The sequence below is a fragment of the Engystomops pustulosus genome, chromosome 4, assembly GCF_040894005.1.
Source record: "Engystomops pustulosus chromosome 4, aEngPut4.maternal, whole genome shotgun sequence".
Taxonomy (NCBI): domain Eukaryota; kingdom Metazoa; phylum Chordata; class Amphibia; order Anura; family Leptodactylidae; genus Engystomops; species Engystomops pustulosus.
In genome coordinates, this window is record NC_092414.1 from 127,394,368 (window position 1) to 127,682,725 (window position 288,358).

Sequence of the window (288,358 nt, forward strand, 5' to 3'; positions counted from 1 at the left end):
GACAGTTTCGAATTGTTCCTGAAAATACAGTATATTGAGGGGGGGGGGGGGGTCACCTTCATAGTATCATAGTCTATAAGGATGGAAAAAGACGTCCAACCTTTAAGTATTAAATAAATGTTTCTTCCCCATAAACTGTGATATTTTTGCTCTCCAGAAAGTATTTTAGTCCTCTCTTGTACATGTACACAGAGTCGGCCATAACAACCTCCTGTGACAGAGAGTTCCATAGTCTCACTGCTCTTACAGTAGAGACCCTTTCTCTATGGCAATGGTAGAATAGCCTCTCTCCTCTAGGCATAGCGGATGCCCCTTTGTCCTGGTCACAGGCCGAGGTTTTAAAAGATCTTTGGAAAGATCATTGTACTGTCCGTCCAGATATTTGTACAATTTAATGAGGTCCCCCTCAGTTGTCCTTTTTCTAAACTGAATTATCCCAAAATTTGCAATCTGTCATTGTAGTCCCCCATTCCTTTAATAATGCCCTAGGGAGTGGGGTCGCGCGTGGGGCCTAGTCCGGGCAGGAGCGTGGAGAGGTAAGTCCATGGCAGCGGGAGCGGGGCTGGCGCAACGGAAAGGGGCGCAGATGCACCTGCGATCCACGGTATGGATCACGGGGTGCCTGTGACACATAACTTTACATTTATTTACATTAAACCTCATCAACCATTTCTCTCCCCACTCCTCAAGCTTCCATAAATGCTATATGAATTATTACTTTACACAGCTTAGTGTCATTTGTAAATATTGAAACTTGACTGTGTAAACCCACTACAAGGTCATTAATAAAAATATTAAAAAGAATATTAAAAAGAAGTGGCCCCAATACTGACCCCTGTGGCACTCCACTGGTAAAATCAATCCAATCTGAGAATATTCCATTAATAACGACCCACGATTTTCTATCACTAAGCCAACTACTTACCCAAATACACAGATTTTCCCCTAGTCCCAGCAGTCTCATTTTATGTACCAACCTTTTATGCCGCACTGTGGTAAATTCTTTTGAAAAGTCCAGATATACAACAGGACCGATCCCTCATAAACCCATGCTGATGCTGGGTTATAAGGTTATGTACAGTGAGATACTCCAGGATAGCATCTCTAACAAACCCCTCAAATATTTTCCCCACAACAGAAGTTAGACTCACATATCTGTAGTTTCCAGGATCGCTTCTTTATCCTTTTATTAGTACCACAGTTGCTATGTACCAGTCCTCAGGGAAACTTCAAATATTAAAAATAATGGTCTGTCTATCGCGATATATAGTTCATGCAGAACCCGGGGGTGTATGCCATCTGGCCCCGGTGATTTATCTATCTTAGTGGTCGCCATACCTCTTCCTGGGTTAAACTGTTGACATTGCAAAGATAATTTACATTATTTCTCATTGTGTCTTCCACCAGGGGATTTTCCTGGGTAAAGACAGTTGAGCAGGCGATATTTAGTAGATTGTCCTTTTCCTTATACCCTTTCCACCATGACCCTCTTTCCCTCATTTATTGTAAAATACAAATACAGTACATAATCTGTTATTTTCTAATTTTTCTTAGAAATATAGTTTATTGAAGTTCTTATACCCCTTTGGGTACTGCTTCATCCTTCTTGGTGTAAATCAAAATTGATGGTGTCTCCTTTCCCTTTGGCGACTTTGACATCCACTGCAGTATCTTGTTGGTTGAAAATCAAAATTGAATATATTTTGGGGTTAACTTCCTCTTCAGCTATTACGACATCCACTACACTGCCTCAGAGCTGTTAATTGTTGCACAGTATGTATTTATAATAATCAAAATTCCTTTATCTATATAGCTCACACAAATTATACTGCGCTGCACAGAACTTACCAAATCAGTCCATGTACCTAATGGGGCTCACAATCTAATCAATCTATCAGTATGTTTTGGAGTGTTGGAGGAAACTGGGGGACCTGGAGGAAACCCACGCAAACTCTTTGCTGATATTGACCCTGGGACCTGAACCCAGGTCCCCAGCGCTGCAAGGCTGTAGTGTAAAGCCATCGTGTTTGGGTCAATCCAATAAATTTCCTTCAGGCAGACTTACATGTATACACCATTCCCTTATTTTTGGTAATCTGTCACACTTAATCCACTATCTAGTAACATATATGATGATGTTTTATGATTATTTGTTGAATAAAAAGTAATTTTTCTAAACTTTATCTACCGTAGTGGCAAGCTTGCTTGTACAATATATTGTAGCACATTTACCACTGTTACCAAGAATCATGAAAATATCCAAAGGATTACACTGAAACATGATAAAAAAAAACATCAAAGACTATGGGACTGATATACTATTGTGGTGTCTCAATAGGTTGCATTATTAAAAACAAATTGGAGATGTGCCAGAATCATCTACCAGCATAAGCCAATTTAATCAACATGGAGCAGCAGCAGACTGCCTAGGTAAAGACTTACATAACAATTAGTAAATGTGGACTGATATTCAAATCTATAGCATGAGAACACACAAAAAGGGACAAAATAATGTCTTCCATTGGAAAGATGAATAGTGAGTATAATTGGAAGTACTGATAAAGCAAACTGTTTATCAGACATTGTAAAGATATTTATTAGTATGTTCTATTGTCTCTAAATAATGAAGCATGCAGGAAATGCTGAATAAAGGCACACTTAGTCATACATGAGTGTCTACTTCATGCTTTGCCTGTGCCATGAAGAGCCATTTATTCTTTTATAATATCACACACTGCATAAGTGTAATGAATGGAAGACTGGAAGGACAAAATCATGTTTCCCCTCTTGAATTATGAAGAGCTCCCGCTACAGAAATAAGCTAAAACATAAGCAAGTCTCATTTCAGCAGAGGATAATCTGCATGCAGTTCATTGTCTTTGAGATATTATGCGCCACTTAATGTGGAGATGCCAAATATAAATGTGTTCTTCTGTTTGAGATTTGTTCCTAGGCTGCAGATTAGAGAATTCTGCAAACTCTTTTTAATAGGATATAAACTGACATATAAATATGAAAATGTCAGTTACATAACTGATGGCGTCCAGAGATGAAACATTTCATTTGCAAGTATTTTAATCCAATTATTATACGTTACTGACAGCAATATCTTCATTACATTTTGGAGTACAACTTTATATAAATTGCAAATTTATTGGTAAAATGTAAGTGAAACATGAACAATTTAATATTACTGCAGACATAAAATGTCTCAGAGTTTGTCTGTGGTATTGGTGACCAGTATCATTCCTTTATTCTCCAGTATATTAAAAATGCCCCAGGGTTTATGTTATACTATCAGAACAAAAAGTATGCTTGATGAAACTAGAGAATTAAAGGGAAAATCTGTAGTGAAAAACTGCTATTATATTTTGATAGATCGGGCATTTTTGGATGCGGCAATAGCTAATGTGTTTACGATTTTTACTGTTTATTAATATTTATAGCCCGTGAGTAGAGATAGTATACTGCTCGGTCGAGTATAAGCATACTCGGACCGGCTCGTTGCTCGGAAGAGTATCTCGCCGTCTTGAGATCGAGCATTAAATTAATAAAAGACAGTGAAGAACAGTGTTTAAAGTGAAGAATAACAAATTACACATGTTTACAGTTTTTTTCCTTGTAAGAACACATTGAAAGAACACTATTCTTCACTTTGTAGGTGTTCGCGCGTGTTCCGCTAAGTTAGGAGATGTGCACGAACATCTGGAATGTGAAGAATAGTGTTCTTTCAATGTGTTCTGCACTTAAATGGTCCTGTATTCACTGTTTTCACTGTTTTTATTCTATGCTTCACATTCCAGATGTTCGTGCACATCTCCTAACTTAGTGGAAGACACGCGCGGACACCTGCAATGTGAAGAATAGTGTTATTTCAATGTGTTCTTACAAGGAAAACATCTGTAAACATCTGTAATGTGTTATTCTGCACTGTTCATTTAATGTTTTCTTTCATTGAAAAAATGCTTGGGTTTCCCATTGACTTTAATGGGGTTCGTTATTCAATACCAGCACTCGAGCATCAGGAAAAGTTTGTATGGAATAACGAGCACCCGAGCATTTTATTGCTCGCTCATTTCTACCCGTGAGCCCTCTTCATGCACCCACACCCAACGTGTGACGTACTATTATGTCACATGACGCAGAAAGGGTTAATGTCCCAGCATTCTGGTACCACCAATACATACCCTCAATTTCTAGTCCCTTCTGGAGCAGATATTATGGTTATGTCCAATTTGCTATTATTTGATATCTGGCAGTTGAATTCACATGTACAAATAGAACAAATTCATAAGTTGCATTTCAGAGGTAAGTGAAGTCAATCGTATGTACACATCACTGTGGTAAGTGACTGCTTACAGAGGTATAGGGATCCTACAATGTTTGTTTTTAAAGGGGCCGGAATTAGTATGGAAGTTGCACTGGCATAATGGGGGCACGCAAAGGTAATTAATACATTTGTATTTATTTTTAACAGTTTCTTCTTTATTCATTTTTTTTAAGCAATTCAGTTTTTATTGAGAAAGTCAAGACAAACATAGGGTCTAAAAGTCAGAATATTTCTAGTTGCCCATGGCAACCAATCACAGCTCCCCTTTAAAATATCCATGAGGACTGGTAAAATGAAAGCTGTGATTGGTTGCCATGGGTAACTAGAAATATTCAGACTTTCAGACTGCCTGATAAATCTGTCCTGTAGTATCAAAAGAATCACTCACAATGGGGTACATTTACTTCCTATCGCGATCCCCAATCCAGGACTGTCCGACGAGGATGAAGTCCGGCGATTCACCAAGATAGTGCACTCGAGATCCTGCATGTGTCGCTTCCCCGCTGAGGTCCGCCGGAGTTCACCTTCTTCTTCCTGGTGTATGTGAGTGCATGTCTTGCAACACAATTTGACATGTTAAATCTTGCGCGTTGTCCGAATCTGTCAGATCGTCTGTCGGCCCGCCCCCCCTCCGATTTGTGTTGCATGAAAGCCGGTGCCGATGTGCCAAAATCTGATCGTGTGCGACACAATCCCTAGTGCAATCCCTGAAAACGTCACCAGTATCATTCCTTTATTCTCCAGTATATTAAAAATGCCACAGGGTTTATGTTATACTATCAGAACAAAAAGTATGTTTGATGAAACTAGAGAATTAAAGGGAAAATCTGCAGTGAAAAACTGCTATTATATTTTGATAGATCGGGCATTTTTGGATGCGGCAATAGCTAATGTGTTTATGATTTTTACTGTTTATTTATATTTATAGCCCGTGAGTAGAGATAGTATACTGCTCGGTCGAGTATTAGCATACTCGGACTGACGGAAATGCGGCCGCTGGACCTTAGTAAATAAGCCCCATTGTATCTTAATAACAAAAAGTGTCAGAAAAAAGCAAATGTTGAACAACATTGGCTTGGGTCATGGAAATAGGTGGGAAGTGGTGCCCCCCCCCCCAGTTCTGACTGACTGGTATAATACACTGTCATACATCAGTATGGCAATGTATTAAATTGAGCAATTGGAACAAATAAAAGATACAAAAAAGGTTACAAAATATAACATTTTAATAAAATAAAATGTAATACATAATAGAAGTCTCCTAAATGCCTCATATAGTGTAAAACTCAGCACTCAAACAACACATATTGGGTATTGCTATGTCCGTAACCACCCATACAATAAAATAAATTACTACTGAACCAGTTTGGTGAACGCCTTAAAAAAATTAAAATGCTGAAAAAATTATAATTTTTGGGCATCCAAGCAAACAAGAAAGCAACATAAAAAGTGATCAAAAGGTCTAATTTAATGCTGCATGATATCAATAAAAAGTACAACTTGTCCCGTAAAAATTTAGCCATTAAACAAATCAATCAACAAAATAATAAAAACTTCACGCTGCTTAATAGACAGTAATGCAAAATCATTTTTTCTCCAAATGAGTTTTTATTCTGTAGAACAGACATAAAAAAGCTATATAAATGGGAAATCACAGTTACCGTACTGTCCGATAGAACATAATTAGCATGTAATCTATGCTAGTTAGTGTTTAAAACACACAAAAAAAGTAAATATCAATTACAGAATAGATTTTTTGTGAACCCCTTCAAAAAAGCTACTGAAGGTTAAATAACGTGGTAGTGCGCCTCTAAATAAAGTGTTACTGCAATCATTGAGGGGTCTAGTTTTTAAGATGGATCCACTCTTTGGAGGTTTTTACTGCCCTACTATTTTAGGGGCTCAGCCAATGCATCATAGCACCTGAAATCTGTGCCAGCAAAATCCGCCAATAGACGCTCCTTCCCTTCCATACAGTGCACCCATACAGCAGTTTGTGATCGCATGTGGGCTATTACTGCATTTAGAAGTAACTAGGTAACAAACTATGGGGTGTGTTTACCTCTTTAACCCCTTCTAAAAATAAAAATTTAGAGTAAAAGATTTTAACTTACACAAGCCAATGTCAATACATTTTATACAACATTTGTGGTGGTAAAAAGCTCAATAAAAACCTTGATAAATTCTCTGGGAGGTGTAGTTTCCCAAATAGGATCATTGGTGGGCGGGAGCTCATTGTTCTCGTAGCTCATGAACTTTTCAAATGTGTAATGGCACCTGAAAATCAAATCTGCCCTCTAAAAGCTCAATTGTCCTCTAAAAATATTGAATTTGAAACTGTAAAAAATTGGAAAATCACTGTTCGAACTGGAAGCCTCCTAATATCCTTATAAAATAAATCAACATATAAAAAAAATGTCAGCATTAAGCAGACATATGGTTAATATTAGTTAGCAAGTTAGACTAATTGTATGATGAGTATAACATTTAGAAATCTGACAAATCTGAAAATTTTTTAAAACTTTCACCTAATTTCCATATTATGTAACATTACTGTGAAATACCACATACCATGAAAAAAACAGTCTGAAAACGAGCTGTGAGATAAAGCGTTCCAAAGTTATAACTGCATATTGTAACACTGGCAGAATTGAAAGATCGGGCTGTGTCCGAAGGATGAACATGAGCTTAGTCCTTAAGGACTTGAAAATATCCATAACCCCTGGGGCAATGAACCAAAGTTCTTTTTTCTAATCTATGCACTTCTCACCTATTCTGATTCTGTCAAGCTTTTTGTCTTGATCCAAAACTGTCTTGTTGTTGTTATTCCTCACTGTAGTTTTTAATGGCCCTCAATAGACAGAACCATCTTTGCCTTCTAGGAATTTTAAAAATATCCTTTGCATATTTTCCTAAAAATGAAACAATTAGTTGTCACGGGGGGTCCCGCGACCTACATCGCGGGCTCACCCGTTCTCCTCTTCCCCCTCCAGCGCGCCTCCAGCGCACCTCACCTGTTCTGGCTCCTGAGTCACTCCCCTCCGCTTTGAGTGCTCGTCCCCGACTGCTAGGGCATGCGCGCGGTGGCTTCTCCAGATTTCAAGTGCCAGCGCGCCATTAATTGGCGCTGGCCATATTGCTTAATTCTACATAAGCCTGCCTCTTCCTGCAAGCCCTGCCAGATCTTTGTGCCTTACAGCCTGAGATAAAGCTTCCTGGTGATTATTCCTGTGTCCCTGTATATTCCTATGTATTCTTGCATTCCTGTGTGTTACCCAAGTTCCTCCGTGTTGCTGTGTCCGTGTGCCTGTGTTCCGTTCCCACCTGCCTGGACCTCCCGTTGCTGAAGACTACAGAGTCATCTTCTCCATTATAACTGTGTGACCAAAGCATGTGTAATTATTATCAGTAGTACCTATGACTGGAGCTTGTGCCCTCAACCTGGAGGAGAACCTGTGTAGAACAGTCCTTGCAGTTTTATCATACACAAAGTGAGACTGGGTGTTTCAGAGTGAACAGAAGCATGTAATTTTTAGTAGGTCCAACTAAGATTGCATGTTCCATCTGAAGTTAGGCTCCCCTGAATTCTCAAAAGCAAATAATTCACAAATAATGATGGTAGACAAAACATTGGTGCAGCAAGTGCAACTCCACTGGTGCTCGGTAGGAAAGGGGGTTGTCATTGTGAAGCAACTCCATTCTGTCTATTAGATTGTATGTTAATGCCTGAGCTGATTATTTTAATGAATTACAATTACTAATATATTGTTAAAGAAATTTAAGGTTGGTGCTATATGATCAAATAAAATATACATGATGCTTGTATATCGTTCCTGCACATGGTCCTTCTATTGTCTGTGTCTGCCATGGGTAATACTGTATTTTCCGGACTATAAGGCGCACATAAAAGCCTAGGATTTCCTTAGAAATCCAAAGTGCGCCTTATAGTCCGGTGCACCCTATGTATGGAGGAGGGCAGCGGACCCTACTTACATAGGTCCCCGCTACCGGAGACAGCAGATCTCCAGCGGGAACTGCAGAAGTTGTTCGTGCCGCGTCGGTCTGCAGTTCCCGCTGGAGATCTGCTGTCTCCGGTAGCGGGGATCTATGTAAGTAGGGTCCGCTGCCCTCCTCCACCTGAACGGACCCCCTTCCCCGGAGACCGCTCACCTCTTGCCGCTTTCACCTCCGATCCGTCATGCCCCCGGCCACCCTGCGCCTTATAGTCCGGTGCGCCTTATATATGTAATTTTTCCATATATAAGGCGTTTTCTACTAATGCGCCTTATAGTCCGGTGCCCCTAATGGCCCGGAAAATACGGTACTAGCTAAATTATATATAATAGCGGTGTATAATGGAAGGAAACAAATACCTGAGTGTCACTCTAAATTTTACCTTGTGATGGTTAGTAAATTCCATACTTCAGCTGGATCAGTTGTCATTTTACTGTGCTTCATTATGTAGAGAGGGCTTTATTGACTTAAAAACAAAAGGAACTGCTTTTTCTTACCTACCCTGCTCTGCTATTTAAGCAGTCTTGCCCAAAAAAATATGTCAGTATTTAGCTATTGTCAGGGATCACTAAGAATGGACAACTTCACTGCCCATAGTGCCAAACATATGTTAATATTGTAAATAAAGTGAATTGAATATGTTTCTCCCCATCTATGAATGTAGAGAAATATATCACAGGGACACTTTGTCTGGTCTAATATCAACTGACAGTGTGGTCGGCCAGATTCCTGAGTGATACAGTTATCATTAAAAAGGTCAATGGGATCAGAGGTATCACATAGATGCAGAGGTGGTGCCAGATATTATATTACACTGCCACAGACAGGTCATTGACCTACAAATATTTGTTGTGCTGTAGTATCAGTATTAGTAACATAGAAGCGCATATCCATTTCTTGACTTGTATGAGCTGAAAAGTTAATTTATTTCATTAGATTATTATATTACACCTAAAAGAAATCATGAATATTTAAGTTAATGTTCATGATTCCTATATTTCATCATATTTTAATCACAATTTTTGCAGAAATTTAAAGGGGGAACTAAACAGGCATCAGAAAATGAAATGTATATTTGTTCTGCCCTGGCTCCTGGTTGGGAGTGTGGGTGGTCACAAGATGTTTTACGCCAATATGTTTCTTGTGGGAGCCTCGGAAACATGGACAAGTAATACCGCGGCCCAGCAGACGCGGTCTGCAAACCAACGGCCGCAAAGTCACTGGAACGTGAAGAGTGAGCAGCATAAATACACTTTATATACTTTCTTACAGCTGTCCCCAACCCCAGAAAGTTTTACAGAATTAAAATTACGTTAAGAATCACTTACAGAATCATATTCTCAGCTTGTAGTCTATAAGGCAATTCTTGGTTAATTTGTAAGACGTTCCTGTTAAGAATTCTGGTGTTTTAGTTTAGTTCTGCGTGTTATTCTTACTGTCAAAAATCCTTGATAGCTGAGGTACCTGACATACCCTTTATAAAGTCAGTGCATGGTATCTATGACACCAGTAAGAGAATATTTGCTCTTTGGGATCTACAATGTAGAGCATATGAAGAATACATGAGTAATATCTCTTGATATTTTAAATGAATAGAACAGGTTTAATAAGTCTATATCAGTATTAGAGGGTACAGTCATAAACATAATGGGGGGAATCTATGAAAAATAGCGTTTAAAACAGCCTTGGAATTCCCAGCCTCTTAGTAGATATGGGCATAATCTTTGCCAGGTCGGACATGTTAAGACCAGGTCTGACCTGGCAGAGATTTATGCTATAGTTTCAGCTGATTTTCCAGCAGAGACTATAGTAAATGTGGCGGGCCAGTGCGCTCACTGCTCCACAAAACACCCTGAACTGGAGGGGAAGGGGAGATTTATGTGCCCTCTTTGCCAGTTTTCTGTCGAAAAAGGCACAATAAATCTCCCCAACTGTATCCTGTTGAGGTAAGACATTATGTAACTGGCTATTAAATGAAACTGTTACTTTCATTACGCAAGAAAATTCTCTTATTCTTAGATTTGCAATGGAGAGTTAGTGTCAACTGTCAATTATTGTAAGCTTTTAAGGTATTAAGTAAAATGCTTTTTAACTAATTAATAATGTAAAACTAATTAATTGCGCGTACTTGGTTTAATATATAACCTAACCTTTATTAATGCCTTTCTGGCACAACTATTGTCCCTGTAAATTATAGTATATTTGACCAGAGATTGCCACCTAGTGGTCAAATGATAATCATTGATTTTAGGAAGAAATAAAAAACCTTGCATGCACGGTTTATGGCTGTGATGTTGATTATGCTGTAAATATATGCATTCTAAAAGGATTTGTTTTATAATAAAATAAATCATTTGCCCAGGCAAGGGATTGCAATTACATCAAATTATGCCTTAAACACTTTAAACATTATTCAAGCACTGTTTTATAAAGTATATCCTGGAGGTTAACAATTTAATACTAATACAATCTAAAGTACTTCTCAGAATGTAAGAGATATTCATACACAGTACTTAGCCGATCTATTCGCATGTGCCAGAGGCTTAGTCGTGAATGTTCTGCACTGGGCCAAGTAAGCTCTTTCAGCAGTTATAGTGAATCTTCTCCTAATTCATTTATGTGCAGACTTTTATAATCCACATAAATATAACATTTTCAGAAGCGATGGATTAGACCAAGCATCTTGTCTGAATGCACGCTCCATGAAATATTTCCACTAAGAATAAAATGTGAAAACGACGCATCAAAATAGGATAACCTGCATGTTGTCAGACAACACAATGTAACACACATAATAAATAATCCATATGGAGGAAAATATTGTGTTAAATGCTATTCAACTACATATACATCCAACATAGGATAGAAGCAGGGACTGTAAACATTCTATGAAGGTTTTATTTGTGCAGTATGTGAACATACAACTAATATCAGCCGAATATTCTTGTAATACCTTGTTGCTGTGTATATAAGAATCAAAGTACTTATTTGAAGAGGAGATTAAATGTTCATACAGCAGAATTTACAGATGTGAATGGGACTGTACAGGTATGGATAATTTACTCTTTGGATCTTGTCATCAGAATTACCCAAGTATCGGTTTTCAATGTGCTGCTTTATGTGCAATTAACTGATAAAGGGACTTCTAACGGATAAACTAGTTAAGAGAAAACTGTGAAACTCTAAATGTTAAAAATATCATTAAGGTTAAATGCATGTAATCTATGTATTTTGCTGTTCAAAAGGCACATCCAAAACAGTAAGTGATTAACACTTATGCAGACACAGTTGAAAATACATGTCTGATAGAAGTTTGCAATTTAGTCTAGCCAATGTTGCTTTAATGTAGAGATAACAACAAATTTATCTGTCAAAGAAGACATTGATGATGTATCTTAAATCTTTGAAAACCAAAACATCCACACATTTGAAATGCAAAGAAGCTACTCAGCTTTCAGTATACTAATACTACTAAATCTTTTACCATCTCCTGTTCCTCCAGATGTATTCTCTTTCATTTGCACATACCAAAATGATTTCCATTGAGTGGATATTAAACCTTACAGTCATCTTTCTGAACTTTGAATTAAAAAAAATGCTTACCTTCATAAAGAGTGAAGAAAAACTTATAAAACTATTTTTTAAATTTATATTACAGAAATTATATAAAACATCACCACCGTGGGCTTAACTTAAGACTCTTGGGCCCAGGGCAAAAGATTATCTTGCAGCCCCCATGCAACATTACCTTTTAGCAGCTCACGTTATCACATTACATATTGATAAAACACTAACAACCAGGTTCATCCTCATGCTCTTATGGGCTAAATATTATGGGCACAGATCCAAAGACATGTCTATCTTTCTTATATCTCCAAAATATATATATATACAAGCTACTTAAGGACACAAAAATGCCAATGGACCTGTGTGGCTATCCAGACTAGCCTTCGTACTAGTAGCTCAAGTATTGAATGGCCAAAGCGTAAATACTCTAAATACTTAAAATATCACTTTTAATCCAAATGTCACATAAAATCATAAAGATATATATCAAAGATTATAGTAAGGCCTGCCAATGTTTGTGTAAAAGAGGAACAGTCTTACCATCTAGACAGCAGTTAAGAACACCCTTCTTACAGACTACCACTAGTTACAGACAGACCTCTCAACCCACTGTGCTGTGACCTCTGGTGAAGCTCTGGTGAAACTCTCTGGATTCTTTACTTTAGACGTGGGCAGCAATGATCAGCTGTAAGGTGTCTATAATGAAGTTTTATTGATAATCCCTGTTCCTGAAATTGAAAATCCATTGTCAATGGGCCAAAAAAAAATTGTCTGGAGTTACAATTATAGAATATACAGTTCTGACTACAAATTCAACTTAAGAACAGACCTGAAGAACCTATCTTATATGTAACCTAGTGAGTGCCTTTATATGAATTTTGAAAACATCAATAATATTTTCTTCCAATAAAGCAGATTTGTTACGGCTATTTAGCTCTGTGTATGAGAGGTCTCATATAATATGGATTTGTTACCAGCTGTGCACAGTGAGAAGTGACTTTGTTCCAGCTATATCCTGTGATGTCTTCTCTGAATGAAGTGTTTGGGGATCCACACTTATGTCTACAGTTTAACAGCTATGGTAGAGCAATGAGCAATAGACTACGGAGAGTGCAGTGTCATTTAGGCCAATGTAGCAAAGCATCCTGAGGAGAAGCTGGTGGTCCACAGTATCGAACGCTGCAGATAGATCCAGAACAAAAAGAGGCAAATAATCACCTTAAATATATCAGAGAAGACATCATTAGAGACTTCAGCAAGAGCAGTTTCAGTGGAGTGCATAGAGCGATGAGATGATGAGATGAGAGAGATGTTCACCCCCTCCCCATAGCGATGTATGGGGATGCATCATGTGTCATGCGCATGGCGCCGAATTCCGAGGAAAGATAGGACATGTACTATCTTTTCCCCGGCTACGAAAATGCACCATACCACACCAATACAGCTCCATGCTAACATTGCCATCTATGGGGGACGTATATATGTCGTATATATGTGTTGGCCGTATATAGGTCCCCCATACGGCCGTGTGAATGAAGCCTTAGACTGAATTTCTTGTCTTTCCACCATAAAACTAGGGTAGCAAGCCTGCTGTCTTGGGGTTTTCTTTTACTCTGATGTCCTTTTTGTGTCTTGTGCCTTATATACCATTACTTGTATCCTCCTGACACTTGAACATTAAAAACATTTTCTGAATGAATCCTTTTGTGACTATGGAAACCTCTAAAACCCTTATTGTCACAATATTTCACTCAAGTCTCAACTACAGTAACTGAAAGATACAACTGTAACTTTCACTTTCTTTTCTCTAAACCTCCATCACTTGATACCATTAAACAGGATTCTCTGTAGACCAACGCAACCTAGTTTCTATAAAAAAAATCAGTAGCCACTGGTTATAGATTCATTTAGCATTATTTATTTATTTTATTATTTTATCTCTTAAAGAATATCTGAACAATTTAACAAGTCACTTTTTGTGTCAGCCCTTCATCCTCATGGAATGTAAGCTCTTGCAAGAAAAGCCTTCATTGTGATTGTTTCATCTGACTAGGATATCACTCTTTAATGCCTTGTTTCATTTATATATGTAACCCATGATCTATACAGCTCTGCGGAATATGAAAATAAAACTTTAATGTTATTATTATTATTATTATTAGGACAGTACTGTTCTAGCCAGCAGTGATTTGAAGACACCGGAGCTGTAGAAGAATAAGTTCCTGTAAGTATTGTTAGAGACATGAGTTGTGTAAAGCACATTATTTGTTTCTTGAGCACATGATCATTAATCTTTCCTGTGACATTTGTATCTTTTACAACAATCTTTAGTGTATTTAAAAGAAAGCAGCACTTTTCTAGCTGTGCATGGAACAGCATGTTTAAAACACCAGGTTTCCATAGTAAATACTTTGGGAAGATTAATGACTTCCAGTAACATGCCAACATGTCAAGTTAATCTGTTCTGTCAATCTGATACAAGTGCATGTTTGTCAATTGATTAGTTAACTGACATTTGTTGCAAATTTGATGATTACCCATGAACAGTTGTGTGCAAAATTATCTTTACTATCATCATTTTCACCAAGATAAAGATGATTAGTAAGGAAAAGATTACAAACCTCAAGTTTATGTAAAGTGGTTTTATTGTCTAGCTTTCATTTCCCAAATTACTTCATATGTATTTGAGTCCAACCTCTCAATTCCTTTACAAATCTATTTGTAAAATGAATTATCATATAAATCTATATTATTCTCTACTAATCAATCCATTCAGGGTCTCTCCTCCAGTTTTCTCTTGTATCATTACAGTTCTTTGAAATACACACACAGTATAGGATTACTGAGGCTGGTGTCCAGTAGCAAATGCTACTTTATAGATTGACTTTTCTTAAAATAGACTTTTTGCTCTTCGCTGCTTTCATATTTACTGTAGTATGAAAATATGTTTTACTATCAGTAATAATATTATTGCTGTCTATATTATTCATGCTGTTTATACCTCACTACTTGTGTGCTTGATCCAATCCCATTGCATGTTATCCCCAACCTCAAAACTGATTATCCCAGCTCTAACTCACATGTCTAGCATTTCACTATCCACTGGAAAAGTTCCACCTTCCTTCATTAATATCACAGTCACACCTATCCTATGGAAACCATCTATGGACCCAACTTCTCTGCGAACTATCAACCTATTTCGTTGCTTTCATCTGCATCAAAAATCCTGGAACATCATGTTCATCCATAACTATCCTCCTACCTTTCCTCCAACTCACTCTTTGACAAACTAAAGCTAGTTTCTGAGCCAATGATCTACTATGTGGCCAATGCAAAACATCACTACTCTGTTTTCTTCCTTCTTTATCTGTCCTCTGCCTTTTACACTGTTGTCAATTCTCTCCTGCTGCAGATGCTTTTTTCCCTTTTTATCCCTGATATGGCCCTTTCATGTATCTCCTCATACCACTCCAATTGGACTTGCAGTGTCTAACACTCTCACTCCACCTATTCACCCTGCCCCCTCTCTGTTGGCACTCCACGAGGCTCTTTCCTGGGACCCCTAGTCTTCTCTATCTATACCTTTCAATACCACTCCTAAGCTGATTACACACAGATCTATATTTCTGGCCCAGATATATCTCATTTTCTATCCACAATTCCAGAGTGCCTATCTGCCATATCCTCCTTGTTTTCTAAAACTCAACATAGACAAAATGGCATTAATAATTTTTCCACCACCTAACACATCCCTCCAGCCAGACATAACTGTCACAATTTAGTGGCAAAAGTTTGCTGCCCTGGAATCATCTTTGACTCCTTATTCTTCAAGCCTTTCCAGTTCCTTATTACATTCTTCCGGCTCCATTATAAGAACATCTCTGGCATCCGATCCGTACTCAACACGGAGTCTCAAAAATTGCTAGTCCATGCCATTATATAAAACATATCCTGAAAACTCATCTCTTTAAGGAGTGTCTACATTAACACTCCCATATAGATTGTGAGCCTAGGCAGGGTCCTCCTCCTACTTGTTCCAGATCTCTGTAGTTTTTGTATTTGCATTGGTCTTGTCTTATTTTAATGTATGGGAATCCCTTACTAATTGTACAGCACTATGAAATTAATGGTGTTTTATAAATAAATAATAATATTATTTTAAATAGTGTTAAATATAAAATAGTTTTTGATAATAATTTGATGCAAATTCTTATTGGTAAAGGAGCAAAAACTATTATTAGAAGTGTTTAGAAGTGGAACAATGAATAATTGTATTGGACATGGAAACTTTGTTCAGCGCTGCGTATGCTTTAGGCGCTATATAAATAAATAATTATTATTATTATTATTAAACTAAAATACTATATGAATGTGTCTGAAAAAATACATTCTGAAATCACATGCGTGATGGAGCCAAGTGAAATGTTAAGGAAAGGAGGCAAAAGACACAACAGATGGTTAATTATGAATAGATTCTTGGTATTATAAAATACCATTTGTTCTACATCTAACAGTACATAATCAGGCACATCTGAAAAAAGTTCCAACTAGCTTACAAGTATTAATTGAAGTGCCTGTTAAAAATAATATTGTTATATTAATAAGACAATAAAACAGGGGTAAATAAGACTACAATTATAGATTATAAATAAAAACGAAAAAAATTACAAAACTATTTCTATATTTAAGACCATAAAACAACAGTAAATATATAAAAACAGTACATGGTTTTCATACTTTCCTACTTTTCTAAGATAAAATTCCTACTTCTATTGGAAAGATGCAAATGCTCAGCCATAGATTGTTAATGGCTTTGATATACAGTACATGTATTGGGATATTTAGACTAGTCATTACATATTACTAAAAGACAGCACTGAATGATTAGAAAGCCATTTATATACTCGAGTATAAGCCTAGTTTTTCAGCACAAAAAATGTGCTGAAAAACCCAAACTCGGCTTATACTCGAGTCAAAAAAATAAATCAAAACTCACCTTTCCGGCGGCCCCCGTAGATCTTCTGTGCGATCCATCCGCTACAATGGTAGTGTTGTGCTTCACAACGGGGGGGGGGGGTTATATACACTGGAGCAGGGCCTATCAGGCTATATACACTGGGGCAGGGGCTGGCAGGCTATATACACTGGGGCAGGGGCTGGCAGGCTATATACTGGGGAGGCTGTGACCAATGCATTTCCCACACCCGGCTTATACTCGAGTCAATAGATTTTCCCATTTTTTTGTGGTAAAATTAGGGGCCTCGGCTTATACTCGGGTTGGCTTATACTCGAGTATATACGGTATATCAGTAGCTTTGTACTCTTTATAAAGCAGACCATAAGGAAATTTTAAGATTTGAGGTAATTCTATAGTTTACAATTCATGAAATATCAAAACTCAAAACTGCATGGTTTTATACTTGCAAAGAATAGATAAATGTGAAAAAAAGTAAATAAGATAAAGTAAAATAAATAAAAAAGCAAAATGGCATTTAAAACTAATTCTTTATTTTTATAGAGCTCACAGATTACACAGCGCTACACAGAACTTGCCAGGTCAGTCCATTTTCACCTATCTAAAACTTTAGGTTTGAGCAGACTTTATTCTTGTAGGGAATGGTTTTTGATGGGTATGCATTTATAACAGTGAGAGTAATTTAAAATTATATGCTTCATTGCTGTTCGAATTTTACTATGTTATGGAAATGACTAATTAGGTCATTATTGTAGCCTAAATTGCCAATGATGAGACCACAAATTAAGCAAATTTTGCCGTGTTACAATGTGTATTCGCACATTTCTACTCTTCTGATACTGATAAGGTTCACTCAGTAATTGCTAGTTATTTTTAAGGTAATAATAGCTGCCCTTAAATTACTTGTACTAAGATAAAGCAGTTCAATTGAGATTACCAGACACTACATAGAGTATGTTCAGTTTTATTAATAATTATCATTTTTAGATATTAGTTTAACCGGTTAAGGACCGGGCCCTTTCCTGTTTTTTCATGTCCATTTTTCACTCCCCACCTTCAAAAATCTATAACTTTTTTATTTTTACACGTAAAGAGCTGTGTGATGGCTTGTTTTCTGCGTAACAAATTGCACTTCATAATGATGGTATTAAATATTCCATGCCATGTACTCGGAAGCGGGAAAAAAATTCCAAATGCAATGAAAATGGTGAAAAAACGCATTTGCGCCATTTTCTTGTGGGCTTGGATATTACGTCTTTCACTGAGCGCCCCAAATGACATGTCTACTTTATTCTTTGGGTCGGTACGATTAAGGGGATACCAAATTTGTATAGGTTTTATAATGTTTTCATACATTTACAAAAATTAAAACCTCCTGTACAAAAATAATTTTTTTGATTTTGCCAAATTCTGGCGCTAATAACTTTTTTATACTTTGGTGTACGGAGCTGTGGGTGGTGTCATTTTTTGCGAAATTTGATAATATTTTCAATGATATCATTTTTAGGACTGTAAGACCTTTTGATCACTTTTTATAGATTTTTTTAGATTTTTCAAAATGGCACAAAAGTGCCATTTTCGACTTTGGGCGCTATTTTCCGTTACGGGGTTAAACGCATTGATAAACCGTTATCATATTTTGATAGATCAGGCATTTTCGGACGCGTCGATACCTGATGTGTTTATGATTTTTACTGTTTATTTATATTTATGTCAGTTCTAGGGAAAGGGGGGTGATTTGAAATTTTAGGTTTTTTTATTATAATTTTTTTTTTTTTAAACTTTTTTTTATTTTTATTTATACTATTTTTCAGACTCCCTAGGGTACTTTAACCCTAGGTTGTCTGATCGATCCTATCATATACTGCCATACTACAGTATGGCAGTATATGGGGATTTTCTAACTCATTCATTACAATGTGCTATCAGCACATTGTAATGAAGGGGTTAAAACGAAATAGCCTCGGGTCTTCGGAAGACCCGAGGCTACCATGGAGACGGATCGCCGCCCCCCGATGACGTCACGGGGAGCGGCGATCCCAGGTAAGATGGCGGCGCCCATGCGCCGCTATCTGTTTGAGGCTGCAGGCAGCTTTGCCGGCAGCCCACGCTGTAAAAACACCCGCGATCGGTGCTAGCACCGATCGCGGATGTTACCGGTAAGCCTTTGCTGCAATATGCAGCAAAGACTTACCGGCTATGGAGAGGGCTCAGCCCGTGAGCCCTCTCCATGCAGCGCGACGCGACCGCCGCCGTGAATACACGGCGGGTGGTCGCGAACCGGTTAAGAATGGTCATACTGTAGCAGATATATATAAAATACTGGACAGCACACAATTCTGTAGTCCTACATGAATATATCTGAACATGTGTAGCAGTATTTTAAGCTTAAATGTAAATGACATTATTGTAAAAGAATAAGAAAACACTTTCAGATATCTGCAAGTTATTAGTGTAAGTCTGGCACATGTGCTAATTTCCTTAATTACTTGGCAAACACTAACTTGCAGCCTAACTTTCCAGTTTTCACTGACTTTTCAAAAATGGTGTGCTATTCTTATGTGACTGAAACCTCAAGATTGTCCAGATGAAGGCCAAAGGTTGGTAATAGACATGTGACACAGACATTGGGCCCTGATGCTAAATCTGCTACCCAGCTGTCCTTTCCTATTGCCTGGCCTCACCTAAGTGAGAGTTAGATAACTAGAAGATGTTACCTCCCTAAGCCAAAGTGGAACAGAAGCTAATCAGCATGGTAGTCTGTTATCAAAACAGGGTTATATCAGGTCAGATTCAACATAGGGACATAGGGATTTGAGGATCGAGATAAAAACACAATGCAGGTTAAATTTTTTATTTAATAGCCATAAGGACACACTAGGCAAAACAGTACACACAATAGAAATCTACACCATTTAACAGAGTATATATTGAAAGTATAGTACTACAAGTACAAGCAGTTCTGTTACCTTGTCCTGAACTAATTGGGGAAGAGGTTAGTCCAAACTTGAGGATCCTTCCTGCTCTTGATGTGATGTTAAAATAGTTCCCCCAGGATGCCAATAGGCAGAAGGTGTGGTGAGTTTATATTAACTGTTGACACACCTCTTGACATTCCCTAGGTGGCTCTAGAGAACATCCTACTATTGATCAAATCTAGGACCTTGGATGAGTTTTAGCTTCTCAATGGAAAATCATAGGATCAGGGTTCTGGTCTCATCAGAGCCGGATGAATCCCTCTATTCTTTTGAGACTAGACATGACCCAGCTCCTATGCTCGAAATCCAAACAAACGTCAATGCTCTACTCCTTATCGTGATGCCGATATGAGAAATCTCCCCACCTTCTCACAAGTTGGAAATAGAAAATCGCCCTGGCTCCCTTGTGTCATCAGCTTCCTTCCTTCACTGGGTCCGGGCGTAGCCTCCGTAACACTTCCGTATCCGTGAGAACACCACTATCCCTGTATCAGGAAGTTACAAACACATAGTGCAGATTGCCAAGGTTCAGGAAAGGACAAATATTTTAATAGTATATATACTCACAAACAACACAGTAAAAACGTGTGTATCATTAAACATAAAAATGCCCTGCGTCTCGCGAGTATGGCGCAAGCCGGGTCCTGGTACGTGGAGAGGGCTCACGGCCGAGTCCTCTCCATAGCTGGTAAGTCTTTGCTGCATATTGCAGCAAAGGCTTACCGGTAACACCCGCGATCGGTCGCAAATGCGTTTTTTCACATTTTCACTGCATTCGGAATTTCCTGATTCCCAGTACACGATATGGAATATTAAATACCGTCACTATGTGCAATTTGTTACGCAAAAAATAAGCCATCACAGAGTTCTTTATGTGGAAAAGTAAAAAAGTTATAGATTTTTGAAGGTGGAGAGTGAAAAATGGAATTGAAAAAACTAAAAAGGGCCAGGGGTTAAAGGGGAGGGTATTATTAATTTTTTTAATGAAAGGGTTGACTTTTGAGTTTTTATTAACATTTTTTATTTGTTTATTTTTTTTTAAATAACTTTTTTTTTTTTTTACTTTTTTTACTATCCCACTGGGAGACTTACACTGGGGATTCCTCATCCCTCATAAAATACATTGCAGAACTTCTGTTTTACTGACAATTTGCCTATTAGACCTAGTCGTGAACTCAGCCTAATATGCCACTATGCATGGAAGACATGGAGATCTTCATCAGACTGTTACTACATTGCAGGGGGTCGGGGGAGAGACAGAAGGAACACTGTTCTTGATCACAGCAGTTAAGGGGTTAAAATGCCCAGCAAGGAGAGACTTCCAAGTTTGGCAACAGGCTGCTATTTTGGACAATCTATTTCATCCTGTGTCTAAGCTATTCAAGAAAAGGTGAATTGACTAAGTGAATTAATAAAGAAATCATTTTCATAAATTAAAATCCCTATGTCCTCAAGAAGTAAATGTTATTTTTATAAAACGTCTCTAATATAAATACCAAATAAAATCATAAATAATAAAATAAAGAAAATTTGACCCTTTGACATGATTGCACCTAGGAATAGGCCTCTAAAATACTGAAGCTCTTAATGCTGCTTTAGTGAACTGTCAAAAATATGGAAAAGTCAATTCTGACAATCGTAGTTAATATTATTATTATTATTATATTATTATTTAAATACAACAGTCTACAGCTATAAAAGAATTTAAAAATAAAGCACATCAAAATGTGCTTGCTCCTCCTACTTATGAAATCTCTGGATCATTTTTTACAGAACAGTTGAAAATGTGGTATCCTCATAATGACATTAACTGACTTGAAAATGTATGGCTTTCTCTGCACGATATAACATTCTCTTTATTCCTGTCCTTAGGGCTTCACATGTTTCTGCAAAAAATTGAACTTAAGCATCCGCTTCAATGAAAGTGTTGTAGATAACTGTTTGATATATTTTATTGCTTTTCTTGAAGTTCGGCTAGTAAAATATCTTTTCCAGCTTTACCCCTACACAGAGAATAGTTGTTTGTATTAAAATGTAATGAATCAACATTAATTAACATCTAAGGTTTGGTTATAGTTTTTACTTTATTTGCTTTTATTCATTACATTTTGGCTTTCTGCAAGTAACGATTGAAAATAGAGTGCAAGGTACTGTTATAGTTTGCTGTTTAGCATGGTGTTCTGACCAGTATGAGACCTACTTTACATAATGAGATAAAAATATTTATGCTTTGTACATAACTCCCATAACTCTGGAAAGGTCAGGATTTAATTCTATTAAACAAAAGTGGAAAGTGTTCATTGGCAAACTTTAAAGGATTTTTCCAGTTTACATTGTATGCATACTAATAAGATATCCATAGAATAAGTTATCAATGGCAGACCAGTGGAGGTCCAGAGCCAGATCTAGACTGCTGTTGCCCAATCTGTACATTACACATAAAATGAAACTGTTCTTTCTGCACAATTTTCTGTGTTGCTTATAGCCTTAGTCAGCTAATATCATCTGATTTAGGTGTTGGTCCCAAATGTCAAACATTCACTAAAATAATGATGGTCTTACCTACGAGAGACAATTCTTATGAGTTTCTTCTTCCTTCAGAGAAACTCTGAATGACTCATGATCACTCATATTGTCAGATATTCCCAGTCCCCATTTTAATTGAAAAGACACACCTCCAACGCTTAGGTTCCAAATCACTTCCATGTTCTAGATTCTATGCTCCTCCATATAAAGGATAAAAATTAAAACATATTGCAATGGAAAGCACTTTATTCTACTCACAAGTGTACAGTTAAAAAGGCCTTAAGTTAAAATCTCAATCGCACACAAGGCTCCTGGACGACTTTCTGGTCGAGTTTCACCCTGACAACTTCTTCTGGGGTCTACGGGTGTGCTTTCAAATTGATTTGTATACAAAATTCTGAATATATGTGATATAAATGAAATGATTGCTATTTTAGATAATGTAATAACTGAAGAAAAATTTGAAGTCCGGGATTATGGTGTGCGATATAGGCCATAGAATTGCTTGGTCACACTCCGGGGTTGACTATATCAGGAGGCCCAAGCCTCTAAATATATCTGGTGTGGCGTGAGGGGTGGGGTGCATATAAAAATATAGTGTTGTCTGATCATCAATAAGAATTACTACAGCCAGATAAAAAATGTAATAATTAATAATCATGATAATATTAATTGAGAACTAAAACATTTTACCATTTGTGAAATAAACTCTTTGCTTTGTCTATTCTTAATAAATTATCCGACTAAACCACTTTTCTAAGTTACTAGATATTGTCATCAGTAGAGTTACTGTAACCATTTAACAGATAAGAATAGTAGCTTTCTCTATATATACAGGTAATATTACCTGATAAAGCACTTGAGGTGTTCATGCTGCTACTTCCTAATCCATGTAAGGAACAAGCCATCAGTTTTCCAAAGGGGGAAAAGGTTTAAGACAAGAAAGAAACCAGTGAGCTCAACACATCAAGTGCCCTGTGGTGTTCAAGCTCACGCATCAGCACTGCAAGAAGAGATAATGACACGATCAGAGCAAGAAAGGGCTAAAACAGCAGAGAAACTGTCTGACACGAAAGGTAATGAGATGTGAACTAAAAAACTTTTCTGAAAGATGCAGTTGGCAGTGTGTCACACTTGACAAATAGCTGCTGAAGAACCTGTGAGAGAGAACATTTAATATCTATAAATGTGCCTCTTTTTCAGATAGGAACGATAAAAAAAAATCTCTTAATCCTCTAATAAAGCTTTAGTAGAACACTGTAATTCTCCTGTGACCACAGCGTTAGCAAGGTCTTACAAGCACACACATAGTATTTGCTCCTTGCTAGAGGAACAAAGCAAATGTATTATTTATTTTTTATGTCCCTATTAATTTAAGTATTACACTATAAAATCATCTGTAACTATGTATTAATATAAATTGCTAGCAGCTAAAACTAAAATTACATATATCTAATTTATTCATAAAATTTAAAACTTCTATTTCTGTCTCTGCTCTCACTGCTGTGGAAGTGTCACAGTTACCCTGCTGGTCTCCCCAAGGATCTGTGCTGTGAAGTTATCCTTGCAAATAGCAGAGTGATGTCTCAGATGTCACCTATTCAATGATAGGTTTCACATTCATTTTCTCTTGAGATAAGACAACTTTTGTTTGTTATTGGTTAATGTTTAAAAAAACATTAACACATAAAGTAAGTGTTTTTAATTATTTTAATAATCATGGATACTCATGGTAATATGGTAATATGTAGTGTGTCTTATACTAAACATGTGACACAGCCAGGAAACAGAATGGCTTGCTGTTACTCTGGTTTGTTATACCTTGCCTTGTTGTTGTTGTCTGCCTTGTCTCTGTCTGTTTTCTTATTTTCACAGTTTACACAGATGCAGGAAACTGTGTAGAGAGAGAAGTAAGAGCTAGGGAAACAGGGAAGGGAAAACTGTCCCTTACTCTATGACTAAGCTAATCCCTGCCTGTGGGTGATGGTCAGCTTACCCGGGCTACTCGCAGACCCGACAACTTATCTCTCTCTCTGAATATGAAGACCTATCCAGAAAGTGGGGAAAGGACTTAAGAATACTAGGGTCTGGTGTACTAAATTTGGGCCCCCTAACAAAAAGATTGGATTTTGGAGAACAAGCAATCCCTGCATGCACACAAACACACAACCAAGACTGAATACAGGAAGGAGGGCAATAGGGAGGACTGGAATAAAGGGCAACAACCACAGCATGTCCATAAACACAAACAAATGGGGAACAGCCAGGAAAGTAGTGTGAGCATACAAGACAGCAGAGAGACTTCAGAATCTCTTACTACAGACAAAGTAACAAGCTAATAGGAAGTATAGATGTTCCTACAGAACAAAGCCAAGAATAAGCTTCAGATATAACAACACCTAGCCAAGACTGAATGACAATGACAGCTGAGACCTAAAAACCAATCAGGCCACGTAGCACAGTGGCAGAGAACCAACCATAAAGGCCAAAGGACACCGGTTCAAATCCCGACACTTGTCTGTACTGTGCACTTATTCAGGGTAGGGGCTGCCACCCAGTGGTCACCTGCTGAGGGCGGCAAGTAGGCAGATATAAAGGTTCTGGGATTGACAGGGCTCACACTTCTTCCCTGCCTTGATACTAGTTGAATTTCTTTAAAATAGAATATTAAATTAAATATTAATTATTTAGGTACAAAATAAACATTTTATATTGCTTCTTTCCACATTGTATAATATTTTCTCATTCTCTGTTTCAATGTAGCAATTTCTATATCATCATTAGGTGTTAATTGCATTACACATTACTATTTGAATTCATAATAAAGGCAATCAATAAATGCATTTATTTATGAAATGTAGCAGTAGAAGTTGTGTCACTAAAACATATGCTGAATATGCAATGAAGTCTGATTTTAGACAGAACTAAATTAGAGTTCTGTCTTACCAATTCTTTGAGTAATTCTTTTGCACTGTATTATTAGGAAAGCGAACAAAAAGCCAATTTGTGTTGTACAGCTTTTTGTTTTTACTTGTGCAAAGCCTCACTTTTCTTTTCAGGATGTCAGCACTACGTCCAATTATGGCATCAATGTGTTTATTTTAAGAGCTTTGTTTTTTTGTTTTTCCTTTTTTTTTCCTTTTGCAATGGCTCAGTGGAAAAGCTTTACTTACTATCAGATTGTGAAGCACATTTAAAGCACTCAATGATATAAAGAGGTATGCAAACATCAACTATATTGTTATATATGCTTATGATTTACATTCAGTGCAGAGATCTTATCTGTAGGTAAAATGGTTTATACCCCTAACTTTTTTAAACATGGTTAAGCATAGACTGTATATGTTTTCAATCAGAAAATAGAAGCATAAGCCATTGACAGAAAGGACAGAGAATTTTAAACTTAAAGGGGTATTCTCGTCTGGGCATTCACATTCAGTTTGATAAATCTGCCATATATAAACATTTCTTCAATTGGATGTTATTAAAAAAAATGTTCCTGTATGAAGATAATTTATCATAAATGTAGTCATTTTGTCCGTTAGAAACCAGACTGACTCCTCGGATACGACCACCTCTGCTGGAGAGATTGCACAAAGACACAAAAGGTTTTTGTATGTGAAATGTCCGGGAGTTACTGCATGTCCCGCAGCCGTCCTGTAGTAATGATCGCTGAATCCAGGTGGTCCGGCAGGACTCAATAACTCATGTCTGGCCACCACTGCCAGAGTGTGACGTGGTCGTAACCGAGGAAGCTCTCTCGTTTGTAAGGGACAACATGACTACATTTATGAGAAATTATCTTCACACAGGAACATTTTTTTAATAACATCCAATTGAATAAATGTTTCTAAATGGAAGATTAGTGAAACTGAATGTGAATGTCAAGATGAGAATACCCCATTAACATTTCTAATCCTTTGCTCCCTCCAATATAATAAGTTGAATGCGAAGCTATTTCCTTACATGTTATTTGGTTTTCGGGGCACAGAGAACACCCACCATTTCCAATATACCAGTATTGGTCAACATCTGCAAAGAGATTGTATGTTCTCTCCGTGTTTACGTGGGTTTCCTCTGGGTTCTCCGGTTTCCTCCCACATACTGGTAGGTTGATTAGATTGTGTGCCCCATTGGGGACAGGGACTGATTTGGCAAGCTCTGTGTAGCATTGTAATCTGTGTGCGCTTTATAAATAAAGGATTATTATTATTAACAATGTGCTGCCACTGTTTAATTGCTACATTCAGGCTTGACTTGACTCTTGTGTTTGGATCTGGCATTCAATGGCAGGAGTTTGCTGTATAATGCTTTTACGCTTGACAAAAACATGTCAAACACTTTTTGAGCCAAAGGATGGTTATTTAGAGAAATCTAAAAGATATTTTTAAATTAAATGCTATTTTATATTAATGCAGCACTATAAATATTACAAGCATAAGCACCAGCCTCATGTGAGTGAAATATGTGTTATACCCATAACAGTCCTAATCTGTATTTAAGAAACGTATTTTACAGAAGAATATGTTTAATCAAAAATACTTTAGATGACTTTAATTTTAATATTTTTCCCACAGAAATATCCTTGTTCATACCAAAAGGCTACAAGCACATATGCAGGCAGTCCCTGGGTTACGCACACGACAGGTTCTGTAGGTTTGTTCTTAAGTTGAATTTGTATGTAAGCCAGAACTGTATATTTTATAAATGTTGGATTGTCAAAAGAACCAAGATTAACAATAAAGCTAATTACAGACATCTTTGATAACTGTTATAGCTGTTTATTGTAGCTTAGGGCTAAAGTACAGTAAATTACCAACATCCATAGGTCTGTTTGTAACTAGGGATCGTCTATAAATTGTGTGTTCTTAAGTAGGGGACGGCCGGTATGTCTATTTTTTACAAGGCAATTTGCATCCTGTAATGACCATGATTCAATGTTCTCAGTGAATCAGCAAAATAGTAGCTCTAGTAGTGGAGTCAATTTTTTCAGAAGAATTGGTGTCCTTGCTCCCAAATGACATGAGTGCCATTCTATTAAATAATGTCTGGCCAATCTGACAAAGGGGATAATTATGTATTAATTAGCTGGACTTTTGTTTAAAAAACTTTCACTCTACATCATTATGATGTTTTAGATTGTTATTATCTTGTATATAGTTTACACTTTTAAAAAGAGAAGCTAAGAAATAAGTTGGAAACTGTTTTTCAAAGAAGATCACTGCTGTGCTGTGTAATGAGCAGTGTTTGCAGTTTAATGTATATAATAAATCATTAGTTGTAAACATATTTCCAGTTACTTCCAGAATAACTTTCCACTTCTAATTAGCTAGTCATAATGTGTTAATAAAACTTGCTTTTCTTACAAGTTACTAAACTCTATGGATGAATGGATGGGTTTATACACTGGAGATCAAAATGATAGAACAACACACAATTTCCTATATGTCACGGTCATTGTGTAGACCTGTGCCAATCACTATTATAAATTATATGTGTATATGTAATTGTATACACCTGTATAAATTGTATATATTCTAAAGTACAGAATGTAAATGAAAAACACAAAATGTAAATTAGATAAATAAAAAAGAACATTGATCAAAATTAGAGAACAAGTTATTGATGTTAATCTGGCACCTGGTACTAATTTGCTAAATTATCTGACAATCCCTATTTAACTGGCAGCCTAACTTTCCAGTATGCACTGAATTTGATGTGCTGTTCCAAAGTGACTGAAAACCTCCAGCAACACACTGATGTTACAATAGCAAGAAAAGTTGGATGTTCCCAGAATATTGCATATTTACAATATCAGGTAAAACAGGTAGGACGGCACTCACTTGAATCTGGTAAAATAGTAGAAAAGCTTTATTCATCCAAAATAGGAACAATACAGGCAACAGGTGACAAGGAATAGAACGCCATACACATCTGACGCGTTTCAGACCAGCAGGTCCTTAATCATAGATGTCAAGAGTAGAATGGGAGCAGGCTGATATTTCGAGTTGCCCAGAAGCGAAACGGATTAACACAGGTGCCCTGCAATCGGTTGCTTCACATCCCTTAAACATACAAGAGTTACAGAAAATATAAACACACCATAAAATTATTAAAAATCAAATAATTTAAAATCAAGTCATTTCTAACATTGAGACCTTTGGGAAATATGAAATCTTTTCTTAGTATCCAAAAACCTTGTCTATTAAGGAGCTTTCTTCTATGGTCACCTCCTCTGGTATTGGGCTTAACCCTTTCTATACCACTAAATCTGAGTCCAGTGAGGTCCAGTGTATGTGCATAAAGTACTTAGCCACGTTAGAAGGATTATGAGCATCAGGAATAACTCCATTAAGGTGCACGCAAATACTTTCTTTTAGACTCAGGAAAGTGCATCCTATATAGTCCAAACCACAGATTGTACATGTAATACAATAAACCACATAACGAGCATTGCAATTTATGAGATCCCTGATAGGTTGTATTATATTATCAATTTTGCTGGTTACATTTTCAATCGGTTGTGCATAGTGACAACTTTTGCAAAGATTGGCACCTCATTTGTAGAAGCCTTTTACAGTTAGCTAGGTGGACGAAGATTTACGTTTGCTTATATTGATAGACCTTCGAGACAAAAAACTACCTAAAGTGGGGGCTCTTCTGGTAGACAAATTACATCCATCTGACACTATAGTACGGAGATCATCATGCTGAAAAAACATAGGTAAACCATTTTAATTATATTCTGTATTGTTTTGACCTCCGCACTATATGTAGTAACAAAAGTAGGTTTATTTTGGAAACTTTTTTTCTGTTGTTTTTGGATAGAGATTTTTTAGGATTAGGCAGAAGTTCAGCTTGAGTTTTTCTTGAGCTGATGATTTTGGCCCTATTTAGTTTCCAGTTAGGGTAGCCACGGGCAGAAAGTCTACTAACAATGTTGGAAACCTCACTATTGTAGGCCACTTCTGTAAAACAAATTTGTTTTGCTCTAAGCATTTTCCCACTGGAATCCTGTTTATGGTGTGTGGAGTGACAGAAGGACCCCTGCAGGATAGTGTTTCTGGCTGTGTCTTTGCGGTACGTGGAGGTATGTGTACTTTGCAGCTCTAAGTCTGAACTGAGTTCTAAATCTAGAAATGTAATCTTAGTAGGATGCCAATGGTAAGGGAAAAATAAATTAAAAGCTCCATATGGTCGCCACATCAGAATTCCAGATGATGATGACATCATCGATGAAGCGGCCGTATCGAGCCACACATGTCAAAAACAGATTGGTGTCAGAAAAGAGGTACATTTCCTCTCACCAGGCTACATGTGTAACCTGTAAGATGTATAATTTTAAATCAGGAGAATAGTTAGAATATTTATCCATGTGATAGGATAAGCAATGGGTACAAGTGGGTTCTAGTGTATAAAGCCTCAATGTCACACGTCATCCAGGAAGAATTTGGGCACCACATAGTATGTTGTAATATAGATAAGATATGCTTACTGTCTCTAAGGTAGCCAAAGCACCGGGTAACTAAAGGTTGGAGTAATGAGTCCAGGCTGCAAAATGTTCAAATAAGGAGCCTATGCTGGCTAGGAAACATGGGTGGAGGGAACTTATTTTTGTGAAGTTTGGGCACTGTGTGAAAAATTGGAAATATAGGATTAGACTCCATAAGGTACACTGCCTTCTTAAGAGACACGATACCCAAAGAAATACCATCCTACAAGATTAACCTGGAGATGTGAGCGAAATTAGGATTGGGTTGGATTGATAATTCATGGTATCACTGAGATTTCTAGTCCACAATCGCCTCTCCCTTGTCCGCTTTGCCATCCACCAGGTCTAAATTAGACCTTAAGGAAGAAATAGTAAATTTTTCATTAAATTACAAATTGTAGGTAAACACAAAATGCATAATCATTTCAACACTGAAGCTGAAATTGTATTTGAACCACGATAGATCAAGCAGTGGGTCCTAGCAATATAGTGACAAGCACAAATAAAACAACATCTCCCCCAGGGATACCCGCAGTCTTTACTTTCATGTTATCTCATGTAATTTCATGTACTACTCTGTATAATTTTTCCACCTGTTGTACCGGAGAATGTATCATGATTAACGATATTAGCACATCAACTCTGCTTCCAGCAAAATACTGAATGTTTAAGTTTTTCTTTTTCTGTTATATATTGAAAATCAAATACATTTTTTTTTTAAAAAAAAAGAGTATTTGAACAGAAAGCCCACTCTTCAGTAACCAAATCTCGCATAAGGCAGAAAGAATTAAAAAGCTAGTCTCACCTTTGCTGAGGTACCTGTTGCGTGGACAGAGGAGAAGGGATCCACAGTTCATTTTATTGATGAAATCAAGTTTAATTTATTTAAGTCTGATGGGAAACATTTTGTTGTCAACAAACTGGGGAAAGACTAAACCCAAAGTGTTAAAGAAATCAGTGAAAAGTGGTGGAGGAGTGATATGGTTTGAGGAATATGACAATATGAGTTTGAGTTCTCATTCAGCTACATGGCAGAGTAAATGCAAGAATGTTTTAGAACCTTCTTCAACAAAAGGTGGCTTATTCCCTATGTTCATCACTCAATCAGCCAAAATTTTCATGAAGGTCACAGCAAAACAAGGAGAGCAGTTTTTTTTTTAAATCAGAAAACATTGAAACAATGAATGGTCAGCCCAGAGTTCTGATTTAAACCCAATAGAAACTCACCGGTCAGATCAAAAATAAGTAGAGCCTGTGGATTGTATTTTAAAACGCAACCAAAATGCCAAGTCTGAACACATCATGGCACCTGAAAACTAATCTGCCATTCAAAAGCTCAATGGCGCTCCTTCCCTTCCTTCACCATGTGTCCTCTTACTCGGAAAAACCTGCACAATATATTCTTAGATGTGTTTTCTGCTTTTATTCAGTTAATGTAGGTAAATTTTTCAGCTAAATGGATGTATTAATGATGAATGTTAGTGAATTCAAAATCAAACCTACATTTCTGTAAAATACATAAAGGGTTAACAAGCTTCCTACCTGCTGTAATGAATAGTTTGAGGGGTGAAGTTAATAAAATGGGGTTATATGTGTGTGTGTAGGGGGGGGGGGGTTATTAACAGAACTTCCAAACCCCCTATAGAAATGAAATGGTCTCTAAAATGATTTATTCTAAAATTTTCTTAAAAATTTGGAAAATGCTGTTTGATTTGTGATCTTTCTAGCATTGTAATAAAACAAAAAGACACTATAAAATGATGCTAACACAAAGCTGATATATGGTAAATGTTAGTTAGTAACTAGTTTGGATAGTAAGACTATCAGTTTGAAAAACAGAACATTTTGTAGTTTGAAAATAGCAAATTTGTTCAATATGTTTACCAAGTTCCCGCCAGAAGGCAGGACCCGGCTCCCCGGAAGATGATCGCGCAGGATGATCGGAGCCACGGGCCCCCCCTGTAAGTGCCGCGGGGGGTCCGATTCCAGTTAAATGCCGCTGACCGCGCTGGCGTGTTATGGGTTAACACCCGCGATCGGAGAAATCTCCGATCATGGGCGTTAGAGGCAGGTGTCAGCTATAATATATAGCTGACACCCGTAGCTTTTGGCACCGGCTCCGTTTAGGACCCGGCGCCAGAAGTTTGAGGTACTATTACTGCATATTGCAGGAACATACCTCCCGCCATATAGTAATAGCACGTTAAATGTTGGGAAGGGGTTAATGTTGCGCACTGATAAGTACATCAGAAAAGTGCTTTTGGGACAGGGTAAAGAAGTAGTATGAGAGTGATAGACACTGAACGTCTAGTTGGAGAGAGAAGAGAACATCCTGGACTGCCAGAGCAGTGATGCCAAGAGAACATAGCATCTGCAGCAGGAGAGAACGGTCAACAGTGTCAAAGGCAGTTGCCTATCATTTAGCTTTTTCCTACCCTGCTTCCTGATCCAGTCAGCGCAGAGCACATGACCACAATGTGTAAGGGGCGGGAAGGCCCCTTAGCGGGGAGGAGTCCAATTCTCCTATTCCTCTAATGCTGTCTTCTGCAAGCTCCCAGACTGTTTAATGTTGCGACACTGGGCAGGGGCTGGAGTAGGCAGTGGGGATATACATTGGCTCTACTGATGGCCCTGTGATGGTGCTGTGAGCTGCCGTGTGCTTTATTCTGGCACTCTGATGCATCTCCAGGCACTCTGAAGAAGCCTGGTGCAAGCGCCCTTTGCCACAGATGCCAGAATCCGCTCTGCATTGTCTGAATATGTGGTTCCTGTGTGTCCTAAGGTGGCTCTGTGCTGGCGGATTAAGCACTCTCTGTGTGTGCCCTTTGTTATTGCCAATGGGTGCAGTCTTCATAAACTCTGGTCACTAAAATTAAGTTTACCATGCATCAATACTCCCAAATCTTTTTCAGCTCCAGTTTTAACAAGTAATTGACTGTTTATACTTTTTGTTTCCATGGTCCAAGTGCATAACTTTACATGTATCTACATTAAACCTCATCAACCAGTTATCTGTCCACACCTTAAGCTTCCACAAATCCCTCTGTAATGCTAAACTATCAAACTCAGTATTAATTACTTTACACAGCTTAGTAAAATCTTCAAATATTGAAACTTGACTGTGTAAACCCATTGCAAGGTCATTAACAGCTTAGTATAATCTTAAAAATTGAAACTTGACTATGTAAACCCATTACAAGGTCATAAAAAAGAAGTGGCCCCAATACTGACCCCTGTGGCACTCCACTGGTAACGTCAACCCAATCTGAGAATGTGCCATTAATGATGACCTTCTGTTTTCTATCACTAAGCCAATTACTTACCCAAATACACAGATTTTCCCAACAGTCTAATTTTATGTACCAATCTTTTATGCGACCCTATGTCAAATGCCTTTGAAAAGATCAGATATACAACATCCACAGTGTCCCCCAGATCTGAAACACATCGCCCAGATCAGTATGGAATTTACTTCCTCATAGAAGCCTATCAGATTAGCCTGACAGGACCAATCTCTCATAAACCCATACTGATGATGGGTTATAAGGTTATGTACAGTGAGATACTCCAGGATAGCATCTCTAATAAACCCCTCAAATATTTTCCCCACAACAGAGGTTAGTCTCACAGGCTATAGTTTCCAGGATCGATTTTTGATCCTTATTTGTATATTGATACCACATTTGCTATGCGCCAGTCCTGTGGAACATAATCAGTCCTCAGAGAATCTTCAAATATTAAAAATAATGGTCTGTCTGTCACATTTGGTCTGTCTATCTTGGTGGTTGTGAGGCAGTGCTGTACCTCTTCTTCGGTTAAACTGTTGACATTCCAAAGAGAATTTACATCATTCCTCATCATGTCAACCAGGGGATTATCCTGGATAAAGACAGTCGAGAAGGCGACATTCAGTCGATTGGCCCTTTCTTCATCTCTTTCCATCATGACTCCCATGTTATTCCTAAGAGGGCCCACACTCTCCATTTTTAGTTTCTTATCATTTATATACCGGTACTTGAAAAATAATTTGGGATTATTTTTGCTCTCTCTGGCAATATTTCTCTCAGTCTCAATTTTTGTGGCCTTTATCTGCCTTTTACAGGATTTATTTTTCTCTCTATAATCCTGTAATGCCTCATTGCTACCTTTGCTCTCCTTACAAGACTAGTTAGCCACATTGGCTTTTTCTTGTTCCTCTTATCCTTTTTCCCATATGGTATGTGCCTTTTTTAGAATATTTATGAAAAGGTCCCATTTTCGGGGGCTGCTTTTATCTTTGAGAACATTGTCCCCGTTTATGCCTAAGAGGTCTTCCATTAGTTGTAGAAACTTTGCCCTCCTGAAGTTTAGAGTGTTCGTTACCCCTCCTCGTAATAAAGCGTAATACAAAATCAATGATATTATGATCACCATTACCCAGGTTCCCCCCAATTTCGATACCCTGTCAGATATGTTGGTTAGGATAAGGTCCAGCAGTGCGCCCTCCCTCTTGTTGGCTCCAGGACTAGTTGCAACAGGTAATTGTCTTCTGTTATTGACAAAAACCTGTTACCTTAGAAGGACCTGCAGGTTTCCACCCCCCAGTCAATATCTGGGTAATTGAAATTCCCCACGATTAGTACTTCACCATGCTTGAAGCCACATCCATTTGACTTATCAACATTTCCTCTGATGCCTCCACTATATTTGGAGCCTTATAAAAAAACCCTAATAATGTTTTATTATTCTTTTTCTCTCCCCTTATCTCCACCCAAAGGGACTCCACATTTTCATTTGCGTCACCGATGTCATCTTGCAGGACAGGCTTGAGGCAAGATTTCACATGTAGAGAAACCCCTCCCCTTTTTATTTCGTTTTTAAAATGAATATAACCATCTATAGTAACAGCCCAGTCATAGCTTTTATCCAGCCATGTCTTACTGATACCCAATATTTCTTGCGCTTCAACATAAAGAGTTCCAGTTCCTACATTTTGTTTGTTAGGCTTCTGGCATTAGTGTACATGCACTTTATATGGCTTTCCCTATTCCTATTCATTTTTTTCTTATTCCCCAATATTATTCCAGCCCCCTTCCTCACCCATGGACTATGACTCTTCCCAGTTCCCTATCTACACTGTGTTTTTGCCCTGCACAAGTGTAGTTGTCCTCCCCCCAAGTCTCTAGTTTAAACACTTCACTAACCTTCTAGCAATTTTTCCCCCAAATAGCTCCACTCTCCCCATTAAGGTGCAATCCATGCTTACTGTAGAGCCTGTAGCCGACAGCAAATTCAGCCCAGTTGTCTGTGCGGAACTTTGTCCCATTTCCCTACTGCATCTCTGGAGCTTAGCCACAGTGATCTTGGGGTTCATCATTACCTCTTTCACGAGACTTTTCTCCCATGATTGTTTTTTTTGGCTGTTCATCCAAAACTTTTTCTATTAAAGGATTATGGAGGCCACTGTGCTCTCAGTAACCTTTAGTGCTGCAGAAATTATTTTGTAACCTTGGCCTGATCTGTGCCTTGCAACAATTTGGTCTCTGAGCTCCTTAGGCATTTCCTTTGACCTCATGATTTTTATGTGCTCTGGCATTCACTTTGATCTGTGAGGTCTTATATAAACAGGTGTGATTCCTAATCAAGTCCAATCAGTTAAATTAAACACAGCTGGAATCAAATGAAGGAGTAGAACCACCTCAAAGAGGATCAGAAGGAATTGGACAGTATGTAAGTTAAATATAGGTGTCATAACAAAAGGTCTGAATACTTATGACTCTAACATTTCAGTTTTTCTTGTTTAATAAATTAGCAAAAACAACTACATCCCTGTTTCTTGTCAAGATGAGACACAGAGTGTTCATAATAACAAAAAAAGAACTGTTTTGATCTTACTAACTGGCTGCAATGAAACAAAGAGTGAAAAATTTAAAGGGGTCTGAATACTGTCTGCACCCACTGTATGTATAAAATAAAGCAACACATGCAACAAAACAATTTTTACCCAGTACCAAAAGTGTGTACCTTTGCACAAGTAACCACTACAATGTTTTAACTCCCAGGGTCTGGAGTCTTTGTCAAGCAAGGGAAAGACTCCAGGCCTTGGGAGTTGAAAGGTTGTAGTGGTCACTTAAATAAATGTACACATTTGTATTCAGATTGAATCTCAGAGTGCTGCCATTTTTTATATTATATACAGTACAGACCAAAAGTTTGGACACACCTTCTCATTTAAAGAGTTTTTTGTACTTTCCCGACTATAAAAATTGAAGATTCACACAGAAGGCATCAAAACTATGAATTAACACATGAGGAATTATATACTTAACAAAAACTTGGTGAAAGAGAAAGAAAAGTTGGCACTCACCGCCTTTTGTAAAACTCTTTTTCTTTATTGGTCCATATTAAAACATGGCGTACACAACAGGGGAGGGTTAAGCAAATGGATGCGTTGCTTCTTGGTGAAAGAGAAAGAAAAGTTGGCACTCACCGCCTTTTGTAAAACTCTTTTTCTTTATTGGTCCATATGAAAACATGGCGTACACAACAGGGAAGGGTTAAGCAAATGGATGCGTTGCTTTGTTCGAAGCAACGCATCCATTTGCTTAACCCTCCCCTGTTGTGTACGCCATGTTTTAATATGGACCAATAAAGAAAAAGAGTTTTACAAAAGGCGGTGAGTGCCAACTTTTCTTTCTCTTTCACCAAGTTTTTGCATATGATTATCTGCTACAGTTAGAGCACCACGCCAAAATCTCAAAAAAGTCTTATGGTTTGAACTCTACACTGACTCTGAACCAGAGTCTCCATCACAATGACGGCATAGGAGTTTCCTCAATAGTGCCCCCGATCGTTCCTCCTGTTTACTACCATATACTTAACAAATAAGTGTGAAACAACTGAAAACATGTATTACATTCTAGGTTCTTCAAATTACCCACCTTTTGCATTGATTACTGCTTTGCACACTCTTAGCATTCTCTTGATGAGCCTCAAGAGGTAGTCACCAGAAAAGGTTTTCATATCACAGGTGTGCCCTGTCAGGTTTAATAAGTGGGATTTCTTGCCCTATACTTTGGGTTTGGACCATCAGTTGTGTGGTGCAGAAATCAGCTCATAGTCCTACTGAATAGACTGTTAGAATTTGAATTATGGCTAGAAAAAAGCAGCTAATTAAAGAAAAATGTGTGGACATCATTACTTTAAGAAATGAAGCTCAGTCAGTTCGAAAAATTGGGAAATCTTTGAATGTGTCCCCAAGTGCATTTGCAAAAGCCATCAAGCATTACAAAGAAACTGGCTTACATGAGGATCACCCCAGGAAAGGAAGACCAAGAGTCACCTCTGCTTCAGAGGATACGCTGTGTAAGGGCTATTTAACCAAGAAGGAGAGTGATGGGGTGTTACACCAGATGATCTGGTCTCCACAGTGACCAGACCTGAACCCTATCGAGATAGTTCTGGGTGAGCTGGACCGCAGAGTGAAGGCAAAAATGCCAACAAGTACTAAGCATCTCTGGGAACTCCTTCAAGACTGTTGGAAGACCATTTCAGGTGACTACCTCTTGAAGTTTATGAAGAGAATTCCAAGAGTGTGCAAAGTAGTAATCAAAGCAAAAGACGGCTACTTTGAAGAACCTAGAATATAAGACATGTTTTTAGTTGTTTCACACTTTTTTTTGTTAAGTATATAATTCCACATGTTTTAATTTATAGTTTGATGCCTACAGTGAATAACAATGACTTCCTACAAATTTATTGCATAATAATTAAGCAATAATACATTTTTATAAATTGTAAATAGTACATGATTTATAAATGTCTGTTCTGAATAAATCCATTATTCTTGATCAAAAGGGGGCTACAATATCACATGGGACCCCACAATGTGCACCATAGGCCCATACCCACTACACTTGAAGTTATGTAGTCGGCAAACAACAGTTGCAGCCATAGCTCAGAGCCAAGTTACAAGCATGCTTTGGGCGATCCCTATCTGTATGGTGCACCCAGGTGAACAGAAACCTAATGGACAAAATTTACTAAATTAAATTATTGGAACCAACCAGCAGATTTTTCTTTCCGCGGACTGCACAAACCATTTTCCAGCTCTATGAAAAACCTCTTATAAAATGAAAGTTTGTGAAAGTGCAGCTTTGTAGTCTCAGCTCATTGTAAATGAGGTAGTAGTGTGAATTGTGCAACACACACATTAGAATACTTATTATATTGGCAAAAGCTAAAAATGAATGGTTTTTCTCATTAAAGTTGAATATGAATATTCCAGCTGTCCATTTCTCTTGAAACATATTGATTATACTAACGTGCTATTACTCTGTGCTACTTTTAGGATAAGCATTATGTCAGTCAAATGTAAATCAGTTGAAAACTAGACTTTTTCATATTAATTAAAGTTCAATGGATTCTTTATAAAGAATAGATGAAAGAAGCAGAAGTGACAGCAGAGTCATGTAGACTGAAATTTCGGCAGATTAGCGAAAGCTATTAAGAATTTCCTTTATAGCTTCCTGGAGTTTGTCCAAGAATGGAATGAATTGACAAACAATATTTCACAGAAAAGGGAAATCTGACTTTCTAAATATGAATATCAAATAGTGATACTTGGGGGGAAAGTTCTTAAAAGGCACAACATCATTTCATTGTTGAATATAAAAATAGAAATTCCCTTTATGTACATTTTCCTTTGAAAAATCTCAATACCTCTCCTACAGATATATAAATAAATGTAATTTTGTAATTTAGCTTCATCAAATTTACCAATGCCAGTCTTGGAATTTTATAAACTAGTAGCTTATGGTTTTACAGTATATGCCATTAAAAATCCCATGTAATTTCTTGTATATCTGAGAAATATGAGGTATAATACACATAGTTAGGGATGAGTGGACCCGAACTGTATTATTCAGGTCTGTGTCCAACATTGCAGTTTTGAGTCCCCAGACCGACCCAGAAGTCTGAATTTAACCATTTATCCCTGCCAGTAACACCCGTGATCGGTGTCAATACTTTTATGTGGAAGTTAGCCCTTTAAATGCTGCGGGCAAAATTGTGGGGATTGTCTATTATAGGAAAAATGTTGGGATACAAACAACACCAAAATTTAAAGGGTAACACCCAGGTACACAAAATGGACTTTCAGGTCAGGTTTGGCAAACTTAGCTAACCCAAAACTGAACGGGTCCCCTCAACCCTAATTATAATAATAATAATAATAATAATATTTATAAACGAAAATCACAGGTCTGCTGTACAAGACATTGATTTCACTCACGCCCCACCTTGTCCGAAGTTTTAAATGGAATGGAAACACATACAAGCTTTGACTTGATACGAAGGCTATATCACAATAATTGATTTTATGGTGTGGAAAATATTTGCCTTATATATAAGAAAATATATTTCCTTATATTAACCCTTAACGCCAAAGCCACTTTTCACCTTCCTGACACGGCCCATTTTTTCAAATCTGCCCTGTGTCACTACAAGTGGTTATAACTTCGGAACGCTTTAACATATCCAAGTAATTTTAAAATTGTTTTCTCGTGACACTTTGTACTTCATGTTAGTTGAAAAATTTGGGTGGTATGTTTTGCATTTATTTATGAGAAAATCAGATATTTGGTGAAAATTTTGAAAAATTCTTGATTTTCGAACTTCAAAATGTTCTACTTTTTCCATACATAGTCATAACCGCAAAAAACTTAATAACTAACATTCACCAAATGTCTTCTTTATGTGGACATGTTTTTTATGCAAACTTTTTATACCAAATTTTTGTAGGATGTTATGGGCCTTTGAACGTTAGGTGCGATTTTTCACATTTTCATAAAAAAAGCAAAATCCTGCTATTGAGGGACCTGCTCAGGTTTCAAATCACTTTGAGAGGCCTAAATAAAAGTAAAACCCCATAAATTACCCCATTTTAGAAACTACACCCCTCAACGTACGTGAAACAACTTTTATGAAGTTTGTTAACCCTTTAATTGTTTTACAGGGGTTAAAGCAATATCGGATGCAATTTTGAAAGTAAAATTTTTTTGGCTAAATGGATGTGTTTTTCAAAAAATGTACAAATTCTCAGTGGATAAAATACCAAAACGCTCCACAAAATTTGAAACCCAATCCCCCATATGTGGTGGTAACCTGCTGTATGAGTACACGCCAGGTCATCGAAGGGAGCAGATTATGCATTGTCACTTTTTATTGGCTATACAATACTTATTTTTTTGGCAATTTGGACATATAAGGGCTTATTTTTTGTGACATGAGATGCACTTTACAAATACTTCATTTTAGTTGGCCACTAGCTTATTGATGAGATTTTATTAACTCTTGAATGTATGGGTGAAAAGAAAATTGTCAATTTTGGTTTACTTTCTTTTCGTATTTTTTGGGGGTCGTACACCGCACAATAAAATTACTATATTATCTTCATTCTTTAGGTCACTATGATTACAGTGATACCTCATTTATATAGTTTTTCATTTATTTTTACAATTTTACTGGATAAAAACTAATATAGAGGAAATCTCATATGTTTTTGCATTGCCATCTTTTCAGAGACGTAGCTTTAATATTTTTTGGTTGACAGAGCTAGTTTAGGGCTTATTTTTTATGTGTTGAGTTGTTCTCTTCAGTGGTACCATTATGGCGCACATAACTTTTTTTGATCACTTTTTAGAACATTTTTGTGTAGAGATTTTATGAAAAATGTAAATTTTGGGCGTTTTTTTTCGGGTTTTGTTTTTACGGCTTTCACCGAGCGGGTCCAATAATGCTTCTGAGTTATTTTACGGATTGTTACGGACGCGGCGATACCAAATATGTGGGGGGTTTTGGCGATTTTGTGTTTTCTTCAATTTATTGCATGTGTATAGGGAATATTGGGAAGAATACAAATGGAAAACAATGGGGAAGATTTACTTACCCGGTCCATTCGCGATCCAGCGGTGCATTCCCTGCGCTGGATTCGGGTCCGGCCGGGATTTATTATTATGCATTAGTTTTTCCGAATCCGTCGGGTTAACTTGCGGCCACCCCCCCCCCCATTTCCGTCCCGTGCATGCCAGCGCCGATGCGCCACAATCCGATCGCGTGCACCAAAATCCCGGGGCAATTCAGGGGAAATCGGCGCAAATCGAAAATATTCGGGTAACGTTGGGAAAACGCGAATTGGGCCCTTAGTAAATGACCCCCAATATCTCCTTTTGCTACCTTGAAAGGCAGCCCCCTTAACATCAAGTATGACCTACAAGAAGTCTAAAAACATGATGTGGGATTAAGCCAAACCAGTATATCTATTCCATAAGGAACAGACTCCCAACTGTAGACGGCACTGTTTTGACCTGGTTGGGTCTCATCAGTACAGCGTAGGGAACTGATTTGGCTGTGTGAGAGGCTATTGACTAGGGTCAGACAGTAGGTGTTCTCCTTCAGGAGACATTGCCAATTAAGGCCACCTTAAAGGCGTGTGGAGACTTAAAGCCATAGATGCTCCACTAGGGAATTCTGGGAAGAATGCAAATAAGTTTTCCAGGGTGTTAAATGGAAAACGATACCTCCTTTTGCAGCCCCGGGCACCGGCAGTCCCGGTAAGCGCCACGGGAGGGTCCAATTCTTCTCAAATGCCCCCAGGTGTTAACAGGTGGTAGAGGCAGGTGTCGGCTATAATATATAGCTGACACCTGCAGCTTCTGGCGCCGGCTTCGTTCAGGAGCCGGTGCCAGAAGCATGACGTAATAGTACTGCATTTTGCAGGAACGCACCTCCCGCGATGCAGTACTATTACGTCAAATGTCGGGAAGGGGTTAATAACAACATGTTTATTACAAATATGAAGCAATAAAAAGCTCTTGGATTATTATCAGTGAAGTGGAAGATGCCCTTATTATTTATAAGTGTAATGCTTCAATTGCACTTAATTGCACTTAAATGCAGCCACAGAAGGCACTGGGGGCATTTCAATGTCAGCGGCGCATAGGCACGATGTCATTGGGACACAGCAATTGGTTGCCGAGACACCCGGGAGTTTAAATCAAATTACTGACCTCCATGTTTTGGCTTCAAAGAGCCTTATTTATAGTACTAGCTGTATCAGTATAGTTTGCAGTTCCAGCTAAATTTTAAAGGTGCTTTCTCACTATAGTTTGAAGTTCCAGCAAAATCTTAAAGGGGCAGCTCATGCATCATCCAGCAAACTCTTTAAAGTGTTGTTACAATATCAATAAATTTAAAGAGACAGTCTCAGTATAGTTTGCAGCTCCAGCATCATCCAGCAATATCTTATAGGTATTGTCTCAGTATAATTTTCAGTTCCAGCAGCATCCTCCAAAATCTTAAAGGTGCTGTCTCAATATAGTTTGCAGTAATGTCAAAATCTGTATGGTGCTGTCTCAGTATAATTTTCAGTGCCAGTATCATCTTGCATAATCTTAATGGCGCTGTCTTAGTATAGTTTGCAGTACCATCAAAATCTTTATGCCGAGAACTCAGTATAGTTTGCAGTTCCAGCAAAATCTTTAGGGGCTGTCTTAGTATAGTTTTGAATTCTAGCAACATTCAGCAAAACCTTAAAGGAATCCTGTCATTCCCATGTCCCCATAGAGAATAGTGTACACATTGCCAAGGAGTTGTTATGGTAAAACTGTCTTTTTCTGAAAAAAGGATAAGTTAGATCAAAGTTTACCTTTCTGTATGCAGAGCTGTGTCCCTAGTCCTTTGGGAGTGGCCAGGGAGGAGTGAACATGATTAAGTCTTAAGGACACATTGGTTTATCTGTGATGTCTATGCATATGATGGGATGATTATGAATTATTAAATAAAAGAAAAAGGATTTTATTACATCTACATATATATCTACATGCACAAACATATACCATATATACTTAAGTATAAGTCAACCTGAGTATAAGCTGAGGCATCTAATTTTACCACAACTGGTAAAAGTATAAGCCTATGGGGAGAAATGCAGCCTCTCGCTTCACAAAAAAAATGTCCAAGAGCTGCCACCCTTCACAAAAGAAACACCCAGCAGTGGCCTCCCTTTGAAAATGCACAGCAGCGACCTTACAAATAATAAACGTATATACTTACTCTCTGGCTATCTACATAGGGTATAAACTTACTTGTAGAAGTGTAGATAGTATCTTATCTATCTCTCCTCTTCAAAATGGGTGCTTCTCCAGCTCCTCTAGGCTGTACCTGTTGTTGCAGCTGTTTTCAGGTTGGCTCCTGTGAGTCACGTTGCCAGAGTCAGAGATTCAAAAAGAGGGCAGACAGAGGGCCCTGAGGGCAGGGAAATAGCATTTTAAGGGCCACCTCATCTCTGGCCAGGCATGCATAGATTATGCATGATATGGCCAGCTACTTCCCCTTTAAGCCCGGGGAAAGTGGGGTGCTGGTGATTGGTTCACATTCGAACACATGAGCCACTGTTGTGCCATAGTCAAGCCCAGAAGCACGAATGCAAATCATACTTTATGATTCGACCGGTGGATGTAATTATGCAACTGTGTTTCAACCAGAGGAGGAAGTTATGCCTCTGCCCCCAACCAAGATTGCTTGACATCACTCCTTGTCACCAGTTACCGCCTACTCAATTTCTTCATCCCCTGTTTCTTCATCCAGTTAGTGCAGTGCCAGGATCAGCGATTTTAGCAAAACCAGCAAGCCATGCTGAAATTCATCTCTCTAAGTAAAAGACCACACACCCAGGCCCTGTCTGGCCCGCCGGGGGGCCGGGTAATTCCCCGGTGGGCCCCAACTCCTGTCACTATCAACTCATTCGTATCCATCGGAGGCCCCTGCCAGTGGCTGCAATAGTACTCAGGGCGGCCGAAACGGCCGCTCGAGTACTATTCCTGCAGCCAAAGCTGTCAGTGTGATGCGGCCGGTTGCTTTCCGGCGCACGTCACACTGTAGCTTAGATGCGCTGCCGCGTCGTGACGTCATCTCTCCCCCGTCCCATGGCAGCAACAGAGACAGGACGCAGGATGAGGTGAGTACGTTTTTTTTTTTTTTTCCTAATGGCAAAACAGAGGTGGGGGTTAATGTGTATGGGGGGCCTGTTATATGAAGGGGGGTTAATGTGTATGGGGGGCCTGTTTTATGAAGGGGGGTTAATGTGTATGGGGGGGCCTAACTATAATATGAAGGGGGGTTAATGTGTATGGGGGGCCTAACTATAATATGAAGGGGGGTTAATGTGTATGGGGGGTCCTAACTATTATATGAAGGGGGGTTAATGTGTATGGGGGCCTAACTATTATATGAAGGGGGGTTAATGTGTATGGGGGTCTAACTATTATATGAAGGGGGGTTAATGTGTATGGGGGCCTAACTATTATATGAAGGGGGGTTAATGTGTATGCGGGGCCTAACCATTATATGAAGTGGGATTAATGTGTATGGGGGGCCTAACCATTATATGAAGTGGGATTAATGTGTATGGGGGGCCTAACTAAAATATTAGGGGGGGTGGAAAAATTACTAGAATCTGAAGGGGACAGTGTGTATTAAGGTGGCCTATTTAAAAAATTTAGAGGGGGGTAAATGTTAAATGCTTAGGGGGGTGTATAATACAATATACAGAAATAAAACTATTTATATTGTGAGATACTGAAGGGGTTAACTGTGGATGGGCGGTATGTTTCCCCTAGGTTTTGCTTCTATGCAAGGCCTTAGTGCTGAGGTGGGTTTGTCCAGCACCTTGGACACAGGTGATGGGTGCAGACTAATGAGCCTGGATAAAGTCACTCAGCAGAGTTGAGTGTGTGGTCTCTCTCTGGAAGGAGGCTGGGGAGCACGCAGCCTTGTTCTCTGGGCCTGGAGCAACAAAAGTGTTTTGTTAGCGGTGAGTCAGAGAACCAATGTTTAGTTAGCACCCTGACGGGTAGGATATTATTTTGTTTGGATGCCTGAATGTGAAGGCTGTTTTATTTTACTTTTGCTGCAATAAACGCAGGCGAGACCTGTTTTGGACTGTACCTTGGTGTCACTGTCTTGAACTGCATCACAGCACCCCGTTACCATGGTCTCTACTGGGCCAAATCCCCACATATGGTGCTTCGGATTGCGGGCAGTTCAAAGACACACACCTGAAAGGCTCGCTACATCCTGCAACATTGCATGGCCTGGGTGAAAGCAGCAGGCAAATTGCAGGATAAAGCTAAGATGGAGGACGTTATTAAATACCTGCAAGAGGAGGCCAGCGCTAATCGGCAGCTGCAGCAAGCCATGTTCCAGCAGCAGGAGGAGAGGTCCCGACAGCAGCAAGCCATGCTCCAGCAGCAGGAGGAGAGGTCCCGCCAGCAGCAAGCCATGTTCAAGCAGCAGGAGGAGAGGTCCCGCCAGCAGCAGGAGGAGAGGTCCCGCCAGCAGCAGGAAGAGTCCCGGGCTGATCGGCAGCTGCAGCAAGCCATGCTCCAGCAACAGCGGGAAGAGTCCCGAGCCATGTTCCAGCTGATGATGGAAAAGTTTTCTGGCGTTATGGCAGCACCGCAAGCGACGACTTCTGAGGGGACCCATACTGGTTTGCAAGGGTACCCGGTTGTCCAGCACTCCGTACGGGCTGCAGTGCAGAAGGCTTTACAAAAGATGACGGCGACCGACGATGTGGAGGCGTATCTCACTGTGTTCGAGCGAGTAGCTGAGCGAGAGGAGTTACCAGCCGAGCAGTGGGCAGATGTCCTGGCACCGTTCCTGACAGGCGAGTCGCAGAAGGCTTACTACGACCTGAGTGAAACGGAGGCCCGTGAGTACCCCCAGCTAAAGGCGGAGATTCTGGCTCGTCTTGGGGTCACCGTTCAAGTTTGTTCCAGCCGGGTCCACCAGTGGGCTTACTCAGAAAAACTACCCCCACGCTCCCAAATGCATGACCTGATCCATCTTGTCCGGAAGTGGCTACAACCAGAGGACTGCACCCCAGCACAGATGGTGGAGAGAGTGGTTCTCGACAAATTCACCCGTTCTCTGCCCTCTCGGCTCCAGCGGTGGGTTGGACAGGCCGGTCCCACAAAAGCTGAGGAACTCGTGTCCCTAGTAGAGAGATATCGGGCTACGGAGGACTTTCTACTTACCTCTCCCACACGAAGCAGTGCCAGTGACAGGGTCACCAAACCGTCTGGTAAGACTACTACTGCGGAAAAGGGGAGACATGTCAGGTTGGGAGGGGGTTCATTGGGGGGCGTGGATACCCAGAAACCCAGTGAGGCTCGTGACCGAGGTCATAGCCGTATCCAGTGCTGGCGATGCCATGAAATGGGCCATATTGCTGCCAACTGTTCCCTGTCAGTGGAGCCAATGGACTGCAACCAGACCCGGCGAGTGTCACTGTTTGCCTGGCCGGTTCTGGCAGCCGAGTCAGTCACGGATGCAGAACCCCAAGTGTGCATGGTCACACTCGGTGGTCACACAGTGGAAGCCTTGCTAGACTCAGGGAGTCTGGTCACCCTGGTGCGGGGAACTTTGGTTGATCCTGGACTGTACAGTGGGCGGAAAGTGGGAGTGCTATGTATACATGGGGACACTCGCGAATATCCCACTGCCGTCATCAACCTACATACACCTTGTGGTACTGTCACCCATGAAGTGGGGGTGGTGGGGACCCTGTTTCATGAGGCTATTATCGGCAGAGACTTACCGGTGTTTTGGGACCTCTGGAGACGAAGAGCCACCTCAGGTGCTGTTGCAGATAATGGATGTCACGTTTGTCCGGCTTTGGCCCCTGAACCCTTTGAGGCCAATGTACCCACACCAGCAGTAGGGGTGACCCCATGTGATGAATTCTCTCCCCTAGAGGTCCTAGCTGGTGAGGTCGAGGGCCACGAGGAAGTGGCCGACATGCCGGACCTTGAGATTTCCCGTGAAAATTTTGGGGCTGCACAGCTACAGGACCCTACCTTGGTTAAAGCACGGGAGAATGTTAAGGTGATAAATGGGGTACTCCAAATACCAGGGGCTGATAAAATATACCCCCGAATGGTGATTATTGGGGAACTGTTGTACAGGGTCGACCAGATACGGGGTGAGGAGGTTGAGCAACTTGTAGTACCCCAATCTCACCGTGGGCTGGTGCTAGAGTTGGCACACAAACATGTGCTGGGAGGGCACTTAGGTGCAGAGAAGACCCGAGAGAGGATCCTGCAGAGATTTTTCTGGCCCGGGGTGTGGGAGGAGGTAAACCGGTATTGTAGCTCCTGCCCTGAGTGTCAACTTACTGCCCCGGTGTCCCACTTCAGGAGTCCTTTGGTCCCACTACCAATCATAGAGGTGCCATTTGAACGGATTGCAATGGATCTGGTTGGCCCCATAGTCAAATCCTCAAGGGGGCACCAATACATCCTGGTTATCCTGGACTACGCTACGCGGTATCCCGAGGCGATTCCATTAAGGAACACCTCCTCCAAAAATATTGCTAGGGAGCTGTTCCAGGTATTCTCACACACCGGCCTCCCCAAGGAAATCTTGACTGACCAGGGTACCCCATTCATGTCTAGGGTTATGAAGGAGATGTGTAAGTTACTGCAGGTTAAACAGCTCCGCACCTCTGTGTATCATCCTCAGACAGATGGCCTGGTCGAGAGGTTTAACAAGACCTTGAAGGGGATGCTAAAGAGGGTGGTCAGCAAAGATGGGAAGGACTGGGATTGTTTGTTGACCTATTTGATGTTTGCCATACGTGAAGTTCCCCAGTCCTCTACGGGTTTCTCACCCTTTGAGCTGTTATATGGCCGTTCCCCACGTGGGCTGTTGGATGTAGCCAAGGAGACCTGGGAACAGGAGAGGACCCCCCACCGTAGTGTGATAGAACACGTCTCCCTTATGCAGGACCGCATAGCGGCGGTAATGCCCCTTGTAAAGGAGCACATGACAAGGGCACAAGAGGCCCAGTCTAGGGTCTACAATAGGTCAGCCAGACTCAGGACCTTTAACCCAGGTGACAGAGTGCTAGTTCTGGTGCCCACCGTTGAGAGCAAGTTCTTGGCAAAATGGCAAGGACCATATGAGGTCATGGAGAAAGTGGGGGAGGTAACCTACAAGGTATCTCAACCGGGGAGGAGGAAACCCGAACAGAAAAACCACGTGAACCTCCTAAAGCCATGGAGGGAAAGAGAGTCCCTGATGGCCGTGGGAGTAGAAAAGGCGTCTGTCCCCAAGAAGGTTACACTGGAGGTAGGTGTACCCGATGCCAAGGTGCCTGAAGTACGGATCTCGGAGTCCCTCTCCAGGGCCCAGATTCAGGAAGCGAAGGAGTTTGTGCTCCGAAATGTGGATGTGTTCTCTAAATTACCGGGACGTACTTCAGTCATCAAGCATGACATCATAACCGAACCCCACATCCGGGTACACCAAAAACCCTACCGGGTCCCTGAAGCGCGCCGGCTTGCCATATCCGAAGAAGTCAGGCAGATGTTAGACCTGGGGGTTATCGAGGAGTCTAAAAGTGACTGGTCGAGTCCTATTGTGTTGATTCCCAAACCTGATGGTTCCCTACGGTTCTGCAATGATTTTAGGAAGTTGAACGAGGTGTCCAAATTTGATTCTTATCCCATGCCCATGGTTGACGAGTTGATAGAACGACTTGGACAGGCTAGGTTCTTCTCCACCCTTGACCTGACAAAAGGGTATTGGCAGGTACCCCTTACTGACAGGGCTAAAGAGAAGACCGCTTTTGTTACCCCTGATGGGCTTTTCCAGTACGTGGTACTCCCCTTTGGGCTACATGGGGCTCCCGCCACATTCCAGAGGTTAATGGATCTCGTGCTAAAACCTCACCGGAGTTATGCCTCGGCCTACTTGGATGACATCATAGTCTACAGTAACGATTGGGAGAGTCATCTAGCCAAAGTACAAGCAGTGGTAGACTCCCTGAGGGCAGCAGGGCTGACAGCGAACCCCCAAAAATGTGCACTGGGTCTGGAAGAGGCCCGTTACCTGGGGTACCGTATTGGGCGAGGGGTCATCAAACCCCAAGTAAATAAAGTAGAAGCGATCCAGCAGTGGCCGCGACCTTTGAGCAAGAAGCAAGTGAGGGCCTTCCTGGGCATAGTGGGCTATTATCGCCGATTTATCCCCGATTTTGCTACCATAGCGGCACCCCTGACTGACCTGACCAAGGGTAGCAGGGCGGTGATGGTAAAGTGGAGTGAAGAGGCTGAGGGGGCGTTTCAGCGACTTAAGACGATTTTGTGTGAGGGACCGGTACTGATCACCCCCAACTTCACCAAGACCTTTGTTGTGCAGACTGACGCTTCTGACGTGGGCTTAGGGGCTGTCCTGTCCCAAGTAGTGGAGGGTGAGGAACATCCCGTGACATTCCTGAGTCGCAAGCTCACACCTCCTGAAAAGAACTATAGCATAGTTGAGAGGGAGTGCTTGGCGATAAAATGGGCTCTGGAATCCCTGAGGTATTATTTGGTAGGGCGACAGTTTACTCTAGTGACTGATCACTCTCCCCTCACCTGGATGAGTCAGGCCAAAGAGAGGAACGCCAGGGTCACAAGGTGGTTCCTAATGCTCCAGAATTTTAAATTCACAGTGGAACATCGAGCAGGAAATCTGCATGGGAATGCCGATGCCCTATCCCGTACCCACTGTCTGATGGCCAAAAGTGTTCGTCCCCACAGGGTCAAACAGAGGGGGAGGGTATGTGAGACACTGAAGGGGTTAACTGTGGATGGGCGGTATGTTTCCCCTAGGTTTTGCTTCTATGCAAGGCCTTAGTGCTGAGGTGGGTTTGTCCAGCACCTTGGACACAGGTGATGGGTGCAGACTAATGAGCCTGGATAAAGTCACTCAGCAGAGTTGAGTGTGTGGTCTCTCTCTGGAAGGAGGCTGGGGAGCACGCAGCCTTGTTCTCTGGGCCTGGAGCAACAAAAGTGTTTTGTTAGCGGTGAGTCAGAGAACCAATGTTTAGTTAGCACCCTGACGGGTAGGATATTATTTTGTTTGGATGCCTGAATGTGAAGGCTGTTTTATTTTACTTTTGCTGCAATAAACGCAGGCGAGACTTGTTTTGGACTGTACCTTGGTGTCACTGTCTTGAACTGCATCACAGCACCCCGTTACCACGTTCTCTACTGGGCCAAATCCCCACAATATGTAGAGGGAACGTGTCATCAGGGAGTTTCCCAGGAACCAGCGCCCTGTGCAGCAAGTCATTCACTTTATATTATAATACAATTAAATAATGTGCAGATACTAGGTGTAAATAAATAAATAGGAGGCAAGTTGTAAAAATGTATAATTGAAGGGATACTATATGCTCATTAATAATTTGGAGGGGATTATATGTATAATAATAATTAGTACATGGTATAAAAACGTATTAGTACATTTTGTATATAATAATAAGTAGATTGTTATATAACACATTTATTAGTAGGGGAAATGTATAAAAATAATAATAAATAATTAGAAGAGACATTAAATAGGTAAATTAATTCATTAAAATAATTCACAGAGGAACCAAATATTGGGGGTCATTTACTTACCCGGTCCTGTCGCGATCCAGCGGCGCGTTCAACAACAAGGATTCGGGTCTTGTGGCGATTCACTAAGGTCTTGCGCCCGATGTCCACCAGGTGTCGCTGCTGAGCCGAGGTCCGCTGGAGTTCACGAGTCTATCCTTGGTGCATGTAAGTTAGTGTCAAGCGACACTTTTTATTTTAAAATAGCACAATTTTTCCGACGGCCACGCCCCCGGATTTTCGGCGCCTGCAACCCGGCACCGATGTGACACAATCCAATCGCGTGCGCCAAAATCCCAGGGGAATATGGCGCAAAACGGTAAAATTCGGGGAAACCGACGAAAATGCGCGATTTGGACCCTTAGTAAATGACCCCCATTATCTAATTAATGGGGGGAACCTTACTTTTTAATGGCACAGTATTATTTATTCACAGACTGTAGTATAGTAATATATTTGGGGGTAACAATGTAATATTTGATATGCTGGGGGCACAGAGGGGTTTCTTATGTAGATTCTTTAGAAGTACAGTGTGGGACATTGTTTTATCCAGGTGACATTACACTGTAAGTAACTGTGGGGGTTTCTTATGTAGATTCTTTAGAAGTACAGTGTGGGACATTGTTTTATCCAGGTGACATTACACTGTAAGTAACTGTGGTATTTTTAGGGGCGCAGTGCGGGGGATCTGCTTCCCAGAGCTGAACAGATCTGCCAGAAAATTCTGCAACCAGATTTTAGGACGATTCTGGATGTGAAGGTGAATGCAAGTCACCTGTGAGGTTCAAGATCCTACCTCTCCCTGTGTCAGATCAGTATTGTAGTCACTGAATAACCTTCTAGTGTGAGACAGGTCTCAGAGTATGTACGGTTATATCTATAGACAGCCAGGTGTGACTTGTCTATGTGGTGCGGGGATGCCAAAGTAGGGTAGCATTTCCTTATTGGAAGGTTGGTGCAGTGCGATCACTTACATCCCCAACCACTGCCCGGGACACCAGGGGTAACTCTTATACTATTCCTAACATTAATGCCCTGAGGTAATGTCACCACTGCAGCCCCTGTACACAAACCAAGAGCCGAGCACTAGCACTATAGAGGGAGGGAGATAGGGATTAGCTTATCCTTTATTTCATTGCCCCCGATAGTGCTTAGAAATTCCCTTATCCTAGAATATTTCTAGGTAGTAGTAGGTGGGCCCCCAAAATTAATTTCACTGGTGGGCCCCAGGTACCCCAGTCCGACCCTGCACATGCCACTGAAGAACCGTGGACTGGGAGCCAGAAGAAGAGAGATGAGTGGTTGCTTTCTCAAGTTCAGCAAGGTGGTGTGCAACATTGTTGCAGCTTCGGGCCAAGACAGTTTACCACACTCCCCTTACCTTGTGCATGGGCTGAATTTGGTGGTGCAAAGGTTCCTGGCCAACTACACTGACATGCTGGGGCTTTTGCTTGAAGTGTGTGTTCACATTTTCAGCATTCACATCCTGCTTATACTCACTTATCTGCACTGCTGAGGAACTTTGGCCTTCCCAGCCACCCCATCATATATGATTTACTAACTAGGTAGAATTTTTCTTTGCATATGCTGGAAATGGTGTGTGAACAGCAGTCGGCAATTATTGAATTTCAGCACCTTGGTGAGTCTATTTAGTGAACAACAGCACTTCAATACCAACTACTGGGCTGCCATGAGTTACATTTGTTCAGTGCTGCACTGCTTCCAATATGCCACCAATATGGTCACCACTAATGAGGCCATTGTCACCTCTACCATCTCTATATTTCCCCTTCTCTACTGGCTATAAAAGGGGATATACTGTTACCACAGGAAGAAGCAGAGGAGGATCAGCCCAGCACAAACATTGCTTGCAGGGTAGGTTTCTGGACCAGTGGTCAGGTATGGCACTGTCCAGCCAGGTGACACTTTTGGAGGAGGAAGACAAAGATGATGAGGAAAAGGAGGGAAAGGAGCAGCTCAATGGAGCGTGAATGCAGAGTTGGAGGAGAAAGAGATACCTTCCACCAATGACAGCTTTTACTTACCTCTAGGTAATATGGCCCACATGTGCCACTATATCCTCCAGTACTTTTGCAACCACACACAAGTTTTTGATTACTGAGTGGCCACCCTGCTGGTTCCACATTACAAGGTAAGCGTAGCATCCTTAACCAATTCACGATCCGTGACATAATAGCACATCACAGGTCGGCTGTGGGTGCATGGAGAGGGTTCACGGGCTGAGCTCTCTCCATAGCCGGTATGGCTTTGCTGCACATCGCAGTAAAAACTTACATGTAACACTTGATTGGTGCTAGCACCGATCACGGGTGTAAACCCGCATATCGCCGCTGGCAAAAGCACCGGCAGCTTCAAAAAGATGGCAACGCCATCTTGTTGGAGATCGTCGCTCCCCGTGACCTCATTAGGGGGGCGGCGATCAGCTGCCATGACAGCCTTGGGTCTTCTGAAGACCCAAGGCTGTCTGGATTTAACCCATTCATTACTATGTGCTAATTGCACATTGTAATGTATGAGGATGAAAATCCCCATATACTGCCATAACAGAAAATAGCGCCCAAATTTAAAAATGGCACTTTTTTGCCATTTTGAAAAATATAAAAAATTTAATAAAAAGTGATGCAAATGCTAGCAATGAAAACTTCATCAGAAGTTGCAAAAAATGATACCACCCACAGCTCCTACACCAAAATATGAAAAGGTTATTAGCTCCAGAAGATAGCAAAATCTGCTCTACTGCCAGAGTTTCCATCCAACATTGAGAGGCTCCGCCAGCACTGCCTTAGGAGGGTGAGTGAGTATTGGAACAATGTGGAATGCCATGTTCAATTCTCCTCAACTACCACTACCATCAGATATGGCAGAAATAAGATGGATATTAGCTAATCTTAAGGGCATTTAGTTGACCCCATCAGTTTTCTACTCAACAACCACTGTATGAAGTGTTTTCAAAGACAGGATGACCAGGCAATTAGCTCTAAGCAGTTCCACTGGTGGTAACTGAACTAGGTAGGTAAAGAGACACTGATGCAAAATACTAGGGTGTCAGAAAGAGAATGTTAACAGACAGAACAAAGTTACGACAAGAATAGCTCAGTCAGGGTAGAAGCCTAAGGTCAGTACAGAAAACTACAGATCATGGTCAGGTCAAGCTTGGGTCATAATTTGGAATACATACATGAATTACAGAGCACAAGCTGAGTACAACAGAGACAGAGTCAGAAACAAAGAAAAAGTGAGTATAAAGGAAGATAAGGTGTTCAGGTACCTTCCTGTCTAGAAAGATACCTTTACCACCATCACATACAGTAAATTATGTTTCTAAAGAAAAGCCTCGCTACAGTAGAAAATATCAGTTTGCTCTGTGTTAAGAAAAACCCCACAAAAGAATGACGTCTAATGTTTACCTATTTTTATAATACAAATGAGTGAAAAAGGAAATTTGTATCAAAAATCCTCTGCTATATTTTCCTTAAACACAATTTTTTGTCAAACTAATCTATTAAAACTCAAAAGTTAACATCAATAAAGCAATAAAACACTCAACCAAAATAGTTTTCCTGGAATTCCTTAGTTTTCGCTAATGCCTTACAATTTTAAATTCTTTTAAACCGTTTTTTAAAGTCAATGTCATGTAATACAAATGTATTGCTTTATAAGAAGATATTTCCTTCTTACACCTTCAATGTACATCACTCATATTTTTTGGCAGCTGTGTGGAAATGTTGCTTTTACTTTCTCTGTGGCACTTATCCCCACCAAGTACCATGCTGTTAGCCTGCAGGAAGGAAATAAATTCAACTAGCAGCTAAAAGGAGCTAAAGTTACACCTTTTATCCAGCTGCTATATAAGATGATGAAAAAGTTTTCTTTCTAAAATGCAAGTTTTTTACCTTCACGCAAAATCTTTATTTTTCACTTAAGCCTAACACCTTGTTGGGATCACCTGTCTTCTAGACACCATATCCATCTGTCTATTTCTAATTATTTTGATCAGCTACACAAAATTAATATTGAAATAAGATGCGTTTTTGGAGGGCAGTAAATTGATCAACTTACTTTTTATTGCACAACCTCAAGTGCATTATTTCCAATTTCCACAGTAAAGCAACACCCAAAAGAATCCAAAATGGCCATTCTAAAAGTTGTCCCTCTTAATTATAAAATGAAAGTCATCAATGTTTAATTTATCAGCAGAATTAGAAATAGTGCTGTGTCAGCTACTATAGAAAGAGTACTGGGGGCGTCAGTGGTCTTAGGCTCAGAATGCAATTAATTATTCATTTCTTCCACCTTTTGTAAAGCTTGGAAGTAGGCTCTTCACCAAAGGACATAGATCTTTTTAATATACAGTTATTGCAAAGCTCAGCACCAGACAATGTTTTCAAGGATTTCCATGATCTGGCAATTGTGGTAATGGCAGAAGTGGTAACCTAAAAGAAAATTGTCCTATCTGCGGGTTTGAAATCACTACGGTCTATTCCCAATAAATCTAGAGCTGGGGAAAAGGTGATAGATATCTGCAATTAAATCCTCAATAATTGTTCTGTTCATGGACTCGGCTCTGTCCACGTTAGTGCGGAAGAAGAGAGGATAAGAGGAACTGTGAGGAGCACTGGAAGGCGAATACTCGTTTACTAGTTACTACTAATTTATTTTTTTATGTCCTAGAGGCAGTGTTTGGGACAACATTGTATGGGGGTGGGGATACAGTGGGCTGGCTTCCTATATACTATGGGGGTTGCAGAAAGCCAGCAACCTATATGCTGGGGGGGGTATGCAGTCTGTCCTGGATACCTATATACCGGGGCGATGTGTGCTGGCTACAGGGGAGGGGGGCTGCAGTGTGCGACTTGGCTAAATGGAAAAAAGAATTTAGATTGAGCTCTTCGGTCGAGTAACTATCTTTATTGGCAGATAGTGTATTATTTAAAGCATTAGTATCAGTGAAGCATTCAAGCACTGTACATGCTCTTATTCATTACTAGATTCATGAATAGGAGCATCTATAATGCTTGAAACGCGTTGACTTGTATCAGGTTTTCTGCAAATTGCTTTGAATGCTACACTAAGTGCCAATAAAGATTATGCCTATTCGACCAGAAAGCTTTTTTTTTCATTTGAACTACACCTTTCAGCAATGGGATCTGTACTCAGGATGATTAAAGCCACAGGTTACAAGGGGTGAGTTGGTGTTTTGAAATCCATTGTATTGGTTACTTATATACTGTTGGGGTGCAGTGTGCTGACTACCTATATACTAGGGGGCAGTGTGCTGGATACCTATATACCAAGTGGGGTAGTGTACTGAATACCTATACACCTGGGGTGTGCAGTGTGCTAGATACCTACATACTGGGGGGTGGGTACCTCTGCACTGAAGGGGCAGTGTGCTGGATACTGATATACTGGGAGGACAGTGTGCTGAATACCTATATTCTTGGGCAGTGTGCTATATACCTATAAACTTGGGAAACAGCATGCTGGATGCCCATATTTTGGAGGGCAATGCCTCCTATATACTGGGGGTGATGTGATGTGCTGGATACCTATCTACTGAAGGGAGCTGTAGTGTGCTGGATACCTATATACTGAAGCGAGCTGCAGTGTACTTGGTCCCTATATATTGGGGGGTTGCAGTGTGCTGGCTACCTATATATTGGGGAGGTGGAGTGTGCTGGCTACCTCTATACTGGGGGTTGCAGTGTACCTATATACTTGGGGCCGTAATGTAGTGGATACCTATATACTCGGGTGACAGTGTACTGGATAACTGTATACTGGATGTGCAGTGTGCTGGATACCCATATACAGGGGTGCAGTGTGTTGGATATCTGTATACCAGGGGGCAGTGTGCTACCTACCTATATACTTGGGGGTACAGTATTCTGGATATCTATATACTATGGGGTGCAGTCTGCTGACTACCTATTTACTAGGGGGCAGTGTGCTGGATACCTATATACCGGTGGGGTAGTGTACTGAATACCTATATACCTGGGGTATGCAGTGTGCTGGAGGTGGATAAATCTACACTGAAGGGGTAGTGTGCTGGATACATATGCACTGTATGGCAGTGTGGTGGATACCGATATATTGGTGGGACATGGTGCTGAATACCTACATACTTGGGCAGTGTGCTGGATACCTATAAACTGGGGGGCAGTATGCTGGATGTCCATATTATATACTGGGGGTGATGCGATGTGCTGGATACCTATATACTGAAGGGAGCTGCAGTGTACTGGGTCCCTATATACTGAGGGATTTCAGTGTGCTGGCTACCTATATACTGGGGAGGTGGAGTGTGCTGGCTACATCTATACTGGGCGTTGCAGTGTGCTGGCTACCTATATACTTGAGGGCATAATGTGCTGGATACCTATATACTTGGGTGACAGTGTACTGGATAACTATATAATGAGGGTGCAGTGTGCTGGATACCTATATACAGTGGTGCAGTGTGCTGGATATCTGTATAACAGGGGGGCAGTGTGCTAGCTACCTATATACTTGGGGGGTACAGTATTCTGGATATTTATATAATGGGGGGGGGGCAGTGTGCTAGCTACTTGTATACTGAGATTTGCCCTGTACAACAAACAATTACCCAGAAACTGCACTGTGACTACATTAGGGCAGATTTATCAAGCTGTCTGAAAGTCAGAATATTTCTAGTTGTCCATGGCAACCAATCACAGCTCCCCTTTAAAATATTCATGAGCACTGGTAAAATGAAAGCTGAGATGTGATTGGTTGCCATGAACAACTAGAAATATTCTGACTTTCAGACAGCTTGATAAATCTGCCCCATTATCTTCCTTCTGGCTTCTAGATGCACATTTGGACAGGGATGTGGTGAGTTGGAATACATAATCTCAGCCATCTATAACAATGGAAAGATCCTTTTCCAATGCTGTAAACATGGGAGTACCTCTTGTGCTTTGCTGGCAATGGTATTTTTATATACTAAAGAAACACCTTTTGTTAATTTCTCAGGAAATCTTAAAGGTGGATCTAGTATTTTTACAATTAGATTTTACACTAGGAAGGTAGTGGAAAATGTGCATATATTTATAGAAATCCTGTTTGTCAATACTAAATTTGGTACAAATAACTACATAAGCCATTAACATGTATGGCCGAAATAGTTGTTATATAATGATGGCCTTCCTTAGATATGTAAATGCTGCTTTTAGAAAGATAAATAATAATATTCAAGATAAACCAAAAGAGTTCAGAACACATTTTGAAGGTAAATACCAATAAAAAATATTGCACATTTGATTACTATAATTGATTTTCTCCCAGATATGAATAAATGACCCAACTTAAATGCCAGATTCTTGCAAAGAATTTCATTTAAGCTTCAGTGAATTGAAAAAGCAAAACCACTCTCCACATTTCTAACTTCCTAGCAAGTAGCAGAAAATCTACCTGACAGTTGCCGTGGAAACACGTACAGGAAGAATGAACCACCAGTCTATAAATCCACAGAGAAACCTTCTTAATTGGAAGGCCTTTAACCCACACATTTTTCTCATAGCTTCACAGTTTATTTCTAAAAAGATTATTAAATTCGTCAATTGACTTATGAAGGACGCTTCCTACTATATTACTATGTTTTCTTTATATATTTTTCTAAAATCACAAAAGAGAAATAGATGAAAAAGTTATAGAGGTTAGCAAGAAATCTCATGTAAGAAAGGCATGACAAAAGAAATTTCATTGTGAGAGGTAAAGTATAGAGCGATGGGGAAAGCTTAAAAAATCTTTACTGAGAAAAATACAAATGTTATTTTGCATAGAATTGTTAATAGAATTTATGATAAATTGTAAAAAAAAAAAGTATCTAAACAGAAAAACAAACAAAATATAATCTTCCATTACTAAAATCTAGATGTTCCTGTCCGATCTCTTGTGATGTTCTATGTAATTTACAGTGTATAGCAGTCAAACATAGATGAGATTTGACATACCCCCATCACTAATTTGCCAGTAAGGCTTTATTACTTATTTATTGCTTTTTTAGTGCACTTTGTGTATCACTTTCATTGTCTTAGCCTGCATGTTGGTATACTATGTACTGCACCGTGTTATTGTGCTGCTGCTGGGGAGAGGTAAGTTCAGAGAGGTTTTTTTTGGCCTCCATTGCAGTCATTGTATTCCTATCTTCTCTGTGTGGTGGCTCCAGGCAGCCAGTATTGTCAATCACAGGCAGGGGCATTGCTACAGGCTAACGGACTATGGTACAAGAAATAAACTCCAATCCTTTATTCCCTAAGTTTACCAGAAAAAAACTCACGTTAATGAAAAATGCAGTTTTGTCTCACTCACAGAGATGAGGGCACCCATTGACCCTCCTAGCTTCGAAGCTTGAGTATATCTGATACACCTGTGACCCCAATAGCTTCAACATTGATTATAGCTGGGAAGAGCTATACATTTGTCAATGTATTTATAGCAGGTTTTTTTTTAATTATAAAAATGTATGTATCATCTTACCACTGCTCTCTCTTTGTGTTTGCTAGCAATTTTGTACTTTTTAGACATCGGAACCGAAGAGATCCTTTGGTTTTAACGTTCAAGCCTTTCAAGGAGCTATGGATTTTTCTGTAACTTCCCAGTTTTAGTTCCCAGAACAGTCACCAGTCTGCAACCAGGTACGGCTGTCCTTGCAGGATGGACCAAGACGAGCCATGGAGTATAAAACATGGCTATGGAACTAAGACAATGGGGGTCATTTACTTACCCGGTCCTGTCACGATCCAGCGGCACGTTCTCAGACGAGGATTCAGGTCTTCCGGCGATACACTAAGGTCGTGCAGCCGATGTCCACCAGGTGTCGCTGCTGCGCTGAAGTCCGCCGAGGTCTGCTGGAGTTCACCATCCTATTCCCGGTGCATGTGAGTGATTGATTTTGCGGCACAATTTGTTTTTTAAATTCCGTATTTTTTCTGAATCTGTCGGGTTTTCAGATTTCTGTTGCGTGAAAGCCGGCACCGATGCGCCAAAATCCCTGGACAATTCGGCGCAAATCGGAAATATTCGGGAAACACGGTGGAAAAAAAGGGATTCGGACCCTTAGTAAATGAGCCCCAATGTGATTCGTTACACAGCATTATCGTAACAGGAGAAGCATGTGGACGCAGGATTGACTGTGGTCTGGAACCAAGAAAAGTATTAAATCACAACAGGTTAATGTATTATAGAATAGAGCCAGGGAATGAAGATAGAAATTCAGAAACCAGATATACAGATATGTGCTCATAAACCAGTCATTTGTAACTACCTCTCAATTATATACAATTCAGCAAGCATTATCTCATTTAATAATTGACTCATAATAATTTGAGTCATCTTGAGACACCAGAGGTTCTAGCATGATGAAATTGTTCCTGACAACTCATTGGGGGGGAATTTAATATGACTTACTGACCTGATTCTGATGTACACAATGATAATACAGAAATTCTGCCTTATTTGTTATCTCAGTGGTCCAAAAATAATAACTTAAATATACCGCTGTGTGCCAAATATTTTACATCTGTGCATCATACTACAGCGTAGAAGGTGACAGCTGGTCTTCAAACCCCTCCTATGTTTTTATTAGTTGTGTATTCATTGTATTGTGTGTTTCTTTTGTGTTTTTATTGTAAACTAGTTGTACAATTCTCTCTGCACACTCCAGGAATTTAGCAGTGTCCTTTCCAAAAATTGTTGTGACTAAACATCTCTTGTCATGAATGATGTTTCACTCTCCCTTATTATATACTTAACCCCTTTGTGTCCAACAATCATTGGAGTCTGAATGTCTAGGTCAATTTTGTATGTACTGCTATTCATTTCTTTAAATGCTGATATCTCTGGAAAAGCTTTAAATATCATAACAAATTTCACTTTGTTTTTTTTTCATGACATGTAAGATTGTAACTCAATAGGGTAGTTTCATTACTTACATTTTTCTTTATAAAATTTGCCAATAATTGACTACAAATGGGAAAAAATAAGCTTTTTTGTCATTTTTCCAATTAAAGTTTTTTTTAATAAGTAGTAACTTTTACCATATTATGTTATAAACATGTACAGCATTATTCCATCACCCTTTCCCAGGTCCAGCTACAGATGGAGAGGGTGCATGTACTTCTGCAATGATGAAAAGTGAAAGTGAAAGGCTTCTTCTACATTCTGCCTTCAGCTGACAGGCTGGAGGGGGGCACACTTATCTCCTGAACCCTTGCATATAGAACCAAATGGTGTTATATAAAACAGGAGAGTTTACCTTTCAATATGATACTTGGATGCTTAACAGAATCAAAGATATCCAGTCTTAACCCCTTCCCGGCGCGTGCCGAAATAATACAGCACTCGTCGGGTCCCGGATCATGGAGAGGGCTCACGAGTTTAGCCCTGTCCATAGCCGGTAAGTCTTTGCTACATATTGCAGCAAAGAGTTACCGGTAACACACGTGATCAATGCTAGATATTCTATGGATATTCTTGTACTTTTTTCTTTTTTCCTGTACTCCCACATATATACAGTATTTTAAGACAAATCTTTGCTAAAAGTTTATTAATATTAAGTCTTTTATGTTACTAAAGATAGCATGAACATATATAGCTAAGCTGACAAAAGTGAGAAAGGTGAATTACTGCCAAGATATTTCAGCTGAAAAGAACATTATTACATTGTATACAATTTGCTTGATTGTCAAATAACTTTTGACAAAGGAAAGCCTGTTGGTGTGCTCCAGTTCTTGGCTATTTCGAGAATATGTTTTGTTTGGCACAGTTTATCTCTCTTTCATTGGTTCCATTAAAATAACCTTTTTTCCGTAGGAAGCCAAATTAAATGTGCAGCTGCTACTTAAGAAGAGAAAAAAGGAAATTTCATTGAGTTGAAATGACTTCAAAATCTTTCAAAACTCCAATAAGTCCTAACTATGTTATAGAACATACTTTTAATTAATTGCAATAAAAACACTGAATTGGCAATAAAGATGTCATTGTTTTTTTTCTATTTTAAAGAGAACATCCATTGGTATCCAAATTATATTGCCTTAAAGTAAGTGAGTGACCGTATTTCAGAAAGACTTTTATCTAGCAATAACATATTTATCAAAAAGGAAATCTAAATTTTCAAATAAATGAAATCCTGAAACAGTATCAATGTATGTTTCCAAATGTCACGCTCCAAGGTTTATTATGGATGATTTTTGCAGAAAGCCTAATGACATGATACAGCCAAACAAGTATATCTTTTACATAAGGAACAGACTCCCAATTGTAGTCATGCTGGTCCACATTTATCAAACCTTATTCAGTTTGCCTGTGAAGTATGCAGAGTATGCCAAAATTAATCAAAACTGGCACGCGATCATCATTGATCTGGCACCTCCTGCACTGCTCGGTAAGTGTGCTCCATTTATGTTTTTGGTGCACTTTGTTCATTCTGCAGAATGAGACAGAATTGTGGTGCATGTCAGTAATAAATGTGGCTCAAACTCTGACTAAGCTCTAACATGCCCCTTTAGGTGCACCTTTTTTATGTCTTGTCAGACACAAAACTAGCGCAGATACTTTATAAATACTTGTGCAAACAATTTGCATGTTCTTTTCAGTCCAAAGTCAGACTAAAGTGAATTCCTGAATATCAGGGAGATCCGACCACAGCTGCTCTGGTATCTTGATGCAATATGTAGAGGATCTGCACTCAAGAGAACGCTCCACGGAAATATATTATATAATTATCCTTTATTCCAATAAAAATAGCTTGTACCAACACGAGGGGATAACAAGGTTGACACGTATCAATGCTAGAGCTTCTTAATCACAACCTAACCACACTAATAACACAAATTGACATTTTTTAGGCTATGTCATATGGCAAAAAAATAAGACAGTGAGTGTTTAAACCTTATTGAAAACAATATTAGATGTATTAACAAAAAATGGTTCTCATAAATAGTTATAAGCATTCTAAGAGATATTCAATATTATGCTAATCCCTGTGAAGAGATATATTACACCGCCTACAAGCATAGTGGGAGCAACACCCTTCAGTTAGGATGTACCCAAATTCCTGTGTCCGATTGATGAGTGATGCTGATTAGAGATGAGCGAACATGCTCGTCCGAGCTTGATGCTCGGTCGAGCATTAGGGTACTCGAAACTGCTCGTTACTCGGACGAATACTTCGCCCGCTCGAGAAAATGGCAGCTCCCGCCGTTTTGCTTTTTGGCGGCCAGAAACAGAGCCAATCACAAGCCAGGAGACTCTGCACTCCACCCAGCATGACGTGGTACCCTTACACGTCGATAGCAGTGGTTGGCTGGCCAGATCAGGTGACCCTGGGATAGACTAGCCGCTGGCCGCGCTGCTCGGATCATTCTGTCTCTGGATGCCGCTAGGGAGAGAGCTGCTGCTGGTCAGGGAAAGCGTTAGGGTGTTCTATTAGCTTACTGTTAGGCAGGAGTGATTCTCAAAGAACCCAACAGCCCTTCTTAGGGCTACAATAACGTTCTACTTTTTTTATTTTAATTTGCATCTTTTACCATTTTGTGAGGAATTAGCAGGGGGACTTGCTACCGTTGTGTTTAGCTCTTAGTGGCACACATATCCATAGCAAAGACCGAAGTGGGAAAATTCAGTAGGGGTTGGATTTCTATTAGGCAATAACTCAGTGTCATCTCATCTGGCATAGTAGTGTGCTTCCTTTGATACTTGGCTAGAAAATAGCCATAGGAGAATACAAACAGCTTCTTGAAGCCTACAGTAGCGTTCTATATATTTGATTTCTGGTTGATCTGCTGGTGGCTGTAGTTTCTGCAGTGCATGTACTTGCCAATTCTGAGCAATTTGTAGTGAGACTTGCGACCGCTGTGTTCTGCGCTTAGTGGCGCACATATCCATAGCAAAGGCCGAAGTGGCAAAATTCAGTAGGGGTTGGATTTCTATTAGGCAATAACTCAGTGTCATCTCATCTGGCATAGTAGTGTGCTTCCTTTGATACTTGGCTAGAAAATAGCCATAGGAGAATACAAACAGCTTCTTGAAGCCTACAGTAGCGTTCTATATATTTGATTTCTGGTTGATCTGCTGGTGGGTGTAGTTTCTGCAGTGCATGTACTTGCCAATTCTGAGCAATTTGTAGTGAGACTTGCGACCGCTGTGTTCTGCGCTTAGTGGCGCACATATCCATAGCAAAGGCCGAAGTGGCAAAATTCAGTAGGGGTTGGATTTCTATTAGGCAATAACTCAGTGTCATCTCATCTGGCATAGTAGTGTGCTTCCTTTGATACTTGGCTAGAAAATAGCCATAGGAGAATACAAACAGCTTCTTGAAGCCTACAGTAGCGTTCTATATATTTGATTTCTGGTTGATCTGCTGGTGGCTGTAGTTTCTGCAGTGCATGTACTTGCCAATTCTGAGCAATTTGTAGTGAGACTTGCGACCGCTGTGTTCTGCGCTTAGTGGCGCACATATCCATAGCAAAGGCCGAAGTGGCAAAATTCAGTAGGGGTTGGATTTCTATTAGGCAATAACTCAGTGTCATCTCATCTGGCATAGTAGTGTGCTTCCTTTGATACTTGGCTAGAAAATAGCCATAGGAGAATACAAACAGCTTCTTGAAGCCTACAGTAGCGTTCTATATATTTGATTTCTGGTTGATCTGCTGGTGGCTGTAGTTTCTGCAGTGCATGTACTTGCCAATTCTGAGCAATTTGTAGTGAGACTTGCGACCGCTGTGTTCTGCGCTTAGTGGCGCACATATCCATAGCAAAGGCCGAAGTGGCAAAATTCAGTAGGGGTTGGATTTCTATTAGGCAATAACTCAGTGTCATCTCATCTGGCATAGTAGTGTGCTTCCTTTGATACTTGGCTAGAAAATAGCCATAGGAGAATACAAACAGCTTCTTGAAGCCTACAGTAGCGTTCTATATATTTGATTTCTGGTTGATCTGCTGGTGGCTGTAGTTTCTGCAGTGCATGTACTTGCCAATTCTGAGCAATTTGTAGTGAGACTTGCGACCGCTGTGTTCTGCGCTTAGTGGCGCACATATCCATAGCAAAGGCCGAAGTGGCAAAATTCAGTAGGGGTTGGATTTCTATTAGGCACTAACTCAGTGTCATCTCATCTGGCATAGTAGTGTGCTTCCTTTGATACTTGGCTAGAAAAAAGCCATAGCAATAGGATAGGATTGTTTGGTTTTAAAAACTCAAAAAAAAACAAAAAACACAAAAAAAAAAAAAAACACAAAAAAACACAAAAAAAAACAAAAAGAAGTAAAAAAAAAAAAAAAAAGTTATAACTCTCATTTTAAAAATGTTTAACCCGAGGGCTAGGGGTAGAGGACGAGGGCGGGGACGTGGGCGTCCAACTACTGCAGGGGTCAGAGGCCGTGGTCCTGGGCGGGGTGAGACACCACCTGCTGATGAGGGAGCAGGGGAACGCCGCAGAGCTACACTCCCTAGGTTCATGTCTGAAGTTACTGGGACTCGTGGTAGAGCACTGTTGAGGCCAGAACAGTGCGAACAGGTGATGTCGTGGATTGCTGACAATGCTTCGAGCAATTTGTCCACCACCAGTCAGTCTTCCACGCAGTCCACCCATGTCACCGAAATCCCCACTCCTCCAGCTCCTGCACCTCAGCCTCCTCCCCCCCAGTCTGCCCCCTCCCAGGAAAATTTGGCATTTGAACCGGCATACTCTGAGGAACTGTTTTCTGGACCCTTCCCACAGTCACAAACCACTTGTCCGGTTGCTGCTGAGCAATTTTCCGATGCCCAGGTTTTCCACCAGTCACAGTCTGTGGGTGATGATGACCTTCTTGACGTAGTGGAAGTGTGTAAAGAGGTGTCCGACGATGAGGAGACACGGTTGTCAGACAGTGGGGAAGTTGTTGTCAGGGCAGGAAGTCCGAGGGGGGAGCAGACTGAGGGATCGGAGGATGCTGAGGTGACAGACCCAAGCTGGGTTGAGAGGCCGGGTGAACACAGTGCTTCTGAGACGGAGGAGAGTCCTCGACCTGAACAGGTTGGAAGAGGCAGTGGTGGGGCCAGACGGAGAGGCAGGGCCAGAGCTGGTGCATCAGCGCCACTGTCAACTAGTGAAGCTCCCGTGGTGAGGGCTCTTGCGGCGAGGGCTAGATCTTCAGAAGTGTGGAGGTTCTTTAAGGAAACACCGGATGACCGACGGACTGTGGTGTGCAACATTTGCCAAACCAGGCTCAGCAGGGGTTCCACCACTACTAGCTTAACTACCACCAGTATGCGCAGGCATATGAATGCTAAGCACCCCACTCAGTGGCAACAAGCCCGTTCACCTCCGGCCGTGCACACCACTGCTCCTTCCCCTGTGTCAGCTGCTAGTCAGCCCCCTGCCCAGGACCCTGGCACAAAAACCCCATCGTCGCCTCCACGATCCTCCACAGCATCCACCAGCGTTCAGCTCTCCATACCCCAGACGCTGGAGCGGAAACGCAAATATAGTGCAACCCACCCGCACGCCCAAGCCCTTAATGTGCACATCTCCAGATTGCTTAGCCTGGAGATGCTGCCCTATAGGCTAGTAGAGACCGAGGCCTTTCGCAACCTCATGGCGGCGGCCGCCCCTCGGTATTCGGTCCCCAGCCGCCACTACTTTTCCCGATGTGCCGTCCCAGCCCTGCACCAGCACGTGTCAGACAACATCATCCGTGCCCTGACCAACGCCGTTTCTGACAAGGTCCACCTGACCACGGACACGTGGACGAGTGCTGCCGGGCAGGGCCACTATATATCGCTGACGGCACATTGGGTTAACTTGGTGGAGGCTGGGACCGAGTCTGACCCTGGGGCTGCTCATATACTGCCGACGCCGAGGATTGCGGGGCCTACCTCGGTCCAGGTGTTTCAGGCCTACTATGCCTCCTCCTCCTCCCACCCCTCCTCCACCTCCTCCTCCGAACTACCATCCGTGGGCACGGCGCCATCAGTCGGTAGCTCTAGGCACAGCAGCAGTGCCGTCGCTAAGCGACAGCAGGCGGTGCTCAAACTGCTGAGCCTAGGCGACAAAAGGCACACCGCCCAAGAGCTATTACAGGGCATCACGGCGCAGACTGATCTGTGGCTGGCACCGCTGAACCTCAAGCCGGGAATGGTTGTGTGTGACAACGGCCGTAACCTGGTGGCGGCTCTGCAACTCGGCAGACTGACACATGTGCCATGCCTGGCCCATGTGTTAAATCTGATAGTGCAGCGTTTCCTCAAGACATACCCCAATCTGTCTGATTTGCTCACGAAGGTGCGCCGCATCTGTGCGCATTTCAGGAAGTCCAGCCCAGATGCTGCCACTCTCAGGGCAGCGCAGCGCCGCCTCCAACTGCCCGCTCACCGACTGTTGTGCGACGTGCCCACAAGGTGGAATTCAACACTGACCATGTTATCCAGAGTTTACCAGCAGCGCAGAGCGATTGTAGACTGCCAGATGTCAACTTCCACCAGAACTGGTAGTCAGGTCAGTCAGCTTCCTCAAGTCTACAATGAGGAGTGGACGTGGATGTCTGATATCTGTCAGGTGCTGAGTAACTTTGAGGAGTCAACACAGATGGTCAGTGGCGATGCCGCCATCATCAGCCTCACCATCCCGCTGCTTGGCCTGTTGAAAAACTCTCTGGTCAGCATGAAGTCGGAAGCTTTGCGCTCGTTACAAGAGACAGGGGAAGAATATTCCCTTGTTGATAGCCAAAGCACCCTCAGGTCTGTTTCTCAGCGCATATCGGAGGAGGTGGAGGTGGAGGAGGATGAGGAGGAAGAGGAGGAGAATGTTGGCGAGACACAAGAGGGGACCATTGTTGAGTCCTTTACTGTTCAGCGTGTATGGGCAGAAGAAGAGGAGTTGGAGGAGTTGGAGGAGGAGGAAATGGACAGTCAGGCCAGTGAGGGGAGTGAATTCTTACGCATTGGTACTCTGGCGCATATGGCAGATTTCATGCTAGGCTGCCTATCCCGTGACCCTCGCGTTCAAAGAATTTATTCCAGCACCGATTACTGGGTGTTCACTCTCCTGGACCCACGGTACAAGCAAAATCTTTCCACTCTCATCCCTGCAGAGGAAAGGAGTGTGAGAATGCATGAATACCAGCAGGCCCTGGTGCACAAGCTGAAACAGTATTTCCCTTCTGACAGCGCTAGCGGCAGAGTGCGTAGTTCTGCGGGACAAGTAGCGAGGGAGAGTAGGCGAGCAGGCAGCTTGTCCAGCACTGGCAAGGGTACGCTTTACAAGGCTTTTGCCAGCTTTATGTCACCCCAGCAAGACACTGTCACCTGTCCCCAGTCTCGGCAGAGTAGGGCTGATCTTTACAGAAAGATGGTGAGGGAGTACGTAGCTGACCATACCATCGTCCTAAATGATCACACAGCTCCCTACAACTACTGGGTTTCAAAGCTGGACATGTGGCACGAACTGGCGCTGTACGCCTTGGAGGTTCTTGCCTGCCCTGCCGCTAGCGTCTTGTCCGAGCGGGTTTTCAGTGCAGCTGGTGGCATCATCACCGATAAGCGTACACGCCTGTCGACTGACAGCGCTGACAGGCTGACGCTTATTAAAATGAATAAAGGCTGGATTTCTCAGAATTTCCAATCTCCACCAGGTGAAGGAAGCTCAACCTGAATAATTGATCCACTCCTCCTCCTCCTCCTCATTTTCCTCCTTCTCCTCCTCTTTGTACAGTAAAGCAGAGGAAAATGGCTATTTTTTGACAGGGCCCACTGGCTCTTGCTATAGTACTTCATGCATTTAATTTTTCTGGAGGGCCACCTACCCGGTCCTCTGTTTGAAACAATTTTTGTGAGTGCCACATACAGGCACTCAATCTATTCCATTTTTCTGGAGGGCCACCTACCCGGTCCTCTGTTTTAAAAAATTTTTGGGACTGCCACATACAGGCACTCAATCTATTCCATTTTACTGGAGGGCCACCTACCTGCTCCTCTGGTTTGAAACATTTTTGGGACTGCCACATACAGGCACTCAATCTATTCCATTTTACTGCAGGGCCACCTACCTGCTCCTCTGGTTTGAACAATTTTTGGGACTGCCACATACAGGCACTCAATCTATTCCATTTTACTGGAGGGCCACCTACCTGCTCCTCTGGTTTGAAGAATTTTTGGGACTGCCACATACAGGCACTCAATCTATTCCATTTTACTGGAGGGCCACCTACCTGCTCCTCTGGTTTGAAACATTTTTGGGACTGCCACATACAGGCACTCAATCTATTCCATTTTACTGCAGGGCCACCTACCTGCTCCTCTGGTTTGAACAATTTTTGGGACTGCCACATACAGGCACTCAATCTATTCCATTTTACTGCAGGGCCACCTACCTGCTCCTCTGGTTTGAACAATTTTTGGGACTGCCACATACAGGCACTCAATCTATTCCATTTTACTGGAGGGCCACCTACCTGCTCCTCTGGTTTGAAGAATTTTTGGGACTGCCACATACAGGCACTCAATCTATTCCATTTTACTGGAGGGCCACCTACCTGCTCCTCTGGTTTGAAACATTTTTGGGACTGCCACATACAGGCACTCAATCTATCCCATTTTACTGGAGGGCCACCTACCTGCTCCTCTGGTTTGAAAAATGTTTGGGACTGCCACATACAGGCACTATCCAAATTAAATTGTCTCCATAGCAGCCTCCACACGTTGTCTCCATTGCTACCTCCAAAAGTCGTCCATATAGCTGCCTCCATACATCGTCCCTTTATCAAACGAGGTGTGTCAGGCAGAAATTTGGGTTGTTTTCATGGATTCCACATCAAAGTTGTTAACTTTGTCGCCACCCTGCTGTGTTATCCACAAAATATACTGGCAAACTTTTACCATTTAGGGATATTATTTCAGCGCTTCTTGCGCATCTGTTTACATTCCCCTCACCCGGCATATCCTAAACTTATAAGAACGCTACTACACTTGATCTTATACAAAAGGTTCTTAGAAGTGCTGTTTGGGGAGTAGCCTAGAGACAGGGGCTTGGATTGGCGAAAGCTCGCCTGGCAGCGGAACGCCAGCTCCATGCGCATCATGCGCTTCTTGCGCATCTGTTTACATTCCCCTCACCCGCCATATCCCAAACTTATAAGAACGCTACTACACTTAACTTGGTGAAGGCTGGGACCGAGTCTGACCCTGGGGCTGGTCATATACTGCCGACGCAGAGAATTGCGGGGCCTACCTCGGTCCAGGTCTCAAAGGCCTACTATACCTCCTCCCACCCCTCCTCCACCTCCTCCTCCTCCGAATTACCATCCGTGGGCATGGCGCCATCAGTCGGTAGCTCTAGGCACAGCAGCAGTGCCGTCGCTAAGCGACAGCAGGCGGTGCTGAAACTGCTGAGCCTAGGCGATAAAAGGCACACCGCCCAAGAGCTATTACAGGGCATTCCACATCAAAGTTGTTAACTTTGTCGCCACCCTGCTGTGTAATCCACAAAATATACTTGCAAACTTTTACCATTTAGGGATATTATTTCAGCGCTTCTTGCGCATCTGTTTACATTCCCCTCACCCGCCATATCCTAAACTTATAAGAACGCTACTACACTTGATCTTATACAAAAGGTTCTTAGAAGTGCTGTTTGGGGAGTAGCCTATAGACAGGGGCTTGGATTGGCGAAAGCTCGCCTGGCAGCGGAGCGCCAGCTCCATGCCAAGATCCAACTAACATAGTTTTAACTGCAGCACCTTTAATCTACTACTAGTTCACTGCCTCCATACATGGTCCCCTTATCAAACGAGCTGTGTCAGGCAGAATTTTGGGTTGTTTTCATGGCTTCCATGTTAACTTTGTCGCCACCCTGCTGTGTAATCCACAAAATATACTGGCAAACTTTTATCATGTACCGATATTATTTGAGCGCTTCTTGCTCACCTCCTTTGGTTCCTCTCTGCCACCCATTGGTTTGAAGCCTGAGTCCATTTAGGGTATGTCGCCATGACACTCTCTAGCCTGCTGCCGCTGCCTCTGCATGCCGTCCCCTATAGTGTCAGGGTCAATTATTGGATGTTTTAGATGCTATCTAGCTTCATTCTGTCACTCTGTCATGGCCATGCTGTTGCCCATAATTTTGGCATAATGGTGCGATTAGGCAGCCTCAGAGGCATCCATGCATGCTGCCCCTGCTGTTTCCTGTCCATTTCCGTGGTGTTTCCATCCTTTTCTGAGGTTCCCAGGTGTTTGGCCAAGCTTCCCTGTGCAGAGCCTTGGTCCCCTTGAAAAATGCTCGAGTCTCCCATTGACTTCAATGGGGTTCGTTATTCGAGACGAGCACTCGAGCATCGGGAAAAGTTCGTCTCGAATAACGAGTACCCGAGCATTTTAGTGTTCGCTCATCTCTAATGCTGATGAATAGGAAAACTGCTATGTGTATATAACGGGTTCCTAGGGGGACTACTTGGCAAGTGGTAAATTAGTAAGTAAGGATCAAGTCTTGCCTTTTAATCAGACCCGACGACATTCTACTTTCCAGTCCATCTCACGGTTATAAAGTTTCCTTTTAATGTCACTCCCACCCCGATCGGGCGTGAGACCTTCTCTATACCCATCCAATTGAAATGACAGGTGGACTTTTTGTGGGTTTCTCTGAAATCTCTGGACGCTGAGGATATACTGACTGCATCATTTGTTATATCTGACAGATGGCATCTTATCTGGACTTTAAGGGGACCTGACGTATGTCCAATGTACTGTTTGTTGCAATCCCCACATTTGATCCCATATATTGCATTGTTCGTTTTAATCGGAAATCTGGTGTTACTGTCACAGGATGAGAAAGTGTCACCCATTTCAATGAATGTACACGCTCTGCATTGTGCTATTTCAATGAATGTACACGCTCTGCATTGTGTGTGTCTACATTTGTAACAACTGCAATGGTTAAGCCATGTCCGATTACCATTATGGCTATTGAAAATACTTGGGGACAGAACACTACCAATGGTGGGTGCCCGTCTTGCCACACATTTAACACCTTCATCCAAAATGCCTGAGAGTGCAAAGTCTTGCAACAAAATGGAAACATACTTCTATATTACTACACCTATTTCGTTAAATTGTTTAGTTAATGCTGTTGTAAAAACCAAAGGACTATTAGGTTTCCTATCCTTACTATTGTTCTCCCGCTTTGTTGTTGTTATTGCTCAAAAGTTGGCATTGTTGTACACTCACCGGCCACTTTATTAGGTTTACCTGTCCAACTGCTCGTTAACACTTAATTTCTAATCAGCCAATCACATGGTGGCAACTCAGTGCATTTAGGCATGTAGACATGGTCAAGACAATCTCCTGCAGTTCAAACCAAGCATCAGTATGGGGAAGAAAGGTGGTTTGAGTGCCTTTGAACGTGGCATGGTTGTTGGTGCCAGAATGGCTGGTCTGAGTATTTCAGAAACTGCTGATCTACTGGGATTTTCACGCACAACCATCTCTAGGGTTTACAGAGAATGGACCGAAAAAGAAAAAAACATCCAGTGAGTGGCAGTTCTGTGGGCGGAAATGCCTTGTTGATGCCAGAGGTCAGAGGAGAATGGGCAGACTGGTTCGAGCTGATAGAAAGGCAACAGTGACTCAAATCGCCACTCGTTACAACCAAGGTAGGAAGAAGAGCATCTCTGAATGCACAGTACGTCGAACTTTGAGGCAGATGGGCTACCGTAGCAGAAGAACACACTGGGTGCCACTCCTTTCAGCTAAGAACAGGCAACTGAGGCTACAATTTGCACAAGCTCATCGAAATTGGACAGTAGAAGATTGGAAAAACGTTGCCTGGTCTGATGAGTCTCGATTTCTGCTGCGACATTCGGATGGTAGGGTCAGAATTTGGCGTCAACAACAAGAAAGCATGGATCCATCCTGCCTTATATCAATGGTTCAGGCTGGTGGTGGTGGTGTCATGGTGTGGGGAATATTTTCTTGGCACTCTTTGGGCCCCTTGGTACCAATTGAGCATTGTTGCAACGCCACAGCCTACCTGAGTATTGTTGCTGACCATGTCCATCCCTCTATGACCACAATGTACCCAACATCTGATGGCTACTTTCAGCAGGATACTGCTCCATGTCATAAAGCTGAAATCATCTCAGACTGGTTTCTTGAACATGACAATGAGTTCACTGTACTCAAATGGCCTCCACAGTCACCAGATCTCAATCCAATAGAGCATCTTTGGGGTGTGGTGGAACGGGAGATTCGCATCATGGATGTGCAGTCGACAAATCTGCGGCAACTGTGTGATGCCATCATGTCAATATGGACCAAAATCTCTGAGGAATGCTTCCAGCACCTTGTTGAATCTATGCCACAAAGAATTGAGGCAGTTCTGAAGGCAAAAGGGGGTCCAACCCGTTACTAGCATGGTGTACCTAATAAAGTGGCCGGTGAGTGTATGTGTTCAATTTTATTCTCAGCATTCTTGATTTTATAACCTCTCTGTCTTAGTCTATTTTGTAATGCTACCCTTTTTTTTTACTGCAATCCTCCTCATTGGTACAGTTCCTCCTCAATCTAACAAACTCCCAAAAAAGAGGTGAACTTTAAGTTCTTTGGATTGTCATTCAGATAGTATACAAAGCACCCAAAAGCAGTTTCTAAATCCATCCAAACCCAGGTTGTGTATGTATCGGCCAAATGATACTAGAGACTCCTCCCACTGAGACATGTATATATTTGCAAGGGAGGGGGGAAATTTAGCCCCCGTGGGGGCCCCCTTTACTTGCATATAGTACTGTCAGTCGAATAGGAAGCCCAATTATAATCTGCTTTCCAACAAAATTTATTCATAACTGTCAGACTGGGCAATGCTTTAATATATGTGGGCCACTGTTTGGATGTGTTTTCATCTCTTCAGCATAGTGTAAGGGACTGGTTTGGCTAACTGAATCTAGATATGAGATGTAAGAACACTACTTATGTAGACTTTGCCATGAAAGATCCCTCTGCAAAAACATTTAAACTACATTGTTCGGAGTTGTGAGGCAGCTCCTATTAGAATAAATGTACTGACTGGCAATTATTACACAACATGAAGTTTTCTGAAAACGTCATATTTGATGTTAAGGGGGCTGTCTTACATGGTAGCTAAGAGGCAATACTTTCCTAATCCAATCCTGGAAAACATGTTTGCATATTTCCCAGAATCCCCTAGTGGAACATAAATGACCAAGTCTCTGCACGCCTACAGATGTGGCCCTTATTGGCAAAGTCTCCATAAAAAAAGTTTTCTTACTTCCCTGATCTAACCTGCGGATAAATGCAGTACGCTAAAAGGGATCTTAAAATTGTGTCATGGGGGAAAGTATTTAAAGAACCTTTGGCAGTTTTAAATACTCGTATAATTGGCAAAGCTCTATAAGCAATATACTTACACAGTGAAAAGGTACAGAAAATAAGTATATCTAAAAAGATGAACAGCAGCTCAACAATTAAGTATCTAAATCAAATCAACAGCATCACATTTGTTATGCAGACAAACTAATTTAGTGCAATATAATGTAATCTCTCTAAACTTCCTACAGCAGAAGAACAATGATATAAAAGAAATGAAATGAGCATATGTTCATGTTTGTAAAAGTCATTGCCAAATTACAAATTCTACTGGTAATCAATTTTATACATTTTCTAGACAGTATAAAACAATTCCAAATTAAATGTTCTAATGTGTGATTATGTACTCACTTTGCTGCCCTTAAAATTAAATAAAGCTGACAGATACATTTCTGTGCATTCTTGAGATAAATAGATGGATACATTAGAAAACCAATTTAAGCAATATTTGGTGTTTTTGGTTATTTTATGGAATATGTTCATTTTGTTGTAAAATCACATAAAACATACTGGGACACATTTACTTAAAACAGTGCACTATGTACAGTTTGCCTGTGAAGTGTGCAGATCGCGCCATATTCAGGAATTGTGTAACCCATTCTTCATGAATCTGGCACTTCCTGCATTGCTCAAACAGAGTGCACCAACTTTTTTTGGAGCACCTTTAACTCGAGGCATGCGGCACACTTCTGTCGTACTATGCATGAAATGGGATGCACAGTCCAACTGTGCATTGGAACGCCCCTTTCAGTGACGAAATTTGTATCGTGCACACTTCTTTAATGCATGTGTAAGTAGTTTGCAGATAAAAGAATATGCAAAGTCCAACAGAAAACTTGCACAAGGATCTTAGTTAATGTGCCCACTGTGCTCCACTGTATCACAAAAATGGGTTGTCCTCTCAGAAAACCATTTTTTTTTCATTGAAAATAATTTCATGGAGGCTCATAACTTGAATTTGCAATAAATTTACAGTCCATTATATTTATCACTATTATCCGCTTAACATAGTTTATAATTAGAGATGAGCGAGCACTAAAATGCTCGGGTACTCGTTATTCGAGATGAAATTTTCCCGATGCTCGAGTCAATGGGAGACTCGAGCATTTTTCAAGGGGACCAAGGCTCTGCACAGGGAAGCTTGGCCAAACACCTGGGAACCTCAGAAAAGGATGGAAACACCACGGAAATGGACAGAAAACAGCAGGGGCAGCATGCATGGATGCCTCTGAGGCTGCTTAATCGCACCATTATGCCAAAACTATGGGCAACAGCATGGCCATGACAGAGTGACAGAATGAAGCTAGATAGCATCTAAAACATCCAATAATTGACCCTGACACTATAGGGGACGGCATGCAGAGGCAGCGGCAGCAGCGGCAGGCTAGAGAGTGGCATGGCGACATACCCTAAATGGACTCAGGCTTCAAACCAATGGGTGGCAGAGAGGAACCAAAGGAGGTGAGCAAGAAGCGCTCAAATAATATCGGTACATGATAAAAGTTTGCCAGTATATTTTGTGGATTACACAGCAGGCTGGCGACAAAGTTAACATGGAAGCCATGAAAACAACCCAAAATTCTGCCTGACACAGCTCGTTTGATAAGGGGACCATGTATGGAGGCAGTGAACTAGTAGTAGATTAAAGGTGCTGCAGTTAAAACTATGTTAGTTGGATCTTGGCATGGAGCTGGCGCTCCGCTGCCAGGCGTGCTTTCGCCAATCCAAGCCCCTGTCTCTAGGCTACTCCCCAAACAGCACTTCTAAGAACCTTTTGTATAAGATCAAGTGTAGTAGCGTTCTTATAAGTTTGGGATATGGCGGGTGAGGGGAATGTAAACAGATGCGCAAGAAGCGCATGATGCGCATGGAGCTGGCGCTCCGCTGCCAGGCGAGCTTTCGCCAATCCAAGCCCCTGTCTCTAGGCTACTCCCCAAACAGCACTTCTAAGAACCTTTTGTATAAGATCAAGTGTAGTAGCGTTCTTATAAGTTTAGGATATGGCGGGTGAGGGGAATGTAAACAGATGCGCAAGAAGCGCTGAAATAATATTGGTAAATGATAAAAGTTTGCCAGTATATTTTGTGGATAACACAGCAGGGTGGTGACAAAGTTAACAACTTTAATGTGGAATCCATGAAAACAACCCAAATTTCTGCCTGACACAGCTCGTTTGATAAGGGGACGATGTATGGAGGCAGCTATATGGACGACTTTTGGAGGTAGCAATGGAGACAACGTGTGGAGGCTGCTATGGAGACAATTTAATTTGGATAGTGCCTGTATGTGGCAGTCCAAAACACTTTTCAAACCAGAGGAGCAGGTAGGTGGCCCTCCAGAAAAATGGAATAGATTGAGTGCCTGTATGTGGCAGTCCAAAAAAGTTTTCAAACCAGAGGAGCAGGTAGGTGGCCCTCCAGAAAAATGGAATAGATTGAGTGCCTGTATGTGGCAGTCCAAAAAAGTTTTCAAACCAGAGGAGCAGGTAGGTGGCCCTCCAGAAAAATGAAATAGATTGAGTGCCTGTATGTGGCAGTCCAAAAAAGTTTTCAAACCAGAGGAGCAGGTAGGTGGCCCTCCAGAAAAATGAAATAGATTGAGTGCCTGTATGTGGCAATCCAAAAAAGTTTTCAAACCAGAGGAGCAGGTAGGTGGCCCTCCAGAAAAATGGAATAGATTGAGTGCCTGTATGTGGCACTCCCAAAAATTGTTTAAAACAGAGGACCGGGTCGGTGGCCCTCCAGAAAAATTAAATGCATAAAGTACTATAGCTAGAGCCAGTGGGCCCTGTCAAAAAATAGCCAGTTTCCTCTGCTTTACTGTACAAAGAGGAGGAGAAGGAGGAAAATGAGGAGGAGGAGGAGTGGATAAATTATTCAGGTTGAGCTTCCTTCACCTGGTGGAGATTGGAAATTATGAGAAATCCAGGCTTTATTCATCTTAATAAGCGTCAGCCTGTCAGCGCTGTCAGTCGACAGGCGTGTACGCTTATCGGTGATGATGCCACCAGCTGCACTGAAAACCCGCTCGGACAACACGCTAGCGGCAGGGCAGGCAAGAACCTCCAAGGCGTACAGCGCCAGTTCGTGCCACATGTCCAGCTTTGAAACCCAGTAGTTGTAGGGAGCTGTGTGATCATTTAGGACGATGGTATGGTCAGCTACGTACTCCCTCACCATCTTTCTGTAAAGATCAGCCCTACTCTGCCGAGACTGGGGACAGGTGACAGTGTCTTGCTGGGGTGACATAAAGCTGGCAAAAGCCTTGTAAAGCGTACCCTTGCCAGTGCTGGACAAGCTGCCTGTTCGCCTACTCTCCCTCGCTACTTGTCCCGCAGAACTACGCACTCTGCCGCTAGCGCTGTCAGAAGGGAAATACTGTTTCAGCTTGTGCACCAGGGCCTGCTGCTATTCATGCATTCTCACACTCCTTTCCTCTCCAGGGATGAGAGTGGAAAGATTTTGCTTGTACCGTGGGTCCAGGAGAGTGAACACCCAGTAATCGGTGCTGGAATAAATTCTTTGAACGCGAGGGTCACGGGATAGGCAGCCTAGCATGAAATCTGCCATTCACTCCCCTCACTGGCCTGACTGTCCATTTCCTCCTCCTCCAACTCCTCCAACTCCTCTTCTTCTGCCCATACACGCTGAACAGTGAAGGACTCAACAACGGTCCCCTCTTGTGTCTCGCCAACATTCTCCTCCTCTTCCTCCTCATCCTCCTCCACCTCCACCTCCTCCGATATGCGCTGAGAAACAGACCTAAGGGTGCTTTGGCTATCAACAAGGGAATCTTCTTCACCCGTCTCTTGTGACGAGCGCAAAGCTTCCGACTTCATGCTGATCAGAGAGTTTTTCAACAGGCCAAGCAGCGGGATGGTGAGGCTGTTGATGGCGGCATCGCCACTGACCATCTGTGTTGACTCCTCAAAGTTACTCAGCACCTGACAGATATCAGACATCCACGTCCACTCCTCATTGTAGACTTGAGGAAGCTGACTGACCTGACTACCAGTTCTGGTGGAAGTTGACATCTGGCAGTCTACAATGGCTCGGCGCTGCTGGTAAACTCTGGATAACATGGTCAGTGTTGAATTCCACCTCGTGGGCACGTCGCACAACAGTCGGTGAGCGGGCAGTTGGAGGCGGCGCTGTGCTGCCCTGAGAGTGGCAGCATCTGTGCTGGACTTCCTGAAATGCGTACAGATGCGGCGCACCTTCGTGAGCAAATCAGACAGATTGGGGTATGTCTTGAGGAAACGCTGATCTATCAGATTTAACACATGGGCCAGGCATGGCACATGTGTCAGTCTGCCGAGTTGCAGAGCCGCCACCAGGTTACGGCCGTTGTCACACACAACCATGCCTGGCTTCAGGTTCAGCGGTGCCAGCCACAGATCATTCTGCGCCGTGATGCCCTGTAATAGTTCTTGGGCGGTGTGCCTTTTATCGCCTAGGCTCAGCAGTTTGAGCACCGCCTGCTGTCGCTTAGCGACGGCACTGCTGCTGTGCCTAGAGCTACCGACTGATGGCGCCATGCCCACGGATGGTAGTTCGGAGGAGGAGGTGGAGGAGGGGTGGGAGGAGGAGGAGGCATAGTAGGCCTGAAACACCTGGACCGAGGTAGGCCCAGCAATCCTCGGCGTCGGCAGTATATGACCAGCCACAGGGTCAGACTCGGTCCCAGCCTCCACCAAGTTAACCCAATGTGCCGTCAGCGATATATAGTGGCCCTGCCCGGCAGCACTCGTCCACGTGTCCGTGGTCAGGTGGACCTTGTCAGAAACGGCGTTGGTCAGGGCACGGATGATGTTGTCTGACACGTGCTGGTGCAGGGCTGGGACGGCACATCGGGAAAAGTAGTGGCGGCTGGGGACCGAATACCGAGGGGCGGCCGCCGCCATGAGGTTGCGAAAGGCCTCGGTCTCTACTAGCCTATAGGGCAGCATCTCCAGGCTAAGCAATCTGGAGATGTGGACATTAAGGGCTTGGGCGTGCGGGTGGGTTGCACTATATTTGCGTTTCCGCTACAGCGTCTGGGGTATGGAGAGCTGAACGCTGGTGGATGCTGTGGAGGATCGTGGAGGCGACGATGGGGTTTTTGTGGCAGGGTCCTGGGCAGGGGGCTGACTATCAGCTGACACAGGGGAAGGAGCAGTGGTGTGCACGGCCGGAGGTGAACGGGCTTGTTGCCACTGAGTGGGGTGTTTAGCATTCATATGCCTGCGCATACTGGTGGTAGTTAAGCTATTAGTGGTGGAACCCCTGCTGATCCTGGTTTGGCAAATGTTGCACACCACAGTCCGTCGGTCATCCGGTGTTTCCTTAAAGAACCTCCAGACTTCTGAAAATCTAGCCCTCGCCACAGGAGCCCTCGCCACGGGAGCTTCACTAGTTGACACATTTGGCGCTGATGCACCAGCTCTGGCCCTGCCTCTCCGTCTGGCCCCACCACTGCCTCTTCCAACCTGTTCTGGTCGAGGACTCTCCTCCATCTCAGAAGCACTGTGTTCACCCGGCCTATCAACCCAGCTTGGGTCTGTCACCTCATCATCCTCCGATCCCTCAGTCTGCTCCCCCCTCGGACTTCCTGCCCTGACAACAACTTCCCCACTGTCTGACAACCGTGTCTCCTTATTGTCGGACACCTCTTTACACACTTCTTCCACTACGTCAAGAAGGTCATCATCACCCACAGACTGCGACTGGTGGAAAACCTGGGCATCGGAAAATTGCTCAGCAGCAACCGGAGAAGTGGTTTGTGACTGTGGGAAGGGTCCAGAAAACAGTTCCTCAGAGTATGCCGGTTCAATTGCCAAATTTTCCTGGGAGAGGGCAGACTGGGGGGGAGGAGGCTGAGGCGCAGGAGCTTCAGGAGTGCCGATTTCGGTGACATGGGTGGACTGCGTGGAAGACTGACTGGTGGACAAATTGCTCGAAGCATTGTCGGCAATCCACGACATCACCTGTTCGCACTGTTCTGGCCTCAACAGTGCTCTAGCCAAGTATGAAAGCACACTGCTATGCCAGATGAGATGACGCTGAGTTATTAAAAAAATAAACGTAAAATAAAAAAGGAAATGGCAGACTGTGCCTAATTGAAATCCAAGCCCTAATAAATTTTCCCACTTCAGTCTTTGCGATGGATATGTGCGTCACTAAGCGCAAAACACAGCGGTCGCAAGTCTCACTACAAATTGCTCACAATTTGCCAGTAGATGCACTGCAGCAAGGACAGCCACCAGCAGATCAACCAGAAATCAAATATATATAACGCTACTGTAGGCGTAAGTAAGCCGTTTGGATTCTCCGATGGCTATTTTCTAGCCAAGTATGAAAGCACACTGCTATGCCAGATGAGATGACGCTGAGTTATTAAAAAAATAAACGTAAAATAAAAAAGGAAATGGCAGACTGTGCCTAATTGAAATCCAACCCCTAATAAATTTTCCCACTTCGGTCTTTGCGATGGATATGTGCGTCACTAAGCGCAAAACACAGTGGTCGCAAGTCTCACTACAAATTGCTCACAATTTGCTAGTAGATGCACTGCAGCAAGTACAGCCACCAGCAGATCAACCAGAAATCAAATATATATAACGCTACTGTAGGCATAAGTAAGCCGTTTGGATTCTCCTATGGCTATTTTCTAGCCAAGTATGAAAGCACACTGCTATGCCAGATGAGAAGACGCTGAGTTATTAAAAAAATAAACGTAAAATAAAAAAGGAAATGGCAGACTGTGCCTAATTGAAATCCAACCCCTAATAAATTTTCCCACTTCGGTCTTTGCGATGGATATGTGCGTCACTAAGCGCAAAACACAGTGGTCGCAAGTCTCACTACAAATTGCTCACAATTTGCTAGTAGATGCACTGCAGCAAGTACAGCCACCAGCAGATCAACCAGAAATCAAATATATATAACGCTACTGTAGGCGTAAGTAAGCCGTTTGGATTCTCCTATGGCTATTTTCTAGCCAAGTATGAAAGCACACTGCTATGCCAGATGAGATGACGCTGAGTTATTAAAAAAATAAACGTAAAATAAAAAAGGAAATGGCAGACTGTGCCTAATTGAAATCCAACCCCTAATAAATTTTCCCACTTCGGTCTTTGCGATGGATATGTGCGTCACTAAGCGCAAAACACAGCGGTCGCAAGTGTCACTACAAATTGCTCACAATTTGCTAGTAGATGCACTGCAGCAAGGACAGCCACCAGCAGATCAACCAGAAATCAAATATATATAACGCTACTGTAGGCGTAAGTAAGCCGTTTGGATTCTCCTATGGCTATTTTCTAGCCAAGTATGAAAGCACACTGCTATGCCAGATGAGATGACACTGAGTTATTAAAAAAATAAACGTAAAATAAAAAGTAAATGGCAGACTGTGCCTAATTGAAAGAGCTAAACACAACGGTAGCAAGTCCCCCTGCAAATTCCTCACAATATGGTACTAGCTGCAAATAAAAAAAAAAAAAGTATAACGTTATTGTAGCCCTAAGAAGGGCTGTTGGGTTCTTGTAGAATCACTCCTGCCTAACAGTAAGCTAATAGAACACCCTAACGCTTTCCCTGACCAGCAGCAGCTCTCTCCCTACCGACATCCAGACACAGAATGATCCGAGCAGCGCGGGCAGCGGCTAGTCTATCCCAGGGTCACCTGATCTGGCCAGCCAACCACTGCTATCGACGTGTAAGGGTACCACGTCATGCTGGGTGGAGTGCAGAGTCTCCTGGCTTGTGATTGGCTCTGTTTCTGGCCGCCAAAAAGCAAAACGGCGGGAGCTGCCATTTTCTCGAGCGGGCGAAGTATTCGTCCGAGCAACGAGCAGTTTCGAGTACGCTAATGCTCGAACGAGCATCAAGCTCGGACGAGTTTGTTCGCTCATCTCTATTTATAATATATATATATATATATACATTTTAATGTATATATTATATACACAATTCTTACAGAGAAGGAGACTCCACGTGTTTTGTGGGAGAGAGATCAGAGGGACATGTAGGGCATTTTATTGAAGATTTGTAGGATAGAGAATTAGAATCACCTAAAATTGTCTTATAGCAAACACAATTGTTTATTTCACATAGGACATACTACACTAAATGCAGCTTTGTCAGATTCTGACAAGGCTAAATAGATGTTGATGTTGATGATCCAGTTTTGTTGTATGTATTATTTTCGTGAACTACAAAATGGAGGCAGAGGGGGATATATATCATGGTTTCTGCGCCACATCCTGGCTTCTGCACCCTGAAATAATAGCAAATGGTAGATTATAGCTAGCACTTGCGATTATATTTCCCAATCTGCCACCTTCATGCCAGGAGGGCTTGGAGGTGCACAAAGGGGGGCCTGGCAGGCCAGGGGATGAGGAATGGGGTTCACTAGAGCCAGCAAATTTTCATATTTGAATATTTGCCGGCTAATTTTATTTTTAGGCCAGGCAGGGCATCAAGAGGCTGGAGTGCCAGCAAATGATAAAGAACCCCAAATATGTGGACATACAGAGGGTATGGAAAGTATTCTGACCCCTTTCAATTTTTCTTTCTTTGTTTAACTGCAGCCAATTGGTAAGATCAAAAAAGTCCTTTTTTTACTCATTAGTATACACTCAGCACCCAATCTTGGCAGAAAAAAACAGAGATGTAAAGATTTTTGCTAATTTATTAAACAAGAAAAACTGAAATATCACATGGTCATAAGTATTCAGACCTTTTGCTCAGTGTTGAGTAGAATCAGCTTTTGAGCTAGTACAGCCATGAGTCTTCTTGGGAATGATGCAACAAGCTTTACATGCCTGGATTTAGGGATTCTCTGCCATTTGTTCTTGCAAAGCCTGTCCAGTTCTCACAGGTTGGATTGTGAATGTTGGTGGATAGCCATTTAAGTCTTTCCAGAGATGCTCAATTGGGTTTAGGTCAGGTTGAGGAAGAATCCCCAAAATTCTTCCATTTAAGGGTTATGGAGCCAACTGTGCTGCTAAGACATTTGAGTGCTGCAGAAATTCTCTTTTAACCTTGGCCACATCTGTACCTTGCCACAATTCTGTATTTGAGCTCCTAGAGCAGTTCCTTAGACCTCATGATTCTCATGTGCTCTGACATGCACTGTGAGCTTTAGTGTCTAATATAGATAGGTGTGTGCTTTTCCAAGTCCAATCAGTTTAATCAAGCATAGCTTGACTCCAATGAAGGATTAGAACTATCTCAAGGAGGATCAGAAGGAAATTGACAGCATGTGAGTTAAATATGATTATCCCAGCAAGGGGTTTGTATACTTATGTCCTGTGATATTTTAGTTTTTCTAGTTTAATTATCAAAAATATCTACATTTCTACGTTTTTTTGTGTCAATGGGGTGCAGGGTGTACATTAATGAAAAAAAGATATTTTTTGACCTTACCAATCGGCCGAAATAAAGAGCAAAAAACGTAAAGGGGTCAGAATATTGAATCATGTAGAGTTTCTATACTATAACCAAAAGCTGATTTCCAGATACCGCATTGCTCCTCATCCAGTTTCCCTGCTGGACAAGATGTAAGCTAAAGAGGTAGATTTTATATGTGTTATTACCTTTTCTAGTTTTAAATAACCTAGGGCAGATATCTTAGTTCCTCACAGACTCTTGGTTCTTGAGATGCTGTAAAACACAGTCCCCAATCAATTTCGTAATAATTGTCCCTTTGGAAAACCAGGTCATGTCTGGGAACATTCTCTTGTTTTTAAGGGTTTTTTTTACTGTAAGCAACTCATGGGTAAGGGGATGCCAATATGCACTTAATTACTATACTGTATGCATGGCTTATATGTACGGTATATTAGACTGTTCTCCATAATATTGTATTTGTCAAACAATTGTATCTGTTTATAGGTTGCAAGAAACTTACATAAATGTGAAGAGTAAATTAGCTTTCTTGAGCTTATTGTAATATATAATTGTATTCCTATTCCTTTTTATAGCATTTTTTCTGAGAAATTATTTTTTGGAGTTACTATTATTATAAAAATATGGCTAAACTAATAACAGCATGACAGCATGGTCAGTGACTAAGGACAATCCAATTTCATGAGGGGAATCTTAGAATAAAGTGTAGTTGTCAATTTATTATTAGAAAGATAATCATCCAATACTCCAATACTCTGCAAAAATGATCTAAAACCAGTGAAATAAAGTGATATTAAGATTTTTTTTAAGAATGTAATTTTTTAAAAGACATTAAACATAAGAAAATCTATATACTTTGGTATCCCCATGATCATGCTGACCAAAAGAATGAAATGGAAGTGATTTTCTTTCTCAATGTGAAAACAGTGTTACGAAAGTATAGCCCTAAATGTGCTTAGTTTTTAGTAATTTCACATCTACTTCCCAGTACATTGCATGGAATATGGTGTCACAAGTAAGTATAAATTGTTTCACGGAAAACATTTTAAAAATTCTTGCTTTTGAGATTCAGCAGGTAAAAAAAACAGAATTGCAAAAAAAACCACAAAAGGACCCAGGGTCAATATTGAATTTTATTATTATTTCTTTTCATCCTCTGGATTCTTGCAATCTGCCTTGTTCGCTACAGAATACTTCCCAGTGACTCTTTGGTGGGCCACCACATGAAAATGAAATGAAATGCCATACCCCCTTGCCAGTATACATTGTAAAGGAGATTCTACACCTCAGCCCAGGGCATCCACTTTGGTGAGGAACATCACAAAATGTATAATGAACAACCACATACATTTATTTATAAGGAAAAGAGATTCCAAAGTCACCAGCTTGAATGTGATAAAAAAATATTCAAACCATCTGTTAGCAATCAATTGTTTAAATTCAAAAAACACACATATTAAAAAGAGTACACTGGCAAAAAAGTGACATGTTTCCTGTCCCGCTATGACCCACTATGCATGGTCTTTATTCATACCCAATGTGAACAAGAGTAGTAGTAGAAGTAGCCAGATAGCAAAAAGACAAAGTGAGGAAAAGAAAAGCCCAATGATCATGTGACCAGAGGAAAATGAAGCAATGTGAGTAGGCATGAGGTTTTAGAGGAAATAGTAAACAAATAAAGAAAGCAGAAAGAGGTTTTCAGTAAATATATGTTGTATCATTCCTAGAATTGGGGCCAAGGGGATATCATGTTTCAGGTGTTAAAAACTTAAATCTTAAAATGTTAAAAGTTCTTTATTATGGTCACCTCCTTTCCAATTCACTAGAATATTCTCAATAGCTATGATGGACAAACAGAACCACAGAAACAGTGGAAACAGAACCACCATGACACTCATTAAAATGTTTTGATAACGTGGTGCCAACAATAAATGCAGTGCAACCAACGTACTGCCCACAGCAACTGTATATGACCCATGAAGACTCACAGTTCACATATCTCCCAATGTTAAAGGTGTTGATCTGAAAGTAGGTGTTGTTGCAATTTAAAAGTAGTAGTTTTAGACATGAATTTAGATATTATTCATTTTTTTATATTATTGAAAAGCACAAATGTATAAAATTGTATTGGAAAATGATTTCCTTTATCTAAATTAGTATCATTCAGTCTGTGTCTGGTTAAGGTTCATTTTGTTTACTAATTGAAATGTTACTAATATTTTAGTTTAAATTAAAACTCAGGCAGAATTTTCTTTAAATTTAGCATTCAGTATAATGAGGGAATTAATTCAAGTTTGCAATATACCTAACACAAAGATATCTGTCAAAAGTCACACGGAAATAACACGCTGTTTGCAATGTAATTGTTACTATTCACTAAAGCAGAAAAAGCAAATGCAAAAAGCTAGAAAACTGACAACCTAGTCATTTAAAACTACAGGTTGTCTCCAAGATGACAATGGTTTTGGAAGTACTGCTCAGCTCTTGCTGGGAAACTTCACACTGGAAGGATATGATAATATTTTAACACTTTACTGGAATGCACATAATTGCAAATGACTCCTAAACCTGTAGAAAGGAAGCAGAAATAAAACCAGCTAAACTCACAAGGTTGGATTACTATTCTTTTATTCAAACTCTTACGATGATGCAGAATTGTTAAATATTTCCAGCTACCTTTTAATTACTTGATTGATTATTATCAAGATGAAAAATATGCAGGCGCAAATCTGCACCAGTCATACTTTGCAGTGAAAAGAACAACATAGATTTATCAAAGATAGTGCAAACTACACCAAGTGCTGATGGTCTCAGAAATGTGAAGGATGCGCCAGAGTATTGAATACTGGAGCACAGTCTTCAATTATCTGGCGCACCCAGCACTGCTCGGGAAGTGTGCACCATTTTTTTTAAGGTGCACCTTTAACATACATTGTGCAACACAATTCTGTTGAGTCGCAGTAATAAACGTGTTGCAAACTAAGCACGTTTATTCTGTCTTGCTGACACAGTGCAGCCGAGAAACAAAGCTGGTACAAACAGTTGTTGCAAAGATGTTCATTCTAGTGCAAAGTCAGACCCAATGTGGCTTATTTACTAAGGGTCGCGGATCGCACTTTTGTCCGATTTTCAAAGTTTTCGGGATTTGTGCCACTGTGACAGGTATTTAACTGGGAATTGTGTCGCACGCGATCAAATTGTGGCGCAGATGATCCGACTGATTCAGACTGAGCACGGGATTTAAGATTCAATTTGTGCTGCAATCCAATGCACTTACATACACCAGGAAGAAGAAGGTGAACTCCATCAGACCTGAGCGGGGAAGCGACACATGCAGGATATTGAGCGCAGCAGATGTGCATTCTGGTCGGACAATGCACTTTTGGGGCTTGCGCAGGGCGGTTAAGTAAATGTGCCCCAGAACATTCTTACTTATAGACAGCTTGATAAATCTGCCCCCATGTGTTAGGATTTTCTACTTCTATTTTTGATGACGGATCGATTTCTTTTGGTTTACATTTTTTTCTTACAAATACATATTTGATGAATGTAATGATGTTCATGTTTCGCAAAGACTACAAAGAATTCATAGCTAATACTAAAAACTTTTTTTCCTTCATCTTCTTAATTTAAACTTTTATTTATCTAGGACAATGGATCTTGGTACGCCCAGCTATAATCATGATAATTGTATATTTTTCCATGAGTTTATTAGTTACCCTTGCAGCAGTTAAGTACTGTGTACGGTCCCAACAATTACTTACATGGGGACTAACAAAACCCTACTTACATATGCAATCACTTGGTCTATTTAAGACTTCCAGGAAAAGAGAATGGATAACAATAAAAGTAAAAGAAGGCAACTAAAATACATTAGGAAAAAATTCTATATAATCAAAGTAAAAGTGCTTGTATGTCTATTTTTAGAATGAATATCAGTTAAGTTTACCTTAAAAAATATCTACCATCGGGAAACTACTTTTTCAAGTAGCAGCTGCATCCAGTTTTTGCCTAATTCTGGGCTACAGCTGCTGCCAAAGTAAACGTTAAAACCCTCTCTATGCTAACTATTTCAAAGGCTACTGGGGCGTGTAGTAACCTAAGGCAGCTCTTGGGGTGAAGCGTACTCTACGCCCCCAGTTAGTTACTTCATACTTGCCTCCCCGCATCTCTGCGCATTTAAATGCTGGTGCATTTTCCTGTGATGTCACTGGGTAGCGATGATCTTAGGGCAAGTTGTGATGCATAGCCCCAATATTGGGCTATATGGTACCTACAAGTACAACTTTAATATTGTATTAAAGGTCAGACTGCCATCTTTAAAATTACATCAGGATTGTGGTTGTATCATCTACAGAGATATAGACAGTTAAAGACATACTAGCGAATGTGAGCTCCAGATCCAATTCCCACCTTTTCCTGCTCCATAGCTCATAGAATCACAAATGCTCCATGGTTCTTGGTACTATACAACCCAAAATATCAGTATCTGACGTGACACCCCTCTTTGGCCTTATTCTCATCTCAGGCTGTTTAGCTCTTTTGAGTTAATTGGCATATAACATTGTGGTTGATGGTTTTATTTAAAATGTAACAGAATGTAAAAGAAGGAATACTAGAAAGTATAGTTTATACCCTTCCTGATCCGGTGACAGTGTTACGAGAAGCAGTAAGGAAAAATTTCCTAACTTTGTGTATTAATGTATTGTGAAACTGATACATTTGGGATTAAAGATAATTTCTTTGAAATAAATGCAATCTTTATTTTTGCATCCCAATTCTGTGTGATCAAATGAACACTACAGCTCTTGATAAAGTCAGTGTGGCTCTAGTTTGCAAAACAATTTCACTTTGTATGACTTTCTGCTGTACCACTACCACGTGGGGCTGTCCTAATGTGACATAGAACCTGAAAACTATCCTAAAATATGTATTAAATCTAATGTATTATGTTCTTTGATTTCTCAATTTTGATTTCTAAACTGTTTTTAATGCAGCATCTGTGAATCTAGATGCAAAAAATAGTCTGTGTGTAAATAAACCCATGTATGTAATCCACAACAAAGATGTAGCCTGTACTTTTTTCACAGACAGCAAGAAACACAGTTGTGTGAATAAACCATAAGCCTAAAACAGAGTGATGGCTGAAATACCAATGAAATTAATTGAGGGTAAATATACCAATCCTTCTATACAGTTTAAAGGAAATCTACCATTTGTTTTTATGCATTTTGAACCACACATACCTTGAGAATACTGTAGCTACACTTATGCAGAAACATATCTTGTTTAATCCCTGAACTGAGTGGTTTTGCTGGAAAAAAAAAACAATTATTAGTTTATGATAATAAGGCTCTGTCGCTCCTGTGGCTGCTTGGCGCTTCTCCTCTTACCAAAATTATGCACTGCTTCAGAGAACGCTGCATTAAATGTGTTGTCCCTGACAAGTAGAAGTAATCAATCGATGCACCATCCCCCAGTTGCTGTGTATAAGTCATCCAGCTCAGATTGATTAGTCTTGTCTGGACAGTTTAGGCATCTCCTGTGTATGTGGAAGTAATGTGTTTATGTAGTTCCCAAGGTCTTGAATTTTTTAATAGTGTTTTTGAGATTAAACAAGATATGTTTCTGCATCAGTGTAACTACAGCAATCTCAAGGTATGTTTGGTTCACAATGCATCAAAGCAAATGGTAGATTTCCTTTAAGGCCTCTTTTACATGGCCAAGTGTGAAAAACTTGCCACAAACAGGGGACATTTTGTGAATTGCATTACAGGAGGGAACACTGCTCCACCACCCATTTCCATATGAACTGAGCAGCTGTGCTGCAATACATGCAGGAGTAGGACCTGCTCTATCAGTATTGGCACAGCCACTCAGCGCGTTCTTTGCATGCACCTGGAATGTGCACAATAGATACCTGTTTTGCATCTAGCTCATGGCCCCTAAATATGGTCATGTGAGCTGTAAAACAGCAGTAGATATAATAGTGTGAATAAATGAAAATGGATGTAACACTTCAACACTGCACCCAGTTCTACTACTAATTAGACATATTGGGGGGTATTTATCAGCTTATTGCTAGCACTTGAAAGTATTTACCCCTTACTGCCACCTCTACGTCAATGGGGCATGGAGGTGCATAAAGGCAGGGCACAACCGGCGGGGTGTGGGCTGATGTGGGGCGTTCCTGTCCCTGCGCCCACGCACTCACTGCAGTTGGCCGATTTTCATACGTGAAAATTTGCTGTCTGCATTTACTTCTTTGCTAGGCATGACTTGACGTACAGATAAATGCTGCCCAAGACCCAGCTGCAGAGACCAGAGCCTACAAATGTAAAAATAATCAGCATTGTGTGCATGGGAAACAATAGATTCTTAGAGCACTGATATTTAATTAATTTTTGAACTTGATACATTGCTATAACATTTTTCTGACAGATAGAAGATGTACAATATAAATGCACTAATTGCAATGTGGCCCCTTTCCTCAATTTGGGGTATATCATCTTATGCCTCAAGGCCAAGTTGCAATATTTTTATTTGCTTTATGTAATTAAAATTAAGAATTCACTCAGGTGGCAACAATAATACTTCCCAGGTTATTTAAATGTCAACTCATGCAGTGTTCATACATAAGAACAGGAGATTTCTCATCATTTAAAGCTCAATAAAATGTAATTGGTTTGTGCATTACCAGTGCAATATTAATTGAAGATCAAAATAGCTAAAATAATCCCCAATTTATATATTTTGCATGAATAATAGCTATAGCCATGAGTGCTATAAATGTATTATGAACACTTTTTTTTTTTTACAGTAGAGTCATGTAGTCTTTATATGCATTTCTGGTTGTATCACAAGCAAATCACAAAACAACACTTTAACCTCACTACAGGTGGATTTGTCTAGGTCTTGGATTTGTGAATATGATTACAATCCTTCCACCCAAGCCATTATTAGGGGGGAGGCAATAGTGATCAGATCCAGAGGGGTGGGCGAATGAGCATACTCAGGGGCATTCGAGTCCGGTAGGTTCATCTGACCCTGGACCAAAAGTCTGCATCTATGTAACCAAACCCGAATCAAAACACCTGTGATTGGTGTTTCCTCTGATCATGGTTGTTAAACCTTTAAATGTGACGGCAACTTTTAAAATGGGTCTGCTTATTAACACATGTGAATGGTGCTGGTACCGTTGTTGGTGTTATCCTTCATATGCCACGGGCAAAGCTGTCAGTGGCATGGAATTGCCAGCTGCGCATACGTGCAGCTATTTTACCTGTGGTCTTTTCTCTCCCCATGACATCATGTGGAGTGAGAAAAAACTCAGAAAAATGGCAATGGGCATGTAAGGGATTAGTTCTGTGATCAGTGCAAGTACCGATCACGGGTGTGAGTAATAAACGTTTGTTGGATCCAAACTCGCATGGTTCACCTTGGACACGAATTTTGCAGTTTGGGTCTGCTTATTACTTATCACTTACCATTCCGACAAGAAAATTAGGGTAGCATGGTGGCTGAGTGGGAAGCACTTCTGCCTACCAGTGCTGGAGTCCTGGGTTCAATTCCCACCCAGGTCAACATTTGCAAAGAGTTTGTATGTATTATCTGTGTTTGTGTGGGTTTCCTTTCACTCCAAAAACATACCGCTAGGTTGTTTAGATTGTGAGCCCCATTGAGACAGGGACCAATTTGTACAGCACTGGGAATCTGTAGACACTATATAAATAAATAATTATGATCAGACCTTCCTTGGGAACCAAATTAGGTTTTCTTGCGTCTATAAATGCTCCAAACAAACTAGATGAAATGCTGTAGCAATCTTTCTGATAATATTTTCCAAAAGAATAAGGAGGATTTCTATGGTTCCATGTCAGAAGCAGTTTTTTAGGACATTGGGTCTTGCTGATACCAGCACTGGGCTATATTATGACTGCCCAGCTGCAGAAATGGCTTCTAAGAGAAATGTGGATTGCATGTCTGTAAATGCAATTTGGTGAAGTAATATATTATATAAGTAATATACAGGCAGTCCCGGGGTTATGTAAAGGATAGTTTCTGCAGGTGTGTTCTTCAGTCGAATTTGTACGTAAGTCGGAACTGTATATTAAATAATTGTAACTAGAGATGAGCGAGTATACTCGTCCGAGTATACTGCTCGGTCGAGTATTAGCATACTCGGACCGGCTCGTTACTCGGATGAGTATCTCGCCGGCTCGAGATCGAGCAGTAAATTAATAAAATAAATTTTATAAAAGTATTTTTATTGTAAAAAAAAAAATATTCCAGATGTTTGCAGATGTTTTACTTGTAAGAACACATTGAAATAACACTATTCTTCACTTTCCAGGTGTTCGCGCGTGTCTCCCGCTAAGTTAGGAGATGTTCAGAACATCTGGAATGTGAAGAATAGTGTTCTTTCAATGTGTTCTGCACTTAAATGGTCCTGTGTTCACTGTTTTTAATGTTTTAATTCTATTCTTCACTTTGCAGCTGTGCGCGCGTATCTCCGAACCTATCGGGAGACACGCGCGCACCAGGGACGTCGCTAGGTCAAAAGATCCGGGGCTCGTGCCCCGGATCTTTTGGCCAGTGCCCCGAATCTCCTCGGGTCAGCAGATCATCTGCCCCGCTGCCCGGGAGATTCCTTCCCTCTCGTTCTCATCACGATCTGTGTCCTCAGATCGTGATGAGAACTAGTGCAGGCGCTGCTTTCCCCTGCAAGGACCTAGCCTCCGGGAGTTCCAGAGGCTCAAGGACCTGTGATGATGTCATGATCACATGACCTGCAGGGGAAAGCTGCGCACAGAAAGAGAGAGAGCTGCATCTGTGAGGTGAGAAACATGACAGGGACTAGGGAAGGGGGAGAACATTGTGCGGCACATTATTTACTGGGGGGCTGTGTGGGGCACATTACTTACTGGGGGGCTGTGTGTGAGGCACATTATTTACTGGGGGGACTGTGTGAGGCACATTACTTACTGGGGGGCTGTGTGGGGCACATTACTTACTGGGGGGCTGTGTGAGGCACATTATTTACTGGGGGGACTGTGTGAGGCACATTACTTACTGGGAGACTGTGTGAGGCACATTACTTACAGGGGGCTGTGTGAGGCACATTATTTACTGGGAGACTGTGTGTGAGCACATTACTTACTGGGGGGCTGTGTGAGGCACATTATTTACTGGGGAGCTGTGTGAGGCACATTATTTACTGGGGGGCTGTGTGTGAGGCACATTATTTACTGGGGGGCTGTGTGAGGCACATTATTTACTGGGGGCTGTGTGGGGCACATTACTTACTGGGGGGCTGTGTGAGGCACATTATTTACTGGGGGCTGTGTGGGGGACATTACTTACTGGGGGGCTGTGTGAGGCACATTATTTACTGGGGGGCTGTGTGAGGCACATTATTTACTGCGGGGGTGTGTGAGGCACATTATTTCCTGGGGGGCTGTTTGAGGCACATTATTTCCTGGGGGCTGTGTGAGGCGCATTATTTAATGGGGGGCTGTGTGTGAGGCACATTATTTACTGGGGGGACTGTGTGGGCACATTATTTACTGGGGGGCTGTGTGAGGCACATTATTTACTGGGGGGACTGTGTGGGCACATTATTTACTGGGGGGCTGTGTGAGGCACATTATTTACTGGGGGGCTGTGTGTGAGGCACATTATTTACTGGGGGGACTGTGTGAGGCACATTACTTACTGGGGGGACTGTGTGAGGCACAATACTTACTGGGGGGCTGTGTGAGGCACATTATTTACTGGGGAGACTGTGTGAGGCACATTATTTACTGGGGGGCTGTGTGAGGCACATTATTTACTGGGGGCTGTGTCGGGCACATTACTTACTGGGGGGCTGTGTGAGGCACATTATTTACTGGGGGCTGTGTGGGGGACATTACTTACTGGGGGGCTGTGTGAGGCACATTATTTACTGGGGGGCTGTGTGAGGCACATTATTTACTGGGGGGGTGTGTGAGGCACATTATTTCCTGGGGGGCTGTTTGAGGCACATTATTTCCTGGGGGCTGTGTGAGGCGCATTATTTACTGGGGGGCTGTGTGTGAGGCACATTATTTACTGGGGGGACTGTGTGGGCACATTATTTACTGGAGGGCTGTGTGAGGCACATTATTTACTGGGGGGACTGTGTGAGGCACATTATTTTCTGGGGGGCTGTGTGAGGCACATTATTTACTGGGGGCTGTGTGGGGCACATTACTTACTGGGGGGCTGTGTGAGGCACATTATTTACTGGGGGCTGTGTGGGGGACATTACTTACTGGGGGGCTGTGTGAGGCACATTATTTACTGGGGGGCTGTGTGAGGCACATTATTTACTGGGGGGCTGTGTGAGGCACATTATTTCCTGGGGGGCTGTTTGAGGCACATTATTTTCTGGGGGCTGTGTGAGGCGCATTATTTACTGGGGGGCTGTGTGTGAGGCACATTATTTACTGGGGGGACTGTGTGGGCACATTATTTACTGGGGGGCTGTGTGAGGCACATTATTTACTGGGGGGACTGTGTGGGCACATTATTTACTGGGGGGCTGTGTGAGGCACATTATTTACTGGGGGGACTGTGTGGGCACATTATTTACTGGGGGGCTGTGTGAGGCACATTATTTACTGGGGGGCTGTGTGTGAGGCACATTATTTACTGGGGGACTGTGTGAGGCACATTATTTACTGGGGGGCTGTGTGTGGGCACATTATTTACTGGGGGCTGTGTGAGGCACATTATTTACTGGGGGGACTGTGTGGGCACATTATTTACTGGGGGGCTGTGTGAGGCACATTATTTACTGGGGGGACTGTGTGAGGCACATTACTTACTGGGGGGCTGTGTGAGGCACATTACTTACTGGGGGGCTGTGTGAGGCACATTACTGGGGGGCTGTGTGAGGCACATTATTTACTGGGGGGACTGTGTGAGGCACATTATTTACTGGGGGGCTGTGTGAGGCACATTATTTCCTGGGGGGCTGTTTGAGGCACATTATTTCCTGGGGGGCTGTGTGAGGCGCATTATTTACTGGGGGGCTGTGTGTGAGGCACATTATTTACTGGGAGACTGTGTGTGAGCACATTACTTACTGGGGGGCTGTGTGAGGCACATTATTTACTGGGGGGCTGTGTGAGGCACATTATTTACTGGGGAGACTGTGTGAGGCACATTATTTACTGGGGGGCTGTGTGAGGCACATTATTTACTGGGGGGCTGTGTGAGGCACATTATTTCCTGGGGGGCTGTGTGAGGCGCATTATTTACTGGGGGGCTGTGTGTGAGGCACATTATTTACTGGGGGGACTGTGTGGGCACATTATTTACTGGGGGGCTGTGTGAGGCACATTATTTACTGGGGGGACTGTGTGGGCACATTATTTACTGGGGGGCTGTGTGAGGCACATTATTTACTGGGGGGCTGTGTGTGAGGCACATTATTTACTGGGGGGACTGTGTGAGGCACATTATTTACTGGGGGGCTGTGTGTGGGCACATTATTTACTGGGGGGCTGTGTGAGGCACATTATTTACTGGGGGGACTGTGTGGGCACATTATTTACTGGGGGGCTGTGTGAGGCACATTATTTACTGGGGGGACTGTGTGAGGCACATTATTTACTGGGGGGACTGTGTGAGGCACATTACTTACTGGGGGGCTGTGTGAGGCACATTATTTACTGGGGGGCTGTGTGAGGCACATTACTGGGGGGCTGTGTGAGGCACATTACTTACTGGGGGGACTGTGTGAGGCACATTATTTACTGGGGGGACTGTGGGAGGCACATTACTGGGGGGCTGTGTGAGGCACATTATTTACTGGGGGGGCTGTGTGAGGCACATTACTGGGGGGCTGTGTGAGGCACATTATTTACTGGGGGGGCTGTGTGAGGCACATTACTTACTGGGGGGCTGTGTGTGAGGCACATTACTTACTGGGGGGCTGTGTGAGGCACATTATTTACTGGGGAGACTGTGTGAGGCACATTATTTACTGGGGGGCTGTGTGAGGCACATTATTTACTGGGGGGCTGTGTGAGGCACATTATTTCCTGGGGGGCTGTGTGAGGCGCATTATTTACTGGGGGGCTGTGTGTGAGGCACATTATTTACTGGGGGGACTGTGTGGGCACATTATTTACTGGGGGGCTGTGTGAGGCACATTATTTACTGGGGGGACTGTGTGGGCACATTATTTACTGGGGGGCTGTGTGTGAGGCACATTATTTACTGGGGGGACTGTGTGAGGCACATTATTTACTGGGGGGCTGTGTGTGGGCACATTATTTACTGGGGGGCTGTGTGAGGCACATTATTTACTGGGGGGACTGTGTGGGCACAGTATTTACTGGGGGGCTGTGTGAGGCACATTATTTACTGGGGGGACTGTGTGAGGCACATTATTTACTGGGGGGACTGTGTGAGGCACATTACTTACTGGGGGGCTGTGTGAGGCACATTATTTACTGGGGGGCTGTGTGAGGCACATTACTGGGGGGCTGTGTGAGGCACATTACTTACTGGGGGGACTGTGTGAGGCACATTATTTACTGGGGGGACTGTGGGAGGCACATCACTGGGGGGCTGTGTGAGGCACATTATTTACTGGGGGGGCTGTGTGAGGCACATTACTGGGGGGCTGTGTGAGGCACATTATTTACTGGGGGGGCTGTGTGAGGCACATTACTTACTGGGGGGCTGTGTGTGAGGCACATTACTTACTGGGGGGCTGTGTGAGGCACATTACTGGGGGGCTGTGTGAGGCACATTACTGGGGGCTGTGTGAGGCACATTACTTACTGGGGGACTGTGTGGGGCACATTACTTACTGGGGGGCTGTGTGAGGCACATTACTTATGGGGGGGCTGTGTGGGGGACATTTCTTGGAGCGTGTTCACACATGGCACTAGGACTGGCCTTGGTTTGATCACATATATTTTCCAGTAATACACATGTGATGGGTAACGAGCACCTGGTTTTGTTTAAATGCAAGACAAAGGTGTGAGCTCTGCCTTACAGTATTTGGGGAGATTGTTAGGGGCGGCAGCAGGATAACACTGCCAGGGAACAAAGATGGAGGGACAATGAGGAACATAAGATGTGGTGATGGGGATTTCTCCTTTGTTCTCTGTAGCTGTATATACCAGAAGTAACCTTGTTATTGGCACAACCACATGTGAGGGGGTTATGTACAGGAGGGGGCATTACTAAAAGTGCAATACATATGCATTGGGGCCCGTGCCCCGGATCTTTTACCACCCTAGCAACGCCCCTGGCGCGCACACCTGCAATGTGAAGAATAGAATTAAAACATTAAAAACAGTGAACACAGGAGCATTTAAGTGCAGAACACATTGAAATAACACTATTCTTCACATTCCAGATGTTCGTGCACATCTCCTAACTTAGCGGGAGACACGCGCGAACACCTGCAAAGTGAAGAATAGTGTTATTTCAATGTGTTCTTACAAGTAAAACATCTGCAAACATCTGGAATTTTTTTTTTTTTGCACTGTTCTTTTACTGTTCAGTTTTATTAAAAAAATGCTCGGGTCTCCCATTGACTTCAATGGGGTTCGTTATTCGAGACGAGCACTCGAGCATCTGGAAAAGTTCGTCTCGAATAACGAGCACCCGAGCATTTTAGTGCTCGCTCATCTCTAATTGTAACCCTTGTCAAAATTCTTTTGGTCACTGTGACAATTTGATCTTAAAAATGTTGGGTTGTCATAAGAACCAGGATGAACAATAAATCTTAATTACAGACACCTTTGATAACTATTACAGTAAATTACCAAAATCCATAGGTCCGTTTGTAACTAGGGGTAATCTGTAAGTCGGGTGGACCACCTGTATAATATGTGTGGACAACAATAAAAAAAAAAAAAAATAGAACTTGAGTAGTATTATCACAGGAATTAATCTAGAAAACCGGTGTGAAGATATGAGGTTAATAATGTAGTACACCATGTTTGTGATTTTTTATTGTGTTAACTAGGTGAATTAATAGCTATTGACACCATTAGTTATTTTGCCTGAACATTTGCAAGAACATTATACCACAAACTTCATTTTCATCTGCTAATTTGACAGTTCATATTTAATGTTCAGACCTGTGCTTTCACACATGATATAGGTAGCAATGTCACAACATATTAGCAATGTGAAACTCACTTGTTATGTCACAGTAAGGTTCATGACTAAAACTACCGTATATTCCAGCGTATAAGACGACCTGGTGTATAAGACGACCCCCCTACTTTCCTGTTTAAAATATAGAGTTTAAGATATATTCGCCGTATAAGACTACCCCTTTTCCAACGCATACAAAACAACGGTAAAAAAAAAAAAAAAAAAAAAGATTTGAATTTAACATGGTCCTTTTTTTAATGTAAATTCTTATGACATGCAGGTATATAGCAGGAAAACTGTCGCTCATAAACATAAGGCATACAACAACAACATTACCATCGGTATGCATAAAAACATTGAACACCTCCTCACCAGTAGCCATAATTAATGTCCCCCCCTCACCAGTATCCATAATTAATGTCCCCCCCTCACCAGTAGCCATAATTAATGTCCCCACCCCCAGCAGTAGCTATAATCAATGTCCCCACCCCCAGCAGTAGCCGTGATTAATGTCCCCCCTAGCAGTAGCCATAATCAATGTCCCCCCCACCAGTAGCCGTGATTAATGTCCCCCATAAGTAATATCCCCCCCCCCCCCAAATAGCCATTTCCTAACTTTCACCTTTGCCTCCCCCCCCCCCAAATAGAACAAGGGCCCCATAGATTTAAGCAAAATTAAAAATAAAACTTACCTAGTTATTCCGCTCCTCTTCGCGCCCTCTCTCTCTTCTAAAGATCGGCGCAGGCGACGGCTGATGACGCGTCTGCCAGGTCAGGTGCCGGGTCATAGACCTCAGCAGACCCGGCGCAGGCAGGCGCGTCATTAAGCCTGTGCCTGCGTCGATGGATGAGGTGGGTGGGACGGGGGCGGATCGGGGGCCGTTCAAATTTTAAATTGTGACAGCTCCGGGCCCTCCTGATCCAGCGCACGGACCAGATGCAGAACAGTCCATGCGCTGTAAGGGAAAGGCCCGCGGCTGTCACAATTCAAAACATCTGCCCGCTGTGCTGCGCCGAGTTATCAGCGCAGCACAGGGGTCAGGTGCGGGCCTCGGTACCGCGATCAGTACGCCACTGTTTGAAGCTGCCAGCAGCTTTGCCGGCAGCCAACGCTGTGAAAACACCCGCGATCGGTGCTAGCAATATGCAGCAAAGACTTACCGGCTATGGAGAGGGCTCAGCCCGTGAGCCCTCTCCATGCAGCGCGACCCGACCGCCGCCGTATAAGACGATTACCAGCGTATAAGACGACCCCAGAGAAGACAGAAGATTTTTCTGTCTTCAAAAGTCGTCTTATACGCCGGAATATATGGTATTTAGATATCATAGCAATTACCTGACTGAAACACAACTGTTGTTTTTGTCATTTTAGACTTTGGCATTGCTCGCGCTCCTTCAAAATATTAGAGTACTCTTGGCAGACAAGAAAATTGACCCTATCGTCCAAACCCAGAGCATTATTAGCAGGCATCTGTAAGTTGGATGTTCTTCATTGAAGTACTGTCTGTACATCTAGTATCTTTTTTGGCTTTTTTACAGTATTCATGTTTTTTTCTGAATTTAACTATACAAAATACTTTATTGTTTTGCATCTGTTTTACATAATAAAGATTGTGGACTCGTTTGTTTACAGTTTTTTTTTTGTTGGGGGGGGGTTGTTAATAGTTTTTTAATAAACATTTTTTCCAAATTGTTTTTTTGTCTCATTATAAGACTACACTATAGAATTTTCCAATAGCCGATGGAATACACTGCAGTATCCCACATTTTCCAAATTTAATTCCGGTAAATTATAGATTATATCTTAAACCAAATGAAGATTACTGAGTATAATATAGTGTATACTTTACCTTTACAAAAATCTACATTTTCAGGAAATGGGAGAATATAAAATACAATATATTCTTTAATTGTTAGTGTTTTTCCAATGTTCTATCATGTGCCATAACAGTTAACATTATTGTTCGAAATTGTCAACCATTTTAAGAATATATTGGCTTTCTTAAGGCATTTTTCTACTTCCAAATTAAAAAACATTAAAACAATGCAAATTAGCAATTTGTATTCATTGGATTTCATATTTGTATGTTTCCAAAATGCCTTTTGTTTTTCAAATATCATGCAAATTGTATTAATAACAACAACACAGTTGTTTCATGGTACAAAAATAAAGGAAATTTGATTTTTTTATGATAATGGGTCTGGCTGTTTGTCTGGAAAAATTAATGATCAATAGTTTTGATATATGGTTTCAAATTTTACACCTTGAACAAAATAAAAAAAGTCTATTTCTAACACAAGTTCTCAAACATACTAAGGTAAGTTGATAGCAAAGTCTGCATAAAGTATACACCCACAGTCAATACATCTCAGGCTTATAAACTATAGAGTCCTACATGACATGATTAAAAATATTCATAGTAATCCATTATGTTCTAATCAATAGATTTTTTTCATAATAACGGTCTTCTAAATGAAAATAAAACTATTGGTAGTTGTAATAGACTAGGAAACATTGCCAACTATTCCTATTATAGAGGAAGCAAATGGCCAATTAAATGGTATATACGGCAATTTGAAAAACTTAGCAGACAGGTGGGAGTGCCAGGCCACCAGAAGCTGTCTGAGCAGAGGTATCATGCACCTGCTTAGCTCCCATGGAATCGTAGGTAAACGGGTGAGGTTCTAGTCCATATACATGAAAGACATATACTTGGCATTACTATATTTTTTGTCTTCTATGGATTTTACTTAGTTCAAATAAGCTCCACATCCCTCCCCGTCTGACTTGGCCTGTCTGTCCCATTGGAGTCCACCTTCGTTTGGATAGGTATCATTTATGCACTGCCCTTCAGTGTGGCATTGCATTCCTGCACAGGCAGCCCTGCCCTGACTACCAGGTCATCCCATATTTAGCATTTTTTTGGTAATTCAAATTCTTTGTACCCACATTTGTATTTTGGGATACCTACTGTTATGCATGTAGACTATTACATCTTTCATTGTTTATATTATCTGCACGTGGGAGGGATCACAGGGCTCAATTTGTCCCTGGCAGCCAGATACACCCCTAGGGTGTGTATCTTTTTAAAGTGTTTTTATATTTTTTTCTGTCCTGTTTATATTTTTTGTTGCTATTGGTAATTAATAAACTTTGTCTTTATTGTTTAGTCCCTTGTACGTATCCCATCTTTTCTTGAGTGTTTCATTCAAATAAGCAAAAAATAAATATTGCTGACTCTTACCAACACTTTTTTTTAACACATCTGAACAAGTCCAAAGCCCACCAGCGTCCTTTTCCACAGTGTTAATGTCACCTTACTACTGTTGCTATCCATAGCCAACACATGTAATTCTGGGCTAGACGTTTCAGATTAATGTCTTGTAATGTGATCGAAATGCAAATTTTGGATTGCATACTATACTGTATACCCTCTTCAAAAAGTGTCTACTTTGTTAAAAAAAGATTGCATTATATTATATTGTAGTGTCAAATATTTCATTTCCCACATTGACAGGAGTGATTCCCTAGCTTGTGCACCATTTTAAATCACTTATCTCCAAGGAGTGCCGTGTATTTAACCATTACCTCTTCCTGCCATGGGCAGTCCCATTTAGGAGAAAGGGTCGTGTGACAAGTTATATAAATCTATACAACCCTATTAAACAATACCCTTAAGAATTCATCCACTGACAAAGCAGTTTGCCTTTTCAGCCTATACATTAATGACTGCATTGTCCCACAAGGAATACCCTGAGGGCACACCTATGTTACCTTTGACTGGAAGCTGGGTAAGTAAATATTTCTATGGAGATTGTAAGCTCTTGTGAGCAGGACCCTCTATTCTATTGTTAAATATGACTATGTTTTACTTTGCAATGTCTTATTTAATTTGCAGATGTTCTCCATGATCTGTAAATTATTACAGATTTATTAAAATATAGATTTATCATAAATATGGGGACATAAAAGGATACTGTAAATGGAACTCTATTAAACATCACTCTAAAGATCATTATCCGCTCTCATACAAATTATTTAGCAATTTTATAGCAAAGGTGGGGAGATCATTTTCAAATGGAGACAAATAGAGTTATTGTATACATTTCCTTTTTTAGCGTTTCTTTTTAAAAAAAAATTTAAAACACTTTTAAGTGAATTAATGTGAATATAAGTGCTTGACAAGTGTGCCTATATAGAGATCACATGTTATACATGGTCTGATGCCCATCTAGATTATATATTAATACAGGCGTTCTTTGAAATGTGAGAAATATGCCCTGCATGATTGAATAATCTACAAAAGTAAATGTATTGGAACAGAATCTGGGCTATTAATAGGTATTTCCAGGGAAAAATGATATGTTCAAATAAGATTTGTTAGATATATTGTTACCATGGAAACTAATTACTTTTATTCAAACTTCTTTTCTTATCTTTACCAGAACTTATTAATTACTATGGCAACACCTTTAAGACAGAACATTGAGTCTTGATCTTTAAAAATCCAAAAAAAACCTCAGTTACCATGACAACTATAAAAGTACAAAACATATTCTTTCAAACTTAAATAAAATATTAAAAAAATAACTTCCGGTATATGACATACAGTATAAATAAACAAAAAACTTTTTTCTAACATTAAGCCAATTAGCATGTACCAAACTCTAGAATATTAGCATTCTTTTGGGAACTCAGCTAATGTAATAGGATTTTCTACATCACAATGAGGAATAACTTAACACTAAAATTTTTTTTGCTCACACAATTTTCTTTTGGCAATAAGTTTTGCACACAATGTGATCTTTCCAGTTTTGGTTCCTTCCACTTTCAGCAAATAATTGATAGTTGGTATAGTGAGAAGTTATATAATTTTCCAATATACTTTCTGCATCAATTCCTCATGGTTTTCAAGATCTCAGCCTGCTGTCATTCTATAGAAACCTTCATTGTTTACCTCTGGTGGATAAAAATCTATCCATGGTCTTGTGATGGAGGAACTGGAACTCTTGATGTTGGAGCGGAAATATGATATAGTGGGTATCAGCGAGACATGGCTGGACAGTAGCTATGACTGGGCTGTTACTATAGATCAGTGATGGCGAACCTTTTGGAGACAGAGTTCCCAAAGTGCAACCGAAACCAACTTGTATGTTCCAAAGTGCCAACATGACCATTTAAGCAGTAACTTATTGATCCCTTGCTGTATCACAGGTTTCAATCTTATTGGCGTCCTGAGTTCACCAATACAATAGAAAGATGATGGAGAACTTGTATTCAGGGTCCAATGAAAAGAAACAATCAGAGTTCCCAGAGCAGGAGCTCCAATAATAATCTATCTCTATCCACACATTCTCGTTCCTCTAGGAACCCTGTACCGCTCCCGTACGATGCTGTGCGCCCATTGCTGCCTATGGGGGACGTATATCGGCCGTATATACGTCGGCCGTATATACGTCCCCCATACGTTAGTGTGAATGTAGCCTTAATGTGAGGGCCTGGGTGCCCACAGAAAGGGCTCTGAGTGCCACCTCTGGCACCCGTGCCATAGGTTCGCCACCACTGCTATAGATGGTTATAGTCTTTTTAGAAAGGATCCTTTAAATAAAAAAGGGGGAGGGGTTTGTTTATATGTGAATTCTTGCCTCAAGCCTGTCTTGCGAGATGACATCAGTAACGCAAATGCAAATGTGGAGTCCCTATGAGTGGAGATAAGGGGAGGGAAAAAGAATAATAAAATATTGCTAGGGGTTTGTTATAAGGCTCCAAATATAATGGAGGCAGCCGAGGAAATGCTGATAAGTGAAATGGATGCGGCTTCAAAGCATGGTGAAGTACTTATCATGGGGGACTTCAATTACCCAGATATTGACTGGGGGGCAGAAACCTGCAGGTCCTTCAAAGGTAGCAAGTTCTTGTCAACAGCAAAAGATAATTACCTGTCGCAGGACCTTATCCTAACCAACAGACCTGATAGGGTATCAAAACTACAGGTTGGGGGGAACCTGGGGAATAGTGATCATAATATCATTGATTTTGTATTACACTTTACTAAGAACATTAGGGAAGGGGCAACCAACACTCTAAACTTCAGGAGGGCAAACTTTCAGCAACTAAGGGAAGACCTTAAAGGCAAAGACTGGAATAATGTTCTCAAAGACAAAAGCCCCCCCCAAAAAATGGGACTTTTTCTCATATATTCTGAAAAAGTCCTGTGAGAAACACATACCTTATGGGAAAAAGCATAAGAGGAACAAGAAAAAGCCTATGTGGCTAACTAGTCTTGTAAGGAAAGCAATAAGCGAGAAAGATAAGGCGTTTAAGGTGCTAAAACGTGAAGGTAGCGATGAGGCATTACAGGATTATAGAGAGAAAAATAAATCCTGTAAAAAGCAGATAAAGGCCGCAAAAATAGAGACTGAGAGAAATATTGCCAGGGAGAGCAAAAATAATCCCAAATTATTTTTCAAGTATATAAATGATAAGAAACTAAAAACAGAGAGGTGGGTCCCCTTAGAAACAACATGTGAGTCATGGTGGAAGGAGATGAGGAAAGGGCCAATCTACTGAATGTCGCCTTCCCCTGGTGGAAGACACAATGAGGAATAATGTAAATTCTTTTTGGAATGTCAACAGTTCAACCCAGGAAGAGGTACGGTGCTGCCTCGCAACCACTAAGATAGATAAATCACCGGGGCCAGATGGCATACACCCCCGAGTTCTGCATGAACTATGTACGGTGATAGACAGACCGTTATTTTTAATATTTGAAGATTCACTGAGGACTGGTTATGTTCCACAGGACTGGCGTATAGCAAATGTGGTACCAATATACAAAAAAGGATCAAATAGCGATCCTGGAAACTACAGACCCGTGAGTCTAACTGCTGTGGTGGGGAAAATATTTGAGAGGTTTGTTAGAGATGCTATCCTGAAGTATCTCACTGTGCACAACCTTATAACCCAGCGTCAGCATGGGCTTATGAGAGATCGGTCCTGTCAGACTAATCTGATTGGTTTCTACGAGGAGGTAAGTTCAAGACTGGATCTTGGGGACGCTGTGGATGTTGTATATCTGGACTTTTCAAAGGCATTTGACACCGTGCCACATAAAAGGTTGGTATATAACATGAGACTGCTGGGAATAGGAGAAAATCTGTGTATTTGAGTAAGTAATTGGCTTAGTGATAGAAAACAGAGGGTGGTCATTAATGGCACATTCTCAGATTGGGTTAACGTTACCAGTGGAGTGCCACAGGGGTCAGTATTGGGGCCATTTCTTTTTAATATTTTTATTAATGACCTTGTAGTGGGTTTACACAGTCAAGTTTCAATATTTGCAGATGATACTAAGCTGTGTAAAGTAATAAATACTGAGGTCGATAGTTTAGCATTACAGAGGGATTTGTGGAAGCTTGAGGAGTGAGGAATAGATTCTCATGATAAAGACATAGTTTTGTCCTTTTACAAATCCCTGGTCAGACCACACATGGAATATTCTGTACAGTTTTGGGCACCAGTGTATAAAAAGGATATAGTAGAGCTGGAACGGGTGCAGAGGAGAGCAGCCAGGATTATTAGGGGAATGGGGGGATTAGAATACACTGACAGATTACAAAATTTGGGATTATTCAGTTTAGAAAAAAGACGACTGAGGGGAGACCTCATTGCAATGTACAAATACCTGAACGGACAGTACAAGGATCTCTCCAAAGATCTTTTTATACCTAGGCCTGTGACCAGGACAAGGGGGCATCCTCTACGCCTAGAGGAGAGGCAATTTTACCATCAACATAGACAAAGGTTCTTTACTGTACGAGCAGTGAGACTATGGAACTCTCTGCCGCAGGAGGTTGTTATGGCGGACTCTATGTACATGTTCAAGAGAGGCCTGGATGCCTTTCTGGAGGGAAAAAATATAACGGGTTATGGGGATAAAACATTTATTTAATTCATAAAGGTTGGACTTGATGGACTTGCGTCTTTTTCCAGCCTTATATTCTATGATACTATGATACACACAGGTGTACAACACATCTTTAATTACTCCCTGTGATACTAACGGCTCGTGCCCTTGTGTGTCCATCACAAGCCCATGGACAGGTTTCTATCCACTGGAAGTAAACACAGAAGCTTTCTGTAACAGGACAGCAAGCAGAGATCCAGAAAACACTGATATAGAAAGAACATTGGTAAACAAACAATATCAATCATTGCTAAAAGTGGACAACCCCTTCAAGAAAAAGCAATGTGTCAACAGACAAATATCTAAACAAAAAGTAAACTGCATTGAACTTTATTGCAAACTTTTTGGTTTGTTCACAAAATGTACTCAATAAGGTAAATGGTTTGAAATGGGGATGAGCAGAGCTGTTCATTCTGGGCTCAGGTTAGCGTACTCTGAAATTTAGAAATGAGGATAATTCTCCTCCCTATATAAGGACACTATTCACTGGGCAAGTAGAGGGAGTATGTCAAGGTAAAACTTAACCTTTAATATTCTATTAAAATTTGAAAAGATGCAAAAACTGTGTACCCACAGTGTAATCCCTACACCAAAATGTGTTGATAAAAAGAAGTAATACTGATGACCTCCGACCGCAGAGAAATATATTCTGCTAAAGGCCTGAGGTACGTATATATACTAGTGAGGCTTGGTGATGTTGGGATAGCCGGGTAGAGTGCTGTGGCTCATATCAGTCCGTTCCTTAGTTATAGTCTATGGACTGTACTAGGCAACAAAGGGTCATTCTCTACCCCCCATAAGCTCTCCTCTAGATTTTATTAAAAAGATCCGACGCGTTTCCTGAGTACATTCATCAGGGATCAATACATGGATTAACTAGACCAGACGATACATGTGTGTCTGGTTACTGAAAACACTGATATAGCGTATCTCCGCATTGATGGCAGCGGCTAGCGCCCGCGGGGAACGCCGGGTATATAAGGCTGACACCACGCCCACCTGTGTCGTCACAGGGTGGCCGTCGACCAATGGGAGCGGACCGAGAAGGCAGCTCCCTCCGCGTTAGGTCCGCCCCCCGCATCATAGATGGTATGGCCAATGGGAGGCCTCCGGTCATGTGAGCACACGTCATCGGGGAGCCGTGAGACCGCCCCGATTATGACGTGTGACACAACCATTGGAGAGTATACGGGCGGAGGTAAGTAAGTCGGCACGGCCACTCCCCGATATGTATTAGACACGGGGGAGTGGAGTAAATAGATAAATAAACAAGGGACCCATCGGGATGCTCATCACTTAGCATCCCCGGTGGAGATGTTGTGTACCACAGAGACGCCCCCTATGAGAAGTGCTATAATAAACATGGATAAATGAGGGGGTTGCCGATTCTGGCATAGACAAAGTAAAGCGTGGAGATAGACGTGTCAAGGAACCTATAGAGGATAACAGATCGTCTGCCAAGCTGTATTGAAGATTGGGTAAGTATCGAGGATATGCCTAAGATGGATAGGTGAACGCCAGTAGTAATCGGTGTGCATTAGTACCACAACTCAGGTTAGCGTACCCCCACTTGTAACACCAGCGAACAGTACTGGCACCAATCATAGGTGTTACCCTATAAATGTTGCTGGAAAAAAACACCAATGCCATTGGCATGGGGGTGCATGTGCTGGTGGGATTTAAAGAGTTTGTTATAAATGTTAAAAATGTTTCTATTATTTTTTTCTTACATACACCTTATGGACACCCATGCCATGGAGAGTACATCTGGGTGACAAAAAATCTGCATATCTATCCAAGTTTCAAACGTAGCAAAGTGCAAACATATCCTAGCTGTTCATTTGATCGGTTTATTTCCAGTAGAATTAAATATGATAGAGTAGGTTCCATCTGAAGATATTGGAAGATGGGTTCAGACAATTTGATTAAATGTGCTCAATAACCACAACCTTTTAAATCTGAGGTGTAAATTGAGATAAATTAGAAAATAGGATTAATTAAGGTTTAAAACATTTTAATATTCTTGCCATGATTGAATAAGGCCCAAAATATCTCGTAGTCAAAGTAGGTTAATGTCACTGGAAAATGAGTGACTAAATTTTAAAAAGTTTCAGTTATTATTCGTTACAGTTCACATGAATACATTAATTCAGGTATTCATTCGCTTGTGCATTCATTCATTTGGTCCATATTTTCCAATTGTATTTTGAAATTTGACTGAAAAGAAAATATTCAATATTTGCAAATAACCTATGAAAATGAAAAGTTCTAATATAAAATTTCAATGATTTAAACTTAGAAGTAACTTCTAAAATATGTATCTTCTCAGATGGATTAGAAACATGGAAACGTGGATTAGTAAAATCATGTAAATATTAAATGTTTTTTTTAAAGTGTCATAAATGATCAATTTCAGTGGCTGAAATAAGATACTACCATTTATAAGCATTGTAGATAGTGCTACAAGTTTCTTTTTCTGTAAAATTTGAAATTAATTAATTTTTATTTGATGTTTTTAATTACCGTATATACTCGAGTATAAGCCGAGACCCCTAATTTCACACAAAAACCTGAGAAAACCTATTGACTCGAGTATAAGCCGAGGGTGGGAAATGCATTGGTCACAGCCTCCCAGTATATAGCCAGCCCCCTGTAGTATATAGCCTGCCCAGCCCCTGTAGCATACAGCCTGCCCAGCCCCTGTAGCATACAGCCTGCCCAACCCCGGTAGCATACAGCCTGCCCAGCCCCTGTAGCATACAACCTGCACATCCCCTGTAGTATACAGCCTGCCCAGCCCCTGTAGTATACAGCCTGCCCAGCTTGAGGAGCGGAAGAACCTGAAGAGGATCCGAAGGACCCGTGGTGGTACCGGAGGGGTGAAGAGGAGGTGTGGCAGGCTGGAGGATGGGCGCGGTCGGCTTGCAGTGGGCCAGTGTCCCCACACCTGAGCACGTGCTGCAGTCAGCTAATTTTCATATGTGAAAATTAGTCAGCTGTGCTTATTTCTAGGACAGGTAGGGCATGTGTAGAGGTAAATGCTGCACAGGACCCCACCAACAAATGATAAATAAACCTCATAGATATACAGTTTTATGTTTTTAGTTTATGATACCATATTGAACCTTAAAGGAAAAATTTAACAAAAACTACCTCAGGCGCTGTTCATGGCAGGGACAGCAGAGAGCTTCAAGAAGGGTCTAATTGCCTTTTTACATCAAAATAACATTGACTGTTTTGTTATAGTATAAAATGGGTTCCCTTACATCCTTTCATCATCCAATCCCTTCCCTTCATTGGTTGATCTTGATGGACCTGTGTCTTTTTTTTACCATATAAACCATGAAACTTTGTACTGTGTTTCATATTGTATTCCATGTGTCTTACTCACATCTATGTCTGTAGTATCTCTAGATGCAACCCTTTAAAAAATACATTATTTAATTGAGTCTACATAGATGCTATATAGAGATCTATAACTCACTCATCAAAGCCTTCTGTATGACAGACTCTACCACTCTTACTCTCCACAGAGGTGAGACACTTATTTCACAGTTGCCAGTGATAATTAGGTAGGTTCCTGTCACAGGCATAAATAAGGCACTCAAAGTTCAGCCTCCTTGACTCTTGACTTATGGCGTGGAAAATTTAGATCAGGGTTGCACAACCAGAGCCTGCTTGAGAAACCAATGAGCACTGCCATCACTGATTGGTCCAGAATAACCAGTAACAGTGAGCACCTAAGACAAGCCCTCACTGTTCCCGTCAACTATTGCTGTAAAATGGCTTCTGAAGCTGGCTGTAAGTGCTAGCAGTAGGACCCAGGACAGTGCACCACCAGGAGGGAGAGGAGAATACATGTCAACTGTTCCATACTCACTGCCTGGGTCCTAACACTTACACATACAGTGTTGTGTTGCTTGTTATACCTCTGCACAGTGACCTAAAGCAGACCTAATTGTTTTTGTGGTTTTCCCATGTCAACTAGGATACCCTGAGGCAAGCTGGCAGGTGGCAATTTGGGAGGTTGAGTTTAAGGCTCACTGTCCCATATGTCCAGGGTCCCCATTACATTATAACCAGCCCTAAAATTCATTGTCATTAGGTCTTTCTGACCAACTTAGTATGCGTTCCATTCCAGATCTTGTGGAGGTACTAGCAGCCATAATTTCTAACTTAACAAATCAAGTAAATGCTGTGTCATAGCTCAAGGCTGAGGCTGCTGCACCACTTAGGCTATACATGGTAAAGATGTTGCTTCCGGATTGTTTCCCAGGAAACCTTGAAAAATTTGAATCATTCCAGAAGTCCTGTTTCTTTTATTTCCAGGTTAATCCTCTAGCCTCCAAACCCCAGAAAGTAGGTGTAGATATTTCCTTTCTCCAGGGGGAACCCAAATCAAGGGCTTTGAAATTACCCACACCTCCAGAGTAATGGTCATCCTTGCAGTGTTTGTTTTTAATCTATGGGTGCTATTTATTCCAAGCCTGAACCCTTTTTGTAGATCACAACTTGTAGAAACTAAATTGTTATCTCTGAAGCTGCACAAGAGAAGCAATGTATGGAGTTTCACATATACTGTATGACTTTTAACTGGTTAAAACCTTGTCAACCTGTCTGAGTCTGTAAAGGATGCCTGGGTTGGTCACCACATTTTCATATAGCATGTTACCGGTTCCCATAGAGCCCTATTAACTAATTCATGCCCTTCTTTTATCTAAAAATTGTTTTCCTTACATCCCTATGACTCATCTATATGTTATATTTACATTCCTCAACTAACCAGGGTGATGTCATCTAAGGTCCTGTTACATCTGCAATTAGGTTGTTCCAGATAAAATCTTGTTCCCAGGTAATGTTATTTCTGTCATGATCTTTCGTCTCGAAATAGTACATTTTTTGTACCTCTCAAACTGGAAGTGCTGGAAGATATTCATTGTCAATTGATGACGAGACACCATGGTATTTCTGGAACTCCATATCTAGTAGAAAGGTCATACTGAAGGCCGTCATGGTCAAGTGATGTTCAGAAGTTTGTAGCAGCATGTGAAGTATGTGCCAAGACTAAAGTGTCCTGATGGTTACCAGAGGGACTCCTCCAACCTCTCTCTCTGCAAAATAACCCTGGATCCATATTTCTAGAGATTTCATTACTGATTTCTAAAATGTGTCATCTAGTACCTCTCAGAAAATTACCCAGTGCTAGCATCTTTGTTTGTCAGTCAGATTATGCATCTATTGTCTATGATCAGGGAGTGTATATAATCTCTAAGTACTGGAGAGAATTTTGTGGCTGATTGGGAATCTGTACAGGCGGTCCCCTACTTAAAGGAAACCTACCACTTGAAGTGGCAGGTTTCCGATGGCAATACCGAGCACCAGCTCAGGGTGAGCTGGTGCCGGAGCTTATTTTAGTTAGTGTTTTAAACCGCGGTATCGCGGTTTAAAACACTTTTTAAACTTTATAGCCGGCGCATGGAGGTACGCGCTCGGCGCTTACCATGCGCGCGGCTCTCATTCACTTCCTATGTAGCAGTGCGCACGGTAAGCGCCGAGCGCGTACCTGCCTGCGCCGGCTATAAAGTTTAAAAAGTGTTTTAAACCGCGATACCGCGGTTTAAAACACTAACTAAAATAAGCTCCGGCACCAGCTCACCCTGAGCTGGTGCTCGGTATTGCCATCGGAAACCTGCCACTACAAGTGGTAGGTTTCCTTTAAGAACACTTGACTTACATATGACCCCTAGTTACAAATGGACCTCTGGATGTTGGTAATTTATTGTACATTAGTCCTAGGCTACAATGATCAGCTGTAGCAGTTATCAAATGAGTCTGTAATGAAGCTTTAGTGTTAATATTGATTCTTATGACAGCCCAACATTTTTAAAATCCAATTTTCGCAGAGAACAAGTAAGTTCTGTCTGGGATTACAATGATAAAATATACAGTTCTGACTTACATACAAATTCAACTTAAGAACAAACCTACAGACCCTATCTTGTATGTAACCCAGGGACTGCCTGTATTCTCCATTCCATACTGAGACCAAAGGGCAGACAGAGAGAGACTCAATCTAATACTAGAGCAATTCTTAGGATGTTTTGTTTCTGATACCGAGGAGAAATAAAAGTCCCTTCTCCCACTTGCTGAATTTGCCCTAAACTACAGGGTTAGCACCGCTATTAAGATATTGCCCTTCTTCTGTAATTATGGGTTTAATTCTCATCTTGTTGGGACATTGAGAAAGTTAACCCTTCTACTGAAACAACTTTACAATGGCTGAGCTCAGTCTGTGCCTGGGTTCTCTCGAACCTGGCTAAAATCCAAGACAGTCAATGACATCAGGACAATAATCTCCTGGTCTTAAGTATGTTTTGGTAGAACAATTGTGTTTTCCACCAAGAATCTGCTTTGCAAAGTTCTGTCTATGAAATTTGCTCCTCAATTTGTTGGACCATATGCTATTAGAGAAATCATTAATCCTGCATCTTCCAGACTGCAATTGCCTTGTGAAATCCCATATGAAAAATTACAGCCTTCCTGTGCTAATAGTGTTTGAACCGTTGGCTCCAAGAAGAACTGGCATATGAGGTAGAGAAGATTAGGGATTCTCACATGCTCCAAAATTCTGTTCAAAACCTTCTTCCTCTGAAGGGTTATGGACCTTATTATCGGACATGGGTCTCTGGCAAAAATTTCCATTCTCCATGTCTCCTCCAATTAAATCACTGACAAAAGCCTTCCAAGCCAGTTGGGTTTAGTGAAGATGCAGTGGCCCCTCATAAAAGGGGGAGTTACTGTAACATCCGGGCCAGCATCAGCAGAATGCGGCGTAGGAGGCATTGACTTTCCCACTGTTTTTTTGTGTGTGTGAACTGTGGCTATGTTGGGACTGATTGCACTACACCCAGTTCCTTTGGAGCTCAGCTTTGGTCCAGCAACAGCTTACTATCTGTGATGGGCAGACCTATGCTCCAGTCATCTGGGGCAGGGGAACTTTTACCACCTATTTAGATTTCATTCATAGCTGATCAAGCATATATTTTCCTAATTTACATTACTGTTTGCTATGTGCTTGATGTACTTCTGATTATCTTGTTTTTCTTTGCTTTTGTACTTTTGACAATCCCTTTTGCCTCTAATTTTTTGCTGTATATGCTATTTTTTTGTTTTTGTTTGTGAGTTTTGTTTTATGTCTGCACTGTGACCTAGAGAGGTATTGTCTTTGTGGCTGTCCTATATCACCTAAGATATGCTGAGGAAAGCAGGCAGCTTACAGTTTGGAGGGGTCAGTTTACTGCTCACCATTCCATCTGTTCTCCCTGAGTCTTGAGTCCCTGTTATATTGTTCTGGAGGTCTCAAGTACTGGATGTCTGCTCTGTGGGTCTTCACTATTATGTGCCTGACCAGTATTAGTGTCTACTCTGAGATTCTCCAGTATTATAGGTTTGCTCTGGTGGTATTGTTTGAGATGACTTTGCTGTTTTGAAGAGTTTTAGCTTGCTGAAGATAACCCCAAGCAATTGAGGCACCGTCTGCCATTTTATTGACCACTACTTTGTGTGGCCTATTGGGACCTAAAAGTATACACTGCACACCCTGGTGCCTGCTAACACCAGATGATCTTGGAGTAGGCAGAGATTGTGTCCTTTCCCTGCAGCTCCAGCTCTAAAAGACCTGCAGTAATGTTTGAGTAGATAGGTGAAATAATAACAGCGGCACTACAAGGTAGTATTGTATGATGCAAATAGGTCTAAGAATAGTATGAATGTAAGTAGACAAGAATGATAATACTTCTAAGACTATTAACGTATACTGTATATATATATATATACTGTATACACAAAAAATGTGCTGAAAATCGTCCCCTCGGCTTATACACGAGTCAATACTTGTAAAAAATAATTAAAAATGGACTAAAAAATAAATAAACTTATTTACTCACCCTCTGGTGGCCCCGATGCGCAGCGCTGCTCCCCGATGTCATCGCAGCTCTGGCTTCCCGGCTCCTCTTCTTGCTTCCGCGCCATCTTCTGTCTTCTTTAACATCGTGCTGGGCGCCGCCATTGTTCTTCTCCCATGCAGCGTCTAGTATGACGTCAGAAGACGGCGCAGAAGCAAGAAGAGGAGCCGCGATGACATCAGGGGAGCAGCGCTGTGCATCGGGGCCACCGGAGGGTGAGTAAATAAGTTTTTTAAAAAAAATTCTAGGTTGACTGTATACTACTGGGGGCAGGCTGTATACTACTGGGGGCACGCTGTATACTACTGGGGGCATGCTGTATACTACTGGGGGGCAGGCTGGGGTGGCTGTATACTACTGGGGGCAGGCTGGGGTGGCTGTATACTACTGGGGGCAGGCTGGGGTGGCTGTATACTACTGGGGGCAGGCTGGGGTGGCTGTATACTACTGGGGGCAGGCTGGGCTGGCTGTATACTACTTGGGGCAGGCTGAATACTACTGGGAGCAGGCTGTATACTACTGGCGGCAGGCTGGGGCAGGCTAAATACTACTGGTGGCAGGCTGTATACTACTGGGGGCAAGCTGTATATTATAGGGGGCTGGCTGGCTATACACTTGGCTGGGTCTGTGACCAGTGCATTTCCCACCCTCGGCTTATACTCGAGTCAATAGGTTTCCGCAGTTTTTGGTGGTAAAATTAGGGGTCTAGGCTTATACTCGGGTCGGCTTATACTGGAGTATATACGGTACCACTGGTATTTTAACTGCATGATCCTGGAATTGCAAACTTTACTGTGGCAGTGCCTTTAACCCCTTAACGACATGGCCATTTTTAGTTTTCTCACTTCCATTTTTAACTCCCCAGCTTCAAAAATCGATATATTTTTTTTTTATTTTTCCATGTAAAGAGCTCTGTGGTGGCTTGTTTTCTGCGAAAAAAAACTGTACTTCATAGTGATGGTATTTAATTTTCTGGGAAGCGGGGAAAAAATTCCAAATACAGTGAAAATGGTGAAAAAAACAAATTTTTCGTTGTTTTCTTTTGGGCTTGGATTTTCCGGCTTTACGGTTTTAATGACATGTCTACTTTATTCTTTGGGTCGGTGCGATCAGGTGGATACCAAATTTATATAGGTTTTATTATGTTTTGATACATTTACAAAAATTAAAACCTTCTATACAAACATTTTTCATACCTCAGTGTACGGAACTATGGGTGGTGTCATTTTTTGTGAATTTTAATTAGGTTTTCAATGCTGCCATTTTTAGGACTATACAACCTTTTTATAGAATTTTTTAATATTTTTTAAAATGGCAAAAAGTGGCAATTCCGACTTAGGGTGCTGTTTTCCTTTACGGGCTTAAACGCAGTGAAAATCCGTTATTTTGATAGAACGGGCATTTTTGGATGCATCAATATCTAATGTGTTTATGATTAATACTGTTTATTTATATTCATATCAGTTCTAGGGAAAGGGGGTGATATGAATTTTTAGGTTTTTTATTATAATTTTTTTTAAACTTTTTTTTTTACTATTTTTCAGGCTCCCTAAGATACTTAAACCCCAGGTTGTCTGATCGATCCAATCATATACTGCCATACTGATAGCACATTGAAATGAGACAGCCTCGGGTCTTCAGGAGATGGATCACCGCTCCTGGATGATGGGGGGAGTGACAATCCTTGGCGTCGCCGGCAGCAATCGACAACATAGCACCCGTGAGCGGTGCTACCACCTATCGCCCTCTCCATGCCTCGGGACCCATACTACTACTGCACGCGTCGGTAAGTGGTTAAGATGTGGCTGGATGATGCTGGAAATGCAAACAAAACTGCCCCTGAAAGATTTTGATGGAACTGCAAAAGTATATTGTGAATGCTCCTTTAATCCTCAATGAGCAGGCCCTTTTTCGTTTTTTGTATTTTCATTTTTCACTCCCCACCTTCAAAAATGATATTTTTTTTTTATTTTTCTGTGTAGAGAGCTGTATGAGGACTTGTTTTCTGTGTATCAAAATGCACTGCATAGTGAGGGTATTTAATATTCCATGCTGTTTTCTGGGAAGTGGTGAACAAAGTGCATTTGCACTGTTTCTTGTTGGCTTGGTTTTTACGGCTTTCACTATGCTCTCCCAAATGGCATGTCTACCTTGTTCTTTGGATCAGTGCGATCACAGGGATGCCAAATTTATACAGGTTTTATAATGTTTTCATACATTTATAAAAGTTAAAACATCCTGTAAAACAGAAAATTCTTCATTTTGCCATTTCTGGTGCTAATAAGAAGACCACACCGAATGCCACTCCTTTCAGCTAAGAACAGGAAACTGAGGCTACAATTTGCACAAGCTCATCGAAATTGGACAGTAGAAGATTGGAAAAACGTTGCCTGGTCTGATGAGTCTCGATTTCTGCAGCGACATTCAGATGGTAGGGTCAGAATTTGGCGTCAACAACATGAAAGCATGGATCCATCCTGCCTTGTATCAACGGTTCAGGCTGGTGGTGGTGGTGTCATGGTGTGGGGAATATTTTCTTGGCACTCTTTGGGCCCCTTGGTACCAATTGAGCATCGTTGCAACGCCACAGCCTACCTGAGTATTGTTGCTGACCATGTCCATCTCTTTCTGACCACAATGTACCCAACATCTGATGGATACTTTCAGCAGGATAATGCACCATGTCATAAAGCTGGAATCATCTCAGACTGGTTTCTTGAACATGACAATGAGGTCACTGTACTCAAATGGCCTCCATAGTCACCAGATCTCAATCCAATAGAGCATCTTTGGGATGTGGTGGAACGGGAGATTCGCATCATGGATGTGCAGCCGACAAATCTGCGGCAACTGTGTGATGCCATCATGTCAATATGGACCAAAATCTCTGAGGAATGCTTCCAGCACCTTGTTGAATCTATGCCACAAAGAATTGAGGCAGTTCTGAAGGCAAAAGGGGGTCCAACCCATTACTAGCATGGTGTACCTAATAAAGTGGCCAGTGAGTGTATATTTCTATATACCGTACTTTCTATATTTCACTTTATATATAAAACTTTACATAGATTACGCAGTGCAAACGATAGGTGCAAGGCATGCACTATAAGAAAATAACAAATACTCAGCAAAACACTCAGCCTTAAAAACATGGCAATCATTTGTTACAAGATGTCTATCCATGTGTCTGAGGGTCCACACAGTGGCTTTGTAATGTTACAATGGTATGTTATACTTTCCTTATGAGAAGTTTGAGAGTCCCTTCACAAAATTTTAGGTATGGTAAAGGTGGGCACTTTCTCATTAATTAATTTTTTCCCATATTCACAGAATAGGGACCAAAGGTGTAACCGGGGGCTGTTAGTGCCATATCTCTTAGCTGTCCTTTATTGACGTTTTCTATTATCATTCATCCTGTAATTCAGGAGATGGGGTGGGGATGTGAGAGTCCACAAGGGGGCGCAGGGAGCTCAGGTGAGGAGTTTAGGGGAACACTAAGTTAAGAGCGTTGGCGGGCAGTCATTTTGATTACTGGGGCACAGCTCTAAGATTAGTGGGGACATCAGTATGGCTACTGAGGGCATCCCTGTGACTACTGAGGACAGCAGTGTGGCTTCTGGGAGCTGCATTGGCTACTGGAGACAGCACTGTGGCTACTTGGGGCAGGTACTGTGACTAATGGCTTCTGTGGGGCACAACTGTGATCTCTAGGGCAACAACAAACCATTATTAAATTTTTCATAAGAAGGTGGAGGAGGTGACGTGAACTCTTCAGAGTTCTGGCAGGAAGAAGCTGACGTATACTCCAGAAAGATGATTAAAGAGAATTCCTCCGAGCAAAGACATCATGTGTGAGTTACTGGATTTACAGTAAGTGCTGGTATTTCACATTAGCTCACAATTCTCCACTCAATATACAACACTGAACTCGGTTTTCATTCTGTACTTATGTATATGTTTGTGTGTGTGTGTCTCTGTATATATATATATATATATATATATATATATTTATACGTATATATATATATATATATATATATATATATATATATATATATACATATACAACATCAGGACTAAAGGGGAACTGATGAAATCTGCTGGTGCTCTAGTAGTAACAAGAGGAGTTGGTCACAGATAATTAAAATTAAACAACTTTACAGACACAGCCTCAGTAACCCCTGCCTAGATTGGTATGCACAATAACATCGACTAAGGTAAACCATTACTTGGTAGAATGGTAGAAGAGCATCATGTCCCCTTAAGGTTCCTGGTCTCAGTATTACAGTATTCAACTATTCTTTCTGTAGTACTTTCCTGAAACTAAGGACATTTTATTTCATTTTATGCTGAAGAAAGCTTGTTGAGTTACTGTTGGACTATGTTTAATAAACCTTTGGACTGTTACTCATATGAAACAAAACTAATCCTTCATTAAGCCCATTTGAGGATACAAAATCTATCTACTGGGCCTCTTTCATCCTAATGAATTTGTCCAAATTACCCCCTATTTTTGGAGGTTGACATAATGAATTTCTTGAAATTGGAGATGTTTAGGATCCCCATTTTGGCACTGCCTCATGTGCCTATCAATAGGTTTATCAATACTGCTAACCACTTCCACTAGGTGATCTCCTGTTTTCAAATGATGGCACACATTTCTTCTCAAGCCATGTTGTTGATCCTGGTTAGGGACCCAAACATCTATGGACTAGTCTGTCTCAGTTATTCTTATCCATGATGAACATAAACGATAGTCTCTCAATAATTCTGTCACATATATTGGGTATTGGAAATGGGATCCAGTAAAGTGGCGCACTCAGAGTGGGATTAACAAGTGGAAATTGTTAATATAAGTCTAAAAACACTCAATATAAGCAATGAGGTCAATATCATGGAATATTCTGGACCTAGCAATAATATGCCTCAGATTCCAATTGGTATTGGAGTATGCCGGGCTAAAACAAACCCTTTGTCAAATACCACAATTGACCAGTACTGACCACGAAAAAAAAAAAAATAAATAAATTATATACAGAACAGATGTGGCAATATTAAGACATAACTTTTAAAAATAAAGATTAAAAGAATGTGGCAACATTAAGTCCTAAAATCCATAATGTTATAGACACTGAATGACGCCGCACAGCAGAATAAATAAATTCATATCATTCAGTTTGATATCAACAACACAGGACAGGTGTGTATATCACTGGTGTGACACAGGTATTGATATGTACAAGTCATTAGCACATGTCATAATCATATTACAACTTACTGTCAACGGCATAAACAACCAAAGCACATAAAGAAAAAAAAATTGGCGTGATCTCACCCAGTCCAGTAGTGCGCTTGGTTTCAGTTGAGGTGCGATGAGGTGGCAAGGGAGCCTATTGTCCAGATGTCACAGCTATCCCTGACGTGACTGCACCTGTCGCCCAGGAAAAATAACTCCCGCCCTAACAAGGGCGATCCCACACTTGCCCTAATGAATACACTGTCCCTAGATGTCCATAGGGTCCAGGGAAAAGAAAAAGCATCCCATCCCAACGTGTTTCCCCCCACTTCCTTTGGGGTTCATCAGGGGATACAGGGAGAGTAAACTGGCAAGGAATAAAGGTTTCCGATGCCTATAACACGGGTTGGCTCCCTCTTAATCCAAGGGGAACTGTAGAGGGGTGGCAGTGGCCTTTCCTTCTATTGACCCGGCCGGATCAGGCGTGCGGGTCCCAATGTTGGCGTGCGCACGGTCGATAGGTGCAGTCATGTCAGGGATAGCTGTGACATCTGGACAATAGGCTCCCTTGCCACCTCATCGCACCAATAGAACTGAAACCAAGCGCACTACTGGACTGGGTGAGATCGCTCCAATTTTCCTTTCTTTATGTGCTTTGGTTGTTTATACCGTTGACAGTAAGTTGTTATATGATTATGACATGTGCTAATGACTTGTACATATCAATACCTGTGTCACACCAGTGATATACACACCTGCCCTGTGTTGTTGATATCAAACTGAATGATATGAATTTATTCTGCTGTGCGGCATCATTCAGTGTCTATAACATTATGGATTTTAGGACTTAATGTTGCCACATTCTTTTAATCTTTACTATTAAAAGTTACGTCTTAATATTGCCACATTTATTTCTGTATATAAGTCAAAAACACACGCGTTTCGGGGTTAGGGAAACCCCTTTATCAAGTGAACAGAGACTGAGCAAGATAATGACACAAAAGAACATATAAGGAAGGGGGATCAGAAGTATACAAAAATAATTCGTTTAGTTGATGTTTCTGATTAAGTTAATCATAAAGATAAAAAATATTTTTTCTATACACCATACATAAAAAAAAAAAAAAATATATATATATATGTACAATAAATTGTAGAATATCTGAATATATAAAACCATTTGTATCAGGCTTATAAACACATGAATTTATGAACGATACGGATTAGAAATAAATAAATAAATAGTGACATATATAGTTAAAATATAGTTGATATAATAATATAGTTAATATAATTGTATATATTGAGCAATGTTGCTAGCAATCTACACATAGAGGCCACAATAAGCTGGGGCAAGTAACTGGACGTTAGAATTAATAGAAATAGATAAATAAATCAGATAATGAGATAAGAACCTTATGACAAAGCTTTTAAATATACAGCCTTTTTAGGAGATAGCCGGCTGTATATGATGTTTTTTTGAGGCTTACCTATAACGGAGAAGTGAATCGGGTGTTCCGATTTCTTGAAGGATGCGGCTTTATGTGCCGGCATTTATCTGATTCTAATGGGGAGCGCCACAAATTGCTTTGCGCATGCGTGGAACCTCCTAGCATCCAAAAACATGTCGTCCAGGAGAGTGGAGACAAATGGTTGCGGAGGTCCGCGCACGCGCCGAGTTCGGTTATGATGGAAAAGTCAGATAATGCTCTGTAACTGATGCAGGATTAGTGATCTGGCTCGTGTTGCAGCAAAACGAGGGTTTAGCGATAAATGTGAATACGCTGAAGGAGGAGTATTGTAATTGTTGGGGTTAAATACCTAATAAACTATAACTGATTGGTAATATCAGCCGAACCAATTACTTCACTTGTAGAATTAAAAAGAGTTTTGGTGATTGCATAGAATTTTTATACATAATAAGTTAATTGAATAAGGAAGAGGGTAACCAAATAACTATATGAATAAATTAATAGATAAATAAGTACATAAGATAAAGGATATTCAAAAATAAATGAATTAAACGATAATTGAATTGAATTCCCAATAGATGGGATGACGAAAAAGAAGGGAGGGGCGGGGAATTTATAGCACTATTGCTGGTACCCTGATTTATGGAGGTATTAGAAATGATTGCTTTCCAGGGTTTCATTTAATCCATTTGGTACTAGACTGTTCATTTTATATATCCAGTACATTTCTCTTTGGCAGAGCTTATTGTATCTAGCTATTTCCAGACGGCACTTGTTCTATGGGAGTAACAGTGAAAGATGAAAAATCATCTTGATGATACATGTGTCCATGTTTGGAAATACTGTGTTTTAGGAACCCATTTGTAACATTACTGCGGTGTTTATTAATCCTTGCGTTCAGTTGTTGGATCGTGCGTCCAATGTATTGCAACCCGCACGAGCATTCAAGCATGTAAATTACAAAAGTAGACATACAGTTCAAAAAGGATTTTATGTTGAACACTTCATTTGTAGTGTTACATTTGAAGTGTTTAGCCTTATGGTTTATACTGAGGCAAAATTTACAATTGGGTTGGCCACATTTGTAGCTCCCATTTGGTTTGGGGGGAAGGAAATTGGTGGTCTTTTTTCATTGATATTCCGAAGTTTGCTCGGAGCTAATATATTTTTAGGGTCTGGGATCTTCTATAGGTTATGATGGGTTTGATAGAGAGTTGGGATTTTAGGTAGGGGTCATCTAGTAAAATTGGCCAGTGTTTTTCAAAAATTTTTCTTAGGTGTAAATGGTTATCATTATAAGTGGTGATGAAGTTCATCCTGCGGTTCATATGTGATGTTTGCTCAGATGTTGTTTTTTCTCGGGGGGCGAGGCAATCTTTTTGTGACAATTGTTCAGCCCTTTTGAAAGCCGATTAAACAATTTTGTCAGGAAACTTATTGTCTTTGAACCTTTTTATGAGTACTTTACTTTGAGCTTGAAAACTCTTGGTTTCTGAGCAGTTTTTCCTTATCCATCTAAATTGACTAAACAGAAAGTTTTTCTTCTATTTATGGTGATGTGAACTATAAAAATGTAGAAAACTATTACTGTCGACCTTCTTGAAGAAGTTCTCGGTGGTGACTATGTTATCTTTTATTTGCAAGTGTAGGTCAAGAAATTCCATTTCTGTCTTTGATATAGATTGTGTAAATGTGAGACCCCAGTTATTGTGATTGATGGTGGCCACAAATGACTTTATGACTTCTTCTGTTCCTTTCCAAATCAGCAGGAGGTCATCTATATACCTCTTGTAATATATGATATTATTAGACCATTTTGGGTTATTCATAATAAATTCAGACTCAAATTCGCCCATATACAAGTTAGCAAGACTCGGGGCGAATTTCGTGCCCATTGCTGTACCTCTCGTCTGCCTGTATATTTTGTTTTGGAAACTGAAGACGTTATGGGTATGGATGAATCGTATTGGTTAGAGTATGAAAATTCTTTGTTTACTGGGCATGATATTGTTACTTTCAAGATGTTGATTGATTCTAAATAGGCCCTCTTGATGTGGTATATTAGAATACGGGACACTGGTGGAGTCCCGTAGGCTAAACACTTCAAATCTAACACTACAAATGAAGTGTTCAACATAAAATCCTTTTTGAACTGTACGTCCACATTTGTAATTTACATGCTTGAATGCTCGTGCGGGCTGCAATATATTGGACGCACGATCAAATAACTGAACGCAAGGATTAATAAACATTGCAGTAATGTTACAAATGGGTTCCTAAAACACAGTGGGGCAGATTTACTTACCCGGCCCATTCGCAATCCAGCGGCGCGTTCTCTGCAGTGGATTCGGGTCTTCCCGCAATTCACTAAGGCAGTTCCTCCAACGTCCACCAGGTGTCACTGCTGCGCTGAAGTCCACCGAGGTCAGCTGGAGTTCACGATCCTATACTTGGTGAAAGTAAGTGCATGTCCCGAGGCACTTTTTTTTTTTAATGCGGTGGTTTCTCCGAATCCGTAAGGGTTTTCATTCGGCCACGCCCTCCGATTTCTGTTGCGTGCATGCCGGCGCCGGTGCGCCACAATCCGATCGTGTGCGCCAAAAACCCGGGGCAATACAAGGAAAATCAGCGCAAATTGAAAATATTCGGGTAACACGTCAGGAAAACGCGAACCGGGCCCTTAGTAAATGACCCCCAGTATTTCCAAAAATGGACACGTTTCATCAAGATGATTTTTCATCTTTCACTGTTACTCCCATAGAACAAGTGCTGTCTGGAAATAGCAGATACAATAAGCTCTGCCAAAGAGAAATGTACTGGATATATAAAATGAACAGTCTCGTACCAAATGGATTAAATGAAACCCTGGAAAGCAATCATTTCTAATGCAGGCAGTCCCCAGGTTACGTACAAGATAGGGACTGTAGGTTTGATCTTAAGTTGAATTTGTATGTAAGTCGGAACTGTATATTTTATCATTGTGACCCCAGCCAGAACTATTTTGGTCTCTGTGACAATTGTATTTTAAAAATGTTGGGTTGTCATAAAAATCAATATTAACAGTAAAGCTTCATTACAGATGCCTGTGATAACTGTTACAGCTGATTATTGTAGCCTAGGACTAAAGTACAATAAATTACCAATATCCAGGGGTCCGTTTGTAACTAGGGGTCGTATGTAAGTCGAGTGTTCTTAAGTAGGGGACCGCCTGTACCTCCATAAATCAGGGTACCAGCAATAGTGCTATAAATTCCCCGACCCTCCCTTCTTTTTTTCATCCAATCTATTGGGAATTCAATTCAATTATTGTTTAATTCATTTATTTTTGAATATCTTTTATCTTCTGTACTTATTTATCTATTAATTTATTCATATAGTTATTTGGTTACCCTCTTCCTTATTCAATTAACCTATTATGTATAAAAATTCTGTGCAATCACTAAAACTCTTTTTAATTCTACAAGTGAAGTAATTGGTTCGGCTGATATTACCAATAGTTTATTAGGGGCCACATTTATCACTTTTGTGCCCCTAAGTGTAGTAGTTGCGCCTAAATTCTGGCGCACTGTTTTGCCAGAATTATCACAAGCTACAACCATCTGAGATAAGTATATTTTCTGCCTCTTATTAATCCCTTTACTTTAAAACAGTTTAGGCGCAATTTTGGCTCAGTTTAGGCGCAATGTTAGATTCAGGCACTTACATGTGATCCTGCTACAAGCTCCTCTCTGCTTCTCCCACAGCCCAGAATGAAGATAATACTCACAGCAGCACCCAGGTGTGTGACACCCTGCACCCAGTGACCTCCTCAGCAGTGGCTTCTCCTGGAGGGGATCCCCCAGTGCTGGTCTCCTGCTGCACCCCTGTAATTCTGCACAGTATCCCCCTCAGTCACACTGGTGATACTGTGCAGAATTACATGGGGGACACTTGTCTGTCGTATCTGCAACATTCTGCAAACCTGTGCAAATTTTTGAGCTCTTTTGCTGACCTGAGTGAAGTTGCCCCCCCCCCACCTTGTTCAAATCAAACAAAATTGGTGTCAAACGTTTGTGCTACATTTGTGCTGGTTTGTGCAGCAGAAATTTTTGTTTGTGCCGCCATCGTTATCGAGATTTTAATGAAAGTTTTCAGAGGTCATCAGAGGTCAACCAGCCCCCCCACATTGCCCAAATCAAACAAAACTGGTGCCGAACAATTCTGCTACGTTTGTGATGGTTTGTGCTGCGCCAATTTTTGTTTGTGCTGCTTTTGTTTTGAATATATGAACAAAAAAATAAAGTTCAAAAGTTTACGCAGCCCCCCCACATTAACCGAATCAAACAAAACTGGTGTCAAACGTTAGTGCTACATTTGTGCTGGTTTGTGCAGCAAAAATTTTTGTTTGTGCCGCTATAATTTTTAAGGTATGTTCAGGTGTTTGAGGTGTTTAGGATGAACTGGTAAAAAACAAACCTAGTGACACTTCCCTGGCTTGATCACCAGGGGGAGCTAGCAAACACATTGTACTTTGGAAGAAATGAACTCTGATGACCTCTGCAAAAAAGTATGAATATTTTAAAAATGATAGCGGCACAAATGAAAATTTTTGCTGCACAAATGTAGCACTAACGTTTGACACCAGTTTTGTTTGATTCGGTTAATGTGGGGGGGATGCTTCAACTTTTGAACTTTAATTTTTTGTTAATATATTCAAAACAAAAGCAGCACAAACAAAAATTTGCGCAGCACAAACCAGCACAAACGTAGCAGAATTGTTCGGCACCAGTTTTGTTTGATTTGGGCAATGTGGGGGGGGCTGGTTGACCTCTGATGACCTCTGGAAACTTTCATTAAAATCTTAAAAACGATAGCGGCACAAACGAAAATTTCTGCTGCACAAACCAGCACAAACGTAGCACAAACGTTTGACACCAATTTTGTTTGATTTGAACAAGGTGGGGGGGCCAACTTCCCTCAGGTCTTTTGCTGTGAGCTCAGCGTTTTGCAGAATATTTTGTAAATAGAAGGTGATGAACTGTAAATAGAGTCTGCAGCTCCTGTCTGCAATGTATCTAATGTATCTATTATATGTTCCAGTGTCTGGCTGAGCTTTGCTGCTAGAAATGAGCTGTTCTGCAAAGGGGCTCAGTGCTTTCTTCTCAGATAACGCCACCTTCGGGCTGGAGTGTTTTTGCGCCCGTTTTTGCACCTAAATGAAGACGTTGCATGTGATGAATATCATTAGGCGCAGCAAAACATCTGGATTGGTAAGATAGATGAGGGAAAGCTGGTTATTTTAGCTGCGCGGCTAATTTGACGTTTAATCGTAAAAATGGTGCGAAAATGGTGCGCCTGAATGAAAAAGCGCAAAAACAACAGAAAAAAATGAGTGATAAATGTGGCCCTAGGTATGTAACCCCAACAATTACAATACTCCACCTTCAGCGTATACACATTTATCGCTAAACCCTCGTTATTTCTAATCCATATCGTTCATAAATTCATGTGTTTATAAGCCTGATACAAATGGTTTGATATATTTAGATATTCTACATTTTATTGTACATATGGTGTATAGAATTTTTTTTTAATCTTTATTAATAACTTAATCAGAAACATCAACTAAATGAATTATTTTTGTACACTTCTGATCCCCCTTCCTTATATGTTCTTTTGTGTCATTATCTTGCTCAGTCTCTGTTCACTTGATAAAGGGGTTTCCCTAACCCCAAAACGCGTTGTGTTTGTAGACTTATATTAAAAATTTTCACTTGTTAATCCCACTCTGAGTGTGCCACTTTACTGGATCCTATTTCCAATACTACTGCCGAGCAAATCCTGAGTAGTGTGGCCACACCACACAGGAGTTTATCCACCAGGAGGCGGCACCAGACCATCTGTAACCATAATAACATTATTTCATAGAGTTGTGCCTATCTCAGCACAACAACACACGGTGAGCTTAAAATTCACTATAATCCCAATGCTCTCTCTAAGGGTGTTACACTATTAGCGCTTTCTTTCCCTGTCCACTCTTGCCACACTCTGTTACATATATTGGGTGTCAGATCTTAAAATGCCCCCAGGTAGCCCCTGACCACTAATTGTTGTAGTCGTAGGGCCCTATAAGCCTGACCACTGCCTGATCATACCTTTTCTTTGGTGTCGAGAGATGCTTTCTTTATTTGTCTCTTGGTTTATGTCATACTGTATCCATTAATTCATATGGGTAACCACGATATTCAAAGCGAGAATTCGGATTGCGGAACTGTACATTGTAATCTTGTATATGGCTGCAGTTCCTACTTAGAAAGTGCAACTACCCTTTTGGAATACAATGTTTGACAAGGGACAGTTCAAAGTATCATACTTTATAAGGCTGGAAAAAGAGGTAATTCCATTAAGGCCTACCTTTAAGAATTAAACAAATGTTTTTTCCCCATAATCCGTGATATTTTTGCTCTCAAGAAAGGCATCCAGTTCTCTCTTGAACATTTAAATATAGTCCACCATAACAACCTCCTGTGGCAGAGAGTTCCGTAGTCATACTGCTCTTACAGTAGAGATTCCCCATCAATGGCGGTGGTAGAACCTCCTCTCCTCTAGGCGTAGAGAATGCAACCTTGTCCTAGTCACAGACCTAGGTACAAAAAGATCTTTGGAAAGAGGTATTTTTACATTGTAAAGAGGTCTCCCTCAGCCATCTTTTTTCTAAGATAATAGAATAAGAATAACCCCAAGTTTTGTAATCTGTCATTGTATTCTAGTCCCCCCATTCCCCTAATTATTTTGGTTGCTCTGCTTTGCACCCGTTGCAGTTCTTCTATATCCTTTTTTAACACTGGTGCCCAAAACTGTACACAATATTCCATGTGTGGTCTGACCAGTGATTTGTATAAGGACAAAACTATATTCTTATTACGAGAATCTATTCATTTTTTGATACTTCCCATAATTTTATTTGCTTTAGCAGCAGCTGCCTGGCTCTGGTCACTACAATTAAGTTTACCATCCAACAATACCCCCAAGTCTTTAGAACATAGTTGCACTTTTTGATTCCAAGTGCATAACTTTACATTTTTCTACATTAAACTTTATCAACCATTTCTCCACCCATTCCTCCAAATGACACTGTAATGTGTTATTATCAGTCTCAGTATTAATTACTTTACACAGCTTAGTATCACCTGCAAATAATGAAACCTGACTGTGTAAACCCGCCACAAGGTCATTAATAAAAATATTAAAAAGAAGTGGCCCCAATACTGACCCCTGTGACACTCCACTGGTAACGTGAACTCAATCTGAGAATGTGCCATAAATGACAATCCTCTGTTTTCTATCACTAAGCCAATTACTTACCCAAATACACAGTTTTTCCCCTAGTCCCAACAGTCTCATTGTATGTACCAACATTTTATGCGGCACTGTATTATATGCCATGGAAAACTCCAGATATACAACATCCACAGCCTCCACCAGGTCCAGTCTGGAACTTACTTTCTCATAGAAGCAAATGAGATTAGTCTAACAGAAATGATATCTCATCAATAAGGTTATGTACAGTAAGATACTCCAATATAGCATCTCTAACAAACCCCTAAAATATTTTCCCCATAGTCTAACATGTTAGAATCACAACATGATAGAATTAGGATCACAGGTTTCCAGGTTTGCTTTTTGATCCTTTTTTATATATTGACATCACATTTGCTACGTGCCAGTTCTGTGGAACAGAACCAGTCCTCAAGGAATCTTCAAGTATTAAAAATAATGGCCTGTCTATCACGGTATATAGTTCATGCAGTACCCGGGGATGTATACCATCTGGAACGAGTGATTTTTCTATTTTAGTGTGTCTGAGGCGGTTCTGTACCAATTCCTGGGTTAAACTGTTGATATTGCAAAGCAAATTTGCATTATCCCTTATCATGTCTTCCACCGTGGGATTTTCCTGGGGAAAGACAGTTGAAAAGGCAGCATTCAATAGATTGGCCCTTTCCTCATCTCTCTCCACCATGCCATTCAAACTCTCAGTTTTTTAGTTTCTTATCATTTATAAACTTGAAAAATAAATTTGGGAATACTTTTACTCTCCTTGGCAATATTTCTTTCAAGAGAACCCGTCATGCAAAATAGCCCCCCTAAACTAAATATATTTTCATAAACTGCCATTAGAGAGCATTGCCTCTATCCCTTTATTGTCCCTCTACATGCCTGTAAACCTAAGCAATGAGGTCCTAAAGCTGTATGCAAATGACCTGTGAAATGTCCAATGAAGCATTAGCATATTCAAGCTGTCCACTCTATTCATGAGTGGGAGGCACAGCCACACCCCCAGTGCATGACTGACAGCCTGTATAATGATGTGCTTCCTGGTGCTGGTGGCCACGCCCCCTGCAGCCTGTGTGTGCATGTGTGTGTGTTTAGGAGAGATACAGCAGCTCCAGACAGCCATGTTACAGCAGAACATGTTAGATTCATGTGTAACTGATGTCTGTGTCTCTCACCTGTATATTAGGAGGATGCACCATGTCAGCAGATGCAGCACACACTAGCAATGCTTTACTATACATTATACACAGACATGAGCAGGGGGAGGAGAGGGGAGGGATAACAGGAGGGACATAACTGCCTCTGACCATGTGACCAGCCTCATTTACATGATAAAAAATAGATGATTTTACAATGATTAATGTATCAAATAACTAGATAAAGGCTGTGATGGGATCCTTGTGATCTGCTCCAACAGGTAGTGGTGACAGGACTAGTGACACAGACCTGATGACAGGTGTCCTTTCAATCTTTATTTTTGCTACCTTTATCTGTTTTTACAGAACATTGTCCCAGGTTATGCTTTTTAAGGTCCATCCTTAGCTGTTGAAAATTTGCCCTCCTGAAGTTTACAGTGTTTGGTGCCCCTCTACTAACCATTTTACTAAAGCATAATAAAAAAAACCAATGATATTGTGGTCGCCATTACCCAGGTTTCCCACAACCTGTAATTTTGATATGCTGTCAGGTCTGTTGGTTAGGATGAGGTCCAGGAGTGCCCCAGGACTAGTTAGACAGGTAATTGTTTTTCATTGTTGACAATGACCTGCTACCTTTGAAGAATCTGCGGGTTTCTGGCCCCAGTCAATATAGGAGTGATTGAAGTCCCCTATGATGAGTACTTTGCCATCCTTTGAAGCCGCATCCATTCCTCTTATAGCCTTATAACCAACTGCTAGTAATATTTTATTATTCTTTTTACCTCCCCTTATCTCCACCCATGGGGACTCGGCCTTTGCATTTTCGTCACCGATATGATCTTGCAGGACAGGCTGGAGGCAAGATTTCACATATAAAAAATCCCTTCCACTTTTTTTATTTATACAATCATTTATAAAAAGACTACAATCATCTATATTAACAGCCCACTTATAGCTATTGTCCAGCCATGTCTCACTGATATTTGCCCTCCAACATTAAGAGTTCCAGTTGAAGACTTCAATCGAAGCTGCGGTAGTATATTGTTTCTGGAGGGAAGTAGAGGCTTATCGGCAGCCTATCTGCTGTATAATACTCAAGGTGTATATGGAGGTGTATATCTAGCAGCAGCCAAGAACCACCATTATCAGTGGAGGCATGGCAGGTTAATACTGCCAGATTGCCAGACTGTGTCATTATACACTATTACATATCTCAGTATATCTGACTTCCAATGAATTTTTCTAAATAAACGCATTGGGGATGTGTAAATAGCTCTCTAGCTGTGGATGGGTACTGACGGCATTATGTCCTAGATGAGCCTGATACCCAAAGAATTTGTGGGTGCAGAGGACCCGCTAGTGACCATATCAGTAAATTATTACAGTCACCTCTTATGGCTAGTTTATCTCTATGTGTGGATGCTGGTCTAAGGACTCTATGTTAACTAGCACCACACCTCTAAAGTGACTATAGCAAACAATACATCTAGATAGGTGTTTACTGTGCTATTTTTGCAATGACTTCAGCAGCCTTTAACTTCTACTACCATCTACCTTCATCTTGAACAAGTGGTCAACCGCTCTTATCTCTATCTGTACCTCACAATCTGTGGCCAAGGAAGGTTACTTTGGACCAAAATGTTACTATTTTTGTTTTCTGGATTACCTACTCTCGGATATCTCGGAGATTCTATCCACTGCATAACCAGGGACCCTATATAAAAATGTTCCATGACATGATTCAAGAGGAATATCTGTCCCTCATTACAAAAAACACCAATAATAATAACATTCAGAATACAAAAGACAACCATAAAATACGTAGGAACCTTACAGTAAGGGAAATCCAAGTCTTAAAATATCCTCATCAAATAGGGACCTGGTATTCCCCCCCGTGGATAAAGAGGGAGGACTGGTTATTCTCTCATATTCCTACTACGGGTATGAGTCACTTCACATCTAATCAGCCCAGGATTACTATACAATAGTTAAGGGAGATCCGATTCCCCAACTTAAGAAAAATATAAAAAAAATTACCCTGTTTCCCTGATAGTAAGACACCCCTGATAGTAATACGTAGTGAGGGTTTTAGGGGGGTCGGCTAATGTAAAACGTCCCCCGAAAGTAAGACATAGTAAACTGTACGTTGGAAAAATATAAGCCATAGTACCGGTACCTTTTGCTGCATTAACTGCGGGATCTGCATGGTTACAGCGGGATGCGGATGGTTAGAGTGGGATTTGGCCAGTTAGAGCGGGATGCGGACGGATCTGGAGCGGAATGAGCGGAGGGATGTGGAGGCCGCGGGAGCAGCAGTAATGTTGTCCGTGGTTCATCAGGATTATGGACAACATACAAAAACACGCAGCCTCAGTGCCCTCATGTGCAGCCGCTGGTGGCCCCTATGATTGGCCTAGCGGCTTCTGCATGAGGAAGAAGAAGCCACACCTGTACCCAGCACCAGAGAGGAATTGATCCGATCGCCATTACGGTACCAAGTAAGCAATTCACAAAATGCACCATGTAAAGTTTTCTTAAGTTTTTCCAATATAAGACATACCCTGAAAGTAAGACATAGTGGAACTTTGGGGGGTAAAAAGAATGTATGACACTGTCTTACTTTCGGGGAAACACGGTAGATCAAGCCGAGAAATCAAGAATCCTTACCAAAGATGAAGCAAGGTTCCTCTTTATACCATTCCCCTCCATGTCACACTTTTATTTCCACCCCAAAATTCATAAAAATGACAAAGAACCACCCGGACGTCCTATTATATTGGATATTGGATCTATTAACAGTAAAATCTTTCACTTTGTTGGTCTGTATCTTCAACCCTATGTAGTCCGACTTCCAAGCTACTTCAAGGATTCCAACCAACTCATCAATGATATGAGTAAACTTCACCTACCAAATACCTTTTCATTTCTAACACTAGATGTCACTTCATTATATTCGAAGAAAGGGATTTGCTGTGTAGAGAAAATGTTAAAAGATGATGCATTTTTAGAACCTTCTTTAAGAACCTTCTTCTCCAATTACTGATTCTGGTGTTCGAGAATAATTTCTTCATGTACAACACCTCTTTGTATCACCAGAAATGCGGGACTGCTATGGGCACCAAACTAGCACACGCTTACACTAACCTGTTCATGAGTAGCTTGAAACTCAGTATCTGTTATTAGACCACCCATTTAAACAGTTTATTTACTATTATCAACATTACATTGATGATCTCTATCTAATATGGACAGGCATGTCAGAAGACACAAAATCCTTTACTGAATACCTCAATTCTAATGATTGGTGAATATCTTTTTCTGCTGAACACCAAGAAACCTTGATTACATTCCTCAATCTCACACTCTACATTAGAAATAACTTAATTTTTACTTCCACATTTTTCAAAAAAGTGGACACGACTAGCTACCTCAATTATGAGAGCTCCCATTTTATGAAGTAGAAAAATATATAAGAGTCAATATAATAGAGTCAGAAGGAACTGTACGGATCCTCACATCTTCAGAGAACAAGCTGCTATCCTGAAAAAAAGATTCATAGATAAAGGCTATCCATTAAGAATTTTGAAGCAAGTATACCACAAAACTACCTTGACCCAACAACAGTGTTTGTCAAAAAAATCTACTGACAAAAACACATTATATTTCCAACACTAAAATAACCTCGGAAACGACTACACATTAAACTTAATAACTAGATAAAATGATAATTTTAGGGAAACATCCAGCACTCTGAGGAAACATTGGCATATTTTACAAAAAGACCAAATCCTTAAAACCTTCATCCCCACCAAGCCCATAATAAAATATAGATGAGCTTCTACTGGCCCCGAGCCAGATCAAAGAGCACAAAACAAAACAAAGTGTAAGGGAACAACTAACACTGTGGGCACTACGCCAATGATAAAAAGATGTGGTCACAAATTATGTCTCTGTTGCCCAAATATTAACCATAATGCCACTTATTTTATATCCAATATTACACAAGAATACATGTGAAAAGTCACCGTTAGAGAGTAGGCCGGTGAGGGGACAGTAACGCCCCGCGCTGGCCCACTCCCGGTCAGCCACGCCCTCCACTCGGCTGGCCACAATCCCTCTACATGCCCCTCGGGCACAAAGGTGGTGGATTGAGGCAAATAATTGTAAGAACTAGCAATAAGCTAGCATTTGTGATTATTTCAGTGCCTCTACGCCATTGACATGGCAAGGAGGTCCTAATGAATATGCCCCTTGGTGTCAGCATATGATAAATGTAACCCATAAGGTGTGCCAGTTTGATAGTATAGATATCCATGAAAGATGCTGTATTGGATCAGAAATGCATCAGATGCTCTTGGTAAATTCCCTTTAGATGATATTTTGTTTTTTATGCATTAAACACTGTAAAAATATAAACAAATGAACTAATTCCTATGTGAAGATGTGATGTTCTTAACACTTCTCTACTTGAAAAGATTTATTGACAATACTTTATATATTCTGTTTTGGGATTATGTTTACGCTAGCTACTGTCTCTACTGAAATTAGGAGATGTGGGAGTATATTATATTACTTTATGACCATGCATTTATCTTGTAGTCTGTGATGTCTCTTCATCTATTCAGACTTCTTTCCCCTTTATGGGTCAACTTGCATTATTTATAACAATGCATTAGTGGAATCAGGAAGCAGTCCATAGATTTGGTTCAAGATATGAACACTTTAAAAAAACAGCATAGAAAATTATTTTAGAATGTGCCTTCAGATATTCCAAATGTTCTAATGTATTAATGTCACTTGCTATAGCAATATCTAAATTGGTTTCTCATAGACATTTGTATGAGGCATGCAACTAGCGTAAAATCACATTCATGGAGGTAGGTGTAATAAGAAGTCAGCGTGGAAGATACAGTGTTATACAGTTATTTTTCATAGTCAATGACATGCTATAAATAGCATTCAGGTGTCAGCCATATCAGAATTCTCTTACTGGTAAAGGAGCTGCCAGCATACCCAGAGGCCTGTTAGCAATATGATGGCACGCTTTAGGCAACCACAATAATAATCCCACAAGGGAAGCACATTTTGCTGTAAATGCATGAAAAATAGGTTATTTTGTACCATAATGACAATTCCACTGTTCAGGTATCTTGTGAGTTTTCCCAAATTCATAGCTAATGAGATCTACAATTTAATCAATTGCAATGCTCTGATCATGACGTTGACCTGTCACCAATTTGGGAGTGTTTATACGCTTTTTGTTAACATTTGAATAATTTCCTTTGTATTAAATTTATTTTGCCAAAAAAATGTTCACCTAATCAACACACAAGGGAAATAATCTGATTCCAACCTTTATTCTGAAATGGAAGGATAATAAAAGGTATTATCTGATTAGCAAATACAGAACATTTTCAATAGATTGTGTTACAGTCACCTCACTAGATGTAAGTACAACAACATTGAGATTATTGTTTAGTTTAATAGGAATTGAATTCTCCCACATAACTAGCAATTGGCAAATTATGGAAGGAAAACATTTAGGAGGATTTCACCCTATACTCATGTAGTGTATGGCTGTAATTAGATAAAATATACATTATATATTAATACACTTCTGCCTTACATATTCCTAGGATTGTGATTTGTTAGCAATTTGACACTGAAGCACTAAGGACTTTACAAAGTGTAAAAGTGTATTTTAGCTTTCTACTTGCCATTCACCTCCTGGAGATGATGCAGGTCTGCTGGGTCACTAGAAACGGGGCTGAGGACTAACGCCCCATGCATACAACCGTATAAAAACATCCCTACATATGGCCGGAATATGGCCCCATGCATTCCAAAGGGCAATACATGTGCATGGCCGTATTGTCCACCGTACCATATCATACTGTAAGCGAGCCGTATAAAAATATAGAGCGTCTCCTATTTTCAACCGTATTTCTGGCTAAGGCTACATTCACATGAAGTATGGGGAATGTGTATACGGATGACGTATATACGGCGTATATATGTCCCCCATACACTTCTATGGCCTCACGGCGCTGTACAGGAGCAGTACAGTGCAGCACATGTGCAGCACAGTACCGTTCCGTAGCCTGTAGAAAGATAGGACATGTGTATTCCTATGGAGAGGGGCGGGGGTGAACAGCGCTCATTCACTGCTCCTTTCCCCGGCACCAATGTATGCCCGCCGTACTACGGTACTGTAGGCATACATTGTGTGATTGTAGCCTAATTATGTGCTTCATAAGGGTGTGCATCGTATGCTGCCGTTATTATGTGTAGTATACAGAACCAGTGGGAGGTGCATTCTGTCAGCCAGCCAATAGTCAGCCATCCGTCATTTACCAGCTGTTAAATATTATTGATGAACAATATTCTAATTTGGGTGTGAAAATGTAATCAAGAGTTGATCAAGCACAACATGGTCAATGAGATACAAATGTGAGGATTAAAATACAAATGGAGAGTAAGTGTGTAATAATCATGAGTGTAAGATAAGGACCATGTATGGGCAGCATTGGTATTATATTGTTGTATGTACATTCTTGACATATATTTAAAAACCTATGGAAGGAAGCAACCTTCCCCCAACCACATCCTATCACATGGCATTAGTTATCCTTTACTATATAATGGTCTCTGTGTTAGTTGGTCATAAAGGAATGTTACCATATATGGTTATGGACAAGGCCAATGGAGGAGTTTGGCTCACAATGTAACTCTGTAGGAGTGTACTCTTTATAAGTGACTCTGTCCAAGGGGGATGGGAACATTGAGCATATCACACACACCAAGCTCGCTCACACGCTGACATATGGAGGAGATTTAAGGACACAAGATGGAGATGAAGAATGAAGGAAGAAAAGACCAACACAAGATGAAGAAACCTTCACCTGAACATAATTTCATGGACTGACTGACTGTAACACATGACTAATAATCTGCACAAGTATTCTGCAACCTGGACGACGACAATAAACATAACTTTTTATAATAATTACTCTTAGTCCTTCTATTTTTGGAAGAACATACTAAAGTACGCGGGAAAGATTTTATATTCAAAACGATAATTTATTACATTTGGCGGGCCAGCCTGCGACTTTGTTTTTTAAATTTTTTTATATTCTCCTAACACTTGCAAAGGGGGGAATTCCAATTGACTCTCATGTTGGTGCAAGTGTTAGAGAAATCAACAAAGAAGAATCTAGAGGAGTGAGACCACACTTCTGCTGCACGTGATGTTTCCCAGACGTACTACAGACGACGGCCTGAGGAGGACAATAGGTGTCAGGATCCAAGGTTGTAAGTATGGAAATCATTGATTCTTTTACTAAGAAATGTAACTTAGAGTGTAAGTCTGTGCCTAGTGATCAGTCAGATCTAGAAGCTGTTTGGTTAAGTTTATATGATGAATGCGGAAAGGAGAATAAAAAGATAGAAAGTAAACGTGTTTCTGTCAGTAAAGACAAAGAGAAATTGAGGAACATTCTGCAGATGGTAAAAGTCTATGATCAGGCAGTGCTGGACAGATCCATAGTCAGGAGCACTAGTTCTACTCTTAATACAGATAATGTGATCTGTGAGGAGATGGATAGTGCAGGTAATACATGTGATGATGTAACTCAGCAGAGTGACCAGGGACAGGTCTGTGTTCTCTCTGCTGGAGGTGACTCTGTGTCTACAGACATGGAAGGGTCTTTTCAGAGACAGATATTGGAGCTGAAAGAATCCAGTTTAAAGTTAAAAATGCAGAAGCAATTATTAAATCTGAGCAAAGAGGTTCCCACATATGATGAAAAAATCCATGTGTGCAGGAATCATGAAATCTTTGAGAGTTTTGTGGAGAAATTTGATTTATCTATTGAACAGAAAAATCAGTTGTTTAAAATTTGGCTTCCTCTAAAGTTTTCTAGACGATTAGAATCAGAACATTTACTTGATGACGAGTCTAGGGAGTGGTCACATGACAGTGACGTAGACAGATTGAAGAAGTTACTCCGGTGCACTACAAGTGACAGCATGCCCACATATGAGATTTTACATGAACTGAAAATTGGTAGAAAGGAGTGTACCTTCTCATTTATGTCAATGTTTGAGAGGACGTGTAAAGCGATTGGAATTTGTAATCCTCGCTCAATAGTGAGAGAATTTATTAAGAAATTTACATTTCTTAATGCTGCTGCACTTGTATTTGCTTCAGATCAATCTTCTTTATCAGATGCTACAAAATTTTTAGATAATATTAGAAAGTATCAGAGAAAGAACCAATCACAGGATCAGAGAGAGAGTATAGAGAGAACAGAGGTAGATGGTTACAGAAAGTCATACAAGAGAACCCAGCCTGAGCGAACACAAGAAGTATATACTCCAAGGAGAAAGGCATATACTCCAAGGAGAAAGGTATATACTCCAAGGAGAAAGGTATATACTCCAAGGAGAAAGTGGGACAAAGTCTATGAGGAACATAGAAGAGAAACACAAGAAGTATATACTCCAAGGAGAAAGTGGGACAAAGTCTATGAGGAGCGTAGAAATCTGCATGTAGCAAGGAAACCTTACAACATGATTACTGAATCTGCTCCACCTAGTAATTCCCTGTTACCTGTTGTAAGTAAAGAAGTCGTTCAGTGTGAATTGTCTAATTGTAAAGACAATGTAATCAGAGAAAAGGAAATGCCAGATGTACTGGAGAGATCATCAGACATAGCCAAGGCTTTGGGAAACAAAGCTAAAAATATTCAGGAGAAGGAAGTCCCCAGAAGTGAAATATCCTCAGTCATTGAGAGCAAATTAGACAAAATACAATATTGTGAATTTATGAATGAATCCACCAAATCCATGTATCACAGGAAGGACACGTTGATGAGGATATTCAATGATATTCTAGAGAGCAAGATTTTTAGACATGGGTTGTGTATTGGCTGAGAATATACCCCTGTATATTACTGACTACTATTGGTGTAATGACTACGGCTTGTTAATGGACATGGTTTTAAGATAAGAGGTTTGATAGAACAAAAAATATAGTTCTGGGACTTATGTGACAATAACCTTATCAGTGTATTGTGCACATTATTCTATTTCTATATGGGCAAAGTAGTGTCATACATGATGTTATACATAGGCCTGAATAAGGTGATCTGATAGCAGTGTCATGTTATAGTTTGTAAAGTCTTAGTTAAGCATTTATTTCATCTATCTCTAAATATGTAGAAGTTATTATAAATTATTAATTTAACTCTCAATATGTAAAATTATTGTTGGATTTAAAATATTTTTAACATTTGTGTTTATTTTTTCTCTAAAAAGATACAGGAAAGAAGCAGCAATGCAGTAAAGATCGTCTGATATTAATATGATAGAGATATTGATTACAGTGATTGAATAAGAGAAATAATCAATTAGAGATAAAATGATTAAATAAAATTAAACAATGTGTAACTTTTATATCATACAGAGATGCTGCTGCCTGGTTTACTCTTCTGCATGAGCATGAATAACACATACTAATATCTTGAGCTCTGGCCATACATATATGTCATTGTCTATGTGTGTCTGTGATTGTTGTATCCTGTGATCTGCAGATCTGTGACGTCTATTGTCAGGCCTGAGAATAAAAATGGTTTGTCTTTTATGTTATTTGTTGTCCAAAATGAAGTACTTCATGTCTAAAGTGAAATTGTGGTTAAATACAATGGTAAATGGTAAATTTAAGGGTTCATTAATGGAAAATGAACAAGTGCATATACATCAGTATATGAGGAATGTGTGAAGAATCTCAGTGATGATGGCAGCTGCAATGAAGGATGAATAACAGGAATATAACCTCTATGGTAGTAGGAAAAATGACATGTGATGGAATATTTTTGAATTTGTTTTTCATCTATTTATGTATCAATTTATGGATTTAAGTTTTGGGGATTTTACTTTTATTTTATTTTAATTGGTTTTCTATGACTTACATAAATGAACACACATAACACTTACATTCTTATACATACACACAACGTTATACATGTACATTAAGGGAACATATGTGATGTATCTTTATTTTTTTATGGGTATATTTGACAAAATATGTAATGACTGACCATCTATAATATTACAAGGATGCTTACCCGCTGAAATTCAGTAGGATTAGGTTTCAGCCAAGAAGGGTCTATGGTATAATACATGGAGTAAGATCACTGACAATGCATAAGTTTATTATTCTGAGTAACTGAAGGTTCATTGGTTGACAGGGATGAATAATATATGTGAAGGGTTATCTAACTAAACTAAATTCAGTTTGGAATTAAAGAATAAGGGTAGGATATTGCATATGGGAACAATACAATATGCAATACAGTAAGAGTATGGTTTTCATTCAAAAGACAAAATGGTTGTTCCGAAAAAGAATGGAACATTGAAGTGTGATTAAATAAATATTTGGGTTATATGCATATTTGATTAAATGTATTAGGGTAATCTTAAGGTATACATTAAATAAATGGATCTTGTTCTTGAATTCAATTAATAAGAAACCACATTATGTACCAAAAATTCAACAGGATTCCTAACATTTGTTAATATTAATATGATGGTTATTATTGATAATATTTGTTATTTTAAGTATTATTTAATAAACAATGTTATATTAATTAGTTATTAGTAACAAAAATGAATGATATGGTTCACTGTGATCGTTATAAGTTAGGTATAATCACCGATTTTGGTGTAGATTTAGGGAAAAAGAAGAAGTCTTCAATCAAGTCTCCAAATAAATGGAAAAGACTTTGAGATTTATTATAAATCAAAGACTTACACAATTTTAAGTGTTATAAACTCCATGAAGGTAAAGGATTGATGTGCAGATGTCTTAGGTAACAACATGAAGGTGCTAATGTTACACCTTATGGACTTATCTGATGTACTGTGTTATCACTGAATGAATGACAGCTGATTATTATTATCGAGATACATCCAGATGACAATAATTGGACTGAGTTGTTATCAAGAATGTTTTGGTCAAAGATGTCACCAAACCGGTGAGAAAAGGGTTATTGATACAACTGTGTCTAAGGACTGTTATGCTTTGACTAAGGTTCTACTTTGCTACTGAAGGAATCATTGTCAATGTTAACCCTTACATTGCTATCACAGCTGTTTCAGTGAGAAAGCACTGATGACTCCCAGGGGGAACTCAAATTACAACAATTATTTTGAGTCAAGTAAGTTCCAAGGAGGTAACTGCTGTACGATATAAGAAGTACATGTTCCTTCTGAAGACTTTGATTTTACATCTATATCTTTCTAAGACTTTGTGGTACATACTGGAAGAAACTAACAACAAGGAAATGTAATTAAAGGTTTCTGCACATAATAATCTATCAACAGTAATAATAAGGCATCTACATTCTAAAGACTGTAACTAATCCTTCTACTGGACAAGAAGATGATGATGACCATAAGAAGATGACAGGAAGCTTCATCTAGCTTAAATTTAGTATATAGTTTATCAATTTATTTGTATTTTGATCACAGTACACCATAACATTTATTAATATAATAATTTGTAGAAATGAGTTAATATTGATTGATATTCTTATAAGGACAATTAATTATAAATGTCCTTATAATTCTTATAAGGACATTCTAAACAAAAGAAAAATCATCCAATGATTTATAATATATTTGAATATTGTTATTGTATTTTGAGGGATCAAACAGATGTATCTCACCCTCAAGAGGGGGAAATGTTAAATATTATTGATGAACAATATTCTAATTTGGGTGTGAAAATGTAATCAAGAGTTGATCAAGCACAACATGGTCAATGAGATACAAATGTGAGGATTAAAATACAAATGGAGAGTAAGTGTGTAATAATCATGAGTGTAAGATAAGGACCATGTATGGGCAGCATTGGTATTATATTGTTGTATGTACATTCTTGACATATATTTAAAAACCTATGGAAGGAAGCAACCTTCCCCCAACCACATCCTATCACATGGCATTAGTTATCCTTTACTATATAATGGTCTCTGTGTTAGTTGGTCATAAAGGAATGTTACCATATATGGTTATGGACAAGGCCAATGGAGGAGTTTGGCTCACAATGTAACTCTGTAGGAGTGTACTCTTTATAAGTGACTCTGTCCAAGGGGGATGGGAACATTGAGCATATCACACACACCAAGCTCGCTCACACGCTGACATATGGAGGAGATTTAAGGACACAAGATGGAGATGAAGAATGAAGGAAGAAAAGACCAACACAAGATGAAGAAACCTTCACCTGAACATAATTTCATGGACTGACTGACTGTAACACATGACTAATAATCTGCACAAGTATTCTGCAACCTGGACGACGACAATAAACGTAACTTTTTATAATAATTACTCTTAGTCCTTCTATTTTTGGAAGAACATACTAAAGTACGCGGGAAAGATTTTATATTCAAAACGATAATTTATTACACCAGCCCACCGTATTTTATATGGATATGGTGCAATATGATGCAATACTCTTGAAATAAGTCCAGTATTTACTTCCAGAATACAGACGTATATACAGAACAGAAAAGACCATAGGGTCGTGTGTATGAGGCCTAAGTCTAAGGGGGAACTGAGGACTGAGTCTTAGGGCTTATGTACACTAGAGTGAAAATGGAGTTTTGTCCTTTTTTAATGGACTGCACATAAATACTCTAAATGCAATATTTTTAATGGATCAGTTCCTACATCCTTTTATTCAAGGAATCATGGGAGAGATTTATCAATAGCTGGCGCATTGTTTGCCAGTTGCTTATGTTGGCAGTATATGGTAATTTCCCACCTCATTCATTAAAATGTGCAAGGGGCACATTATAATGAATAGTGTTAAGGAGATCGCACTGGTTTCGGATGCCATCTTGAATACTGTCCACCATTTTAAGTATTAGCCAGGGGTCACGCCGGGGTTCAAAGCACTGTCCAGTTAATGTCATGATTCAAACTTCATTTTATGTAACCTCTTTGCTCGCCAGTCAGCTAATTCCCTTTGACATTTAATGAGAATCCAGTCTGTCCTTCATCTTTAGCTCTAAATTATGATTCTGGAGACAGTTTATCTCCTTCTTCTCAGGAAATTAGTATAAACATGTCTGGGAACAAGGTCTATTAGCCTTTTCTGAGAAATGTGCTGGTAAATTCATTATGGCCAGTAGCATTGCAGTATTCTATTCACGCCTCTTTGATGACTCTTCTATCTGTGATATTATGCATTTGAGAGAAATAAACGAGGGAGAAGATCTTTACATACACTAAGAGACTGACGTGTCTTGGTTTGTGTTTTAGCCCCGTGGAAGTCATGAAAGAGTTAATTTGAAAGTCACTGTACAACTGATAAGGGCAGTTAGGCCCTAGATGAAAATCTCTAACAATAGGTTAAAATGAGACAGCCTTGGGTCTTCCGAAGACCCAAGGCTGTCATGGCGACTGATCACCACTCTCCGATTATGTCACAAGAAGCAATGATTGTCACCATGGCGGCACGCATGCTAGCACCATTCGCTAGTTACCAGTAAGTCTTTGCTGGAATACTGCAGCCATAAAAACAAAAGGATTGCATGCAACACATACCTTATATACTTGAGTATAAGTCTAGTTTTTCAGCACAAAAAATGTGCTGAAAAACCCAAACTCGGCTTATACTCGAGTCAAAAAAATAAATATATCTAAACTCCCCTTTCTGGCGACCCCTGTATATCTTCTGTGCGATCTGTCCGGCAGCTGCGGCAGGCTATATACACTGGGGCAGGGTCTAGCAGGCTTTATACACTGGGGCAGGGTCTGGCAGGCTATATACACTGGGGCAGAGTCTGGCAGACTATATACACTGGGGCAGGGTCTGGAAGGCTATATACACTGGGGCAGGGTCTGGCAGGCTATATACAGTGGGGCAGGAGCTGGCAGGCTATATACACTGGGGCAGGGGCTGGCTGGCTACATACACTGGGGCAGGGGCTGGCTAGCTATATACACTGGGGCGGCTGAGACCAATGCATTTCCCACCCTCGGCTTATACTCGAATCAATAGGTTTTCCCAGTATTTTGTGGTAAAATTGGGGGCCTCGGCTTATACTCGGGTTGGCTTATACTCGAGTGTATACGGTATTTAAATAGCTACTTAAATAAATATGCAAGCATATTAAAGAATGTGCAAAGTCCGACAGAAAACTGGTGCAAGGTCCTTAGTAAATGTGCCCCAATAAGTATGGTCTCTACTGGCATGTGTGTTTTTCTATTATTTTGTATGTGTATTTTCTGTGACAATGTTTTCCCATGAGAGATTTCCTGGTATATACATTTCTCAATAAATTTTTCAGTTTTCCACCATAACTAGGGCAACTGATATGTATGAGTAACAGGGAAACAATGGGTGATGAGTCTCATACAGAGCTGCACTGTATCAAGTAGGCTGTTCTGCTGTACAAGGTGACCCCCAAATTTGCCGATGGACAGTGGAATATACACGGATCTAGAAAAAAATGTCAAATATCTTTTAAAAAATGTATTCAATGATCCCAAAATTGGCCTCCTATTACCACCTGATGTGGGTATGGCCAGGGCAACTTTAAGCTCTGAACACTCTGCCTCTGATATATTAGACCTGATGCCGGCATCAGAATACATTGGGTGTCAGCTGTGACTAACAGCAGACACCCCAGTGTAACACTCGAAGTCAGAGTTCTCTTACGCGAGCCCTCTCCTTGCACCGGCCCCCTGCATGTGACGTAATATTACTTCACATGTCGGTAAGGGGTTAATATGAGTTCTCTTGCTGCCCACACATCGGAGAGCCTGATTAACTTAAGTCTCCTCCCCTCTGAAGATGGGTTTTTTTTTCTTGTTGCCTACAAAGTTTTCAAATGTTCAATGTTCTTCATTAAGTCCGCAAAATTGTTAACTTTAGATAACTTTTTTATCCTCTTTTTCAGGTTTTTGCACATATTTGAATTTTTGACAATTACAGTGTCAATTGTCACCAAAATTGAAAAAGACCTAGGTCAAATAAATGTAATTTTTTTCCTGTGGAATCCGAATGTGCAATAAAAATGGGGGTTTCAAATTAGGATTATTTGGTTACCCTTTGCTCCACCCTAGGGGATGGGGGTAGGGGAATGAGTTTGGTATCATTGGATTGATTTTTGAAAATATTTCACATGTATATTTTTAATTTTTTTTCGAAAAGAAGTGTATTTCATGAGATATTTCACTAACTGAATTTTTCCCCCTATTATTTAACATTTAACTATACAGCCAAATAAACCTCTATGAACTGATCTACATTCCTGAAAGGATTGAAATGAATTAATTACAATTATTATTACTGGAACATAATGTACCATTTGGGCACCATTCACATGACCATATGGGGGCCTGTGACCTTCCCGCACAAATTGTGCCCCTTAGAAGTGTCTCAACTCACCGTGACTGAGCTGGGAAACTGCACCACAAAATATATGTCATTTCCTATATTTACCCCCCGCCCCTCCTGCTTTCAATAGACAAAGGAGGGAAGAGGATCTGTGATCTGGGGGAGCCATGTGAATGAGGTCTTAAAGTATGAATATCTGTACTCTTGTTTCTATTTATAAGAACAGTAAGTGCTATATTTGTTTCAGGGCTAACATCAATATAAAACTTATAAGGTTGAGCTAACATCCACAACGTCACAAATTTCTGTCAATAGATGGGTACAAATAGAATAATAACAATCACATCATTTTTATACTACTAGTAGCTTCAGTAATATTGGAGAAATATTAGGTTGCATCTGAATCTGTGATTACATGTTGGTAGAGCTGGACAGATACCACAGAGGGTCCCTGTGAACTGTATGTAGGTCCTATTACTGTTAATAGCATATCATTAAGTACATCTTAAATAGGATCTGAAGCAGATAGGCATAGATACTTACTAGCATTGTTGTTTGCCAATCAATCCTTCCAAAACTGCATTCCAAAAGGTCAAATTAATGCTCTATCTACAACTTCAGAAATACTATTATAGATATCTAAAATAGTATTTCTGAAGTTGTATATATGATTGCTAACAACTTCTTCATATAAATGAAAAACAATTGCAAAATAATAATAATAATAATAGTTCCAACATGTTCACTACAGATGTACAGTATGGCTAGAAAAGAGACTTCTGTGACCAGCACTCTGGATGACATCTGTAGCAGGCTCTGCTCTAGTGTGCACAACCCTGTTTTGGGAATCTTTGGTGAAATTCAAGAGAATAAAAAAATACAAATATTTTAATATACAATTTGCCAAAACCTTACTTTGTTCTTGATGTATTGTTTAAGCATATTACAAACCATTCCCTGTAACAGATGCACGGCTTATATGAGCAAAGCCAAGAAATAGTTACAGGACATTGGATTAGTTTTATCTTAGTAAATGCTCTTTAAGCAAAAAAAAAAAAAAGTGAGACTAAATGTACAATTACCCTGCACAGTAAATCTGGTTACTAAGATACAATGCGGCCTTATGAGATGTGGACGTGACAACTGTAACACGCATATAATATTTCAAATATTATTAAATCATGCGTCATCTACTGGTACATCACTAAAAGATAATGAGGGCAAATGTGGGGAGAAGTACTTTTTCTTTTACTTGTAAAACTGGGATTTACATTTTTTTGTATTTAATGAATATTTTTTTTAGTGAAAGGTAAAGCTAAAATACTGTATTTTGTTTGACCTTGTGATAAAAAAACACTTTGTGACATTGATGAACGGAGAACGTATTATTAAAAGGACCTACACATGCTTTAATATATCTTGTTTCTCCTGATCTGATGATTGGAACACAGTATATTAGGTAAAATGTATTTTCCATTTAAATTAAGGACCAAATTTTATCTGGCAGTGTACATTAGTGTTTTTTTCTGTAATTGACTTGGCAGCAGTTTTAGTCACATATTTCTGTTTTTCAGAATGCCTCAAAATGAATACAGGGTTTTCTTTGAAATGTAATTAATACTGCGTTCAGCTGCAAGACATTCACAGGTTGTCAAAGAAATCGTGAAGAGGTTAGCTACGAAACAGGGAATAGAAATAGCTAGCTAAATAAGGATTAAAATGTGTTGAAAGAACATGCAAAGCTACCAGGCTGAAACACATACAGAATAACATCTGTTCAGGAATAGGTATTTAATTCATTTTAGTGTTGTAATATAATCCTGGAAAATTCTGTATATATGTGCAGAGTATGAGCATTATTGTATATGTGGTTTACTGAATTATACATAGCATATGTTCTATTAGCACACGCAACTAGGATTTTTTTCTTTCAGCAAATGTGCCACCAGAAAATGACTTAATTTTCTGACCCCTTAACGACTTGGCCCTTTTTTGTTTTGTGTTTTTTTCTTTTTTCATTCCCCACCTTCAAAACTCCATAATGTTTTTCTTCTTTATGAACAGACCTGTTTTTTTGGCTTGTTTTCTGACTAACAAAGTGTTCTCATAGTGATGGTATTACATATTCCATGCCGTGTACTGGAAAGTGGGAAAAATTTCCAAATGCTGTGAAATTGGTGAAAAAGTTTGGTTTTATGTGCACTCCAAATGATACATCTCCTTTATGATTTTGGTCGGTACAATCACAGAGATACCAAATTTATATATTTTTTTGTTTGTTTATATACATTAAAAAAACACCTTCTGTGCAAGTAATTCTTCATTTTGCCATCTTCTGGTGATAATAAAGTTTTCATACTTCAGTGTTCGGCGATGTATGAGGTGTGATTCTTTTGCAGGATAAGCTGACGTTTTCTTGTCTACCATCTAGGGGATTGTACAACATTTTGATCAAATTTTATTACATATTTTATATGTTGTAAAATGGTGAAAAAGTGGCATTTTGGACATTTGGGCGCTATTTTCCATTGCAGGGTTCAACTCTGGAAATAACTTTTATTATTTTTTGATACATCAGACATTTAGGGACGCAGTGATACCTAACATGTTTATAATTTTTACTGCTTATTTATTTTATATCAGTTCTAGGCAAGGGGGGGGGGGGTGATTTGAACTTATAGTTTTTATTTATTTAACTTTTTATTTTACTGTTTGTCTCATTGACCATGCATGGGGATTTTGTACATCAGCAATGTGCCAGTGGCACGCTGTAACATATCTTTTATCATTACACAGCCTCTGATCTTATAAAGACTCGGGGCTGTCATGGTGACCGACTGTCGCTCCGCGATGACATGTCTAGGAGCAACAATCAAATCTAATAAGGCAGTGCCCATCAAAGATATGGCAGAAACCAAAAGGTCACCGGTGGGTGTTTTCTGCAATACGCTTGTATGAAAAGGCCTCAACCCGTGAGGCCTCTCCATACACCTGCAGGCAGCCTGTGATGTGCTAATGCATAACACTCTGGTAAGGGGTTAAACCTACTAGTACAAGATGGCAGTGTATGCAGATTTCGTACATTATCTGTGACAATGTCCCACTGGCACATTGCATATCTTCTCTAATTTCACAGCCTATGTCCTTATAAAGGTTTAATTACACAGTCACCATGTTTATGTAAAATACTGGCAAGATTGCAATATCAGATTTTAGGGGTCATTTATCATTGGTTTTGCTGAGTTATGTAAGAAAAACTTGCTGTTACCAACTTTTTTTCATATGAGGAGAAAGATGGTGGGGAAGAGGCACATATTGTGCCAAATGATAGCCAGGAACAGGAATTAAAGTAAAACAACAATTAAGAAAAAAACACACAATGGAACCAAAAAAAAAAAACAACACAAAACAAAGTGAAGAATCTAAGTAGAACTAATAAGTGACCTCCACATTGGCCAGATGGCCATGAGGATATCACAAAATGTTATTAGAGAAGCTCAGGAAATATAGTAGCCCCATAGTTATAGACAAATAAAAATAGAATTAAAAAATTAAAACATATTCAAAAAGGGATATGGTTCAATATCTGCTTTTAAAAAGTAAAAATTGACAAGAAAATTGGCAACAGATTCCCATTTAATATAGTATTAGTAGTGTGTACAATGTAGAATTATGCAGTATACAATTCCATAACCTTTTAGTCCAAACCACACAATACATCAACTTTTATAATTTTTTTTATTTTTGAGGTTGTGGAAAAAAAACTGTTGTCATACGGATGTGAGAAAAAACATATACCTCTACAAAACAGATTGAAAAAGCAAATAAAATGAAACTGACATACCTGTGTGAATAGTCCCTTAATTAAAAATGTGGATTAAAGATATTTTCATGACAAGCTTTTTAATTTCTAATTTCAATGATTATGGCATGGAACTTATTCTTTCTCTTGAAATAATTTCCACAGAAATATTGAATGTGTTACTTATTTTTGTACAATACTAAAAATCAAATAAGTTAAAGAAAAGAAAATACTTGATAAAAATAGAATCAGACTATAATTGTGTGGGGAGAAAGAATCTGGTTGTCAGTAAGTCCTAATCGTGCAGTCACTCTTGCTGCTTAGCAACATCACATACCTACTCATGGCTGCAAACCGAGTGTGAAAGGAGCTGCTGTCAAACTTTGCTCTGAACCATTTGGAGCACTCTGCAGTAGAAAAATACTTCACAGATTTTCATGTAATCTCCTTAGCCAAGTTGTAGGTTCACCTCTGAGGACCAATTTAATAGTTCAAACTATACATAAATGTCATCTAAAAGCTGAGTAACTTTGAAAATACTTTGTTTTACTGGTGTAGTACTCATCCTGATTTACAACCGACAGTATATGATCTATGACCCATTCTGATTGCTAATCAATCATCGTGCGAAGACTTATAGCCATTGATGCTCCAATACCTTCCCAACTACAGATGGGAATCTGTTTCTTCTGAAATAGATATACTGGTTTGGCTTAATCCCACATCATGTTATTAGGCTTCTTGTAAGTCATGCTTGTCGCTAAGGGGGCTGCCTTTCAAGGTAGCAAAAAGAAAACATCTTTTGCATATTTCCTAGAATCCCCTAGTGAAGTCTCTGAAGTATTTCCCCAAATCCCAAAGTCCCCTACTTCTCTAATAGATGCCATGTTTGCCTATGGTTTGGTCAGCACTGTGATAATTGATGCGTGTATGAGGGCCTTAAATTCCTGATGGTGGCCCTGCCCTTAATTACCTTGGTTGGCCTCAACTACACCCTTTATAGTTCAGTGATGTTCAGTATACACTGCTATGCAGTACTCAATACGTGGTCTTATTAATTCCCATAACTATGTAATTATCTTGAGCTTATTAAAAAAATATCTCCTCACAGTGATTCCTCACGAGTGGTATCCAGAATCCTGAAAGCGTAACACTGAAAGACACAATCAGTGCATTTTACAGAGTAAGTCCAAAATTAAAATAGCAACATTTCTGTGGTATTTAAGAGGCGGCCAAACAGAGATAACGCGGGAGGAGGAGGAGCATGTGAGCCGACGTGTTTCTGGCCGCCCCCACCCCCTGGTGCTCCTTCCCCATGTGAAGCACATTCCTGCTAACTTTACTCTATACCGATGCCTTGGTCGGGGGATGCAGACGTGTTGAAACCCACTGCAGGAGATCGTAGCCCTGAGGAGAAGGTGAAACATGGAGCTGACTCCGGACGTTCGGTTGTGCCCTGTTGTGGAGGATCTGTCTGCGGCCGCGTGGAGAAGGTGTGTCCGTCCTAGGCTCTTGAGTGGTGGCTCGGGAGTCCGTGCTTCTGTGAGGATGGCGTGGAGACTGGAGTAGGACCGGATGGCGCGTCGCTATACCGGCGAGGCAAGGCAACAACTTCCCCAGAAGGTCGTATTCGTTCCGGATTTAGTCAAGGTGACTCTTCCTGATATGTGCTCCGATTTCTAAAGGTCCCCAGAACTTGTATCGACTACAGCAGCTCTAACCGGTGACTGTTTTCGCTCCTGCATTAACCCCCGCTTTCTGTGTGCGTTCTTGTCAGTGCTCCCCCTTCTACCAACAAGCCATTAGCATCTGTGGATGTTTGTCTGAAGCTTTTACTAACTGACTATTGACTATGTTTTTTGACAAATCCATGTCTATACTTGCTCCTTTCTTGCTTGCTCAACTTTCTCAAAGCCGCTCTTTTCTAACACTGTTCTCCCAATAACTAACAAATCCTGTAATTACAGTGGACATTGTCAAAGGCCTCACTAACCCTTTAAGGACTATGATTAATGACAAATCAACGATAATTTCTTCGTCATATTAATATGCTTTTGTCCATGACTGCACAAGTTAACTTAGATCCCTGATTTATGACAGACTTTAAGCCAGTGATTTTCAACCTTTTTTGAGCCGCGGCACACTTTTTATACTTAGAAAATACTGGGGCACACCACCAACCAAAATGACACTAAAACAGTCATATTATACATATAGTTAATAATATAGATTCTAAATTTACTCCGCATATGAGCTGGTACTTGTAGTACTCCAGCCTCATGACTATAGTATTTCTCATTTTACATTTCTCATTGTTATATGCAGTATTCTGCTGGAGTACTAAAAGTACCAGCTCATATGCTGAGTATTCTGCCAACAGTTCATATACTCAGGCAAAAGCTCATATAGTCAGCATTATTGGTGGGCATTACCTTGGCGGTGGGCAAATGCGAGAGTCCCTCCGCTCTCAGGATGATGCGCCGGCCTCGGTGATGTCATTTTGTCACGCGAGGGTCAAAGCTTGCGCATGTGTTATTGTACACGTCTCCTACATTGTAAGAAGCCGTGACTGCGCATCGCTGCGCATTGCCAGGAAACAAAACACACTGGGCACCATAGTTTGGGGAAATTTCCCCGCGGCACACCTGACCATGTGTCGCGGCACACTAGTGTGCCACGGCACACTGGTTGAAAACCACTGCTTTAAGCAATACTTTGTCTAGTAACAATATCTGCCTGCCAAAGTTTCTTTTATTGGCATAATTTTCCCTATATCTAACAGCCCACCAGCAATAGGGATATTTGCCTATGGTCTATTCTATCAACTCCCTAATGATGTGATATAAGACAAACTAATGAAAAGATTTTTTTGTATAATCACATGCTCTGCTCTCTCTATGTGTTTATAGCAAAATTTGTGGATGCAGAGTTTAGAGGTTAGAGGTAGTCACTGACCCTTCGGGTCTGTTGTGCTTCTTTCTACCGGCAGGGTAGCAGGGTAGCAGGGTATGGGGAGGGGGATGGGGTTTGAGGCTTTTTTACCTTTTTTTTTTTTTTTTCTCTTCCCCTGTCCCCTCTCTCTCTTCCTCTCGCGGTCTAGGGACTTAAGGCTCCTTTATGAAGGTACTGTCCTGGAATGTTAGGGGCTTAGGTACCCCAAATAAGAGGGTTTCTGTATTTGACTTGATAAACAATCATCGACCAGATATCATGGCCCTACAACAAACACACCTGACGTCTGTGACTTATGCCAAGATTCAGAAAAAATGGTGTGGTTGGAGTTATCCCTCCTGTTACTCCCAATACTCACGATGGGTATCCTTTATGGTGAATAGAAATTTGGAGTATCAAGAAAATCTGGTGAAAATAGATTGTGTCATTGAGGGGAAAACCTGGGTTTTAGGCAATATTTATATTCCTCCACCTTTCCACGGGCGTATTCTGATAGAATTTTGTGTTCACATGTTATTTGTGGGAGATTTTAACACTATTTTGGATCCACAGTTGGATGTCCTCCAGCTGGATAAAGATAAAGTTACACATCACAGGCCACAGGTATTATTAAATTTAATAGACACATTTTGGTGGTATGAGATATGGCGAGAAATAAATAAAGATTAAAGGATATTTTCATATTTTTCAAAAACACATAAAACCTTTTTACGTTTAGATATGGCCTTCTAATATTCTAATATTAATACACTTAAATTTTGCTATAATTGTGTGTATGGGGTTAGGGGGGAACCAAACACCATTAATTTGTAACATAAAAAGTGGAAAGAATTGTTATACCGGGTGGTTTAGGATTGGCCCCTCTTGGGTTGATACACTGGGGAAAAGTGAGTGGGTAATAAGTCAAATTAAAGAATTTTTTGAGGTAAATAAGGGGAGTGCGCCCCTAGACATAGTCTGGGACACTGCCAAGTCTTATATAAGAGGGCTATTTAAAGCCCAAATTTGTAGGTATAAGACAGAATTAAATAAAAATATTAAAGAGCTGGAAAATAAGATCCAGTCACTGCAAGAAAAGTATGTGGAAGATCCCTCGGATCAGAATAGGGCTAGATGGGAAGAAGTACAAGCTCTACACTCTGAGTTAGTCTATATACAAGCAAATAGAAAAATTAGTGCCCAAGCAAGGCGAGGATACCTTGAATCCAACATGCCAGGGAAAATGTTAGCGAATCTAATTAAAGAAGGAAAAAAACGTACCATAATTAGAACCATAGAGAAGTCTGAGAGGGGTATTTTACACCACCAAGAGGAAATACAGGAAGTCTTTGTCCAGTATTACGAAGATTTATTCAATTCCCAACAGGTACTCTCCCCGAAAGAGATTCCATCATATATCTTAGAATCACAACTCCCCCGTTTGTCAGAACAAGAGAGAATATTTCTAGATTCCCCGATAAGTGTGGAGGAAATTAACAAGACTCTGTTAGAAGTAAAATAAAAACTTGGAAAAAATTACCCCTCAACACGATAGGTAGGATTGCGTTGATTAAAATGCAGTTATTCCCTAAGGTACTATGGGGCACATTTACTTACCCGGCCCATTTGCGATCCAGCGGCGCGTTCTCTGCACAGGATTCGGGTCCGGCTGGGATTTAAGATGGTAGTTCCTCCGCCGTCCACCAGGTGGCGCTGCAGCGCCGAAAATAATCTTAACGCCCCGGAATGCACCATCCCATAGAAGGTGAAGGTGAGCGCTCCCCAAGCGACACATTTTCGGTTTTTAAATGCGGCGGTTTTTCCGAATACGTCGGGTTTTCGTTCGGCCACGCCCCCCCGATTTCTGTCGCGCGCATGCCGGCCCCGATGCGCCACAATCCGATCGCGTGCGCCAAAAACCCGGGGCAATTCATGTACAAGCGGCGCAAATCGGAAATATTCGGGTAACACGTCGGGAAAACGCGAATCGGGCCCTTAGTAAATGACCCCCTATATGTTTTGTCTGCCTCCCCGATCTGGATACCGGGGAAGATTTTAATGATCCTCGAGTCTCTTTTCCATGACCTGGTCTGGAGAGGAAGACAGCCCCGTATGAAGCCGGAGGTGCTGAGGCTTCTATATGACAAGGGGGCTCTTGACCTTCCAGACATGCAGGCCTATGTTCTTATAGAGCAGATAAAGCATATACTGACATAGGATTGCTCTGTTTTGGCAGATCTTCCCATAAGGACACTGGGATCAGGGGTGGATAAAGTGAAACTTAATATTTTGGAAGTTTTAGAAACTGGCTTTTGGAGTGGGCAGACACATAAAAAACAGTACCCTACCCTCTCATTGATGTATCAAGTATGGAGGGAGATGAAGAACCTATGGCATTTTACGGAAATACTCCCATTTACTCCATTATGGAGGAATCAGATCTTATCAACCCCTAAAATAAAAATGGAGCCATGGATTGGGAAAGGGGTAATTTATGTACATCAGTTGATTGAGAATGGCAGTATGAAGTCCTTCCCTAACTTACAGGAGGAATTTCAGATCCCACAATCCTGTTTCTTTCCCTATTTACAACTTGCCCATTGGTGGAATTCACTCAATAAAGATATAATGGGATGGGATAAAATTTCCCTGATTATAAATAATATGTGGGTCTCAATTGAAAAAAAGTTAAAAGTAAGAAATTTTATTTCTTATTGGTAACTCAAAGAAATGATAGTTACTTAAGTGTCTGAGAAGTGGCTTAAGGATGTGGGAGTACTTGAGGAACAAGGGTGGACATCCACATGTAAAGATATCCGTAAGATATTAAAGATCCCAGCTCACCGGTGGGTGCAAGTCTCCATATTACATAGAATTTATTATGCACCCAAGAGGACAATGAAATTCTCAAGGGAAGTGGTTAGCTGTAAAAAATGTGGTCGAGAGAGAGCTGACGACATGCACCTTCTCTGGTTTTGTCCAGAGATAACAAAATTCTGGACAGAAATTATTAAGGAACTTAGGAAGTGCTATGATACTCATTTACCGGTGAATTTCGTGACCTGTGTCTTGGGTATTTGGGAGGGGGATGAGGGTAGAGAAAAGGGGAAATATGTGGTCAGGAAACTATTATTTCTGGCAAGATTTTGCATTATAAAAAAATGGACCTCTCCAGACCCTCCTTCAGTGATGCTCTGGAAACGTATTACCAATAAAACCATTCTGTCTGAAGAGTTCGCAAACAAGAGTAACGGTTTAGAGGGGAAACAGAAATATAAATAGAATAGAATAGAATAGAATGCTGACTGGATCTGGGGGACGCTGTGGATGTTGTATATCTGGACTTTTCAAAGGCATTTGACACCGTGCCACACAAAAGGTTGGTATATAAAATGAGACTGCTGGGAATAGGAGAAAATCTGTGTATCTGGGTAAGTAATTGGCTAGTGATAGAAAACAGAGGGTGGTCATTAATGGCACATTCTCAGATTGGGTTGATGTTACCAGTGGAGTGCCACAGGGGTCAGTATTGGGGCCACTTCTTTTTAATATTTTTATTAATGACCTTGTAGTGGGTTTACACAGTCAAGTTTCAATATTTGCAGATGATACTAAGCTGTGTAAAGTAATAAATACTGAGGTTGATAGTTTAGCATTACAGAGGGATTTGTGGAAGCTTGAGGGATGGGCAGAGAAATGGTTGATGAGGTTTAATGTAGATAAATGTAAAGTTATGCACTTGGGCCATGGAAACAAAAAGTATAATTATGTTCTAAACGGTCAATTACTTAGTAAAACTGAAGCTGAAAAGGACTTGGGGGTATTGGTGGATGGTAAACTTAATTTTAGTGACCAGAGCCAGGCGGCTGCTGCTAAAGCAAATAAAATAATGGGATGTATCAAGAGAGGAATAGATTCTCATGATAAAGACATAGTTCTGCCCTTATACAAATCCCTGGTCAGACCACACATGGAATATTGTGTACAGTTTTGGGCACCAGTGTATAAAAAGGATATAGTAGAGCTGGAACGGGTGCAGAGGAGAGCAACCAGGATTATTAGGGGAATGGGGGAAGTAGAATACACTGACAGATTACAAAATTTGGGATTATTCAGTTTAGAAAAAAGACGACTGAGGGGAGACCTCATTACAATGTACAAATACCTGAATGGACAGTACAAGGATCTCTCCAAAGATCTTTTTATACCTAGGCCTGTGACCAGGACAAGGGGGCATCCTCTACGCCTAAAGGAGAGGCGATTCTACCATCACCATAGACAAAGGTTCTTTACTGTAAGAGCAGTGAGACTATGGAACTCTCTGCCGCAGGAGGTTGTTATGGCCGACTCTATGTACATGTTCAAGAGAGGCCTGGATGACTTTCTGGAGAGAAAAAATATCACGGGTTATGGGGATAAAACATTTATTTAATTCTTGAAGGTTGGACTTGATGGACTTGCGTCTCCTTCCAGCCTTATATACTATGATATACTATGATTGTCCCCATAGGGGAAATTGATCACAACGACAGCAACAACACCTCCATTCATGATCATAATTATACATATACATACAGGTAAGATGCTAACATACATGTACTAACACACATATACAAACAAGTAATAAGAAACTTCTTAAAAAAAACTGTAAAAAAGGGAAAAGCACCAAAGTTAAGAATATAATTACTTGCCCAAATTAACTAATGCAATTGCCCTAGGTATAAAAGAGTTTTTAAAACGATTCGTTCTACATTTAATATGCAGAAACCGTTCACTAAAGGAACTACGCTGGCCCCTCAGTATATTATGTAATGGGTTTTTCTCTTTCCCTAAAATGGACTTAAATTTGGAGAGCATACGTGCACGCAAGACTGACTCCCAATCCTCTGTCTGAGTTCCAACAATTGAGTTCACCTTCCTCACCAGTTTCTTAAACTTGTTTAAGTCAGTGGTGCGAACATTGTTTCCCCAACATACCACCGCATAGAATAAAACACTTCCAATTACAGACTAGTAAAAGGACAACAACATCCTACGAACCACATCAAAAGACCTAAGCAATCTCAAAAAGTACAGTCTCCCAGACGCCTTTTTATACAATTTCTCTGAATTAATATGCCACAGTAACTTATCATCCAGATAGACGCCCAGATACTTATAGTCTGTGACGCGTTCCACTGCGACACCCCTAATCTTTGTAGGCTCACCATCATTATCCCATTCTTTTTGGAAACTGATTACCATCTCCTTGGTCTTTGATAAGTTCAATTCTAGGCCATTTGTTTCGCACCACTCCGAGAACAAGTCGATAGTAGACCAATACTCAGACATATCACCCTCCCTTATGCACCCTATTATCGCAGTGTCATCCGAGTACTTCTGCAGGAAACACTGACTTCTATTTTTTTGAAAATCATAGATAAATAAAGATCTATGGTATAGGTGGATTGAGTTGTTTTTTTCCCCGGAGGAGAAAAAGATCCTGGGTTAGATTTGTGCCAGCAAACTACATAGTTTAGGGAATTTAGACACTCAAAGTTTGGTAGATGCCACCCACTATGATCAAGGCGGGCGGACATGAATAGGGCGGGGAGTGATGGCAGGGGGGAGCGGGGAAAGAGTAAATCCCTTTTCTTTTTTCCTTCTTTTCTTTTCTCAAGGAGGTCTATAAGAACATTAATGTTTATGTATGTTGGTATGGGTATGGATAAGGAATAAGAATGTAACCAATTGGGGGGTTGGGGAGGGTTTTTTTAGGGGGAAAAATTGTACTAGATTTATGATGTACACAAAATACGGATTTTTTATGTAATGTATTTAAATAGTATAGAAAAAGAGGCTGCCAAACTGGAGTCTCAATATGTACCCTGTTCTAATAGAGATGTGCAAATGTAAATGTCACCATAATCTATTGTGATGCATTTATAGAGGTCACAGTGGTCACAGTTGCAGGGGAGGTCACAAAAGGCTTTACACATGTCAGGGGAGGTCACAATAGGCTTTGCAATACTTTGATCTTCTTTGACTTCTAGAATTTAAACATAGTAAAACCTGAAACCTTACTATGCAAACTAAGATTTATGACTCAATCTGGTAGAGGTGTCCTTCAACTTCCCCATTGAAGATAAATAACCCTTTAGTGCAGGGGTCAAGAACCTATGGCTCGCTAGCCAGATGTAGCTATTTTGATGGCCACATCCGGCTTGCAGACTGGGCTCTTGGTGGGGCCGGTGGAAAAATAAAGAAACATGTACTCACCTTTCCAACGCTCCCCTGCAGCTCCCCTACTTGAAGCAGTCTGGCTGGTGGTGACAGCTCCATGCGCGCAGGCGTTGCATAGACTATGACGTTGGCAAGCAGCTGACATCATAGTCTGTACATACACTGTTGGGGCACATGTGGGTGCCCCTATATACTGCTGGAGCACGTGTGGGGGATACTATTTACTGCTGGGGCATGTGTGGGAGCTACGATATACTGCTGGGCATGTGTGAGAGCTACTATATGCTGATGGGTATGTGTAAGGGCTACCTATATACTGCTGGGCATGTGTGAAGGCTGCCTGTATACTGCTGAACATGTGCTGAGAGCCTTGGGCTACCTATATACTGGGGGCATGTGCTGAGAGTGTGGGGCTATATATATACTGGGTCATGTGCTGGGGCTACCTATATACTGGGGGCATGTGCAGGGCTAGATATGTACTGGGGTTAGTCTGCTATCTACATTAATTAGAATTTGCTAGTGTTAAATATTAAATAATGACAGGGAAGTATGTGGTAGTATATATTATAATATATTGAGGGGCAAATTCTGCACTGATAAGTCACAGCTGGGATAAGTTTCCATGATGTGTGACATAGTAATTGGTGTCTTTGTGTTCGGTATATGCATTAATGGAATATATATATATATATATTGTGGTATACAGATTTCAGGTGGGTATCTATATGTATAGTATTTTTTCTGGAGGGGTATATATTTCTATATATTTACTACTGATAGGCCTTAATGTAAATGATCCCAAAGCAGTAGCCCTTTTGGATTTCATTCTTATAATTTTTTTAATTGGGGGGGGGGCATTTCATTTTCCACTTTAGGCTTCACTCTGATTCTGCTGTGTTTTTTCTACTATTTACAGGGATGGGGGGGGGGGTTGGGGGCAAATTTGCTTGTCTGCCTAAGGCACCAAATTACCTCCTTCCGACCCTTCTGGGGCCGAGTAAGTAACACTATTGACGTGTACTCTGAGCGCTACTAGCTGGAGGCAGGTCCCGGGATGAAGCAGAAGAACACTGTGTGCACTTGGAGCTCCGGGTTAGCAGGAGACACAGGTGAAGGGTGTAACACAATGATAATAAATACAATTGATCCTCCGCCTCTACGTTCTCCTATTCTGCAAAATGAAAATAAAACAGCGTGGTACCTTTCCGATATAAAATCTCGGTACTCACGGATGTGGAGACTGTCTTTACTTTTGGCTCAGCGTCCTGAGTCCTCAGTATTTAGAAGAGCATTTTAGTCCCCTTCTGATGTTAATGCTTCGATGCGGCGTCTCTCCTAAGCGTCTCAGAGTTAATTGGTGGTTTCTGTGTTCCTGCTTATTCCTCCCACCGGGGAACTCCGTCTCTTCCACAATCGTTCCGCTCTCCTTGTCTCCTCTCGTATTTGCTACTCAATGAGAAGAAAGGACACACAATGGTGCAGTAGGTTCACAGCTATTTAAAAACTTTTTTATTGGAAATACTCACAAAGATCAAAATGCAAAAAGGCCTTATGTATAAAAACATGCTCGGTAATGTATGCATACGGGCTTTTATACATAAGGCCTTTTTACATTTTGATCTTTTTTCATAGCACCCACAACATACTTCTGCTTCAGTCAAGGACCTGCCAACTGCTAGCTGCACTCAAATAGTAGTATGTGCCTTTGCAGTTAAAAACATTTGGTTAGGGACCCACTGAGATGTGTTCGTGCCCCTTGTGCTTAAACCCTAGCTACAGCAAAGGAATGAGTGCATAAATGTATGTTCGTGTGTAAGAGTGTATAAATGTGTAAGAGTGAAGAACTGTAGCTGTATGTATATATACACTCACCGGCCACTTTATTAGGTACACCATGCTAGTAACGGGTTGGACCCACTTTTGCCTTCAGAACTGCCTCAATTCTTCGTGGCATAGATTCAACAAGGTGCTGGAAGCATTCCTCAGAGATTTTGGTCCATATTGACATGATGGCATCACACAGTTGCCGCAGATTTGTCGGCTGCACATCCATGATGCGAATCTCCGAGTCCACCACATCCCAAAGATGCTCTATTGGATTGAGATCTGGTGACTGTGGAGGCCATTTGAGTACAGTGAACTCATTGTCATGTTCAAGAAACCAGTCTGAGATGATTCCAGCTTTATGACATGGCGCATTATGCTTCTGAAAGTAGCCATCAGATGTTGGGTACATTGTGGTCATAAAGGGATGGACATGGTCAGCAACAATACTCAGGTAGGCTGTGGCGTTGCAACGATGCTAAATTGGTACCAAGGGGCCCAAAGAGTGCCAAGAAAATATTCCCCACACCATGACACCACCACCACCAGCCTGAACCGTTGATACAAGGCAGGATGGATCCATGCTTTCATGTTGTTGACGCCAAATTCTGACCCTACCATCCGAATGTCGCAGCAGAAATCGAGACTCATCAGACCAGGCAACGTTTTTCCAATCTTCTACTGTCCAATTTCGATGAGCTTGTGCAAATTGTAGCCTCAGTTTCCTGTTCTTAGCTGAAAGGAGTGGCACCCAGTGTACTCAGACCAGCCCTTCTGGCACCAACAACCATGCCACGTTCAAAGGCACTCAAATCACCTTTTGTTCCGTGCAATTTTAAATTGGGGAAACCTATATATTTCCTTATCTATCACCCCATAAAGGTCATATTATGATCTGCTACTGTAAATAATCATATGCTTAATATAGCTGGCAATGTTAAGATTTAGACATATACATACTGCTCTGAAGAGCTTATAATTTAATAAACAATCAATTCCCAAAATTCTTACAATACGCCATAAGTCTATTACTATGCTTTGTTACCTTTGTTAACTATTCCCCAATCTACCCTCCCATATTTATTGTAAGCCCTCATGGGCAGGGTCCTCCTTATACTTATATCAATTTAGTCTAGTTTTATGTTTATTGTGCTTATTCATAGTTATTGGGGTTTATTTACTTTTGACGATTCTTCCAACGTTTTCAGGATTTGCATAGCTGTGACAGGTATCTAACAGGTGTCTGCACTGGGATTGTTTTGCACTGAATCAGATTGTGGCGCGGCTGCACTGGTTTTCATGTAACAGAAATCGGGGGTAGGGCCGTCGGAGGATCCGACTGATTCGGACTGAGCACAGGATTTAACTTTCAAATTGTGTCACAAGAGCAAGCACTTACATACACTGGGAAGAAGAAAGTGAACTCTGGCAGACCTGAGCGGGGAAGCGACACATGCAGGATATCGGGCGCATGATCTTAGTAAATCATGGCACATTGCATGATCGTTGGACAATGCACTTTCGTGAACTCTGTAGGACTGGGTTAGTAAATGTGCCCCATTATGTCAACTTTGTGACCCCTTTTTAAGTTTATAGCACTACAGTATAAATTAATAATTAGAGGTTAAAATCAATTATTTTATATATTTCCTACTCATATGACTGTACAATCCTATATACAGCAGGCATCCAAAGTGCTTAAAATCTAATACTAACCCTGCTCCTAAGACTATACAACCTAAAAAAAACAAACCAAAAAAACAATAAATGCCCTACTATTAAGAGCTTATAATCTACAGAAATGGTCCTAATAACTTAGGAACTACATTTATACAATATGTTCTATTCTGTGCAGTATTGTAATTTGGTGGCACTTCGATCATTATCATCAATGGAGCTATAAAAATTACCCAACATAATATACTTTAAACTCTTGACAGTGTTACTAGTGAAAATGATTTGGATGATGGAATATGTGTATTTGGAACTAAGACTTATTTCCTAAATCTATCTGAAAGACAGGCTTTGAACAAGCTGTTATTTCACTCCAGGGAGTATCATTGCTATAGTAAAATGCCAGATTTCATCCATCATAATGTCATGACTCATATTAAAATGTCTTGTAAGACACAAGGGAAGGTTGAACAAAAAATCTGATACAATTTCACACAAATATTGCCGCTTCTATACAATGTCCATTGTATGCTGTTATCTTATACATACTGTGAATACAGATATACTGTATATATACTAACTATATATTTGCATTAAATTACATAAGGTGTAACGTACACTCACCGGCCACTTTATTAGGTACACCTGTCCAACTGCTTGTTAACAATTAATTTCTAATCAGCCAATCACATGGCGGCAACTTAGTGCATTTAGGCATGTAGACATGGTCAAGACAATCTCCTGCAGTTCAAACCGAGCATCAGTATGGGGAAGAAAGGTGATTTGAGTGCCTTTGAACGTGGCATGGTTGTTGGTGCCAGAAGGGCTGGTCTGAGTATTTCAGAAACTGCTGATCTACTGGGATTTTCACGCACAACCATCTCTAGGGTTTACAGAGAATGGTCCAAAAAAGAAAAAACATCCAGTGAGCATCAGTTCTGTGGGCGGAAATGCCTTGTTGATGCCAGAGGTCAGAGGAGAATGGGCAGACTGGTTCGAGCTGAAAGAAAGGCAACAGTGACTCAAATCGCCACCCGTTACAACCAAGGTAGGCAGAAGAGCATCTCTGAATGCACAGTACGTCGAACTTTGAGGCAGATGGGCTACAGCAGCAGAAGACCACACCGGGTGCCACTCCTTTCAGCTAAGAACAGGAAACCGAGGCTACAATTTGCACAAGCTCATCGAAATTGGACAGTAGAAGATTGGAAAAACGTTGCCTGGTCTGATGAGTCTCGATTTCTGCTGCGACATTCGGATGGTAGGGTCAGAATTTGGCGTCAACAACATGAAAGCATGGATCCATCCTGCCTTGTATCAATGGTTCAGGCTGGTGGTGGTGGTGTCATGGTGTGGGGAATATTTTCTTGGCACTCTTTGGGCCTCTTGGTACCAATTGAGCATTGTTGCAACGCCACAGCCTTCCTGAGTATTTTTTCTGACCATGTCCATCCCTTTATGACCACAATGTACCCAACATCTGATGGCTACTTTCAGCAGGATAATGCTCCATGTCATAAAGCTGGAATCATCTCAGACTGGTTTCTTGAACATGACAATGAGTTCACTGTACTCAAATGGACTCCACAGTCACCAGATCTCAATCCAATAGAGCATCTTTGGGATGTGGTGGAACAGGAGATTCGCATCATGGATGTGCAGCCGACAAATCTGCGGCAACTGTGTAATGCTATCAGGTCAATATGGACCAAAATCTCTGAGGATTGCTTCCAGCACCTTGTTGAATCTATGCCACAAAGAATTGAGGCAGTTCTGAAGGCAAAAGGGGGTCCAACCCGTTACTAGCATGGTGTACCTAATAAAGTGGCCGGTGAGTGTATAAGGCAAGAGAACCTAGTATTGTTAGGTCACTTTTATGAATACCTGCCCACAGAAATTACTAATGGGGACAATGGGGCACATTTACTTACCCGGTCCCTGCGAGATCCTCGATCTGGACTGTCCGACAAGGCTGAACTCTGCCACCATCTATGCGCCCTATATCCTGCATGTGTTGCTTCCCCGATCAGGTCCGCCAGAGTTCACCTTCTTCTTTTTCCCGGTGTATGTAAGTGCATGGCTTGCGACACGATTTTTAATTTAAATCCCGCGGTTGGTCCCAATCCCCCTCGATTTGTGATGCTTGAAAGCTGGTGCCGATGTGCCAAAATCCAATCACGGGTGCCAAAAAACCCTTTGAAATCCATCTCCCAGTGGTGCAAAATGGAAATCGTCGGGATGTCTGACAAAAGTGCGGTCTGCGGGGGCCTTAGTATATGAGCCCCAATGAGTTGCATAATGTAATCCTCATTACAGGAGAACACAAGGATTGGCCTCATTGTATAAAATTAACTAGTATGGTAAGAATATGGCAGTCAGAATAAATTCCTTGATTAACATACATGTGACATTTTTCCTTTCAAGAAAGGCATTTCCCTTCTTATACAGTACCTGTCCATCATCTTAAGCGTAACAACATTGTATCAGCAAGTTCCATAATTTCATTGCACTTAAAGTTAAAGGGATTCCCCGATCACTATATATATGTTTTTTTTTTTTTTAATGACCAGTTCTTTTGCATATATTATAGTTACACACCCTTACCCCATCATCATGAGCTGCATACTTTCTTTTTCTTGCACACTTGTCACTTCACAGCATATTGCTGCAGCTGCATCACTCCAAGATGGCTGCCCCCATTCTGCCCCCATCTCCCAGCATAGCTTTTTCACACAGAGGAACGTGCAGCCAGGGTCCGATTGGAGTACCTTGGGCCCACCAGAGGAAATCATTTTTGGCGCCCACCCTATCTTTTTGCTAGAAAGAATACCAGACTACTAATAGAAGTGTAAAACATGCAGATAACGTTCAGTATTGAACACGTTGGGGCAGATGTATCAGTAGAATCTAAGGCAACCAATCAGAGTTCAGCTTTCGTTTTACCAGAGCAGCTTATGAAACGAAATCTGAGCTCTGATTGATTGCCATAAGTCATATTAAAAGATAAAGCACATGTTAATACTTGCAGAACACAGTTGCGTTTGATGCATTTTGCCCAAAGCATTTGAATTGCAAATGTAACACCTCTGACTGTGTTCACACTCTGCACTTGAATTACCTTTAGGAAGGCAATTGGAGGAGATTCTCCAATTCACATCTACATTTACAGTGAAACGCTTGCGATCAGGAATGTGCATTGTACATATGAGATCGGGAAACACTCTTCCCTGAATTGTGTTTCTAAATGTAATTCAATGTAACCCACTAACATATATTGTGCCCTCCATAATTCAAGGAGTTTGGGGGTATGAGAACAAGAAATCAATTTTACATACCCCCCTCTGGTACTCCGCTCCAGCGCTGTGCCCCCCACTACCAGCAGTTTGTATGAATAGTGGTACAGCAGTTATATCAAAACCAGCAGCCGCTGCAGGTCCTGGCTGTGGTCAGTGTAACACAGGCTGCATGCAGAGGCTGCACAGCGAGCGCTGTGGTGGTGACATCACTGAAGCATCTCTGTATACATACAGACCAGGGAGTGATGGGGCAGCCACTACAGGTTCTGGCTGTGGTCACTATAACACTTACACTGGCTGCAGGCAGAGGCTGCACAGGGAGCGTTGTGATGGTGACATCACTGCTGTATCTCTGTATACATACAGATCGGGGGGTGATGGGGGCAGCCACTACAGGTCCTGGCTGTGGTCAAAGTAACACTTACACTGGTTGCAGGCAGAGGCTGCACAGGGAGCGCTGTGATGGTGACATCACTGCTGTATCTCTGTATACATACAGATTGGGGATGATGGGGTGTACGGCGCTCTTCCGGAGCGCCAGAAGAGGTAAGTACAACTCCCCACTTCACTGGTAAAAAACTACACAACCCTGGACAACCCCTTTAATTATGAAGGCCATGTGTATATATGTATATACACTCACCGGCCACTTTATTAGGTACACCTGTCCAACTGTCCAGCTTGTTAACTGTCCAGCTTGTTAACAATTAATTCTGTTGGCGGAAATGCCTTGCGGATGCCAGAGGTCAGAGGAGAATGGACAGACTGGTTCGAGCTGATAGAAAGGCAACAGTGACTCAAATCACCACCCGTTACAACCAAGGTAGGCAGAAGAGCATCTCTGAACGCACAGTACGTCGAACTTTGAGGCAGATGGGCTACAGCAGCAGAAGACCACACTGGGTGCCACTCCTTTCAGCTAAGAACAGGAAACTGAGGCTACAATTTGCACAAGCTCATCGAAATTGGACAGTAGAAGATTGGAAAAACGTTGCCTGGTCTGATGAGTCTCGATTTCTGCTGCGACATTCAGATGGTTGGGTCAGAATTTGGCGTCAACAACATGAAAGCATGGATCCATCCTTCCTTGTATCAACGGTTCAGGCTGGTGGTGGTGGTGTCATGGTGTGGGGAATATTTTCTTGGCACTCTTTGGGCCCCTTGTTACCAATTGAGCATCATTGCAACGCCACAGCCTACCTGAGTATTGTTGCTGACCATGTCCATCCCTTTATGACCACAATGTACCCAACATCTGATGGCTACTTTCAGCAGGATAATGCGCCATGTCATAAAGCTGGAATCATCTCAGACTGGTTTCTTGAACATGACAATGAGTTCACTGTACTCAAATGGCCTCCGCTGTCACCAAATCTCAATCCAATAGAGAATCTTTGGGATGTGGTGGAACGGGAGATTCGCATCATGGATGTGCAGCCGACAAATCTGCGGCAACTGTTTAATGCCATCATGTCAATATGGACCAAAATCTCTGAGGAATGCTTCCAGCACCTTGTTGAATCTATGCCATGTAGAATTGAGGCAGTTCTGAAGGCAAACAGGGGTCCAACCTGTTACTAGCATGGCGTACCTAATAAAGTGGCCGGTGAGTGTATATATAGTCACTTTCGTCAGAATGTTCACGTTTTTCGGGATTTGTGCAGCCTTCACAGGTATTTAAAAGGAGTTTGCGCTGGGATTGTGTCGTACGTGATCAGATTGTGGCACAGCTGCACTGGCTTCCAAGCGACAGAAATGGCGGGACATGCCATCGGACGATCCGACTGATTTGGACTGAGTGTGGGATTTAACTTTCAATTGCACTTACATGCATCAGGAAGAAGAAGAGGAACTCTGGTGGACCTGAGCGGGGAAGCGACACATGCAGGATATCGGGCGCACAATCTTAGTGAATCAAGGCACATTGCATTATCGTCGGACACTGCATTTTAGTGAACTCCTTGGGACTGGATAAGTAAATGTGCCCCAATGAGTTTAACGATCCCAGCTTTTGCTGTGGGAGCCTGGCTTTAACAAACAGCTAAGCTCCCGCAGGGATCACGTGGACTTGCTCCCGGGTGATCGCTCAGACGTACATGTATGTCGGGATGCGGCAACAGACCATACATGTATGTCTTAAGATGCAGGTACTATTGATCACAAGGAGGACCAACAGGAGGACACCATGGCAGTTCTGGTTATGTAAGTGATTTTATTATTAGGTCACTGTGTATATATAAATTAAGGGGACATATGTTTCTTAAGGATTAAAAGTTGGGACCTGTATATATGTAAGGTAACTATATTTGTGAGATATTCTACAGTGCCCAGCATTACACACTGAGAGGTAGGTCATTAGTGTTTTTCATATACTAAACACATTATGCATCACAAATTGCTGAGGAAATTTAAGATATATTTATTATAAATAACCTTTACATCATAAAACATTAATTACAGTAATCATGCACCAGAGCCTTCACCTAGATAGTTGATGCAATTGTTAGTCACAGACCTTGCATAACCTTTAGTCCTAACTAAAGTGGAGTTGCTATTAATCACAGCAAATGATTTAAATATTACATTATATTTCGATATTACATTAAAAATTAAATGAATTTTTACAGATTAAGTAATGTATTAAGTATTTAAAATGATAAACTTTTGATTCACCTAATTTGCTACCTACTAGATGAATTGCTTAACATCTGTTAAATGTTTTTGCTCAACAATGATGACATCTATCAGAAAATTAGGTTTCTATGGAATGAGGGTACTAAGGTTTTACTTAGATATATTTTTTTTGTGGTACTGACTATTTAAATGTCAATGCCATCCATAAGAATTGTTAGTATGGTGTTGATGTCCTGAAATTGCTTAACTATCTCAAATACCAGGTCCCAGTGGATGGTTACTCTTGTGCATTAACCTAGTCTAATCAATATTATATTTACTTGTGCTATATTTCCACCTTTAAATGAAAGTTGTCCTCATTACAACAAAATTTTTAATTTTGTCATGTCATGGTCTCCAATATATGGCACAGACTTTGTGGGAGAGACTGCCGTAGGGTCAAGGGATGTAGAGGAACTGAAGACGTGTGCAATAATGAAACAGAGCTGTTGCAGATTAACTACTTTTTTGGGACAAATAGATGGAGGATGATCAACAGCTCACCACAGTTTTTGAAGAGAGGTCTGCTGCCTCCTCCTTTAGCACTGACACTGGCATCAATGACAGTCAGGTGGGAACAATAGTTGCTGGGGGGCAGGAACATTGCAATTAGACTGTTGAGGGTGACATAAGTGATGACCAGACATTAGTAGATGATGATGTTGTTGCCAATTGCACATGGGAGCTTGAGCAAGAGTAACCTCAATAAGTAGAAGATATGCTTCCATTACTTAATCTACTGGGCCAGATCCTCCTTTACACTGATGAGCACCTTTCTTCATCCAGTGACAGAGGAATCTGGCCAACAGCATAACATGGAGCAGAGCCTAAACTGACAACATACTTGAAATTCACCATCTCACCCCACATCCAAGATTCTCTGGATTTCTTGGCAAGAAAAATAGAATTGTTACTGCTAGTAGCGGAGTTTGCATCAGAGTGTAGCATCAGAGTGGGTGTTTAGTGTGGTAAGGGTATAGTAACTCAAAAAATAACAAACCTTTCCACACAAGCAGCGATTAAGTACGATTTCCACACACCTTTGCTCAATGCGATGGACTAAGTAATTCTAGAGGTACCAATATCCTGTTACTTCTGGCGCCTCGACTGTTGTCATGTGCCTGCTATCATCTATTCCTACTGTCATCTGCCACCATCTTATATTGCTGTTGGTGGCTCCCATGCCACCATAGTCAATGTGACCGGACGGCTACTTTCACTCAGTATGCCCTAACCACTCTGGACATGCTGTTATCATCCTCACTGTGATGCCACTGTTACCTGTACCTGACATGCCCACTAATGGCTACTTACTGCATCCTAGACCCAAACATGTTTCTAGACTTGAATTACATTACACCAAACAGAAATAGCACAATAGCACTGTCAGACACATCCATCATATTATGCTAGTGTAACGTCCGTAAAGGAAAATACAACTCATGATTTAATGATATGATCGTGCTTATTTATTTACAGCTATTTACAACAAGATGCGTATTGAAATCTTTTGCTTGGTGTATTCGAGTCCTCGGCATGGGTGACCAATCTAAAATGGAATAGATTAACAGAGTGTGAGAGTCAGCTCGGAGTGTCCTTAGACGTTTCAGTATGAAATGAAATAGAGAATAGGCTCACCTCCGTAGTTGCATAAGTCTCAAAACAGTATCAGATCTATGAGGCTCCTTAGGAAGTAGTGTCAGAGGTGATGCTACCCCAGAGTCAGTGAGAGGATGGTTAATGGTCACAGTGGGGTAGGTGAATGATCCATGAGGAGTGCACAGAATACATAGATAAGAGGGTGAAGCGATAGGCGTTATGTCCGTATGGGTTAGGGTCTTAACCCCTTAAGGACGGAGGGTTTTCCGGCTCATTTCTCGCTCTCCAACTTCAAAAATCCATAACTTTTTCATTTTTCCGTGTACAGACCTGTGTGAGGGCTTATTTTGTGCGTAACAAATTTTACTTTCCCGTAATGTTATTTATTTTAACATGCCGTGTACTGCGAAGCTGAAAAAAAATTCCAAATGTGGAAAAATTGAAAAAAAACCGCACGTGCGTCACGTTCTTGTGGGCTCAGTTTTTACGACTTTCACTCTTCGCTCCAAATAACACGCCTACTTTATTCTTTGGTTCGGTGCGATCGCGGTGATACCAAATTTATATAGGTTTTATTGTGTTTTAATACATTTTCAAAAATTAAACGAATGTGTACAAAAAAGAAAAAAAAATTTTTGCCATCTTCTGACGCTAATAACTTTTTCATACTTTGGCGCACGGAAATGTGTGAGGGGTCATTTTTTGCGAAATGAGGCGACGTTTTCATTGCTACCATTTTGAGGTCAGTGCGACATTTTGATCATTTTTTATTTCATTTTTTATGTTATGTAAAAAGGTGTAAAAGTCGCATTTCGGACATTTGGGCGCCATTTCCCGCCTCGGAGGTCACCGCTGGCCGTAACCGTTTTTATATTTTGATAGATCGGGCATTTTGGGACGCGGCGATACCTAATATGTCTGTGATTTTTACTGTTTGTTATGTTTTATATCCGTTCTAGGGAAAGGGGGGTGATTTGAACTTTTAATATTTTATTAATTTTTTTTATTTTTTAAACTTTTTTTTTTCTTTTTTTTTTCACTATTTTTTAGACCATCTAGGGTACAATAACCCTAGATGATCAGATCGCTCCTACCATATACTGCAATACTACAGTATTGCAATATATGGCGTTTTTGCAGGTCTTACATTACAATGAGCCACTGGCTCATTGTAACGAACCTGCATAAACCATGTAGCCTCGTGTCAAGAGAAGACCCGAGGCTACCATGGTAACCGATCGCCGCCCCCCGATGACGTCCGGGGGCGTGGCGATCGAAAAAAAGATGGCGGCGCCCGCGCGCCGCCGTCTTTTAAACGCCGCCCGCGACTTTGCGGGCGGCGTTTAGAGGGTTAATAGCCGCGATCGGTGCAAGCACCGACCGCGGTTATTAGCGGTGGGGGTTTTGTGCAAAATGCAAAAACCCCCACCTCTGTATGAAGAGGACTCAGCCCGTGAGCCCTCTTCATACTTCCCTTATACCTCTGCGCCGTAGAGCTACGGCGCAGAGCGTTAAGGGGTTAAAGACAATATAGTCACAGAGTAAGTCCCTATAAAACCCTAATTAGGAACATAGGTCTAGTAAACCCTAATAGCCTAGTCTCGGGACTGTGGTCCTATTCATCCACAGGCCCGACTGGAACCTGAACCTGCAATAACTGGCCCTATTAAAGACCTATTTAGCAGGAAAAGTCAGGTTATGATTAGAGATGAGCGAACATACTCGTCCGAGCTTGATGCTCGTTCGAGCATTAGCGTACTCGAAACTGCTCGTTGCTCGGACGAATACTTCGCCTGCTCGAGAAAACGCCCGCGGCCAGAAACAGAGCCAATCACAAGCCAGGAGACTCTGCACTCCACCAAGCATGACGTGGTATCCTTACACGTCGATAGCAGTGGTTGGCTGGCCAGATCAGGTGACCCTGGAATAGACTAGCCGCTGCCTGCGCTGCTCGGATCATTCTGTGTCTGGATGCCGCTAGGGAGAGAGCTGCTGCTGGTCAGGGAAAGCGTTAGGCTGTTCTATTAGAATAGTGTTAGGCAGGAGTGATTCTACAAGAACCCAACAGCCCTTCTTAGGGCTACAATAACGTTATACATTTTTTTTTTTTTATTTGCAGCTAGTACCATATTGTGAGGAATTTGCAGGGGGACTTGCTACCGTTGTGTTTAGCTCTTAGTGACACACATATCCACCTCAAACACCAAAGTGGGAAAATTTATTAGGGGTTTGATTTCAATTAGGCACAGTCTGCCATTTACTTTTTATTTTACGTTTATTTTTTCATAACTCAGCGTCATCTCATCTGGCATAGCAGTGTGCTTTCATACTTGGCTAGAAAATAGCCATAGGAGAATCCAAACGGCTTACTTAGGCCTACAATAGCGTTATATATTTTATTTCTGGTTAATCTGCTGGTGGCTGTCCTTGCTGCAGTGCATCTACTACCATATTGTGAGGAATTTGTAGTGAGACTTGCGACCGTTGTGTTTAGCGCTTAGTGACGCACATATCCATCGCAAAGACTGAAGTGGGAAAATTTATTAGGGGTTTGATTTCAATTAGGCACAGTCTGCCATTTACTTTTTATTTTACGTTTATTTTTTCGTAACTCAGCGTCATCTCATCTGGCATAGCAGTGTGCTTTCATACTTGGCTAGAAAATAGCCATAGGAGAATCCAAACGGCTTACTTAGGCCTACAATAGCGTTATATATTTTATTTCTGGTTGATCTGCTGGTGGCTGTCCTTGCTGCAGTGCATCTACTACCATATTGTGAGGAATTTATAGTGAGACTAGCGACCGTTGTGTTTAGCGCTTAGTGACGCACATATCCATCGCAAAGACTGAAGTGGGAAAATTTATTAGGGGTTTGATTTCAATTAGGCACAGTCTGCCATTTACTTTTTATTTTACGTTTATTTTTTCGTAACTCAGCGTCATCTCATCTGGCATAGCAGTGTGCTTTCATACTTGGCTAGAAAATAGCCATAGGAGAATCCAAACGGCTTACTTAGGCCTACAATAGCATTATATATTTTATTTCTGGTTGATCTGCTGGTGGCTGTCCTTGCTGCAGTACATCTACTACCATATTGTGAGGAATTTGTAGTGAGACTTGCGACCGTTGTGTTTAGCGCTTAGTGACGCACATATCCATCGCAAAGACTGAAGTGGGAAAATTTATTAGGGGTTTGATTTCAATTAGGCACAGTCTGCCATTTACTTTTTATTTTACGTTTATTTTTTCGTAACTCAGCGTCATCTCATCTGGCATAGCAGTGTGCTTTCATACTTGGCTAGAAAATAGCCATAGGAGAATCCAAACGGCTTACTTAGGCCTACAATAGCGTTATATATTTTATTTCTGGTTGATCTGCTGGTGGCTGTCCTTGCTGCAGTGCATCTACTACCATATTGTGAGGAATTTGTAGTGAGACTTGCGACCGTTGTGTTTAGCACTTAGTGACGCACATATCCATCGCAAAGACCGAAGTGGGAAAATTTATTAGGGGTTTGATTTCAATTAGGCACAGTCTGCCATTTACTTTTTATTTTACGTTTATTTTTTCGTAACTCAGCGTCATCTCATCTGGCATAGCAGTGTGCTTTCATACTTGGCTAGAAAATAGCCATAGGAGAATCCAAACGGCTTACTTAGGCCTACAATAGCGTTATATATTTTATTTCTGGTTGATCTGCTGGTGGCTGTCCTTGCTGCAGTGCATCTACTACCATATTGTGAGGAATTTGTAGTGAGACTAGCGACCGTTGTGTTTAGCGCTTAGTGACGCACATATCCATCGCAAAGACCGAAGTGGGAAAATTTATTAGGGGTTTGATTTCAATTAGGCACAGTCTGCCATTTAATTTTTATTTTACGTTTATTTTTTCGTAACTCAGCGTCATCTCATCTGGCATAGCAGTGTGCTTTCATACTTGGCTAGAAAATAGCCATAGGAGAATCCAAACGGCTTACTTAGGCCTACAATAGCGTTATATATTTTATTTCTGGTTGATCTGCTGGTGGCTGTCCTTGCTGCAGTGCATCTACTACCATATTGTGAGGAATTTGTAGTGAGACTTGCGACCGTTGTGTTTAGCACTTAGTGACGCACATATCCATCGCAAAGACTGAAGTGGGAAAATTTATTAGGAATTTGATTTCAATTAGGCACAGTCTGCCATTTAATTTTTATTTTACGTTTATTTTTTCGTAACTCAGCGTCATCTCATCTGGCATAGCAGTGTGCTTTCATACTTGGCTAGAAAATAGCCATAGGAGAATCCAAACGGCTTACTTAGGCCTACAATAGCGTTATATATTTTATTTCTGGTTGATCTGCTGGTGGCTGTCCTTGCTGCAGTGCATCTACTACCATATTGTGAGGAATTTGTAGTGAGACTTGCGACCGTTGTGTTTAGCGCTTAGTGACGCACATATCCATCGCAAAGACTGAAGTGGGAAAATTTATTAGGGGTTTGATTTCAATTAGGCACAGTCTGCCATTTACTTTTTATTTTACGTTTATTTTTTCATAACTCAGCGTCATCTCATCTGGCATAGCAGTGTGCTTTCATACTTGGCTAGAAAATAGCCATAGGAGAATCCAAACGGCTTACTTAGGCCTACAATAGCGTTATATATTTTATTTCTGGTTGATCTGCTGGTGGCTGTCCTTGCTGCAGTGCATCTACTACCATATTGTGAGGAATTTGTAGTGAGACTTGCGACCGTTGTGTTTAGCGCTTAGTGACGCACATATCCATCGCAAAGACCAAAGTGGGAAAATTTATTAGGGGTTTGATTTCAATTAGGCACAGTCTGCCATTTACTTTTTATTTTACGTTTATTTTTTCGTAACTCAGCGTCATCTCATCTGGCATAGCAGTGTGCTTTCATACTTGGCTAGAAAATAGCCATAGCAATAGGATAGCATCGTTTGGTTTTAAAAACTAAAAAACACAAAAAAACACAAAAAAACACAAAAAAAAGTTTAAAAAAAATTAAAGTTATAACTTTCATTTTCAAAATGTTTAACCCGAGGGCTAGGGGTAGAGGACGAGGGCGGGGACGTGGGCGTCCAACTACTGCAGGGGTCAGAGGCCGTGGTCCAGGGCGGGGTGAAACACCACCTGCTGATGAGGGAGCAGGGGAACGCCGCAGAGCTACACTCCCTAGGTTCATGTCTGAAGTTACTGGGACTCGTGGTAGAGCACTGTTGAGGCCAGAACAGTGCGAACAGGTGATGTCGTGGATTGCCGACAATGCTTCGAGCAATTTGTCCACCAGTCAGTCTTCCACGCAGTCCACCCATGTCACCGAAAGCGGCACTCCTCCAGCTCCTGCACCTCAGCCTCCTCCCCCCAAGTCTGCCCCCTCCCAGGAAAATTTGGCATTTGAACCGGCATACTCTGAGGAACTGTTTTCTGGACCCTTCCCACAGTCACAAAGCACTTGTCCGGTTGCTGCTGAGCAATTTTCCGATGCCCAGGTTTTCCACCAGTCGCAGTCTGTGGGTGATGATGACCTTCTTGACGTAGTGGAAGAAGTGTGTAAAGAGGTGTTCGACGATGAGGAGACACGGTTGTCAGACAGTGGTGAAGTTGTTGTCAGGGCAGGAAGTCCGAAGGGGGAGCAGACTGAGGGATCGGAGGATGATGAGGTGACAGACCCAAGCTGGGTTGAGAGGCCGGGTGAACACAGTGCTTCTGAGACGGAGGAGAGTCCTCGACCAGAACAGGTTGGAAGAGGCAGTGGTGGGGCTAGACGGAGCGGCAGGGCCAGAGCAGGTGCATCAGCGCCAAATGTGTCACGTAGTGAAGCTCCCGTGGCGAGGGCTCCCGCAGCGAGGGCTAGATTTTCAGAAGTCTGGAGGTTCTTTAAGGAAACACCGGATGACCGACGGACTGTGGTGTGCAACCTTTGCCAAACCAGGATCAGCAGGGGTTCCACCACTACTAGCTTAACTACCACCAGTATGCGCAGGCATATGAATTCTAAACACCCCACTCAGTGGCACTAAGCCCGTTCACCTCCGGCCGTGCACACCACTGCTCCTTCCCCTGTGTCAGCTGATAGTCAGCCCCCTGCCCAGGACCCTGGCACAAAAACCCCATCGTCGCCTCCACGATCCTCCACAGCATCCACCAGCGTTCAGCTCTCCATACCCCAGACGCTGGAGCGGAAACGGAAATATAGTGCAACCATCCCGCACGCCCAAGCCCTTAATGTCCACATCTCCAGATTGCTTAGCCTGGAGATGCTGCCCTATAGGCTAGTAGAGACCGAGGCCTTTCGCAACCTCATGGCGGCGGCCGCCCCTTGGTATTCGGTCCCCAGCCGCCACTACTTTTCCCGATGTGCCGTCCCAGCCCTGCACCAGCACGTGTCAGACAACATCATCCGTGCCCTGACCAACGCCGTTTCTGACAAGGTCCACCTGACCACTGACACGTGGATGAGTGCTGCCGGGCAGGGCCACTATATATCGCTGACGGCACATTGGGTTAACTTGGTGGAGGCGGGGACCGAGTCTGACCCTGCGGCTGGTCATATACTGCCGACGCCGAGGATTGCGGGGCCTACCTCGGTCCAGGTCTTTCAGGCCTACTATGCCTCCTCCTCCTCCCACCCCTCCTCCACCTCCTCCCCCGAACTACCATCCGTGGGCATGGCGCCATCAGTCGCTAGCTCTAGGCACAGCAGCAGTGCCGTCACTAAGCGACAGCAGGCGGTGCTCAAACTGCTGAGCCTAGGCGATAAAAGGCACACCGCCCAAGAACTATTACAGGGCATCACGGCGCAGACTGATCTGTGGCTGGCACTGCTGAACCTGAAGCCAGGCATGGTTGTGTGTGACAACGGCCGTAACCTGGGGGCAGCTCTGCAACTCGGCAGACTGACACATGTGCCATGCCTGGCCCATGTGTTAAATCTGATAGTTCAGCGTTTCCTCAAGACATACCCCAATCTGTCTGATTTGCTCACGAAGGTGCGCCGCATCTGTGCGCATTTCAGGAAGTCCAGCACAGATGCTGCCACTCTCAGGGCAGCGCAGCGCCGCCTCCAACTGCCCGCTCACCGACTGTTGTGCGACGTGCCCACGAGGTGGAATTCAACATTAACCATGTTATCCAGAGTTTACCAGCAGCGCAGAGCGATTGTAGACTGCCAGATGTCAACTTCCACCAGAACTGGTAGTCAGGTCAGTCAGCTTCCTCAAGTCTACAATGAGGAGTGGACGTGGATGTCTGATATCTGTCAGGTGCTGAGTAACTTCGAGGAGTCAACACAGATGGTCAGTGGCGATGCCGCCATCATCAGCCTCACCATCCCGCTGCTTGGCCTGTTGAAAAACTCTCTGATCAGCATGAAGTCGGAAGCTTTGCGCTCGTCACAAGAGACGGGGGAAGAAGATTCCCTTGTTGATAGCCAAAGCACCCTTAGGTCTGTTTCTCAGCGCATATCGGAGGAGGTGGAGGTGGAGGAGGATGAGGAGGAAGAGGAGGAGAATGTTGGCGAGACACAAGAGGGGACCATTGTTCAGTCCTTCACTGTTCAGCGTGTATGGGCAGAAGAAGAGGAGTTGGAGGAGTTGGAGGAGGAGGAAATGGACAGTCAGGCCAGTGAGGGGAGTGAATTCTTGCGCGTTGGTACTCTGGCGCATATGGCAGATTTCATGCTAGGCTGCCTATCCCGTGACCCTCGCGTTCAAAGAATTTATTCCAGCACCGATTACTGGGTATTCACTCTCCTGGACCCACGGTACAAGCAAAATCTTTCCACTCTCATCCCTGGAGAGGAAAGGAGTGTGAGAATGCATGAATACCAGCAGGCCCTGGTGCACAAGCTGAAACAGTATTTCCCTTCTGACAGCGCTAGCGGCAGAGTGCGTAGTTCTGCGGGACAAGTAGCGAGGGAGAGTAGGCGAGCAGGCAGCTTGTCCAGCACTGGCAAGGGTACGCTTTACAAGGCTTTTGCCAGCTTTATGTCACCCCAGCAAGACACTGTCACCTGTCCCCAGTCTCGGCAGAGTAGGGCTGATCTTTACAGAAAGATGGTGAGGGAGTACGTAGCTAACCATACCATCGTCCTAAATGATCACACAGCTCCCTACAACTACTGGGTTTCAAAGGTGGACATGTGGCACGAACTGGCGCTGTACGCCTTGGAGGTTCTTGCCTGCCCTGCCGCTAGCGTGTTGTCCGAGCGGGTTTTCAGTGCAGCTGGTGGCATCATCACCGATAAGCGTACACGCCTGTCGACTGACAGCGCTGACAGGTTGACGCTTATTAAGATGAATAAAGCCTGGATTTCTCAGGATTTCCAAGCTCCACCAGGTGAAGGAAGCTCAACCTGAATAATTTATGCACTCCTCCTCCTCATTTTCCTCCTTCTCCTCCTCTTTGTACACTAATGCAGAGGAAACTGGCTATTTTTTGACAGGGCCCACTGGCTCTAGCTATAGTACTTTATGCATTTAATTTTTCTGGAGGGCCACCTACCCGGTCCTCTGTTTTAAACAATTTTTGGGACTGCCACATACAGGCACTCAATCTATTCAATTTTTCTGGAGGGCCACCTACCTGCTCCTCTGGTTTGAAAACTTTTTTGGACTGCCACATACAGGCACTCAATCTATTTCATTTTTCTGGAGGGCCACCTACCTGCTCCTCTGGTTTGAAAACTTTTTTGGACTGCCACATACAGGCACTCAATCTATTCAATTTTTCTGGAGGGCCACCTACCTGCTCCTCTGGTTTGAAAACTTTTTTGGACTGCCACATACAGGCACTCAATCTATTTCATTTTTCTGGAGGGCCACCTACCTGCTCCTCTGGTTTGAAAACTTTTTTGGACTGCCACATACAGGCACTCAATCTATTTCATTTTTCTGGAGGGCCACCTACCTGCTCCTCTGGTTTGAAAACTTTTTTTGACTGCCACATACAGGCACTATCCAAATTAAATTGTCTCCATAGCAGCCTCCACACGTTGTCTCCATTGCTACCTCCAAAAGTCGTCCATGTAGCTGCCTCCATACATCGTCCCCTTATCAAACGAGGTGTGTCAGGCAGAAATTTGGGTTGTTTTCATGGATTCCACATCAAAGTTGTTAACTTTGTCGCCACCCTGCTGTGTAATCCACAAAATATACTGGCAAACTTTTACCATTTACGGATATTATTTCAGCGCTTCTTGCGCATCTGTTTACATTCCCCTCACCCGCCATATCCCAAACTTATAAGAACGCTACTACACTTAACTTGGTGGAGGCTGGGACCGAGTCTGACCATGGGGCTGGTCATATACTGCCGACGCAGAGGATTGCGGGGCCTACCTCGGTCCAGGTCTCAAAGGCCTACTATACCTCCTCCCACCCCTCCTCCACCTCCTCCTCCTCCGAATTACCATCCGTGGGCATGGCGTCATCAGTCGGTAGCTCTAGGCACAGCAGCAGTGCCGTCGCTAAGCGACAGCAGGCGGTGCTCAAACTGCTGAGCCTAGGCGATAAAAGGCACACCGCCCAAGAGCTATTACAGGGCATTCCACATCAAACTTGTTATCTTTGTCGCCACCCTGCTGTGTAATCCACAAAATATACTGGCAAACTTTTACCGATATTATTTCAGCGCTTCTTGTGCATCTGTTACACTTGATCTTATACAAAAGGTTCTTAGAAGTGCTGTTTGGGGAGTAGCCTAGAGACAGGGGCTTGGATTGGAGAAAGCTTGCCTGGAAGCGGAGCGCCAGCTCCATCCCAAGATCCAACTAACATAGTTTTAACTGCAGCTCCTTTAATCTACTACTAGTTCACTGCCTCCATAATAATAATAATAATAATCTTTATTTATATAGCGCCATCATATTCCGTAGCGCTTTACAAATCATAGGAAACAAATACAAATGTAATGTAACAGAGCACAACATTTGTATGGAACAACAGGAGTGAGGTCCCTGCTCGCCAGAGCTTACGGTTTATGAAGATGATGGGGTAACACGAGGTAAAAGAATATTTAATGGTCAAGCCATTCTTCTTAGGGAATAGAACAAAATATCATAAATGGAATTGCTGTCGCTTGAACCACTCAGCCGTCATCTTATATACCAGGTCCAGGGTGAATGGGACTGCAGAGAAGTCTGGTGCCTGTTGGTTGCTGGATAACAGATGGGAGGACGACACAGGACGGGTTAGTAGAAGAGTTAAAACTTCATGCAGTTAATGAGTGTTATAGGCTTGCCTAAAGAAATGGGTTTTAAGAGCACGTTTGAAACTTTGGAGGTTAGGTATTAGTCTGATAGTCCGGGGCAGAGCATTCCATAGAATTGGTGCAGCTCTAGAGAAGTCTTGGAGACGCGAGTGGGAGGTCCGCACTAGGGTAGAGGTTAATCTAAGATCACTGGCGGATCTAAGAGCATGGGTTGGGCGATAGACTGAGATAAGAGAGGAGAGGTAGGGGGGTGCAGCATTATACAGAGCTTTATGGATGAGGGTTATTATTTTAAACTGTATTCGAAAGGAGACTGGCAGCCAGTGCAGCGACTGGCATGAACTGTAGGCATACATGGTCCCCTTATCAAACGAGCTGTGTCATGCAGAATTTTGGGTTGTTTTCATGGCTTCCACAACAAACTTGTTAACTTTGTCGCCACCCTGCTGTGTAATCCACAAAATATACTGGCAAACTTTTATCATTTACCGATATTATTTCAGCGCTTCTTGCGCATCTGTTTACATTCCCCTCACCCGCCATATCCTAAACTTATAAGAACGCTACTACACTTGATCTTATACAAAAGGTTCTTAGAAGTGCTGTTTGGGGAGTAGCCTAGAGACAGGGGCTTGGATTGGCGAAAGCTCGCCTGGCAGCGGAGCGCCAGCTCCATCCCAAGATCCAACTAACATAGGTTTAACTGCAGCACCTTTAATCTACTACTAGTTCACTGCCTTCATACATGAGCTGTGTCAGGCAGAATTTTGGATTGTTTTCATGGCTTCCATGTTAACTTTGTCGCCACCCTGCTGTGTAATCCACAAAATATACTGGCAAACTTTTATCATGTACTGATATTATTTGAGCGCTTCTTGCTCACCTCCTTTGGTTCCTCTCTGCCACCCATTGGATTGAAGCCTGAGTCCATTTAGGGTATGTCGCCATGCCACTCTCTAGCCTGCCGCTGCTGCCGCTGCCTCTGCATGCCGTCGCCTATAGTGTCAGGGTCAATTATTGGATGTTTTAGATGCTATCTAGCTTCATTCTGTCACTCTGTCATGGCCATGCTGTTGCCCATAATTTTGGCATAATGGTGCGTTTAAGCAGCCTCAGAGGCATCCATGCATGCTGCCCCTGCTGTTTCCTGTCCATTTCCGTGGTGTTTCCATCCTTTTCTGAGGTTCCCAGGTGTTTGGCCAAGCTTCCCTGTTCAGAGCCTTGGTCCCCTTGAAAAATGCTCGAGTCTCCCCTTGACTTCAATGGGGCTCGTTATTCGAGACGAGCACTCGAGCATCGGGAAAAGTTTGTCTCGAATAACGAGTACCCGAGCATTTTAGTGCTCGCTCATCTCTAGTTATGATCCTTATAATGTCACAAAAGTGTCACAAATAAAGTTGTGGCTACTGTGTTTTCAGGTGCAAGTCCTAAAAGAAGTATGAATCCCAAATCCCGACAAGGCTTGTTTCGCCCTATGGGGCTCATCAGGGGATCACTGGGTTCATCCAAACAAGTGTCCTATTGAAGAGTGATAGGTTTGTTTAAATTTTAGACCTGTTAGGATGCATGTAGATAGGAAATTATGTGACTAGGTACAAGGAGCTAGAAGGTGTTACCTTGTCCCTATTGGGGGCAGTTCAAGGCTATGCAGCCAGGCGAATAGCGATGGCTTCTGGAGTGTAGGATATTCTCCAAGTCTTTAAGCCATGGGGTCCAGTGGGAGCACCTGTATGGGTACTGGGTGCCGGGGTTTAAAAATGTGCGCCGTAATGAGGGGTGTGTGTGCCTGGCTCCTGCCCCCAACAATACCGCCCACCAGCGGTGGCCTATCAGTGTGTTTTAGGGAGAGGCCGCCCCCGTCAGCGGCATGGGCACACGCGCCAGACACGCCGGCTCGCGAGTGCCGGTGTGAAGCCGCACCCATAGAGGGTGCGGCTAGCATATCCGCACAGCCGGCAGGATGCCGGTGTTGACGCGCATGCGCCCGGCGCGTGCGCACTGCCGCCAAGGAGTGGGCAACTGAAGAGGCGGAGCCAGGCGGCAGCGGGGAGGAGACACATGCAAAGGTGGTCATAGAGCAATAGCATGGGCGCATGGTAACTAGATCGTGCGGGGTGAAGAGTAGCACCGCCGCAAAGACAAAGTAACCCAAGGTGAATGTAATAAAACACTATGGGTACCTATACACAAATGAGAGAAGGAGGGATTTTGTGGCATCTCGGTCCCAGTGGTTGTTTAGTCCAGTGTGTGTGGCAGATATTAAAGTTACTGTAGGGTAGCGGTAGGGTCTGCAAAAAGTAGGGTGTCATAAATTGGTATATTGTCCTCTAAGGGGGGGAGGGGGGTCTTAAAGGAAACATGCGAAACTCAATTGTTCATTGAGACCTAAGGGGGATTCAGTCTTCTTTCTGAAAATCCATCGTGTTTCCTTTTGTCTGAGAAGGCGGTCCCAGTCTCCCCCTCTTTCTGGTGGTCTCACCAAATCGATGCCAATGAAGGATAGACCTGTCATATTCCCGCAGTGTTCTCGTGGATGTGTCTAGCCAGTGGTTTATCTCTATTATGTTTTATGTCCCCTAGGTGTTCACCAACCCTGCGGCGGAATTCGCGGAAAGTCTTGCCGATATACTGTTTACCGCATTTGCAGGTGGCTAGGTAAATCACCCCTAAGGATTTACAATTAATAAAGTGGTTAATATCATATGTATATCCTGTGGTGTTACTAGTGAACTTTTTACAGGTTTTGATCACTTTACAGGCGACACATTCACTATAGCGGTAACAGCCTTTGCTGGTTTTGGTAAGCCAAGTCTGGTCAGGTTTAGATCTTGTAAAGTGGCTATGGACTACCCTATCTCTGATATTACGGCCCCTCCTAAAGGTAATTGTGGGTTGTTCCGTGGTTATAGAAGATAAGTCGGGGTCCATTCTTAGTACATACCAATGTTTAGTCAGTATTTGCCGTATGGTATCTGTCCCCCCATCGTAGGTACCAATGGGTCTGATGGTTTGTGTTGGTGTGGATTTGGGTTGGGTGGTGAGAAGACTGGTCTAGGGCCTGTGCTCTTTTGAACGCTGACCTAAGTATGGTATCTGGGTAACCGCGTGCTTGGAATCTTAATCGAAGTTTGTTTGCTTCTTTGTGGAATTCGCTCAAGGTTGAGCAATTCCTCCGAGCTCTGAGGTGCTGCCCGAATGGGATACCTCTTTTCAAAGAAGGGGGATGATATGACTCCCATCTCAGGAGAGAGTTTGTTGATGTTGGTTTCCTAAAGATGGTGGTGTCTACTTCCCCCTTGCTGTTTTTTTGGATCGTGACATCCAAAAAAGGGATGCATGATGTCTGGATCTCATAAGTAAATCTGAGACCTAGGGTATTGTTATTTAAGTCATTTACTAGCTGTGTCAGACGAGCCTTCCCATGTAATGAAAATATCATCGATATAACAAGCCCAAAGGCTCGCCATACCGATATGTCTAGGACTAGCTTCTTCTTCACCAAAGACGCAGCAGTGTTCCCACCAGCCCAGAAACAGATTTGTGCGTGAGCTCATGAGCTGCCCATCGCGGTGCCCCTGAGCTGGTGGAACACTCTGCCGTCGAAGGTGAAGAAATTGTGGGTAAGGGAGAACTCCAATAGTTCTAGAATGAACTGTGTGCCCTGCAGTGGCTTCCTCTGGTGTTGAGATAAATTCAACTGCCTTCAATCCCAAGTTGTGTGGGATGGAGGAGTATAGGGCCTCCACGTCTATGCTGGCAAGTAAGGTATTAGATCCAATATTGAGACCATCCAACCTTTTAAGTAGGTCAGTGGTGTCTCGAGTGTAGGAGGGAAGAGCCGTAACAAAGGGGGCTAAAATCTTATTGATGTAAATACCAACATTTTGGCACAATGACCCCACTCCCGATACTATGGGGCGACCTTTCAGAGGGTTGGTGCCCTTGTGCAGTTTTGGGAGCCCATAAAAAGTGGGATGACGGGTACGAGGAAGTCATATTCTTCTTGGTTAATCAGTTCGTTTGTTAATGCTTTTTTGATGATACTACGTAATTCCCCTAGGAACTGCTCTGTGGGATTTCTTGTAAGGATATAATAACCCTCTTTATCATCAAGGAGGTTAAGGCACATTGTGCGGTAATCTTCTGACTGCAAGATCACTATGTTCCCACCTTTGTCTGATGGTTTAATGGCGATGTTGCGATTTTTTTCAAGTGAAGATAGGGCCATGTTCTCTTCTTTGTTACAATTGATGGTTTTGGATCTTAAGTCTGCTTTATCTAGATCATTGAGTACAAGTCATGCAAAAATATCAATACTCAAGATATCTCCAATTGGGGGAGTTTTAGTGCTCCGGTTTTTAAGGTCTGTAAAGGGGCCTTTACCCGCCATGGTTGGCAATGGTTCAGATAAGCTGTCTAGTAGATGCACGTCTGCTAGGATGTTACTGAGTACCCCTAGATCCTGACATTCCTTTCTCTCTTTAATTTTGAAGAATTTGTGCCATCTTAGTTTACGTAGGAATAGCTGTATGTCTTTATACCAGTTAAAAGTGTCTCATTTGTTTTTCAGGGAATTCCCAGTAGACCCCCTGGGAAACCCAACACGCCATTTCGTAGTGTAACGTCCGTGCCTGAGCATCGCTCTATCCGCAGTTGGCGGAAAACATGGCGTTTATTTGTGTGTGAACTGTGGTTTAATTCTGGTGTTTGGATAAATTAAGCCACACCCTGCTCCTTGCATTTCTGTCCTGCCCAGCAAGGGTTACTAGCCTGATGGACAGTTCCCCCTGTGTGCTGCTGGAGGCGTGTCTGGGATCGGCCTTATTAGCTGCCCATTCCCATCTTACCGGGATGGTTATTTTGAGTCTTGTCTTACCTGTGTATCTAGTTCAGTTTTACCTGTCTCCGTTTGTCTGCCTGTATCTGGACCTGACCTGTATATAATCTGCTTGATCTTGATCTTGACCTGACCTATGTATATCTGCCTGAAGACCTGTTTATATCTGTTGTTTTCTCCCTGTCTCAGTCCTGTGTTTGTGTTCTGTGCACCAGTGTGAACACTGGTTTATACCTGTATTTCCGTTACCTGTCCGCTCCACCATCCAGCAGCTGCCAGACAGGGCGGTTTATCTGCTTTAGGCAGGGCCTTAGCCCGCAGGGACGTTGCAGGGTGAGTTCGCCACCACTTACCTAGTCTGACAGCTAGCGCCAAGCCTGGCGCGTGTTCCATGTATTACATGTTGAATCTTATATAGTAATTTCTATGGAATCTCACATGAATACTACACGTACAAGTTGCCATTTTGTTTTATCCGCCAGATAGGTTAACACCCACAATCGTTGCTAACACCAATCGCGGGTGTTACCGGTAAGAGACTTACAGGTTAAGCAGGGGGCTCAGCCCGTGAACCCTCTCCATTCACCAACAGCTGACGTGTGATGTACTATTACACCATGTGTCGGTAAGGGGTTAAAGGTTTTACACCATTGTTAGGAGGTTTACTGACTTGTCAGAAAATAATGGGCTCTTCCTCGATTAAAAGGGGCGTGTCATTTAAAAATAGCCTGTGTCCAGAAATTTCTATTTTCTGGCACAACAAGCTAGTTGGTCTAGCTTGTGCTAGAAAATTTAATTTTCTAGCACAAAAAGTATAATAGGAGGTCCAAATTATGACTTGCTAGTCTTGTACTGCACCAGATTAATCATCCAGTGATTAATCTGGAGTTGTAGAGATTTGTCTAGTTCAACTCTAAAGGCTGACACTGATTAATACATCTCCCCCACTCTATGCCAGAGTTTGACCTTTCAAATACTATGAGTTAAAGCTGAGCACCAGCTTGCAACATACTTGCCCCCACCTCCTTGTCCTGTACAGTATAGGTTTGTGTCCCATATGCTACCAGCTATTTAGTGTCACTTCTTTCTCTTATCGGAGGAATTTATAGGATTGTCATTCTATCCTTATTGATTCAAATTGGAAGTATTTGGATGTTTTCAGTCGGTTCTGGAATAATTGTGCGGAATTGTCTCAGTTTGTATGTGGCTCCACTTTTATTTTTTTAAATAAATTATATGAACAACTTAAAAATCACAACAAAGTATTTTGCACACTGACTGAGCACTCCATCTAAAACCCAATACAAACTGAGACAATTCTAGAGGATTATTCCTACACCGACAGAAAATGTCTAAGTAATTGCAATTTGAATTTTAAGATCGTGATCCGAGTTTCCTGGGGAGTAAGATTGACTTATGGACGTGGCAGCAGAGGGATAATCAATATTCTAAAGAGGCTACTATTGGAGTTGTGCAGATGTCTTCAAGCAGCATAGTGGGCCTAAATTGTTGTGTGCTAACATAAATGTATGCCTTACTTTTAGTATTGTTCATTCAGTTTAGAAAGTAAATGGATTTAAAGACAATACGATGAGGTCCAATGTTATTAATGGAGTCCTGCATTTGAATTTTATTTGCTTTGTCCTGCCTCCTTGTTGACAGGTCTCACTGCTAGGACATGCAGCAACTACATTCAACTACAGACATTAAGCTCTGTTTACTTATTATCAGAGGTATAAAAATCTTTGTCAAATGTTTTATGCAGTGCCTTGCGTTTAGAGTTCTGTGACATAATTAAAGGGGTATTCCCACCTGGTGATTAAAATTTAATTTAATTAATTTTCCATATGTAAACATTTCTTCAATTGGATGTTATTAGAAAAAATGTTCCTGTGTGAAGATAATTTGTAGTCATGTTGTCCCTTAGAAACGAGATGGCTTCCTCGAAAAGACCACCTCACATTTTGGCAGTAGTGGCCAGACATGCGCTATTGAGCCCTGCCAGACCACCTGGATTCAGCAATCATTACCACAGGATGGCTGTGGGACATGCAGTAACCCCCGGACATTTCATATACAGAAACTTTTTGTTTCTTTGTGCAATCCCTCCAGCAGAGGTGGCCATAGCAAGGGACACAGTCTTGTTTCTAAGGGACCGTATGACTACATTTATGAGAAATCATCTAATTGAATTAGGTCTAATTGAAGAAATGTTTATATATGGCAGATTAATAAATCTGGATGTGAATGCCCAGATGAGAATACCCCATGGCACTTCATGTCATGTGACCATGGTGATGTCATCTTAGGTCATTTAATATCTACCCCATGTATGTATCTAATCACATTAAATCACAGCATGCCTCCACGGAGGAATGAGGAGGATTAGAAGTCCACGGAGGCATGCTGTTATTTCATGTATCATAGTTTATACGGTTGAAAAAAGACACTTGTCCATCAAGTTCAACCAAGGAATGGAAGGTATTCGATGAGGAAGGGATTTAGGGGAAATTATTCTATATAACATAACCATCAATGTTATTTAGGTGTAAAAAGGCATCTAGACCCTTCTTGAAGCTATCCGCTGTCCCTGCTGTGACCAGCGCCTGGGGTAGGCTATTCCACAGCTCTAGTAGTAAAAAAGCCCTGTTGCCTCTGGTAATTAAACCTTGATTTCTCCAAACGGAGACAGTGCCCTCTCGTCTTTTGAATTGATTTAATCTGAAACAACTTACCACCGTATTTTTTGTATGGACCATTCATCAGACTTTAGATGACCCTGGTCACGTGACATGAAGTGCTGAATGATGAGGAGGCATATGGCATGGGGAAAAGTAGATGAGAGGGGCACTTTTTCACTTTTTGTGTTTCGATTTTCACTCCCCACCTTTAAACACTATAACTTTTTTTTTCATATACAGAGTAGTGTAGCTTGTTTTCTGCCTAGCAAATTCTACTTCAAAGTGATGGTATTTAAGATTCCATGCAGTGTACTGGAAAGTGGGAAAAAATTCTGAATGCCATAAAAGAAATTGGTAAAAAAATCCCTGTGATCAGTATGATCACAGGGATACCACATGTATATAGGTTTTATTGTTTTGATACATTTAAAAAAACAAAAACCTTCTGTATAAAAAAAATTCTTTGTTTTTCCATCTTCTGGTGCTAATGACTTTTTCATACTTCAGCACACAGAGCTGTGTCAGGTGAAATTTTTTGCAGGATGAGCTGATGTTTTCTTTGCTATCATTTTAGGGACTATACAGCCTTTTAATCACCTTTTGTACAATTTTTATATGTTGCAATATGGCAAAAAAGTGGTATTTTGGACATTTGGGCACTATTTTCAGTTACAGGGCTTAAGACTGGGAATAACTCTTCTAATATTATGATACATTGGACATATTGGGATGTGTTGATTCCCAGCATTTTACTGTTTATTTATTTTTATATTAATTCTAGGGAATGGGTGTTTTTGTGTACTTTTAGTAGTATTAGTAGTATTGTTTTAAAGTTTTTTTTTTCTTTTTTACTATTTTTCAGACTTCAACCACAAATTGTCTGTTTAATTCAACCTATACTGTCATGCTACAGCCACTGGCATATTGTAACAGATTGTCATAAAGTAACACAAGCAAGGAAGCACATGTTGTTGAAGAAAGTTCTTTTGCACATATGCATTCACTATGCTATGTAGCATTTATCCTCAAAATTAACTGTGGCCTACTTCTCCTTTGTCCACACAACATGCTCTTCAAGGAATTAGATCTTTTTAGTTCTTCCTGTTTATGAGAGGTTTGGTCTCTGCACAGTGGGCTATAATGCTCTTAAAAGTTGTCACACTGTATGATGATACATATACTTACCTTGTCTTGAACATACGAGCATATCCAGCTGCAATGTTGCAACAATTACCCATGGAGATTCTCTGTATTTTCCTGTGCCTTCTTTGGGGACTTGAATGAGTTTTTGCAATATTCTAGAAATCACAGACTTGGAACAACCAGATTTTCTTACTATGGCTGATGGGGTTACACAGTCTTGGGAGCAATCATCTAAACCATCTAAGCACCCATAACCAACATGTTACCTGCTAATATGTTGCACATCGGTAAGGGCTTAAAATGATAGTACATCTTACATAACAAGACTTCTCATATTTCCATCAAATGGGCAAGAGATAAAAGAAAGAGTTGGTTTGTGGAATAAATAGCCATGTACATATCACAATAGGGACTCAAACATGCAGAATGTGATTTTAATTTGCTTTCTTCCTTTCTATTTTGATTAAATTGAGCATTTGTCATTCACAACTACTTTTTTAAGCCTGTTACCATAACAACTTGTTAACTAGCAACAAGATTTACTAAAACATAATAGGGAGTCTAATGACTGTTTTAATGATGCTTAATTTAGACAAAAGTACATAGCTTTGGATTAATTATGGCTCTACTTTGTTTCAAAGATATAGAACATTATAATCTCACATTTTTATTCGGTCACTCCGCAGTATTTATATCATTTAAAACCTATGAGAATTCTAAACCTCCAACCCTCAACAGATACAATCATATTACATGGGATTCATAGTCAACAAAAATGTCTCAGCTAAACAAGGTTTGTCACCAAGTACAAAATCCTCTACAACATAGCTAATTTAATTGCTGCAGTGCCATCGATGCACGGACTCCTATCCAGTGCACTGTATCCAATCTGTCAGATCTGACCAGCACACAAATTCATTCATGTATGAACTAAAGGTTTAAAGAAAATATAGTCATCCTGCATTCACATAGTTTTGCGCTAGTCTCATGATTCTAAAAGATCTTAATATCTCAGAATTCCCCAAAAAGTTTCCCCATTTTGAAGAATATAGTAACCATGCCTACATCACTACAGACCTTATACTTCATTTAAACTGACCTGTGGTGAGTCATCAGCGGTCCTTCATGTTATTTCAGGTAATACACTTGAGGTAGCAAAATGTTTTATTGCTTAATAATATGATTTACTCATACATTCTTTAAATTGGATTAAGTTTTCAGACAATACTTTTTTTAGGCTAACTGAATACTATATATACTCATGTATAACCCGAGTTTTTCAGCACAAAAAATGTGCTAAGAAACCCCACCTCGGCTTATACACGAGTCAATAAAAAAACTTACATATTCACCTCCTGCGCTTCCAATACTCTTGTGGTACTCAGCGCAGCTCCCCTATGCTCCATGCACTCCCCACGGCTCCTCTTCTTTGTTCTCTTTGCTGTAACAGCGCTCTGCTCTGGTCGGCTTATACTCTAGTATGTAGGGTATACATACTCCAATTTAAAGAAAAAAGATCACTTGATTTTTTTCAGACATAATGTAATCTCCATTGATCATCATTTAGTGTATTTTTGTAAGGGGTACACCATGCTACTAAAAGAGTGTTTTACAAATTTAGCAAAATATATGAATATATAATACATAAAATCCCCCAAAACCATTATTTTGCACCAATGACTGTAGCACAGAGAAAGATTATAACAAAATTTTCTGAAGGTTACAACAATCACCAATCTTTAAGACGTGTACAGGCCTTTCCTTTGAATGACTTCAGCACATCTCGGGCCACAGGTCATCACTAGTCTCTGAGGTGTTCCAAGGAACTGCTCTCCCCATTTTGCTATATGAACGGGGCATTGTCCTGCATAACAATTGGTAGATGTATGCGTGACAAACAAAACGCTGCTTCATCCTTAAAGTAAATTGTGGCCTATTTCACCTGGACAACTTTCTGTAGGAGGGTTTCAGTCACTTTGGCACAGCAAAACATTTTTGATAAGTCACTGCAAACTGAAAACTGAGGCTGCCAGTTAAATAGGGGTTGTCAGATAATTAAGGAAATTAGCATCAGATGCCAGATTAACACCAATAACTTGCAGATATCTGAAAGTGTTCTCTAATTCAACCAGTGTTATTTTTCAATTATCTCATTTTTATTCTGTGCTTTAAAATTCATTCAGTTCATGAATTATGCTTAAAATTCTTCTATTTTAATCATGTTAGGATATATTCATATTTGACTACACAATGGTAGGAATTCTGGCTAAGTTTGTTCCTATATTCTCTAGAGTAAAGAAACTTAGGACCAACACTATTTAAAGTAAATGAGAAATCCTACGACATGCCACATAAAGTCACATGTAATAATAAACAAAGAAACATGTCATGTGATGGATATTTTCTTTATTCAGTACCAATAGTAGAAAAAGACTGCACACAAGATAAATAAAATCAATTCAAAAGGTAAAAACTCACCAAAATGACATCTCTAGGGAAAGAGTGTGGAGACCTATCAGTCCAGCTCCCCTACCAGGACAATGACCATAGAAACAGTAGATAAATACAACATTGTGCAGATTTTGTCACAAAATTCATGGGATAGTAAACTATTCATATAGTGCAGGTGCTCAAGAAAACACACCATGTCATTTTCCAACATACTCTCTGTATCAATTCCTTGTTGTTTTCTAGATCTCTGCTTGCTGTCATTCTATAGGAAGCTTCTATGTTTACTTTGAGTGGACAGAAATCTGACCATGGACACACAGGTGCATGGCTCATTAGTGTCATAGGAAGTAATCAGAGCTCTGTGATATAACGAGCCGTGCACCTGTGTGACCATGGTCAGATTTCTTCCTACTGGAAATAAACACTGAAGCTTTCTATAGAATGACAGCAAGCAGAGATCTAGAAAACCATGAAGAATTGATACAGACACTATATTGAAAATTTGTATAACTTTTCATTATTCAAATAATATCAATTACTTGCTGAAATGGGAATACTGTACCACTTTAATACTAAATCCACAATTCACCATGAAGGCCCTAAACATTACAATTACCCGATAAAGCAAGTGGTCTGTCCAAGTTGGGGAGCTGGGGCAGAAACCCCATATGTATCACCACCTGCAGTGGCTTCCTTGCTGTTGTCTCTGACTAAAAATGTAACTCTCAGTAGATGTGGCGCATGGCATTTCAGGTGCAAATTACTGAACAAGTACACAAGTACTGAATACTTGTGTATACAGACTAGTAAATCTCCCCCAGTGCATTTATAAAATATAAAACAGCTTCAAGAGAAATGTTTAGGACATAATGTCCTTTTCTGTTTGTTAGCAAAATCATTATTTCATTAATACAGCAAATCATTAAAACCACTGCTGCTGTAATAAAATTTTTAATTATGATAGGAAGGCTTTAAATTTAGAAAAAATGTCATTCTAAATGAACTTCTGACTGTTAATTATCAGTGATATTTAAATACCACAGCATATTCTTGGACTTTTTTTTATAGCTTTTTAGAGTTACTTAAACATTATAACAAATGACTTTACAAATAAGAGTTGCTCCCTTTTCCAATATGGGCAAAATTATATTTCACTCATGCAGGGTCAGCATAATTAGTGCCTTCAGGTCTAAACCCATTTTTCTTGTTTTTACACAAGTTTATTTTCATGGTCATAACTTTTTTATTGGCTAATGATGAGATTTTTCCAGCATTTTTTTCTGTCTCTGACTGTCTCTGTCTGTCTCTGGTTATCTGCCTTCATCTCTGACTGTCACTGACTATGCCTGACTGTCTTTAACTATCTCTGACTGTCTCTGACTCCAGTTTCCCTGACTGTCTCTGTCTTTGACTGACTATCTCTGAATGACTTTCTCTCTCTGACTGTCTCTGTCTGTCTCTGACCGTTTCTGTCTCTGAGTCTTTTGGTCTGTGTCTATCTGTGTCTGACTGTCTCTGTCATTGACTCCCTCTAACTGCTTTGGACTCTGGTTTTCTCTGTCTGTCTCTGACTATAACTGACTCTGTATTTGTTTCTGATTGCCACTATGTCTATGGGGAGATTTATCAGACGTGCCCAACAGCAGAACTATTCAAGTTGCCTGTGGCAATCAATCAGAGTTCAAGTTTCATTTTCCCACATCTGATCTCTGATTGCTTTTTGTGGGCAACTGGAACAGTTTTAACTCTTTAATAAATCTGCCATTACCTTTAAATTCCTATCCATCTTACCTCACACATAAGCTGTCTTATACTCATTGCCTATAGTAATCAATCAAAGCTCATATTAGTGACCTGTGGCAAAATAGCAACCAATCAAGGCTCAGATTCTAACTGGAAAGGGTGGGGTGAAAATTTGCGTTCAAAACCAATTCTATGGCATTCCCTGAGTCACAGAGAGTGTCACAGAGAGCATACATACACACACACTCAGATTTATATATTAGATTTTTCCCTTTTCCATTGAAACTGAGGATGATATGCTTAAAAAGTGGTGGAATTAAATAAAAGTTGAATGCAAGATGTAATATATATGTTTCCAAAATGTATTTTAGTCACACAGTAATAGAAAAAGTTAACAATCTTTATAAGAGTTCACCATTTTTGATTGAAGAATTAGATGGGTTAAGATAATCATTACTAAGGGCCACTTTATAGGCCTGAAATGCATAAGCAATACTATCTTGTAGAATAGCTGTTGGATTTTAATATGAAGAATTCATTAAGAAACACGTTTTCCTACGTGTGCTGGATTATTTGAAAAACAATATACTTTTTACATTCTACAATGATGACTGTAACATGTATAATATTCTTATTTAAACGCCTGTAGTAAAACGATATTGCCAAACTTATATCACTTTGTGAACCAATACTTATATCTGTGCACTACATAGTATAGTTATTTGTGAACTGTGCAGTAGCTTCTCTGTACACCCTTGTGTTAGTAAGATGGTAAATCGGGATCCCTTTGATATTAAAGGAAATCTAGCATCAAAATCAAGGATGATAAACCAGGGGCAATAATTGTAATCTTCTTATAATTGTTATCCATGGCCTCCTCCCTTTTAATATCTAGTTTTAAATTAATGCTAATGAACCCGTAGTGTAATGGGTTTGTTACCTGAGTGGGTGTCACCAGTGATGTAGCTTCACAAACTGCTGGGGACCCCAATGCTCACATCCCTGAAGTTGTTGTTTTTACTTCTATTTTATTAAAACCCAATATTTACTCCTTTCCACAAACTGACGTATTAGTACCTAAGCAGGTGGCAAGGGGATTATAGTGAGGGCTCACAGGCATACAGCTAAGACCCCTCATCGGTGCTAGAAATGCTGCTGGAGGCATTAAAAAGCTGTCAGCATGTGGGCACCATCATATTGGTTCAGATCGTCTCTCCCTGTGATGTCAACAGAGAGCGTGATCTGTAAACATGACACCCTGAAGTCTTTATTAGACTCCAAGACTTGTTATTTAAGCCGATTTGTAACATTATGCATATTATTGCAGTATATGGTAGGAAAGATCAGGGCTGAAAAACAGTTAAATAAAAGGGGGGGGGGTCAAATTTTATTTTAAAAAACCTAGTTCACATAATCCCTTTCCCTAGAACTATTCAGAAATATGTTACATTTTGCCACATTCCAAAAGTCCCAATCTATGAAGGTAATGGAAAATAGTTCCCAAATGTCCGAATCGCCACTTTCGGCGCATACAAAATTCAATAGAAAGTAATCAAAAGGTCATTCAGTCCCCAAAATGATAGTAATGAAAATGTGATGTCCCACAAAAAGTGACATCAAACACAGCTCTGTACACTGAACTATGCAAAAATTAATAGCATTAGAATATAATACAATATGATGAAATATTTTTTCGTACAAAAAGTTCTCACTTTTTAAAATAAATTAAAAAAAATAATATCTATATAAATTTGGTATAAATGTGATTGCACTGACCCAACGAATAAAGAAGAGGTGTCATTTGGGGCACTCAGTGAAAGCCATAAAAACAGAGCCCATAAGAAAATGGTACAAACTAGCTTTTCATGAATTTCATAGCATTTGGAATTTTTTTCCTGCTTCCCAGTACAGGTGGTCCCCAACTTAAGAACACCCGACTTACAGACGACCGCTAGTTTCAAGCAGACCTCTGGATTTTGGTAATTTGCTCACTTTAGTCCCAGGCTACAATAAACAGCTATAATAGTTATTAAAGGTGTCTGCAATTAAGATTTATTGTGACTCATGACAAGTCAACCAAACATTTTTAAACCCAATAGTCATAGAGACCAAAAAAATTTTTGCCTGGGGTTACAATTATAAAGTATACAGTTCCGACTGTATAAGAACAAACCTACAGAGCTTGTGCGTAACCTTGGGACTGCTTGTATATGGAATGGAATATTAAATACCACCAATAGAAAGTACAATTTGTTACACAGCCCTTAGGAAGCTCTGTACACAGAAAAATAAAAAAAATTCTGCATTTCTAAACAAGGTGAGCAAAAAATATAAATGCAAAAGCCAAAGGGGGCATTTCAAGGAAGGGGTTAATGCATGAGGATCAGAACCTGTAATAATAGTAAAGAGAGGTCAGAGAGCACAAGGAAAATGTATCACAAGGACTGTTGATGAAATTATTGTCTGTAAACTATTGGGTGACTGGAAAGGTCATTGAATCTTTAATTTTACTTTTTTTATTCTACAAATTTTTAAATGGTGAAAAAATTTACAGTAAAATTAAAGAATTCTCTCCAAGTACCTCATAAATATACATTTCAATATTAATAGATTCAAGAATAAGACAAGTTCATACATCTAAAAATTACTTATGAACTTGTGTTAGCTGACAGGCTTTTAGACATTGACAAGCTAATGTATGTGATTATCTGTGATGAAGAATTTAATCCTGATTTCCATAGAGATACCAACAGGGAATTGGGCACAATGCCTTGAACTGTCCCCTGAGAATCTTGTCTTGAGCATTGGACGTGAGTCAGTATTAGTATTGTATAATTAGCATGCCAATACTCATGTATAGCTCTGTAGGATTTATGTGTCTAAACCCAGTGTCCAGGCCAATAATTACCATTTCTTTAGAAGGGAATTTTTTTGTCCTATTCTTATTTTAGTGCATAAGTAAAGATCCTATTTAAGTGAAATGAGCTTGATATAATACGAAAATGGAATTTATTTGGTAAATAGAAATGTATATGACTGGGCTATTTCTTATTTGGTTTGTATATGTACCCGGTGAAGCACTATGGAATATGTTGGAGCGATTACAAATTTGGACATACACATAAGTTCTGCAAAAAAAATGAACGATTAAAACAATAGTGACATCAAGTGGTATAATATTGTAATGCTGAGTATTTTGACCTGTTAACGGACGATGAGTTTTTATGTGAAAGAAAAGAACATGAATATAACTAAAAAGCAATTGTCACCAAAATGCTCTTTCCCTACCAAAGATGGACCAATCAAACTGCCTTTTGTGACTATAGGTTTCTTTTAACATCTACCTCTGCTGATGCTTACAATCTCAGGTAGCTGCTACTATGTCTCCTCCATCTACCTCCTGTAACTTTGGGGGCTGAATATTCCTGTGCGGTCACCTTAAAAACCTCCAACACAACAGAACTTTTGGAGTATTTATCCCACTGTGCTCAGCTACCCACACCCTTCTCAGTGTTTTCCAGTATCTGTTACTGAAGTCATATTTAAAGTGCACACAATCTATCACACAGCATGCACCCTAGTGATACATGTGGAGCGTCTTCTTGCCTGGTCTACATTTAAGACACAATCAATCATTTTCCTTCATCGTGTATGAGTGGTTTGCCTATACTTGCACTAAAGCACAAAATGACTATATAGGTAAAGGGAAAACTACATAACTACATATGAAATAACATTAGATATCCGGAGCGGAATTAACATTGATCATAATTTAATAACAAAACAGGATAGATTACACAGTTAAGGTGACAAAGACATTGGTGATCGGCTAAAAGCATTGTCATGCAAAACAGACATTGGAATTCCCAACAAAATAAACAACAAAAATGAATTACAGATTTTAATGCGCCACACATTCCTAAACCCTCCTACACAACCCAAACCAGCATTCCTTCCCGAACAAAAGCAATGGAATCACAAAAAAAAATTAAAAGTAGGGAAGAAACATCAGCAAGGAAGGCGTGTAGATAAAAGATAACAACCTGGGACAAATGGTATTATATGTATGCTAACTGGGTGCCTAATGAATTGTCATAATGAAATTATATAATAGAAGGAAACATTTCCTGTGACAGCAGCTATCGCAATGTTGAGAGCACCATCTGGTGGCTTAATGGTGCAAAGATCCTTCAACACAACACAAGCACACTTACTTACCAGTCCGGAGGAGTTCACAGAAAGTGCATTGTCAACGATAATGCACTGTGCATTGTGCAGTGTGGGTGGGAACTCGGCCAGGGGACCTTGCGACATAGGAAAAATAGAGGCGTGCGCTGGCTGATGTGCACAGAGGAGGGCGAGGACTCGAGCCGAGGTCATAAGCATAAGGAGGTCATAAGCATGAGCGGGCACTTTTTTGATCAATATTGCCCATGGGGATCTTCAATGATATTGAAATGGAGACATAGTATAGGCAGAAGGGGTTAAAGGGTGGAGATGAAAATGAAGGTTTAAAGTGGGCACCCCTGTAAAGTGCTTTAAGTGATAGGATCAGATTAGCATGGGATTCTTTTCGATCTGTTTTAACGAGTTGTAAGTAAGGACTTGGCCTACTTTAAGGGGGAAAGTGTTATAGCATATGAGACAAAGTCCATTGGTGTCTGCCACGCCTGGGGAGATTTGGGTTTAGTTAGGAAATGCAGGGCTACCACTAGGAATTATGGGGCCCCCACTTGGGTCGCGGGACCACCCGTGACAATAGTCCCAGAACATCCCTCCCAGTAGGTAGTTCCAGCTCATGCTTCCCAGTACACTGTACATGCAGCACAGCCAAAAAAATGAATACAGGCAGTCCCTGAGTTAGGGTCCGGATGTTTGTTCTTAGGCTGACACTATATGTAAGTCGAAACTGTATATTTTATAATTGTAGCCCCAGAATTTTTTTTTTCCCCAGTGACGATTGGAGTTTCAACATTTTTTTACTGTAATTAGACCAAGGATTATCAATAAAGCTTCATTACAGACACATTACAGCTGTCTGGGACTATAGTAAAGCTTCCAGAGAACTTCACCAGAGATTGGGAAAAGGGGGTAAGTGGGAAAAGGGGTTCAGCCTTTATCTATGGGTCACCTGTAAGTTGGGTGTCCTTAAGTAGGGGACTGCCTGTTCTGAAATACCTCCCTGCTGCTAGCTCCTCCTCATTCCCGTGTTCTTCAGGGCATCAGCGACTGCTGGCGTCCACTGCTCTCTATGACCCAGATGCCATTGTGTAAGCAATGATGGCAGTGGCGGCTCCTGGGTCATTTGAAGGGTGTAGGCAGCTGTTACATTGCTGCCTGCATCTAGTGATCAGCACTATGTTCATCTTAGATAAACACAGTGTTGATTGATATCGAGGGCCAGCAGTAGGACTTACAGCTCGGGCTCAATCTAGTGGCCATGCCGGGACTGCGGTTTAAGAGAAACTGCAAATTCACTGCAAATTGAGTGAATCGTGTGTTTTTTTAAAGCCTAGAGCTTTATTTCATGAGGGAATTGCAATGAAGAAACATAATGGAAAGCATGTATCTTTTAGTTTGCTTAGCCTTTTCTTCTTTTTTTGTGGCTTTTTAGGTACATGTTCACTTTGTGACTTTTTACAGTTGGATGAGTTATCACTAGAGATGAGCGAGCACTAAAATGCTCGGGTACTCGTTATTCGAGACAAACTTTTCCCGATGCTCGAGTGCTCGTTTCGAGTAACGAGCCCCATTGAAGTCAATGGGAGACTCGAGCATTTTTCAAGGGGACCAAGGCTCTGCACAGGGAAGCTTGGCCAAACACCTGGGAACCTCAGAAAAGGATGGAAACACCACGGAAATGGACAGGAAACAGCAGGGGCAGCATGCATGGATGCCTCTGAGGCTGCTTAATCGCACCATTATGCCAAAATTATGGGCAACAGCATGGCCATGACAGAGTGACAGAATGAAGCTAGATAGCATCTAAAACATCCAATAATTGACCCTGACACTATAGGGGACGGCATGCAGAGGCAGCGTCAGCAGCGGCAGGCTAGAGAGTGGCATGGCGACATACCCTAAATGGACTCAGGCTTCAAACCAATGGGTGGCAGAGAGGAACCAAAGGAGGTGAGCAAGAAGCGCTCAAATAATATCGGTACATGATAAAAGTTTGCCAGTATATTTTGTGGATTACACAGCAGGGTGGCGACAAAGTTAACGTGGAAGCCATGAAAACAACCCAAAATTCTGCCTGACACAGCTCGTTTGATAAGGGGACCATGTATGGAGGCAGTGAACTAGTAGTAGATTAAAGGTGCTGCAGTTCAAACTATGTTAGTTGGATCTTGGCATGGAGCTGGCGCTCCGCTGCCAGGCGAGCTTTCGCCAATCCAAGCCCCTGTCTCTAGGCTACTCCCCAAACAGCACTTCTAAGAACCTTTTGTATAAGATCAAGTGTAGTAGCGTTCTTATAAGTTTGGGATATGGCGGGTGAGGGGAATGTAAACATCTGCGCAAGAAGTGCTGAAATAATATCCGTAAATGAAAAAAGTTTTCCAGTATATTTTGTGTCTTACACAGCACGGTGGCGACAAAGTTAACAAGTTTGATGTGGAATGCCCTGTAATAGCTCTTGGGCGGTGTGCCTTTTATCACCTAGGCTCAGCAGTTTGAGCACCGCCTGCTGTCGCTTAGCGACGGCACTGCTGCTGTGCCTAGAGCTACCGACTGATGGCGCCATGCCCACGGATGGTCGTTCGGAGGAGGAGGTGGAGGAGGGGTGGGAGGAGGAGGAGGCATAGTAGGCCTGAAACACCTGGACCGAGGTAGGCCCCGCAATCCTCTGCGTCGGCAGTATATGACCAGCCCCAGGGTCAGACTCGGTCCCAGCCTGCACCAAGTTAAGTGTAGTAGCGTTCTTATAAGTTTGGAATATGGCGGGTGAGGGGAATGTAAACAGATGCGCAAGAAGCGCTGAAATAATATCCGTAAATGGTAAAAGTTTGCCAGTATATTTTGAGGATTACACAGCAGGGTGGCGACAAAGTTAACAAGTTTGTTGTGGAAGCCATGAAAACAACCCAAAATTCTGCCTGACACAGCACGTTTGATAAGGCGGCCATGTATGGAGGCAGTGAACTAGTAGTAGATTAAAGGTGCTGCAGTTAAAACTATGTTAGTTGGTTCTTGGCATGGAGCTGGCGCTCCGCTGCCAGGCGAGCTTTCGCCAATCCAAGCCCCTGTCTCTAGGCTACTCCCCAAACAGCACTTCTAAGAACCTTTTGTATAAGATCAAGTGTAGTAGCGTTCTTATAAGTTTAGGATATGGCGGGTGAGGGGAATGTAAACATCTGCGCAAGAAGCGCTGAAATAATATCCGTAAATGGTAAAAGTTTGCCAGTGTATTTTGTGGATAACACAGCAGGGTGGTGACAAAGTTAAGAACTTTGATGTGGAATCCATGAAAACAACCCAAATTTCGGCCTGACACACCTCGTTTGATAAAGGGACGATGTATGGAGGCAGCTATATGGACGACTTTTGGAGGTAGCAATGGAGACAACGTGTGGAGGCTGCTATGGAGACAATTCAATTTGGATAGTGCCTGTATGTGGCAGTCCAAAAAAGTTTTCAAACCAAAGGAGCAGGTAGGTGGCCCTCCATAAAAATGGAATAGATTGAGTGCCTGTATGTGGCAGTCCAAAAAAGTTTTCAAACCAGAGGAGCAGGTAGGTGGCCCTCCATAAAAATGGAATAGATTGAGTGCCTGTATGTGGCAGTCCAAAAAAGTTTTCAAACCAGAGGAGCAGGTAGGTGGCCCTCCAGAAAAATGGAATAGATTGAGTGCCTGTATGTGGCAGTCCAAAAAAGTTTTCAAACCAGAGGAGCAGGTAGGTGGCCCTCCAGAAAAATTGAATAGATTGAGTGCCTGTATGTGGCACTCCCAAAAATTGTTTAAAACAGAGGACCGGGTCGGTGGCCCTCCATAAAAATTAAATGCATAAAGTACTATAGCTAGAGCCAGTGGGCCCTGTCAAAAAATAGCCAGTTTCCTCTGCTTTACTGTTCAAAGAGGAGGAGAAGGAGGAAAATGAGGAGGAGGAGGAGTGGATAAATTATTCAGGTTGAGCTTCCTTCACCTGGTGGAGATTGGAAATTAGAAGAAATCCAGGCTTTATTCATCTTGATAAGCGTCAGCCTGTCAGCGCTGTCAGTCGACAGGCGTGTACGCTTATCGGTGATGATGCCACCAGCTGCACTGAAAACCCGCTCGGACAAGACGCTAGCGGCAGGGCAGGCAAGAACCTCCAAGGCGTACAGCGCCAGTTCGTGCCACATGTCCAGCTTTGAAACCCAGTAGTTGTAGGGAGCTGTGTGATCATTTAGGACGATGGTATGGTCAGCTACGTACTCCCTCACCATCTTTCTGTAAAGATCAGCCCTACTCTGCCGAGACTGGGGACAGGTGACAGTGTCTTGCTGGGGTGACATAAAGCTGGCAAAAGCCTTGTAAAGCGTACCCTTGCCAGTGCTGGACAAGCTGCCTGCTCGCCTACTCTCCCTCGCTACTTGTCCCGCAGAACTACGCACTCTGCCGCTAGCGCTGTCAGAAGGGAAATACTGTTTCAGCTTGTGCACCAGGGCCTGCTGCTATTCATGCATTCTCACACTCCTTTCCTCTCCAGGGATGAGAGTGGAAAGATTTTGCTTGTACCGTGGGTCCAGGAGAGTGAACACCCAGTAATCGGTGCTGGAATAAATTCTTTGAACGCGAGGGTCACGGGATAGGCAGCCTAGCATGAAATCTGCCATATGCGCCAGAGTACCAACACGTAAGAATTCACTCCCCTCACTGGCCTGACTGTCCATTTCCTCCTCCTCCAACTCTTCCAACTCCTCTTCTTCTACCCATACACGCTCAACAGTGAAGGACTCAACAATGGTCCCCTCTTGTGTCTCGCCAACATTCTCCTCCTCTTCCTCCTCATCCTCCTCCACCTCCACCTCCTCCGATATGCGCTGAGAAACAGACCTAAGGGTGCTTTGGCTATCAACAAGGGAATCTTCTTCCCCCGTCTCTTGTGAGGAGCGCAAAGCTTCCGACTTCATGCTGACCAGAGAGTTTTTCAACAGGCCAAGCAGCGGGATGGTGAGGCTGATGATGGCGGCATCGCCACTGACCATCTGTGTTGACTCCTCAAAGTTACTCAGCACCTGACAGATATCAGACATCCACGTCCACTCCTCATTGTAGACTTGAGGAAGCTGACTGACCTGACTACCAGTTCTGGTGGAAGTTGACATCTGGCAGTCTACAATCGCTCGGCGCTGCTGGTAAACTCTGGATAACATGGTCAGTGTTGAATTCCACCTCGTGGGCACGTCGCACAACAGTCGGTGAGCGGGCAGTTGGAGGCGGCGCTGCGCTGCCCTGAGAGTGGCAGCATCTGTGCTGGACTTCCTGAAATGCGCACAGATGCGGCGCACCTTCGTGAGCAAATCAGACAGATTGGGGTATGTCTTGAGGAAACGCTGAACTATCAGATTTAACACATGGGCCAGGCATGGCACATGTGTCAGTCTGCCGAGTTGCAGAGCCGCCACCAGGTTACGGCCGTTGTCACACACAACCATACCTGGCTTCAGGTTCAGCGGTGCCAGCCACAGATCAGTCTGCGCCGTGATGCCCTGTAATAGTTCTTGGGCGGTGTGCCTTTTATCGCCTAGGCTCAGCAGTTTGAGCACCGCCTGCTGTCGCTTAGCGACGGCACTGCTGCTGTGCCTAGAGCTACCGACTGATGGCGCCATGCCCACGGATGGTCGTTCGGAGGAGGAGGTGGAGGAGGGGTGGGAGGAGGAGGAGGCATAGTAGGCCTGAAACACCTGGACCGAGGTAGGCCCCGCAATCCTCAGCGTCGGCAGTATATGACCAGCCGCAGGGTCAGACTCGGTCCCAGCCTCCACCAAGTTAACCCAATGTGCCGTCAGCGATATATAGTGGCCCTGCCCGGCAGCACTCGTCCACGTGTCCGTGGTCAGGTGGACCTTGTCAGAAACGGCGTTGGTCAGGGCACGGATTATGTTGTCTGACACGTGCTGGTGCAGGGTTGGGACGGCACATCGGGAAAAGTAGTGGCGGCTGGGGACCGAATACCGAGGGGCGGCCGCCGCCATGAGGCTGCGAAAGGCCTCGGTCTCTACTAGCCTATAGGGCAGCATCTCCAGGCTTAGCAATCTGGAGATGTGCACATTAAGGGCTTGGGCGTGCGGGTGGGTTGCACTATATTTGCGTTTCCGCTCCAGCGTCTGGGGTATGGAGAGCTGAACGCTGGTGGATGCTGTGGAGGATCGTGGAGGCGACGATGGGGTTTTTGTGCCAGGGTCCTGGGCAGGGGGCTGACTATCAGCTGACACAGGGGAAGGAGCAGTGGTGTGCACGGCCGGAGGTGAACGCGCTTGTTGCCACTGAGTGGGGTGTTTAGCATTCATATGCCTGCGCATACTGGTGGTAGTTAAGCTATTAGTGGTGGAACCCCTGCTGATCCTGGTTTGGCAAATGTGGCACACCACAGTCCGTCGGTCATCCGGTGTTTCCTTAAAGAACCTCCAGACTTCTGAAAATCTAGCCCTCGCCGCAGGAGCCCTCGCCACGGGAGCTTCACTAGTTGACACATTTGGCGCTGATGCACCAGCTCTGGCCCTGCCTCTCCGTCTGGCCCCACCACTGCCTCTTCCAACCTGTTCTGGTCGAGGACTCTCCTCCGTCTCAGAAGCACTGTGTTCACCCGGCCTCTCAACCCAGCTTGGGTCTGTCACCTCATCATCCTCCGATCCCTCAGTCTGCTCCCCCCTCGGACTTCCTGCCCTGACAACAACTTCCCCACTGTCTGACAACCGTGTCTCCTCATCGTCGGACACCTCTTTACACACTTCTTCCAGTACGTCAACAAGGTCATCATCACCCACAGACTGCGACTGGTGGAAAACCTGGGCATCGGAAAATTGCTCATCAGCAACCGGACAAGTGGTTTGTGACTGTGGGAAGGGTCCAGAAAACAGTTCCTCAGAGTATGCCGGTTCTAATGGCAAATTTTGCTGGGAGGGGGCAGACTGGGGGGGAGGAGGCTGAGGTGCAGGAGCTGGAGGAGTGCCGATTTCGGTGACATGGGTGGACTGCGTGGAAGACTGACTGGTGGACAAATTGCTCGAAGCATTGTCGGCAATCCACGACATCACCTGTTCGCACTGTTCTGGCCTCAACAGTGCTCTACCACGAGTCCCAGTAACTTCAGACATGAACCTAGGGAGTGTAGCTCTGCGGCGTTCCCCTGCTCCCTCATCAGCAGGTGGTGTCTCACCCCGCCCAGGACCACGGCCTCTGACCCCTGCAGTAGTTGGACGCCCACGTCCCCGCCCTCGTCCTCTACCCCTAGCCCTCGGGTTAAACATTTTGAAAATGAGAGTTATAACTTTAATTTTTTTTTTAACTTTTTTTTGTGTTTTTTTTTTTTTGTGTGTTTTTTAGTTTTTAAAACCAAACGATGCTATCCTATTGCTATGGCTATTTTCTAGCCAAGTATGAAAGCACACTGCTATGCCAGATGAGATGACACTGAGTTATTAAAAAAATAAACGTAAAATAAAAAAGGAAATGGCAGACTGTGCCTAATTGAAATCCAACCCCGGGCCCTAATAAATTTTCCCACTTCGGTCTTTTCGATGGATATGTGCGTCACTAAGCGCAAAACACAGTGGTCGCAAGTCTCACTCCAAATTGCTCACAATTTGCTAGTAGATGCACTGCAGCAACTACAGCCACCAGCAGATCAACCAGAAATCAAATATATATAACGCTACTGTAGGCGTAAGTAAGCCGTTTGGATTCTCCTATGGCTATTTTCTAGCCAAGTATTAAAGCACACTACTATGCCAGATGAGATGACGCTGAGTTATGAAAAAAATAAATGTAAAATAAAAAAGGAAATGGCAGACTGTGCCTAATTGAAATCCAACCCCGGGCCCTAATAAATTTTCCCACTTCGGTCTTTGCGATGGATATGTGCGTCACTAAGCGCAAAACACAGTGGTCGCAAGTCTCACTCCAAATTGCTCACAATTTGCTAGTAGATGCACTGCAGCAACTACAGCCACCAGCAGATCAACCAGAAATCAAATATATATAACGCTACTGTAGGCGTAAGTAAGCCGTTTGGATTCTCCTATGGCTATTTTCTAGCCAAGTATTAAAGCACACTACTATGCCAGATGAGATGACGCTGAGTTATGAAAAAAATAAATGTAAAATAAAAAAGGAAATGGCAGACTGTGCCTAATTGAAATCCAACCCCGGGCCCTAATAAATTTTCCCACTTCGGTCTTTGCGATGGATATGTGCGTCACTAAGCGCAAAACACAGTGGTCGCAAGTCTCACTCCAAATTGCTCACAATTTGCTAGTAGATGCACTGCAGCAACTACAGCCACCAGCAGATCAACCAGAAATCAAATATATATAACGCTACTGTAGGCGTAAGTAAGCCGTTTGGATTCTCCTATGGCTATTTTCTAGCCAAGTATTAAAGCACACTACTATGCCAGATGAGATGACGCTGAGTTATGAAAAAAATAAACGTAAAATAAAAAAGGAAATGGCAGACTGTGCCTAATTGAAATACAACCCCGGGCCCTAATAAATTTTCCCACTTCGGTCTTTGCGATGGATATGTGCGTCACTAAGCGCAAAACACAGTGGTCGCAAGTCTCATTTCAAATTGCTGACAATTTGCTAGTAGATGCACTGCAGCAACTACAGCCACCAGCAGATCAACCAGAAATCAAATATATATAACGCTACTGTAGGCGTAAGTAAGCCGTTTGGATTCTCCTATGGCTATTTTCTAGCCAAGTATTAAAGCACACTACTATGCCAGATGAGATGACGCTGAGTTATGAAAAAAATAAACGTAAAATAAAAAAGGAAATGGCAGACTGTGCCTAATTGAAATACAACCCCGGGCCCTAATAAATTTTCCCACTTCGGTCTTTGCGATGGATATGTGCGTCACTAAGCGCAAAACACAGTGGTCGCAAGTCTCACTCCAAATTGCTGACAATTTGCTAGTAGATGCACTGCAGCAACTACAGCCACCAGCAGATCAACCAGAAATCAAATATATATAACGCTACTGTAGGCGTAAGTAAGCCGTTTGGATTCTCCTATGGCTATTTTCTAGCCAAGTATTAAAGCACACTACTATGCCAGATGAGATGACGCTGAGTTATGAAAAAAATAAACGTAAAATAAAAAAGGAAATGGCAGACTGTGCCTAATTGAAATACAACCCCGGGCCCTAATAAATTTTCCCACTTCGGTCTTTGCGATGGATATGTGCGTCACTAAGCGCAAAACACAGTGGTCGCAAGTCTCACTCCTAATTGCTGACAATTTGCTAGTAGATGCACTGCAGCAACTACAGCCACCAGCAGATCAACCAGAAATCAAATATATATAACGCTACTGTAGGCGTAAGTAAGCCGTTTGGATTCTCCTATGGCTATTTTCTAGCCAAGTATTAAAGCACACTACTATGCCAGATGAGATGACGCTGAGTTATGAAAAAAATAAACGTAAAATAAAAAAGGAAATGGCAGACTGTGCCTAATTGAAATCAAACCCCTAATAAATTTTCCCACTTTGGTGTTTGAGGTGGATATGTGTGTCACTAAGAGCTAAACACAACGGTAGCAAGTCCCCCTGCAAATTCCTCACAATATGGTACTAGCTGCACTACTAGTGCCAGCAAGCCCAGCCACAAGCAAATAAAAAAAAAAAGTATAACGTTATTGTAGCCCTAAGAAGGGCTGTTGGGTTGTTGTAGAATCACTCCTGCCTAACAGTAAGCTAATAGAACACCCTAACGCTTTCCCTGACCAGCAGCAGCTCTCTCTCTAGCGGCATCCAGACAGAGAATGATCCGAGCAGCGCGGGCAGCGGCTAGTCTATCCCAGGGTCACCTGATCTGGCCAGCCAACCACTGCTATCGACGTGTAAGGGTACCACGTCATGCTGGGTGGAGTGCAGAGTCTCCTGGCTTGTGATTGGCTCTGTTTCTGGCCGCCAAAAAGCAAAACGGCGGGAGCTGCCATTTTCTCGAGCGGGCGAAATACTCGTCCGAGCAACGAGCAGTTACGAGTACGCTAATGCTCGATCGAGCATCAAGCTCGGACGAGTATGTTCGCTCATCTCTAGTTATCACCCAATTCCAGATGTAAAAATAGCTACTTTTTAAAAAGTCACAAAAAGTGTTGTTGAAATGTTTTTCTGACTTTTGTGCAAAAATGTGCAGACTCACTAAAGACCTTAACACAGATGTATTAAAAAGAGAAACACCTAAGACACCTCTGACCAGCAGAACAGCAGAAATAGAAAAAAGCCAGAATTAACATATATGTGCCCCCAAAGAGTTGCATTCAAGCCCAAGTGGATTTCCTCTCCCTCCAAAGAATATTGCACAAAAGGCTTCATTGGGAAGGGCTTCTATTTTCTGAAAAAAACTAAATGTGACACAGTACATCACAAATCCTGTTAGGGTCTCTGGGCCTTCTTAGGTTGTTCGCGTAGCTGGCAGAAGATGAAGATATCTGCCCATGTTAGACTTGGTTCTACAAATTGTCCAAGTGCAGCACTTGAGTGAGACTGGAACTTGGAAGTAAGGCATTATAGTTTATGTTCTAGGCTGATGGACATTTTTGCAAAGAGAGGAGAATTCCAATTAGAATGACCAAAATCTAATATATAAAGCTGAGTGTATGTGTGTGTATGTATGTATGTCCACTAGCAAGGAATCTGCACCGTCGCATTTACAGCCACTCTCTGTGACTCGGGTAACGTCATAGACTAGGTTTCGAGCTGAAATTTTCACCCCACGCTTTCCAAAATGTACTTATTTTGCTGCTGTGGCAGTTGGAAACTGAGCCATGATTGATTTGCTGTTTTACCACAGGTCATTATTTCAGCTCTAAGCTTTGATAGGTTACTATAGGCAATGAGTATAATACAGCTTAGGTGTGGGGTAAGATTTAAAGTAATATGTGAGGTAATATGAGGTAATATGATAACCACCATATACAGGAGCCATTTTCTGCTGTGGCAATAAGCAATCCAGCACAGCTCAGCTTCTATTTTGTCTCACGTCTTTAATATGAGCTCTGAGCTTTGATTAGTTACTATAGACAATGTGCATAATACAGCTTAGGTGTGAGGTAAGAGTTAAAGTAATATGTGAGGTAATATGAGGTAATATGATAACCACCATATACAGGAGCCATTTTTTGCTGTGGCAATAAGCAATCCAGCACAGCGCAGCTTCTATTTTGCCTCACGTCTTTAATATGAGCTCTGAGCTTTGATTAGTTACTATAGACAATGTGCATAATACAGCTTAGGTGTGAGGTAAGATGTGAAGTAATATGAGGTATTATGATAACCACCATATACAGGAGCCACTGTCTGGTGCTGCTGAGGCATTTGGAAGCTGAGCCATGATTGGCTGCTGTTCTGTCACAGGTCATTAATATGAGCTCTGAGCTTTGATAGGTTACTGAAGGCAATGAATATAATACAGCTTAGGATGTGTTCTTACACTGCATTTTCTTTGCGTTAACACATGCATTTTCATATGCATCACAACAGGTGAGATGAGATTTGCCTAAGTACATTGTTGTCAACATTGCATTTACAAAACTCCATTGTTAACATGACATTAACCCAAATGTTAACATAATGTTGACATATATGTGTTAACAACATGTTAACATATGTGTTAGCATTACGTTAAATCAATCTTGACAGCAATGTAATTAGGCAAATCTCCTCTTCTCAACAGTTGTGATGTGTTTCAAAATGCATGTAATAACAGCAGGGGGGGTGTAGCACAACCAAGTATTAATAGAGCCAATGCACAATTAATTAACCGAAAACACAACAAGAAAGAGAATGCATTCAAAAGGCTCATGTATGATGCAAAAGTATAAATCCAAGTTTATTCCAAACATTTTTTTTTGACAAGACAGACAATCAAAGAACAGACATTTAAAATCAATTAAAAATCACTATGTACAGGAATACATACAGTCACCCAGTTTGGTGAACTGTAAACAACCTCCTGACCAACACAAAATGAGTGATGCAAGGCCTGCCTGACTGTTCAATAATGGCTACATTGCTAGATGCCCAAGAAACACAGTATCACCGGGTAGGTGTATAAATGCCGAGAAAATATTTTTGCATGCGTTAACACAAAAAAAATTTAACGTGTGAACACAGTCTTAGGTGTGAGGTAAGATGTGAGGTAATATGTAAAGTAATATGTGAGGTAATATGATAACCACCATATACAAGAGCCATTGGGGGTCATTTACGAAGGGCCCGATTCGCGTTTTCCCGACGTGTTACCTGAATATTTCCGATTTGCGCCGATTTTCCCTGTATTGCCTCGCGATCAGATTGTGGCGCATTGGCGCCGGGATGCACGTGACGGAAATCGGGGGGTGTGACCGCAAGATAACCCGACAGATTCGGAAAAACCAATGCATTTTTTTAAAAAAAGTGTCGCGGGACACGCACTTACCTTCACCAGGTATAGGATGGTGTATTCCGGCGGACCTCAGGGAACTTCATCGCAGCAACGACATCTGGTGGACGTCGGAGGAACTGCCTTAGTGAATCCACCGCACAGAACGCACCGCTGGATCGCGAATGGGCCGGGTAAGTAAATCTGCCCCATTGTCTGTGGCAATAAGCAACCAATCAGAGCTCAGCTTCTATTTTGCCACAGGTCATTAATATAAATTCTGAGCTGTGATTGGTTACTATAGGCAATGATTATAATACAGCGTAGGGGTGAGGTAAGATGTGAAGTAATATATGGGGTGAAATGATAACCCCCATATACAGGAGCCATTGTCTGCTGTAGCAATAAGCAACCAATCAGAGCTCAGCTTCTGTTTTTCCACAGGTCATTAATATGAGCTCTGAGCTTTTATTGGTTACTATAGGCAATACATACAGATAGACAAACATACAGATAGACAGGCTTTTAGATAGATAGACAGACATACAGATACATAGACCGACAGATAAATAGATAGACATACAGATAGGTAGACATATAGACAGACAAACAGATATGATAAATAGATATACAGATAGACAGACATACAGATAAATAGACAAACATGCAGACAAACATACAGATAGACAGACATATAGATTTTGTAATAGCTGAAAACAGTCGTCTAATATCCCAGACAACGCCGGGTGCCACAGCTAGTTATTTACAGTATATTTGTCAAATGTCAGATTAAAAAGAAAGAGAAATGTTTGAAAGTATTTTTATCACTTTCTGCAAAGGCAAAGGTTTATATATAAAACAAGATTTTGGAAACTAAAGATCAGGCTAGTTGTTCAGAAATGACGGCGCAATGAGAGAAGGGAAGGAATGGGAGTCCAGTATTCCTTATAGTCACAAATAGTCTAAGAAGCTTTTCCCTCTGCATCAACGTCTTTCAGGTATTCAATGTAGATGTGGGACAGTACCTTAAATCTGGTAATCGATGCAATAAAAAGGTAAGATCATCAGGTTCTCCATGTGTCGCTGGCTCTGCGATGTTCACGTGGATCCCATGTTTCCACTTGCGGTATGCAGCAGGCGGCTGTGTGAGTTACTATTTCCTCCAGATGGAAACTCGATCGCAGCCCTTTTGGTTCCACTTTACTCCGTAGTGGTCCGTATAGGAAAGAAAGGGACACGGAAAAAATAGTGCAGCAGAGCTTGTGGTGCACGTTCGGCGTCAATACCCGACTCGACTGGCGAAACTCAAGTCGGGTATTGACGCCGAACGTGCACCACAATCTATTTTTAAGGCCTGTTTTTTAATCTACTTTTGTGAGTATAATATTAAAACATTTTCTTCACTAAATAGAAGCTCTGCTGCACTATTTTTTCCGTATCCCTTTCTTTCCTATACGGACCACTACGGAGTAAAGTGGAACCAAAAGGGCTGCGATCGAGTTTCCATCTGGAGGAAATAGTAACTCACACAGCCGCCTGCTGCATACCGCAAGTGGAAACATGGGATCCACGTGAACATCGCAGAGCCAGTGACACATGGAGAACCTGATGATCTTACCTTTTTATTGCATCGCTTACCAGATTTAAGATACTGTCCCACATCTACATTGAATACCTGAAAGACGTTGATGCAGAGGGAAAAGCTTCTTAGACAAAGGTTTATATATACTCCAAAACTTTGCCTTTGTTACTCTTAAGCCACTTTGTAACCAGTTTGGCAGTGTGCTTCGGGTCATTATCCATTTGGAAGACCCATTTGTACCCTTAACTTCCTGACTGATGTCTTGAGATGTTGCTTCTGTTTTGCCACACAATTTTCTTTCCTCATGATGCCATCTATTTTGTGAAACGTGAAATGTATAACAGGAGGACTAATGCTGTTACCTCTAAATATTCAATACTGATAGTGAACAAATAGACAGAGCGGAATGTATGATTGATTTATGTATATAAAAATAATTTGTTTTAGATAGTGTTAGAAAATTGGTATGCAGACATATAATCCCTTTATTTCCCCAGAAAGAAAGGAAAGGAGAGATAGTCAACTTGAAAATGAAAAACAAGTAACTTTATTGTTCTCAAATACATACAAAATGCAAGACAAGTTTAAAATATGTTGGCCACCAGTAGTGGGACACAAAGATATTCACACCCGGCAAATACAATTGAAGAATACAGTACGTGAAAAATGGGGGAAGTAGCTGAAAATAGCCACAAGATGGCAGTGTCTGACTACATATAAAAATCAATAAAGATGAAGTCATAGCCATAGAATCAGAAAGGCTTGAATATAACATCAAAAATATAGGTAAAAGTGGCCAAGCTATAGTGTTGTATAGGAGTTAAGTGCTACACTTATCCATCGTTTAACAGGTCAAGAAGTCCTCTGGAGTGCCAGAATGATGAACCTGACACACGTTTCAGCAGTGCACCAGCATTCGTCTGATGGTGATAATACTATCAATAAAATCATCCATATTAATATTCACCACTGTCATTTGGCTAGCAATTGTATGAGTGAGTGGGATCCAGTCTTATCACTTATTTACTAAGGCTTATTTACTAAGGGTCGCGGATTGCGTTGGACTGTTCACGGTTTTCGGGATTTGTGCAGCTTTGACAGGTATTTAACAGGGGTTTGCACCGGGATTGTGTTGCACTTGATCAGATTGTGGCGCAGCTGCGCTGGCTTCCATGCGACAGAATTCGGGGGGGGGGGGTGATTCGCACTTATATACACCGGGATAAAGAAGGTGAACTCTGCTGGACCTGAGCGAGGAAGAGACACATGCAGGATTATGGGGCGCAGTGCATTGTCGTCGGACAGTGAACTCTGCGGGACCGGGTAAGTAAATGTGCCCCGATGTCTTAATGGATATTAAAACAATATAGCCTAAATATAATTTTTGTGTAATAGACACTCACCACAAGTTTTTTTTACCAAAGGTACTACCAGTTTCAATAAATTCTATGTCACCCAAATCCAATCTAAGTTCAGCAGTAGATGTGATCTAAAGCATAACCTTTAATAATATTCAATAAAAATTATTGTTGCAAAATTTGCATGCCAAAAGTTTGTCCAAAGACACAAAAATATAAACAATTGAATCTAATACTACACTCTAGAGCAGTGGTGGCGAACCTATGGCACGGGTGCCAGAGGTGGCACTCCAAGCTCTTTATGTGGGCACCCGGGCCATCGCCCCAGCACACCAGACAGGACTCAAAGAATTTTCCTGCATTTCAAGCAACTTAAAAGATGCTGTAGAATGTGTAGAATTATCTTTGGAGGAGCTCCCGCTGGCCCCATGATTCTCTGTGTACACTGAGGGACACTGGAAAGAAGCTACAATGATGCAAATTTTCCCTCCCTCTTTCTACTGTGTTGGTGTCCTAAGGAAGCCAACATGATTGAACGTTGTTGAAGATTACTGTTACTGCTATAATTTTTGGTTGGCACCTCGTGATAAATGAGCGGGCTTTGGGGTTGCAGTTTGGGCACTCGGTCTCTAAAAGGTTCGCCATCACTGCTCTAGAGCATCCTGATAACACAAAACAAAGAGATGTGCACCACTTAGGCCGGTTCCACACTTGCAAGAGTATTGCAATGAGCTCTCATGACACTCGCATCGCATGCTGCTTGGATCACCTAATCACATAATTTGAACAAATTAAAAAATGGAAAGTTCTTACCGCATCTTCCAAAGTATCCCTGGGTACCACCGAAGTTGCTGTGGCCCTTACAAGTTTCATCTGCTCTATAAGGGGATTGAACAGTGGCAAATAGCGTAATGGGAGTGACACTATCTGGCACAGTCTGACTGGCTGGGTAGTTATGCCTAATATCCAGCATCAGTGGAGTCTAGACTAATACTTACTGAGTTACACACCTAAATTATGTGGCCCAAGTGCTGGGACAATTCTCCACCACTGGTATGTGGGGACACGATTTTTGTCTAGAGGACACCTGGGCATCCCCCCTGAGGGCTCTTAAAGCCTATCCCAGACAGCCACCATCCTCTGATTTGGGGCAGTTTCACAACATGTTTTGTTCCACTTGACCTTCATGTGGAATGGCGTGTGTTCCATGCTGTCCAGAACTGAATTGACGTCATCTTTCAACTGTTTAGAAACTGGTTCATGAAAATGGTGTGTGCTCTTTTACGGGGTAGTACAGGAGGACGTACTTCCCTGTATAAAGACACAGTGGGATACGTCCCAGCCCTCCATTGTATGGATATGTCAGGTGGGTCATGAAAGAAACTATGATGTGGTTTATAAGGTTAAAAATAAGTGCATTATACACAAAACTAGAATGAACTGGAACTGAAAGGAACTGGAAAGAGGGCCGACATCTCCAGCCTCATCCACCAAATTTAATTCTTTACTTATACTGACTACTTTTCTATATTCTATTGCTATTGAGACACTGAAGCTCATTTACTAAGGGTCCGAACGCTGCACTTTTGTCGGGTTACCCGAATATTTCCGATTTGCGACGAATTGCAACGGGATTTTGGTGCACGTGATCTAATTGTGTTGCATCGCCACCGGCTTTCATGCAACAGAAATCGGGGGCGTGGCCGTCGCAATATCAGCACTTACATGCATCGGGATGAAGAGGGTGAACTCCAACGGACCTCGGCACAGCAGGGACACCTGCTGGATATCGGGCGCATGGACCTTAGTGAATCCCGGCAGACCCGAATCAGCGTCGGACAATGTGCCGCGGGATCGCGACTGGACAAGGTAAGTAAATGTGCCCCCTGTGACTGTGGTAATCTTCTTATATTTGTCATCCATAGCCTCCTTCCTTCTAAAATCAATTTTTTATATTATGCTAATGAGCCTGAAGGCCCTGGCCCTCTGCTCCTGCTCTGCTCATTTGGCTCAGCTCAGTATAAAGAGACAGCTCTTTCCCTCCCTCTGCCTGATGTAATCTTATTTCCGATTTGCACCGAATTGCGACGGGATTTTGGTGCACGTGATCTAATTGTGTTGCATTGCCGCCAGCTTTCACGCAACAGAAATCGGGGGGCGTGGCCGTCGCAAGATCAGCACTTACATGCACCGGGATGAAGAAGGTGAACTCTGACGGACCTCGGCGCAGCAGGGACACCTGCTGGATATCGAGCGCATGGACCTTAGTGAATCCCGGCAGACCCGAATCAGCATTGGACAATGTGCCGCGGGATCGCGACTGGACAAGGTAAGTTAATGTGCCCCCTGTGACTGTGGTAATCTTCTTACATTTGTCATCCATAGCCTCCTTCCTTCTAAAATCAATTTTTTATATTATGCTAATGAGCCTGAAGGCCCTGGCCCTCTGCTCCTGCTCTGCTCATTTGGCTCAGCTCAGTAGAAAGAGACAGCTCTTTCCCTCCCTCTGCCTGATGTAATCTTACTACAGCACAGACAATCACAGTGGAAAATGGAAAGAAAAGTCAGCTCACCTGGACACAAGAGACGTGGATGATGGGTTGCAACGAGCAGGGATAAACCTTTGCAAAGTGATCCAGGATAGGATACAAATAAAACAGAAGAATTCAGCTCTAAGGGCGACAGTCCCATAAAAATTCTGAAATTATTGGTATACAAAAATCATTAAAATAGTCCTATCTAGGAATGGTTACATCTTACTCATGGCTAATGAGTAAGATGTTCTATTAAAGGGGTTGCGCTGCTGTCGCTCCGGTAGGGCGCCATGTAAACAAACATGGCCGCCGGAGCAGCGCTGGACTCAGCTTCCGGCCGGACCCGACAACCTTCGGGCCCCCATACACAATTCTGTGAATAGGTATGGGAAGGCATGGCCACCGGAGGGCGCCAGAAGGTAAGAAGATCTTTATTTTTTTTTAAGCAGCCCCCTCCAGCCACCTTTAGTTTTTTTTTTTTCATTACTCTCGGACAACCCCTTTAAAACGCGTAGGCTTTGCCTGTAGACCGCTACTTATTGTCTTCCATGTAACCAATAGATAGGACTATTTTAAATGATTTTTGTATACCAATAAATTCAGAATTTTTATGGGACTGTCGCCTCGGAGCTGGATTCTTCTGTTCTATTTGTACAGCACAGACAGTTTCAGCACACAGTGGGAGTGGGGACTGCTCCTTACACAATGTAACAGCCTGTGAATGTGCAGCACACAGGGCCTCCGGGAACCTCTCTTTAGTAGTTCTGGCTTATTAGCATATTTTTTTTAGGTTGATTTTTGAAGGAAGGAGGCCATTAGTAACAAATATAAAACGATTACAACAGTTACGATGCATGGAAATTAGAACACTTTTAGTTAGGTTGGAAATTATTCAGGTTAAAATGAAATTGTGGTCTCACATTCAAACAGTAAATGTAACTCTCAAATTTCTCTAAATAAGATTGTAATATAATAATTGAACACTAGAGGGCAATGATGTATAAGTAGCAAGCATACTTGTTAGAATTTCTCAAACAGTTATATTTTTATTGCTGTCAATATAAGACCAGAATTTTTTTTCCAAATCCATAGATAAATAGATAGTTAGAATATTTTTTAAATGCACTTGTGCCAAGGGCAAAGATTAAAGGGGTATTTCCATGAAGACACATTCTCTAATTCATAAATAAAATAAAAATTATGTTATTTCACAGATATAAATTCCAACCTGTCTCTATCAGTCCTGGTGTTTACAATTTTGCTTCTCATGAATAGCTTCTCTTGTCGGCACTGGAAAGCAGAACATTTTACTGCAGTGCTCCCTGCCTCCTGCCCCTCCACCCTGCTTTACAAGACCAGCTCAGTCACAGGCCTTTCCTGCCGGCAAGCAGCAGGAGTGCAGGGACTTACAGTACTTTACAAACTACAGACACATAAGGCGAGGGAGCAGAGATGACAGTGTTATTGTGTTTTATATCCATCTCCTGGATCTCATCATCTCTCGGCTTTGATCTTTCTCATCTCACTTTTTCTATGTGTCAGATACTAGTACAGTGTTCAGAAGCTAAATAAAAGCTAAATAAAACCCTGAACCATGATAATCTAAGCACATTTTCAGCACACAGCGACTCATAGCACAGAGGAATCTTGAAAAGACTGCTTAGATAGTTCCTGTGTACACCGAATTTTACTGAGTGATAGGAGCGCTTTTTTAGCTTTTGGCTATAGTTACACCTACTTGCTACAATGCATATTCTCTGCACATTACTCTTATAGTTTGGAAAACTATCTTGTTTTTGGTTTTGCATTTTCAGCTACTTTAACCCCTTATCAGCCACACTTATTTTCACCTTAATGACCAGACTCTATTTTAAGAATCCTACATTTGTCACAATAATTGGTTAGAACTTCAGAAAGCTTTATCATATCCAGGTGATTTAGAGACTGTTGTGATAAGTTTTGCACTTCATTGTGTAAAGTGTAAATTTGGCAAAAATTCTAAAAATTTCTTCATGTTCAAAGCTTGAAATGTTCTGCTTTCCAGACACATACACTCACCGGCCGCTTTATTAGGTACACCTGTCCAACTGCTCGTTAACACTTAATTTCTAATCAGCCAATCACATGGCGGCAACTCAGTGCATTTAGGCATGTAGACATGGTCAAGACAATCTCCTGCAGTTCAAACCGAGCATCAGTATGGGGAAGAAAGGTGATTTGAGTGCCTTTGAACGTGGCATGGTTGTTGGTGCCAGAAGGGCTGGTCTGCTGATCTACTGGGATTTTCACGCACAACCATCTCTAGGGTTTACAGAGAATGGTCCGAAAAAGAAAAAACATCCAGTGAGCGGCAGTTCTGTGGGCGGAAATGTCTTGTTGATGCCAGAGGTCAGAGGAGAATGGGCAGACTGGTTCGAGCTGATAGAAAGGCAACAGTGATTTAAATTGCCACCTGTTACAACCAAGGTAGGCAGAAGAGCATCTCTGAACGCACAGTACGTCGAACTTTGAGGCAGATGGGCTATAGCAGCAGAAGACTACACCGGGTGCCACTTCTTTCAGTTAAGAACAGGAAACTGAGGCTACAATTTGCACAAGCTCATTGAAATTGGACAGTAGAAGATTGGAAAAACGTTGCCTGGTCTGATGAGTCTCGATTTCTGCTGCGACATTCGGGTGGTAGGGTCAGAATTTGGCGTCAACAACATGAAAGCATGGATCCATCCTGCCTTGTATCAACGGTTCAGGCTGGTGGTGGTGGTGTCATGGTGTGGGGAATATTTTCTTGGCACTCTTTGGGCCCCTTGGTACCAATTGAGCATCGTTGCAACGCCACAACCTACCTGAGTATTGTTGCTGACCATGTCCATCCCTTTATGACCACATGTACCCAACATCTGATGGCTACTTTCAGCAGGATAATGCGCCATGTCATAAAGCTGGAATCATCTCAGAATGGTTTCTTGATCATGAAAATGAGTTCACTGTACTCAAATGGCTTCCACAGTCACCAGATCTCAATCCAATAGAGCATCTTTGGGATGTGGTGGAACGGGAGATTCGCATCATGGATGTGCAGCCGACAAATCTGCGGCAACTGTGTGATGCCATCATGTCAATATGGACCAAAATCTCTGAGGAATGCTTCCAGCACCTTGTTGAATCTATGCCACGAAGAATTGAGGCAGTTCTGAAGGCAAAAGGGGGTCCAACCCGTTACTAGCATGGTGTACCTAATAAAGTGGCCGGTGAGTGTAGTCGTACAGCCAAATAGATTGGTATCTAAAATTTCCGGAATGTCTGCTTTATGTTTGCATTGTTTTGATGCATCCTAATGTTTTTAGGATGTTATGAAGCTTATAACTTTAGGTGGAACTTTTCTCATTTTCATAGAAATTGTCAAGACTCATGTTTCAGGGACAACTTAGCTTTTAAGTGAATTTGAGAGGCCTAAATAATAGTGAAACCCTATAAATTACCCCATTATGGAAACTCCACCCCTCAATATATGTAAAAATACTTTTATGAAGTATTTAAACCCTTTAGGTGTTTGTTTAAAACACAATTGATGTAAACATAGAAACTATAATTTTTTAATAACTTTTTTTGGAAAATACATTCATATAGGTCATATTAGATATTCACAATGGATTAAATGATGAAATGTTCTGACAACCAATTTCTCCCAAGCATAAAAATCAGCCATATATTGAGGTTAGTTGCTGTATGGCACACAGCCATTTTTCTTTTGACATAGATGTTTTTTGTGAAAAGAGTAGTTCTTTTCAATGACAGCATATCTGGGCACGGAGCTATTTGGATGACTTTTTAGTACATTTTGGTTCACCGTGCGTGTTCAATATTGCTTCAGATTTATTGCACAGATTGTTAAGAAGGTGATATCAAATAGGTAGGTTTTTCGTGTGTTTTTGTGGTTTTTATACTTTATTTGATCTTTATTTGTAAATGTTGTGTATTAGGGGACTTTCTTTTTTTTCTTTCTTTTTTCTATTAAAAATTATAAAAATAATTTTAAATTTTATTTTAACTTTTCTATTTTTTTTAGACTTGGGCTTGAACAAGCGTTCATCTGATCACTTGTTTAAGCCTTTATGTGTGTGATGTAAATCACTGATCACGCTGAAACATGCTCAGGTAGCAGTTAGGAGGAAGAACTAGGAGTGCAGGGGACACAACGGACCCCAGGGCTGCCACAGAATGGATCTGATCCCCTGGTGGTTCCTCCCTCAGAACTCTCATGTGTTGAACAATATGAACAAAGGATAGGGATTCTAAAGTATATTAAGAATAGCTAGGGAGATGTCCGACCTGTAAATCGGACTGGAAAATCTTGCTTGTGGGTTTGGGTACTGTAGCTGTGGTGACATTCTTGTGTTTGTTGTCCACGGCCCCATTCCTTTTAGGTTGAGCTTTTGAAGTTGTACTGGTGGACTTGGGGGGCTGCCCGGGAGGGCCCTGCGGCGCCTCTGTTCTGCGTATTCACAGTCTTTTGGACCATCTCACCCTGCCCTATGCCCCTGGTTAGCACTCCCTCTGCCTCGTATAGTCTCACTGCAGCACAAGACGCTGTGGTGCACAGGTGGGGGGGGGGGGGTGCTCTTTGCACACTGTAGTAGCTTTTGGGTTTGCATTTATTTAGTATTGTCTCTCCGGTAGGACAGAATATCAAGAGGAGTAACTTCCAATAAATCTCATATGCAGTCCTGTTTATTTACAATTTGCAAAGAATTGGGATTTATAAATGATTGGAGAAAACTGGAGGGCAACAAACACGTAAATCCTTTTCTTCTATTGACCTGGCATTGGCCAAAGTTATTGAGCGCAATTGCTGTAAATATTTAGTTGATATTTTGTTAAATGTAGATTCTTCAAGGGCCATTTGTACATCAAATTAAATCCCCATTGACTGTTAATGATGCTGATAATAAAAAAAGATTATATTGAAAACAATAAAAACTCCATAGACATAAGACTTTTCTGGGATACACACATTTTTTGAGAGGTATTTTAAATAAGGAAATTTTTACCTTCTGTAAAAAAAAAAACATTTTAAACATGAAAAAGACCAAAGCTAGAGGGCCATTATTAACCACTTAAGGACTGCCCAACCTAAATATACACCATAAAGAGTTTAGGGCTAAATGGAGAAGGCTCATAGGCTGTTCCCACCTGCAGCTAACTTCTGTGGTTGGTGCTGGCTACAGTTGTGGCAATTTACTAGTTAGTTGCCGTGGTTAAAGGCAATCATTTCACATAATGGTCAGCTTCACGCAATCGCAGCCCTATTACTGCCAATTAGCACTGGAGGCAGGCTATTATTCAAACACTGAAGTGGAGCTAAAAAAAACAGTAAATAAAAAATGTAACTAACTCTAATAAATATTTTAAAATGTCAAAAAACTGTAAAAATTAAAATCACCCACCTTTCCCTAGGATACCTATAAAATAAATAAACATATAAAATCCTTAACATGTCAGGCATCACCTTAAAATCCTGATCTATCAAAATATTAAAACTGTTTTTTTTAATCAAAAAGTTCTACAGTTCCCAAAATGGTAGCAGTGAAAATGTCAGCTTGACCCGCAAAAAAAGCCATACCTTACACAGCTCTGTGTACCAAAATATGAAAAATGTATTATCATCAAAATAGGGCAAAATAAAGAACTTTTATTTTGTACAAAAGGTTCAAATTTTTTTTATTAAAACATAAGAAAACCTATACAAACTTAAAAAATTATGCAAATGTGTTTTTTCTACAACTTCATCGTATTTGAAATGAAGCCCTCAAGCTTTGTAGATGGAGAAAGTTTTTTTATTTTTAAAGACTGGGAGTGAAAAATTAAAATGCAAAAAAACAAAAATGAGACTGTAAAACAGGAATATGAAAACTTTCTGGAAACTAAGGCATGAAACAAACAGTTTAGGTTTTCAAGGAAAAGCAAGTATTGTGAAGGTGGTATGGTAAATTGCATTTAAGATTACATACCGAAAAGATAGAAGAACTATATCTGCAATAATAGATGAGGAATGGAGGAATATAAAATATTTACGGATAAAACAAGAAATTTGAATTCTACAAGATTTTCAAAAACTATGTTGGTTAGAATACATTCAAAAGTATCTAAATGAAATTGAATTTCCTACACTTAAAGAGCAGAGAGAAATCTTGTCAGCCCCAATGACTGTAAAAGAACAAGAGAAGAAACTCATTGCCAGTCAGGGTAGACCTTCTCAGGGCACAGATTTCTCCTTAGAAATGTATAGATGCCTATACTGAAACATGGTGTGGAAGGTGATAACCCAAATAATAGGGTTATCATGATAGGGAAAGGAAATATTTGTTGGATACTGAAGCCGATAGACAGATCTAATGGTTGAATGAGAGCCTCCTCCCCATGTGCACATGGCTTTTTAACCTTATGGATTAAAAGTTAGTTTTTATGCCCCCTTTTTTTCTTTTTTTGATTTTCACATTTCGACTTTCTTGATCATATTATTTTGGATCCTCGCTGGAGTTTTTTTCATGTTTTGTTGCTGCATTGTCTAGGAACGGCCCGACTTCCTTGCTACGTGTGCCAGATCCACATATGGCTTCTCTAATGTTGGTGAGCTGAAAAAAGACTCTTTTTCTTTTCTTTTACAATTTGCAAATACATTTATACAAATAAATGTGATTTTTTTTGTATTTGTCTTCTCATTTTGTCTTTCATTATTGTGGTTCAACTCCGATGTCAATTACAGGCCTCTCATTTTTTTAAGTGGGAGAACTTGCACAATTGGTGGCTGACTAAATACATTTTTTTACCCACTATATATAAAAGTCTAATATTAGCTGCCCTATATAAGAATTATCCATCATAATATTATATTTAGACCTTACTATAACCCTGCAGTGCTAGCTGAATGTTTACAATTAATGATTTTTGTAATGTACCCCAATTCTCTTGATACTGTTTTTGTATTTTGGATATGTAATTTATAAAATAAATAAAAATGATTAAAAATAAAAAAAATATTTATCTGGTGGCTGTCATGCAGCCGGGCAATTCTATGATATATCTGATGCTGACAGAAGGTGCATACTCTACATGGGAAATTAAAATAAGTCATCTCTATGTGTATATACAGTATAACCTTTGTAGAATATAGCAGGGAACTCTTTTCTAAAATACATTTTTACAGAAAGACACCAAAACTGCAATATTCATTCATTCCTTTTGGAGGTAGTGGGGCACATTTACTTACAAGGTCACTTAAGTTCACTAAAAGTGCATTGTCCGTCTATAATGCTGCGCGCAGTGATTCACTGAGATCATTCCCCAGAAATCATGAATCTGGTGCTTCCCCAAAATGGTCCAACAGAGTTCATCATGTTTTTTGTGGTGCACCTTTTTTAAGAAGAGTCACATGGGAACAATAACAGCGCTGACACTTCTTAAATTCCTGTGCATGCCATTTTAGCAATGAAGAATTTGCACGATCCAACAAAAGTGCAGCATGCGACCCTTAGTAAATGTGCCCCTGTACTAATTTTTGTGTAATGTTACTCTGATTAACCCCTTCTACTTTCTCTAACACTGTCCATTGCATGGGGCACATTTACTAACAATGTAGGGAACTGCACTAAAAGTTCTCTGCCCGCGTATAATGCTCAGTACGCTTCCCTGTACTGGCTCGACAGTGTTCACCAACTTTTTTGTGGTGCACCTTTAACATAGAGTGTGCAACAGACTTTGCATGTTATATTTGTCGCATGGTCCGACTGAGCACCGGAATGCTCCTTAATTTATGTCGCATGACGATTAGTGCAGCTGCCACACAAAAAGGTTGCATACGACACATTTGTGGTGCAGACACTTCTTAAATACCCGTGCATGCAGTTTCCACTAGAAAAATGGGCAAAGTCGAAAAGAAAACTGGCGCAAAGCCCTAAGTAAATGTGCCCTATTATGTCAGAATTCAAAAAAGTGTCGAGCAACAGTCGTTTCACCATACTTCTCCTGTTGTTCGTTTTCTTTATCTATCATACTTTTTCTTATTCTAACTTCTTGCTTAAAATTCTAATAGCTGATTTATGTTCATTAATACAGACTTTTACTTGTCTAGTGTCTTGTCCTATATATGCTTGCTTGCCCAAAAGGACACTTCAGCATGTACTTGACATTTTTAGTTTTACATGTGAATAGAGATAAGCGAACATACTCGTCCGAGGTTGATGCTCGTTCGAGCATTAGCGTACTCGAAAATGCTCATTGCTCGGACGAGTATTTCACCAGCTAGAGAAAATGGCATCTCCCGCCGTTGTGATTTTTGGCGGCCAGAAACAGAGCCAATCACAAGCCAGGAGATTCTGCACTCCACCTAGCATGACGTGGTACCCTTACACGTCGATAGCAGTGGTTGGCTGGTCTGATCAGGTGACCCTGGAATAGACTAGCCCCTGCCCGCGCTGCTCGGATCATTCTCTGTCTGGATGCCGCTAGGGAGAGAGCTGCTGCTGGTCAGGGAAAGCGTTAGGGTGTTCTATTAGAATAGTGTTAGGCAGGAGTGATTCTACAAGAACCCAACAGCCCTTCTTAGGGCTACAATAACGTTACTTATTTCCTTTTTTTTGGTTTGCTTGTGGCTGGGCTTGCTGCCACTAGTAGTGCAGCTAGTACCATATTGTGAGGAATTTGCTGGGAGACTTGCGACCGTTGTGTTTAGCTCTTAGTGACACACATATCCACCTCAAACACCGAAGTGGGACAATTTATTAGGGGTTTAATTTGAATTAGGCACAGTCTTCTGATTTATTTTTTTTTTACGTTTATTTCTTTTTATAACTCAAAGTAATCTAGCAAAGCAGTGTGCTTTCAGTGTAGGCTAGAAAATAGCCATAGGAGAACCCCAACGGCTTACTTAGGCCTACAATAGCGTTATATTTAACTTTTTTTTGGTTTGCTTGTGGCTGGGCTTGCTGCCACTAGTAGTGCAGCTAGTACCATATTGCGAGGAATTTGCAGGGAGACTTGCGACCGTTGTGTTTAGCTCTTAGTGACACACATATACACCTCAAACACCGAAGTGGGACAATTAGGGGTTATTAGGGGTTTGAATTGAATTAGGCACAGTCTAATTTATTTACTTTTATAACTCAAAGTCATCAGGCACAGCACAAAATCCAGTTGTGTGCTGTCAGTGTAGGTTAGAAAATAGCCATAGCAATTGGATAGCATCGTTTTGTTTAAAAAAAAAATTTAAAGTTTACACTTTAATTTTGAAAATGTTTAACCCAAGGGCTAGGGGTAGAGGATGAGGTCGTGGACGTGGGAATCCAACTACTGCAGGGGTCAGAGGCCGTGGTCCTGGGCGGGGTGAGACACCACCTGCTGATGAGGGAGCAGGGGAACGCCGCAGAGCTGCACTCCCTAGGTTCATCATGTCTCAAGTTACTGGGACTCGTGGTAGAGCACTGTTGAGGCCAGAACAGTGCGAAGAGGTGATGTCGTGGATTGCAGACAATACTTCTAGCCATTTGTCCACCAATCAGTCTTCCACACAGTCCACCCATGTCACCGAAATCAGCACTCCTCCAGATCCTCCACCTCAGCCTCCTTCCCCCCAGTCTGCCCCCTCCCAGCAAAATTTGGCATTTGAACCGGCATACTCTGAGGAACTGTTTTCTGGACCCTTCCCACAGTCACAAACCACTTGTCCTGTTGCTGCTGAGCTATTTTCCGATGCCCAGGTTTTCCACCGGTCGCAGTCTGTGGGTGATGATGACATTATTGACGTAGTGGAAGAAGTGTGTGAAGAGGTGTCGGACGATGAGGAGACACGGTTGTCAGACAGTGGTGAAGTTGTTGTCAGGGCAGGAAGTCTGAGGGGGGAGCAGACTGAGGGATCGGAGGATGATGAGGTGACAGACCCAAGCTGGGTTGATAGGCCGGTTGAACACAGTGCTTCTGAGATGGAGGCGAGTCCTATACCAGAACAGGTTGGAAGAGGCAGTGGTGGTGCCAGACGGAGAGGCAGGGCCAGAGCTGGTGCATCAGCGCCAAATGTTTCACGTAGTCAAGCTCCCGTGGCGAGGGCTAGATTTTCAGAAGTCTGGAGGTTCTTTAAAGAAACACTGGATGACCGACGGACTGTGGTGTGCAACCTGTGCCAAACCAGGATTAGCAGGGGTTCCACCACTACTAGCTTAACTACCACCAGTATGCGCAGGCATATGAATGCTAAACACCCCACTCAATGGCACCAAGCCTGTTCACCTCCAGCCGGGCACACCACTGCTCCTTCCGCTAGTCAGCCCCCTGCCCAGGACCCCGGCCCAAACACCTCCCGTGCGAAAACCCCATCTTCGCCTCCACAGCATCCACCAGCGTTCAGCTCTCCATACCCCAGACGCTGGAGCGCAAAAGGAAGTATAGTGCAACCCACCCACATGCCCAAGCCCTCAACGTCCACATCTCCAAACTGCTTAGCCTGGAGATGCTGCCCTATAGGCTGGTAGAGACCGAGGCCTTTCGAAACCTCATGGCGGCGGCCGCCCCTCAGAATTCGGTCCCCAGCCGCCACTACTTTTCCCGATGTGCCATCCCAGCCCTGCACAAGCACGTGTCAGACAACATCATCCGTGCCCTGACTAACGCCGTTTCTGACAAGGTCCACCTGACCACGGACACGTGGACGAGTGCTGCCGGGCAGGGCCACTATATATCTCTGATGGCACATTGGGTTAACTTGGTGGAGGCTGGGACCGAGTCTGACCCTGGGGCTGGTCATATACTGCCGCCGCCGAGGATTGCGGGGCCTACCTCAGTCCAGGTCTCAAAGGCCTACTATGCCTCCTCCTCCTCCCACCCCTCCTCCACCTCCTCCTCCGAATTACCATCCGTGGGCATGGCGCCATCAGTCGGCAGCTCTAGGCACAGCAGAAGTGCCATCGGTAAGGCCTGGCCCATGTGTTAAATCTCATAGTTCAGTGGTTCCTCAAGACATACCCCAATCTGTCTGATTTGCTCACGAAGGTGCGCCGCATCTGTGCGCATTTCAGGAAGTCCAGCACAGATGCTGCCAATCTCAGGGCAGCGCAGCGCCGCCTCCAACTGCCCGCTCACCGACTGTTGTGCAACGTGCCCACGAGGTGGAATTCAACATTAACCATGTTATCCAGAGTTTACCAGCAGCGTAGAGCGATTGTAGACTGCCAGATGTCAACTTCCACCAGAACTGGTAGTCAGGTCAGTCAGCTTCCTCAAGTCTATAATGAGGAGTGGACGTGGATGTCTGATATCTGTCAGGTGCTGAGTAACTTTGAGGAGTCAACAAAGATGGTCAGTGGCGATGCCGCCATCATCAGCCTCACCATCTCGCTGCTTAGCCTGTTGAAAAACTCTCTGGTCAGCATGAAGTCGGAAGCTTTGCGCTCGTCACAAGAGACGGGGGAAGAAGATTCCCTTGTTGATAGCCAAAGCACCCTCAGGTCTGTTTCTCAGCGCATATCGGAGGAGGTGGAGGAGAATGAGGAGGAAGAGGAGGAGAACGTTGGCGAGACAGAAGAGGGGACCATAGTTCAGTCCTTCACTGTTCAGCATGTATGGGCAGAAGAAGAGGAGTTGGAGGAGGAGGAAATGTACAGTCAGGCCAGTGAGGGGAGTGAATTCTTGCGCGTTGGGACTCTGGTGCATATGGCAGATTTCATGCTAGGCTGCCTATGAACGTGACCCTCACGTTCAAAGAATTTATTCCAGCACCGATTACTGGGTATTCACTCTCCTGGACCCACGGTACAAGCAAAATCTTTCCACTCTCATCCCTGGAGAGGAAACAGTGTGAGAATGCATGAATACCAGCAGGCTCTGGTGCACAAGCTGAAACAGTATTTCCCTTCTAACAGCTCTAGAGGCAGAGGGCGTACTTGTGTGGGACAAGTAGCGAGGGAGAGTAGGCGAGCAGGCAGCTTTTCCAGCACTGGCAGGGGTACGCTTTACAAGGCCTTTGCCAGTTTTATGTCACCCCAGCAAGACACTGTCACCTGTCCCCAGTCTCGGCAGAGTAGGGCTGATCTTTACATAAAGATGGTGAGGGAGTACGTAGTTGACCATACCATCGTCCTAAATGATCACACAGCTCCCTACAACTACTGGGTTTCAAAGCTGGACATGTGGCACGAACTGGCGCTGTACGCCTTGGAGGTTCTTGCCTGCCCTGCCGCTAGCATGTTGTCCGAGCGGGTTTTCAGTGCAGCTGGTGGCATCATCACCGATAACCGTACACGCCTGTCGACTGACAGCGCTGACAGGCTGACGCTTATCAAGATGAATAAAGCCTGGATTTCTCAGGATTTCCAATCTCCACCAGGTGAGAGAAGCTCAACCTGAATAATGTATGTACTCTTCCTCCTCATTGTCCTCCTTCTCCTCCTCTTTGTACACTAAAGCAGAGGAAACTGGCTATTTTTTGCCAGGGCCAACTAGCTCTAGCTATAGTACTCTATGTATTTAATTTTTCTGGAGGGCGACCTACCCGGTCCTCTGTTTTAAACAATTTTTGGGAGTGTCACATACAGGCACTCAATCTATTTAATTTTTCTGGAGGACCACCTACCTGCTCCTCTGGTTTGAAAACTTTTTTGGACTGCCACATACAGGCACTCAATCTATTTAATTTTTCTGGAGGACCACCTACCTGCTCCTCTGGTTTGAAAACTTTTTTGGACTGCCACATACAGGCACTATCCAAATTAAATTGTCCATAACTCCATAGCAGCCTCCACACATCGTCTTTTTAGCTGCCTCCACACGTTGTCTCCATTGCTACCTCCACACGTTATCGCCATAGCTGCCTCCAAAAGTCGTCCATATAGCTGCCTCCATACATCGTCCCCTTATCAAACGAGCTGTGTCAGGCAGAATTTTGGGTTGTTTTCATGGCTTCCACATCAAACTTGTTAACTTTGTCGCCACCCTGCTGTGATATCCACAAAATATACTGGCAAACTTTTATCATTTACCGATATTATTTCAACGCTTCTTGCGCATCTGTTTACATTCCCCTCACCCGCCATAACCCAAACTTATAAGAACACTACTACACTTGATCTTATACAAAAGGTTCTTAGAAGTGCTGTTTGGGGAGTAGCCGAGGGACAGGGGCTTGGATAGGCAAAAGCTCGTCTGGCAGCGGAGCGCCAGCTCCATCCCAAGATCCAACTAACATAGTTTTAACTGCAGCACCTTTAATCTACTACTACTTCACTGCCTCCATACATCGTCCCCTTATCAAACGAGCTGTGTCAGGCAGAATTTTCAGGTGTTTCACCAAATACATAGTGGAATTCGGCCCATCTGTTGCCGCCATGCTGGAGACCTGAAGTTGCAATCATAGCAGCGCAATATGGATGCCCCATACTGTCGCTCTTAATCATGGAACCATTTCCGAAAAAACAATTAAAAATAGAACCACTATGCTATTCCATTATTCCTAGGTGAAATATTCAAACGACCCGGCCTGCTTTGAAAATTATAATTTTTTCAAAGTAAACGCTTCTGGCCCCCAGGCCCATTTTGGGTGGGGAGGAGCCAAGAGACAGGGGCTTGGACAGGCGAAAGCTCGCCTGGCAGCGGACCGCCAGCTCCATCCCAAGATTAGGCAGCCTCAGAGGCATCCATGCTGTTTCCTGTCCATCGGATGATCACTTGTTCAAGCCAAAGGAAGGATAATGTAAAAAAGTAAAAAAAAAAAAATTAAATAATTTTATAATAATAAATAAAGAAATAAACAAAATAAAAGTCCCATAATCTCCCCAGTTGCACATATAAGGCAAATAAAGTATATAAAACACAAAAACATAAAAAAACGTACATATTTGGTATCACCGCGTCCGTATTAATCTGTACAATAAATCTAAATCAATATTGAACCCGCTCGGTGAACGACGTAAAAAAAAACACAAAAAACTTCCCGTAATATACAATTTTTCATCAAACACCATCATAAAATATGTTCTAAAAAGTGATCAAAAAAAGCTAAGTTCCCTAATATGATACGAATGAATAGAACAACTCTTTTCGCAAAAAATAAGCCCTCAACCAGATTTGACAACAGAAAAATACAGAAGTTATGGCCCTGAAAAGTTATCAATAGTAAAAACAATGCGATTTTCTCCAATATTGGTTTTGCTCAGTAAAATTGAGCAAAGATGAGCAAAACTATATAAATGAGGTATCACCGCAATCGTAGTGAACCAGAGAATAAAGATAAAATATTAATTTGAATTGATAATGAATTATCTATACATTGTATCTCATCTCGTAAATAATAAGCCCTCATATGTTTACATTACCAAAAAAAAAAAATTTATAGCTTGTACAATGTAACAATAAAAATCTGCTGTACATGTCGCTGCTTTGATCCTATGCCTGGCTGTGCGCCCATACAGCAGGACACCACCACATATGAGGTATCTCTACACTCGGGAGAAATTGGGCATCAACATTGCAGAGCGATTCATCATTTTATTTATTATGAAACTGTCAGTTTTGGCCTAAATTAATGTATTTTCCAAAAAAATTTAAAAGTTTCTAAATCGCAGGTCCATATTGTTTTAACCCATGTGAAACCCTTAAAGGGTTAATAGACTCAATAGAAGTTGTTTTACACACGTTGAGGGGTGAAGTTTCTATAGTGGGGTAATTTATGGGGTTTAATTATTATTTAGGCCTTTCAAAGTCACTTGAAAGCTGAGTTGTCCCTCAAAATGTGAGTTTTGGCAATTTTCATGAAAATGAGAAAAATCGCACCTAAAGTTCTGCGCCTCATAACATCGTAGAAAAATGACAGGACGCATAAAATATCAGCCCAACATAAAGAAGACATTCCGAAAATGTTAATTATCAAGCTTTTTAGGGTAGTTTTACTTCCTGTCTGGATAGCAGAACATTTCAAACTTGGAAAATTAAGAATTTTTACAAACTTTTGCCAAATTTTCACTTTTTTTCAGAACGAAACGCAAAACTTATCACTTAAATTATACAACTAACATGAAGTACAATGTATCACGAGAAAACATTCTCAAAATCACCTGTATATATTAAAGCATTCCGAAGTTATAACCAATTATCGGGAGACATGTCAGATTTGAAAAATCGTGTCTGGTCATTGAGCAGAAAACTAGTGTCGGTGATAAGGGGTTAATGATGTTATTGCAGTTATAGCAAGATAAAGAAGGAAATGTTCCTTGCTAGAGATGAGCGAACATACATACGCATTAGCGTACTCGTAACTGCTCGTTGCTCGGACGAGTATTTCGCCCGCTCTAGAAAATGGCAGCTCCCGCCGTTTTGCTTTTTGGCGGCCAGAAACAGAGCCAATCACAAGCCAGGAGACTCTGCACTCCACCCAGCATGACGTGGTACCCTTACACGTCGATAGCAGTGGTTGGCTGGCCAGATCAGGTGACCCTGGGATAGACTAGCCGCTGCCCGCGCTGCTCGGATCATTCTCTGTCTGGATGCCGCTAGGGAGAGAGCTGCTGCTGGTCAGGGAAAGCGTTAGGGTGTTCTATTAGCTTACTGTTAGGCAGGAGTGATTCTACAACAACCCAACAGCCCTTCTTAGGGCTACAATAACGTTATACTTTTTTTTTTTATTTGCTTGTGGCTGGGCTTGCTGGCACTAGTAGTGCAGCTAGTACCATATTGTGAGGAATTTGCAAGGGGACTTGCTACCGTTGTGTTTAGCTCTTAGTGACACACATATCCACCTCAAACACCAAAGTGGGAAAATTTATTAGGGGTTTGATTTCAATTAGGCACAGTCTGCCAGTTTCTTTTTATTTTACGTTTGTTTTTTTAATAACTCAGTGTCATCTCATCTTGCATAGTAGTGTGCTTTAATACTTGGCTAGAAAATAGCCATAGGAGAATCCAAACGGCTTACTTACGCCTACAGTAGCGTTATATATATTTGATTTCTGGTTTATCTGCTGGTGGCTGTAGTTGCTGCAGTGCATCTACTAGCAAATTGTGAGCAATTTGGAGTGAGACTTGCGACCACTGTGTTTTGCGCTTAGTGACGCACATATCCATCGCAAAGACCGAAGTGGGAAAATTTATTAGGGCCCGGGGTTGTATTTCAATTAGGCACAGTCTGCCATTTCCTTTTTTATTTTACGTTTATTTTTTTCATAACTCAGCGTCATCTCATCTGGCATAGTAGTGTGCTTTCATACTTGGCTAGAAAATAGCCATAGGAGAATCCAAACGGCTTACTTACGCCTACAGTAGCGTTATATATATTTGATTTCTGGTTGATCTGCTGGTGGCTGTACTTGCTGCAGTGCATCTACTAGCAAATTGTGAACAATTTGGAGTGAGACTTGCGACCACTGTGTTTTGCGCTTAGTGACGCACATATCCATCGCAAAGACCGAAGTGGGAAAATTTATTAGGGCCCGGGGTTGGATTTCAATTAGGCACAGTCTGCCATTTCCTTTTTTATTTTACGTTTATTTTTTTCATAACTCAGCGTCATCTCATCTGGCATAGTAGTGTGCTTTAATACTTGGCTAGAAAATAGCCATAGGAGAATCCAAACGGCTTACTTACGCCTACAGTAGCGTTATATATATTTGATTTCTGGTTGATCTGCTGGTGGCTGTAGTTGCTGCAGTGCATCTACTAGAAAATTGTGAGCAATTTGGAGTGAGACTTGCGACCACTGTGTTTTGCGCTTAGTGACGCACATATCCATCGCAAAGACCGAAGTGGGAAAATTTATTAGGGCCCGGGGTTGGATTACAATTAGGCACAGTCTGCCATTTCCTTTTTTATTTTACGTTTATTTTTTTCATAACTCTGCGTCATCTCATCTGGCATAGTAGTGTGCTTTAATACTTGGCTAGAAAATAGCCATAGGAGAATCCAAACGGCTTACTTACGCCTACAGTAGCGTTATATATATTTGATTTCTGGTTGATCTGCTGGTGGCTGTAGTTGCTGCAGTGCATCTACTAGCAAATTGTGAGCAATTTGGAGTGAGACTTGCGACCACTGTGTTTTGCGCTTAGTGACGCACATATCCATCGCAAAGACCGAAGTGGGAAAATTTATTAGGGCCCGGGGTTGGATTTCAATTAGGCACAGTCTGTCATTTCCTTTTTTATTTTACGTTTATTTTTTTAATAACTCAGTGTCATCTCATCTGGCATAGCAGTGTGCTTTCATACTTGGCTAGAAAATAGCCATAGCAATAGGATAGCATCGTTTGGTTTTAAAAACTAAAAAACACACAAAAAAAAAAACACAAAAAAAAGTTAAAAAAAAAATTAAAGTTATAACTCTCATTTTCAAAATGTTTAACCCGAGGGCTAACCCGTTGACGTACTGGAAGAAGTGTGTAAAGAGGTGTCCGACGATGAGGAGACACGGTTGTCAGACAGTGGGGAAGTTGTTGTCAGGGCAGGAAGTCCGAGGGGGGAGCAGACTGAGGGATCGGAGGATGATGAGGTGACAGACCCAAGCTGGGTTGAGAGGCCAGGTGAACACAGTGCTTCTGAGACGGAGGAGAGTCCTCGACCAGAACAGGTTGGAAGAGGCAGTGGTGGGGCCAGACGGAGAGGCAGGGCCAGAGCTGGTGCATCAGCGCCAAATGTGTCAACTAGTGAAGCTCCCGTGGCGAGGGCTCCTGCGGCGAGGGCTAGATTTTCAGAAGTCTGGAGGTTCTTTAAGGAAACACCGGATGACAGACGGACTGTGGTGTGCCACATTTGCCAAACCAGGATCAGCAGGGGTTCCACCACTAATAGCTTAACTACCACCAGTATGCGCAGGCATATGAATGCTAAACACCCCACTCAGTGGCAACAAGCGCGTTCACCTCCGGCCGTGCACACCACTGCTCCTTCCCCTGTGTCAGCTGATAGTCAGCCCCCTGCCCAGGACCCTGCCACAAAAACCCCATCGTCGCCTCCACGATCCTCCACAGCATCCACCAGCGTTCAGCTCTCCATACCCCAGACGCTGGAGCGGAAACGCAAATATAGTGCAACCCACCCGCACGCCCAAGCCCTTAATGTGCACATCTCCAGATTGCTAAGCCTGGAGATGCTGCCCTATAGGCTAATAGAGACCGAGGCCTTTCGCAGCCTCATGGCGGCGGCCGCCCCTCGGTATTCGGTCCCCAGCCGCCACTACTTTTCCCGATGTGCCGTCCCAGCCCTGCACCAGCACGTGTCAGACAACATAATCCTTGCCCTGACCAACGCCGTTTCTGACAAGGTCCACCTGACCACGGACACGTGGACGAGTGCTGCCGGGCAGGGCCACTATATATCGCTGACGGCACATTGGGTTAACTTGGTGGAGGCTGGGACCGAGTCTGACCCTGCGGCTGGTCATATACTGCCGACGCCGAGGATTGCGGGGCCTACCTCGGTCCAGGTGTTTCAGGCCTACTATGCCTCCTCCTCCTCCCACCCCTCCTCCACCTCCTCCTCCGAACGACCATCCGTGGGCATGGCGCCATCAGTCGGTAGCTCTAGGCACAGCAGCAGTGCCGTCGCTAAGCGACAGCAGGCGGTGCTCAAACTGCTGAGCCTAGGCGATAAAAGGCACACATCGCCCAAGAACTATTACAGGGCATCACGGCGCAGACTGATCTGTGGCTGGCACCGCTGAATCTGAAGCCAGGCATGGTTGTGTGTGACAATGGCCGTAACCTGGTGGCGGCTCTGCAACTCGGCAGACTGACACATGTGCCATGCCTGGCCCATGTGTTAAATCTGATAGTTCAGCGTTTCCTCAAGACATACCCCAATCTGTCTGATTTGCTCACGAAGGTGCGCCGCATCTGTGCGCATTTCAGGAAGTCCAGCACAGATGCTGCCACTCTCAGGGCAGCGCAGCGCCGCCTCCAACTGCCCGCTCACCGACTGTTGTGCGACGTGCCCACGAGGTGGAATTCAACACTGACCATGTTATCCAGAGTTTACCAGCAGCGCCGAGCGATTGTAGACTGCCAGATGTCAACTTCCACCAGAACTGGTAGTCAGGTCAGTCAGCTTCCTCAAGTCTACAATGAGGAGTGGACGTGGATGTCTGATATCTGTCAGGTGCTGAGTAACTTTGAGGAGTCAACACAGATGGTCAGTGGCGATGCCGCCATCATCAGCCTCACCATCCCGCTGCTTGGCCTGTTGAAAAACTCTCTGGTCAGCATGAAGTCGGAAGCTTTGCGCTCCTCACAAGAGACGGGGGAAGAAGATTCCCTTGTTGATAGCCAAAGCACCCTTAGGTCTGTTTCTCAGCGCATATCGGAGGAGGTGGAGGTGGAGGAGGATGAGGAGGAAGAGGAGGAGAATGTTGGCGAGACACAAGAGGGGACCATTGTTGAGTCCTTCACTGTTGAGCGTGTATGGGCAGAAGAAGAGGAGTTGGAGGAGTTGGAGGAGGAGGAAATGGACAGTCAGGCCAGTGAGGGGAGTGAATTCTTACGCGTTGGTACTCTGGCGCATATGGCAGATTTCATGCTAGGCTGCCTATCCCGTGACCCTCGCGTTCAAAGAATTTATTCCAGCACCGATTACTGGGTGTTCACTCTCCTGGACCCACGGTACAAGCAAAATCTTTCCACTCTCATCCCTGGAGAGGAAAGGAGTGTGAGAATGCATGAATACCAGCAGGCCCTGGTGCACAAGCTGAAACAGTATTTACCTTCTGACAGCGCTAGCGGCAGAGTGCGTAGTTCTGCGGGACAAGTAGCGAGGGAGAGTAGGCGAGCAGGCAGCTTGTCCAGCACTGGCAAGGGTACGCTTTACAAGGCTTTTGCCAGCTTTATGTCACCCCAGCAAGACACTGTCACCTGTCCCCAGTCTCGGCAGAGTAGGGCTGATCTTTACAGAAAGATGGTGAGGGAGTACGTAGCTGACCATACCATCGTCCTAAATGATCACACAGCTCCCTACAACAACTGGGTTTCAAAGCTGGACATGTGGCACGAACTGGCGCTGTACGCCTTGGAGGTTCTTGCCTGCCCTGCCGCTAGCGTCTTGTCCGAGCGGGTTTTCAGTGCAGCTGGTGGCATCATCACCGATAAGCGTACACGCCTGTCGACTGACAGCGCTGACAGGCTGACGCTTATCAAGATGAATAAAGCCTGGATTTCTCCTAATTTCCAATCTCCACCAGGTGAAGGAAGCTCAACCTGAATAATTTATCCACTCCTCCTCATTTTCCTCCTTCTCCTCCTCTTTGTACAGTAAAGCAGAGGAAACTGGCTATTTTTTGACAGGGCCCACTGGCTCTAGCTATAGTACTTTATGGATTTAATTTTTCTGGAGGGCCACCGACCCGGTCCTCTGTTTTAAACAATTTTTGGGAGTGCCACATACAGGCACTCAATCTATTCAATTTTTCTGGAGGGCCACCTACCTGCTCCTCTGGTTTGAAAACTTTTTTGGACTGCCACATACAGGCACTCAATCTATTCCATTTTTCTGGAGGGCCACCTACCTGCTCCTCTGGTTTGAAAACTTTTTTGGACTGCCACATACAGGCACTCAATCTATTCCATTTTTCTGGAGGGCCACCTACCTGCTCCTCTGGTTTGAAAACTTTTTTGGACTGCCACATACAGGCACTCAATCTATTCCATTTTTATGGAGGGCCACCTACCTGCTCCTCTGGTTTGAAAACTTTTTTGGACTGCCACATACAGGCACTATCCAAATTGAATTGTCTCCATAGCAGCCTCCACACGTTGTCTCCATTGCTACCTCCAAAAGTCGTCCATATAGCTGCCTCCATACATCGTCCCTTTATCAAACGAGGTGTGTCAGGCCGAAATTTGGGTTGTTTTCATGGATTCCACATTAAAGTTGTTAACTTTGTCGCCACCCTGCTGTGTTATCCACAAAATACACTGGCAAACTTTTACCATTTACGGATATTATTTCAGCGCTTCTTGCGCAGATGTTTTCATTCCCCTCACCCGCCATATCCTAAACTTATAAGAACGCTACTACACTTGATCTTATACAAAAGGTTCTTAGAAGTGCTGTTTGGGGAGTAGCCTAGAGACAGGGGCTTGGATTGGCGAAAGCTCGCCTGGCAGCGGAGCGCCAGCTCCATGCCAAGAACCAACTAACATAGTTTTAACTGCAGCACCTTTAATCTACTACTAGTTCACTGCCTCCATACATGGCCGCCTTATCAAACGTGCTGTGTCAGGCAGAATTTTGGGTTGTTTTCATGGCTTCCACAACAAACTTGTTAACTTTGTCGCCACCCTGCTGTGTAATCCTCAAAATATACTGGCAAACTTTTACCATTTACGGATATTATTTCAGCGCTTCTTGCGCATCTGTTTACATTCCCCTCACCCGCCATATTCCAAACTTATAAGAACGCTACTACACTTAACTTGGTGCAGGCTGGGACCGAGTCTGACCCTGGGGCTGGTCATATACTGCCGACGCAGAGGATTGCGGGGCCTACCTCGGTCTAGGTGTTTCAGGCCTACTATGCCTCCTCCTCCTCCCACCCCTCCTCCACCTCCTCCTCCTCCGAATTACCATCCGTGGGCATGGCGTCATCAGTCGGTAGCTCTAGGCACAGCAGCAGTGCCGTCGCTAAGCGACAGCAGGCGGTGCTCAAACTGCTGAGCCTAGGTGATAAAAGGCATACCGCCCAAGAGCTATTACAGGGCATTCCACATCAAACCTGTTAACTTTGTCACCACCGTGCTGTGTAAGCCACAAAATATACTGGAAAACTTTTTTCATTTACGGATATTATTTCAGCGCTTCTTGCGCAGATGTTTACATTCCCCTCACCCGCCATATCCCAAACTTATAAGAACGCTACTACACTTGATCTTATACAAAAGGTTCTTAGAAGTGCTGTTTGGGGAGTAGCCTAGAGACAGGGGCTTGGATTGGCGAAAGCTCGCCTGGCAGCGGAGCGCCAGCTCCATGCCAAGATCCAACTAACATAGTTTGAACTGCAGCACCTTTAATCTACTACTAGTTCACTGCCTCCATACATGGTCCCCTTATCAAACGAGCTGTGTCAGGCAGAATTTTGGGTTGTTTTCATGGCTTCTATGTTAACTTTGTCGCCACCCTGCTGTGTAATCCACAAAATATACTGGCAAACTTTTATCATGTACCGATATTATTTGAGCGCTTCTTGCTCACCTCCTTTGGTTCCTCTCTGCCACCCATTGGTTTGAAGCCTGAGTCCATTTAGGGTATGTCGCCATGCCACTCTCTAGCCTGCCGCTGCTGCCTCTGCCTCTGCATGCCATCCCCTATAGTGTCAGGGTCAATTATTGGATGTTTTAGATGCTATCTAGCTTCATTCTGTCACTCTGTCATGGCCATGCTGTTGCCCATAATTTTGGCATAATGGTGCGATTAAGCAGCCTCAGAGGCATCCATGCATGCTGCCCCTGCTGTTTCCTGTCCATTTCCGTGGTGTTTCCATCCTTTTCTGAGGTTCCCAGGTGTTTGGCCAAGCTTCCCTGTGCAGAGCCTTGGTCCCCTTGAAAAATGCTTGAGTCTCCCATTGACTACAATGGGGCTCGTTACTCGAAACGAGCACTCGAGCATCGGGAAAAGTTCGTCTCGAATAACGAGTACCCGAGCATTTTAGTGCTCGCTCATCTCTATTCCTTGCTTCTTACTTTTAATAAACCCTTGTTTAGATATTTTTCTTTTCTTTAAAGGGAACCTGTCACCAGGAGACCCATTTTTAGCACTCCTCCAGTCCCCACAGAGCATAGTACATACTCTGCCAAAGTGTTTTTGTATAAAAAATAGGTTTTACAGAAAAAAAGATATGTTATATTGTACCTTTCATTAGCAGTGCTGTGTGACTAGGCAGTTGCCAATAAGGAGGGGCTGGAAAGGAGCAGTCACCACCGCAGTTCACCACCGCCCTTCTCCACAGGGTGCCGTGCGCCCATTGCTGCCTATGGGGGACGTATATTGGCCGTATATACGTCGGCCGTATATATGTCCCCCATACATTAGTGTGAATATAGCCTAACTCTAAGGTTATGTTTTATGTCAGTATTAGAATTATTCAAGCATCATGCTTTGTGGTACAGAAATATAGCTGCTACCATAATGTACAGTAATTTCAGGATACACAAGCAGTTTCTTTCTCACTTCTTTCTGATCAAATCAGGCATAGGAAATACCAATTAATTCTGAGATCTTTATATATGTATATACAAAATAATTTAGGAAATAGGCAAATATGTTTTTCAGGATGATATAAGGAAAACATTGCCTCTTTTAGCTACCTTTCAAAGAAACCCCCTTAACATCAGCATGACTTTCAGGAAGCCTATGAGATAATGGGATGGTAAAGTCTCTATAAGAAGAGCTGTTTCTAGGACAGGGTCGTTCCCAACCCTTTTAAAAAAATGTCAGTGTAAGTTTTTTTTACAGCTCTATTCCCCAAAAGGCAAGATTTATCTATATGAACTGAACTTTTGGTCTCTTTTGGTGGATGATAAACTTAATGCGAGCTATTAAAGCAAATAAAATTATAGGCTGTATCAAGAGATGAATAGATTTGAATAGGAAATAATTTTGCCCTTATACATTAGCCTGTAGCCAGGACAAGGGAGCATCCTCTACGCCTAGATGAGAGGTGATTCTACCATCAACATTGACAAAGGTTCTTTACTGTAAGAGCAGTGAGACTATGGAACTCTCTGCCGCAGGAGGTTTTTATGGCGGACTCTATGTACATGTTCAAGAGAGGCCTGGATGCCTTTCTGGAGGGAAAAAATATCACGGGTTATGGGGATAAAACATTTATTTAATTCTTAAAGGTTGGACTTGATGGACTTGTGACTAGAGATGAGCGAGCACTAAAATGCTCGGGTACTCGTTATTCGAGACGAACTTTTCCCGATGCTCGAGTGCTCGTCTCGAATAACGAACCCCATTGAAGTCAATGGGAGACTCGAGCATTTTTCAAGGGGACCAAGGCTCTGCACAGGGAAGCTTGGCCAAACACCTGGGAACCTCAGAAAAGGATGGAAACACCACGGAAATGGACAGGAAACAGCAGGGGCAGCATGCATGGATGCCTCTGAGGCTGCATAATCGCACCATTATGCCAAAATTATGGGCAACAGCATGGCCATGACAGAGTGACAGAATGAAGCTAGATAGCATCTAAAACATCCAATAATGCAGGGATGCAGTGTTTGTACTGATATCAGTTTAATTATTGTTCCTAGGGCAATTTACGTATGAAGTTTCTCCCTCTGATGAAACATTCTGTGGAAACGCGTCAGGGAGGTGTGACGTAACATGTAGCACAAGGGACAGTTGTTGGGACTGCCCTTGTAAGGGCGGGAGCTTTTTGGGGAATAGGGGAAGCCTAGTACAAGGTGTCACACCCCTCCCCCACTGACCTTCAGGAGAGAAAGAGGTGGCCCCGCCAAAACTACACGACTGAGACAGACAGTGACAAGTATATGGGTAAATAACACCACTGGTGGGTATCACATTGAGGTACCCCCAGGGCAGGTATGTCTTCATCTGTACCCATATTATAATTCTGGTAGTCTCTAGCAGGTGTGTACCACCTTATGCGCCTATCTTAAATAATTTTGTATATAGATATTCACTAGGGTGTTGGTGTTGGGACGTCGAGGCCTTGGGCCTAGTATACTATATGTGAGTTGGCAATTTCAATTTTAATAGAAATGAATAAAATGTTTGTACTTTTAACTGGTTACCTATATGCTGCTCCTGACACTATAGGGGACAGCATGCAGAGGCAGCAGCGGCAGGCTAGAGAGTGTCATGGCAACATACCCTAAATGGACTCAGGCTTCAAACCAATGGGTGGCAGAGAGGAACCAAAGGAGGTGAGCAAGAAGCGCTCAAATAATATCGGTACATGATAAAAGTTTGCCAGTATATTTTGTGGATTACACAGCAGGGTGGCGACAAAGTTAACATGGAAGCCATGAAAACAATCCAAAATTCTGCCTGACACAGCTCGTTTGATAAGGGGACCATGTATGGAGGCAGTGAACTAGTAGTAGATTAAAGGTGCTGCAGTTAAAACTATGTTAGTTGGATCTTGGCATGGAGCTGGCGCTCCGCTGCCAGGCGAGCTTTCGCCAATCCAAGCCCCTGTCTCTAGGCTACTCCCCAAACAGCACTTCTAAGAACCTTTTGTATAAGATCAAGTGTAGTAGCGTTCTTATAAGTTTAGGATATGGCGGGTGAGGGGAATGTAAACAGATGCGCAAGAAGCGCTGAAATAATATCGGTAAATGATAAAAGTTTGCCAGTATTTTTTGTGGATTACACAGCAGGGTGGCGACAAAGTTAACAAGTTTGTTGTGGAAGCCATGAAAACAACCCAAAATTCTGCCTGACACAGCTCGTTTGATAAGGGGACCATGTATGCTTACAGTTCATGCCAGTAGCTGCACTGGCTGCCAGTCTCCTTTCGAATAGTTTAAAATAATAACCCTCATCCATAAAGCTCTGTATAATGCCTCTCCTCTCTTATCTCAGTCTATCGCCCAACCCGTGCTCTTAGATCCGCCAGTGATCTTAGATTAACCTCTACCCTAGTGCGGACCTCCCACTCGCGTCTCCAAGACTTCTCTAGAGCTGCACCAATTCTATGGAATGCTCTGCCCTGGACTATCAGACTAATACCTAACCTCCAAAGTTTCAAACGTGCTCTTAAAACCCATTTCTTTAGGCAAGCCTATAACACTCATTAACTGCATGAAGTTTTAACTCTTCTACTAACCCGTCCTGTGTCGTCCTCCCATCTGTTATCCAGCAACCAACAGGCACCAGACTTCTCTACAGTCCCATTCACCCTGGACCTGGTATATAAGATGACGGCTGAGTGGTTCAAGCGACAGCAATTCCATTTATTATATTTTGTTCTATTCCCTAAGAAGAATGGCTTGACCATTAAATATTCTTTTACCTCGTGTTACCCCATCATCTTCATAAACCGTAAGCTCTGGCGAGCAGGGACCTCACTCCTGTTGTTCCATACAAATGTTGTGCTCTGTTACATTACATTTGTATTTGTTTCCTATGATTTGTAAAGCGCTACGGAATATGATGGCGCTATATAAATAAAGATTATTATTATTATTATGGAGGCAGTGAACTAGTAGTAGATTAAAGGTGCTGCAGTTAAAACTATGTTAGTTGGATCTTGGGATGGAGCTGGCGCTCCGCAGCCAGGCGAGCTTTCGCCAATCCAAGCCCCTGTCTCTAGGCTACTCCCCAAACAGCACTTCTAAGAACCTTTTGTATAAGATCAAGTGTAGTAGCGTTCTTATAAGTTTGGGATATGGCGGGTGAGGGGAATGTAAACAGATGCGCAAGAAGCGCTGAAATAATATTGGTAAATGATAAAAGTTTATTAGTATATTTTGTGGATAACACAGCTGGGTGGCGACAAAGTTAACAACTTTGATGTGGAATCCATGAAAACAACCCAAATTTCTGCCTGACACACCTCGTTTGATAAAGGGACGATGTATGGAGGCAGCTATATGGACGACTTTTGGAGGTAGCAATGGAGACAACGTGTGGAGGCTGCTATGGAGACAATTTAATTTGGATAGTGCCTGTATGTGGCAGTCCCAAAAATTTTTCAAACCAGAGGAGCAGGTAGGTGGCCCTCCAGAAAAATAGAATAGATTGAGTGCCTGTATGTGGCAGTCACAAAAAGTTTTCAAACCAGAGGAGCAGGTAGGTGGCCCTCCAGAAAAATAGAATAGATTGAGTGCCTGTATGTGGCAGTCCCAAAAAGTTTTCAAACCAGAGGAGCAGGTAGGTGGCCCTCCAGAAAAATTGAATCGATTGAGTGCCTGTATGTGGCAGTCCCAAAAAGTTTTCAAACCAGAGGAGCAGGTAGGTGGCCCTCCAGAAAAATGGAATCGATTGAGTGCCTGTATGTGGCAGTCCCAAAAAGTTTTCAAACCAGAGGAGCAGGTAGGTGGCCCTCCAGAAAAATGAAATCGATTGAGTGCCTGTATGTGGCAGTCCCAAAAAGTTTTCAAACCAGAGGAGCAGGTAGGTGGCCCTCCAGAAAAATAGAATAGATTGAGTGCCTGTATGTGGCAGTCCCAAAAAGTTTTCAAACCAGAGGAGCAGGTAGGTGGCCCTCCAGAAAAATTGAATCGATTGAGTGCCTGTATGTGGCAGTCCCAAAAAGTTTTCAAACCAGAGGAGCAGGTAGGTGGCCCTCCAGAAAAATTGAATAGATTGAGTGCCTGTATGTGGCACTCCCAAAAATTGTTTAAAACAGAGGACCGGGTCGGTGGCCCTCCAGAAAAATTAAATGCATAAAGTACTATAGCTAGAGCCAGTGGGCCCTGTCAAAAAATAGCCAGTTTCCTCTGCTTTACTGTACAAAGAGGAGGAGAAGGAGGAAAATGAGGAGGAGGAGGAGTGGATAAATTATTCAGGTTGAGCTTCCTTCACCTGGTGGAGATTGGAAATTATGAGAAATCCAGGCTTTATTCATCTTAATAAGCGTCAGCCTGTCAGCGCTGTCAGTCGACAGGCGTGTACGCTTATCGGTGATGATGCCACCAGCTGCACTGAAAACCCGCTCGGACAAGACGCTAGCGGCAGGGCAGGCAAGAACCTCCAAGGCGTACAGCGCCAGTTCGTGCCACATGTCCAGCTTTGAAACCCAGTAGTTGTAGGGAGCTGTGTGATCATTTAGGACGATGGTATGGTCAGCTACGTACTCCCTCACCATCTTTCTGTAAAGATCAGCCCTACTCTACCGAGACTGGGGACAGGTGACAGTGTCTTGCTGGGGTGACATAAAGCTGGCAAAAGCCTTGTAAAGCGTACCCTTGCCAGTGCTGGACAAGCTGCCTGCTCGCCTACTCTCCCTCGCTACTTGTCCCGCAGAACTACGCACTCTGCCGCTAGCGCTGTCAGAAGGGAAATACTGTTTCAGCTTGTGAACCAGGGCCTGCTGGTATTCATGCATTCTCACACTCCTTTCCTCTGCAGGGATGAGAGTGGAAGGATTTTGCTTGTACCGTGGGTCCAGGAGAGTGAACACCCAGTAATCGGTGCTGGAATAAATTCTTTGAACGCGAGGGTCACGGGATAGGCAGCCTAGCATGAAATCTGCCATATGCGCCAGAGTACCAACGCGTAAGAATTCACTCCCCTCACTGGCCTGACTGTCCATTTCCTCCTCCTCCAACTCCTCCAACTCCTCTTCTTCTGCCCATACACGCTGAACAGTGAAGGACTCAACAATGGTCCCCTCTTGTGTCTCGCCAACATTCTCCTCCTCTTCCTCCTCATCCTCCTCCACCTCCACCTCCTCCGATATGCGCTGAGAAACAGACCTAAGGGTGCTTTGGCTATCAACAAGGGAATCTTCTTCCCCCGTCTCTTGTGACGAGCGCAAAGCTTCCGACTTCATGCTGATCAGAGAGTTTTTCAACAGGCCAAGCAGCGGGATGGTGAGGCTGATGATGGCGGCATCGCCACTGACCATCTGTGTTGACTCCTCAAAGTTACTCAGCACCTGACAGATATCAGACATCCACGTCCACTCCTCATTGTAGACTTGAGGAAGCTGACTGACCTGACTACCAGTTCTGGTGGAAGTTGACATCTGGCAGTCTACAATGGCTCGGCGCTGCTGGTAAACTCTGGATAACATGGTCAGTGTTGAATTCCACCTCGTGGGCACGTCGCACAACAGTCGGTGAGCGGGCAGTTGGAGGCGGCGCTGCGCTGCCCTGAGAGTGGCAGCATCTGTGCTGGACTTCCTGAAATGCGCACAGATGCGGCGCACCTTCGTGCAAATCTGACAGATTGGGGTATGTCTTGAGGAAACGCTGAACTATCAGATTTAACACATGGGCCAGGCATGGCACATGTGTCAGTCTGCCGAGTTGCAGAGCCGCCACCAGGTTACGGCCGTTGTCACACACAACCATGCCTGGCTTCAGGTTCAGCGGTGCCAGCCACAGATCAGTCTGCGCCGTGATGCCCTGTAATAGCTCTTGGGCGGTGTGCCTTTTATCGCCTAGGCTCAGCAGTTTGAGCACCGCCTGCTGTCGCTTAGCAACGGCACTGCTGCTGTGCCTAGAGCTACCGACTGATGGCGCCGTGCCCACGGATGGTAGTTCGGAGGAGGAGGTGGAGGAGGGGTGGGAGGAGGAGGAGGCATAGTAGGCCTGAAACACCTGGACCGAGGTAGGCCCCGCAATCCTCTGCGTCGGCAGTATATGACCAGCCCCAGGGTCAGACTCGGTCCCAGCCTCCACCAAGTTAACCCAATGTGCCGTCAGCGATATATAGTGGCCCTGCCCGGCAGCACTCGTCCACGTGTCCGTGGTCAGGTGGACCTTGTCAGAAACGGCGTTGGTCAGGGCACGGGTGATGTTGTCTGACACGTGCTGGTGCAGGGCTGGGACGGCACATCGGGAAAAGTAGTGGCGGCTGGGTACCGAATACCGAGGGGCGGCCGCCGCCATGAGGTTGCGAAAGGCCTCGGTCTCTACTAGCCTATAGGGCAGCATCTCCAGGCTAAGCAATCTGGAGATGTGCACATTAAGGGCTTGGGCGTGCGGGTGGGTTGCACTATATTTGCGTTTCCGCTCCAGCGTCTGGGGTATGGAGAGCTGAACGCTGGTGGATGCTGTGGAGGATCGTGGAGGCGACGATGGGGTTTTTGTGGCAGGGTCCTGGGCAGGGGGCTGACTATCAGCTGACACAGGGGAAGGAGCAGTGGTGTGCACGGCCGGAGGTGAACGGGCTTGTTGCCACTGAGTGGGGTGTTTAGCATTCATATGCCTGCGCATACTGGTGGTAGTTAAGCTAGTAGTGGTGGAACCCCTGCTGAGCCTGGTTTGGCAAATGTTGCACACCACAGTCCGTCGGTCATCCGGTGTTTCCTTAAAGAACCTCCAGACTTCTGAAGATCTAGCCCTCGCCGCAAGAGCCCTCGCCACGGGAGCTTCACTAGTTGACACATTTGGCGCTGATGCACCAGCTCTGGCCCTGCCTCTCCGTCTGGCCCCACCACTGCCTCTTCCAACCTGTTCTGGTCGAGGACTCTCCTCCGTCTCAGAAGCACTGTGTTCACCCGGCCTCTCAACCCAGCTTGGGTCTGTCACCTCATCATCCTCCGATCCCTCAGTCTGCTCCCCCCTCGGACTTCCTGCCCTGACAACAACTTCCCCACTGTCTGACAACCGTGTCTCCTCATCGTCGGACACCTCTTTACGCACTTCCACTACGTCAAGAAGGTCATCATCACCCACAGACTGTGACTGGTGGAAAACCTGGGCATCGGAAAATTGCTCAGCAGCAACCGGACAAGTGGTTTGTGACTGTGGGAAGGGTCCAGAAAACAGTTCCTCAGAGTATGCCGGTTCAAATGCCAAATTTTCCTGGGAGGGGGCAGACTGGGGGGGAGGAGGCTGAGGTGCAGGAGCTGGAGGAGTGGCGATTTCGGTGACATGGGTGGACTGCGTGGAAGACTGACTGGTGGACAAATTGCTCGAAGCATTGTCAGCAATCCACGACATCACCTGTTCGCACTGTTCTGGCCTCAACAGTGCTCTACCACGAGTCCCAGTAACTTCAGACATGAACCTAGGGAGTGTAGCTCTGCGGCGTTCCCCTGCTCCCTCATAAGCAGGTGGTGTCTCACCCCGGCCAGGACCACGGCCTCTGACCCCTGCAGTAGTTGGACGCCCACGTCCCCGCCCTCGTCCTCTACCCCTAGCCCTCGGGTTAAACATTTTTAAAATGAGAGTTATAGCTTTAATTTTTTTTAACTTTTTTTTGTGTTTTTTTTTTTTTTTTGTGTTTTTGAGTTTTTAAAACCAAACAATGCTATCCTATTGCTATGGCTATTTTCTAGCCAAGTATGAAAGCACACTACTATGCCAGATGAGATGACACTGAGTTATTAAACAAAATAAACGTAAAATAAAAAAGGACAAATGGCAGACTGTGCCTAATTGAAATCCAACCCCTACTAAATTTTCCCACTTCGGTCTTTGCAATGGATATGTGCGTCACTAAGCGCAAAACACAGCGGTCGCAAGTCTCACTACAAATTGCTCACAATTGGCTAGTAGATGCACTGCAGCAAGTACAGCCACCAGCAGATCAACCAGAAATCAAATATATAACGCTACTGTAGGCGTAAGCCGTTTGGATTCTCCTATGGCTATTTTCTAGCCAAGTATGAAAGCACACTACTATGCCAGATGAGATGACGCTGAGTTATTAAACAAAATAAACGTAAAATAAAAAAGGACAAATGGCAGACTGTGCCTAATTGAAATCCAACCCCTACTAAATTTTCCCACTTCGGTCTTTGCAATGGATATGTGCGTCACTAAGCGCAAAACACAGCGGTCGCAAGTCTCACTACAAATTGCTCACAATTGGCTAGTAGATGCACTGCAGCAAGTACAGCCACCAGCAGATCAACCAGAAATCAAATATATAACGCTACTGTAGGCGTAAGCCGTTTGGATTCTCCTATGGCTATTTTCTAGCCAAGTATGAAAGCACACTACTATGCCAGATGAGATGACACTGAGTTATTAAACAAAATAAACGTAAAATAAAAAAGGAAAAATGGCAGACTGTGCCTAATTGAAATCCAACCCCTACTAAATTTTCCCACTTTGGTGTTTGAGGTGGATATGTGTGCCACTAAGAGCTAAACACAACGGTAGCAAGTCCCCCTGCTAATTCCTCACAAAATGGTACTAGATGCAAATAAAAAAAAAAAAAGTAGAACGTTATTGTAGCCCTAAGAAGGGCTGTTGGGTTCTTGGAGAATCACTCCTGCCTAACAGTAAGCTAATAGAACACCCTAACGCTTTCCCTGACCAGCAGCAGCTCTCTCCCTAGCGGCATCCAGACACAGAATGATCCGAGCAGCGCGGGCAGCGGCTAGTCTATCCCAGGGTCACCTGATCTGGCCAGCCAACCACTGCTATCGACGTGTAAGGGTACCACGTCATGCTGGGTGGAGTGCAGAGTCTCCTGGCTTGTGATTGGCTCTGTTTCTGGCCGCCAAAAAGCAAAACGGCGGGAGCTGCCATTTTCTCGAGCGGGCGAAGCATGTTTGCTCATCTCTACTTGTGACCTTATTTACTATGATAATATGATATTATCATTGATAGCTAGATATTTGAATCTACCTTCTGTGTGAAATTAACCCTTACTGATTTCCTCTTTTATCCACTTCACCCTATAAACTATTGAGTAGCAGTAATCTTTTTGGAGAGGATGAAAAGCAAAATTTTAAATACTTTTAACACTATGTCAATATTCTGTTAACCCTTTTCCAATACAGATAGTTTGTCATATTTTTTATGGCATTACATAAATCAAATATTATTGAAGCCCGAGTCTTAACGGACACAGCAGTACAAAATGTGTATATTAATATTATTTTTTAGCTTTTTTCTTAAAAACATAAACATAAACCTAAATATTTTTGTTCTGACAATTGATTTTTTGGTTTTGTTTTGATATTTTTACTAGAAGGTCTAATTCTCTATAAGAACCTCTAACTCTAAGGTTATGTTTTATGTCAGTTTTAGAATTACAGTAATGTCAGGATACACAAGCAGTTTCTTTCTCACTTCTTTCTGATCAAATCAGGCATAGGAAATACCAATTAATTCAGAGATCTTTACATTCTAATTTACTTATGTAATCAGGAATGGCATATAGAAATTCCATAATTTAAGATGGTCAATACTAATTTGTAATACACATCATTATCAATTTATGTGTATCATATCTGCATCAGCTTAGAGAACAACTTGAACTGGAATCCTGTGCAACTTTGTTATATGCTAATTTTTGTATTATTCTAAAATCAAGTTTTGGAGAGAAAAGTTTTAGGGGGGTTGTTATTTAATTCATATTCTTCTGTATGCTGGGGAAACCATGTATGCTTAAGCAGCTAATACAGGAAGATGTATCACCAGACTGAATAATTGTGACAATCTTAGACCATATCAGAGCCTGTTTATTTTCACAATAACCTACTGCATTAGGAAAGCATCCCAGCTGTCTTGAGCCCTAGAGACACCCATTTCATTACCTGACAGTGGAGCAGATGTTATGGATTGATAACAGACTTCACTCAATTCATTCCACTTCTAAGTTTACCAAAAGAAGAAAAGAGAGTAATACATTTTTATACTACTAGACATTATTAGTGTAGCATCAATATTTTATTAAAAAGACAATACAAGTTTATTATTTTTCAAAGAAAGATGATAGTAAATATAAAGTTGAATTAAAATGGTTAATTAAATAGAAAATAAATATCGCAATATGAAATATAATTGATTGTGGAATTTGTTTCTTAGTCTATCCTAAAATATGTTGCTAATTTTTTTTAAAACTCTGGCACCTCCATGTGTAGGTTTAGAAAACAAAATCATCCTAATACAGCAAGAAGCATTGACAAGCTGTGATTTGCTTAGATATAGGGCCACATTCACCAAAGGCCCTGAACTAGTTTTCTGTTGGACTTTGCATGTCTTTCTATTGCAAACTGCTTGCACATGTATTTAAGAAGTGTCCGTACCACATATGTGTTGCACGTGACTCATTTGTGTTGCAGATGCATTATACCCGAAACAACACAAATTTCTACACATATAAAGTGGTGTTCTGGTGCATAGTTGGACTGTGCACCATATTGAACATGCAGAGTCTGACAGAAGTGTGGTGCATGCCCCATGTTGAAGGTGAACCACAGAAGAGTTGGTGCACTCTTTTGGGGCAGAGCAGGGAGTGTCAGATTTATGAATCCTGAATTTAGCACACCCTGCACTCTTCACAGGCACACTGCCCATCGTGCGGTTTGCACTGTCTTTCAATGTGAGTCACTCTGAAAAAATAAGGAGCTCTGGTTAAGAATTCTCTAAACCAACTGCTTCTACACCTCTTCAAACACTCATTTACTCCCAACTCTCTAAATATTCTAATGAAAGGTCCTTTGAAGACATGGCACTCTTTCCCTATGTCTGATAAAATTTGGCCTCACCCTTTACCTCTCACATAGTTGGGAGAGCTGTTAGGGTTAAAATACCCTTCCTTCATTTCCTGGTCTACCCAGTAAATTGCCTGCAACAAAAGGTGAGGTGAATGAGATTCATTAGGCAAAGGAATTTTTCCTTCCTTGACACAAAATAAAGAATGGTTCCCACATTTTTCTGTCCACTCTCTCACGTACTCCCAACTTGTCAAAACTTCAAAAATTCTGCCCCTGGAAGGTGATTGCTAACATGGTCTCACTGGGTTTGAGAAATTAATTGTCTCTCCCTCCCCAGATTGTAAACTAGTGTTCATATTGCATAGATTTCTTCCATCTAAATCCTCAGAGCTAGAGATGAGCGAACATACTCGTCCGAGCTTGCTGCTCGTTCGAACATTAGCGTACTCACAACTGCTCGGTGCTCAGACGAGTATTTTGCCCGCTCGAGAAAATGTCATCTCGCAGCGTTTATATTTTTGGCGGCCAGAAACAGAGCTAATCACAAGCCAGGAGACTCTGCACTCCACCCAGCATCACGTGGTACACTTACATGTTGATAGCAGTGGTTGGCTGGCCTGATCAGGTGACCCTGGAATATACTAGCCCCTGCCTGCGCTGCTCGGATCATTCTCTGTCTGAATGCCGTTAGAGAGAGCTGCTGCTGCTCAGGGAAAGAGTTAGGGTGTTCTATTAGAATAGTGTTAGGCAGGAGTGATTCTACAAGAACCCAACAGCCCTTTCTAAGGGCTACAATAGCGTTATATATATATATATATATATATATATATATATATTTTTTTTTTTTTTTTTTTTTTATTTGCTTGTGGCTGGGCTTGCTGGCACTAGTAGTGCAATGTTCCCTAATGTTTCTGAACCTGCCTGTAAAGACTTGGTACACCCTTTCCAGTCTACTTTATTACAATGCAAAATTCTAGGGTTGTCGTTGATACCTGAACTTGCTTGAGATGCAAGTGCTCTTTTTGGAGAAGTCCTATATGTGTTTTATGTTTACCCTTAGTCTTCACCTACTGTACAGATTGATGCATTGTATGCACCTATTTATTTTTTTGATCAATGTAAATACATATTTTTATAGGTTTTTATTACCGTATATACTCGTGTATAAGCCGAGTTTTTCAGCACAAAAAATGTGGCTTATACACAAGTCAATAAAAAAATAAAAAACTGATATGCTCATGCTCCGGCATCCCCGATGCTTGGCGCTGCCCTCGATTCTCGGCGGGGCTGCTCTTCTTTCTTCTCTTCAATCTGCCGTCTGGCACACACTATGATGCGGCGGTGTCACCACTGATGATGTCATATTGTGCGCCGGCCGGCAGATTGCATGGACGCGTCTCTGCCAACTAATACAGCAAGGAGAAGAAAGAAGAGGAGCCACGAGGACCTGAACATCGGGGAGCTGCAACGGGCATCAGGACCGAAGGTTGCTTTATGTGCAAGCTGGCTGGCTGTATACTACACGGGGCTGGCTGTATACTACATGGGAATGGCTGGCTGTATACTTCTGGGGGCTGGCTGGCTATATGCTAGATGGGAGTGGCTGGCTGTATACTACATGGGGCTGGCTGGCTGTATACTACATGGGGCTGGCTGTATACTACAGGGGGCTGGCTTGCTATATACTACATGGGGCTGGCTGGCTGTATACTACATGGGGCTGGCTGGCTGTATAATACATAGGGCTGGCTGTATACTACAGGGAGTTGACTGGCTGTATACTACATGGGCTGGCTGGCTGTATACTACATGGAGGTGGCTGGCCATATACTACATGGGGCTGGCTGTATAGTATTGGGGGCTGGTTGGCTGTATACTACATGGGGCTGGCTGGCTCTATACTAATGGGGATTGGCTTGCTGTATACTACTGGGGGATGGCTTTATACTACATGGGGGCTGGCTGTATACTACATGGGGCTGGCTTTGTATATACTACATGGGGCTGGCTGGCTATATATTACTGGGGGCTGGCTATATACTACTGGAGGCTGCTCTTCTTTCTTCTCTTCAATCTGCCGTCTGGCACAAACTATGATGCGGCGGTGTCACCACTGATGATGTCATATTGTGCGCCGGCCGGCAGATTGCATGGACGCGTCTCTGCCAACTAATACAGCAAGGAGAAAAAAGAAGAGGAGCCGCGAGGACCTGAACATCGGGGAGCTGCATCGGGCATCAGGACCGAAGGTTGCTTTATGTGCGAGCTGGCTGGCTGTATACTACATGGGACTGGCTGGCTGTATACTACTGGGGGCTGGCTGGCTATATGCTAGATGGGAGTGGCTGGCTGTATACTACATGGGGCTGGCTGGCTGTATACGACAGGGGGTTGGCTTGCTGTATACTACATGGGGCTGGCTGGCTGTATACTACATGGGGCTGGCTGGCTGTATACTACATGGGGCTGGCTGGCTGTATAATACATAGGGCTGGCTGTATACCACAGAGAGTTGACTGGCTGTATACTACATGGGCTGGCTGTATACTACATGGAGATGGCTGGCCATATACTACATGGGGCTGGCTGTATACTATTGGGGGCTGGTTGGCTGTATACTACATGGGGTTGGCTGGCTTTATACTAATGGGGGTTGGCTGGCTGTATACTACTGGGGGATGGCTTTATACTACATGGGGGCTGGCTGTATACTACATGGGGCTGGCTTTGTATATACTACATGGGGCTGGCTGGCTATATATTACTGGGGGCTGGCTATATACTACTGGAGGCTGGCTGGCTACATACTACTGGGGGCTTGCAGGCTATATACTACTGGGGGCTGGCTATATACTACAGGGGGCTGGCTGGCTATATAGTGGGGAGGCTGTGACCAATGCATTTCCCACCCTCAGCTTATACTCAAGTCAATAGGTTTCCCAGTTTTTGGTGGTAAAATTAGGGGTCTCTGCTTATACTCAGGTCAGCTTATACTCGAGTATATAATGTAAAACTATTTTAAAAATATCTTTAAAAATGATATTATTACAGTATATGATACAAGGGATCAGAGTATGTTCAAAATGTTAAAAAAATGTAAAAAAAAACGACCTACAAAGAGACTTTGACTTACCCCTTTCCTAGTATTTCCCCAAAAATCAATCAATCCTCATATCCTTCTATACATACTTGCAGAAAGTTCAAGCAGCACACATTGTTTACGAAACAAGAAGGTGTGGGTGCAACGCTTAGTTAGACCGGGCTTCAGGTCCTTTGAGTAGAAAATAGAGGATAAGCAGCACACCAAAATGATGATCACGTTGAAAAACGGTGAGTTTATTCCATGTTATGAAGAGTACAAATACATGTACAGAAGCAACGTTTCGACTCCTCAGAGTCTTTGTCAAGCCTAGTGACATAGGTGAACAGCGATCTTATATTGCAAACAAATGTGATCACATGATCAAAAATGATCCCACCCCTTCGAATTAACATATTTCATCCTAACGTGAATATACAATAAATTGTAAAACATGGTGAAGATTTCATCATATATGTGCATATATAATAAAGTGCTGGTGCATTATATTACATTAGAAGTATGAATATAGGTAGCAGACATTAAGGCAACAAGTGGCAAGTGCTTATAATGTTATAAAGTGCTCAATTCTAATATATATAAATTAAAAACAGCAGGACTGTGTTCTCACCAACCTAATCCAGCGGTCACACACTAGAAAAACTTGTGGACGGCAGACGCTGACCGATCGCGGGAATGACCCGCAGGTGGAACGCAAGCGGAGTAAGAGCTTACTGCGCATGTACAAGGAGAAGTGAAGTGTCCATGGTAACACTGACGTCACAACGACAACAGAGCGCGTCACCGGGATCCACGGTGTATTTCACTCAAAATGAAACGTCATGTAAAAGATGGTAAAGAGGGTATTAGACTATACATAAATGATCACTGGCACAGCGGAGGGTAAGTAAATAGCCAAGATAGTTGACATTTGCAAACTTAAGTCAGGAGGACACCTAAGAGGATGAATGGGTATTAACCCCTAAGTATCAGGGGAAAAAAAGAGTAATTGTATCCCTATGACCAAAAACGGTCACTGCAGGATTATCAAAGAGTAACCTCTGGTCCTTATTAATAACTAATGCAACCAATGATACCCGCTCCCATGGCACATAATGTGATCATACAAAATCTATCATAACTTAAGAAGGACACTGAGAATGTGACAATGAAGCGTTCAAAAAAATGTGCAAAAAAAATTCGGTCAAAAAGAAGCGTTGCTGGTCGGGACGGATGGAGAAGATGGTGAGAGCAGTCCGAATTCGGCTTCAGAGTAAGTAGGTTATTCTACAAAACAAAAAGAATATAGTAAATATTGTGATCATAGGATATATTAATCAAAAGATACATCACTAAAAACCTATAACCCCATGGAAGATAGAGAGAACCCCCAGAGACCAGAGGATCACCGAGATATTTCATATATTATGTAATTTGAAATCTACATTGAGACCATTAGGTCTTAGGGTGTTTAAAGTGTATATCCACCACAGTTCTCTTTTTCTTTTTTTTTTTTTAAGAATGCGCTCCCTGTCACCCCCTCTACGTAGTGGGGGCACATGATCGATTAGTTGGAACCTTAGGTCCCTCTCCTGATGACCAACTTCCATGAAATGTTTAGGTACTGGCAGATCGCGTCTACCACTGCGGATGGTATAACGATGTTGGTTAAACCTAACCTTGAATTCCAAGGTGGTTTAACCGATGTAAATGAGACCACATGGGCAATTAAGCATGTATATCACAAAGCGGCTATCACAATTCAAATAATGTTTTATCTGGTGGCATACCCCATTATGCAAAAAAGAAGAACCCCTATTCATTTGCTTACAGTTAATGCAATTTCGGCAAGGGTATGATCCCTTATTCAGTCGTCCAAAAATAGCAGTTTGCCGACTCATGCGTTGTGTGCCTACATCAGATTTAACGACGATCTTTCACAGATTGAGATTTGCGATACGAAAAAAGGGGGGGATTTTCAAATTCAGGAACATAACATGAATAGAGATGAGCGAGCACTAAAATGCTCGGGTACTCGTTATTCGAGACGAACTTTTCCCGATGCTCGAGTGCTCGTTTCGAGTAACGAGCCCCATTGAAGTCAATGGGAGACTCGAGCATTTTTCAAGGGGACCAAGGCTCTGCACAGGGAAGCTTGGCCAAACACCTGGGAACCTCAGAAAAGGATGGAAACACCACGGAAATGGACAGGAAACAGCAGGGGCAGCATGCATGGATGCCTCTGAGGCTGCTTAATCGCACCATTATGCCAAAATTATGGGCAACAGCATGGCCATGACAGAGTGACAGAATGAAGCTAGATAGCATCTAAAACATCCAATAATTGACCCTGACACTATAGGGGACGGCATGCAGAGGCAGCGGCAGCAGCGGAAGGCTAGAGAGTGGCATGGCGACATACCCTAAATGGACTCAGGCTTCAAACCAATGGGTAGCAGAGAGGAACCAAAGAAGGTGAGCAAGAAGCGCTCAAATAATATTGGTACATGATAAAAGTTTGCCAGTATATTTTGTGGATTACACAGCAGGGTGGCGACAAAGTTAACATGGAAGCCATGAAAACAATCCAAAATTCTGCCTGACACAGCTCGTTTGATAAGGGGACGATGTATGGAGGCAGTGAACTAGTAGTAGATTAAAGGTACTGCAGTTAAAACTATGTTAGTTGGTTCTTGGCATGGAGCTGGCGCTCCGCTGCCAGGCGAGCTTTCGCCAATCCAAGCCCCTGTCTCTAGGCTACTCCCCAAACAGCACTTCTAAGAACCTTTCGGATAAGATCAAGTGTAGTAGCGTTCTTATAAGTTTGGGATATGGCGGGTGAGGGGAATGTAAACATCTGCGCAAGAAGCGCTGAAATAATATCCGTAAATGAAAAAAGTTTTCCAGTATATTTTGTGGCTTACACAGCAGGGTGGCGACAAAGTTAACAAGTTTGATGTGGAATGCCCTGCAATAGCTCTTGGGCGGTGTGCCTTTTATCACCTAGGCTCAGCAGTTTGAGCACCGCCTGCTGTCGCTTAGCAACGGCACTGCTGCTGTGCCTAGAGCTACCGACTGATGGCGCCATGCCCACGGATGGTAATTCGGAGGAGGAGGAGGTGGAGGAGGGGTGGGAGGATTTGGAGGTATAGTAGGCCTTTGAGACCTGGACCGAGGTAGGCCCCGCAATCCTCTGCGTCGGCAGTATATGACCAGCCCCAGGGTCAGACTCGGTCCCAGCCTGCACCAAGTTAAGTGTAGTAGCGTTCTTATAAGTTTGGAATATGGCGGGTGAGGGGAATGTAAACAGATGCGCAAGAAGCGCATGATGCGCATGGAGCTGGCGCTCCGCTGCTAGGCGAGCTTTCGCCAATCCAAGCCCCTGTCTCTAGGCTACTCCCCAAACAGCACTTCTAAGAACCTTTTGTATAAGATCAAGTGTAGTAGCGTTCTTATAAGTTTAGGATATGGCGGGTGAGGGGAATGTAAACAGATGCGCAAGAAGCGCATGATGCGCATGGAGCTGGCGCTCCGCTGCTAGGCGAGCTTTCGCCAATCCAAGCCCCTGTCTCTAGGCTACTCCCCAAACAGCACTTCTAAGAACCTTTTGTATAAGATCAAGTGTAGTAGCGTTCTTATAAGTTTAGGATATGGCAATTTGGATAGTGCCTGTATGTGGCAGTCCAAAAAATTTTTCAAACCAGAGGAGCAGGTAGGTGGCCCTCCAGAAAAATGGAATAGATTGAGTGCCTGTATGTGGCAGTCCAAAAAATTTTTCAAACCAGAGGAGCAGGTAGGTGGCCCTCCAGAAAAATGGAATAGATTGAGTGCCTGTATGTGGCAGTCCAAAAAAGTTTTCAAACCAGAGGAGCAGGTAGGTGGCCCTCCAGAAAAATGGAATAGATTGAGTGCCTGTATGTGGCAGTCCAAAAAAGTTTTTAAACCAGAGGAGCAGGTAGGTGGCCCTCCAGAAAAATGGAATAGATTAAGTGCCTGTATGTGGCAGTCCAAAAAAGTTTTTAAACCAGAGGAGCAGGTAGGTGGCCCTCCAGAAAAATGGAATAGATTGAGTGCCTGTATGTGGCAGTCCCAAAAAATTGTTTAAAACAGAGGACCGGAAAGGTGGCCCTCCAGAAAAATTGAATAGATTGAGTGCCTGTATGTGGCACTCCCAAAAATTGTTTAAAACAGAGGACCGTGTCGGTGGCCCTCCAGAAAAATTAAATGCATAAAGTACTATACCTAGAGCCAGTGGGCCCTGTCAAAAAACAGCCAGTTTCCTCTGCTTTACTGTAGAAAGAGGAGGAGAAGGAGGAAAATGAGGAGGAGGAGGAGTGGATAAATTATTCAGGTTGAGCTTCCTTCACCTGCTGGAGATTTGAAATTAGGAGAAATCCATGCTTTATTCATCTTGATAAGCGTCAGCCTGTCAGCGCTGTCAGTCGACAGGCGTGTACGCTTATCGGTGATGATGCCACCAGCTGCACTGAAAACCCGCTCTGACAAGACGCTAGCGGCAGGGCAGGCAAGAACCTCCAAGGCGTACAGCGCCAGTTCGTGCCACATGTCCAGCTTTGAAACCCAGTAGTTGTAGGGAGCTGTGTGATCATTTAGGACGATGGTATGGTCAGCTACGTACTCCCTCACCATCTTTCTGTAAAGATCAGCCCTACTCTGCCGAGACTGGGGACAGGTGACAGTGTCTTGCTGGGGTGACATAAAGCTGGCAAAAGCCTTGTAAAGCGTACCCTTGCCAGTGCTGGACAAGCTGCCTGCTCGCCTACTCTCCCTCGCTACTTGTCCCGCAGAACTACGCACTCTGCCGCTAGCGCTGTCAGAAGGGAAATACTGTTTCAGCTTGTGCACCAGGGCCTGCTGGTATTCATGCATTCTCACACTCCTTTCCTCTCCAGGGATGAGAGTGGAAAGATTTTGCTTGTACCGTGGGTCCAGGAGAGTGAACACCCAGTAATCGGTGCTGGAATAAATTCTTTGAACGCGAGGGTCACGGGATAGGCAGCCTAGCATGAAATCTGCCATATGCGCCAGAGTACCAACGCGTAAGAATTCACTCCCCTCACTGGCCTGACTGTCCATTTCCTCCTCCTCCAACTCCTCCAACTCCTCTTCTTCTGCCCATACACGCTCAACAGTGTAGGACTCAACAATGGTCCCCTCTTGTGTCTCGCCAACATTCTCCTCCTCTTCCTCCTCATCCTCCTCCACCTCCACCTCCTCCGATATGCGCTGAGAAACAGACCTAAGGGTGCTTTGGCTATCAACAAGGGAATCTTCTTCCCCTGTCTCTTGTGAGGAGCGCAAAGCTTCCGACTTCATGCTGACCAGAGAGTTTTTCAACAGGCCAAGCAGCGGGATGGTGAGGCTGATGATGGCGGCATCGCCACTGACCATCTGTGTTGACTCCTCAAAGTTACTCAGCACCTGACAGATATCAGACATCCACGTCCACTCCTCATTGTAGACTTGAGGAAGCTGACTGACCTGACTACCAGTTCTGGTGGAAGTTGACATCTGGCAGTCTACAATCGCTCGGCGCTGCTGGTAAACTCTGGATAACATGGTCAGTGTTGAATTCCACCTCGTGGGCACGTCGCACAACAGTCGGTGAGCGGGCAGTTGGAGGCGGCGCTGCGCTGCCCTGAGAGTGGCAGCATCTGTGCTGGACTTCCTGAAATGCGCACAGATGCGGCGCACCTTCGTGAGCAAATCAGACAGATTGGGGTATGTCTTGAGGAAACGCTGAACTATCAGATTTAACACATGGGCCAGGCATGGCACATGTGTCAGTCTGCCGAGTTGCAGAGCCGCCACCAGGTTACGGCCGTTGTCACACACAACCATGCCTGGCTTCAGGTTCAGCGGTGCCAGCCACAGATCAGTCTGCGCCGTGATGCCCTGTAATAGTTCTTGGGCGGTGTGCCTTTTATCGCCTAGGCTCAGCAGTTTGAGCACCGCCTGCTGTCGCTTAGCGACGGCACTGCTGCTGTGCCTAGAGCTACCGACTGATGGCGCCATGCCCACGGATGGTCGTTCGGAGGAGGAGGTGGAGGAGGGGTGGGAGGAGGAGGAGGCATAGTAGGCCTCAAACACCTGGACCGAGGTAGGCCCCGCAATCCTCGGCGTCGGCAGTATATGACCAGCCGCAGGGTCAAACTCGGTCCCAGCCTCCACCAAGTTAACCCAATGTGCCGTCAGCGATATATAGTGGCCCTGCCCGGCAGCACTCGTCCACGTGTCCGTGGTCAGGTGGACCTTGTCAGAAACGGCGTTGGTCAGGGCACGGATTATGTTGTCTGACACGTGCTGGTGCAGGGCTGGGACGGCACATCGGGAAAAGTAGTGGCGGCTGGGGACCGAATACCGAGGGGCGGCCGCCGCCATGAGGCTGCGAAAGGCCTCGGTCTCTACTAGCCTATAGGGCAGCATCTCCAGGCTTAGCAATCTGGAAATGTGCACATTAAGGGCTTGGGCGTGCGGGTGGGTTGCACTATATTTGCGTTTCCGCTCCAGCGTCTGGGGTATGGAGAGCTGAACGCTGGTGGATGCTGTGGAGGATCGTGGAGGTGACGATGGGGTTTTTGTGGCAGGGTCCTGGGCAGGGGGCTGACTATCAGCTGACACAGGGGAAGGAGCAGTGGTGTGCACGGCCGGAGGTGAACGCGCTTGTTGCCACTGAGTGGGGTGTTTAGCATTCATATGCCTGCGCATACTGGTGGTAGTTAAGCTAGTAGTGGTGGAACCCCTGCTGATCCTGGTTTGGCAAATGGGGCACACCACAGTCCGTCGGTCATCCGGTGTTTCCTTAAAGAACCTCCAGACTTCTGAAAATCTAGCCCTCGCCGCAGGAGCCCTCGCCACGGGAGCTTCACTAGTTGACACATTTGGCGCTGATGCACCAGCTCTGGCCCTGCCTCTCCGTCTGGCCCCACCACTGCCTCTTCCAACCTGTTCTGGTCGAGGACTCTCCTCCGTCTCAGAAGCACTGTGTTCACCCGGCCTCTCAACCCAGCTTGGGTCTGTCACCTCATCATCCTCCGATCCCTCAGTCTGCTCCCCCCTCGGACTTCCTGCCCTGACAACAACTTCCCCACTGTCTGACAACCGTGTCTCCTCATCGTCGGACACCTCTTTACACACTTCTTCCACTACGTCAACAAGGTCATCATCACCCACAGACTGCGACTGGTGGAAAACCTGGGCATCAGAAAATTGCTCATCAGCAACCGGACAAGTGGTTTGTGACTGTGGGAAGGGTCCAGAAAACAGTTCCTCAGAGTATGCCGGTTCAAATGGCAAATTTTGCTGGGAGGGGGCAGACTGGGGGGGAGGAGGCTGAGGTGCAGGAGCTGGAGGAGTGCCGATTTCGGTGACATGGGTGGACTGCGTGGAAGACTGACTGGTGGACAAATTGCTCGAAGCATCGTCGGCAATCCACGACATCACCTGTTCGCACTGTTCTGGCCTCAACAGTGCTCTACCACGAGTCCCAGTAACTTCAGACATGAACCTAGGGAGTGTAGCTCTGCGGCGTTCCCCTGCTCCCTCATAAGCAGGTGGTGTCTCACCCCGCCCAGGACCACGGCCTCTGACCCCTGCAGTAGTTGGACGCCCACGTCCCCGCCCTCGTCCTCTACCCCTAGCCCTCGGGTTAAACATTTTGAAAATGAGAGTTATAACTTGTATTTTTTTTTTAACTTTTTTTTTTTTTTTTTTTTTGTGTTTTTTAGTTTTTAAAACCAAACGATGCTATCCTATTGCTATGGCTATTTTCTAGCCAAGTATTACAGCACACTACTATGCCAGATGAGATGACGCTGAGTTATGAAAAAAATAAACGTAAAATAAAAAAGGAAATGGCAGACTGTGCCTAGTTGAAATACAACCCCGGGCCCTAATAAATTTTCCCACTTCGGTCTTTGCGATGGATATGTGCGTCACTAAAACACAGTGGTCGCAAGTCTGACTCCAAATTGCTCCCAATTTGATAGTAGATGCACTGCAGCAAGTACAGCCACCAGCAGATCAACCAGAAATCAAATATATATAACGCTACTGTAGGCGTAATTAAGACGTTTGTATTCTCCTATGGCTATTTTCTAGCCAAGTATTACAGCACACTACTATGCCAGATGAGATGACGCTGAGTTATGAAAAAAATAAACGTAAAATAAAAAAGGAAATGGCAGACTGTGCCTAGTTGAAATACAACCCCGGGCCCTAATAAATTTTCCCACTTCGGTCTTTGCGATGGATATGTGCGTCACTAAAACACAGTGGTCGCAAGTCTGACTCCAAATTGCTCCCAATTTGATAGTAGATGCACTGCAGCAAGTACAGCCACCAGCAGATCAACCAGAAATCAAATATATATAACGCTACTGTAGGCGTAATTAAGACGTTTGTATTCTCCTATGGCTATTTTCTAGCCAAGTATTACAGCACACTACTATGCCAGATGAGATGACGCTGAGTTATGAAAAAAATAAACGTAAAATAAAAAAGGAAGTGGCAGACTGTGCCTAGTTGAAATACAACCCCGGGCCCTAATAAATTTTCCCACTTCGGTCTTTGCGATGGATATGTGCGTCACTAAAACACAGTGGTCGCAAGTCTGACTCCAAATTGCTCCCAATTTGATAGTAGATGCACTGCAGCAAGTACAGCCACCAGCAGATCAACCAGAAATCAAATATATATAACGCTACTGTAGGCGTAATTAAGACGTTTGTATTCTCCTATGGCTATTTTCTAGCCAAGTATAACAGCACACTACTATGCCAGATGAGATGACGCTGAGTTATGAAAAAAATAAACGTAAAATAAAAAGAAACTGGCAGACTGTGCCTAATTGAAATACAACCCCGGGCCCTAATAAATTTTCCAACTTCGGTCTTTGCGATGGATATGTGCGTCACTAAAACACAGTGGTCGCAAGTCTGACTCCAAATTGCTCCCAATTTGATAGTAGATGCACTGCAGCAAGTACAGCCACCAGCAGATCAACCAGAAATCAAAAATATATAACGCTACTGCAGGCGTAATTAAGACGTTTGTATTCTCCTATGGCTATTTTCTAGCCAAGTATTACAGCACACTACTATGCCAGATGAGATGACGCTGAGTTATGAAAAAAATAAACGTAAAATAAAAAGAAACTGGCAGACTGTGCCTAATTCTACTCAAACCCCTAATAAATTTTCCCACTTTGGTGTTTGAGGTGGATATGTGTGTCACTAAGAGCTAAACACAACGGTAGCAAGTCCCCCTGCTAATTCCTCACAATATGGTACTAGCTGCAAATAAAAAAAAAAAAAAATTATAACGTTATTGTAGCCCTAAGAAGGGCTGTTGGGTTCTTTAAGAATCACTCCTGCCTAACAGTAAGCTAATAGAACACCCTAACGCTTTCCCTGAGCAGCAGCAGCTCTCTCCCTAGCGGCATCCAGACAGAGAATGATCCGAGCAGCGCGGGCAGCGGCTAGTCTATCCCAGGGTCACCTGATCTGGCCAGCCAACCACTGCTATCTACGTGTAAGGGTACCACGTCATGCTGGGTGGAGTGCAGAGTCTCCTGGCTTGTGATTGGCTCTGTTTCTTGCCGCCAAAAAGCAAAACGGCGGGAGCTGCCATTTTCTCGAGCGGGCGAAATACTCGTCCGAGCAACGAGCAGTTACGAGTACGCTAATGCTCGATCGAGCATCAAGCTCGGACGAGTATGTTCGCTCATCTCTAAACATGAACTACCAGATAATTTGCTCCAGTGTTTCCGAATAATATTTGCAATCTCGTTGCTGTGTGTATTAAATGTGGATACAAATGGAATCCTATTGGTGTTAGTACGTTTCACTGTAGTGGATAAAAGGGTTGTTCTATCCACCTGACATGCCTTATGAAGGTTATCATGTATAATCCTGCGGGGATAACCACGTTGAGAAAATTTTTTGGCCATGGTGTCTAAATTAATATCCACCATCTTAGGATCACTTGTGATTCTCTTCACCCTTAGAAGTTGGCTGTAGGGGAGTGTCTTTATCATAGCCCTAGGGTGATGACACTCATATCTTAAAAGAGTGTTCCTATCTGTGGGCTTTACGTAAAGGTCAGTGGTGATTACCCCTGTGTTTAGGATCACCTGTGTATCAAGAAATTGAATCCTATCCCTGGAGTGTACCAAGGTGAACTTGATGGATGCATCAATGGTGTTGAGATAGGAGTGGAAATCCATCAGTTCCATCTCAGTGCCGGTCCAGAGGAGGAAGATGTCGTCTATGTAACGCCACCATCGCAGGCAATGCCTGAAATGGCTGGAGACATAGACGGCATCCTCCTCCAAGACCCTCATTACAATGTTGGCGTAGGTTGGCGCCATGTTTGCGCCCATTGCCACGCCCATTAATTGCAGGAAAAAATCATCACCAAACAAAAAATAATTATTTTTTAATACCAGTTCTAAAAGATCCAAAATGAACTGTTGAGTTTTGGGAGTGTATTGTGTAGAGAGTAGTTTACGTCTGACGGCCCTAATTCCTCGTTGATGATCAATCGATGTGTATAAGGATACCACATCAAATGACGCCAGAAAGGTGTCTGACGTGATGTTAGGTTCAGCCTCTTTGAGTTTATTAATAAAATCTGTGGTGTCTCGTATATAGGATGCTCCAGAGACCGAAAGATCCCGGAGTAGTTTATCCAAAAAGGTGGTAATATTGCAAAAGATAGAGCCACTGCCCGAGACAATCGGGCGACCTGGAGGGGAGACAAGGCTCTTGTGTATTTTGGGCAAGGTATATAACACAGGAGTGACGAGATGTTGTATGGTGAGATATTTATGTGTATCATTATCGATGATATTAACATATTTGGCTGCGTCTAAAATGCCCTTAATTTTCTTAGCAATATCAAATTTGGGGTCAGCGGGGATTCTACGATAGACCAAGGCATCAGATAGTTGCCTATGAATCTCCGCAAGGTATGAGCTGGTATCCATGACGACGACAGCCCCGCCCTTATCAGCGGGCTTGATGGTGATGTCGCCGTCATGGGCCAGCTCATCCAAAGCAGAAATTTCCTCACGTGTGATATTAGGGTGGAGGAACCCAACATTAGTGGAGGAATTACACAATGATTGTATATCTCGTTTCACCGCCGTGATGAATGACACAATATGAGGGGCATCCACATCGGGTGTGAAAGAGCTGACATTATGCAATTTAAATTGTTTGAGTGATAATTCAGTATTAGGTGCCAAATCGGACGTAGCATTAACAGACAGATTACAAAAATATTGTTTAAGTTTAACCGTTCTGAAAAAGTGTTGTAAGTCAATTTCAATTTGGAACCAGTCCGGCTTAGAAGTAGTACAAAACGATAGTCCTTTGGAAAGGACAGACAGTTGGTGATCGGTAAGTAGTTTAGAGGATATATTTACCACTGATTGAGATTCCTTCTCCGGAGGGCCATCGGTGGATGCGTTGGCTTCGGCTTGGAACGTGGAGTATTTTCTTGTGCGGTGGTGTTTCCGTCCCCCTCTTCGGATTCTATGTCGAGTTCTTGTGTTATGGGTGTCTCTGGTCCTAAAAAAGTAGTTGAGTCCTGATCTGTAGTGGTTTTTTTAGCAGCAACTTTAGGGCCATTTCTTCTAGCATTTTGTGGACGTCCTTTGTTCCTCTGAGTTGTTCTTTGATGAGGTGGAGAACGATTGCCTTGCCAACCATAAATTTGGCCCAACTTGTAGTCCTCCAGGTCCCGGATCCATTTTTTTCGCTTAGTTTCTTCTTGTTCTTGTTTTAATTGAGTAATTCTGGTCTGTGTTAAATCGTGGTGTTTGGAATATTCATCTTCAGATAATGTCGTTTTTAAATTAGAGTCTGTAGTTGATAACTTGGATTTTAATATCTCGATCTCTTTTTTAAGAAACTCTATATTAAGAAGTATCAAATCGCTGGAGTACTTGTTGGAAATCTGTGCAAATTTAGCACAAAATTCAGAGTCCTGCATAAAAAATGTGGGTGCAATTCTTGAGCGCATGCCTCTAGGTATCATATGCGATTTATAGTACTCACACAGCGTACCCAGGTGTAATTGTAAGGTCATCATTCTTTTGGAGTCATGTTCAAACTTCCGTTTAAGTTCAGGTGCGGCTGGGGTGGTAAGAAATGTGACATCGATGTCTAGGTCCTGTAAGATTCTCTCTCCATCCTCGGAGGAATAGGTAAAAACATGGGAAGAGTCCATTTGTGAAGAGGTAGCCATGTTGATACAGGCAAAATTAGCAAATGAAAAAATCCGATTGTGCACGCTGAGGCCAAAAAATACTTGCAGAAAGTTCAAGCAGCACACATTGTTTACGAAACAAGAAGGTGTGGGTGCAACGCTTAGTTAGACCGGGCTTCAGGTCCTTTGAGTAGAAAATAGAGGATAAGCAGCACACCAAAATGATGATCACGTTGAAAAACGGTGAGTTTATTCCATGTTATGAAGAGTACAAATACATGTACAGAAGCAACGTTTCGACTCCTCAGAGTCTTTGTCAAGCCTAGTGACATAGGTGAACAGCGATCTTATATTGCAAACAAATGTGATCACATGATCAAAAATGATCCCACCCCTTCGAATTAACATATTTCATCCTAACGTGAATATACAATAAATTGTAAAACATGGTGAAGATTTCATCATATATGTGCATATATAATAAAGTGCTGGTGCATTATATTACATTAGAAGTATGAATATAGGTAGCAGACATTAAGGCAACAAGTGGCAAGTGCTTATAATGTTATAAAGTGCTCAATTCTAATATATATAAATTAAAAACAGCAGGACTGTGTTCTCACCAACCTAATCCAGCGGTCACACACTAGAAAAACTTGTGGACGGCAGACGCTTCTATACATATTGATATCAAATGAATGCATATTTTGTACCTTTCTATTACCTTTAGACACAGAAATCTAAATCAGTTTTTACAGGCTACTATAAAAAAGGAAATAGACATAATCATATGCTGATTATGTTATGGTTTCGGACTTCCCACAAGAGGTTGTAGTAGGGCTTTAACTATCAAAAATAGGCTCTCAGAGGTTTTTTTTTTGTCTGTGCACCATCTGGGAACAGATTTTTCACTGCTAATTTTTAAAGAGGTGGGCACAGTGGTTAAATGACATGCCTACAAATAGCAAGCAGGCTGTCAATAAACCAGAAATAACATCAATGGAAATCTCTCAATCAATTGACAAGCACAGCCATCTCCCACAGTTTACACACTGCACCATTTCCAGGTGCTCAGAAGAAGGAAATTTAGAGTCACGACCAGCTAGCCATTGTCATCTTTACTTGCAGTGGTGTCACGAATGGGAAATTCGGACTATGCAGACTTGAACCAATTGTCCATAGCAACTTATCAAGGTTCTGTTTAGGATCCAATGAAGGTCCTGTTTGAGTATGGAGGCCTCAAGCAACACCCTGCCCCAACTCCTAGTGTGATGATCTGGGCAGCTATTGCAGATAATAGTTCTATTCCACAATATACTGTAATATTGTGTTTTTGTATTGCATTGTCAAGAAAATTAAACAAAGATGCAATATGCCTGGCCACTTCTGCCATGTAGATGGGCAGGCTAGTTGACAGATTGAGGTAAGCATTAGGACTAGAGATGAGCGAACATGCTCGTCCGAGCTTGATGCTCGTTCGAGCATTAGCGTACTCGAAACTGCTCGTTGCTCGGACGAATACTTCGCCCGCTCGAGAAAATGGCAGCTCCCGCCGTTTTGCTTTTTGGCGGCCAGAAACAGAGCCAATCACAAGCCAGGAGACTTTGCACTCCACCCAGCATGACGTGGTACCCTTACACGTCGATAGCAGTGGTTGGCTGGCCAGATCAGGTGACCCTGGGATAGACTAGCCGCTGCCCGCGCTGCTCGGATCATTCTGTGTCTGGATGCCGCTAGGGAGAGAGCTGCTGCTGGTCAGGGAAAGCGTTAGGGTGTTCTATTAGCTTACTGTTAGGCAGGAGTGATTCTCCAAGAACCCAACAGCCCTTCTTAGGGCTACAATAACGTTCTACTTTTTTTTTTTTTTATTTGCATCTAGTACCATTTTGTGAGGAATTAGCAGGGGGACTTGCTACCGTTGTGTTTAGCTCTTAGTGGCACACATATCCACCTCAAACACCAAAGTGGGAAAATTTAGTAGGGGTTGGATTTCAATTAGGCACAGTCTGCCATTTTTCCTTTTTTATTTTACGTTTATTTTGTTTAATAACTCAGTGTCATCTCATCTGGCATAGTAGTGTGCTTTCATACTTGGCTAGAAAATAGCCATAGGAGAATCCAAACGGCTTACGCCTACAGTAGCGTTATATATTTGATTTCTGGTTGATCTGCTGGTGGCTGTACTTGCTGCAGTGCATCTACTAGCCAATTGTGAGCAATTTGTAGTGAGACTTGCGACCGCTGTGTTTTGCGCTTAGTGACGCACATATCCATTGCAAAGACCGAAGTGGGAAAATTTAGTAGGGGTTGGATTTCAATTAGGCACAGTCTGCCATTTGTCCTTTTTTATTTTACGTTTATTTTGTTTAATAACTCAGCGTCATCTCATCTGGCATAGTAGTGTGCTTTCATACTTGGCTAGAAAATAGCCATAGGAGAATCCAAACGGCTTACGCCTACAGTAGCGTTATATATTTGATTTCTGGTTGATCTGCTGGTGGCTGTACTTGCTGCAGTGCATCTACTAGCCAATTGTGAGCAATTTGTAGTGAGACTTGCGACCGCTGTGTTTTGCGCTTAGTGACGCACATATCCATTGCAAAGACCGAAGTGGGAAAATTTAGTAGGGGTTGGATTTCAATTAGGCACAGTCTGCCATTTGTCCTTTTTTATTTTACGTTTATTTTGTTTAATAACTCAGCGTCATCTCATCTGGCATAGTAGTGTGCTTTCATACTTGGCTAGAAAATAGCCATAGGAGAATCCAAACGGCTTACGCCTACAGTAGCGTTATATATTTGATTTCTGGTTGATCTGCTGGTGGCTGTACTTGCTGCAGTGCATCTACTAGCCAATTGTGAGCAATTTGTAGTGAGACTTGCGACCGCTGTGTTTTGCGCTTAGTGACGCACATATCCATTGCAAAGACCGAAGTGGGAAAATTTAGTAGGGGTTGGATTTCAATTAGGCACAGTCTGCCATTTGTCCTTTTTTATTTTACGTTTATTTTGTTTAATAACTCAGCGTCATCTCATCTGGCATAGTAGTGTGCTTTCATACTTGGCTAGAAAATAGCCATAGGAGAATCCAAACGGCTTACGCCTACAGTAGCGTTATATATTTGATTTCTGGTTGATCTGCTGGTGGCTGTACTTGCTGCAGTGCATCTACTAGCCAATTGTCAGCAATTTGTAGTGAGACTTGCGACCGCTGTGTTTTGCGCTTAGTGACGCACATATCCATTGCAAAGACCGAAGTGGGAAAATTTAGTAGGGGTTGGATTTCAATTAGGCACAGTCTGCCGTTTGTCCTTTTTTATTTTACGTTTATTTTGTTTAATAACTCAGCGTCATCTCATCTGGCATAGTAGTGTGCTTTCATACTTGGCTAGAAAATAGCCATAGGAGAATCCAAACGGCTTACGCCTACAGTAGCGTTATATATTTGATTTCTGGTTGATCTGCTGGTGGCTGTACTTGCTGCAGTGCATCTACTAGCCAATTGTGAGCAATTTGTAGTGAGACTTGCGACCGCTGTGTTTTGCGCTTAGTGACGCACATATCCATTGCAAAGACCAAAGTGGGAAAATTTAGTAGGGGTTGGATTTCAATTAGGCACAGTCTGCCATTTGTCCTTTTTTATTTTACGTTTATTTTGTTTAATAACTCAGCGTCATCTCATCTGGCATAGTAGTGTGCTTTCATACTTGGCTAGAAAATAGCCATAGGAGAATCCAAACGGCTTACGCCTACAGTAGCGTTATATATTTGATTTCTGGTTGATCTGCTGGTGGCTGTACTTGCTGCAGTGCATCTACTAGCCAATTGTGAGCAATTTGTAGTGAGACTTGCGACCGCTGTGTTTTGCGCTTAGTGACGCACATATCCATTGCAAAGACCGAAGTGGGAAAATTTAGTAGGGGTTGGATTTCAATTAGGCACAGTCTGCCATTTGTCCTTTTTTATTTTACGTTTATTTTGTTTAATAACTCAGCGTCATCTCATCTGGCATAGTAGTGTGCTTTCATACTTGGCTAGAAAATAGCCATAGGAGAATCCAAACGGCTTACGCCTACAGTAGCGTTATATATTTGATTTCTGGTTGATCTGCTGGTGGCTGTACTTGCTGCAGTGCATCTACTAGCCAATTGTGAGCAATTTGTAGTGAGACTTGCGACCGCTGTGTTTTGCGCTTAGTGACGCACATATCCATTGCAAAGACCGAAGTGGGAAAATTTAGTAGGGGTTGGATTTCAATTAGGCACAGTCTGCCATTTGTCCTTTTTTATTTTACGTTTATTTTGTTTAATAACTCAGCGTCATCTCATCTGGCATAGTAGTGTGCTTTCATACTTGGCTAGAAAATAGCCATAGGAGAATCCAAACGGCTTACGCCTACAGTAGCGTTATATATTTGATTTCTGGTTGATCTGCTGGTGGCTGTACTTGCTGCAGTGCATCTACTAGCCAATTGTCAGCAATTTGTAGTGAGACTTGCGACCGCTGTGTTTTGCGCTTAGTGACGCACATATCCATTGCAAAGACCGAAGTGGGAAAATTTAGTAGGGGTTGGATTTCAATTAGGCACAGTCTGCCATTTGTCCTTTTTTATTTTACGTTTATTTTGTTTAATAACTCAGCGTCATCTTATCTGGCATAGTAGTGTGCTTTCATACTTGGCTAGAAAATAGCCATAGGAGAATCCAAACGGCTTACGCCTACAGTAGCGTTATATATTTGATTTCTGGTTGATCTGCTGGTGGCTGTACTTGCTGCAGTGCATCTACTAGCCAATTGTGAGCAATTTGTAGTGAGACTTGCGACCGCTGTGTTTTGCGCTTAGTGACGCACATATCCATTGCAAAGACCGAAGTGGGAAAATTTAGTAGGGGTTGGATTTCAATTAGGCACAGTCTGCCATTTGTCCTTTTTTATTTTACGTTTATTTTGTTTAATAACTCAGCGTCATCTCATCTGGCATAGTAGTGTGCTTTCATACTTGGCTAGAAAATAGCCATAGGAGAATCCAAACGGCTTACGCCTACAGTAGCGTTATATATTTGATTTCTGGTTGATCTGCTGGTGGCTGTACTTGCTGCAGTGCATCTACTAGCCAATTGTCAGCAATTTGTAGTGAGACTTGCGACCGCTGTGTTTTGCGCTTAGTGACGCACATATCCATTGCAAAGACCGAAGTGGGAAAATTTAGTAGGGGTTGGATTTCAATTAGGCACAGTCTGCCATTTGTCCTTTTTTATTTTACGTTTATTTTGTTTAATAACTCAGCGTCATCTTATCTGGCATAGTAGTGTGCTTTCATACTTGGCTAGAAAATAGCCATAGGAGAATCCAAACGGCTTACGCCTACAGTAGCGTTATATATTTGATTTCTGGTTGATCTGCTGGTGGCTGTACTTGCTGCAGTGCATCTACTAGCCAATTGTGAGCAATTTGTAGTGAGACTTGCGACCGCTGTGTTTTGCGCTTAGTGACGCACATATCCATTGCAAAGACCGAAGTGGGAAAATTTAGTAGGGGTTGGATTTCAATTAGGCACAGTCTGCCATTTGTCCTTTTTTATTTTACGTTTATTTTGTTTAATAACTCAGCGTCATCTCATCTGGCATAGTAGTGTGCTTTCATACTTGGCTAGAAAATAGCCATAGGAGAATCCAAACGGCTTACGCCTACAGTAGCGTTATATATTTGATTTCTGGTTGATCTGCTGGTGGCTGTACTTGCTGCAGTGCATCTACTAGCCAATTGTCAGCAATTTGTAGTGAGACTTGCGACCGCTGTGTTTTGCGCTTAGTGACGCACATATCCATTGCAAAGACCGAAGTGGGAAAATTTAGTAGGGGTTGGATTTCAATTAGGCACAGTCTGCCATTTGTCCTTTTTTATTTTACGTTTATTTTGTTTAATAACTCGGTGTCATCTCATCTGGCATAGTAGTGTGCTTTCATACTTGGCTAGAAAATAGCCATAGCAATAGGATAGCATTGTTTGGTTTTAAAAACTCAAAAACACAAAAAAAAAAAAAAAACACAAAAAAAAGTTAAAAAAAAATTAAAGCTATAACTCTCATTTTAAAAATGTTTAACCCGAGGGCTAGGGGTAGAGGACGAGGGCGGGGACGTGGGCGTCCAACTACTGCAGGGGTCAGAGGCCGTGGTCCTGGCCGGGGTGAGACACCACCTGCTTATGAGGGAGCAGGGGAACGCCGCAGAGCTACACTCCCTAGGTTCATGTCTGAAGTTACTGGGACTCGTGGTAGAGCACTGTTGAGGCCAGAACAGTGCGAACAGGTGATGTCGTGGATTGCTGACAATGCTTCGAGCAATTTGTCCACCAGTCAGTCTTCCACGCAGTCCACCCATGTCACCGAAATCGCCACTCCTCCAGCTCCTGCACCTCAGCCTCCTCCCCCCCAGTCTGCCCCCTCCCAGGAAAATTTGGCATTTGAACCGGCATACTCTGAGGAACTGTTTTCTGGACCCTTCCCACAGTCACAAACCACTTGTCCGGTTGCTGCTGAGCAATTTTCCGATGCCCAGGTTTTCCACCAGTCACAGTCTGTGGGTGATGATGACCTTCTTGACGTAGTGGAAGTGTGTAAAGAGGTGTCCGACGATGAGGAGACACGGTTGTCAGACAGTGGGGAAGTTGTTGTCAGGGCAGGAAGTCCGAGGGGGGAGCAGACTGAGGGATCGGAGGATGATGAGGTGACAGACCCAAGCTGGGTTGAGAGGCCGGGTGAACACAGTGCTTCTGAGACGGAGGAGAGTCCTCGACCAGAACAGGTTGGAAGAGGCAGTGGTGGGGCCAGACGGAGAGGCAGGGCCAGAGCTGGTGCATCAGCGCCAAATGTGTCAACTAGTGAAGCTCCCGTGGCGAGGGCTCTTGCAGCGAGGGCTAGATCTTCAGAAGTCTGGAGGTTCTTTAAGGAAACACCGGATGACCGACGGACTGTGGTGTGCAACATTTGCCAAACCAGGCTCAGCAGGGGTTCCACCACTACTAGCTTAACTACCACCAGTATGCGCAGGCATATGAATGCTAAACACCCCACTCAGTGGCAACAAGCCCGTTCACCTCCGGCCGTGCACACCACTGCTCCTTCCCCTGTGTCAGCTGATAGTCAGCCCCCTGCCCAGGACCCTGCCACAAAAACCCCATCGTCGCCTCCACGATCCTCCACAGCATCCACCAGCGTTCAGCTCTCCATACCCCAGACGCTGGAGCGGAAACGCAAATATAGTGCAACCCACCCGCACGCCCAAGCCCTTAATGTGCACATCTCCAGATTGCTTAGCCTGGAGATGCTGCCCTATAGGCTAGTAGAGACCGAGGCCTTTCGCAACCTCATGGCGGCGGCCACCCCTCGGTATTCGGTCCCCAGCCGCCACTACTTTTCCCGATGTGCCGTCCCAGCCCTGCACCAGCACGTGTCAGACAATATCACCCGTGCCCTGACCAACGCCGTTTCTGACAAGGTCCACCTGACCACGGACACGTGGACGAGTGCTGCCGGGCAGGGCCACTATATATCGCTGACGGCACATTGGGTTAACTTGGTGGAGGCTGGGACCGAGTCTGACCCTGGGGCTGGTCATATACTGCCGACGCCGAGGATTGCGGGGCCTACCTCGGTCCAGGTGTTTCAGGCCTACTATGCCTCCTCCTCCTCCCACCCCTCCTCCACCTCCTCCTCCGAACTACCATCCGTGGGCACGGCGCCATCAGTCGGTAGCTCTAGGCACAGCAGCAGTGCCGTTGCTAAGCGACAGCAGGCGGTGCTCAAACTGCTGAGCCTAGGCGATAAAAGGCACACCGCCCAAGAGCTATTACAGGGCATCACGGCGCAGACTGATCTGTGGCTGGCACCGCTGAACCTGAAGCCAGGCATGGTTGTGTGTGACAACGGCCGTAACCTGGTGGCGGCTCTGCAACTCGGCAGACTGACACATGTGCCATGCCTGGCCCATGTGTTAAATCTGATAGTTCAGCGTTTCCTCAAGACATACCCCAATCTGTCAGATTTGCTCACGAAGGTGCGCCGCATCTGTGCGCATTTCAGGAAGTCCAGCACAGATGCTGCCACTCTCAGGGCAGCGCAGCGCCGCCTCCAACTGCCCGCTCACCGACTGTTGTGCGACGTGCCCACGAGGTGGAATTCAACACTGACCATGTTATCCAGAGTTTACCAGCAGCGCCGAGCCATTGTAGACTGCCAGATGTCAACTTCCACCAGAACTGGTAGTCAGGTCAGTCAGCTTCCTCAAGTCTACAATGAGGAGTGGACGTGGATGTCTGATATCTGTCAGGTGCTGAGTAACTTTGAGGAGTCAACACAGATGGTCAGTGGCGATGCCGCCATCATCAGCCTCACCATCCCGCTGCTTGGCCTGTTGAAAAACTCTCTGATCAGCATGAAGTCGGAAGCTTTGCGCTCGTCACAAGAGACGGGGGAAGAAGATTCCCTTGTTGATAGCCAAAGCACCCTTAGGTCTGTTTCTCAGCGCATATCGGAGGAGGTGGAGGTGGAGGAGGATGAGGAGGAAGAGGAGGAGAATGTTGGCGAGACACAAGAGGGGACCATTGTTGAGTCCTTTACTGTTCAGCGTGTATGGGCAGAAGAAGAGGAGTTGGAGGAGTTGGAGGAGGAGGAAATGGACAGTCAGGCCAGTGAGGGGAGTGAATTCTTACGCGTTGGTACTCTGGCGCATATGGCAGATTTCATGCTAGGCTGCCTATCCCGTGACCCTCGCGTTCAAAGAATTTATTCCAGCACCGATTACTGGGTGTTCACTCTCCTGGACCCACGGTACAAGCAAAATCTTTCCACTCTCATCCCTGCAGAGGAAAGGAGTGTGAGAATGCATGAATACCAGCAGGCCCTGGTGCACAAGCTGAAACAGTATTTCCCTTCTGACAGCGCTAGCGGCAGAGTGCGTAGTTCTGCGGGACAAGTAGCGAGGGAGAGTAGGCGAGCAGGCAGCTTGTCCAGCACTGGCAAGGGTACGCTTTACAAGGCTTTTGCCAGCTTTATGTCACCCCAGCAAGACACTGTCACCTGTCCCCAGTCTCGGCAGAGTAGGGCTGATCTTTACAGAAAGATGGTGAGGGAGTACGTAGCTGACCATACCATCGTCCTAAATGATCACACAGCTCCCTACAACTACTGGGTTTCAAAGCTGGACATGTGGCACGAACTGGCGCTGTACGCCTTGGAGGTTCTTGCCTGCCCTGCCGCTAGCGTCTTGTCCGAGCGGGTTTTCAGTGCAGCTGGTGGCATCATCACCGATAAGCGTACACGCCTGTCGACTGACAGCGCTGACAGGCTGACGCTTATTAAGATGAATAAAGCCTGGATTTCTCATAATTTCCAATCTCCACCAGGTGAAGGAAGCTCAACCTGAATAATTGATCCACTCCTCCTCCTCCTCATTTTCCTCCTTCTCCTCCTCTTTGTACAGTAAAGCAGAGGAAACTGGCTATTTTTTGACAGGGCCCACTGGCTCTTGCTATAGTACTTTATGCATTTAATTTTTCTGGAGGGCCACCGACCCGGTCCTCTGTTTTAAACAATTTTTGGGAGTGCCACATACAGGCACTCAATCTATTCAATTTTTCTGGAGGGCCACCGACCCGTTCCTCTGTTTTAAACAATTTTTGGGAGTGCCACATACAGGCACTCAATCTATTCTATTTTTCTGGAGGGCCACCTACCTGCTCCTCTGGTTTGAAAACTTTTTGGGACTGCCACATACAGGCACTCAATCGATTCCATTTTTCTGGAGGGCCACCTACCTGCTCCTCTGGTTTGAAAACTTTTTGGGACTGCCACATACAGGCACTCAATCTATTCTATTTTTCTGGAGGGCCACCTACCTGCTCCTCTGGTTTGAAAACTTTTTGGGAGTGCCACATACAGGCACTCAATCTATTCTATTTTTCTGGAGGGCCACCTACCTGCTCCTCTGGTTTGAAAACTTTTTGGGACTGCCACATACAGGCACTCAATCGATTCCATTTTTCTGGAGGGCCACCTACCCGCTCCTCTGGTTTGAAAACTTTTTGGGACTGCCACATACAGGCACTCAATCTATTCAATTTTTCTGGAGGGCCACCTACCTGCTCCTCTGGTTTGAAAACTTTTTGGGACTGCCACATACAGGCACTCAATCTATTCTATTTTTCTGGAGGGCCACCTACCTGCTCCTCTGGTTTGAAAAATTTTTGGGACTGCCACATACAGGCACTATCCAAATTAAATTGTCTCCATAGCAGCCTCCACACGTTGTCTCCATTGCTACCTCCAAAAGTCGTCCATATAGCTGCCTCCATACATCGTCCCTTTATCAAACGAGGTGTGTCAGGCAGAAATTTGGGTTGTTTTCATGGATTCCACATCAAAGTTGTTAACTTTGTCGCCACCCAGCTGTGTTATCCACAAAATATACTAATAAACTTTTATCATTTACCAATATTATTTCAGCGCTTCTTGCGCATCTGTTTACATTCCCCTCACCCGCCATATCCTAAACTTATAAGAACGCTACTACACTTGATCTTATACAAAAGGTTCTTAGAAGTGCTGTTTGGGGAGTAGCCTAGAGACAGGGGCTTGGATTGGCGAAAGCTCGCCTGGCAGCGGAGCGCCAACTCCATGCCAAGATCCAACTAACATAGTTTTAACTGCAGCACCTTTAATCTACTACTAGTTCACTGCCTCCATACATGGTCCCCTTATCAAACGAGCTGTGTCAGGCAGAATTTTGGGTTGTTTTCATGGCTTCCATGTTAACTTTGTCGCCACCCTGCTGTGTAATCCACAAAATATACTGGCAAACTTTTATCATGTACCGATATTATTTGAGCGCTTCTTGCTCACCTCCTTTGGTTCCTCTCTGCCACCCATTGGTTTGAAGCCTGAGTCCATTTAGGGTATGTCGCCATGCCACTCTCTAGCCTGCTGCCGCTGCCTCTGCATGCCGTCCCCTATAGTGTCAGGGTCAATTATTGCATGTTTTAGATGCTATCTAGCTTCATTCTGTCACTCTGTCATGGCCATGCTGTTGCCCATAATTTTGGCATAATGGTGCGATTAAGCAGCCTCAGAGGCATCCATGCATGCTGCCCCTGCTGTTTCCTGTCCATTTCCGTGGTGTTTCCATCCTTTTCTGAGGTTCCCAGGTGTTTGGCCAAGCTTCCCTGTGCAGAGCCTTGGTCCCCTTGAAAAATGCTCGAGTCTCCCATTGACTTCAATGGGGTTCGTTATTCGAGACGAGCACTCGAGCATCGGGAAAAGTTCGTCTCGAATAACGAGTACCCGAGCATTTTAGTGCTCGCTCATCTCTAATTAGGACCTTGATGACCAGCTGTCTCAAATTAATGGGCTGATCATTGTCAAGGGTGTCTATAGAGCTCACAGCACACAACACTTGTAATCACCTAACAGCACTGCTAGAGGGCACCACCATCTATTAATGCCATCATTGGATGGTGCTGATCGGCTGGAGACACCCATAGCTGTCATTCAGCATATTGCAATACAGTCTGCCGGAGGCAGTAAAGGCATAGAATATTAAATTATGCCACTAGAAAGTACAATTTGTCCCCCGATAACATATCCTCATACAGATCTATACCTAGATAAATCCAAAAGATATGGCTTGTGGAAGGATAGGAGTGAAAAACACCAAACAAACTGTTCAACTCTTCAAAGAGTTAAAAGCCAACACCTTTAATAAATGAGTTCTGAAAGAAAGGCTATTAATATATTAAATGAGGAAACCCATTGAAAATATACAATCACACCTTTAAATTATCTTTTTTTCCAATAAAACTCAAAGACATAAATACTCATATGGGGATCTCTGTACCTGAAAATACAGTTTCTAATCGTTGTAGATTAAAATAGTAAACTTGAGTTTTCTCAAATTCATCAAAAGCTTGATGATGAATCTCAAATCTCCTAATTCAACTGGGTAGTAATTACTTGTATTAAATTCAGTAATGCATTTGCATCACTTTCATGCCGAGCAATCCCATGCTTTTTGTTGTGCCTTATTTACTTGGCACCACAATAAACATGGTTGTCCATCTTTCACAACTGGCTCACTGCATTTATTTTTATTACGGACCTTTTTTGGGGGTGTATTTTTGGTGCTCATTTAGACCAGTCAAAAGTAGGTCTATAATTTTCCAGAACCTTTCCTGAATTTGTTTTTTTTAATTAATTTTGACACTTTTTTTTCCTTGTGGTGTGCCAAATTATTATTTGCGGTGTACCACAATATAAAAATCACAAAAAAAAGACACAATAAAGTTGTGTGCCAGAAAACAGAACTCTAGCCAAAAATGAACACATTCGCTCCGTTGTTCTTGCTTCCCGGTGTTCTGTCATTTTATAAAAAAAAAATCTTCTCTTATATGAAGAGTTTTTCTCATCAGAAGTGTGGCAATGACTGCTGGTAACCCTGTTTTAACTTTCTACACATTCTTTGTAAAAGTAATGTCATTAACTGTAAAGGGGCAGTATGAAGTGGCCCCTTTAGAGGTGTAAAAGAAGTGTAAAATCTAAAAAACTTGTCCCCTACACTAACTGACTTCATTTGTAGAGACATTTTACAGCTGGTAGACTCTTTAAAAATGCTAACAAACTTGGAAGAAGGAAAGTATGTTATCTATCTAGTTCCTTCTTATTTCAAGCAACTTTAATTGTTAATTAATAAATAAAATAATTATTTATTTATTAAAACCTTTCAAACATCCTGTCATTGTATTACTACAAAAGCTGTTAATAAATATCGCTACTGATCTTTTAACACATTATATATTAAACAGCGTTAAACAATATAAAACAACATTTGGTCTGTAAAAGAGAATGTTTTTTAATGTGTATTTTAGAATTCTCATTGTCTAAAGGAATATTACAGACATTCTAATATTGATCTTAGTTTGACTTCTAAATTGCTGTTTACAGGAACATGCTTCAATGTTTGCTTTTCCATGTGCTGCATTAACAGAAATATTCAGGCATAAGAAATATAGCTATTTGATTAACTAAGCTGCGAATCTATATATATGATTATAATAGCAATATCCATGAGCAGCTGCTAATGCTGAATATTCATTTTATTGATATCTGAGTCTGCAGGAGCCCAGGCGCTGCTTCCATTCAGCAAGAGGCTGTTGCACCCTCACAAATCACACCTCCAGGTAACAATCAATTATTCTAATAATAAGTTATCAATAGTTTTGGCTTAGAATACACCTTCATTGTAAGTACTGATGCCTTGTAAAGTAGCTATGCACATTTGTGTATGCCCAAAGTTTCATATTTTGTGGGTACAGGGGCTGGGTATCTCCATAGTATGCTGAAATTGCAGAGTGTGTGTTAGCTTAGTTGTGATCAAATACCATTTTCACTTGAATGGTTCTGATATATGCAGAATTATTCTGTATGACCAGGAAGCCAGAGGGAAAGTAGAAAAGAGAGCAAGTTCAAGTGGAATGGTCAACAGTTGAATATAAATATTTCAAGTAGAGAGGCTCACTTTATATAACTCATGATTCAAGAATATAACTAGACAGGTGATATAATCCTAGATGCAGCCAACTAGCACTGGAGGAACGGCTTTCCATTGACGGAAACACATGGCTGAGGAATGGGATTAGTACAAGAATATAAACTCCAGGTCCAGACAAAACTTCTTGTAAAGGTAGGTAATTGCCCTCCCAATTCTGGTGATCCTACCCCATATATGATACCAGAAAATTCCAGACTTGCAACAAATAAATTTTTATTAGTTATTATTGTAGTTTCTGCGACCAACAAAATTTGTGTAACGTTTCGGCAATCAATGCCTTTGTCAAACACTATATTGATACATACAAAATTCAATTACAACATAAAGAAATACAAAGAAAATGACATATCTGTTCTGTTAACAAATAAAAGCAGATAAAGGCCTCTCAAAGTAACATTATAAGCAAAGTGAATATATAATAGAAACAATGCTGCTTGTAGCATATATAATACTGTCCACATCTTCTGGAGACTATGTCGTCATGAACAAGCTTCTTTTATTCCATTTTTATTTTATTAATAACGCATTTCGGCTTTAAGCTGAAGGCTTCATCAGTTTTACAATATAAAACATCTGATGAAGGCTTCAGCACAAAGCAGAAACGTGTTTTGAAACATTTTTTAATGAGCTAAAAAAGGAATAAATTACCAAGTATCTCTCTCAGGAACTGAAGTTTATTTTCTTGCACTAAATCCATTTTTACTTCAGGGGAAATCCTGTAATCATTGTCCATACTATATTATTATAGGGGCTGTCCAGTAATGAAAATGTATATTTTCATGGGAATAGAGGATGAATTGGTGACAACACCAATGTAAAGAATTTAATATCTGCATTATGGAAATGGCCTATCTTTTTCTAGAAGTGTATCAAATAGCATGTTAGGAAGTCAATGCCAAATTTAAAATGTTTTTTTTCTTTTTAATGCTACTCTTTGTATGCTCAAATTAGGGAAAATTATTGTTTCACCCACTCAGCCAGCTTGGATAATTTGTTTCCCAAGAGCTTGGATTTGTTTGATCTACAGCACATGGTCTGCTGTGTGTGAATAGAAAAAGTTTCCCTTTGTGGGTGGGAAAATGTCTCTGTTTCTATGTGAACTCTCCAGTGCTGGCGTAACATTCACAAAATGCCAAGCAAGCTATTATGATAAGCTTGCACATGTAGTGTACACCATCCAAACACCACAAGTACTGTAACGTCTGATTTCAAAGATCCCTGAGCAAGAAATAGATGACACTTTGTCTTCCTTTGAAGCATTTCCAATGAGAGTTTGTCTTCATTTTGTGGTTTAAAAGGTCTGTTTATCAGACGATGTGGTCAGTAGCTAATGTTCTCATGATTTTTTATTACAGCTTATCATATCTCCCATCATATTGATGATAATATCCTTTGATGCCATAGCAAGGACTTAAAACCAAATAAGGCATAAAATCAATCAATCTGGATAAAATAATGCACTATTATAACTGGGAATTGTAAAGTTTTTTATCTGTTGAGCAAAAAACAACTCCTAATACATATTGTATAATTATATATGTTACAGTATATGGTTCTATTCAAAATATATGCAACCAACAAAGGTTATACTTACTCCTAAAATGTATTTTATTAACTTTTTCAATATGCCTCCCTTTTTTAATATAATAGTCATCGGAACTAGTTAAAATACACAAAAATCTAAAAAAAAGGGTAATATAATTCAATATTAAGTTATATTTAAGACTCTAATAATTACAGATATGAAATGCCTGATCAGATACCTAAAAAAATTACCACCAAAACAAGAAGAAATCTGATAAACCATAATATTACTCTTCTACTATATGTTGTCGGGGTAATCATATATGACCAGTTAAAAAATAGTTGTCTATCCAAGTTCATATTACTTATAAAGAGATTACAGTATGCTCTGGTATATATGATGATAGTTTGCCTTTATTTCTGCCAACAGTGACCAGCTAAGTCCACCCAAACTAACACTTAGTTAGAAGGTTGGAGGAGTGTTTAAACTAGTGACTTGAGGGGAGGGCAACTACACTTGTGCAAGGCAAAAAGACAGTGTACTGTAGATAGGGAGCTGGGAAGAGTCATAGAACATGGGGGTAGGGTGGCTGGAATAAGATTGGGGAATAAGAACCAAAGGAATGGGGATAGGGAAAACCATATAAAGTGCATGTACACAAATGCCAAATGCCTCACAAACAAAGGAGGAGGAACTGGAACTTTTAATGATGGAGTGCAAATATGATATAGTGGGTATAGCGAGACATGGCTGGACAGAAACATGCAGGTCCTTCAAAGGTAGCAGGTTCTTTTCAACAGTCCTGGAACCAACAAGAGGGGGGGCACAGCTGGAACTTATCCTAACCAACAGACCTGGCAGTGTATCAAAATTACAGGTTGGGGTGAACCTGAGTAACCTGGGTGATCATGCTATCATTGATTTTGTATTATGCTTTACTAAGAGCGCTAGTGGAGGGGCAATGAACACTCTAAACTTCTGGAGGGCAAATTTTCAGCATCTACGGGAAGGCCTTATAGGCATAAACTTAGACAATGTTCTCAAAGACAAAAGTCTCCCCCAAAAATGTGACTTTTTCACAAATATTCTAAAAAAAAATATGTGAGAAAAACATACCATATGGGAAAAAGTATAAGAAGAACAAGAAAAAGCCAATGTGGTTAACTAGCCTTGTAAGGAAAGCAATAAGCGAGAAAGATAAAGCATTTAAGGTGCTAAAACGCGAAGGTAGCGATGAGGCATTACAGGTTTATAGAGCAAAAAAGAAATCCTGTAAAAAGCAGATAAAGGCCGCAAAAATAGAGACTGAGAGAAATATTGCCAGGGAGAGCAAAAATAATCAGAAATTATTTTTAAAGTATATAAATAATAAGAATCTAAAAACGGAGAGTGTGGGCCCTCTTAGGAATAGCATGGGAGTCATGGTGGAAGGAGATGAGGAAAGGGCCAATCTATGAAATGTCGCCTTCTTGACTGTCTTTACCCAGGGAAATCCCCTGGTGGAAGACACAATGAGGAATGATGTAAATTCTCTTTGGAATGTCAACAGTTTAACCCAAGAAGAGGTATGGCACCACCTCACAACCACTAAGATAAATCACCAGGGCCAGACGGCATACATCCCCTGGTTCTGCATGAACTATGTACGGTGATAGACAGACTGTTATTTTTAATATTTGAAGAATCAGTGAGGACTGGTTATGTCCCACAGCACTGGCTCATAGAAAATGTGGTACCAATATACAAAAAAAAAGGATCAAAAAGCGATCCTGGAAACTACAGACCTGTGAGTCTAACTTCTGTGGTGGGGAAAATGTTTGAGGTGTTTGTTAGAGATGCTATCCTGGAGTATCTGACTATACATAATCTTATAACCCAGCATCAGCAAGGGTTTATGAGAGATTGGTCCTGTCAGATTAATCTGATTAGCTTCTACGAGAAAGTAAGTTCCAAAGTAGACCTGGGGGTTGCTGTGGATGTTGTGTATCCTGACTTTTCAAAGGCATTTGACACTGTGCCGCATAAAAGATTGGTACATAAAATGAGGCTGCTGGGAATAGGGGAAAATCTGTGTATTTGGGTAAGTAATTTGCTTAGTGATAGAAAATCATTAATGGCACATTCTCAGATTGGGTTGACGTTACCAGTCGAGTGCCACAGGGGTCAGTATTGGGGCTACTTCTTTTTAATATTTTTATTAATGACCTTGTAGTGGGTTTTACACAGTCAAGTTTCAATATTTGCAGATGATACTAAGCTGTGTAAAGTAACTAATACTGACTGCGATAGTTTAGCGTTACAGAGGGATTTGTGGAAGCTTGAGGAGTGGAGAGAGAAATGGTTGATGAGGTTTAATGTAGATAAATGTAAAGTTATGCACTTGGGCCTTGGAAACCAAAAGTACATGGCTGAGGGGAGACCTCATTACAATCTACGCTTACCTGAATGAGCAGTAGATCTTTTTATACCTGTGACCAGGACAAGGGAACATCCTCTATGCCTAGAGGAGAGGCAGTTCAACTATCGCACCAGATAGGGATTGTTTACTGTAACAGCAGTGAGACTATGGAAGTCTCTGCTGCAGGAGGTTATTATGGTGGACTGTTCATGTTCGGTACATGTTCAAGAGAAGTCTGTCTTGAGTGCAAAATATATTTATGGGATATAGTAAAAAAAACATTTGTTTAATTCTTAAAGGTTGGACTTGATTGACTTGCATCTTTTTCCAGCCTTATATACAATGGTACCTTCTAGTTCAGACATAAAATCATTTGCACACTATAGTGCACACATTTAAACTATTGATGTCCCCATACACTGTAGGTACAGATCCTCTCCAAATGAGAAATAGTTTTGGGTAAGCACAAATTGTATAAGTTCTGTGATCAATTCTGTTGGTGGGTTGTGTTTCTCCATGTGTCCCTGACATGCGGCTATTCCATCTTTGTGGGGAATTTTGGTGTACAAAGATTCCACATCCGTCATGACCAAAGTCTATTGTACCATTAGGTAATGGGCCTACAGCCTTGAGTTTATTTCAAAGGTCATTAGTGTCCTGGATATAGCTAGGAGTATTTCTGACTACTGGTTTTGGGAGATTTTCCACCCAACCTGTGATGTTTTCCAACAGGGCACCAATGCCAGAAATAATGGGCCTTCCTGGATTGCCATCTTTGCGGATCTTGGGATTCTCTGGGATAAGAAGGTTTACATTCTGCTGGATATCAGTTGAAAACTTCTTGGTGATATCAATTAGTTGATGCTTGTAGGCTTCTGTGGGGTCATATTCAAGTTTACAATAATGTATGGGGTTGGACAGCTGTCTGTTTGCTTCCTTGATATAGCCGGAGGTATTCATTAAGACTATTGAACCCCTTTGTCAGCAGGTTTTATGATGATATCTGGGATTGCTTTCAATGATCTAGTAACCATTTGTTCCTGTAGATCTCACTGGACCATGCTCTGATAGTTCTTCGCCCTTTAAGAACCGGATTTTAGTTGCCACCACTCATCATGTATAGGCTGAAGAGACACCTAGGATATATTATGCACCAATGCTATATTAAAGTCTCAAATAATGCAATCAATGTAGGTAATGTCTCCTCAGAGTTATGGAATACGAGAAAAGGGCAGTGCTTACAATTAAAAAAAAGGATATTATACAAAAAGGGTGACACATTAAACAAACACAAAAATACAATACAAAAAAATAACAGTTTGGTAAAATAAAAAGGGATAAAGAAAACAGAACTTAATATATTATGTGAGGTTTTGAGTCTGGCACCTGGGGAAGCAAAGAGGCCTTATCATACTGTCCAACTGGGACCCCCAAAGAATGACAATTTTTTAGCTGGAGACTTTCATCTAAATAGATTCTAACATTCACTGACTTGCCCCCCCCCCCCCCCCGCTTTTAATGACACCAGGAGGCCTGGAATATGAAAAGTGCCTTTATAACTAGTAGGTGTAAACAAACTTTGTATGCCTCAGAATCTTTCTTGGCTGATGTCTTGCCCTGTGGGCATCCTATAAACTTGGTTTTAATTCCAGCAATTCCCTCATAATGTCCCGCATGCATATATACTAGGCATGATGATTTTTAAGATAATTGTTTAGGAACTAGGTAATTGCTTCCTGTTGTAGTGAAGCCACCTGCAGAAGCCACTACATTCATTTTATGCAGGAAGCTGGGTGAGCAACACTGGGCCGTTGATTGTCCTGGGCTCCGGCCTGTGTTTAGAATCTCTCTCTCATAATTTAGATCTTATCACTACAGTATGCATCCAGTGTTAAGTTGGTTCCAGGTTGTGGGATCTAGGAAGTCTGTTTTGTTGGGTTGCTGTTAAACTGTCTAGTCTTCAAATCTGTCATGTCAGGAGAGTCCCTGTCATGGAAATATTCTTCCTTATTTTTCTGAAGAATTCCTTCATGTCATTGCAAAGTTTAGTGTTATCCACAAATGTTGCAAGGCAGAAAGACAGACCTTTGGAGAGACATTTCATGTTTGTCAGGCTTATAGGAGGAAAGGTGCACAACTGAGCTCTGTTAAACTGGCTGAACACATGTGCTGGTGGCGATGGAGACTTTTTTTGTCAGTCTATGGAGCTTTTTCTTTTTGTTATTAATCATTATATCCTGATGATTGTCCTTTATCTCCTCTGTGTCATTTTCCAGTAGTCTCTTTAGGGGATATATTTCCTCCAGTATTATTTTCTTATTGTTATAGAGAATCCTAATCATGTTGTTCCATAGTTTTTCAGATGTCAGTATTCATAGCTGTTCTGAAAATCGACTGTTGTGTGTCAGGTTGGGTTACGTATCATCCAGGACACTACTACTGACCTTTCAAATAAACTCAAGGCCAGAGGCCCACTACCTAATGGTACAATTCTGGCCACCATGGATGTGGAATCTTTGAACACTAAAATTCCCCACAAAATGGAATAACGGCATGTCAGGTACACATGGAGAAACAGGACTGATCACAGAACTTATACAGTTTGTGCTCACCCACAACTATTTCTCATTTAGAGAGGATAGTGTACAGGAACATTAAAGAGAACCCGTCATGCAAAATAACCCCCCTAAACTACATATATTTTCATAAACTGCCATTAGAGAGCATTGCCTCTATCCCTTTATTGTCCCTCTACATGCCTGTAAACCTAATAAATGGGGTCCTAAAGCTGTATGCAAATGACCTGTGAAATGTCCAATGAAGCATTAGCATATTCAAGCTGTCCACTCTATTCATGAGTGGGAGGCACAGCCACACCCCCAGTGCTTGACTGACAGCCTGTATAATGATGTGAGGCTGTATAATGATGTGCTTCCTGGTGCTGGTGGCCACACCCCCTGCAGCCTGTGTGTGTATGTGTGTGTATATAGGAGAGATACAGCAGCTCCATGCAGCCATGTTACAGCAGAACATGTCAGATTCATGTGTAGCTGATGTCTGTGTCTCTCACCTGTATATTAGAAGGATGCAGCATGTCAGCAGGTACAGCACAGACACTAGCCATGCTTTACATTACACACAGACATGAGCAGGGGGAGGAGAGGGGAGGGGTAACAGGGGTGACATCACTGCCTCTGACCATGTGACCAGCCTCATTTACATGATAAAGAATAGATGATTTTACAATGAATAATGTATGAAATAACTAGATAAAGACTGGGATGGATCCTTGTGAGCTGCTCCAACAGGTAGAGGTGACAGGGCAAGTGGCAGAGACCTGATGGCAGATGTCCTTTAACAGGTTCAAGGTGTGCACCACAGTATGCAAATCTTTTAATGGCTGAACTGGAAAGTACTGTACATACCTATCTACATACACCAAAAAACGCATGATCTATCTCGGTTACATTGATAACATTCAGATCATCTGGACTGCAGGTGAGAAGGCCCTATTTCAATTCCATGAGGGTTACAACAACTTTCACCCCACCATCAATCTGAAATTAAGCTATTCAGATAAGGAAATAGACACTTTTTGGATACCACAATACAAATGAAAGATAGACGTTTAACCACAACAATATACCACAAACCAACAAACAGAACAGCCTACCTGAGAAGTGACAGCTCCCACCCTAAAAACACAAGACAATCCATTTTATACAGTCAGGCCATACGCTTCAACTGAATCTGTTCAGACAAGGCAGACCTGGAAAAACATCTCCTGGAGCTAAAATCAGAATTTTGACAGTTGGGCTACAGACCAAAAGTGACTAACAACCAAAAAAAACAAGTGGCCATCAACAGAGACCATTTACTCACATGTGAGGAGACAAACCTCATCACCAATGAGTATTTTAGGGAGTCTATTCTTTGGTCTAATTAATCAAAACTGTATATTTTTGTCTCTGTTTTTTGTAGACAGTTAAACTGAACACATGATCTCTGAATGTGTGGTTTCCATTTTTAAGGAAAAGTGTTTGGGTGTACTTAGCTGGTCACTGTTGGCAGAAATTAAGCTATAACTACCATTAACAGAGACTTTTTATTCACATATAAGGAGACCCAACAGGAGGCCCAGGTACCCCTAGTAGTCACCTACAGCCCAACGTCATATTACCATGGAATTCCAACTGATTATGAATAAAGATTCAAGACTAAAAGAAATATTCCCACTCCCTCATCTCCTTTTTAGTGCAACCACCAAACCTGAAACAGCTTGTTGTCTAGAGCGCCCTGAGTCCCCCATTAAAAAAAAGGCACCTCACCCTGCCTGCAAAACATGTCCAGATCCCATGGGTGATTATGTGCCTATATCCCAATCACAGCAGGTGCATAAGTTCAAGGGGATAAGGTCTACCTTATTATGTGAGAACAGTGTCCAACCACAGGCCTTTATGTTGGGGAAACAGGAAAGAGATTTCATCAGCGCTTGAACTTGCAATGATCTGACATTAAAAAGGAAAGATCTCCCTGTGGCCGCACATTTTTTTTTTTTTTAGAGAGGACCACACTATAGAGGATTTGAGGATGACTATTTTAATGGGAGATTTCAAGACACAGTGGGAAAGGAAAGAAAGTGAGTACAAATTAATGCAGATATTCAACACCATACAAGTGGTCTAAATTTACCTGCAAGCTTCATGACCCCGTATCCCTGAACTGGAGGCCACAAGCAGATAAGAGCCAGGGCTCTTCTGTCATCCCTCACAGGTTTTTAGTCTGTTTATTGCCATCCTGTCGTAAATAAAATGTCCCTGTACTTATCAATCTGTTGTTTTAAAGTTTTTTTAATATCCTTTGATGATCACTGCCAAGCCTGTATACAATGCTGTGAATTTTCTTCACAACATCATGTCTGATCAAGAAAACTGGTATTCTCAAAAGCTCACCATCAAATAGCCTCAAAAAGGTATCGCCCGATTTCTTCAATCTTCTTCTATATTTTTACTGTAATTTATATAATTGAAAATCCCTGTCATCTGAACAATTACATCTAAGGTGGATAATTTCACTATATAGAATGTTGTCCATGAGTTGGATGATAACAGGTGGCTAACCTGCTGTCTCCATTATATGTAACCAATTTCACACACCCTTCATGTCCCAACAACTCAACATCCAGGAACATTATGCTGTCACCACCTCACATGTGAGTTAACCTAAGGTTCGTGTCATTGTGATTACGGTAGGTAGCGAAGGAGTTAAATTCATCCTCTGTTACCCCCATATCCAAACCAGGTCATCTATTAACCTCCCCATTCATATAAAAGACATAATGGATTGAAGCAATACAAGGACATCAGTCAGAAAGATAATGTTGCAAACACATTTAATACAGATCTGGTAGATTCCCAGTGGCATTTCCCCCATAGTTTTAAGCAATTTCTTCCCAGTTGAGATGTTTATTTTTATTTTCAACAGGTCAAAACAATAGAAAATTACCATTATTTTCTCTATATATTTATGATCTTTTTCATTAATATCTACTCGAGCAAAGCATGCTGGCCAGTTTGGCTGCCTCCTGAAATATAGTTCAGAAGGTTTAGCTTACCTACTTAAAACCCTTCTGTGATGAAAACAATGGCAATTTTAGGACACACCTGACAGTGGATATGAAATGGAATGTGCTCCAAGGAGACATACTGTATGTTATGGACAACCTCTTAAGGTGTTTAGTTTTGAGAAATTAAGGGAACCATTTTTTGGTATATATTGTAAATAACAGGGCTGCTGCATACATGACATTAATAAAATGAATTACTTCATAATGAGAGAAGGTCATTGACATCTAAGAGCAATTAAAGATTATATATATGGGTTCTCCATGAAAAACACAGATATGTTCCAATCTGACAGACTGGGGCACATTTACTAAGGGTCCGCACACTGCATTTCCGTCGGGTTTCCCAACTTTTTCCGATTTGCGCTTCTTTTAACAGGGGTTTTTGGTGCACACATTCGAATTTTGGCGCAATTGCACTGACTATCATGTGACACAAATTGGGGGGCGTGGCTGTCAGACAACCCGACTGATTCGGACTAAGTGCAGGATTTAAAATTCAAATTGTGTCAGTCTAGTTCCTTTTTTGTCTTGTTTCTTAGTACTAGTTGGATTTTCCATGTGTTGAAAACAGTGCGCCATGAGCTGTGCTGCAAATGGGTAAAAGTCTCTGCGAAAACATATGCAATTTTTTTGCACTAACATTTAAAAGAAAAGTAATGATAAATCTCCCCATTGTGTCATATTTCTGTATGATGCCAGAAGTCCCATCCTGGGCAATGTGTGCAGTCCGTGGGATAAGACCAACTTCGGGGCCCATTTATACATTTGTGTACAACATTTTTAATAAATCAGACATGCATGGAAGCTCCGGAAGCCTAGGAATAATATATTTTACAGTGTATTATAATGAAGAAAAGCAATAATAAGAAAAAATTAATACAAATCATTGATAGATGGATAGTAGATACACTATCTTAGTTAGATGTTTGTTTTTTCAACAATAAATATGTGTATGTAATAGTTTCCTCATAGAAGAAAGCATCATGCTCTCCTGGGTGATGTATGTATTCAACTTCAAGCTGATTCCTCATATGCTAATACAGCCAATTTCCTCTTTTATTTCATTTCTGGAGCCTAAGCCTGTGATCACTGATAACGTTCCCAAGGAGACCGCCTTCACTCACAAATGAGAACATGGGGGGGGAGGACTGCTGATGGAGATGTGTAACTCGTAGAGAGCACTGGTAGATGAATAATTTAAAACTCCGCCCGGAGATTTGAGGCTAAAAATGAGAGATAAGAGACACCACAGGGTCTTCTCTGTTTATTCGAAGCTTCATCTTCCAATGACAGGTGACCTCCAAGGTCAAGGGCATGATGGGAAATGGAACAAACAGTGGGAAGAAGTATTATATCCCACATGGAAATAATGATTCATTCTGTCAGATGAAAATGTGATCCTTTTCATTTCTGTTCCCTCTTAAGGTGTGACAGGTAAAACATCTTTACTGTGACAAATGTAAATGTTTATACAGTAAGTGTTTGTGCGCTTATCGATAAATGCCACAAAACAGGAGATATGAACTGCAGAACCATGGATAACTAGGGAACCTTAAACTAGTTATACAAACAGATGTGTACAATGCAGTGTTTATTAAAGTGAAGTCCCATTTTTCTTGATTTTCTTGTAATCTTGATGTGAACATTCTACATTACTATATTTTATAATGCAGAAAAACAGTTTATTTCTTACAACCTGGATACCATGGGAGTAACTACAGTGGTATCACAGTGTCAATGGGGCCCAGGTTACTTAACTGACACCCTAAAGAATGGAGTATGTGCAACATTATATACCGTACATATCAGGGTACATACTGTCATGGATGCACCCGCGATCCTTGTCACGGATCGCGGGCACATCCGTGCCCCCCGGGGTGGTGCTGCGCTTCCCGCCCCGGACTTGCCTCTCCAGAAGCCTGCTTCCCGACTAGGCTGCATCCTTGGTCCTGCTGCCGAAGCCGCGCGCCCCCGCTCCTAGGGCGCATGACGCCCTCTCTCCCAGCCTTAAAGGGCCAGTGTCCTCCTGATTGGCGCTGGCTAATCTGGCTCGGCCCTTATAATCCGGCACCTCCCTTCCTTCCTGGCCGGATCTTCAGCATTCTAACGGTTCTTTCAAGGTTTCCACACCTCGCTTCCCACAGCGAATCTTGTTGAAGTGATTGCCCATCAGCGTTTCCAGATGCTCCTGTGTTCCAGGGTTTCCAGATGCCTCCATGTTCCTCCAGCATTTCCAGACGCCTCCTTGTCTACTGTCTCCAGCGTTCCCATATGCTCCTGGTGGCTCCCATGTTCCAGCATTACCAGACGCCTCCAAGCCACCAACTCTCCTCCAAGGACCTCTCCATTCCTGTTCACATGGGTCCTGTGCCAGCTACTGCCTGCTTCCCTACCATGAGTTCCAGCTCATCCTGTCAAGCTGCCTTCCTGCTGTCATCGCGGGCTCGGACTGTCTCCTACATCCTTGTCATCCCTGGCTGCCACCGCGGGTTTAGTTGGACCCGTGCAACTTATTATAAGTTGCAGTTTACAATGCCATTATATGCCCATTGTTCTAATGCCTGAAAGGAGCAGAACAAAAGATATCAAAGTTACAGTTAGGCATCATGCACGCAAATAGCCCAGACAAGCATCCAGCGGGGTGCATGGGAGAGGAGGGGTGAGCAATTCTCAACCATCCCCTCTCCATTGAAAGCTAGGTTGCCTTGCTCAGTCACGGTGGGGTGAGACAGCGTGTGCTCAACATACCATGACCAAGTCCCATACACATCTATGGGGTCCACGATCTTACTCCCCCATACATTTGTGTGCATGGGAATGGATTTTGCCAGGTTTTTATTTCTCTGTGTATCAAGTGGTGTTAGGCTTAAAGGGACCCGTCACCACTATTTTCACAAATACAGGTA

At 42.1% G+C, this 288,358-nt stretch overlaps 2 long non-coding RNA genes across 2 annotated transcripts; one reads left to right on the top strand and one right to left on the bottom strand.

Moving 5' to 3' along the window:
- Positions 1 to 14,067: 14,067 nt before the first annotated feature.
- LOC140125639 (uncharacterized) lies at positions 14,068 to 23,558 on the top strand. The gene is made up of 3 exons (XR_011854662.1): positions 14,068 to 14,135; positions 17,430 to 17,467; positions 23,228 to 23,558. It is a non-coding gene; the product is annotated as an uncharacterized lncRNA (long non-coding RNA).
- Positions 20,178 to 158,088, bottom strand: LOC140125640 (uncharacterized). The gene is made up of 4 exons (XR_011854663.1): positions 157,983 to 158,088; positions 28,234 to 28,455; positions 23,238 to 23,393; positions 20,178 to 20,349 (listed from the first exon to the last, which is right to left on the bottom strand). It is a non-coding gene; the product is annotated as an uncharacterized lncRNA (long non-coding RNA).
- Between the last annotated feature and the right edge of the window lie 130,270 nt (positions 158,089 to 288,358).